Source organism: Pelophylax lessonae, assembly GCF_965119305.1.
Source record: "Pelophylax lessonae genome assembly, chromosome: 6".
In the NCBI taxonomy this organism is placed as follows: domain Eukaryota; kingdom Metazoa; phylum Chordata; class Amphibia; order Anura; family Ranidae; genus Pelophylax; species Pelophylax lessonae.
The window spans coordinates 252,302,243-252,590,600 of NC_138773.1; the positions used below are offsets into that span (position 1 = coordinate 252,302,243).

At 42.0% G+C, this 288,358-nt stretch overlaps 2 protein-coding genes across 2 annotated transcripts in view; one reads left to right on the forward strand and one right to left on the reverse strand.

The window, feature by feature from the left end:
* Nucleotides 1-6,280: 6,280 nt before the first annotated feature.
* On the forward strand, nt 6,281-242,868 carry SLC25A12 (solute carrier family 25 member 12). Its single transcript, XM_082260302.1, has 18 exons — nt 6,281-6,353; nt 7,562-7,609; nt 75,202-75,344; nt 79,797-79,912; nt 91,640-91,779; nt 93,493-93,639; nt 95,836-95,974; nt 96,481-96,574; nt 101,634-101,718; nt 125,448-125,532; nt 127,720-127,872; nt 163,714-163,766; nt 167,123-167,203; nt 198,119-198,259; nt 204,706-204,844; nt 227,743-227,901; nt 236,579-236,669; nt 242,228-242,868. The coding sequence occupies exons 1-18, from the start codon at nt 6,342-6,344 to the stop codon at nt 242,418-242,420; spliced, it is 2,019 nt and encodes a 672-aa protein (XP_082116428.1). The 5' UTR covers nt 6,281-6,341; the 3' UTR covers nt 242,421-242,868.
* Nucleotides 242,869-274,779: 31,911 nt separating this feature from the next.
* DYNC1I2 (dynein cytoplasmic 1 intermediate chain 2) overlaps nt 274,780-288,358 on the reverse strand; it is a 225,430-nt gene continuing 211,851 nt past the window's right edge. Inside the window, exons 16-18 of the mRNA XM_082260314.1 lie at nt 279,084-279,224; nt 277,493-277,618; nt 274,780-275,436 (exon numbers count right to left, since the gene is read on the reverse strand). Coding sequence (XP_082116440.1) covers nt 275,323-275,436; nt 277,493-277,618; nt 279,084-279,224 — 381 coding nt within the window. The 3' untranslated portion in view covers nt 274,780-275,322. The remainder of the gene's footprint in view (nt 275,437-277,492; nt 277,619-279,083; nt 279,225-288,358) is intronic.

The following is a 288,358-nucleotide window of genomic DNA, read 5'->3' on the forward strand; positions in this document are numbered from 1 at the left end:
TTGAAATGAAAAGGATTTGTCTTGTTGGGCGTTTTGAGAGCTGATCCTAGAGCAGAAAAACTCCCCAAAAACGCCTAGATGTGAATGGAGCCTTAAGGCTACATTCACACCTGAGCGTAGCGTTTTCGCGCGCTTTTTTACCGCGATTTACAGGCGTTTTTTGTGCAGGCGTTTTTTGATTGAATAGATACCAATGGAAAATGCCTGTAATCTGCCCAAAAAGAAGCTCATGTACTTTTTTGAGCGTTGGGCGTTTTGCTCACAGTGTCAAAACGCTCAGATGTGAACAGGGGCCATTGAAATGAATAGGATTTGTCTTGTTGGGCGTTTTGAGAGCTGATCCTAGAGCAGAAAAACTCCCCAAAAACGCCCCAAAACGCCTACATGTGAACGGAGCCTAAAAAAACACCAGCTGCCTTGGCAGAAAAAACACTTGTATACTGACATATCAGCACGGATGACGCACCACTTCCTTAAACTGAATCTTTATAAAACCGTGCTGATAATATCCCCCCCGCCCATGCCCCCCTCCATGACTTTTCCATCAAGATCAATATTGCAGCCATCAATCCCTCCACTCATCCCAAGGTATTAGGTGTAATCCTAGACTCTGATTTGTCCTTTCAGCCCCAAATCCAATCGTTGTCAAAAGCTTGTAGACTTCACCTCCATGACATCTTTAAAATTCGCCCCTTTTTAACTAATGAAGCCACCAAGCTTCTCATTCACTCCCTTGTTATCTCTCGCCTTCACTATTGCAACTCCCTTCTCATAGGCCTACCTCTCCATAGGCTATCCCCCCTTTAGTCTATAATGAATGCAGCGGCCAGATACCTTACCAACTACTCAGTGTCTGCCACCTTGCTCTGCCAGTCCCTACACTGGCTTCCCATTGCCCAGCGAATTAAATTAAAAAAAACTAACAACATACAAAGCCGTTCACAACTCTGCCCCAAGCTACATCTACAAGGCAAAATGTGGATGATGTCATTACATAACTATCCCTGTATGTGGATGATGTCATTGTATAATATCCCCGTATATGGATAATGTCATTATATACTATCCCTGTATGTGGATATCATTCTATACTATCCCTGTATATGGATGATGTCATTCTATACTATCCCTGTATGTGGATAATGTCATTCTATACTATCCCTGTATGTGGATGATGTCATTCTATACTATCCCTGTATGTGGATGATGTCATTCTATACTATCCCTATATGTGGATGATGTCATTCTATACTATCCCTGTATGTGAGTCATTCTATACTATCCCTGTTTGTGTATGATGTCATTCTATACTATCCCTGTTTGTGTATGATGTCATTCTATACTATCCCTGTATATGGATGATGTCATTCTATACTATCCCTGTATGTGAGTCATTCTATACTATCCCTGTTTGTGTATGATGTCATTCTATACTATCCCAGTATGTGAGTAATTCTATACTATCCCAGTATGTGGATAATGTCATTCTATACTATCCCTGTATGTGTATGATGTCATTCTATACTATCCCTGTATGTGTATGATGTAATTCTATACTATCCTGGTATGTGGATGATGTCAATCTATACTATCCCTGTATGTGGATGATGTCATTCTATACTATCCCTGTATGTGGATGATGTCATTCTATACTATCCCTGTATGTGGATGATGTCATTCTATACAATCCCTGTATGTGGATGATGTCATTCTACATTATCCCTGTATGATGTAATTCTATACTATCCGTGTATGTGGATAATGTCATTCTACACTATCCCTGTATGTGAGTCATTCTATACTATCCCTGTATGTGAATGATGTCATTCTATACTATCCCTGTATGCGTATGATGTCATTCGATACTATCCCTGTATGTGTATGATGTCATTCTATACGATCCCTGTATGTGTATGATGTCATTCTATACGATCCCTGTATGTGGATGATGTCATTCTATACTATCCCTGTATGTGGATGATGTCATTCTATACTATCCCTATATGTGGATATCATTCTATACTATCCCTGTATATGGATGATGTCATTCTATGCTATCCCTGTATATGGATGATGTCATTCTATACTATCCCTGTATGTGGATGATGTCATTCTATACTATCCCTGTATGTGGATATCATTGTATACTATCCCTGTATATGGATGATGTCATTCTATACTATCCCCGTATGTGTATGATGTTATTCTATACTATCCCTGTATGTGAATGATGCCATTCTATACTATCCTTGTATGTGAATGATGCCATTCTATACTATCCCTGTATGTGAATGATGCCATTATATACTATCCCTGTATGTGGGTGATGTAATCTATACTATCCCTTTATGTGGATGATGTAATTATGGGGTTTATTTACTAAAGCTGGAGAGTGCAAAATCAGTCTGTATGTGGATGATGTCATTGTATAATATCCCCGTATATGGATAATGCCATTATATACTATCCCTGTATGTGGATATCATTCTATACTATCCCTGTATATGGATGATGTCATTCTATACTATCCCTGGATAATGTCATTCTATACTATCCCTGTATGTGGATAATGTCATTCTATACTATCCCTGTATGTGGATGATGTCATTCTATACTATCCCTGTATGTGGATGATGTCATTCTATACTATCCCTATATGTGGATGATGTCATTCTATACTATCCCTGTATGTGAGTCATTCTATACTATCCCTGTTTGTGTATGATGTCATTCAATACTATCCCTGTTTGTGTATGATGTCATTCTATACTATCCCTGTATATGGATGATGTCATTCTATACTATCCCTGTATGTGAGTCATTCTATACTATCCCTGTATGTGAGTCATTCTATACTATCCCTGTTTGTGTATGATGTCATTCTATACTATCCCAGTATGTGAGTAATTCTATACTATCCCAGTATGTGGATAATGTCATTCTATACTATCCCTGTATGTGTATGATGTCATTCTATACTATCCCTGTATGTGTATGATGTAATTCTATACTATCCTGGTATGTGGATGATGTCATTCTATACTATCCCTGTATGTGGATGATGTCATTCTATACTATCCCTGTATGTGGATGATGTCATTCTATACTATCCCTGTATGTGGATGATGTCATTCTATACTATCCCAGTATGTGGATCATGTCATTCTATACTATCCCTGTATGTGGATGATGTCATTTTATACAATCCCTGTATGTGGATGATGTCATTCTACATTATCCCTGTATGATGTAATTCTATACTATCCGTGTATGTGGATAATGTCATTCTACACTATCCCTGTATGTGAGTCATTCTATACTATCCCTGTATGTGAATGATGTCATTCTATACTATCCCTGTATGCGTATGATGTCATTCGATACTATCCCTGTATGTGTATGATGTCATTCTATACGATCCCTGTATGTGTATGATGTCATTCTATACGATCCCTGTATGTGGATGATGTCATTCTATACTATACCTGTATGTGGATGATGTCATTCTATACTATCCCTATATGTGGATATCATTCTATACTATCCCTGTATATGGATGATGTCATTCTATACTATCCCTGTATGTGGATGATGTCATTCTATACTATCCCTGTATGTGGATGATGTCATTCTATACTATCCCTATATGTGGATATCATTCTATACTATCCCTGTATATGGATGATGTCATTCTATACTATCCCTGTATATGGATGATGTCATTCTATACTATCCCTGTATGTGGATAATGTCATTCTATACTATCCCTGTATGTGGATATCAGTGTATACTATCCCTGTATATGGATGATGTCATTCTATACTATCCCCGTATGTGTATGATGTTATTCTATACTATACCTGTATGTGAATGATGCCATTCTATACTATCCTTGTATGTGAATGATGCCATTCTATACTATCCCTGTATGTGAATGATGCCATTCTATACTATCCCTGTATGTGGGTGATGTAATCTATACTATCCCTTTATGTGGATGATGTAATTATGGGGTTTATTTACTAAAGCTGGAGAGTGCAAAATCAGTCTCACTTCTGCATAGAATCCAATCAGCTTACAGCTTTTATTGCCAAAGCTTAACTGAACAAGCCAAAGTTAGACGCAAATTGGTTTTAATGCAGAAGTGAGACTGGTTTTACACTCTCCAAATTTAGTAAATAAACCCCTATATGTCATCCCTGGATGTGGATGATGTCATATACTATCCCTGTATATGGATAATGTTATACATAATCCCTGAAAGTGGATGATGTCATTATGGTATTGATTTACTAAAACTAGTGCAAAATCTGGTGCAGCTGTGCATGGTAGCCAATCAGCTTCTACCTTCAGCTTGTTCAATTAAACTTTGACCAAAGAAAGAAAAAAAAGCAATCAATCTGGAAGCGGATTGGTTTCTATCATGAGCTGCACCAGATTTTGCACACTACAGTTTTAGTAAATGAACCCCCATTATGTCATCTCTGTATGTGGATGATGTCATTACATAACTATCACTATATGTGGATGATGTCATTACATAACTATCACTATATGTGGATGATGTCATATAACTATCATTGACTGTATGTGGATGATGTCATTACATAACGATCATTGTATGTGGATGATGTCATATAACTATCACTGTATGTGGATGATGTCATTATATAACTATCACTGTATGTAGATAATGTCATTACATAACTACCACTATATGTGGATGATGTCATTATAGAACTATCACTGTATGTGGATGATGTCATTATAGAACTATCACTTTATGTGGATGATGTCATTATATAACTATCACTGTATGTGGATGATGTCATTATATAACTATCACTGTATGTGGATGATGTCATTATATAACTATCACTGTATGTGAATGATGTCATTATAGAACTATCACTGTATGTGGATGATGTCATTATAGAACTATCACTTTATGTGGATGATGTCATTATATAACTATCACTGTATGTGGATGATGTCATTATATAACTATCACTGTATGTGGATGATGTCATTATATAACTATCACTGTATGTGAATGATGTCATTATAGAACTATCACTATATGTGAATGATGTCATTATAGAACTATCACTGTATGTGAATGATGTCATTATAGAACTATCACTGTATGTGGATGATGTCATTATAGAACTATCACTGTATGTGGATGATGTCATTATAGAACTATCACTGTATGTAGATGATGTCATTATAGAACTATCACTGTATGTAGATGATGTCATTATAGAACTATCACTGTATGTGGATGATGTCATTATAGAACTATCACTGTATGTAGATGATGTCATTATAGAACTATCACTTTATGTGGATGATGTCATTATAGAACTATCACTGTATGTGGATGATGTCATTATAGAACTATCACTGTATGTAGATGATGTCATTATAGAACTATCACTGTATGTAGATGATGTCATTATAGAACTATCACTGTATGTGGATGATGTCATTATAGAACTATCACTTTATGTGGATGATGTCATTATAGAACTATCACTGTATGTAGATGATGTCATTATAGAACTATCACTTTATGTGGATGATGTCATTATAGAACTATCACTGTATGTGGATGATGTCATTATATAGTCTATCACTTTATGTAGGTGATGTCATTATAGAACTATCACTGTATGTAGATGATGTCATTATAGAACTATCACTGTATGTGGATGATGTCATTATAGAACTATCACTGTATGTGGATGATGTCATTATATAGTCTATCACTTTATGTAGGTGATGTCATTATAGAACTATCACTGTATGTAAATGATGTCATCATATGTGGATGGTGTGATGGCATGCCCCCTATTGAAGTTGGACAGAAGCGAGTGATGATCCCTTCAGGTGAGGTCAGGGGGTCCATGAGTGGGCGTGTCTGAGTTTTTGTCTGCTCTGTGATTGGCTCCAGCTGTCCAGTAGAGGTGATGTCCCTGTGTCTTGCAGTCTCTATTGAACACGTGTTGCCCTTTCCCCCCGCACACACCACGTGACCCGGGAAGACGACACCCGACCCGTATGCGGTGTCCGGGACACCCTGACATGTCAGTCTCCAGCCATATAAATAAAACTGCCAATTGTGGCTGTGCAGGGAGGGGGAGTCTATGGCAGTCCCACCTTCCCCCGAGCACAGTCCTGGAGCCGCTCCACCGAGGTGACACTGACAGCACCGGGCTACATCCAGCCAACATCCCGCCACCACCGCCACAGCCTCCTCTGCGATTACCCGACCGCGCGCGTCCCCGCCAGTCTGCCCGGGAGCGCGCATCTGACAGCTCTGACATCACAGCCTCAGCATGGCGGTCAAGGTGACTCTGAACTCGCTGCTGTCCCCGCATAATAACCGCTCCGTGCTTTGCAGCCGCTTGTCTCTAACCATCAGAGCGACCCCCCAACCTCCCCGGCCTGGAAGTGCAATGCATGCCATGTTCAGAATAATAATAATAATGTGTCTGTGCGGGGTGTCACCCCTGGCTGTGCCTTCTACAATGCTGCTTGTGTGTTGTCACCGATGACGTCATGAGCCATGTGTGTTTCTGAATGTCACCCATGCTGCCATTCTTGTGTACACACAGGTGATGACTGACAGCATGGGGGTGACACTTCCCTATCAGGGATCTGGCCTGATATGGGGGGGGCACTTCTCTATCAGGGACCTGACCTGATATGGGGGGGGGGGGGCACTTCTCTATCAGGGATCTGAGCTGATATGGGGGTGACACTTATCTATCAGGGATCTGAGCTGATATGGGGGGGGGGGGGTGACACTTCTCTATCAGGGATCTGGCCTGATATGGGGGGTGACACTTCTCTACCAGGGATCTGGCCTGATATGGGGGGTGACTCTTCTCTACCAGGGATCTGGCCTGATATGGGGGGTGACTCTTCTCTACCAGGGATCTGGCCTGATATGGGGGGGGGGCACTTCTCTATCAGGGACCTGACCTGATATGGGGGTGACACTTCTCTATCAGGGATCTGAGCTGATATGGGGGTGACACTTATCTATCAGGGACCTGATATGGGGGGGGGGTGACTCTTCTCTATCAGGGATCTGGCCTGATATGGGGGGGGGGGGGTGACTCTTCTCTATCAGGGATCTGGCCTGATATGGGGGGGGGGGTGACACTTCTCTATCAGGGATCTGGCCTGATATGGGGGGGGGGGTGACACTTCTCTATCAGGGATCTGACCTGATATGGGGGGGGGGGGGGGTGACACTTCTCTATCAGGGATCTGACCTGATATGGGGGGGTTACACTTCTCTATCAGAGATCTGATATGGGGGGGGGGGGGGGTGACACTTCTCTATTAGAGATCTGACCTGATATGGGTGTCACACTTCTCTGACCTGATCTGGCCTGGTGGGGGTGGTTTGCTGTGGATTCCATTAATTTGTGTTGGTGAACTCACAATCAGTTCACTGTCTGTGTGCTTTTTGCCTGGCAGTCATATGAAGTGGCCCATGTACATGGCACACCCCGAGTGACCCTTTCATTATTGATTCTGATTACAGTTCACCAAAAGAGCCGATCCCAATGAGCTGAAGAATATATTCCTGCAGGTAAGGGGAAGACGGCCACCATTTCTGCATTGTATTCTCCGTGTGTGCTGACAGGTTTGTGATTACACCCAAAAAAATAAAATGTCTCATATCGCAGTTTAGCGATCCGAAGACCGCTGCATTCCTTTTCTTTTTTTTTTCCTTTAGATATTCTTCATTAGGGATCGGGTTGGGCGTGTTTGGGATCCTACCTGTCCGATCCCGCCAGAAAGCTGACCCTGCACACTGCTAATCACAGGGAGTGAGACATTTCCCAATCTACGGCTGCACAGACTGGGAAATGTCTCACTGCCTGTGATTAGTGTTGTGCAGTGTCGGCTTTCTGGTGAGATCGGGCAGGTGGGATCCCCAACACAGACAAGCCTATCTCTATTCTTCATTATAGTTGAAATGTAGCCAAGTGAGGGAGGAGACCAGTACAAGCAGAGCTGGGACAAGGGGTGGGTAGACAGCTGCCCTGGGTACACAATGGTTTATTGTAGGGATGGGGGGTGCCCTGACCCTAAACCTAAGGAACTAGGGGGGGGGGGGTGCAATTTGGCATCTCTGCCCTGGGTACTGGATGACCTCGGCAGTACAAGCACCGCCACTTCATTACTGATGTAGGAAAATAGAGCTGGATTTTAATGTTGCTAAAGGAACAGGTAAGTCACCATTCAAACTTGTAGAATTTTTATTTACCAATCGTGAGTTAAAAAAAAAAAAAAAAAAAAATCAATAAGACAATAAAATCCCTCTTTAGCCCTCATTCACATTGCAGCAACTTGTCATGCAATTTGCTGGCAATCTCAATGTTTGAATTGGTGCGACTCTGACTTTGCAGTGTCGCATCAATTGGAAAATGTAGCTTCTGCACTACTTTTGGCGATTTTGGGTGCAACTTGCAGAGACACCTGTGCACGAAGTCACACATATGTCTTCCAAGTTGGACGGACATGCGGCTTTGAAATCATGAGATTTCAGATGAAGTCGCACAATTTCAAAGCCGCAGTCATGGCGAACAAGGGCTTATAGGTCTAAATAGACTCTACAGAGAAATACAGTATGTTACCCCCTCTAATAGTATACCAATGTAGAGCCTATTTAGACTTATAGGAGGGATTTTTTTGTCTTATTGATTTCTTTTTTTCTTTACTTATGATTGTTAAAAAAAATTGTAGGCCCCTTTCACACTGGCGGTCCGTTCTCATCCGATTCCCCCATAGAGGACAGTCGGGATCTGACAGCTCTGTCTCTGCACCGAGCTGTCATCCGCATGATCGGCAGATCGATCCCCCGCTGAGCAGAACGGACTCCGTCGACGGAGCGGACAGTATGAAAGGGGCCTTACAAACGACCACGCTGTTTTCAAATTGTGACAGCGGGTGCGGGGAGAGGATCGCTTACATCAAAGTATCCTGCAAGCTGCACACAGGGTGGATGTGGATCACTAATCAAGCAGCCAGCTGTCACGAGGGATGAGAAGATCGCTGTGGGGGTAAGCTTGGACCCGCCGTATGGAGGTGCATAACTGGCAGCGTCTCCAGCTCTCACACCAGCTCTCCCAGAGCTAGCAAGAGACCAAATTTATACTGTCTGGACAGAATAAAAAAGTTGTGTTACTATGCAGCCGTTCACTCGGATCAGATGATATTTTTATTATTTTTAAGGATTTATTTATTCTATTTTATATACTTTTTAACTTGTTGCCTTCTGTGCTATAGGTACACTTGTGCCGTGCTATGACTGATGATGTTATATGGGCTGGAGATTGGATCACAGCTAGAAAAGCCGGCCAGTATTACCCTGTTGGGTGACTAGCCACGCCCAGTCTTCTTGCTGATTGGCTGTTTTTTAATTCCGTCCAGACAGTATACATCTTCCCCTCCAGAGGGGGGCGGGTTTGCCTGAAGGAGGCGGGGCCTCAGAAACGCGTTGCGGCCTGCCACCGTCCTGATTTGGTCCGGGTGTGAGAGCTGGAGACGCTGCCAGTTATATACCTCCATACGGCGGGTCCAAGCTTACCCCCACAGCGGTCTTCTCATGCCTCGTGACAGCTGGCTGCTTGATTGGTGATCCACATCCACCCTGTGTGCAGCTTGCAGGATACTTTGATGTAAGTGTATCTAAATAAAGTATTACTTGTTTTTACTATCGTACTGACCCAGGTGCCCGCTTTCTGCTGTTTTTGTAGGTGTACACATGGCAGTGTTGGCATTGCCTCATAGCATGGCAAAACTAATTCTGCTTGCAGAGTTTGACAGTTGACTGTTTGCAGCTACCTCCATTCAGTTCTATTGAAAAGCTATAAACACACCATAACATAGCATTTAAAACATGTTTTAGGTGGGGTTGCAAGGCATCCAAAACTATCATTTTCCATTTAGCATTTAAAAAATGGTTTAAATTCATAATTATTTGTATATTCATAAAGGTTTAAATTCATAAGGAAAGGCTTCTTTACAGTTGGAGCTGTGAAATGTACATGCAACAGTCTTCCACAGGAGCTATTTCTAGTCAACTTAATAGATTGCTTCAAAAAGGCTGGATGTACTTGTATATAGTAAAATATAACTGGTGATTAATATCTATATTATAAAACAATGTTGTTTGTTCCAGGGAATATCTGATTTCCTTCGGGGATCAGGAAGGGTACTTTTTCTTTCTTAGAGCAGACTAGAACATGCTTTGTATGTTTTTCTTTGCCTTCCTCTGGGTCAAAATTGAGTTTGGGCCTCTGAGGTTTCAGAGTTTTTTTTTTTGTTTCTTTATGGAACCCAAAGTAATTTTTTTTTTTTTTTGCTTTGGCTGGATTCACAAAAATGTGGTGCATTTTGAATGGGTTGCCAATGTACCACAATGCACAAAAGTTCAGACACTGACTTTTATTATTTTTTTCTTAAACACGATGCACCACAATCCATTGCTGGTTTAAAATTCATAGCACTGCAATGCACTGCACCATGTTTTCTGTGTTGCAATATTAAACATTTTACTGCAATATGCAGGTTTGGCCCTATCTTTGTACTGCAGGAACATGCGTGTTGTAGTGTTGTAGTGCCATTTATTCGGAAATTCCTTCTTTTAGTGTGCTAGGAAGCTAATATAAATGAATGAGCTGTCTTAGCACAAGCCACGTCAAAAGACGCTAGGTGTGAACCTAGCCTAAGGATTTTAGAACAGTAATTGCAAGTCTTGCAGTTTATTAAAATGAACGCAGTTTACAGAGATTAATGTATTTTGCTACCTTAGAAAACGCTTTTTAATTGCCAGGTAGCACAACATGTCCTACAGTTCTTGTATGAAAGTATTTATTTTTTTAACATGTTTGTCAGTTAGGGCTTATTCACATGAGTGCTCAGCCCCCGCAGCGGCCAGAGCCGTTTTGTTTACTTTTTTTTTTTTGTCCAGCCACTGAGCTGTGTGCAGGCAGCCAATCCAAAGTGAATGGGTACGCAATAAGTTTGACGGGTATGCAGAGATTGGGTCACAGGTCCTGCGTCTGACTTTGTACACCTGTCTCAGTCTACCTGTCAAACTTGGCAGTGTGGATGAGTCCACATTGCTGAGGCATTGGCACTTTTCCACTGCAAGTATCGGCTCGGCTCCACTCAGCCCTGCTTGGCTCGGTTTGGTTTTCCACTGCATGGAACGGTTCGGTACGGTGTTGGAACGGTTCGGTACGGTTTGGTACGGTTTGCTTTTGCACTAATAGTAAGCGGGTAGGATAACAATGATTCTCTGACCAATCAGTGGCTAGTAGTGACAAACAGTCAAGGCTGCATGCAAAGGATTGTGGGATATGGTACTGGTACGGCCCTCTTGGAACCACAACCGAGGTGGTACTGTTTAAGCGAGCCGTACCGTTCGGTTCCATGTAGTGGAAAAGTGCCTCTGTCCCGTACCGTACCAAACCGTTCCAACACCGTATCATGCGGTACCATGCAGTGGAAAAGCGCAAAAGCATGCCGAACCGTTCGGTTCCATGCAGTGGAAAAGCGCCAATACATTTACTTTCTATGGGCTACCTGCATGGAGATCAACAGTGGAGAAAAACGTAAACCAACAGCTTTAAATGCTGCAGGGGGCTGAGCGCCTGTGTCTCCCTCTGTTACGAAATGACTGTAAGACAATCACTGCCTACCAATGTTTAAAAAAAAAAAAAAAAAAAGCCTTACATATACCCAGCGAAGTGACTGGCCTCAGTTGATTCTAAATGGCACCCTAATGTGCTTTTAGAATGCTTGTGTGCATTAGGTTGTATTGTGAAAAAAAAAAAAAAAAACATGCAGACTGTGTTGCAGTTCGTAGCAGCTTATTAAAGTGATTGTAAACCCATTCATATATCTAGGGAAGTGACTATCCTAAGGTGCTACACTGAGATTAAACAAATCATCCTACATAAGTTGTACCTGTTTATCTGCAGCCTTCTCTTTTCTACATCTGGTCAAATGCAGAATTTATAAAGCTTGTCTGAGCTGTCAGTAAAAGGGGTCGTGAGCTGACATTACACACGGCAGAGCTCAGTGAAGAGAGCTGATTGGAGGGGAGGGAAGGGCAACCCCCCCCCCCCTTTTCACACCACACAGTAACAGAGCTGAGGCTGTCAGTCTAATGCTTTCCCCCTCCGTCACTTTTTTCTCTTTGTCTGAGGAAAACCTGTCAGAAGTGATTCCTGCTGATAGTAGAGGAACAAAGCAGCAGACAGAAATTACACTTAGTGCTTTTAATTGAGACAAGTACACACTACAGAGGGATGTGCTTTGTTCATATTTAATATCTTCAGTTTACAACTGCTTTAAGTCATGGTTCAGGGCTAAGTGTAGGGCTAACGTTTGTTCAGAGTAGTATGATTTTTGTTGGTCAGGGATTGCCAAACTACAGCCCTCCAGTTGTTCAGGAACTACAATTACCATCATGCCTAGTCATGTCTGTGAATGCCAGAGATTTACAATGCCTCATGGGATGTGTAGTTCCGCAACAGCTGCAGGGCCATAGTTTGGGAATCCCTGTTGTATGATATTTTTGAATAAAAGACCTTGGAGAGATATCTGCAATTAAAGTGAACCTTAAAACATAGCCATTTGATGCATTTCTACAAGAATGCTATTTGTCTTTGGAAACTGAAACAAAACATATGCTCATTTTATAATATCCAAAGAGGGTCTTAGGGCTACATGCACATGGGCACATTTGTCCGTGCAGTGTAAAGACACTGAATATTTCTGGTGTCCAGGGTGTCCTACAACGATGTACAGCCACCCATAGTTTTGAATTGTTGATTGTGGCTGTACACAACTCTCTGCATATGTAGCACATGCTATTAATGTGTGTTAGGTGCATCATGTCTCTGCGCTACTTTTTTCAAATTGAGGCACATAGCTGTGTACAGCATCTTCACCCGTTTGTGTCTATAAACACAGCTCTAGGACATCCTGGACACCAGAAATACACAGCGTAGACAAAACCCAGACCAATGAACCTACAGTATCTCACAAATGTGAGTACACCGCTCATATTTTTGTAAATATCTTATTATATCTTTTCATGTGACAACACTGAAGAAATGACACTTTTCTACAACGTAAAGTAGTGAGTGTACAGCTTGTATAACAGTGTAAATTTGCTGTCCCCTCAAAATAACTCAACACACAGCCATTAATGTCTAAACTGCTGGCAACACAAATGAGTACACCCCTTAGTGATAATGTCCAAATTGGGCCCAAAGTGTCAATATTTTGTGTGGCCACCATTATTTTCCAGCACTGCCTTAACCCTTTTAGGGCATGGAGTTCACCAGAGCTTCACAGGTTGCCACTGGAATCCTCGTCCACTCCTCCATGATGGCATTACGGAGCTGGTGGATGTTAGAGACCTTGTGCTCCTCCACCTTCCATTTAGGGATGCCCCGCAGATGCTCAATAGGGTTTATTTCTGGGGACATGCTTGGCCAGTCCATCACCTTTACCCTTGGCGTCTTTAGCAAGGCAGTGGTCATCTTGGGGGTGTGTTTGGGGTCGTTATCATGTTGGAATACTACCCTGCGGCCCAGTCTCCGAAGGGAGGGGATCATGCTCTGTTTCAGTATGTCACAGTACATGTTGGCATTCATGGTTCCCTCAATGAACTGTAGCTCCCCAGTGCTGGCAGCACTCATGCAGCCCAAGACCATGACACTCCCACCACCATGCTAGACTGTAGGCAAGACACACTTGTCTTTGTTGCCACACACGCTTGAAACCATCAGAACCAAATATATGTCTCTTGGTCTCATCAGACCACAGGACATGGTTCCAGTAATCCATGCCCTTAGTCTGCTTGTCTTCAGAAAACTGTTTGCGGCCTTTCTTGTGCATCATCTTTAGAAGAGGCTTCCTTCTAGGATGACAGCCATGCAGACCAATTTGATGCAGTGTGCGGCGTATGGTCTGAGCACTGACAGGCTGACCCCCCACCCCTTCAACCTCTGCAGCAATGCTGGCAGCACTCGTATATCTATTTCCCAAAGACAACCTCTGGATATGACGCTGAGCACGTGCGCTGAACTTCTTTGGTCGATCATGGCGAGGCCTGTTCTGAGTGGAACCTGTCCTGTTAAACCACTGTATGGTCTTGGCCACCGTGCTGCAGCTCAGTTTCAGGGTCCTCTCAATCTTCTTATAGTCTAGGCCATATTTATGTAGAGCAACAATTCTTTTTTTCAGATCCTTAGAGAGTTCTTTGCCATGAGGTGCCATGTTGAACTTCCAGTGACCAGTATGAGAGAGTGAGAGCGATAACACCAAATTTAGCACACCTACTCCCCATTCATGCCTGAGACTTTGTAACCCTAACGAGTCACATGACTCCAGGGAGGGAAAATGGCTAATTGGGCCCAATTTGGACATTTTCACTTAGGGGTGTACTCACTTTTGTTGCCAGCGATTTAGACATTAATGGTTGTGTGTTGAGTTATTTTGAGGGGACAGCAAATTTACACTGTTATACAAGCTGTACGCTCACTGCTTTATATTGTAGCAAAGTGTCATTTTTTTGTGTTGTCCCATGAAAAGCTATAATAAAATATTTACAATAATAAAATATTTACAAAAATGTGAGGGTTGTACTCACTTTTGTGAGATACTTTATGTGTTTAGTGTACATGGGTATCAGACAGAAGCAATAATTGAGGTGCGTTCAAGGAAAATTACATGCACGTGAGATATGCTTCTGTTGATGCAGCTCTGAAAGGCATAAAAAATGAATGAATTGTCATTTAGTAAAAATTCTAGGTACTGCCTATACATATTGGCCACCATCCTGCTCACTAAAATGGAGCACTTTAGCATGCAGGCTGGTGTAAATAAGCCCTTAGACTGGGATCATGCCTGTACATTAATGTAATCTTAATACAACAGCCAATTTATTTTGAATGGACTGCCAATACACCCCAGTAAGACCTAATTGCACAGTGTGATCCCTAATGCATTGGGGTGCCATTCAGAATGACCCTGCAGTGCACACATGCATCACGCATTGTGCTAATGCAAACATGAGACGCCAGCCTCATATTAGTTGAATGCAGCACAGTGCATGGCACAGCCAGGGTTGCTGTTCGAAATCATAGGGCCCCATACAGCCTACCTGACAGGGCTCCCCTGGTCGAAAGTGCCTGAAGACATAGATTTACCAGTCCCTTTCTCTGCAACCTCAGCTGCACAGGTGAATGAAAAGGAAGCACTCTTAGGCTTCCTGTTCATTTACAAACTGAAGTATAGTAAATACAGTTTACTGTGCTTCAGTGATGAATGGACACAGGAGTGATTGGTACAGATCACTCACTGTGTTCATTCAGGAAAGGAAGGGGACAGCAAATGACACATTTACCAGCCTCTTTCCTCCCGCTCTCCATCCCAAAACATCCACTTGCAGCCGTTGAATGTGGGAGAGGAGGGAAGCTGGCAGCAATACACGTTAAAGGGGCACACAGGGGGGCCCAGACAGCAGAGGGAAATGGCGCATGTGCTAGAACCAATCCCCCTGCAGTGCAGCCAGAGGAAGAAAGTGGAGGAGAAGCTGGCAGCGCTGCAGGGGGAGGCAGAAGTGGAGCAGTGTCTGCAATAAGACAGTACAGCCAGGCCGACTGCTCAGCAACTGTCCTGGCCCACTTTTGAACTGACGGGGCCCAGGCCCAATACAGGAGGGCTGGCTGTACTGCCTTATCAGTGGCCCAGGGCACAGCTGCTGCATATAACTCAAAATGTGAATGCTGCATTCCAGATCTTTCAAGAAGGATATTTCAGAAGTCAAAAACAAATGTCCAGGTATACTGTCCTTAAATGTACGGACTATGCATTCCAGAAGTTTTGCTGGCTGGTCTGAGCGTTAAGGAGGATATTTTCAAGTCCTGCAGAAGTCAGAATGTGCAAATATGGCAATTTTCCTCTTGGCATCTATTTGTAACACACCTCTGGTTGGCGACAAACTCCCCTTTGGCTGAACTATTTTATTAGTAGTTGGACTGATCTACCCACTGATCTTGTGAGTTGCTCTTTGGATTCTGGTTACTGTAGGTCACTTACAGGCCAAAGTCAATTGCCTTTCTAATGTTAACGCAGTTACAGTGTTTGCTGGGTAATAATACATAGCCTACAGACTAGTTTCACAAGTAATAGTTCACAGGGGTGGTAGCTTCTGTAAACTTTGGCAAATGTAAAGATCATTATACAGTATATGTATAGCTTTTAAGATAACTATAGATAACCTTAGAATAATTGTGTATATGCATAGAATTTAGGTTTATTTAGTAATTTCGATTTAGTTCATGTTTAACACTGTGCTGTTAGTTAGGTCTCTTTCAGACTTCTCTAATTTTTAGTGTCTGCTTGAAAAGAACTTGGCTTCTGATTATTGCTTGTTTATCATGCACACATCCACTCTATATTAAAACGTTTGCATGTTATAACTTGTTATTAAACCGGTTTCACTGCTTTGATTGTAAGCTGTGATATTGGCCAGCATACCTTAGAAGTCTTATGCAATACGATTTCTTCCCAGAGACTGACCTCTCTTGAATGATGGTGGACAAGGATTCTGTTATTCAAATGAAAGTGCTTCCATTACAACCCTTAAGTCCCAGGAGCCCACCTGCGTCTCTCTTGGCTAGGGAGAATTCATTCCATAAAGATGACCCTACTGCCCCAAATCTTATACTATTTTCGCTCACTCCCAATCCCCATTCCCCATTCCCAAACGCTTTCTACTGAAAGTACAATCTAGACTCACCAAATTTATATGGGGAACTAAAGGTTATAGGCTTCCTCGGAAGGTATTATTCCATTCCAGGAGACAGGGTGGACTGGGGGTGCCTAACCTGTGGTGGTATTTCCAGGCTGCGCGCTTAGCCCAGACCTCGGAGATTTATAAGCGCTCGGATATACCGGACTGGGTTAATATTGAGCGTCAGGCAGTCCCCCTGAACACCCTGGACTTCCTACTTTGGTGCTCACCCAGGCGAAGACCTCCTATACTTTCCCCCACCCTTTCACATTCTATTCAATTATGGGACTCTCTCAGGACACATCCGGCACTGGTCTCACGCGTTAAACCTTTAGCGCATATTTTTCGAAACCCATTGTTTCCGCCAGGCGAGGACATTCAGGCTTTCAAGTGGTGGTTAGATAAGGGTCTCTACAGGATAGGACACTTTTTTACACACTCGGGCCCTGATAATGGATAACTAATTGAAAATGCCAAAATCCGAACATTTTAGGTTCATCCAACTGCATTTTTGCATTCCCTATGGACGACTAAACCTATGAAGCTTGGTGCGGTAAATTAACGGAAAGGAAGGGTGGGATTACGGTCATCTATAATTCACTGGCCTCACAGTCCTCAAAGACGGCCTATATAGAGGCGTGGGAGACTGCTCTAGCAAGTGAATGGTCTGTGGAGGAATGGTACCGGGCTTCCACCAGAGCATCCCGGGGTGTACTTAATGTAGCTTTGGTTGAGGCCAATCTGAAGGTTCTAATGAGGTGGTATTTGGTCCCCTCCCGGCTCTCACAAATGTTTCCCTCGACTTCTCCTCTATGCTTTAGGGGATGCAGCTCGGTGGGTGATATGTTATATGTTTGGTGGTCGTGTCCCAAGATTAGGGGATTTTGGAATAAGGTCTTCAATGTTATTCGCAAGCTAACGGGGGTGGCGCTGTCACAAAGCCCATCTATAGCTCTATTGAATATGCAGAATTTTACAGCAAGTAAATCTAACCATCGCCTCATTCACTTTATTTTTACGGGAGCCAAATTAACCATAGCGGGGGCTTGGAAATGCCCTTCGGTATCCTTTTCTAGAGCTAAACGGAAAATCTCCTGGATTATTACCCAAGAAAAGCTGGTTAGTGTGCTGGAAAATTCTTCAGCTAGGTTTGAATCTACATGGGAGCCATGGGCAGCTTATGTGAAGGTCCCGCTCTAGTGATTGTACTTCCTTGCTTCCTCTCTAGGCAGCTTTTGTGAGGGATGGTTATCCCTGGTCAATGTTCTCTTCTCCTTTCTCTCTTCCTTTTCTGTTCTTTCCCCTCCCTTCCTTCCTTCCTTCTCTTGGTAATTCCATGTTTGGATGTTTACGATTGCAAAATGTTGTCATCATTCCTGGTTTTTCATATAGTAACTGACCTTAAGCTGGTACTACATAAACTGGGTTCAGGTCTAGACCTGCATGTAGACCCTATAGGGTGGTGGGATGATTTATGGCTTTTAAATACCTTTTTCTCTTATGAGGCCTCCGGCCTGGGGGGTCCCCTTCCTGCGCACAGCTGGTTCCCAGTAGGGGTGCGCGGAGGGGTCTCGTCTTGGGGGTGGTCGAACATTCTCCTATGTTTAGCCTAAGGTTGGGTATGCTTTGCTAGCTATTCCCACTGTGTCCCATTTACCTGTTTACGATGGGGATTTACTGTGCTATGTAAGGTACCGGTTATTAATTTTTTACAATTTGTGTTGATACAAATGTTATTCAGACAATGTGTTCTTCTGTACTGTTGTTACCTCAATAAAAATTTATTGAAAGTAAGTCCCAGGAGCCATGTACCAATACACTTTGTAAATACACAATAGAGGTTTTTTTTTTTTCCTATTTCTAATCTGCCTATTTGTTACAAGTCAGTGACAAAGTATTGAACCCAAAAAGGTCCAAATGACAATTAAGTGACTAATATTTTCAGGAGTTTGGCAATGGCTCCTACAGATAGGTGCTGGGTGATCTTTTGTATTACCTTGGCAGCATTTCAGGAGAATGTTTTCCCAGCATGCTATGTACAACCAATGGTCTGGTAGATCCTGAATGTTCTATGCAATGACTTGTCTGGCTTGAATTGAAGGCAGCCATGATGGATATGGGCATGTGTACGAGGCAGTTTGGCTCAGTACAATGTATGTGGCACTTGACAGAAATGGAATCGTGTGTGGAGTGCAAAGTGCTCCTTCTGTTTGCATGTCAGTATGTGCTCTAAAATTGCCTTGCTCCAAGCTGGACTGACCAGCATGCCAGCTCTACGCTAATGTGTCCTCCCCTGGTCAAGTGTGTCTCCCTTTATTGAATGGTTAATAGTTTCCAGATCAGCTGTAACAGGGGAACAAAAATATGTTTTCTAATTGCTTTATACAAAATGCCCAAAGTCCGCTCCACTTAAAACGAATATTCCCTTTTCACATGGTGGCTCTGAGGCCTTCAGCAGTGAGGTATCTTGAAATTCAAAATTTCCAGTTCCATCCAGCAATAATGGCAATTATATTTTGAATTTATGATATCATGTGGTCCTTTTGTGTTCTTCAGAATGTACAATAGACAAAAATTGAGAGTCCACTAGTAAGAGTAGACCACTAACATTTTAGGTTTAATGAGGGTGTTGGAGATCTTATGTGATATAAGAAACCAAACCAGCAGTGGATACAATCCACAAAAACTAAAATAAGGATTCAGTTGTCCTTAGTTCTCTGTGTGTATTGTCCAGAAATGTATCGCCACTTTTTTAAAGCAGAATTCTAGCACCTTAGTGACTAAAGTGTTGAAACCCTCCTTGTAGAGGTCCTGCATTGTATAGGATTATGTTGGAAAGAGTGTCAGAAAAAGAACATGCGCCAATGGAAGGAGCACCAGACAAGATTATAAAAGAGTCCAAATAATTTATTGGTTTACACAAAAGTCCAACACATTTTCAGGGGGCCATAAAAAATGTGATCTTCATTGCTCACACAGATGTTGCTTGCTAGTAACATTCCTAGTCCAACAGTTAGGTTCGCTACAAAACAATTCACACATGGAAGCCCTATTGTGAGTTTGTCCAAAGTCCTTCTATTAACTGAAGCCCCGATGAAGAAAGTGCTTTTTCTGGCCCCCAAAATGTGAAAATAAAAAATGAATTTGGACTTTATTTTTTGTTCTGTTCTGGCACTTCTTCCGTTGATGCCTGTTTTTTTCTGGTTACCCACTGGAAGGTAACTCTGTCTCTTATGATCACCTGAGACAGTGAGCTCTTTGAATATTTTTGACCTCTCGCTACTTTGTATGAACTCACATGAAAGTCCCGAAACCTCCCTGAAGCTTTTCTTTGTAGAGAGTATGGCTACATAACCAACAAAGTGGTACAGCTTCTTGGGACCGGTCCTATTATGGGGAGGAAGCCTGTTTGAGCAAAGAGTAAGATAAATATTCCTCTACTTTAATTCTGTTAAAATGAACTGGGAATTATATCTTACTATTGGTAGAAGAAGGGCCAGAGGTTAGTGGGGGTGATAGGATACTGCATACTACTAAGTTTACATGGATGGCTGGAATTCAGCTATATGGAAAGGTTTAGGAAACATTGGTATAGACAGATATGAACAGCATATGCAGCTTTTAGTCAAATTAGGCATGGTAATGTATTCTGCACCTGTATTTGCAACAGAGATTCTCTCTTAAAGGATAAGAGCACTTCTAGTGCACTTATTCTTAGTAAACCCCCTCTCTGTGCTGATCTTTTTTTAAGTAGGCTATGCTTACCTGTACACTTTCGAAGGAAGATATTTGCTGTGAAGCCTAACTGGTACCACACAGCTTTTCTTCCACAGTCCTCCCAGTTTACCTTTAGGCATTCAGTGCATGCAAAGCCTGAACTTCCTTGGAGTGAACGGAGTTCAGGACCGATGCACTGGCTGGCTGGGACAAAAAGCTGAGTGGTGTTGGGCAGTCCACTCAGTGAAGATCTCCACAGTGAAGTGTTAAAGGTTCTATCTAGGAAATAATCTGCACAGAGGCCCCATTAACAATAAGTTCACAGTATGCATTTTTTTCTTTAGTAAACCATACAGGTTATGGTGAGAAGGGTTAAAGCAATCAAAAAGCCATAACCTTTGAACGAAAACATGGTTTCCATAAATTGCACTGATGATGGGCAGATAACTTAAAATCATTTTATACAGTTTGGAAAAAATGGCTCTATAATATAGGTTATAGTTACAGTATGTTTCAGCAACATCCTACATTTTAGTCAACTAAAATATTTTTTATGCATTATTTAAGCATTTCTCTAGAATTTCCATACTCATTATATACCTCCTGGAGAAAAAAAAAATCGAATATGTTTATATTTATGGTATTAAGGTTTGAACAAACTACACAGATGGTCGTCTGAGGAGGCCTGTAATACACAGTGCCCTGCACAGTGGTCTGAGGAGGCCTGTAATACACAGTGCCCTGCACAGTGGTCTGAGGAGGCCTGTAATACACAGTGTCCTGCACAGTGGTCTGAGGAGGCCTGTAATACACAGTGCTATGGAAGGTGGTCTAAAGAGGCAATGCATTGCGCAGTGCTCTGGATGGTGGTCTTGAGGAGGCCTGTAATGCACAGTGTGCTCTGGACAGTCGGAAGGCCTGTAATGCTGCACAGTGCTCTTGATAGTGGTCTAAAGAGGCCTGTAATGCATACAGTCCTCTGGACAGTTGGGAGGTCTGTAAATGCTACACAGTTGTCAGAGAGGAAGAAATAAGCCCAGGCACATAGTTATGTGCAGGCGGAGAATTTCTGTTAGCCAAATCCACAGATGGAGAAAACCTATTAGCCAAACCCATGGACATAGAATTTACATTCACATGACTGGCGAACGTGCGCGCACCAGCATTTATGTCTGTCACTAAAGTGGCGCCAAGTGGGTTATTTAACCACTTGCCGTCTGCTCACTCGAGCACTACTGCGGCAAAGTGGTTGGTTATCGTCTGGCGATGTAGACCTACGTCGCCAGACACTCCCCGTTCAGTCACAGCGGGAGTCGGGCCAGGGGAGGAGCAGCGGCGATCGCCGCTGCTCTTCCCCGATCGTCGGGGAATCCAGTGTGGAGATCCGCCTGCTTGTGTAAACACAAGCGGGCGGATCTCCTAAGTGACAGGCAGGGTCAGATTGCAGGGTTCAGCATAGCTGAACCCTGGATCTGTCCTTGTGTCACTCAGTCACCTCCCCCCACACACGTTAGTAAGCACCAGGCATACATTAACCCCTCCCTCTCCAATAAAATTAACCCCTTCCCTGCCAGTGTCATTTTTACAGTAACAGTGCATATATATAGCACTGATTACTGTAGTAATGTCACTTTTACCCCCAAAAGTGTCAAAAATGTCAGTCAGGGGTCCGATCTGTCCGCCACAATGTCGCAGTCCCGCAAAAAAAATCGCAGATCGCCGCCATTACGCGTTAAAAAAAAAAAACACCAAAAATGACAGAAATCTTTCCCTTAGTTAGTAAACGCAATAACTTTTGCGCAAACCATCAAAATACGTTTATTGTGATTTTTTTTTTTTTTACCAGACATAGGTAGCAGAAAACAAATTGGCCAAAAATTTAAAAAAAATTAGATTTTTACATTTTTTGGGGGGAATTTCATATAAAAAAATGTGAAAAATATTGTTATTTTTTCAAAATTTACGCTCTTTTTTGTTTATAGCGCAAAAAGTAAAAATCGCACAGGTGATCAAATACCACCAAAAGAAAGCTCTGTTTGTGGGGAAAAAAAAGGACGTAAATTTCGTTTGGGTATGGCGTCGCACGACCGCGCAATTGTCAGTTAAAGTCGCACAGTGCCGAATCGCAAAAAGTGGCTCAGACGTAAGACAGCAAAATCCTCTAGTGGTAAAGTGGTTAAACACCTCTGCTGCTTACTGCTCTGTTCCTGACGTGCCTGCTAGTTACCGACCCGGCTTGCTTGACCTTGCTGTGTGTCCAGCCATCCCTATATCTACTGTCTGCCACCCATGAGCCTGCCAAGTACCTGCTGCCCTGCGTCACTATCCAGCCTGCATCCAAGTACGCACAGACCTCATTTCTGCAGCCTTAACCATCTGAACTTCTAGGCACTCGTGCCACTCCAGGCTTCCATGCCTCCTGTTTACTTTATTAGGGGTACCAGGCTGGAGGTGTAAGAGATCACCTTCCTCTCCACATCAGGCTCCATCTCCAGGTACATGACAACAGTGCTCTATATGGTAGTCTGAGGAAGCCTGATAATGCTTCACAATGCTCTGGACAGGCTTGTAATGCACACCGTGTTCTGAGGAGGCCTGTAATGTACTCCGGACCGTGTTCTGTGGTGGCATGTAATGCACACAATGCTCTGGACAGGGATCTGAGGAGGCCAGTAATGCACACAGTGCTCTGGACGGTGTTCTGAGGAGGCTTGTAATGCACACAGTGCTCTGGACTGTGTTCTCAGGAGGCCTGTAATGCAAACAGTGCTCTGGACAGGGATCTGAGGAGGCCTGTAATGCACACAGTGCTCTGGACGGTGTTCTGAGGAGGCCTGTAATGCACACAGTGCTCTGGACGGTGTTCTGAGGAGGCCTGTAATGCAAACAGTGCTCTGGACAGGGATCTGAGGAGGCCTGTAATGCACACAGTGCTCTGGACGGTGTTCTGAGGAGGCCTGTTATGCACACAGTGCTCTGGACGGTGTTCTGGGGAGGCCTGTAATGCACACAGTGCTCTGGACTGGGTTCTGGGGAGGCCTGTAATGCACACAGTGCTCTGGGCGGTGGTCTGAGGAGGCCTGTAATGCTGCACAGTGCTAAGCATGCTACACCACTAAGTACACTACGATCGCTACCTTGCTTGCTGATCTGGGAAACACTCACAGGCTTTACAGGCGGAGTTCAGAGTAAATTGGAAGTTCACATGGATAAACGTCCCTCACATTTTCATTATGTTTTCATTCGTTGACAAAAATGGGAATTGATATTCTTAGTTTTCGTCAACTGACCAAAATGAGGGGTAATTTTTCATTTCGTTTTCATCATTGGAAACATGCCACTGACGAAAATTATGACACTGCTCCGAAAGCTGGAAATCACTGAAGTAGACACTGTTACTCCAGTGATCTCCACATGCTTCTGAGTTCCATGCTACCTGGCCAGCCTGATGGCTTGTGAATACAAGAGGTCAGCCACTCAGCATTGAAGCCATTCAGAGAGAATTTCCTAAATGAATGCAAAGCATTATTGGACGAGGTGGATACTGTGATATCAATGCTCCGCCTCTCCACCTCGTTCAATCAGAGAATTCTTTGCATTCATTCAAATGCAAAGCATTCTCTGAATGGTGCCAGTGTAAAGGGTCTGTCCTCCTGTATTCATAATGCATAAGGCCGGTTGCTTAGCACTGGACCTGGAAGCAAGTGGAGTTCACTGGGATACCAGTCTACAGTGATATCCAGCTTCCAGCAGTATTGTCTAGGTATGTCATATACATACAGTATTGACATTGGTCCAAGCTGGACCAATGCAACTATGTATAACATGCCAATGCCTGGGATTATTAACTCGAAGTCTTTACTGCGCTACAAGGCGAGAGTGCGGAAACATAATACAAATCACTGTACACATAACCTGGGGGCATTCTGTTTCCAGTGATGTATGATACAGAAGCTTTATCAAATGTTACATTTTTCTAGGAAACACAACAAATATTCTCTGTAAAGGTTTTCAGTCATCTAGGTCATGGGATATGAAGTGGTTTTAAATCAAACACCACTGTACAGGCTGATTATTTTTTAAAACATTCATCTTACCCAAATGGCTTCTTTAATTCATCTGATGGTAGAGCAATTCCTGGCATTTATACCCTTATGTTTCAAAGAAGTAGGAAAGGGTCTTTTATTTCAAATGAGAACAACCTTCTCTACACAGAGGTTGCGGCATGTGACATTCCCTGTCAATTACTTACAAGGCCTCACTAATGCCTTTACCCTGCGTTCCAAGCCAGTCATGTGCATATAGCTCTCTCAACCTTGGAGGAGTTGCTGAATATACAGTGCCTTGAAAAAGTATTCACACCCCTTGACATTTTCCACATTTTGTCATGTTGCAACCAAAAAAGTAAATGCATTTTATTGGGATTTTATGTGATAGACCAACACAAAGTGGCACATAATTGTGAAGTGGAAGGAAAATGATAAATGGTTTTGAAAATGTTTTGCTAATAAATACAGCAAACCCCCCTCCATTGCGGGGGTTTACGTTCCGGACCCAGCCGCGAAAAGTGAAAATCCGCGAAATAGAAAAACCCTATTAAAATGCATTGTAGGCATGTTTTTTTTACTGTCACTGTACGTGTAAAAGCATTTTAAGGTTTTTAAACACACTTTTAAAACAATAGAAACTCATTTAAACACATAAAAGATACGGAGAGACATAGCAAGAGCTATGGAAAACACAAAAATATTTCATTTTTAATGATTTATATAGTAAAATAACATTACAAAAAAAAAACGCAAAATACCGGGACCGCAAAAACTGAACAGCGATGGAGCGGGGGTTTACTGTATCTGAAAAGTGTGGCGTGCATTTATATTCATCCCCCTTTACTCTGATACCCCTAACTTAAATCTAGTGTAACCAATTGCCTTCAGAAGTCACCTAATAAGAGTCCACCTATGTGTATTTTAATCTCTGTAAAAATACAGCTCTTCTGTGAAGCCCTCAGAGGTTTGTTAGAGAACTTTAATGAACAAACAGCATCATGAAAGCCAAGGAACACATCAGACAGGACAGGGACAAAGTTGTGGAGAGCTTTAAAGCAGGCTTAGGTTCTAAAAAAAAAATATCCCAAGCTTTGAACATCACATGGAGCACTGTTCAATCCATCATCCGAAAATGGAAAGCGTATGGCACAACTGCAAATCTACCAAGACATGGCCATCCACCTAAACTGATGGGCCGGGCAAGGAGAGCATTAGCAGTTAAGAGGCCCATGGTAACTCTGGAGGAGCTGCAGAGATCCACAGCCCAGGTGGGAGAATCTGTCCACAGGACAATTATTAGTTGTGCACTCCACAAATCTGGCCTTTATGGAAGAGTGGCAAGAAGAAAGCAATTGTTGAAATAAAGCCATAAGAAGTCCTTTTTGTAGTTTGCGAGAAGCCTTGTGGGGGAACCAGAAAACGTGGAAGAAGTTGCTCTGGTCAGATGAGACCAAAATTTAACTTTTTGGCCTAAAAGCAAAACGCTACCCGTGGTGGTAAACTAATACTGCACATTACCATAAACACACTATCCCCACTGTGAAACATGGTGGTGGCAGTGTCATGTTGTGGGGAAGCCTTTCTTTTGCAGGGACAGGGGAGCTGGTCAGAGTTGATGGGAAGATGGATGGAGCCAAATGCAGGGCAATCTTAGAAGAAAACCTGTTAGAGTCTTGAGACTGGGGCAGAGGTTCACCTTTCAGTAGGACAACGACCCTAAACATACAGCCAGAGCTACAATGAAATGGTTTCATTTAAAGCATATTCATGTGTTTGAATGGCCCAGTCTAAGGCTAGACCTAAATCCAATTGAGAATCTGTGGCAAGACTTGAAAATTGCTGTCCACAATTGCTCTTCATCCAATCTGACAGAGCTTAAGCTCATTTGCAAAGAAGTAAATTTCACTCTAGATGTGCAAAGCTGCTAGAGACATCCCCAAAAAGACTTGCAGCTGTAATTGCAGCAAAAGGTGGTTCTACAAAGTATTGACTCGGGGCTGAATACAAATGCAGTTTTCAGAAATTTATTGTGAAAAATGTTAAACTTTTTATCATTTTCCTTCTATTTCACAATTATGTGCCACGTTGTGTTGATCCATTGCATAAAATCCCAATTTAATACATTTACATTTCTGGTTGTAACATGACAATGTGGAAAATTTCAAAGGTATGAATACTTTTTCAAGGCACTGTATGCCCAGGTCTTCTTTGCTAGTACAGAGGCTGCCTGCCACAGACCCAGTTCCAAGCACACCAACAATACAGGCTCTGTCTAAGTCTTGTCTTAAAATGTATTGCTTGAAATAGGAGAGGGGTTCGGGATACTCCAAAACAATCTAGAGGAGTACAAACTTCTAGCACAAATCCTTATAGCTGCAGAAACACAGTCCTACAGTATGTTTTACTCACAATGTCCCAGGAGCTGACTGCCACCCTGTGTCCACAGGACGTTCCTCAGTGAGGGAGATTAAAAGATCCTTCTCCAGACCAGGACTTCAGAACAGTGCCCTCCAGCAAAATTCTTTAGCGATATTCTCCAGGCCCTCAGCCCAGCTCCTGCTAAGGCCCAAACTGCAACACTTGTCGCTCATTAGCTGCCTCCCAGGGGCAGCAGCCCAAGGAGAATAGGAACCCTCCCAGCAGAGGAACGAATGCTCTGCCCAGGCCTCACAAACATTTATTACTTCCCAGCCGCCTTCTGGGCACCCCCTCCAGGGATTGGCTGAGGTATGATCAATATTTATACCTGATTGTTTAATGCTCCTGCTCTATCTTATGAAAGTTTTATCCAGAAACAGGCAGGGGCAATCAATCATTCAGCTTAGGAAACAACATTACAGGTAAGAGTGAAGTCAGAACTTAAACAGACCTTAGACTTAGGATTTCAGCTAGCACAGCTCATGGGGCAATTCTTGTTCAATGTAAGTACCACGCCTTGTGTTTTCTTTTTTAAAAATATACTTAGAGCAGAACTTTAACCCATTCCAACTTGTTAAACGATGTTTATTAGCAAGGAACATACATTCCTCATGAATAATTACGCTACCAAAAGTAGTGTGTGCTGTAAATTGCCTCCAGCATTGCACCTGTTTCTTATTGCCGGAGGCTGCCATTTTGCTAATGCCAGAGCCCCAGCAATAAATCATAAAGCGAAACTAAACCCCTCGATTTTAGCGGTTTAAAAAAAGTTAGCAATCCTTGCATTTCAGGAATGTAACTGTCACATTTGCTTGTGTCCTCAACCAAACTGTCAAACCATCAAATGGCTGATGTCATAAATGATCACGTGCAGAACCATGGCAGTTGCAGATCAAACAGAAGCAGCTTCATTGGCTGTAAAGGTTTATTCCACTTTAAGGCTGTCAGCAGATCGGCCTGTGCAAACTTGGCAGTGCCTAAAAATGCCTGAAAATAGAGATTTTAAACAGTATAGGCACCTATTTTTAATGTTCTATCTATCTATCTATCTATCTATCTATCTATCTATCTATCTATCTATCTATCTATCTATCTATCTATCTATCTATCTATCTATCTATCTATCTATCTATCTATCTATCTATATATATCTCATATATATATATATATATATATATATACACACACACACACACTGCAAAAGGGGCCACCCTTAAGTGATCTACCAGGACTTAATTGTCTGACTGAAGTTCCTCTTTAAACTTGGAATTTAAGTGTCTTCTTTGCAAGGTGTTTAATTACAGATTTGAAAACTGACAGTTTCTTTAAAGTGGTTCTAAAGTCATTTTTTTTTATATATACAGTAAAACCTTGGTTTGAGAGTAACTTGGTTTGAGAGCGCTTTGCAAGACAAGCAAATTTTTAAAATAAATTTTGACTTGATATACAAGCAATGTCTTGATATACAAGTAGCGTCATGTATAAAAAAGAAGAGAGGAGCCTCTAAAGTGTAGCAATATGGTTACATTTAATGAAGGTTCAATATTTAGCAACTCGCATGGTTGATGATTAAAACAGGCACATCTAAGTATGCAGGCATCAGGGGTAAAGCTTTCCACATAGACCATCCTCTGCACAGCCATCTTCATCATCCCTTCCCCGCTGCACTCCACGAGTGATACAAAGCTTCACTTTCAGATCACTCTACTGCAGGCTATTCTTCCCGGTCAGGATTGCAGACTGACAGTGGTGAGAGCCGGTGGTTCAGAAGATGGTCTATGTGGACAGCTTTACCCCGGATGCCTGCATACTTAGATGTGCCTATTTTAATCATCAACCATGTGAGTTGCTAAATGTTGAGCCTTCATTAAATGTAACCATATTGCTACACTTAGAGGCTCCTCTCATCTCTCTTATATTCTGTAGCTCTGCTAGATTTTGCTTCCAATCCCCTTGGGAAGGCTGCATGTTGTGGATGGACATTTTATGGTTACACAACCTATCACATTGCTTTAATCTTTGTATATAGACTATAAACTGAAGGACTTGTGGAACGAATCATCTGAGTTTCCATTATTTCTTATGGGGAAATCCGCTTTGATATAAGAGTGCTTTGGATTACAAGCATGTTTCCAGAACGAATTATGCTCGCAATCCAAGGTTTTACTGTATATTGTGAGGGATTAGCTCGGTGGCGGGTGTGGATGACCCCTTGGGGGGTGCGTTTTCCCAGAGAGGTAGCCGACAAGTGCTTGCAAACAAACAGTGTGGTTTATTAAATGGTGTTTTCTTCACCAGGCTGTATGCAGCAAAACATCCAAAATAAAATAAAACAGAAAATAAATCCTTGCCTCTGTGGGCGGCTACCTTCTCACAACTGGAACCTGCCTAAGTGTCTGTCTCCAACCTACCGTCGGGCAGACTTCCTTGTCCTACAGCGGACACTCAATAGTCCTTTTATAATAGCTTCACAGGGCAACCCAGTCCTTTGTTTCTTTCACATCAACAGTTCGTCTTCTCACCTTTGAGACGTATTCACCCTTGGTTACCGTCCCGGGCACACATCACTCCGGGGGGTCTTCTCCCAGGCCCACACATCCTGTCGGGAGGCACACGCTGACTGTCCTCCTGCTCCCAGCCCACATGGCTTCAGGACACAGCTTCTGGAGGCAGCAAACAATAGGAATTTCTCTGAACAAATTATAGAGCCTTAACTCCCTCATTCTGAACAGGTGAAGGCCTTTCAACTTCCTGCTGGCTAGCTCTGTAGCCAACACCCTAAATTAATTAATGGACTTTCTAAATCAGGTGGAAATGTATCTCCTTCCTGTGACTACATTCCCAGATTTAGCTGACTTCCTGTTACATACCCCCCCCCTCTTGTTTCAACCCTAGGGTTGGGACACAGATTTCCAGGCACGCATGTGTCAAGCACTGCTGACTCACTGATAAGCCTCCTATTATCCTCAAGCTTCCGGATGAAACTGTTTTGTCATCTTCATTGACGGATTTCTCATAAATGCCACACAGTTTGTCTCTCATCTCATATACACATTCTTCAACTGCATTTTTGGCATCATTTCGCTCCTTCTCGTTTCTGTCATCTTCATTGACAGCTTTCTCATAAATGTCAGACAGCTTGTCCCTCATAACCGTCTGTCCAATCCACCACGGAGGACCGTGATCCATAGGCAACTCAATTGGGCTAGTCTTAATGTCTTCAACATTCTTAAGACGCCTCTCTCTGCAATCCATAAATGTTTTCCACAAAACTTTGAGAACCTTTGCTTCACTAAGCTTTGTTCCAAGTAGGGACTCTTGACATCCCTCTGTGACTTGAGTTGCCTCTCCATACAGCTGTACACAATCATTGACTTTTTGTTGTAAAAGGGAATGATCTTCCTTCTTGAGCTTTGCTTGCTCTAAGATGCTGTGCAGAGGATTTTCCAATTGAGACAACAGGCTGTCACACATTTCTTCAAAGTGACCCCTGTTCCTTTTCCCAGAGATATCAATATCATTCAAACATTTCATATTCATAGGCAGATCTGAAGCATTTGCACTCATCAACTTCTTAAACTTTTCGCCCTCCTGAGCGAGTCGCAGTAAAGGCCTACTATTTGATTTGATATTCAGTTTATATTTCTTGCCAAACTCTTCACAGAAGTAGCCAACCAGAACATCATCAACTTTCCTTCCACCAACATAGGGGTCAAAGGCAACAACACAGTTGAACCCAGCGATCTGGGTGGTATCCATTATAGACCTCCTCTCTGCATCAGTGAAGAAGCATGGAACTGCAACACATTCTTTTACAGGTTTCTTCAATGCACTTTCTGCTGAACTATTTGACCGCTCAAGGTCACCTAGTTCTTTTTCTCTATCTGAATTCCACATGGAATGCATCTCAAGATCACGATCAAACTTCTGCCACCCGTCTTTCACCAGTTCCATTTTGGAAACACTCCCTGAAAGGCACTTATTCATTTGCTTCAGGTTTTCACCAACAGCCTTAGTTTTCTCCACTAGGTTTTCAGCCTGAACTGAGAAATCATCACATTTCTTACTCAGCTCCTTTGTTTGCTGAAGTTCTAATGATACATTTTCCAATGCTTGAAGTTTTTGAAGGAACGGTTTATTCCAAAGGGGTGATTCAAGCCACGTGTCATCACATTTCTGAGGCTCACTCAGGACAGACCCCAAAACACTGATCCTTTTAAAAACTGCATCAGGCACACTATCCCCTCTTTGGGACAGATCCTCTGTTGCCTGTAATTCCTCTTCAAGTTTTTCCAACTGAATCTTCATCTCTTCTACTTGCTGTTCTAAGGCTCGCTTAGACTTTTCTAGCTCCTGAACGCTTTTCACAACATCATCCTTGGAGCTGACCAAATCTTCCATTTCTGTACACAGCTGTTTGTTAACACTTTCTAGTTCAGCCTTACACTCTAGAGCTTCCTCCAAAGAGCGAGCCAAGAACAGGGCTTTGCTCTCGTTATCACGCACCTCCGTTTCTGCACGTGCGCGTTCTTCTGCATATTTTGCAGACACAGTCTTCTCTTCACCAAGCATCTGATCAAACTTCTTTTTCACATCTTCAACACACTGTAATGAACCAACGCTTTCTTCCATGCGTTTTTTCATAACCGCTATCTGAGCTTGCAATGTTGCGACTTGCTCTGATAGGTTTTTCTTTGCTTCCGCCTCCTCTTTTAATTGTTCCAGGAAGCCATTTTTCTCATCTTCCATTTGTTTGAGCTTTGTGCTAAAACTCAGCCTTTGACACCTCTCTTCCTGTAAGAGTTCCTGCGTGTCTTGCAGCTGCGATTCCAAGATAGAAAAATCTTCCGCAATTTCTCTAGATTTGCTGTCTGCTTGAGAAAGCTGATTTGTAACATTGTCCAACTCAACCTGCAGTCGGTTTGCCTTCTCTGACAGCTTAGCACACAATCGGTCACCTTCTGACACCTTGACTTGCGATTCCAGAAGCTGTGCCTCTACTTTTTCCCTCTTATGTTCACAATCTCCTTTTCCCTGCATAAGAGCCTTCACCTCATTGGCTAGCATCTGGGAATAAGAATGTAATTCTGCCACACAGGCTTCTTTCTCCTTTAACTGCTGCTGGAAACGTTGGGCTTCCCCTTTCCAACTTTCACAGTCCGCACGCCATTCATCTACCACATTGCTCAAAGTAGTGAGCTCATACACAGTACTCAGTAATTTAGCCTCTCTTTCACTTTTCTCTTTGTCGCTGAGAGACAATGTCGCTTTCAGAGCAACATTCTGTTCCTGCGACTCCTGCAGGTCTATTTTTGTAGCTCCCAAAGACTGAAGACTTTTTTCCAGCTGATTACGCAACTCCAACATATCAGCCATACTTTGCTTCTGTAAAGTCTGAATTTCACTTTCCTTTTCCATGAGGATGGTATCTTTCTCCATTATAGTCTCTCTGCGTTTTTGCAACTCGACCAAAAGAAGAGCAGTGGATTCTTCCCACTGTGACACATGAGACTTGAGTAGTTCATTCGTTTCCTGCAAGTTTCTATGCTCCATTTTAAGCAATTCCAAGGCTTGTTCCTTTTCTTCCATTTTCCGTTGCAAGGCATCCAACTCAGCCCTGCACACATACTCAGTTTCCTCCAAACCGATGGCCTCCATTGGCTGCTGGCGTCTCTGTTTCCAGCCTGCCATGCTCTCTTGGTGAGCCTTTTGTTGAGCTGCAAAGCTCCGCTGAAAATCCGCATTTGCCTGCTGTTGAGCTGCATTTGCCTGCTGTTGAGCTGTATTTGATATAATCAGTTGTTTCAACATCTCCTCCATTTTGAGTTTACTTTTCATCTGAGCACACTGCGTCTCCATAGCAGTTTCATCAGTGTTGCTAGGGACAACAACCTTCCTCTTTAGTAGACTCTCTTTAGGCATGGATGGGGCTGGTTCAGACGGTAACATCCCCTCCATCCATAGAATCCGGTTTCTCATTTCATCTATCTTTGCATTTTTCAGGCGTTTGGATCGCCCCATCTTCAATAACTCCACAAACAAATTTTTCACAGTCCAGCAAAAAATTTTGAGACCACTGTCTCTTTAACACATGTAGTTTTTCTCTCTCTTGCAAGATCTCTTTTCCTGCGCACACAGTTTGTGCAGTCACTTGCACCAGACACAACAAAGTTCATCAAATAATTTTGAGACCGCTGTCTCTTTAAAACACTTTTTTTTTTTTCTGTCAGGATCTTCTCTCCTGCACACATAGATTGTGCAATCTCATGCACCAGATAAAGTTCATCAAACATTTGCACTTCCTTGCAGGGATCTCTGCTTATGCCCGCATCCTCCACCATATGTGAGGGATTAGCTCGGTGGCGGGTGTGGATGACCCCTTGGGGGGTGCGTTTTCCCAAAGAGGTAGCCGACAAGTGCTTGCAAACAAACAGTGTGGTTTATTAAATGGTGTTTTCTTCACCAGGCTGTATGCAGCAAAACATCCAAAATAAAATAAAACAGAAAATAAATCCTTGCCTCTGTGGGCGGCTACCTTCTCACAACTGGAACCTGCCTAAGTGTCTGTCTCCAACCTACCGTCGGGCAGACTTCCTTGTCCTACAGCGGACACTCAATAGTCCTTTTATAATAGCTTCACAGGGCAACCCAGTCCTTTGTTTCTTTCACATCAACAGTTCGTCTTCTCACCTTTGAGACGTATTCACCCTTGGTTACCGTCCCGGGCACACATCACTCCGGGGGGTCTTCTCCCAGGCCCACACATCCTGTCGGGAGGCACACGCTGACTGTCCTCCTGCTCCCAGCCCACATGGCTTTAGGACACAGCTTCTGGAGGCAGCAAACAATAGGAATTTCTCTGAACAAATTATAGAGCCTTAACTCCCTCATTCTGAACAGGTGAAGGCCTTTCAACTTCCTGCTGGCTAGCTCTGTAGCCAACACCCTAAATTAATTAATGGACTTTCTAAATCAGGTGGAAATGTATCTCCTTCCTGTGACTACATTCCCAGATTTAGCTGACTTCCTGTTACAATATATATATAGATATATATATCTATATATATATTAAACAAGCAAAAAATTGGGGGCGCAAACCCTGAACATGTATATCTAAAGCTGGTGCAGCTATGGACCAAGCGACATGTATATTAAAAAAGAATAGCGCACACATGCAAAAGAAATGACTCTCAAATATGGAGACAATCCATAAATAAAAATGGGGATTTAGTCCCACCATATGGCCATATCGTGCTCAAGCCCACCACTATGTCAAAGTACCCCATTGTCAGTGGGTCCTACACTATCCATAAAAAAGGGGTTAATTTAGCCTCTCTAACCCTTGGAGATAACACTCCTTGCTGGGAGAGATGTGCGACTGCACTACAAAGGACTCCTCCTATATCTACTTGATAGTGGACATTGATAGAGTACAGGTGTGTGTGGGGGATGGGATGCTCAACCTCAGAAGTCTGGTCAGACCGAATACATAATAAACAAGCAAAAAATTGGGGGAGCAAACCCTGAACATGTATATCTAAAGCCGGTGCAGCTATGGACCAAGCGACATGTATATTAAAAAAAAATTAGCGCACACATGCAAAAGAAATGACTATCAATTATGGAGACAATCCATAAATAAAAATGGGGATTTAGTCCCCCCATATGGCCATATCGTGCCATATATATATATATATATATATATATATATATATATTTTTTTTTTATATCTCTTAATGCATTCTATGCGTTAAGATGAAAAAACCTGTGTGCAGCATCCCCCCCTCAGCCCTTCCATACTTACCTGAGCCCCATCTTGATGCAGCGATGTTGCACGAGAGTCTCGGCTGTCCGGGACTCCCCCTCCTCCTTAGCTGAGGCAGCAGCAGGGCACCATTGGCTCCCACTGCTATCAATCAAAGCCATTGAGCCAATGAGGAGAGTGAGGTGGAGAGGCCGAGCCGCGGCTCCGTGTCTGAATGGACACATAGAGCAGCAGCTCAGTGCCCCCATAGCAAGCTACGTGCTGTGGGGGCACTTGGCAGGAGGAAGGGACCTGGGAAGAGGAGAATCGGGGCTGCTCTGTGCAAAACCAACTGCACAGAGCAGGTAAGTATGACATGTTTGTTATTTGTAAACGAGACTTTAATATCACTTTAAGTAAGCATTTGTACAATTTATTGGATTCAGGGTACTTTTTGGTATAACCAATTGTGTAGGAAAATGCACTGGTTCTCCATTTGTAGTCCTAATTTTGCAGGCGGTATACTGATAATTACATTTTCTTCTTCCTTACTACTCAGCTCAATTAGATTTTTTGGCTATGCTAAAAAATCAGACTTCTGTACAAGTATGTTAAAATGCAAAATGTTCTTCCCTGATCTACTTGGAATCAATCCTGCAATACTTTAAGTGCTTCCTCTGTAGATGACGCTATGTGCTATGTGGGCTTAGCGATATTCAGTTTTTGTCCAAGAGCGTGCATTTATTGTTAGATTTTGAAAATGCGCGGCATGTGGGCTTTGGTAATCTTATTTATGGATGGCCTCTGCTGGGATTTGTTCAGAACTCTTTTGCTTTGTTATTGTCTTCTGCCTGTAGTTGCACTCAGACAATGGGATTCGGTAGTCAGCAAGTGGTCCTGAACATGCATATAAGAAAGGCAACACAAAAGAAAGATGCAGCTGAACTTGTACATTCTATACAATGCGGCAGCTGCTGTTCTTTTACAGACGTGGAACAAAGGAGATGCTTTAAAAATATGAGCATATAGCTTATTCACTGCGTGCCGTGTCGTAAAGTCTGAGCGTCACATTCTTCCATTGCCGGGAGCAGAACATTCCTTAACTTCCCATGAGATTGCAGAAGGGTCTTCTTCCTGTTTAACAGTATGAGAAATTAATACATTTGAAATTGTTCCCCTTAATAATGAACTCCAGGCAAGCTGAGAATTTAATTATTATTTATAAAGCGTTTTATCTGCTGTCGGAGCATATGATGAGGCAGCCATTTTGGGTGTGCTCAGTCGAATATCCTACTGTGGCCAGTTTCAGATGGGAGCCAATTAACCTACCAGCATGCAATGTTCCCTCTAATTTTTTTCTGTGCTGAGCAAATAAAAAAATTTCTGAGCGCAAACCTTTAGACTGAGCAATTTCATCAAAAATCGTATATTGTCACAAAAAGTGCATGTTGCCATTAACTATGGGCTATATAGTTTGATAGAATATTAGTAAATCGTATTAACTGTTCACAACCAATTTTACAGTACAGTAAAACCTTGGTTTGAGAGTAACTTGGTTTAAGAGCGCTTTGCAAGACAAGCAAAATTTTCAAATAAATTTTGACTTGGTTTACAAGCGATGTCTTGATATACAAGTAGCCTCAAGTCACAGCTGAGTAGAAAAGAGAAGAGAGGCGCCTCTAAGTGTAGCAATATGGTTAAATTTAATGAAGGTACAACATTTAGCAACTCACATGGTTGATGATAGAAACAGGCACATCTAAGGATGCAGGCATCCAGGCTAAAGCTGTCCACATGGACCATCCTCCGCATAGCCATCTACGTCATCCCTTCCATGCTGCCCCTCGCTTTCAGATCGCTTTACTGCAGTGTGGTTTTTCCGGTCAGGATTACAGACTGGCAGCCGGCGGTGCAGAAGATAGTCTATGTGGATAGCTTTACCCCGGATGCCTGCATACTAAGATATGCCTGTTTTATTCATCAACCATGTGAGTTGCTAAATGTTGTACCTTCATTAAATGGAACCATATTGCTACACTTAGAGGCGCCTCTCTTCTCTTTGATACTCTGTAGCTCCTGCTGGATTTTGCTTCAAATCCCCTTGTGGAAGGGGCTATTAGTTGATGGACATTTTATGGTTATATAACCTATCGCAATGCTATAATCTTTTTATATGGACTATAAATTGAAGGACTTATGAATAAATGGTTGTGGAACAAATCATCTGAGTTTCCATTATTTCTTATGGGGAAATTGGCTTTGATATAAGAGTGCTTTGGATTACAAGCATGCTTCCGGAACGAATTATGCTCGCAATCCAAGGTTTTACTGTATAGTATAATAGTAATAATAAATGTTCAATAGGTGACACTCATTGCTGGACTAGCCCACTGCCATGGAACTACAAGTCACAGCCACCTCAGCCATTGTGGAACTACAGGTCACAGCATAACCTACCAGCTGGTCCTATACAGGGGTAGGCTACGTCAGCCATTATGGAAGTACAAGTCACAGCATGACTTACCAGCTGGCCCCATACTTAGGGTAGGCAGCCTCATTTATTGTAGAACTACAAGTCACAGCTTAACCTGCCAGCTGGCCCTTTACCAGGGGCAGGCTACCTAGGCTGTTGTGGAACTAAAAATCACAGCATTACCTGCCAGCTGGTCCTATACTAGGGGGAGGCTTCCTCAGCTATTGTGGAATACATGTCACAGCATGACTTGCCAGCTAGCCCTATACTAGGGGAAGGGAACCTCAGCTATTGTGGAACTACAAGTCACAGCATGAAATGCCATCTGGCCCCTTAATAGGGGTAGGCTACCTTGTCTATTGTGGAACTGTTTTTGTTTAAAATAATATTAATTGGGCTACATTACAGTACTGTAAAAAGATAAAGGGGGGCGTGGCATTGCCTGACCTGCATGGAGTGAGTAGGACGTTCTAAGCGAGAGCTCTGATTTCCCTGGGTATGATGGCAGCGATCCTCCGCTCTCCCCAGCACTTCCAGCGATGCCTCCTGGCCGAGTTGGTTCTTCTGGTGTTTGACCACCAGCCGTGAGTGACTTGGCCCCCGCGAGCACCCCCCAGTGCACTTACCTTAAAGGACGGTCCGGTCACTTTTCAGTCCCCGGCTTCCCGCGTCTCCGTCCTCCCGAGTCCCGGCGCCTCCTCCTCGGCCAATGGCATGAAGTTGGCCTTTCGGCCAATCAGGAAGCGGGAGGACCCGCTCCCTGATTGGCCAGGAGAAGGATCCGTGTGACAATAGCGAATTTTCATTCGCTATTGTCACACAATGGGCGTGCTCTCGGGGCGCACGCTCTGCTCCCCAGCCGCCACTTCTGTGCTGTCTAAATAGGTGCGCGGTCTACATAGCTGCTTGCGCGGGACCATAAATTTCACTGCGCGTCCGCGCATGCGCTCACTTTAGGGGGAACATTGCCAGCATGTCTTTGAATTGTGGATAGAAACCATTTGAGCTGGGGGGAATTGGCAGGATGGGGGGGGGGGCAAAGATTTGTGCTGAGCGGGAGGGGGGGGGGGTTCAGCAGGGGGGGGTTAATTTATATTTGGAGAATGGTGATTTTATGCTTAGGTGGTAAGCATACAGATTAGTGCTAAGTGCATTTTGTGGGGCGATTTTTGCTGACATTTAATTCTCCAACAGGTTGGGGGGGGGGGTCAGTTTGGCATGTTCACCCTGGGCTCTTAGGGTCCTTTCACACGATCCGCCTTCCGATGAGCTCTGTTCTCTGCTCAGCGGGGATCGATCCGCAGATCCCCACTGAGCAGGCGGATGACAGCTCCGTCTCGGCACTGTATGCGGAGAGGGAAGTGTCAGAGCCCCGCTGCTCTCTATGGGGGAGTCAGATGAGAACGGACCGCCTGTCCGATTTCATCCGATCTGATCTGCTGGACGGATGGAAAATAGGGTTTCCATCTGTCCCGATTTCACGGACAGGATCGGATGCGGGTGTCAGTGGAGATGTCTCCGCTGACATCCGCTGCTCCATAGGGATGCATGGAGGATCCAATCAAGTCCGCTTAAAAAACTGACATGCGGATCTGATCAGATCGTTCGTGTGAAAGGACCCGAAGTTACCTTGTCCCGGGCACTGACTGGCAAACATTACAGGGTGGCTTTTGATTTTGAGAAGCGCAACTGTGGAACAAAACTGTTGTGCATTTATGTGGAGGTGTCCATTCCTTTTTTTTTTTTTTTTGGAACTACATGGTGTCAACCCAATTGTAAAAAGCTTACCAGTCTTTAGATGTGGTGACGTCATTTTTTTTTTTTTCTTCATAATGTTTTTCCTTTATTTTCACCTTTGATATCGTACCACTAACACCATTTATGTCCGAGGGTGACAAAAAACACATGAAAACTGCGTAGGGTGACAACACTGCTTTCTCACCCAGTATAGTGGGTGAGGAAGCAGTGTTGTCACCCAACGCAGTTTTCATGTGTTTTTTTATGCACTCCCTTTGGAGTTTTGGAACCAAACAAAACTGAATTTTTTCCTAGATGCGTGGATGGGAAACACTGGTGTAGATGGGCCCCATTTATTATGGTAATCCTCTTCTTGTACTTTGTTTCACTTCGGCCAACACATGTGAATGGGAATTTTAAAGCATGACCTTCCTACAGAACAATTACAAGTAAACAGGAAAAATAATCTTAATTTTTTGGATTAGTATAGTCCTAAATAAAGATCAAGTTCACCAGCGTATCGCTGATCGTTAAATCACTTGTGTGAATAAACTGCTTTGAGCTCCTTCCCCTCATTGATCCACTCACTCTGGGTGTATTGACAGAGCATGTATAGAATGGGTGCATATAATGGCTTACATCCGCCTACAGTGAGCTTTGTATTTTAACAAGCCAAATTCCAATTTTATATCAAAGTCTTGATTATGTGTATCCCCTTCGTCCCATTTTTAAGAGCGTCCTTGCTCAATGACATGGAAATGTCTATAGTGGGAAAGACCCACTTGTCCCATTCACCGTGCGGTAGGTCACAAGGCTTCGAGGTCAGCACCTGGCAAAGGTTAATGACTCTGTTCTAAGTTTAGTTACAGGGCGATCTGAAGAGAAACACTTAACAATAACTGCATGTGGAAAACCGAGTGTTCTGTTTCATTACAAATGGTTCAAGTCTGACAAAGTGATGTTGGCAATTGTGTAATCTACAGAACAAAGCTGCCTTTGATTTTCGAAGGGTCCGTGTATGATAATGTGTGCTTGCAGTAGTTTTCATTTATAACGATTTTTCTCATATTTTTTTTTTTCCTTTTTAAAATAGATTTTTACTTTTTCCTTCTCTTTAAAAAAAAAAAAAAGATAAAAATGTATTAAGACACATATGCAGCGATGTACATGTGACATGGCATAAGAATTATACAAAGTAGTACAAACTCAAACGGACAAATTACAGTTTGTAAGCAAACATATAGGAAAATCACAAGTAGAACAGTGTACATTTGGCTTGCCATATCCTACAGCATCATCGTTTTTATTTTGCATTTTTAAAAGTCAACCACCTAAAAAAAATAAAAAAATCCCCATAAAAAAGTGTTTTCCAATCACCTCGGTGCTGCCAATTTGATGCAAAGCAATTAATAATTTTCTACCCTGGCCTATTGGTTTAGAGTGATCTAATCTGATCTAAACCAAGTCTAAATTAGTCAAAAGGATGCTAAGCAAGAGATCTTCCTGACCAATGTAGAAAAATCCAGTAGCGCAACCTGATGGTGTAGTAAAGGTGACACCTACCTACCACAGAGTGGTCAAAACACAGAAAAACGTATTCAAATGCAATGATAAACCAATAATACAATAGTGGTGGTAGCCCCCTGCTGTATTGAATTCAGAGAGTTATACAGACGTAATAATATGAAGCATGTAGAGCATAAATCATAAAAGTCCATAAATGAACATGATACAGTCCAAGGAGTGATTGTTGATAGACGTGCAAACTTAAGGGGTCACCCAATGCTTCACCAACACCGTGTCTGAAGGGGTAGCTGAACGTGAGACCATACACTTCCGGGTCTGAGGAGCGCCGCGTGGAGCGGCGTCTCCTATTCCCAGCCAACGACATTTTCTTGAAGGCGTTTTACCTACGATTTTGTAGTAAGTGCAATATGTTTTTAAATAAATGGATTTGTTAAGAATTACTGCACCATGAGAGAGTCTTTTATGTCCCTATTTTATGGCTTGGCTTCATGATGGCGGCATCGTTCTGTGCGCTGGATGCATACCTATGAAAATGGGATGTACAAGTTGTTGATGTGATTATACAGCGTTTTTGACCCCCTGTAATTAAGGGGTCCAGTGGATCTGGTAAGCGGTGTATATATATACATCTCACTGGGTGTTCGTGTGGAGGTGAAGGCTTGGATAAGGGATCACTTCTATCAAGTCTGTGTTTCATCATTGGCTATTCTGATTTGATCCAATTGCTTTGAACATTTGAGACTTTATTTGCACGAATTTATTTGATCTATTTTGTTTTGTCGAGCGCTACTATTTTCTCCCTTTTTCACTAGCTGAAATCAAGCGTACACGCAGGAGTTAAATGACCTCGCAGTCACATTCCCATAGGTAAGGTACCGATCATTGCATCTCATCAGTCGTGTGGAGAAAGAAGTGAAGACCCACTAGTGCAATATGTTTACACTCAAATTTATTTAGTCCAACAATAAGATTACACTCGCTTGGTATACTTGGTAAAAGCGCATATAAAACAATTCCATGTAGGAGGTTGCACCTGTCCCAAACACTGTCTTCAGGCTCCACGCCGTGGAAGACGGAACGGCCGGATGTCAATCACTCCTTCGTTGTGATGATGCTGAGCGTCGCCTGGTCATGCACCGACGCGTTTCGTAACTTCCAACTTCGTCACCGGTGGCATCAAAAGGATGGTTATGGCTATTTAATCAGTTTCTGAGTCAACCATTTTAATCGAATCTCGCATCAGTCAGATAAAATCTAAGCATGTATGGACATTGTATTAATTCTGCCACACGGCTAGGTAAAAGCAACCAAGGAATAGTAAGGCAGATTTGAGACAGATTCATAAATTCCCCCTCCTCTGCTTTAAAATCGCTCTGGGACAGAAACAAACCTGCACCTGGCCACTTCTTAACTGTCCATCTGCTGCCACAGGGGTTGATTTACTAAAAGTGGAGAGTGCAAAATCTGGTGCAGCTCTCGGCTTCCAGGCTTTTTGTGTATAGCTTAACTGAACAAGAGCATTCGGAGCAAAAGTGGAAAACACGGGACTTTTTAGGTGCCTAATCAAATAATACAAAAAATGTCTTAAAAAAATAATCTTTATCGGCGTATAACAAGAGCCGGCGTATAACACGCACCTACATTTTAGGAGAGAAATTTCAGGAAAAAAGCTGAAATTTAAAATAAACAGCTTTGAACTCAGAACAATCAATTAATCAAATGCAATCTCACCAGTGCCCACGAATGCAGCCTCCTCATCAGCGCAGTGCCCACTAATGCAGCCTCGCCAGCGTAGTGTCCATCATTGCAGCCTCTCCAGCGCAGTGTCCATCATTGCAGCCTCGCCAGCGCAGTGTCCATCATTGTAGCCTTGCCAGCGTAGTGTCCATCATTGTAGCCTCGCCAGCGTAGTGTCCATCATTGCAGCCTCGCCAGCGCAGTGTCCATCATTGCAGCCTCGCCAGCGTAGTGTCCATCATTGTAGCATCGCCAGCGCGGGTGCCCATAGTTGCAGCCTCGCCAGCGCAGTGCCCATAGTTGCAGCCTCGCCAGCGAACGCAGTACTCATAGTTGCAGCCTCACCAGTGCAGTGCCAGTAATTGCAGCCTCGCCAGCGCAGTGCCCATAGTTGCAGCCTCGCCATCGCAGTGCCAGTAATTGCAGCCTAGCCAGTGCAGTGCCAGTAATTGCAGCCTCGCCAGTGCAGTGCCAGTAATTGCAGCCTCACCAGCGCAGTGACCATAGTTGCAGCCTCGCCAGTGCAGTGCCAGTAATTGCACCTTCGCCAGCGCAGTGCCAGTAATTGCACCTTCGCCAGCGCAGTGCCAGTAATTGCAGCCTCGCCAGCGCCATTGATTCTATCTGGATCACTTTTTAACAAGTATAGGAAGCAGCCCCCCGAGAGGTAGAAGGGGGCGGGCGGGGCCGAGGAGAAAGAAGGACGCCCGCGCTGTCATTGGAAGTCCCGGCGCTTATGATAGAGGTCGGCATAGGAGGCGGGACTTCCGATGACAGCGCCTCCTTCCTTCTCCTCTGCCCCGCCCGCCCCTTTCTACCTCTCGGCGCTTCTTCCTGGACTTTTTTTTTTTATATCGGCGTATAACACGCACTGCTGCTTTTTCCTCCATTTTTAGGAGAAAAAAGTGCGTGTTATACGCCGATAAATACGGTATTTATTTAGACATAATTGGGCTAAAAACATTTGTACAACCATTTGTTGTCATTGCTCTAGTGTGTATAGCATTTATCTAACACCATGCTTATACTTCCGACGTATTTAGCCGTTTTCAGCTTCTTTAAAGGAAAGTGTAATGGTGTGACTAGTAAATAAGCAAAAATTAAAATCCAATAAATAAATTTATATTTACATATTCTTTGACATAAATAGCAGGCAAAAAATAAAGCTGCACCATTCATTGAACAAGCTGAAGTTAGAAGCTGATTGGCTACGATGCACAGCTGCACCAGATTTTACTCTCTCCACTTTTAGTAAATCAACCCCATTATGTCTTCTCCTGAAGAGAGTTGCAAGGTGGACAAATCTGTTTTGCATCTGTTAGCCCTGGGAGATCCCTGAAAATTCAGCGAGTGACAATAGGTCTCATTTTGATTAAAAAAAAAAAACAAAAAAAAAAAACTGTCTCATCTCTAGTTGTAAATCTGTCAATTTGCTGCCCAGGATTACAAGAGCAAGGGCTGTAAATGCACCTAAAAACTGTTGCATAGACTTTAACTAAAAGGCAGCCTGGTTTGCGTTTGAAGTTTCTTGATGTACCCTGGGTACTGGGTGGGGGACAAACTGAGCCATCGATGCTCCAAAAACATTAAAGGGAGATAAGAGTCGCCGCACACCAGTGACATTAAAGTGACATTACTATGATCCAAGTTTGTTGCACAGACAGCTATTGTAGCAGTCACCATCTAAGCAACACCTCCCCCCCCTAACGCATTTCTAATAGGGTTTCGTTTCTTAGAATTGCGAAAGGTTACAACTAAAAAAGGGGGGAGGTGCCAGACCACATAGACCGTGGATACCATTGGATCCATATCTTAATAAAGTGCCGTAGCAGAGTGGTTCTCAAACAGCTACCCAACACCAGTGTTGGTGGCGCTGTCTGGATGCATCCAGCCGAGGCTACTATTACTTGCTTCCCATTGGAGCTGAGCGAGGTGTGCGGCATTTGGGCTATCTTTTTCTATTTTGCAGTATGCTTTGGGTCTGGACGGACCTTTTCTGAGCCTGCACCTTCACTGGTCAGCGACATCCAACTAGCCTGAGTGGGGACCCTCAAGCATTTATCATAGCTACCCAACATCAACTTATCTACATGTGGCATAACAGGGCAGTGAGCGTTGTGGATCTTCAGGATGAAAAGGGGTGGTTAGGAGCCACTTAAGAGGTTGAACAAGATCAGAGGAAACTAATCTGAGGGCTATGAATGCGTACTAAGGCTGGAAAAGGGTAAAAGAATAGGAAGTCAGGGAGTCAGGAAACACGGAATGGGGGGGGAAAGGTGGAAAAGGAGAAAGCGGCTAGGAAGTAGATGAATAGGGGGGGCGGGGGAGTTTGCAATTAATTGTCCACATGAAGCGTTTTTGCAGATGAATAATAAATATATAAAAACAACAAAAACGATATTCATGGGGACATGCCAGGATCTGGAATTTGTCCGTCTCCCTGTGTAAATGTAAAGATTTTTTTGGCCATGGAAACACAGAGGAAAACAAGTTCAGGAGCAAGTGCGAATGTCGAGGAGTTGACCTGATTATGGATTTTGTCCTAAAAATTTTTAGGGAAAGGGCAGTCTACCAGACGGGGAATAAGCATGCCAAATCCAGACAGAGGCAGCAAAGGTCAGATGTGCCAGGGAAGAATTAGGTGTAGTTTGAAGGTACCTGTACAAGTACGTCCGTAATGTAAAGTTTCTCTCGTGGGCTGAGCAGGCCATGCACAGTCTATGGGAAACACAGAAGTACATAGCTATGGCCTCTGACAGCCTGATTTTTAGTTCTTTCTCCCATTAACAGACATTTTTTTAATGAAAGACGCAGACTTCAACTTTAGAAAATTCTGAAAATTACTTTTGAAATTAGTTTAACATGTTAAAGCTTATGAGATTTTAGTGTTCATGTTTGCATATATTTCTTTCTTTTATCTTTCTCTGTATTGTAGCATATTATGACTTTGTATATAGAACTTAATTTGATTTTGCAAGAACCTGCATGTTGATAAAGGAATTATTTCCACAATGCCATTAGTGGAAAAAACAAAACAAATTTTTGTTTTACTCCCATTGCAAGTCTCAATGTGGGTCAAGAAGAAAGGGTTTCTTGTGCTGCCTTTCTGTTGAGGTAAATGAGCAGCTGGTTAATCTGGCCCCTGATAGCGCTATGATCTTGTCCAGTCCTCCCTGGCAGATCTCTATTTGTGAACATGTCACTGTGTTTTGTGTGCTGGTGACATAATCAAAGTTCCCTAGGTTTTCAGAGCTCTCCCAAGGGTGGGCGCTGCTTGAGAGATCTGTCCACCTTCTAATATGTTCAGAAGAAGACATTATAATAGCACCCACACATATAATAAAATGTACTGCTTGAACAGCAGGGAATCAACTGGAGGAGTCCTTACAATACTTTTTCCTTTTAATTAGATGGGTACAGGTAACAAAACAAACCAATAAAAGAACAACCAGGTTAGGTTTGCATTAAAAGTAATGAATTTATTTAGAATGAATTTATATTGGTGTAGGTAATACTAACTAAGATAGATAGATAGATAGATAGATACCATATATACTCGAGTATAAGCCGACCCAAATATAAGCCGAGGCACCTCATTTTTCCACAAAAAACTGTGAAAGCTTATTGACTCGAGTATAAGTCTAGGGTGGGAAATGCAGCAGCTACTGGACCCAACTGGACCACCACGAGACCCAAAACAGGGGCTGTGGGCATGGTGCAGAGGCTGCGGGCATGGTACAGGAGATGCAGGGCTGTGGGCATGGCACAGGAGATGGCACAGGAGATGGTACAGGCATGGCACAGGAGATGATACCGGCATGGCACAGGAGATGGTTCAGGCATGGCACAGGAGAAGGTTCAGGCATGGTACAGGAGAAGGTTCAGGCATGGTACAGGAGATGGTACAGGCATGGCACAGGAGATGGTACAGGCATGGCACAGATGGTACAGGAGATGCAGTGCTGCGGGCATCGTACAGGAGAATCTCCTGTACCATGTCCACAGCACTGCATCTCCTGAGGAGATGCAGGGACTATGGAGGAGTTTTACTTACCTTTCGTTGAGGCGCCTTTCCTTTAAAAATGGCACGGCCCGGCGCCAACACGTCACCGTGCATGCGCCATCTGCCCAGGAATAGCCAAACGTATATGGGCTTTCCCGAGCGGCGACGGCGCATGTACACTGACCGGAGACAAGGTAAGTGAGACCGTGACTCGAGTATAAGCCAAGGGGGCTTTTTCAGCATAAACAAACATGCTGAAAAAGTTGGCTTATTCTCGAGTATATACGGTAGATAGATTTTGTGTGTGTATATATTTTTTGTCATTTTTTATTTTATTTTTATTTATTTTTTTATATTCGAGTCCTCCATTGCAGGCACCCACACTGGTCTTTTTTTTACAAAAATATTGCATTTTTAAAAAGCATAAGTGCAGGTAAGGCAGGGCTTGACAAATGCCAGGTTGCCATGGCAACTAGAAATTGCATCCTGGCGCCTGGGCTTTTTAACAGCCCATTCACTGTTGGTATCATGCACCATTAAGACCTTCGTAACAGCCTCCTTAATATTGCCATCCCCTGTGCACTTACCCGTCTTGTGTAACATCATCTACCCTTGCGCCACCCACGGTCACCGGTGTGCATATCTGTACACTTGCAACATCCGTACACGGCCCTGGAAGCTGTGTGGAAGCATAATCTTTACAAGGGCTCCTGACCATTGGCTAGTGTAGTCATGTGACCACACTGACCAATGAGAGTCTGTTCTTCCTTCTGAGAAAAAAAGAGACTCTCATTGATGAGCATTTTCACATGACCACGTTAACCAATGGCCAGGAGCCCTTGCAGAGATTATGCTTTTACACTGCTTCCAGGGCTGTGTGCAGATGTTTCAAGTGTACAGAGATGCACACCGGTGACCGTGGGCAGAGGCCGATGATGATACACAAGACAGACACAGAATCTCACAAAAGTGATTACACCCCTCACATTTTTGTAAATATTTTATTTATCTTTTTATTTGACAACACTAAAGAAATTACACTTTGCTACAATGTAAAGTAGTGAGTGTACAGCTTGTATAACAGTGTAAATTTGCTGTCCCTCAAAATAATTCAACACAGCCATTAATGTCTAAACCGCGGGCAACAAAAGTGAGTACACCCCTGAAAATGTCCAAATTGGGCCCAATTAGACATTTTCCCTCCCCAGTGTCATGTGACTCATTAGTATTACAAGGTCTCAGGTGTGAATGGGGAGCAGGTGTGTTAAATTTGGTGTTATCCCTCTCACTCTCTCATACTGGTCACTGGAAGTTCAACATGGCACCTCATGGCAAAGAACTCTCTAAGGATCTGAAAAAAAGAATTGTTGCTCTACATAAATATGGCCTAGACTATAAAAAGATTGCCAAGACCCTGAAACTGAGCTGCAGCACGGTGGCTAAGACCATACAGTGGTTTAACAGGACAGGTTCTACTCAGAACAGGCCTCGCCATGGTCGATGGTGTTGAGTTATTTTGAGGGGACAGCAAATTTACACTGTTATACAAGCTGTACCCTCACTACTTTACATTGTAGCAAAGTGTCATTTCTTCAGTGTTGTCACATGAAAAAATATAATAAAATACTTACAAAAAATGTGAGGGGTGTACTCACTTTTGTGATATACTGTAAGTGCACAGGGGATGGCAACAGTGAGAAGGTTGTTAGGAGGGTCTTATTGGTATCTTTTTTTTTTTTTTTTTTCAGTGTAAATGTATAGAGACCCTTCAAAATCTAAAATAAAAAAACTTTAGCTCCGCTGCTTATCCGCAGCAGGACTGAAGGTGTTTTTTTTTTTTTTTTTCTTCTTCTTCTTCTTTACATACCGGCACTCTGCCCTTTCTCCTCCTCACAAATCAATCTGCATAATAATGAGTTCCTCCCTATAACATTTTTTTTGTCATTGTTTCTGACCAGCCTATAACCCTGATGTAACGTCGGTACATTGGGGTTTTTGGCTGGCCACTCTGCTGTAAGTAAGGGGCACGCAAATTACTTGCCCCGGGAGCTGACAAACCATGCTACTCTAAAAAAAAAAAAATGGCTCCTAACTTCTTTTAGCTGGTTCCTAGATTCAAATCAAATCGTGACTCCACAATGGTGTTCAGGTTTGGGTCGGATTTGGCTTTTTAAATGCAATCCTTGTAATAATACAGGAATTATGAGTAAAATCTTTCTGAGTAAAGTTTGAAATAGATCGCTATTCTTTTGGTATTCTAAGGAAGTTGAGATCTAAAAGGCCTAAATTGTTTTTATGCACATATGGTGTGAATGAGGCCTCCATGTGAAATATCACATAGTTCCATAGTACGGATTTAAAGTGGGGAATAACCCTTTCATTCAGTGTTGGTCTTGAGATGTATTTGACACATGGAGCTGTGCCAAATGTGTATTGCTGTGACTTTTGTGATTTCTTCTATAGCCAGTAATCGCCTTTTAGACAGAATTTATTGTTGAAGACGTATCCGCAGCCGAATTGACAATTCTATCATAACAAAACCGTTCTGAGGAACCGGCATCAAGGAAGGTCACACAAGTTGGTGTGTAGAACGTTTCGTCTTGAGGCTCATAAAGGCCACACATACCGGCCTAAATTTGGCTCTCCTTCCTGAAGGAGTTCTGTATAGTTGCCTTCCTCTAACTGGCACACTTTGTTCTTATACAGCTGCCATTCTGTTTTAAAATACATTTTGACTTGTCATCATTATAAACCTGCATGTGAAAACACAAATTTAGTAAAACAAGGATTTTCGGAATGACTTGTCTCACGTTTCTCCTCAGGTTTAATGTCTACATGCTTACATTTCTGTCATTGTGATGTCCTGTACACACCACATAACAGAGGGCAAATGGATACATCTTACTGTATGTGTAGCTTTATTTAAACATTGGATATGAGATACATCGACCCTCACTGACCTGTCCCTGCTGACCTTCGCTGGCAAAGGGTGGGAGAATGTCTGAAAGGCTTTATACTCCATTTATAAATCTCAGTCTCCGTATATAAATTACTCCTTTATTTATTTTCTACAATGGACTGTCATTTTCAAACTTAGGTGTCCTTTTATGAAACTGAGATGAGCAGTGATCCTGCTGATCGCAGCTCATTTCCGATCTTTATTGGTTTATGAAACGGAGGTGATCGGGGGAGAACATGTTCTCCGCTGATCATCTCTACACATGGAGAATCTATCATTGACTGACACAGAAACGGCCAGGTTATGAAGCTGCGATCTCCACACTTCACTGGTGATCTGGGTCAGAATTCACACTCCCAGATTCACCAGCCTGGAGGTGGTGAATCGGGGAGAAAAAACCGAATCGGGGGAGAACTGAGGGGAAAAAAGGAAGATTATCGACTTCCTCCTTCCTCGTTCAGACCCCCCAACACAGTAATCATGTCCCCCTGCCATATTTATGTATGTATATATATATATATATATATATATATATATATATATATATATATATATATATAATGTGTATGTGTGTGTGTATATATATATATATATATATATATATATATATATATATATATATATATATAAAATGTATGTGTGTGTGTGTATGCAGTATATATGTATATTTATGTAGGGGGGACTAATTATTTTATCAACATTAGTGGGGGTTGAATGCACGTGTACTCAGCAGTGATAATCTATCATTGCTTTTTAACCACTTAAGCCCTGGAGGATTTGGCTGCTAAAAGACCAGGGGGTATTTTGCGATTCAGCGCTGCGTGACTTTAACTGACAATTGCGCAGTCGTGCGACCCTGTACCTAAACAAATTTGACGTCGTTTTTTTTCCCACAAACAGAGCTTTCTTTTGGTGGTATTTGATCACCTGTGCGATTTTTTGATCATGCGCTATAAACAAAATAAATGCGTAAATTTTGCAAAAATAACAATATTTTTCACATTTTTTAATATGAAATTCCCCCAAAAAAATGTAAAAATCAAAATTTTTTAACATTTTCGACCAATTTGTTTTATGCTACATATGTTTGGTAAAAAAAATCGCAAAAAGCGTATTTTGATTGGTTTGCGCAAAAGTTATCGCGTTTACTAACAAAGGGAAAGATTTTTGTCATTTTTGGTGTTTTTTTTTTATTTAACGCGTAATGGCGGCGATCTGCGTTTTTTTTTCGGTACTGCGACATTGCGGCGGACAGATCGGACCCTTGACTGACATTTTTGACACTTTTGGGGTTACCAGTGACATTACTGCAGTAATCAGTGCTAAACATATGCACTGTTACTGCAAAAATGACACTGGCAGGGAAGGGGTTAACTGTATTGGAGAGGGAGGGGTTAAGTGTGTCCTAGGGGCGTGATTCTAACTGTATAGGGACATGGCTATTGGTGTAAAAACAAAGATCAACGGTCCTACATAGTAGAACCGTCTGATCTTCATTTTTACACCAGGGAGAATGACGGGCGGCTTGTTTACATAAGCCGCTCCACCTTTCTCCCTTCACCGGAGCGATCGTAGTGTGACCGGCGGACATCAGGTCCGCCGGTCACACGCACTGACTTGTCAGTGAACGAGCCGGGGGGGGGGGTCGCCCGCCCGCAATTGGCTCGCAAGTCAGTGACAGGCGAGTGACGTACCCATACGTCACTCTGCCTGGCCGGGACTGACCGCTGCAGTATATAGTCGTGCGGCGGTCGGCAACCGGTTAAACGGTTTCTCGTACTGTAGTCTCGATTTGTCTCATGAGATTACAGGCGGCCCATTCACTTCTATACAGATCTCGGCCGTTCGCCGAGGAAAAACTTCTCCTCTGTTCACCCAGTGAGAACTGAAGTTCACCGCTTCATAAAAAGGGTTCCAGAGGTGATAATTTTCTCCGGAGAACTGCCGAGAAGTGAACGGTGAAAAAAATTCACAGTTTCATAAATGGACACCTTATTGAAATCGGATAAAAATAATGTACTTTTAAAAAATAAGATGTATTGTGCTACCACACACGCTACTATCTTGCTGTACAATCTCCTTTAGATTAGTTTACTATCTAAAGTAATGGGGAAAAAGTATTTGATCCCCTGCTGATTTTGTATATTTGCCCACTGACAAAGAAATGATCCGTTTATAATTTTAATGGTAGGTTTATTTTAACAGTGAGGTACAGAATAACCACAAAAATCCAGAAAAACACATTTCAAAAAAGTTATAAATTGATTTGCGTTTTAAGTGAAATAAGTATGTGACCCCCTTCCCAAAGCAAGACTTCATACTTGGTGGCAAAACTTGTTGGCAATCACAGAGGTCAGACGTTTCTTGTAGTTGGCCACCAGGTTTGCACACATCTCAGGAGGGATTTTGTCCCACTCCTCTTTGCAGATCCTCTCCAAGTCATTAAGGTTTCAAGGCTGACGTTTGGTAATTCGAACCTTAAGCTCCCTCCACATATTTTCTATGGGATTAAGGTCTAGAGACTGGCTAGGCCACTCCAGGACCATAATGTGCTTATTCTTGAGTCACTCCTTTGTTGCCTTGGCCGTGTGTTTTTGGTTATTGTCATGCTGGAAAACCCATCCACAACCCATTTTCAGAGACATCACTGAGGGAAAGAGGTTCTTCCACAAGATTTGACCCGTCCATTGTCCCTTTGATGCAGTGAAGTTGTCCTATCCCCTTAGCAGAAAAACACCCCCAAAACATAATGTTTCCACCTCCATGTTTGACTGTGGGGATGGTGTTCTTGGGGTCATAGGCAGCGTTCCTCCTCAAAGCATGGCGAGTTGAGTTAATGCCAAAGAGCTCAATGTTTTTTATTTTTTTGGTCTCATCTGACCACAAAACTTTCACCCAGTTCTCCTCTGAAGATGTTCATTAGCAAATTTCAGAGAGCCTGTACATGTGCTTTCTTGAACAGGGGAACCTTTCGGGCGCTACAGGATTTTAGTTTTTTCACGGTGTAGTGTGTTACCAATTATTTTCTTGGTGACTATGGTCCCAGCTGCCTTGAGATCATTGACCAGATTCTCCTGTGTAGTTCTGGGCTGATTCCTGACTGTTATCATGATTGAAACTCCATGAGGTGAGATTTTGCATGAAGCCCCAGACCGAGGGAGATTGTCTGTCCGTTATTTTGTGTTTCTTTCATTTGCGAATAATCTCACTAACTGTTGTCACCCTCTCACCAAGCTGCTTGGCGATGGTCTTGTATCCCATTGCAGCCTTATGTAGGTCTACAGTCTTGTCCCTGACATCCTTGGAAGGCTCTTTTGACTTGGCCATGGTGGAGAGATTGACTTGGACATGGTGTCAGAGAAAGCCGGGTGGGTCAGTTGCCTCCTGGTTTGAATGGGATCCGCCCCTATCAGTTTGAAGGGAGCAAGAAAGCTGGCAAAAGACGGTTAGTATTGCTCCTGGATGCAATTAGTAAGGAATTGGGACAGCGGTGGGAGGGCTTTTTCCTCCTGGGTTGAATCTGGCCTTGCAAAGGGCTTGTTCCCAGTTGAAGGCAGGCTCTCCCTAAGCTGTCCACGTTCCAAGCCTCCTGGTAGGGACGGGCTACACTGGGTCTGGCCGGAGGTCGAGACTGAAAAAAGCCCGTGGTGTACGTGCCCCTGGGTGGCAGCCCGGGGTTCCTTAATTCTCACTGGTGAGGGGCAGCTCGCCTTGAGTTTTTCGGCACCTTGGTCACTGCACCATACACACTTTTTTCACACCTGCCTCTTGGGACAGGCCTTTTGGCTCGGACCAGAGGAATTTTTTATTCCTGGCCGGACGGCCTGCCATTGTACCTCACTATGGCACCATTCCCCTTTCCCCACCTTTCCTCACTTCACTATCACCTTTTTCTTCCATGCACGACGAGTAGGGTGTGGTCCTCGGGCCTGCCTTGAAAGTCTTGGGAAGGGGTGGATATGGCCTTCTGGCTTAGTTCGCCCTCTCTCATGGGGTCTCCCTTCGGAGGAGCCCACCTTTTACTTGGGGAGGGCTGTTTCGGCAGTCCCCCTGGAGAACGGGGTTTACCTGGTTTCGGCCAGGCAGACCATTGGAAGTACCTCAGTCCCTGTCAGGAGTCTTGCTCCCCGGGGGACCAAGGTCAGGGTCCAACCTCTTCGGAGGTAGGACCATTTCGCACACCCTGTGCATTTTTTGTGTTTCTCACGTTTGCGTGTGTGCTCTTTTTTGTGGTGGAGAGATTGGAATCTGATTGATTGCTTCTGTGGACAGGTGTCTTTTTTATACAAGTAACAAGCTGAGATTAAGAGTATAAACAAGGTGTTTCTGTATAGACCACAGAAAAAAGAAGGTTAATTAGTCAGCAATGACCTGTCAGGCTCTGAGTGTAGTGAACATAGATGTTTTATTAATAAAATTCTTAGGGTATAATAACAACCGTGCAAGAAAATTGTTGGAAAAATACAATCAGTGCAATAACGAGAAACAAGACAGACAGGACATAAACATAAAGTGACAAAAAACCGGCCGGCTTGAGTTTATATTACTTCAATTGGTATAAATATACAATCAAGTGCTTCATCAGCATAAATTCTTGAAGGGACTCCTTAATGAGCAAACGTTCGCCAATTTGGATTGGTGACTGTGTATGGGCAGTTAATATTATCTGGTTGCTCCAGGAAAGCCACTTAACCACTTGCCGACTGCCTAACGCCGATCTACGTCGGCAGTCAGCCCCTCACAGGCAAAGTGACGTAGGGCTACGTCACTAGCTTGTGAGGGTCTAGGGAGCGAGCGCGCGCCCCCGGAGGCGCGCTCCCGCTCCCGCGTGGTCACGGACCCCCCCGCGCGTGTGACCGGCGGACCCGATGTCCGCCGGTCACTCGGCGATCGGCGGGGGAGAGGGAGAATGTCAGGCAGCCTGTGTAAACAAGCTGCCTGTCATTCTCCTTGCTGTTAGGATACTGATCACTCGGATCTAGTATGTAAATCCGTTGATCAGTGTCCATACAGCTCAAGCCCCAGCCAATCACAGTAGAAAGCACGCCCCTAGGGATACACACAGCCCCTCCCTCCCAAATAAAGTTAACCCCTTCACTACCAGTGTATTTTTACAGTAACAGTGCATATATATAGCACTGATTACTGTAGAAATGTCACTGGTAACCCCAAAAGTGTCAAAAATGTCAGTCAAGGGTCCGATCTGTCCGCCCCAATGTCGCAGTACCGCAAAAAAAATCGCAGATCGCCGCCATTACACGTTAAAAAAAAAAACAACAAAAATGACAGAAATCTTTCCCTTTGTTAGTAAACGCGATAACTTTTGCGCAAACCAATCAAAATACGCTTTTTGCGATTTTTTTTTTACCAAACATAGGTAGCATAAAACAAATTGGCCGAAAAAGTAAAAAAATTTTGATTTTTAAATTTTTTTTTGGAGAATTTCATATAAAAAAATGTGAAAAATATTGCTATTTTTGCAAAATTGACGCTCTTTTTTTGTTTATAGCGCGTGATCAAAAAATCGCACAGGTGATCAAATACCACCAAAAGAAAGCTCTGTTTGTGGGAAAAAAAGGACGCCAAATTCGTTTAGGTACAGCGTCGCACGACCGCGCAATTGTCCGTTAAATTCACGCAGTGCCGAATCGCAAAATACCCCCTGGTCGGAATGGGGGTAAAATCTTCCGGGGCTTAAGTGGTTAACTTGGTGTTTGTAGATATATCCAGTAAAGGCAGGGAGGGGGGATGTGCCGCCCAAAAAAGTTATTTAGGTGGGACAGAAAGACTGTTTATGGTTTCCTCATATGGTGATGTGATATTCCATATGATTGTGTGGCTTGATCGGGGACTTTTGCAGTGGTCATGTATTAATGCCTTGATCACTGACGGTTGTGGTACCGTTGTTTCACCCCTAGGTGGTCGGATGTTGCTATACAGATATGAAATGAAAGTTATTTACATATACAAGCACATACTACCTTTCTCATTATTGGAGCAGAAATGCGTCTACCTATCCGGGAACTAAGCAATGGTTTGACAATAGGGTCTAACTCATTGACGGTCTAATGCCGTTTCTTCAACCCTATTTGGTAGGATTGCTCAAAATTCAGCTTTGTTTAGAGGATACTCGGTAGTGCTGGGGACTAAGCAGAGCTGTCTCAATGTTTCCCGCTGACCGCGCTTGTGTTATGTCGGTTCAGTACGGTTGCATGGAGAGTCTTTGCTCTGACGGCTTGAAGCCGTTTCTTCACCCCTGTGTGTCAAGTGCTTGTTTTACCTTTCTGATGATCTGTAGAGCAGTGCATCCGCCTCCGCCGTCTGTCAGCGCCGTCTTTCATGTGCCGCCTTTGATCTCCGCTTTCCTGGCTGCTCCAGGCGTCCGATGCTTGGTTGGAGTGGTGGAGGGATGTGCCGCCGGGCTGTGACGTCGACGCGTTTCGCTTCTCTTGCGTAGCTTCGTCAAAGGCGGCACATGAAAGACGGCGGCGACAGACGGCGGAGGCGGATGCACTGCTCTACAGATCATCAGAAAGGTAAAACAAGCACTTGACACACAGGGGTGAAGAAACGGCTTCAAGCCGTCAGAGCAAAGACTCTCCATGCAACCGTACTGAACCGACATAACACAAGCGCGGTCAGCGGGAAACATTGAGACAGCTCTGCTTAGTCCCCAGCACTACCGAGCATCCTCTAAACAAAGCTGAATTTTGAGCAATCCTACCAAATAGGGGTGAAGAAACGGCATTAGACCGTCAATGAGTTAGACCCTATTGTCAAACCATTGCTTAGTCCCCGGATAGGTAGACGCATTTCTGCTCCAATAATGAGAAAGGTAGTATGTGCTTGTATATGTAAATAACTTTCATTTCATATCTGTATAGCAACATCCGACCACCTAGGGGTGAAACAACGGTACCACAACCGTCAGTGATCAAGGCATTAATACATGACCACTGCAAAAGTCCCCGATCAAGCCACACAATCATATGGAATATCACATCACCATATGAGGAAACCATAAACAGTCTTTCTGTCCCACCTAAATAACTTTTTTGGGCGGCACATCCCCCCTCCCTGCCTTTACTGGATATATCTACAAACACCACGTTAAGTGGCTTTCCTGGAGCAACCAGATAATATTAACTGCCCATACACAGTCACCAATCCAAATTGGCGAACATTTGCTCATTAAGGAGTCCCTTCAAGAATTTATGCTGATGAAGCACTTGATTGTATATTTATACCAATTGAAGTAATATAAACTCAAGCCGGCCGGTTTTTTGTCACTTTATGTTTATGTCCTGTCTGTCTTGTTTCTCGTTATTGCACTGATTGTATTTTTCCAACAATTTTCTTGCACGGTTGTTATTATACCCTAAGAATTTTATTAATAAAACATCTATGTTCACTACACTCAGAGCCTGACAGGTCATTGCTGACTAATTAACCTTCTTTTTTCTGTGGTCTATACAGAAACACCTTGTTTATATGCTGTTTTGGGTTAAGCCAGTCTATACACTTCATACATACAGGCACAGACATAGATCCCTCGATAAAATTACTCCTCACAAACCACTTTATATGCTGAGATTAAGAGTACTCCTTTTTAGGAGAATGCTCCTAACCTTAGTTTGTTACGTGCATAGAAGTCACATGGGAGCCAGAAATCTTACTGATTGATAAGGGGTCAAATACTTATTTCACTCATTGAAATGCAAATCAATTAATAACTTTTTTGAACCACATTTTTCTGGATATTTTTGTTGATATTCTGTCTCTCAATCTTAAAATAAACCCACCATTAAAGTTATAGACTGATCATTTCTTTGTCAGTGGACAAACGTACAAAATCAGCAGGGGATCAAATACTTTTTTCCCTCACTGTATGTAGTGCAAGGGCCTGCTTGATTGGTTGCAGATTGATTGGATAGTTTAGGTAGGTTCTTATAGGACATAGTTTTGGTACATATGTGTACACTCACTGGCCACTTTATTAGGTACACCTTGCTAGTACTGGGTTGGTCCTTGCTTTCATGTTTTTGCCAAATGCTGACCCTACCATCTGAATGTTGCAGGTGACGTTTTTCCAATCTTCTATTCTCCAATTTTGGTGAGCCTGTGCGAATTGTGGCCTCATTTCCCTGTCCTTTGCTGACAGGAGTGGAACCCAGTGTGGTATTCTGCTGCTGTAGCCCATCTGCTTCAGTGCCGGTTCACTTATGTGCGGTTGCGGCGATCGCATGTAATGTCTCCTTCATTACATGTGATCGGCTGTGCAGTGCGAGTTCAGCCATACACTTTGTATGGCTAAATTTGCACTGTACCCGCAGCAAAGACGCACAGGACCCTTTTTTGCACCCGAATCAGGATTGGATTGCACAGTGGTTCACACTTGTGCGATCCGATCCTGTGCGAACTGTCAGATCGCACTGCGATATGCGATCAAACTGGGGGTGTCGTTAACAATTCATTGACACCCCCAGCGTATCGCATATTGCAGTGTGAACTGCCAGGGGTGCATTTGCGATGCAGGAACACGCTGCGAATTCGCAGCCTTCCCGCATCGCATAAGTGTGAACCGGCACTCAGGGTTTGATGTGTTTCACATTCAGAGATGGTATTCTGCAAACCTTGGTTGTAACAAGTGATTGTTGCCTTTCTATCATCTCGAACCAGTCTTCTGATTCTCCTCTGACATCAACAAGGCGTTTTCCTCCACACAACTGGATGTTTTCTCTTTTTTCTTGGACCATTCTATTTAAACCCTAGAGATGGTTGTGCGTGAAAATCCCAGTAGATGAGCAGTTTTTCAAATAGTGAGACCAGCCCGTCTGGCACCAACCATGCCACATTCAAAGTCACTTAAATCTCTCTTCTTTCCCATTCTGATGCTCATGAACTTCAGCAAGTCTTCTTCACCACGCCTAAATGCATTGAGTTGCTACCATGTGATTGGCTAATTAGCAATTTGTGTTATCAAGCAATTGAACGGGTGCACCTAATAAAGTGGCAAGTGAGTGTAAAGTTGATTGTGCTTTGAAGGCTCATATTGCAAATAAAAGAATGGGGATACGAGAAAAAATAAAACAATGCATTTTAATTTGACATTATTTAGGCATTACAACATGATCTCTCAACTGATAAATTATAAGCAGATTAGGAACCCTGGATGTGTAGGGATATCTTGGTACTCTGACCTACAGTGTATTAGTTTAGGGATAGTAATTTCTGCGCCTGTGGTTACTATGCCCAGGTAAACACAATAGGATCAATTTACAAAGCTATATACAAGAATCTTTATTTTTTAGCCATGCAATCATAATTTTCAGATTCTGTTGGACTGAAAATAACTGTCGCTTTTTTAAACATAAATCTGCTTATCCTGGTGTGTTCGCTTTGTGATTTGAGCCTTATGATTTTTTGCATATATTTGTGGATTTGTATATTTTGTTAATGTGTGTAGTCCCTATATTCTTTTATTGTAATGTGTGCATATGTGTGAATCAGCCCTTTACATAATTACCAGTGTAAGTGATTTGCCCATTCAGATTGGTGTGTTAGGGTAACGAGCTTTGTAAAACATGGCAGGCACCAGGCCACACACTGCTCTGTATTGTAAAAGAAAGTTCATATCTGACATTTCCTAGCTTCCAGGTTAGCTGCAGCATCATTTACACAAATAAAAGCGATGTATGGTTTTTTTCTTTTTTTTTTTTTTAACAATCCTACCTACCTAGGTGGATGCAACATCGTCTGCTGCCGGCTGAAACACAGAGAACCGAGCGATCTATCACCGCTGATCGCTCGGTTCTCACAGCTCCATAAGCAGAGAACTGGTGACTGTCAGCCACCGCTGTCTGCTCTAACCCCCCCCCCCACTGGAGTGCTGGGCTGTGGAGGGGATGAGGGTGCCCGACTCAGGATTTCAGTGGCTCACTAAGAGGCTAAGCCGGGTGCCAAACCAGGCATGTGGGCGGATCCCAACTCCTTTGTCGTGATCTTGCCTGAGCCTCGACCGACTCTGTGACATCAGCAGACAGCGGACTTCAGCCCACTGTCTGCTGAAAATGGGTCACAGGAGTGCAGAACGAACTGCACTCCTGTAATTCATAGGAGTACAGCCAAACAAGCTTTGTCCGTACTTCTTTTAAAGAAAACCAGGAGGAAACAAACAAGATCTATTAGTACAATGCTGTCCAGGAAATGTTTCAGTTGTCTAGTTAACAGTTAAAAGCAGAACTGTTGTTTTTAAAAAATAAGTTAATAGAAGTTGTAAAGTACAACTTTCACCAATACCAGCGTGCATATTTACATGCTCAGATTTAGGGTCAATCCAAAAATAAGATTATAGGGAGCTGACTGTACAAAATTAATGCCAGGAGGAAAATTGGTAATCCAAGTGGAAGTGAGGCGCTAGTCGCAAATCCTGGTATGTAAATGGTCTTTTGTTTGAGCCCAGTGGCCTAGGTTTGGCAGCTCTACACAATATGGGGGTACTCCTGGGGATAGGGGTTAACTAGCTTTAGAAGTCTATGTAAAGTTGAGCCAGGAGTGCCAAACAAACAGGAGTCCAAAAATGTATTTTATTACTTCCACAAGTAACAGCAAGGCAACACAAGGCAGAAAATGCCTTTGGATGGCCAAACGAACCCCCTTGATCAGGGCTTTAACAATATGACAGTATTTCATGATTAAAAACCTGAATGTATCAATGAGAACCAGGAGGGTGAAGACTGAGTGGGTGGCAGAGCAGGAGCAGATGGACCCTTCCATTATATACTGTGATATTATTAAAGCGCTTGATCCAGGGGGGGTTGCTTGGCCATCTAAGCACATTAGGGTTGAGTTACTAAAACTGGAGAGTGCAAAATCGGGTGCAGCTCTACATAGAAACCAATCAGCTTCCAGTCATTTGTCAAAGCTTAATTCAACAAGCTGAAGTTAGAAGCTGATTGGCTACCATTCACAGCTGCACCAGATTTTGCACTCTACAGTTTTAGTAAATCAACCCCTCAATTCTGTAAAAATAGATTTCTTGGAAATTAGTGCTTTGTTCCCCCATCCATGTCTATAGATTGGTGGATAAGAATGTCTAGCTCTCTAGCACATTGATGAACCATAAGGCACAGGAGAGAAATATAGGAGGGTTAACCAGGCTAGCGGTATCCCCGAGCGTGACTCGGGGTAGGAATTTCCTGCTACTATCGGTATCCCCGAGTCACGCTCGGGGTGAATGTGCAGACAGCGCAGCGGAGTGTCTTACCTTATCCTGGCGATCCAGTGATGAGCTCTCATTGCTGTGACCGCCAGCCGAGATCCCCGCCGCTCGTCTGTCGGTATGAGGACTTCCTAGTTCCGTTCCCTGAAAGCAATGCTGCATGGGAGCGGAACTAGGGAGGGAAATTCAAACGTTGCACAAAACACAAACACATATATATATATATATATGTGTATATGTATGCATTTATATATGCACATATATATATGCATATGTATGTATATATATGTGTGTGTGTATATATATATATATATATATATATATATATATATATACACATATATATATATATATATATATATATATATATATATATATATATATATAAAATTATATTATTGATTCGATTATAATTCATGCGTACATGTGTGCTTGCATGCACACAGCTGAAAAATCAGAGGCAACTTAGAGGGGTCAATATAAAAATTCCATCTGTTTTAACCAACCTTGAGCAGAGTCTGAAGATGCTCCTAGGTGATGCAATATAATATTGGTGGTCTCTTTCCATAAGAATTAAGGAACCGATAGCAGGAGCGGGATTGCATCGTCTGATAATTGATCCATACATGAAGTTCGCAGCAGTGGATTTTGTCTGTGCATGTTTAATCTCAGAAGTTGGTAAGAGGCCATTCATATCTTACCACGGGGGTCTTGCCATCCTAGTAGTGGAATTTTCTGCCTACTTATATATTATCTCTGGTAAGGAGGCAAGCCCTTTGGTGGCGGGATCTTCAGTCACGAAGCACAAGACACAGCACTTTGAGTTTTCATTGACTTCACAGCATTTAATTGAGAGCACCATTTGGATTTGATTGTTTAGAAATTTTTGGGACTTTTGTTGTTTCACTTTGTGCACTCCATACACGTGGTTTTATTTACGTTATTGTGGAAGATCACATTTTGGACACCTCTGGTCCTCATTTGAGAAAAGCACATTTTGTATATTTGTTTTGTATATTTGTTATGTACATATTGTGATTTCTTATCATTTAGCGCACCTATTTATTCATTTCAATTCACACTATACACAGTTCAGGTAGCAGCTTTTGAGTAATCAGCGCACCCATTTATCACGAAATAAAATTATATTATTGATTAGATTATAATTCATGCGTTTGTGTTTCAAATTTATCACATCTGGGATGTTTTCTAGACTCTTGTTTTGGTCAGGTTTAAGTCAGTAATTACTAAGAATTGTAGGCCTATAATACATAACGCCAAATTTCCATGAAAAAAATTGTACTGCTTTTGGTACAGAATTCCTGACAGAATCATACCGCCAGGGAGGTTAAAGAACTAAATTCAAAACTTTACGTTTGGATAAAGTAAGGGGAGGTTATCCCCTGTTCAGTATTTTTATGACTTCTGTGTCACTTTGTGAAGATTTCCTTTCACTTCCTGTCCCATAGTCAAAACAGGAAGTGAGAGGAAATCCCTCCAAAGTGACAGAATCCCTATAGTTGTCACTCAGGGTTTCCAGAACTAGTGTCCTCATTAAAAGATTTCCCCTCCATTACTATTCTGGGGACAATCCAAAAGTAGGGATTTTCTTTTACTTTCACCTTTGATGATCCCAGTAAACACCACAATGAGTGAGGGGGAATCCCTCTAATAGAAGTACAGACAGCAATGAAAACCTGACAGGTGTTCCAATTACTCTCTACTCCTTTTAGGCTAATTGGTATACCCTATTTGCATATTTATGTATCCCAGGTTTTGGGGTGCTCTGGAACTCGATAGAAGGTTTGGACAGGCACTATTGGATAGCACTTCACAAGGAGTGCAGAGGGGCCTTAAAGTGTTACTAACCCCACAACAGTAAAATCAATCTGTATATGCAATAAAGCATGCTTGTTATACTCACTGTGAAACTTAAGGGGTTAATGCTCTTCATTGTGTAAAAAGACTGCTTGATCCTGTCTTCTCTGATCCTCCCCTTCTTTTAAAGTCCCCAATCCATCTAATGAAAGTACAGCGCCTTGGGGGCTCAGTTTGGTGTTACTAAAGTGTTTTTTTTTTTTTTTTCCTTGGGAGGGTGTATGTGATCAGTACAGGGCCAATCTGCACTGCCCAGACAGAGGGTCAGAGGTCCTGCAGCCTCAAAGGACAGTCAGAGTAGAATGAAAACTCCTCCTACAAGCTTTAACCAGACACTGATAGAAGTCACAAGACTGCTATATACTGCTGATGAGAAAAGGTATTTAGCAGTTTATATTTAGGCCCCTTTCACACTTGTGCGACTTGTCCTGTGACTTGGGACTGCAAAGTTGCATGACAAGTCGTAACCCATGATTTCCAATGAGTACAATTCATATATGTGCGACAGTCGCAACAACTTCAAAGTAGTCCCTGCACTACATTGGGCCGGTTTTAATGCGTTTTGAGGTCCATAGACAAGTCCAGTCAAGTTGCGTCAGAATCGCGCCACTTTTAGGTCGCATAAGTGTGAAAGGGGCCTTACTAAAATAATTGGATTTCCATGTTCTGTGTACTGTGGGGGAGCAGATATAGTGAATGCAGAGTCCTGGGTTTATTAACATTTTGAGGTGCAGTAGAACATGTCCAAAACGCATAAATGGACTCTATTTCTGTCACCTCAATTCCTGTCTTTTTAATGTTTTTTTGCTTTAATAATCTGTAGGCGTTTTAGCATTTTACATAATTCCTGATCTTTCTAAAATGTATTCTGTGGTAGAATACAAAACCCCTTTTGACATTGATCCTGTCACTTTCATGTCGCCTTGTAAAACGAGAGGCAAAATATTTGTATTTGAAATGAACGTGTAACTTGAGTTTCCCCTGTGCATTGCGAGTGTGCTGAAATCCGTCACTCTAATGGGAAGGAGTTCGTCTCCAACAACTGGCTATGGCAGCAACGGGGCCCCATTGCTGGGGTCTCACAAAGATTCAGTTCTGAGAAGTGGGCCTGGCCGGAGAAACGACTTATTTATGTCAAGGTTTACAGCCAGCGTTACATAAACATCGGATTCTTACTTTTCCGACTGTCAAAGTCTTTAGAATCTGATGAAATTAGGAAGATTTTGATTAGGAACATTCTTGTCAGTCAACATGTCTTGTGACTTCTGTGCGTTTTATTGTGCGTAAATAGCTTTCGTAGCAACAAAAAGCACTTTTCTATAATTACCATTATTACATGTGTTCTTAAATTGATGTTCTGGGTACATGTTGAGATGTTTGTGCTTATAAATTTTTTTTTCCATGCAACACAAAACGCATCTTTTTTGACAATATGATGAAAAAAAGAGAAGAGACACTGAAAATCAGTCTTTAGGCCTCATTTAAACTAGCAGTTGGAGGGTGTTAAAAACGTGCAATTGAGCTGTGTTTTTAGGGTCCCTCCAACTTCCCTCCATTAAGTTTCAACAGCAGAGAACTGAGGTGTTCCCATACCGTGGTCGTGATTAGCGATGCACCAAAATTTCGGTCGCCGAAAACTATCGGATGAAAATAGGGTTTTCAGTGTTCTGCCAATAATGGCTCCTGAAAATACCAGCGACTTTGCCACAATTTTACCTTGTTTAGGTCATGTAATTCAAAAATGCATAAAAAATGCTACACGGTAAATTTTTGCTGCACTCTTGCTGCGTTGTCAATGCATTTCAGTGGGGAGGTGCGTTTTTACAGGACTACACTCTCCTGTTTAAAATTCATCTCCACTAAAACTGCATAGCCTAATACGGCCCTCAAACTTTCCACTCGCCTGCTGACATTTTGCAAGTGGAAAATGATTGAGGGCCAGTGTGGGGCTGCCTCGAGAGCAGTTCTCCCGGCGATCGCCCAGGAGAAGAAAGAGGAGAGGGAGAAGAAAGCCGGCCAGATAATCACAGAGCGGGGATTGCCCCACTGTAACAGCTTTCATTTGAATTGCCGGTGCTTGCCGTCTCACACAGCACTGCTTCCTGGCCCGGCTCCTTAGTACGCAGATCCAAGAGGCGGGACTATGTGTGACGGCCGGCTTTCCACTTCCGCTCTAATCTCTTCCCCTGCACTGGTCCGGCTGCGTTGACGGGCACAGGTGAGGGTGCATTGAGGGGCACAGGTGAGGTGGCATTGATGGGCACTGATCAGGCTGCATTGATGGGCACAAGTGTGGTTGGATTAATGGACACTGGTGAGGCCTCATTCATGGGCACTGGAGAGGGGGCATTGATGGGCACAGGTGAGGCTGCCTTGATGGGCACTGGGGAGGTTGCATTGATGGGCACTGGTGAGGTTGCATTGATGGGCACGGGTGAGGCTGCATTGATGGGCAATTGTGAGGCTGCATTGAAGGGCAATGGTGAGGCTGCATTGATGGGCACTGATGAGGTTTCACTGATGGGCACTGATGAGGCTTCACTAATGGGCACTGATCAGCTTCACTGATGGTGCTGCATTGATGGACACTGATGGGCACTGATAAAGTTGTTATAAATATTTATTTTTGTAACTTCTGCATTCATGGAAAAACATTTCACAGTGTAATTTTATGAGATAATTTATGAGGGCATGTTTGGGGGCGTGGCAGGGTAGGGGTCTGACCACAAAATCTTCATGTAAACATATATTACTCAATAGCCACAAGTATGGGAAACTTGGGCTGCACTCGCACTTCAAGGGGTTAACTACTTATTTAGTCTAGGGGAGAGTTATTGCACTTCAACTTACCTGATCCTCCGCTCCCTTGGCAGATGGCACATATGCAGCCATGTGAAAAGTCTCATAGGCTATAAAGGCAAATCATATATATTCAATACGGTGCTTACCTTTTGCGCTGCAGTAAAATGGGCTGCATTGCACTATGAACAAGGCACATAGATATTGTTTTACTTCCATTCATCCAGTGCGTTAAAACGCCAGTTACTGCGCGTGTGAACGAACCCCTTGCATTAGCAAATAATTGTAAACAATGACCCAACCTGATCTCTGCTGTAAAGTGGAATCTCTCTAGCGCACCTTAGAATTATTACAATGTATCTCTTGTTACAAAGACGTAGGAAATTCCTGTGCTGCTCATGGCCGTCTAGTGACCATAATGGGGTATCTTACTAATGCCCATAATAATAGAACATTTGTTCAGAAGAGAAAATAGTCTAAAGAACGTTTGTCTTTTGCTAGTTCACTGCATGTACATGCAAATGGTTATGCATTTTTTATATATATAATATATATATATAAAAATAGACCCCTCAGTGTGAGCATAGACCGGTGATTCAGAGGTGTATTTTTGCACATTTGTACACAAGACTAGTAGTACAGAAGCTTCCTTAGGGCAGATTGCATGTAAGGAAAGGTTCACATCTATACATTTTTTTAGTGCATTTGTAGATCTACAGAAACACACTAAAATCTGCTTAACCATATCTCCTATGGGTCCCGTTGAAATACATGCAATTTTCTGCAATGCGTTTTTTGGAAAGGTGCATGGGCTTTTTTTTTTTTTTTTTTACATGCAGCAAACTGCATTTTTAGCTCCATAGATTTCATCCAAATCACATCTAAAACATCTATACATTCATTTTTTACACGCTTTTAATGTGTTTTTACTGCAAGACAACAGACATCTCCTCCTAGGAACATCAACACATCGCGTGCCATTGGCCAAATGCATTAAAGACGTGCATGAAAAAAATGCAAAAAACACACATAAACCTCACATGTATGGATGTGAACCTAGCCTTCATTGGCCCTATAGACTTTTACTGGCCCAATAGACATTGTGATTTTGAGGCGCTCCTATTCGTGTTTAAGGGTTTAAAAATGCACAATTTTGCCCCAAAAAAGCTCATGTACTTTTCAGACGACAAGCATCACAACGCTCAGGTGTGAACGGAGGCTCATTGAGAATTATGGGATTTTTTATCTTGAGCATTCTTTCACTTTGGGAATCACGCTCAGGTGTGAATGGGGGCTAATATAGCATGTCCCTTCATTCCTCAAAGGTTGTACAGAATAACTTCCTTCAGTCTCTTCTGATATGTTTTATCCCCCAGACCTTGCAGCATTTTTATTGCCCAGACTCCTTGCTTCTTATCAATATCCCAGCTGTCCTGATTTGCCCCAACATGTTTGTGCTTTGTGAATACATTGTGCCATCTATGTCAGGACATTGGCACGGCATGCAGCATACCACAAAGCACACGGTCCCTTTGTTTTGATAGAAAGTGGATGGAACTAAACCTTGCAGCATCTAAACTCCTATCAGTCACACAAAGGGCACCCCTCACTGACAGCATAGAGATCGGCTACAAAGTGATCCGCACAGACCAGCATCCAAAAAATCTGGATCACACATATTGGCAGCAAAGAGAGTTCGGCCAATGACACACTGACCCTGGAGGGTAACGCTGGCAGTATGTTCCAGGCTCTTATATCCGGCACCTGTTTTTTTACTATACTGAGCATGTCCGTATTAACTGACTACGCACAGCAAGGAATGGAACTCAATAACTTTTATTAATTTAAAGATAAATCAGCACAAGTCTGTACTCCCCTAGTGGGTGAATGATATTATCCTTCCACTTCAAGTGCTAGTGCTTCAAAGTGCATAATCAATCATATCTAAAATCAGTGCAAAAAAAAAAATATTGACTTTCTACTTATAGTGCAACAAGGTGTGTAAACAAAGGGCATAAACTAAAAAATATATACTCAGTGCAATACAAAAAATATTATAAATAACCTAATCAATTAATTCATCAATGAATACATATTATATATGTGCTAATCCAGTATAAAAAAAAATTCTATAAATTCCATGACCAATATTCAATAATTCATAAAGTCCCAAGTTAATATTTGAAAGTGGAAAAAGTGCCTATCACGTTGTACAACTTCTTCTGTGAACAATTTGTGCAATACACCCGGTGTGATCCTTCCACCGTTTCCCCCAAACTGACTCACCAGATGGGGTGGCTGCTAAGATTATAAACCAGCAAATGCGCCTCTATACATACAATTTCCAGCAGGTCGATTCCTATTCTTATAAGGATTGTTCCCGTCTTCCCCCATAGGCACTCATAGATGGATATATGAGGGTATGTAGTATTTTGAAAGAAAGGAGAATCCATATAGTGTAATTCCATAAAACTTAATTTATTTATTAAACAGAAATGGCACTAGGGATTAAAAACATTCATCCTATGCTCTGAAGCCGCGAGTATGAGTCAGACCTGCGCGGTGGTGTTTGGCATCCTGGCCCACCAGACGTGTTTCACATGACCAGAGCAGATTAAAAATAGTACACACCTTTTTTCTTATACATGGTAGGCAGGATAGGGGGCGGAGCTGAAGAAAGCTGAGCGGCACTGTGTGAAAAAGCCCTAACTTTTTTTTTTTATTCTGTATATTAGGATTTCTCAAGTAAGTAATACAATTTACAGAAGTACAAAAATAACCACCAAAACATATAGTGATAGAGGTTGCACAGAACCTCCTGCCCCCCGCAAACAAAACTCTACCGCTCCACACCCATCTCTGTGGATAGGCAGACCATCCCTGACGATACAAGAAGGTAGATCAACCCAGATAATAGCTGTGCATGCAAAGGGAGGACATTTAAGCTAAAAGTACGGAAGCCCCAAACCGTAGCTGCCCCCTCCAACCACAACACTAATCACTAGATCCAAGCACTCTCAAAGCAACTGAGGAGGATAACAAGCTAAGAAAGTGGAACACAGGACAGATCAACCCATTATAAATCAACTCATTGCCCTATCTAGCAACCACCCAAAATAAAAGGGAAGCCATGCAGGACTACCCATTTGTGTCTGTTACCGAGGTCCAGCAGGACTACCCATTTGTGTTAGTTACAGAGGTCCAGTAACCCCATACGTTCTCAAATTTCCTAGGACAGCCCTGATTTAGATATGTGGCCTTGTAGAATGAGAGTACTGCATTCACCAGTCCTTTCCAGGTGTTCACCATGGGGGGCCAGTTTTTTTCCCCAGTGTAGATTGATTGCTTTTTGAGCATAGAAACATAGTATACTCAACAGCGTTCTGTGGGCTCATATTCGCAAGTAACTCTATAAGGCCCAATACGCATACCGGGATAGTCAACGGGACAGCCAGAGTTTTGCCCATGGGTATGAAATGTATGGCATTCTTCCAGTGTTGTTGAACAAAAGAGCAGGAGCAAAAAACATGAGAGAAATCGGCCGGAGAGTAGGTACATCTCCAGCACCTGGTCGTGAGGCACTGGTAAATGCTCGCCAATTTAGCCGCCATAGAGTAGATATGATGAAGAGATTTATAATGTATCAAATGGTCTCTTGCCAAAACAAGATGTTGCAAAGGGTAGTCCCACACGTCGTCTCAGTCACCCCCCTGTAAATTACAGACAAAGAGCCCTAACTATTATATCAGCACATTCACTTTGTTCTCCCACTGTTCCAGCTTTAAAGTGATGGATACTTTGTTTTCTAATAAGATGTTAGTTACACTGTGACAACGGGTGAAGGTATATTTCCTGTTCTTAACTTAGTTATATTGTTTCTTTTTCTGGTGCGTAGGCACATCATTGGGTTTGGGCCGTATTGGAGGGGGGCGGGCGCCACCGCCAGGCAGGGTTGAACAGGAGCAGATTCTCCTCCCAGCCTCTGCCCCCTGTCATTTTCTTAGCAGGGCCTGGCATACAACAGGAGATGGCAAAGAACTAGATAGGGTGGGGGCAGGGCAGGGAGGGGGGTTGGGAAGGAGCTGCCAAAGTTTACTTTTCCTATTAACAAGCTGGTGATTGGCTGCTCAGACCACCTAGCATCAAACACCAGCTTGTTAATATGAAAAGTACCTCTCTCCGGTACTGTGCTCTGCTGTAGGTCTCTCTGCATCCTAAATCAGTGAAAGTGTCATTCAATGGTTTTAATTTTTTTTTTAAGGCTATATTATAGCATTAAAATATTTACTTAACAAGGCAGTAATGATGTGTACAGTGCCTATAGTAGCCAATCATATTGTATCCTTCTTTTATTTAACACAGTCAGATCAATGAAATATGCTTTATGTTAAAGTTGTTGTTAGTATTTATTTTTGTAACTTAATTCTGCATAAAACATTTAATAGTGTAATTTCATGAGATAATTTACGAGGGGGCAGGGTAGGGGTTGGGTGGGGCAGCTGGTGGCAAGTAACTCCTAAGGCCTGGTGTCACGTACTGGTTGGAGGCTGAGGTGCTGAGGGGGTTCCCCCTGTGGCTAAGTGCAGAGCACCCCTGGAGGTGGTACAGGGAGTGCAGTGCCCAAAGAAGCACGGGTTGCCAGATGCTGTAGTCTGAAGAACTGATCAACAGAAGATAGCTCTAACAGGCAGGATGCACTGTAGGGAAGGTGTGCTGATGTACTTGGTAGAAGGGCAAACCGAGTGCAGTACCAGGAGCCAGGCCAAAGGTCGTACACAGTGGATCAGTCAGGCAGCAAAACTGGATCAAGCTGGGGTCAAACACGGTAAGCAGGAAGTAGCAGGGTCGGTGAGCCAAGCCGAGGTCAACACAGTGGAGCAAGCAGGAGCAAAGTCAGATGTACAAACCAGGGGTCAAGCCAGGAGATCAGAAAGCAGGTCAAGGCTAGCCGGGTTGTTAACGGGAGGTCCAAGGATCAGGAAACACAGAAGCAATAAGATAGATAATCTAGCAATCTAGAGGTCTCATCAGCAGGTTTATATAGGCCAGTGGGCCCCAGCATCTGTCATGCTGCGTGCGCCATTGAGCATGTGCGCAAGCCGGTTCGCGCTGTGTGCGCCGTTGTGCACGGAAATCTGCCAGATGCAGCCATGATGAGTACTGGTAACATTGCCAGTTCCTTGGCCATTTCCCTGAAACCTGGCTAGTAGCTCAGGACTTGCAATTTTGAGAATATATACAGCTGCAAGAAAAGTATGTGAACACTTTGGAATGATATGGATTTCTGCACAAATTGGTCATAAAATGTGATCTGATCATCATCTAAGTCACAACAATAGACAATCACAGTCTGCTTAAACTAATAACACACAAAGAATGAAATGTTACCATGTTTTTATTGAACACACCATGTAAACATTCACAGTGCAGGTGGAAAAAGTATGTGAACCCCTAGACTAATGACATCTCCAAGAGCTAATTGGAGTGAGTACCTGCATAGTAGAGTTTCTGGTTAGAATTGACAAATAAGGCAATTCCCATATGTATTCCAATGGAACTCAATTTTTATTCGGGTTTAGTAACTATTTGATACATTGTAAAGGTTACCTATGCCAAAATTCTTCTGCCAGCAATGACCAAATCGGAAACTAACATATTGTTCTTTTGTATATTTAAACATATTCTCCTTGCAATCCCAAGGCTTAAAGTGATTGTAAACCATTTCAGCAGAAGTGACTAGCCTCAGGTGATACCCAGAGTTGAAACAAATCCTCCTACATAAGCTGTACCTGTTTATCTGCAGTCATCTCTTTTCAACATCAGCTCAAAGTGCAGAATTTACAAAACATTTTTGAGCTTCCAAAGGTAGATGGGGCAGGGATTTGACATCACACACTGCACAATTTAGAGAAAATACCAGAGTGTAGTCTGAGACCTGAGTGGAGGGAAGGGATACACCACTTGCTAAATAGCCTCGTAGGAGAACATGCACAGCTGAAGCTGTCAATCACAGGCTGTGTTCTGGATCCCTCTCCCCTTTACATGTGATTGCTTGGAGTTGGCATTACCTGTCAGTAGTGACTCATGCAGATAGAGGAATGAGACCACAGACAGAGATCAGACTAGGAACTTTGGACTAAGGCAAGGTCAGCGAGGATGCAATGTGGTAAAAAAAAGATCTAGGTATCCTCACATTGGCTAGTTACTGCCAGTGATAGGATCACTAGTGCAGTGTTTCTCAACCTTTTTTAGTCAAGGCACCCTTGAAAATAATGGACAGTCTCAAGGCACCCTCTACAATTATGGACAGTCTTGAGGCATCCCATCCTAAAATATAAACACTATTCTAATAGTTTTACATAATGCAGCAACATCCACACACGTAGGAGACCCAACGTTAGGTGCAAACTGGTACTGACTAGTATTCGTTTCTCTTCTTCCTCAGTTGTTCTCTTCTTCCTCAGTTTTTCTCCATCACTCGGCTAATGTGACCCCAAAGCTGATGGCAGGGGAGGGTCAAACAAGGATGCTATACAGACGACTGCCATCCTCCTGACCAACTGAGGATGTCAGTTGATGATGTCATGATGACCATGTCATTGCTCATTAGGAGGTTGGCAGCTAGAAGGTTGTAATGGTGCACAATGAAAACCTGTGGCTTTGTGTAACTAAAAGGCAGACTTCATCCACAGGCCGGCTTGGATACAATGTTTGGGCAGTTTTTAGGCATTTTGTCAAGGCACCCCTGAAGAAATCTTAAGGTACCTCAGGGTGCCTGGGAATCCTGGTTCAAAAAGGCTGCCCTAGTGTGTCATAGGCCTAAGAGTAAGCCATGTGTCTGTTAACTCAATCTATTGTTTGCATACACAACTTTCCTGGGCACTGATTCTCCAATCTATAGGTCACCCCTTCCTGTGCTGGAATATACCAACTCCAAAGTCCCTGCCCTGCAGTCTCCCTATTTACACCCACCTGTATGTGTATCATAAATGCAATCCTGCTAATGTAATGATGGGAATTCTGGGGTGGATATGAGATGTGAAGGGTATATGTGCTGAGTGTATTGGGGTAAATGTTAGGGAGCCCCCTCTGTACTCTGTGCTGTACATAACATACTCCAGATCCCCCCATTACATACACTATGAAGTATATCACAAACAGGGCTATCATGTTACACACATATTGTCTGTTCGCCTTTATTAACTTTATCCCTACCTCACTCGATAGTTAGGAGATGTTTTATGTAGTTAGTCCCACCCTTCTTCACCACATGTGCTGTATTCTGCTTGTGTAGAAACACTATGATTTTTTGATCTGACATTCATCTGTTATGATCTGTTATTTATCTTTGGATAAAAGCTTTCTACAATCTGCGAGATGTCATTTTGTATGGAGTCACTGTCTGCCAAGCTCCTGAGACTTTAAGTTAAAGCTATATCCCCACAACTGGATCAGTTCTAGAGATCACACTTTAATTACTTAGATTGCAGAAAGCATACCGTGAGCGGTACCACCCATGAGGTAAATTGAGGCAGCTGCTTCAACTGGTAGTCATGGAGGTCTGGCGGAGGGTGGCCCTGAGGCTGGAGTGTCCATATTGATGGAAATGGCCACCTCAGCACAGTTCTGGTCACTTACTCTAGACTGCTTCATGCTGAAAGTTGTCCTGTATATTTACCTCACGTTTGCTTCACAGTATTGTCATATTATTAGAAGTTATCTGTATCACTGGAATTAGAATGAATGGATACACATTTTAAGTACAAATGAAGGGAAAATGCTGCTAAAACTGTAACAGTATTAGAAATGACAAAAAAAAAAACATACCATAGTGGTACCATGACCACATCACAGTACAGTAAAACCTTGGATTGCGAGCATAATTCGTTCCGGAAGCATGCTTGTAATCCAAAGCACTCTTATATCAAAGCAAATTTCCCCATAAGAAATAATGGAAACTCAGATGATTCGTTCCACAACCATTTATTCATAAGTCCTTCAGTTTATAGTCCATATAAAAAGATTATAGCATTGCGATAGATTATATAACCATAAAATGTCCATCCACAAATAGCCCCTTCCACAAGGGGATAAGAAGCAAAATCCAGTAGGAGCTACAGAGTATCAAAGAGAAGAAAGGCGCCTCTAAGTGTAGCAATATGGTTCCATTTAATGAAGGTACAACATTTAGCAACTCACATGGTTGATGAATAAAACAGGCACATCTAAGTATGCAGGCATCCGGGGTAAAGCTGTCCACATGGACTATCTTCTGCACCGCCGGCTGCCAGTCTGTAATCCTGACCGGGAAGACCACCCTGCAGTAAAGGGATCTAAAAGCGAGGGGCAGCATGGAAGGGATGACGTAGATGGCGGTGCAGAGGATGGTCTATGTGGACAGCTTTAGCCTGGATGCCTGCATACTTAGATGTGCCTGTTCCAATCATCATTCATCACTCATCCATGTGAGTTGCTAAATGTTGTACCTTCATTAAATGTAACCATATTGCTACACTTAGAGGCGCCTCTCTTCTCTTTTATACTCAGCTGTGACTTGAAGCTACTTGTATATCAAGACATCGCTTGTAAACCAAGTCAAAATTTATTTGAAAATTTTGCTTGTCTTGCAAAGCGCTCTTAAACCAAGTTACTCTCAAACCAAGGTTTTAATGTAAATGAGATAATGTATAATATTTTTTACAGTAGAGCAGGGTACCATGGTCCCCATCTATTTTGTTTTTTTACTAAGCAGGTTTCACTTATTAAAGTTACATAAAGGAAACATACAGAGAACAAAAAACAACGAATAGTTGACATGGTATAATTCAGAGCATATTTGCACACAAGACAGGAGTCTACCAACATAAAACCTGAACTTGGAGGCAGAACAACCTTGACTATTAACATACAGCACAAGATGCATGTAAAACATTTCATTAGGAGCCACTCAATACCAAAAGAACATCATGAAGATGGGGAGTTAGGCAGGGAGGAGGGTGATTGTAGGAGGGAACGAAGTGAGAAGAAAAAAAGAAGAAGAAAAAATGGGGGGACATGCCCAACCTACAATCAATAAGATATCCCCCCAACAAAGTCTACTACTGGGATGTCCAAGAGAGCCAGACCTTATCATACTTCCAGTGGTAGCCACAGTTAAGATAAGTTGATTTATACAGCGGTAGAGCAGCATCTATCATGGATCCATTTACACAAGATTTCCTTCTTGCAATAATATAACCAAAAAGAGATTAATAGTTTCATATGGTGCAATCTTTGGACATCATCATTAATACCCAGAAGGGCAAGTTCTGGGATCACTGGAAGGCTTAGCTAAAAAGGTTCCTATTTTTTAATGTAATTGATCATTGACAATGGAAACCTTTCAAAGTGCAGCTACAGTATGATATTAAGATGTCTCCAGATGTCTATCTTTGCACTTTGCTATGTAGAATGCACTCACACTGCTGTATGCAGGGGTGCACTATAACAGCACAATGCATTTACAGCAGGGATATACCCTGTACTATTGCCTATAGCATAGATGTTTGGTAATCTGCACTGTCGTCCAAATAAGCCCTAAAAGATAATTGGGTTACTATGGACAACAGACACTGTACGCATGAGGTTTATTGGGTCTGATTGATCAGACTGCTTTTGCACTTAAATCGCAGTAAAGTGGCCACTTGAGCGTTGTGATCCCATGTGATATAATGACTTGAGAGGCCACTGTAGCAAAAACTGAAGTGATATTGCAGCCTAATTCATCAGGACCCTTGTTCCTTAAAAGTGATGATATCAGAATATTTTTTGAGATGTTACATTTGTCTCATAAGTGTAAGATGTACAGAAAGCAAAGATTTACATAAAGCCATACAGAATACTTTACTTTATTTCTCCATATTTTAATAGAGATTGAGATTTTTTTTAATAATGCTTCTTTTTTCAAGCAAGTGCATTATGAAATTATCTAAATGTTCTTTTGCAGAATTCCCTTTCTTAATGTCTACATAAGGATGTCAGAGCTTGTAATGTATCCTTTGTAGTGTTCCTGTCCATTAGCATGCTCATATTCCTTCCTTTGTGCTTTTCTCAGTATGCCAGTGTTAACAAAGATGGGGAAGATTACATGACGCCATCTGACTTTGTGCAGAGATACCTCAAGCTGCACACAGAACCTTACCACAATCCCAAGACTGTAGAGCTACTAGGAGCGGTTGCTGACCAGACCAAAGATGGGTAAGATTAATTCCACATCTTGCGTGTAGTAACGGCTCCTATGACAGTCGAAACAATTACCAAATTAAGATATTGTGTGATGCATGAGCCCCAAAAAGTAGGCAAAATGCTTCCTTCACCTTCCTTTGACTGAGCCAAATCCTCCTTCATTTGTGTCTTACATGCTCTCCCTCTCAGACACTGCAGATCACAGTGGGAGGGTTTCAACAATAGAGACAAAACTGTGCACAGGTCTAGGTGTGTCCATGTGCCAATTGACAAGCATCAGGCTTAAAGCGGAGTTCCGGCCACAAAAACATTTTTTCAATGAACATACCCCCGGGACAGTCAGGGCTAGTACATTCCACAATGGCTAGCCTCTGACCTGTCCCGGTTCGCACTTACCTGCAAGAAGAAATACTCACTTATAAAATTTCTTCTACGGCATTGCCATCTCGGATGTAGGCAGCTGAAGCCGGCGCGATCCTCTTCTGCGTCCTCTTCCGTGTCTTCTTCTCCCAGAATGCGCCTGCACCGGCCCCTCTCGTCACTTCCGGTGCGCCGCCGCATTCCTACACAGCTTCTGGGCATGCCCAGAAGCTGTTTAGCAGGGAATGCGGCGTCGCACCGGAAGTGACGAGCGGGGCCGGTGCCGTCGCATTGATTCCTGGGAGCGATGGCGTTCATCTCCCAGGCATCATTGCAAACCGGAAGTGACAGTGGGCCGTGGCCCCAGAGGGAGGAAGTGGAAAATAGGTGAGTATTTCTTTCTACAATTACAAGGTAAGTATAAAAAAAAAAAATAATCCTAACTATCCAATTCCTTTTCAGGTGAAGAAGAGCAAGCGGATGGCCACAAAATCGATTATGTCGATTTTGTGGCCGGAACTCCGCTTTAACAAAGTTCATAGCCGAGCCTTCAGAATCCCATTATTTGTAATTGTGCCTGCTCAGAGTTCAAAGCTCAGTGGAGTGTACGCTCAATGTCCAACAGTCAAAGAAGTATATGAGCTATTTTTTTTACCGTAATCGGGTATTTTTGACCCCATAGGCTTCTGTGGGAGAACTTGTAAATGCATAACCCGCATTTTTTTTTTACAAATTATGTTTCAAAACTCCTCCCCTACTGTAGAACTTACTTTTTCCCCCTTCTCAGGATAGGAAACAAACCGCTAAATCTTCCATGTGCAAAAACACTTGTACAAAGTTTGTAAAATGTAAAAAGCGTCCTGAAAGAAGCGTGAGAATCACCAGGAATATGTTGTGCTCATGCTGGTATGAATGCAGACTTTATTTTTTTATTTTCTTTTTGAATCAAGTAATTTTTATAAATTTTTGACAATACAAAAACAAATACTTAATACTGAGAGTCGGTTCACACCGCGGCGACTCAAAGTCGCCCGGACTTTGAAGTCGCCCGTGCAGCATGACTTCATCGCGGCCTGCAAACGACTTCTCATAATAGAAGTCAATGCAAGTCGCTCCAGCTTCGCCCAAAAGTAGTGCAGGAACCTTTTTCTAAGTCGGAGCGACTTGAGTCGCTCTGATTAGAACGGTTCCATTGTACAGCATGGAGCGCTACTTGTCAGGTGACCAAGTCGCCTGACAAGTCGGAGTAATGTGAACCGGCTCTAAAGCGTGTTAAAAAGAAACATTTCTGATAACAAAACAATGAAATAAACGTACAAAACAAAATCAGTCACAGCAATTTACAGACTAAATAGAAATGTTGATGGCAAATACTTATAAAAGTGAATCCTAACTTAATTTTTTAATTCGGTGTGGCTGTGTGTGGTGTGGCTCTGCCTGCACAGCTATGTCATTTATTCTGAGAAATCAATCAAACTTGTAGATGTCAATGGACCACAAGGGCATTTGATGTCAGTGCACTTGTAGTCCATTGATTTCTTCCTCCAGCCCCATAACAGAAGGTCTATACCTCCATGAATGTAGAGCAGGTGTTGCTGGCGAGCTGATGACTAAAGCCCCGTACACACGTACCGATCGTCGGCCGAACGATCGGCCGTCTTTTGTCCAGGGCTGTCGTGTCTGTTGAAAACTGCAAAAGACTGCACACGAATTTTGTCGGCCAACAACAGCCGACTGCAGAAGTGATGTCATGTGATGGTTAACTTTCCTTGTCTTTTTTCTTTTCTGAGCATGCCCAGTCTTGCAAATCTGCTGTCTGTCGGCCGAATTCTGTACTGACTGGCGAACAATCGGCCGTTCTGGTGTTGGCCAGCAAAAATTTTAATGTCTGCACGACAGATTCTTTTCGGCCAAAAGTGCGCTGTCGGCTGTCGGAAGCATCATACTAACAAGCCTACAATCGGCCGATCGGTCGTCGGCCGAATCTTTACGCCCGACAATCGATACGTGTGTACGGGCCTTTACATGAAACGTCAATCAAACATTGAGGAACTGAGCCTAAAATTGCTGTAAAATTACAGAATTAGTAAACACATACAAAATAACTATGCTCACCTTAGCAAGAATTCACTTCATAAATAAAATATTTGTACAGGAACACAAACTATTATTTTCAGTATCTATTTTTAAGTAAAAGAGTAAGTAAAAGAATGCAACATATCCCAGACCTTACCTAACTATTCCTTTACTCATTTGTACTTTGGTAAGCAGGGTTTCTCCTTTTTTTTTTTTTTGTTAAGTCCATTTGCAATTTGAAATTAAATGATACCATTAAACTTCAGTTACTTCCAAAACAGTAAGTTTTCAGTATCTTCATTTCTTCATTTTTTTATTTATTTATTTTAATTTTTTTAAAGCTGCCCAAGCAGAAAAGTCCATGCCCATCCAGAGGCTGCTGCTAAAGACCGCTGTGCTCTATATGGGAGCAGTGGTCTCTCTACAGAAGTATGGCCCCTGTTAAGTCACCACTATAACACTGCAATAAGCGACCCTCACGCTCACTGTAATGTAGAAATGCCAAGGCAGGGGACAAACACTAAGCTGTTCAAATGTTACTGTTTTTTTAACAGTAGAAAAAAATGTTACTGATTAAATGCACCCTGCGTTTATTAGTATCTTTTTTAAATGCATTACACTCACACACTTGTCAAAAGTATTGGGACACCTGCCTTTACACACACACATGAACTTTCATAGCATCCCAGTCTGTAGGGTTCAATATTGAGTTGGCCCACACTTTGCAGCTATAGAAGCTTCAGCTCTTCTGGGACGAGGAGTGCGTCTATAGGAATGTTTGACCATCCTTCCAGAAGCGCATTTGTGAGGTCAGGCACTGATGTTAGACGAGAAGGCCTGGCTCATAGTCTGCGCTCTAATTTATCCCAAAGGTGTGCTATTGGGTTGAGGTCAGGACTCTGTGCAGGCCAGTAAAGTTCCTCCACCCCAAACTCGCTCATCCATGTCTTTATGGACCTCTCTTTGTTCACTGGACCAAATCATTTGGTGGAGGGGGGATTATGGTGTGGGTTTTTTTTTTTTCAGGGGTTGGACTTGGCCCCTTCGTTCCAGTGAAGGGAAATCTTAAGGTATCAGCTTACCAAGACATTTTGGACCATTTCATGCTCCCAACTTTGTGGGAACAGTTTGGGGATGGCCCCTTCCTGTTCCAACATGACTGCACACCAGTGCACAAAGCTAGGTCCACAAAGACATGGATGAGCGAGTTTGGGGTGGAGGTTGGACCTTCAACCTGATGATCACCTGAATGTCTTTAAAGAAAAAAAAAAAACCTTAGTTGGGAAGCCAATAGTTTGATTGCAGGACATTGGGTCTGTTTGCATAGGTTACCACACCAAATCTGATACTACTGAAGGCAGAAGCATCCTCTATCCAGGAAGATCTAGAACAATCCATGTAAATATAAAAGCAATAGTGGCCATCAAAGGGAAACCCAAACCATTTCTTTAAATGGGGCCCTTTACTGTCGGTGCCCATATGCTTACAACATACAAATATATACCAATACAACTGTTCATGTTGGAGTCTTTTTTACTCTTAATGGGGAGTGTTGCCTCACATGGTACCAACCAAGTATAGATGTACTGTAGTCCTATCACATGCCTACAATATCATGTTTTTAAAATGTAAATCTTCAGGATTGATGTAACTGGAAACAGTTCACATTTTGGAAACCACCTCAGCAAGCATTAGTGTTTCATTACAATGCAATTTCATTAGATCGACTTACTATCAAAATGTAAATCGGAAATGGCAAGAATGTGTTACTTGAGCAGTGCATTAGTCTTTCTGCTCCCCATGCTGGGAACTCCATCTATTTAAATCTCTGTCAACACGTGAGCTCTGACATAAGATAACACGCTACAATAATGCATTAGGTAAAAGGCGAACAAGTGCACAGATTGGCGGCTAGATACCAGTACAGAAAATGTTTACAGAATGTACCACTTTGTTAACTTGAGCCCTCCGCTGCCTATTCCTTCTTTTACCCTGCCTGACAAAATGTATTTATTTTGTTATCCACAGGTTGATCTCCTTCCAGGAGTTTCTGGCATTCGAGTCGGTGTTGTGTGCCCCAGATGCTATGTTCATTGTGGCTTACCAGTTATTTGATAAGAGCGGTTCGGGGGAGGTCACTTTCGGTAAGTGTCGATAAATGGCATACAAGGTTACCATGCAAGTAGATTTCTGGTGGGAGTTAATGTATACTTAAAAGGCCACTACTGCCTAAATAATAAAACTAGGAAGAGTTTGTAGATCAGGGTCACTTTTCAGTTTCTGCTTGCCCGATTAAAAGCCCAGGTGAAGCCCAAGCTTTTATTGCTTAGGCAAATTCAGGGAACATAAATGTTTAAATGACTATAATTTTTTCTTTAATAGTGCTATTTCGCTATGCTAAACTTCTCTTTTCCAGCAGCTGAAGATGGTAATTTGCATGTGCTGTGGGTCTCATGCAACAAATCAAGAATGTAAATGACACTAAATATAAATTTCTGTTTTGCACCTATTGACCTGTCAGATTCTTTCTTTCATTGACTTCTCCTCTTTTCCTTTTTCTTCTCTTCTCCTTTTTTTTTCTTTTTTTTTTTTTTCTTTAGTTGGGGTTGATTTACTAAAGGCAGATAAGCTCTTCACTGTGCATGGGAATTTAGCTTAGTGAATGATGTATGCTCTGTTGACTTACATCATCCCATAATGTGTAAACAGAAATACTATTTTATTTTATTTTCCTTGCACATGATTGTATATCCACCATTTTTCTTCACCTCATTCACTAAGGGAAAAATCTCTCTCGCAAAGAGAAAATTCTATTGCAAAGTAAACAGCCTATTTGCCTTTTGTAAATCAACCTAATTAGCACAAGGAAGGGTTAGAACCAGGGATCGACCGATTATTGTCAACACTGATATATCAGGGACCGATATGCACTTTGCCCGATATATCGGAATCGGCCCCTGAGGTTACCGATATTGCCAACATTTCGGGAAAGTGCTGTACCGGAGTGATACTGGCAGCTAGATGCATGTAGAAAGAAAGTGGCACTTCCAGTCTCAGGAAAGTAGAAACTTGAGTTTTATTTCTTCAAATCAAAAACTCCAACATCGACATGTACAAGACAAACAGGATAGCAGCAAACGCGTTTCACATCATGTGCTTATTCATTGGCACTGGCAGCTAGAGGCATCACCCCGGTACCGGCGTCCATAGTCTACGGTCGGCTGTCTTGTAATGACAACCGATGCAGCTAAAAAGCTGCTCGGCTGTTATTACAAGGAGCGGGAGGGGACGTCCCACTCCCACCGCCTTCCGCGGCTTGCCCGGGTCTCCCATCCCACCGGAAGACCCAGGCATCCTACCTGCACGGCAGCCGAAGGGAAGACCCAATCAAAACCGCATTCGGCTCTGATCGGGTCTACGTGTAAAAACCCGGAAGTGATGTCATGACATACTCGGTGCCAAATTCAAAAAAAATGACAGCATTCAAAACAGCCAAACTTGGTGTTTTGAGTGCTTTTAAGTGCAGAGGAGGGGTTTGGGGTCTTTTAGACCCCCAGATCCCTCCACAGTACCTGTGAAAAAATAAATAAATAAATAAACATTTTTTTAAATGTCCGAAAATATCAGCCAATACCGATATACGATGACCAAAATATCGCTATCGGCATTAAAAAAAGGATATCGGTCAGTCACTAGTTAGAACCCACATCAAGACTCAAGATTACATATACAGTGGGTACGGAAAGTATTCAGACCCCCTTAAATTTTTCACTCTTTGTTATATTGCAGCCATTTGCTAAAATCATTTAAGTTCATTCTTCTTCCTCATGAATGTACACATAGCACCCCATACTGACAGAAAAACACAGAATTGTTGACATTGTTGCAGATTTATTAAAAAAGAAAAACTGAAATATCACATGGTCCTAAGTATTCAGACCCTTTGCTTTGACACTCATATATTTAACTCAGGTGCTTTCCATTTCTTCTGATCATCCTTGAGATGGTTCTACACCTTGATTTGAGTCCAGCTGTGTTTGATTATACTGATTGGACTTGATTAGGAAAGCCACACACCTGTCTATATAAGACCTTCCATATCACAATGCATGTCAGAGCAAATGAGAATCATGAGGTCAAAGGAACTGCCTGAAGAGCTCAGAGACAGAATTGTGGCAAGGCACAGATCTGGCCAAGGGTACAAAAAGATTTCTGCTGCACTTAAGGTTCCTAAGAGCACAGTGGCCTCCATAATCCTCAAATGGAAGACGTTTGGGACGACCAGAACCCTTCCTAGAGCTGGCTGTCCGGCCAAACTGAGCTATCGGGGGAGAAGAGCCTTGGTGAAAGAGGTAAAGAAGAACCCAAAGATCACTGTGGCTGAGCTCCAGAGATGCAGTCAGGAGATGGGAGAAAGTTGTAGAAAGTCAACCATCACTGCAGCCCTCCACCAGTCGGGGCTTTATGGCAGAGTGGCCCGACGGAAGCCTCTCCTCAGTGTAAGACACATGAAAGCCCGCATGGAGTTTGCTAAAAAACACCTGAAGGACTCCAAGATGGTGAGAAATAAGATTCTCTGGTCTGATGAGACCAAAATAGAACTTTTTGGCCTTAATTCTAAGCGGTATGTGTGGAGAAAACCAGGCACTGCTCATCACCTGTCCAATACAGTCCCAACAGTGAAGCATGGTGGTGGCAGCATCATGCTGTGGGGGTGTTTTTCAGCTGCAGGGACAGGACGACTGGTTGCAATCGAGAGAAAGATGAATGCGGCCAAGTACAGGGATATCCTGGACAAAAACCTTCTCCAGAGTGCTCTGGACCTCAGACTGGGCCGAAGGTTTACCTTCCAACAAGACAATGACCCTAAGCACACAGCTAAAATAACGAAGGAGTGGCTTCACAACAACTCCGTGACTGTTCTTGAATGGCCCAGCCAGAGCCCTGACTTAAACCCAATTGAGCATCTCTGGAGAGACCTAAAAATGGCTGTCCACCAACGTTTACCATCCAACCTGACAGAACTGGAGAGGATCTGCAAGGAGGAATGGCAGAGGATCCCCAAATCCAGGTGTAAAAGACTTGTTGCATCTTTCCCAAAAAGACTCCTGGCTGTATTAGATCAAAAGGAGGCTTCTACTAAATACTGAGCAAAGGGTCTGAATACTTAGGACCATGTGATATTTCAGTTTTTCTTTTTTAATAAATCTGCAACAATGTCAACAATTCTGTGTTTTTCTGTCAGTATGGGGTGCTATGTGTACATTCATGAGGAAGAAGAATGAACTTAAATGATTTTAGCAAATGGCTGCAATATAACAAAGAGTGAAAAATTTAAGGGGGTCTGAATACTTTCCGTACCCACTGTATATAGGGACGTATAATTGATCGGGTAACTATATACATTTTATGTTTTAAATTAAACTTCTCTTTACACTGGACAACAAACCATTTTTCGGTCCGATACTTTAAATCAATAAATCCTGTGAAAAATATAACATTTATTTGTGAAAATGTATTTTTTTTATTTTTTCATTTTTTGAGGCAGCAGTATGTCATTCAGCAATGTTAATGGATTTGGTAAACATTTCTTACTGCATTCTTACTTTTTACCTTTCTGGTTAAGATACCCTGATTTGTGCGTCTGAGCTCAAAAAGGAAACATTCATCCAATCGCCCATGATTATGAATGGGACCTTCACTGACAGTAGGAGGCAATATTAAAGGGGTAACACACTGATATCATTCTGTAATAATCTACAGGGTTAATTTAATTACTAATTGACCTTTAATTCTGTACAGATGAAGTTTATTTTTTTTCTGTGGAATCATTACATAATTAAATGCATACAGAATCTGGTGTTTATGGGATACTAAATTTTTTTACAAATACTGTTTTTTTCTATGAAATGTACAATTATACAGATAGCATTGCACCTTCTTTTTTTTATAATTTTTTTCATTTGTGGGGTAACTGAATTTTTAACCCTGAAATACCATACATCTAAAAGAAAAGGGGTTTTGATGGTGCTTGATTTTAGTCAGCATTGCATGATCCAAGTATATTACAAATACTGTTTTTTTTCTATGAAATATACAATTATACAGATAGCATTGCACCTTCTTTTTTTATAAAATTTTTCATTTGTGGGGTAACTGAATTTTTAACCCTGAAATACCATACATCTAAAAGAAAAGGGGTTTTGATGGCGCTTGATTTTAGTCAGCATTGCATGATCCAAGTATATTACAAATATTGTTTTCTTTGCTTTTACAATGGGTAGTGTACAAGTCACCCTTATTATATAAAGCAGGGTTCTCCAAAATTTTTAGTACAGGGGCCACACTGAATATTTTACAAATATTCACGTGCTGAAAAAAATCACTTTTTTATTTTTTGGATCATAGGTCTCACTCAAAAACCAAAAATCGAAAAATGTTCCGCGCTATGGATAAATGGTGGAAAAAAAAGTTACTAAACTGCTGCCCCCACTGAGACCACCACCAAGGTAGAGTCAGCAAATAATTATTTCAGAAGAGAAGGTATGGCGCTGCTTATAGTGTATATCCCTTTAAGTGTGCTTATATTTAGTGTATTGGGTGAAGCGTTCCACTGTGCAAATTGGCAGTCAAACACGTCAAAAACTTCTTCTACACTTGCAGGAACTTATTAGTGATCCAATTTGTAAACCAATAACTTAATCAAACTATAATATACAATAAAGTGACTGTGCTGTGCTTTAAATATTTCTTGAGAACCATGAAAAGTGACAAGTGCTATGATACAATGTAAAGAAAGTCCATAAAGTGACATATGCTAAAGATTTTTTTGGTTGATTTTCAAATATATCTTGTGGTGCTTAGGTGATTTTCAAATGTGCTCCCCTTTCTCCACCTCACTCACTAGAATATCTCCCCTGTTAAGGGGTAAAATAGCATTTGTAGCTCTTAGTGGCTGCACACAATACAGGATTGTCTCGGCTTCTCCTACGGTCTCCTGTTCCTCCAGATTCCTTTTTGCTGTCAGGTGGCCAGATGAATCAGATACTGGTCCAGGGATGTGTTGGAGGATGGATCCTCACATTCTGTTTGTCTAAGGTACAATGGCCACCTGCCAGCAAGAAGGGATCTGCTGTTTTACCCCTTAACAGGGGAGAAATTCTAGTGAGTGAGGTGGAGAAGGGGGAGCACGTGTGAAAACCACCAAAGCACCACAATATATATTTGAAAATCAACCAAAAATGTTTTAGCACATGTCACTTTATGGACTTTCTTTACATTGTGTTATAGCACTTGTCACTTTTTACGGATGTCAAGGAATATTTAAAGCACAGCTCACTTTATTGCATATTATGTATAGCTTGACTAAGTTAGTGGTTTACAAATTGGATCACTAATAAGGTCCTGCAAGTGTATAAGAAGTTTTTGACGTGTTTGACTGCCAATTTTCACAGTGGAACACTTCACCTAATACACTAACTATAAGTACACTTAAAGGGGTATACAGTATAAGCAGCGCCATACCCACTCTCCTGAAAGAATTATAGGTCCTACTCACCCCATATCAGAGTCTTCATCAGTTTTCCCCCCTTCTATATCAGGGTCCCCATGAGAGTCCCTACTTACATCAGGGTCCCCATCAGAAGAGTCCCCCTTACCACTGTAAGGCTTACAGTATACTCTAACAGTAGGATAAGAGTAGGGAAGCTAAGCAGGTCTTGAAAGAGGAAGTCCTGTGAAGCATGGGGCAGGCACATTATTTACAGGTAAGTAGTCTGGATGACTACCTATAGCGCTTGCTTTTAAATTTATATTAAAGTGAATAAGGTAAATTTCATAAAATTAATAGTGATCAGCTTGGATGAAGCTTGGAATTTTGCAGAAAGGATTAAATTTATTTTGCACATTAATTGCACTTTTTTGCTTGGAAGTTTGCACAAACGACTTATTTTATATTGCATATTTATTGGACTTTTACATTTTATATGAAATAAGATTTTATTATTATCACATTTACTGATCACTATTAACCACTTTACCACCGGAGGATTTTGCTGTCTTCCGTCCAGGCCACTTTTTGCGATTCGGCGCTGTGCGACTTTAACTGACAATTACGCGGTCGTGCGACGCCGTACCCAAACGAACTTTACGTCCTTTTTTTCCCACAAACAGAGCTTTCTTTTGGTGGTATTTGATCACCTATGCAATTTTTACTTTTTGAGCTATAAACAAAAAAAGAGAGTTTATTTTGAAAAAATAACAATATTTTTCACATTTTTTTATATGAAATTCCCCCCAAAAAAATGTAAAAATCAAATTTTTTTTAAATTTTTGGCCAATTTGTTTTCTGCTACCTATGTTTGGTAAAAAAAATCACGATAAGCGTATTTTGATTGGTTTGCGCAAAAGTTATTGCATTTACTAACTACGGGAAAGATTTCTGTCATTTTTTTTTTTTTTAACGTGTAATGGCGGCGATCTGCGTTTTTTTTTTTGCGGGACTGCGACACTGCGGCGGACAGATCGGACCCTTGACTGACATTTTTGACACTTTTGGGGGTACCAGTGACATTACTGCAGTAATCAGTGCTATATATATGCACTGTTACTGTAAAAATGACACTGGCAGTGAAGGGGTTAATTTTATTGGAGAGGGAGGGGTTAATGTATGCCTGGTGCTTACTGACGTGTGGGGGGGGGGAGGTGACTTTGTGAGACAGGGACAGATCGGATGTCCAGCTATGCTGAACACTCCGATCTGTCACTCCCTGTCACTATGGAGATCCGCCCGCTGTGTTTACACACAGCGGGCGGATCTCCAGACTCGATCCCCGACGATCGGGTAAGAGCAGCGGCGATCGCCGCTGCTCCTCCCCTGGCCCGACTCCCGCTGTGAATGAAAACGGCGGGAGCGCACCTCCGGCGGCGCGCGAGCGCCGCCTACAGGGGGAGGAGTCCAGCGACATAGGTCTACGTCGCTGGACGGGATCGTGGCAAAGTGCCGCAGTAGCCTCCATGTGAGCGGAGGTAAAGTGGTTCATTTTATGAAATTTACCTTATTCACTTTAATATAAATATTAAAGCAAGCGCTATAGGTAGTCATCCAGACTGCTTACCTGTAAACAACTTTTATCTTCTGTAGCAGCTGCTACGAATATACACTACTTTAAAAAATAATATTTTATGCACAAAATTAATTGTTATACACAAGATTTTTTTTATTATTTATTCACATATTTATAATATAAATAAACACGTGGCGCAAGGTATATACACTAGTATATTCCTTACACAGGCACATTATTGGTTGTTACGCTGATGGGAAAGTGAACTTGAGACTGCAGGGGGATGGGGGGATGGGGGGAAGTGGAGACCTTATTTCTCAGTCTGTGCACATTGAGGGGACACCACTGACCCTAACTGCAGGCCAGTAAAATCTTGTGGACTGAGGGCCGTAGTTTGGAGACCCCAATATAAAGTGACGTTTCTCTGAGATTCTTCTGAAAAATATATTGTGTATGTTAGAGAAGAGCCACAGATCCAGATACTACGCTTCTTCATATACTTTTACACAACAGTACTGTAAATGTGTGGAAATATGGTTAAAGCAATATTATACCCAAAATCAAAAAGGTAATAAATTGCAACTTACCAGTCATTAGGTATGGTAGCTGCATTAGTTTTATTTTTTTTTAGGCTTTCCTCCCTCTGTTTTCACTTAAGGATCTGGCCAGTAACACTCCTCCTGTATTAGAGTGCCCCAATTCTGAAAAAAGGGGCAAAGCAGACAGGAGCATTGTTAATCTGGGGGGAGGGGGTATTAAATGCACTAGCAGATTTAGATACACTAGCAAATTGAAGCCAAACTGCAGCTCACACTGAGGTTACCCAAGCAGTTACAGCAACAGTTTTCTTTTTTTTATAAAGGTTTTACAAGAGTAAATAAAAGCTGAGCATTGTAAGCACCCCTGTAAGTGGTTTGTCTCAACACTGTAAAATTATACATTTGCAGGAGAGCGTGTTCTGTTGAAAAACAACAGACTTGCTGGCCAGATCACCTGATGAAAATAAAATAAAAAACGCCAAAAATAGAAAATTATTGCAGCTATCACGTGCAAGATACAAAAGTAACTCCTTTTTTGTGGGGGGAAAAAAATAGCAAATAAAGAAAAAACAATATAGCGCATACAAATGCGACACAAGTCATATTGAAATTGAATGTTAGTAAAAAATTACATTTCCTTTTCAACATGCAGCTCTGTAAATTTTATGAAAATGCAATACAATATGGCTACTTGGAGGTGTTCTGTACACAGAATGATTACAGAACGCCTCCCAGAAACATAATTTCCTGCTTGTGCGATTGGCTCACCAATTTTCCTGCCCTAAGATACAAGTCAGGTTTTAGGCATCCCCCGCAACAAAAATATTTTGCAACAAAAATTTTTGGGTGAGATACTCCCACTAGGAAATCACATCTAAAGGGATGCAGGCCCAGCAGTTTTCCTCTTTGGAGCCCTGCAGGTGCAGCAGCTGATTGATAATTATGAAACCACTCCCATTAGACTTACTTTGCCACATGGACACAGACAAACACACAGGCGTTTCTTCATAATAACAAAAGGTAGGACTCTGCAACATAGGTTGTGAAAATCATTGTAATGTACATAGATCCCCCAGAGGGGAATGTTTTTTTTCTTAACAAAAGTGGAGTTACGCTTTAAGCTGCAAGTATAATAAATGTTTGCTTTTGGGTTTAGTACCACTTTAAGCATTTTTTTATTCCTACATTGCAGTACACAGGATCTTAGACTTGGATGGATGCAGCTACCTTCGAGTGATAGGACACTGGCAAACAAGCTGTAAGGACCGCTCCATAATAACTCCTCCCACTCCCAGCAAGCCTCAGTATTTTGCTAGTCTTCTTAGGTGTATAGATGTCTTTTCTCTCTGCTTTTAGTGATCGTGGAATCTATCAGGGATATCATACTGTTGTTCCTTATTCACAAAGTTGTTTTGCTTGTAGCTGTAACCTCTTAGAGACTTGTGCCAGAATTAGTAACCCTAACCTTTAAGGAACCCTTCTTAGTATTACACAGGTATTAAAGTTGTATTGCGACCTAGGGCCTCTTTTTTTCCTGGGTGGTTTCCTCCCTACCACCTTAACCAGGACAATGTGCTTCCCTCCTTATGTCTTGCTCCAAAACATTATTTTAAATAGTTTTTATTGGGTTTTGTACAAACAAACCCGAAATGAACATTTTTTCTACACAGTGCCCACATGGCTGCACATTATTATATACAGGATGTACATGTATAGGATATGGAGAGTCCAGGCAGTCGCAGAACTGGTATATATTGCCATACATAGTACATATTCAGCAACAGGGAACAAAAAAAGGGGGCAAGAGGAAGAGACTACTAACCTTCCCTCCAAAGGATCAATCACCCATCTACTGAGCATGCTGAGGTTAAAAACCATAAGGAGCATGGAAAAATAGTGCTATATTATATCAAAAATGATATGAATGCAAGAAAGGGTTTAGGTAAAGAAAGGGAAAGAGGACAGAATACCCAACCAAAATCCCACACACCAACCCACATATGTTAAGATGGCCATTGTAAGTGGCGTAACCAGGGATTCCAAACTCCTTCAAATATGGCTTGTTTATCCTGAAGGATACTAACCAATGATCCAGGTGAGTTTGCACTTCATGACAGATATGTCAACTGTAGGAGTCTTCCAAGTACTAGGGATTGATACACTATATTGTCAAAAGTATTGGGACGCCTGCCTTTACATGCACATAAACTTTAATGGCATCCCAGTCTTAGTCCGTAAAGGTTTAATATTGAGTTGGCCCACCCTTTGCAGCAATAACAGCTCGCTCGTCCATGTCTTTATGGACCATGCTTTGTGCACTGTTCTAAATTATTTGGTGGGGGCAGGGGGAGGGATTATGGTGTGGGGTTGTTTTTTAAGGGTTGGGCTTGGACCCTTAGTTCCAGTCAAGGGAACTCTTAAGGCGTCAGCATACCAAGACATTTTGGACAATTTCTTCCTCCCAACTTTGTGGGAACAATTTGGGGATGGCCCCTACTTGTACCAACATGACTGCGTGCCAGTGCACAATCAGGGTCCATAAAGACACGGATGAACAAGTTTCAGGTGGAAGAATTTGACTGGCCTCAACCCAATAAAAGGATGAATTCACCTTTAGGATGAATTAGAGCGAAGACTGTGAGCCAGGCCTTCTTTTAACAATATAGTGTATCTTAGCCACTAAAAACATATAGAAGATTGCTCCAAAACATTCTATGACGATTTCATTGTACTATCTGGAAGCGGTATACACAGTGTAAGCTTACCCCAAAGCTACAGCTTTTACACACTTGGATTTACTCCTTGTCATTCTTAAGGGTCCAGGTAAAGAAAATCATGTCTCTTATTCCACCATTGCAAGGTAGATTAGACAAGTCATCATCTGAGCCCACCTGGGCCGGTCCAAGACATTGCATTGCCTGGGTCCAAAAATGAAATTCTGCCCCCCCCCCCCCTCCAAAAAAAAAAAATCATGCCCATAAAGCAAAGGGGCATTTCCATGAAGCAAAAAGACATCCCCAAATAGTAAAGAGACAACCCAGTCCAGCAGAGACATGCCCAACCCAGCAAAGAGACATGCCAAGTCCATCAAAGAGACATGCCCAGGGTAGCAAAGAGACACATCTCCTCCAGCCCCCTCCAGCAAAGAGACATGCCCAAAAACATCAACTTAGCTCACAGGTATATGAATTGTGCAGCACCACGAAAGCTTCCCCCTTCCTCTTCACTGCCACCGACCAGCTACGCTCCGTTCCAGGCTCAGTGGTGTAACATGCGGTGACAGCAGCGCTGCAGTGGCGGCGGGTGCTCCTGCTATTGAAGCCTGTGCTGTTCCGGGACCGGGAAAGCTGCCCTGCCCTGCTCCGCTCCCCAGCCCCGCCCCGCTCCGCTCCCCATTAGTACAACCTGTACTGCTGGGGAGCAGAGCATGATGCAAGAATGACACTGCATGCTATAGAGGGAGGGAGCCTTGGATCCTCAGGCAATGCGTCCCTGATGCCGCCCCTCCTAAAGTGCTGCCTGGGTCCCATGAACCCACTGGTACCCATGGTAAGTCCGGCCCTACAGTCTGAAGGATACATTTCCTCCCTTTCCTGTTAAGGCACACTCTATCAAGTCTGTAAGTGCTCCTTGGGCTTTTCAACATCGGGCATCTGTTTTAGAAATTTGCAATGCTGGTCTTCTGTTCACATTTTAAGTTTTTTCCATGTGGATGTTCAGGCCTCTTCTGATGCCAGTTTGTGGTGTAGGGGGCTTCCTGCTGCTCCCTCTGTTTGCCTGTTTTTGTGCGCTTACCATTTGTTGCTGTTTTGCCCACGCTTCAGTTACATTGCTTTTGGACACCCCAATCATCGAAGATTAAAATCCTGTGTACTGTTATGTACGATTAAGAAAACAGGGTTTTTGACTTGCCTGTACAGGTCCTATCCCTTTGTTCTTATGATTTACTCCTTATTGCTTACTAATAAACTGAAGTTTGCTGAGAGTAGCGAAGGTTATTTTGGGACTGTTTTTACAGATTTGTTTTCCAGTGTCTAATCACCTGAAGGCAGCTGCATAACCCAAATCATCCAAGATCCTTTGTTAAATACAGTCCTTAATGTTCAGTATCTAAGGGATTGAAGTCATGCAATGCTGATATTGTATCATTGAAACTGTTAGCTTTTGTCTCTATTGTTACTGAGATTCTGTTTAATGCTTTCAGTGTATCATGTTGGTCCTTTCAACTATAGTTAATATTATTTTCTGGATTCATTTTCCTCCTAAGAGAATGTTAAGGAAATATACGGACAGACTATCATTCACCATCATATCCCTTTCAACTGGGACTGTGAGTTTATTCGACTACATTTCGGCCATAACCGGAAGAAACATCTTTCCTACTTGGAGTTTACGGAGTTTTTACAGGTGAATTATTTATATATATAATGCAGAGGCAAGAAAAAGGGCTCTTGGGGCTCATTCATGAAAACTGGAAAAAGACAGCTCAAAATTTGAATTTTACTCATTTCAACCAATCCAAATTCTTGTTTAACTTTAAAATGCAAAAATCATTTTCAGTGTGATAGTACATAATTAAAAAAAAAAAACTCCAAAAGAAGTAGAATAAATATATCCTGAATCTAGATTTATTTTTGCCCTAAATCTGGAAATTTGCAGAATTTACAGTAGTATATGGTACTACTATATTCTTGTATTGAGTAGTAAGTAGACTGTTTGTAAAGTTTTTTGTTGCTGTCTGTGCCCACTGGAGAGATTCACCCCTCTACTTATTCTAGTGACCACTGAAGTAAAAGGCAGAAAGTGAGCCAAAATACAAGAATTTTAGTTGTCACCAAAGCAAGAGTCGAGGGAACATCCTCCAATAGGGAAAACAGTGACAGCTGTCTAAGATGGGCAATCCAATCAATTTGGAGAGATTACCTATTCTTGTCTCTAGGACAGTAAGTGAAGGGAAATCTCTGCTGCGGGACACAGGCAGCAAAAAATAATCTGATAGGGGTTTGAACCCTTCCTTACATTATCAAAAACTAAAAAAAAAATAATTTTGGTTTTACATGCACTCTCCTAAACAACATCTTTCCAGGCATTAGGTAATAGTAAAATGTTTACCATGTTGGCCTTTGATCAATGAACATTTAGCGTATAATAGGGCTGCACGATATTGGGAAAAAAAGTACATTGCGATATTCGTTTTTCAACGATATATATCGCGATATTTAACTGGGTGGAATGCAGAAGACACTGACAGTGTGGATTAGGCAGAGTCAGGACTCACAGTGGTGGTAGGAGGTAGAAGAATCCCCCCGAGTCCCGACTTCTCCCTGCCTAATGCTGTAGAGCGGCTGCTAAAAGAGTTCTATGCAAGGGGGGATTGCTGAACAAGGTGAGAGAGTTGCAGTCGGCTGTGGATCTGTGTCCCCCTGTGCAGCCAAGATGGCGGTCGGCACAGCTTGCTGAGGGATATGAGTACACTGGGGTTTTTGTGAAGATTAGGAGGTCTGTGTATGGCTTTGGGGGCACCCGGGGGATGGAGGCAATTCCCGAATGAGTGCGGAGTAAGTAGGCCTTATCGGGAACCACGAGCGTGCAATCGCGCTCCGATCTAGGCAAGGCCGCGGCTTCTGTGCCTGTGTAGGGCTCAACTCTGCGCTCCTCAGAACGGAGTCTTTCCTCCGCAATACCGGTCAGTATTTGTCTCTGGTGCCTCGATGGGTCTCCCCAAGCTGTTTTTTCTCCCTGAATAGGGGAGATTTAGGAGGATTGCTGAGGATTCTGTACGGCGGTATCGGAGCTCTCACAAGCCGCGTCCGTCCCGCACGTCTTCCGGCCACGCCCCTTGCCTAATGCTAAATATCGTGTCTTCGGCGATATGAATATCGCCCACGCCCGCAGAACGATAGCCGATATCATATCGACTATCGTTCAGCCCTAGCGTATAAGGTATATCCTCTATTATCTTAAGGGTTATTCTATCGGAGACAGCAGAAAAATATAAGGCTGTGAAAATATTTGCATTAGTGTAAATTCTAGTGTATATCGCATAGATCACTGAAAATATATTATACATAAATATGGAATTGCCCCCTAAAATAATCAGTTGTTTTCCCTGGATTCTAGGAGCTGCAACTGGAACATGCTCGACAAGCCTTTGCCCAGAAGGACAAGAGTAAGACTGGCATGATCACGGCCTTGGACTTTAGCGATATTATGTCTACTATACGCTCTCACATGCTAACGCCATTTGTAGAAGAAAACCTTGTCTCCGTAAGTAACAGCTGGGATCAATATCTGTGTTTGTGTGTAAAATGTCATAACAATGCTCATCCAAGCAGCGTTAATTTGCAAAGTGTGGAACAGTGGTAAATTAAAATGTAAATTAAAGACGCAAATGTCTTTTTTTATATCTAAAACAGATTTTATACTTCAATACCACCACATGCTTATCTGTTGCCTCACCTCAGCTGACTCTTTCTTGCATTACCATTTCTGTTTTTAATTTAAAAAACCCAGCTCCTTCTCCCTTGTGTCTCTCCCTCACAAGAATGCCACTTCTCCTGGCTGGCTTTTGCTGCACTTCCTATTAAGGTATCACTATGCAGCCTCTGGGTTTCCCATCTACCATTCTGCCTTCTGCACCTCTCATATTGTCTACAGCTCTACTTCTTTCACCTCTTCTTAAAGTGTGTACAAGGCAGGGGTCTCCAAACTTTCTAAACAAAGGGCCAGGTTTACAGTACTTCAGACTTTAGGAGGGTCGGAGTGTGCCCTGTGGGATTAGAAAATGCCCTGGCTTAATTGGTGTCAGTTAGGGAAATAGTGCCCCATTGTTGGTGTCAGTGGGAGGAATAGTACCCCAAGGGCCAAATAAAGGCAAGCAAAGGGCTGCATCTGGCCCCCCCGGCCACAGTTTGGAGACTACTGCTATAAATCAGCTTAAAGGGAACGCTTTGGAGAGGAACGGGTAAACATCTTTCGGTTTTTCCGGCCATGTGTGGCCAGTTTAGGAGATTAGAAGCTTACTCTTCTTTTTCCGTCTTATAGACACAACAGTACAAAGTGAGAGGAAATCTCTCCGAAATAGGAGAGCTTCCCTCCTGCAAAGTTGTCACTGGAACGTATGTCCTCATTGGATTTTTCCATATATTCAGTCCTGGGGACAATGTTGGGACAAGTTGAAATTTTTGATATTCTCAGAGGGATAAAAAGGTGTTTCTTTCCTCCCTCTATACAAAACTTAAAAAAAAAAGCTTATAATTTAGATACACTGTAATCTATCACCCTGTCAAGGGTATTAGTGAGTGATACCTGTATTAGGCCAGCTGTTATGGTGGCTTAAATAAACTACAGTACCTGCTTTTTGTGACTCTTGGAGACGTTAGTGGTTAAGTGGTGGTGGTGACACCATCGTTTGGTTTTGCAATGTCCATAGCAATTGATTGGTGCTGGGATTTGTAGAGTAAATACCTTACTACTGGATTTCCCAAGGAATATAGGCTAGCATGTGATTTGCTATATCTGCAACCACCAAAGGGGCAGGTTTTTCTACTCAGGACGTGTCTGCTTTGTAAAGAAAACAAACTAAGACTTAACACACCTTTTGTTTTTTTTGTACCTGGAATTCATGTAGCAGATTTACAATTCTCACAAATGGCCAGGTTTGTGACAAGTTAAAGAGAATGTAAACCCAACAGTTCATATTCCCAATATGTGCCTGTTGTACCATGTACTTGTATGAAAAATATCCTGTTCCTATTGCATTCCTTTTATGTGAAATCTCTGGTGTTCCTGCCAGTCCCTCTGCTTTCCTATTAAAAACTGACCAAATTAATTAGAACACACATGGTCAGTGCTCTAGCTGTGCTGGGAACTTAGCCTGCTCTCCTCCAGTGATCAAGCTTGTCCTGACACGCACTCCTTTGACTGGGAAGCTCAATTTGCTGCTGCTTCTCCTCCCCCCAGCTCTTATGCAGCTGGGAACAGAGGGTATGTGATCATAAAAAAAATATTTTTTTTATTTTTTAAATCTATGCACAAATGTGTTGCCTTTCATTTCTATTTTCCAATCAAACATTTTCTTTATTAAAAGTCAAGTAAGGAATACAATCAAGTGTACAGGATACACGGTCAAATAAACAATGAAACTCTGGTCACATACATAAAGTAAAAAAACTGCATAGTATAAGACTTTCATTTCTATTTTAAACTGGATTCATTGTTTTTTTACAAGGTGATCGTTTGCAATCACTTTAACTAAGAAAAAAAAAAAATCTGTTAAGTTATCAAATTGCCATTTTTTTTAGACTACTATTGTGTTCATTTTGCAAAAAAAAAAAAAAACCCTATTTCTTAAATTGAGCAGTCAAATAACACTTTTAACAAAGTCATTTAGTGCCCCTTTATGGGTCTTGAGTATCTGTATTGGTTATATCCAACTCACTCATCAGATGCTGTTTTCTTTAGGCTGCCGGAGGAACCATCTCACACCAAGTCAGCTTCTCATACTTCAATGCCTTTAATTCCTTGCTAAATAATATGGAGTTGATACGGAAGATATACAGTACATTAGCAGGCACAAAAAGAGACATGGAGGTCACTAAAGGTAATTTCTTTATTGTCATAGTTTTCCATGTTCAATTTTTTTACTTTGAGCTGAACTCGGGATACAACAACCTTTATTTAATTATATTCCTCAAAAGACACAAAGGATAATGAAACACTTTGATTGCACTAAATGCAATTGAAAACCCAGATATTACATAGCCTGTAAGGAAAATATGTGGGTGGGACCCAGCACATCCACTGACTGTAGGCTCCCTGCTGAAAACTACAGATGGGCAGGTACAAGACCAGCCTTCTGCACAAGCAGAGAGAGTAGCACCAACCAGTCTTTATTACAGGAGATTCCTACACATAGGCAAAATCCAGACGTTGTTTTATACAGGATTACTGCACAGATCTGAAACAAATACACATGGAGTCCAATAATTAGGTAAGAATAGCTCAGCTCTTGTATTTAATAATGTTTGTTTAGCTTGGATTTTAGCTTTAAAGTTTACTGTATTATGAGACTTCAAGGTTGTTGATGCTCTGGTGATTTTCTTACAGAGGAATTTACTAATTCTGCAAACAAATTCGGACAGATGAGCCCACTAGAAATTGACATCTTGTTCCAGCTTTCAGATTTGTTTAATGCCACTGGGTAAGTATAATAGTGTGATGAATAAAATGATACCTCCAACCTCATATTGGGCACAATTCACTAAAGGTTATCACATGCATTATGACAGTCACATGACCAATTAACGCATGCGATTAAAAAAATTGGAAATCCTCCATTGCTTTTTATGCGGTATTTAGTGCAAACACCAAAAACGCTTGTTAAAAACCACATAAAAAGCCATTAAAGCCAATTCACAGGAGGAAATAAATAAATGCATGCAGTAATTAGGCAGTGGTCCAAGCTTGGGATATTTATGCAGTAAGAATGGCAATGGTCAGACCCAGGGTTGGAGGTAAGTGATTGGTTTAAAGAAAATAGTCTGGAAAAGTGCAAGCTGGAGCAGGTGGCAGCTAGATTCCACTCAAGAGTTGTCTCTATAGGTTGGCAGGTCATGGTGGCATAGCACAGATGATGGAACCCTTTAAATCCAGTCTTCAGCAATTTAAAGTAATGCAGAAGAGGAGGAGGAGAAGACCTAAAGTGGTCCTTTTAAAAGTAAGATGCTTTAAGGAGCGCACCTTGCTGAATAAATACACAGATACTGATACCCTGCAGAAGTTTTGGTTATCCAAGGCACAAATTATGGAGCTGTATACCCAACTCATAGGGTACCTTGAGCCCTCAACCCAAAGAAGCCATTCCAGCTATGACTAAATTGTTGGCTGCATTACATTTTTTCTTTTGGAAAGCTTCCTATCAGTTTATAAATATTTTTATTAAATTTCTTTACATACATAACAAATGAAGATGTAACATTACAAAACAAAAAACATCAATTTACACAAAACCATGACATTTTGGTGTCACCAGCATAAGAGTTACCCTTCTCTAATTTTCTTTTAATTTTCCCTTTCTTTTTCCTTCCCTACCCCCCCCCCGACTCCCTCCACTCCATCCACCCCCACTCCAAAAAAAAACAAAAAACAAAGTGAATAAATTAAAGGGTGTATCTCAGGGTAGAAACCATGGTTATCCACCCTGTTCCACCCTATATAATGTGAATGTGTGTGTGTGTATATATATATATATATATATATATATATATTATTATTTTTATATATATATATATATATATATATATATGTGTGTGTGTGTGTGTGCGCGTGTGCATACCAACCAATTACAACACCCTGGAAAAGAAAAAAAAGAAAAGAAAATAAATAATACTTTCTCTGTTAAGGGGTGTATATCAGGTTAGAAAACATAGTTATCTACTCTTACCCTGTGTAATTGCGAGGGGAAAAAAACAAAAAAACACCTTACATATTGTGAATTATACACTAAAAAAAAAAAAAAAAAATTTAGTTTATTAGGGGGTATGTATATATAAATACATACCAACTAATTTTAAAAAATTCACCCAAATCCTTTTTCTTTCCTTCTCCCTCCCTTCCCTTAATCTCCCCTGTATTGGTGATGAAATTTAAGGGGTGTATATCAGGTTAGAAGCCATAGTTATCCACCCCGTTCCACCCTGTATAATTGTAAACAAAATCCTTAAAAATTGTGAATTAGAAAGTTTTATCTAATATTTTTTCCTCGATTCAGTTGTAGCATGAAACAAAAATTGCCACCGGTCTTGTCTAATCTCTATATTCCTAATTTTCTTAATTACCCTTAATACCTTTTTCCAGTATGGTTTGATCATAGAACAACTCCGCCATATATGGGCATGGGTTCCCTCCCCTCCACACTCTCTCCAACACAGGGATGAAACATCTGGATAAATCCTATGCAGTTTAGATGGAACAAAATGCCATCTCATTAACAATTTATAGTTCATCTCTTTTATTCTCGTATCTACTGAAATGGAGTGCACCAAATCCACAACCTTATACTTTAATTTCTCTGGTTAAGATTCGCTCAACTCATGCTCCCAGGAGACCCCCGGGACCAGGGTCAGAGAGGGAGATCAGCATCTTATAGATGCTCGAAATCATCCGTCTGTTGACTCCCCCCTGGTCTACAAGTCTCTCCCATGGGCTGAGCTCACGAAAGGAACGTAGAGGTTTGGGAAGTGACTCCACAAAATGCTGAAGCTGTCTATAGCTCCAAACATCCCATGGTGATATACCATACCTGTCTCGAAGTTCTGGTAAAGTACAAAGAACTTTCCCCTCTAGAACGTCCTTAAATTTTATAGACAGTCTGACCAAGTCCATTTCAGTAACAACTTATTCCCCTTATCCCGAGGAAAAGAATCTGAACCAGAAAGGGGCAATAAAGGACTAGTATATTGCCACTGCGTATTTTTAAGGACATTATCCCAGACTCTTAAAGTTTCTATTGTAATTGCAGCCAAATCGCTAATAAGACCCCTGTATTGCCTGGGAGGCCATAATTTCTGTCCCAATATGGAATTACTTATGTTTCCTTCCAATTGTACCCATTTCTTCTGAAGGGAACCATGGACCCGGTCCACTACTCTTCGCAGGACAGCTGCTTCATGGTATCTCTCCAAATCTGGGAGAAGTAGTCCCCCATTAGACTTTGGTCTAATCAGTGTATTAAAGGCAATACATGGGCTCCTATATTTCCATACAAATCTTTGAATTAATGATCTAAGTGTTTTTAAATAAGCCCCCAGAATGTTTGTGGGAAGAGATGAAAAATATATAGGGCATTCTGAAGAACCATCATTTTTATTACATTTATTCTACCAAACCATGATAATCTACCGGCAGGGTATCCTTTCAGATCTTTAATATTATTTAGTAGGGGGAGATAATTATCTTGATATAAATCCATTTCTGACCTTGATATATATGTACCCAGATATCTTAGACTCCTCCGTTTCCACACAAAGAGGTGCAGAGCTCTAATGGCCCTGCACTCCGATGGGGAAACAGAGACATCCAGTATCTCTGTTTTTCTGCATTCATTTTAAAGTTGGAGATGTCGCCATATCTTTCCAATTCTTCAAGAATTTTTGGAAGGACCTTTGAGGGATTAGATACATATAACAATATGTCGTCTGCAAAAACGGACACTTTATGTTCCAGTCCAGCTATTTCCAAACCCTTAATGTCTTGATTTGCCCTTATAGTTGCTAATAGTGCCTCCTATTAGATGGTAGCTGGAGAGATAGTGGGAATTTTGTCTCTTCCTCTTTTCCCATCTCCTCACCAATGTACTGCATGGTTTCTGTGCAATAGCAGCCGGAATCTCTTGTCAGGAGTGCAATCAAATCAAAAACTATTTTTATCGTATTGCAGGAATCGCAGCTGTGCTAGGTGCAATTGACTGTAGACATGTTTCTTTTTTTGTACCATCTTTAAGGGAGCATATCTACCACTAGCAATAACTTACCACATGGTTTCATGTGGTTTTTAACGCATAATTCAGAAATATAGTGCATGCAAGATTTTTTTTTTTTTTTTTTATTTAAATTCTTTTTATTGAATTTTAACAAAGTACATGAAAAACAAGACCGTAAATACACAGTCAAAAGTAAAAAAAAAAAACAAAAAGGAAAAAGCAACAGGCAATAAAATAAAAAAACATTTCCTCCCCCAATCCCCAAGACACCCAGTCTGCCCACCATGTACAGCAAGCAGCCTTAGCATCAGGAATATACAGAATGTATGGAGCCCCCCGCGACTCCAAACCAGCAGTAATTAATGTAACTAGTTACTAATTAAACACTCTATCGGATATCCTGACAGTGTTAACATATTGAAACAATGGCTAAAAAGGGATTCACCTAGTAGGACTCAATCAATCTGAAGCAGTGTACAGAGATTCGACCCAGCCACCCCATACCTTATCAAATTTCATGGGCACTCCTCTGTTCAAGTAGGTTGCGCGCATGCAAGATTTTAAGGAATGTTTCGTCGTGAATTACAGTTTTGTTTTTTCAAAACTCTGATGCAGTAAAATATTGCTTAGTAAAATGTTCCCTATCACCATGTCCACATACATTTTCTGTTAAGGCTGGTACACACAGGCTGAATATCGGCCGGTTCAACAAAAACCATCCGCCATTTAGGCCATGTGTACAGCAGACTGTCCCATGGAAGCCGGCTTTTATCAAACAGGCATGCTGGAAACCCGGCATCTGATCAGCATTGCAGCAAATGACTGTGAGCATCAATCAGCTGGGGAGGAGGGCATTCAGTTACCCTATCAGAACATATTAGCTTAAGGGGGGAGATCACCGCACTAACATCACTTAGTACGGCGGGCTCTCAGTTTTTTTGTTTCAGCCCGCTGGGTTGAACGAAAAAAAAAAAGAACTCCCTGTCCCCTTGCTAGTGGCCAGGTATATTCCAAATAATGTATTTTATTTTCTTGTAGTTGACTGGCAGGTGAATCGTTTGGTAGTGTCTCTGTTATTTTTTTTTTACTTGCATTAACATAGCAAGGTGAAGCATGTAGTTCCCAGAGAACTAACCAGAAAAACCTCTGCATCAGAGTTCCCTCCCATTTGTTTTTGCATTAGGAGTGACCCCCCTTTCTCCTGACCTACAAAAACATTTGATCCCCTTCTCTCAGATTTACTGGAACATTGTTGCTGACGCTTGGCCTTCTTGGGGTTGCATGGGTTTTGAAGACTCCAGCACTCCTTCTGCCATTTGATAAGAGTGCTTGCACTGAGATAAAAGAAGGGTCAGATCATACAGAACAAGAGCAGTCTGCCCAGGTTGTGAACAGAGATGAAATGAGGACTTTATCTCTGTGCACACATCAATATTCATTATAGCCATAACCAGCCTCAGCTGGATGTCGTATTCATTCATCAGTTAGAAGACATGTAGTTCCTAAATACTGTGCCAGCCCTGAGCAGTGAATAGCAGCGTCTTGTGAAAATTGGGGTTTAGGGTCCATTTGACTTCATTTGTGCAGAGATCAGGGGTGGGAAATTTTATTTTATTTGAAGGTGCATTCATCCTTTTAATCCTTAGTCATTTTTATGAATGAGTGATGTTTGTGATGATGGGCAGCATGCAGAGTTTTATTTTTTAAGTTTTTTTGTGTATGTATATTTGGTTGTATATGATAATGTGTCTATTTTTTATTTTTATTTTTCTTTGTTCAGGCGTCTCAATTTCACAGATATTGAGAGAATTGCACCACTAGAAGAAGGAGCTTTGCCTTACAATTTGGCTGAAATCCAGAGACAGGTAATTTTAGAAGAAAAAGGCTAAGCTCTTGCTATAGAAATGTTTACTACACTATGGATGGTTATCAGTGATGGTATATAGACCCACTCTTGGTACTGTATGGCAGAGCTCAGCATCCAAAACTAGGGCTGGATGAAGTTATTTTAAAAAAGACATTTCATAAACTTGCAACCACCTATGTTACCTTTTGTGTAATCACAGGCTCAGGTACTTCCACTGGATTTCTACTGCATTGCCAAGAAATCCCTATCAATTTGCACTCTGGGCCTACTCTGGAGGCCTAAGGTTATAGCGGATTTTAGAGTATGAACTGAACCTGCTCCTTGCAAATAAAAGATAAAGCAATGTTCACTTTATGCTCCACCGGCTCTTTTCCGCAGCTGCTTATCTTTTTTTACCTTTAATTTTTTGCCACTTCATTCATTTATAGGAATGAGGACCAGGACAGGAAAAGGGTAACTGTCAGATAACTTGCTGCACTTGAAAGCTGAAACTTGGTTGGTTCAACTCATCCACTTTTGGTTAACTTTTTTTTAAAAATAAGCTTCACTTTGGCAGTATGAACAGAAGTTAGGTTGAAGCTTAGACATCAAGCTAGAATTCTTACAAGATGCATTTACACAGTAGATTTTTGTAACTAATTCTGTTTGTACGCTATGCAGCATTTCACTAGTAATATGACAGATCTGACAGCTAACTGTGATGAAAACAGTACCTCGTTCCCTTGCTCACAGCCGCGTGGTTTAATGTAAAACACACTATGTTTTTGAGAATGGACATTTTTAGATTGTTTCTTGCTGTCAATTACAGAGCTGGAAAATGTTTGTTTGCGTAACTGTCTGGTAGGCTGAATGCAGTTTATATCTCTCTGCATAGTTTATTCAGAAATCTGAAGCTGTAATTGTATCGTCTGACTTTAGTCACCTCCATACTTGCTGCAAGTTTTACACTCTCATCATGTTGTACCCATAATTCTATAGCATATGTAACTTGCAACAAAGTCATATCACTGAGTTTCTGCACCATGAGTGTTATATGTCAGAAAGATAGACAGAGATCTGGGAGGAGATAAATGGACATCTTCCCATAACCCAAGAATAATGAGTTTTGTAGAATAATTAGCTCTGAAAGAAGATTTACAAAAGCTAAGTCAGCATATAATGGGTGGCAGGGATTTTAAAGGTCACAATACTGTGTGAGGCCATGCCGCCTGGCAGACCCTCTGTTTGATAAAAATACCTCCCCGTTATCTCTGCATTGCTGTCTGACCATGACCTAAAACATAGTACAAGTCGTTAAGCTGCGTTTTTACTGCCCCCAACCACCTACCCCTTATACTGCAAAGACGTTTTACACATGCCCGGTCGTGATGGTTTGTGGGCACAACAAAATTTCTACTCTTGTCTTACATTCAGTGGGCAGTACTGCCACAGAATGCAACCCATTAAAGTGAATGGAGCTGCACTGTGACCGCCATTCAACTGTGTGCACACACGCTTGCAGCTTTGTGGTGCCGCATTTACAGGGTTAAAACAGGTGGTGAAGAGGCAACATATTGACCACAGGTTGCCTTTAAGAGGGGCAGCCAGGGCTGCTGCACATCTAAAGCTTAGAATATACACTATATTATCAAAAGTATTGTGACACTGCCTTTAAACGCAAATGAACTTTATTGGAATCCCAATATTGAAGTTGGCCAACCCTTTGCAGCTATAACAGCTTCACCTCTTCTGGGAAGGCTGTCTACAAGGTTTAGGAGTGTGTCTATGGAAATGTTTAACCATTCTTCCAGAAGTGCATTTGTGAGGTCAGGCATTGATGTGGACAAGAAGGCCTGGCTCACTGTCTTCCCTCTAATTCATCCCAAAGGTTTTCTATCGGGTTGAGGTCAGGAGTCTGTGCAGGCCATGCCAGTCAGATCCACCCATGTTGGAACAGGAAGGAGCCATCCACAAACTGTTCCCACAAAGTTGGGAGCAAGCAAGAAATTGTCCAAAATGTCTTGGTATGCTGACGCTATAAGAGTTCCCTTCACTGGAACTAAGGGGCCAAGCCCAACCCCCGAAAAACAACCCCACACCATAACCCCCCTCCCCCCCTGACCAAACAGTTTGGACCAGTGCACAAAGCAAGGTCTATAAAGACAAAGATAAGCAAGTTTGGGGGTGGAGAAACTTGTCTGGCCTGCACAGTCCTGACCTCAACCCGATAGAACACCTTTGGGATGAATTAGAGCAGAGACTGCGAACCAGGTCTCCTCGTCCAACATCAGTGCCTGACCTCACAAATGCGCTTCTGGATGAATGGTCAAACATTCCCAAAGACACTCCTAAACCTTGTGGACAGCCTTCCCAGAAGAGTTGAAGCTGTTATAGCTGCAAAGGGTAGGCCAACTTCTATATTGAACTTGACTGACTAAGACTGGGATGCCATTAAAAGTCAAGTGTGTGTAAAGGTGGCAGTCCCAATACTTTTTGTAATATAGTGTGTGTGGTTGTGTTTGGGGTGGCTGGGATGAAAACAAAGTTTACTTACATTATGTCTTTTTAATGGCTATTCATGCATACGATTATTCTGTGTTGTTTATTTCTTCAGATTCTTCCGGGTCAGAAGCCCCTTCTGATCATGCACAATTATTCTGTTAACTGATTTTTTTCCTACGAATACACTACACATTAAACGAAAATTGGAGTTCGTGTACACACTATCAGAAAATCTTACGATTGTTCATCCTACGAAAATTTTCGTCCAATTTTCTTATAGTGTGTACGGGCCATTCGAGTCGTTACGGAATTCTGGCTTTCACAATCTGTAGTCCACCTACTTTTACTTGCCAGATAATTTTGAATCAAACTTCTAATCTTTAATAACTAGACAATCATAATGGGGAGTTTACATTTTCATTAGGGTCTGCTGATAACTAAATTCAAATGTACAGTGTATCTTGCTGCAGGATATGCAGTAGGGTATGTAGTGGATAGCTGTATAGAAATCACTATGAATGTCATTTTTTGGATCCTGTAGCAGAGCCTTGTGAATACACGCCAGGCCTGCTTAGTGCTACAGAAGTGTCATGAACAGATGTTCAGGAAATCGGGCTTTTACTTGTTTTGAAATTGCTCACAACCTGTCGCTCTGGGATGGTGAATGTTACAATAGTGAACCTTGTTGGCCCACCAACAGAGACAAATGAGGCAAGGAAGAAATTTTATTAACCCAATATGTTTCTCCTTACATGCCCAAATGACCGTACTGAAGAACAAACAACATACAAAGATATTCTAAATCAAGAATTGTACAATGTTTGCTGTATACTAAGTAATTTTGTCAGTTTGGGTTATTGGCTCTGGCATAAGAGTAAAAAAGGTTCATTTTCATAGACCATATTACACGTTGCATGTTCTATCTGGATAAATACATGATGTCAATCTTTGTTGGCTCAGAACTGGAAACTAATAGTGAACATTCCACATTGAGTTTTTATGTCTCTGGAATAAATAACTTACAAAATGACAAAAAATTGAGTGGAGCCATTTAAGGAGAATTGCCTATTTTATACATATATTCCATGGAATACCCCCCCCCCCCCCCCCAGGAAAAGTTCTAGGTATGTCCAAAAGTGAGACAGCTTAAGGTTGTTCTAAAGGCATGATGTTTTTTTTTTTTTCTTTTTTTATGTATTCTCTAAGGTAAAAAAACCTTCCATGATCATCCCCCCAAATACTTACCTGGCTCCTCTTGCGATCCACCGCTTTGTCCGTCTGCAGCAGCCATTGTCTTTTCTTCCTTTTTCTCACAGACACAGAGAGAGCAGTGGGAGCCATTGGCTCCCACAGCTGTCAATCAAATGAGAAGGGGGCAGGAGGCAGGGCTGTGCTGCGCTGTGTGTGTCTATGGATTCACACAGCCCAGCAGTTGCACCTGTATGAGTGCCCTCAGGGAAGATTCAGGGAAGACGCATAAGGCCCCCTGGGGGGTAAAGCATGTAAGCTGCTTTTCTCTTACGTCCTCCGACAGTCGCTGCCTTCTCTAAGTCATCACTATTGGGTATTGACTTCCGCTCCGCAGGAGTAGCTTTGTGCCTCCACTTGCATTCGATAAATGGATTTTATGCAGTAAAGGCCCTGAGTCACAGATTGCATTCATCTTAAATCATTCAGAGAAGAGGAGGAGCAGAGAGCGCCCATGCGAGACCCCAGAAGAGGTAAGGTGCTGCTCTGTGCAATACCATTACACAGTGCAGGTAAGTACAATATGTTTATTATTAAAAAAAATATATATATATATCTTTACAAATGCTTTAAGAAGTTGTAGAAACAGGCTTTAGGTCGCAGCTTGTACAGCAAGATTTTACAGAGCTTTTCGCAGGCTTCAGTTTTCTTTAAAAACATTCAGCTCCAGTTTGGGAACTAAACCTAACATTTTAAAAACTGTGAGCAGGCACTTGTTTATTGCAGAAGATGCAAGCTATGTCTCTTCTGCAATAAGAAACATTCACCCGCCTATTTGCAGTCGTCTAATGAATGCAGACTGAGCTGCACATGTGTGGCTCAGCGTACATTCCAAGCGCACACTGGCTGTGCCAGAATGACTGACTCCTGTGTGCATGTACAGGATGGCATCATCCCTAAGTGAGAAGCCAAAAATCTAGCACCTGGACGTAGGCCATGGAGAAGATGGTGAGGAATGTAATTATTGCTTCGCTGAAAGTTGGGTGTGAGTTTGGTTCAGCTTTAAACACAAGACCCTAATGCCTCGTACACACGTTCAGATAATCGGACGACTTATCGTTCGCATTTTGTTGCATGATACTAATATCGAATTCAACAATGCATATAAACGTAGGATTTTTTTCGTACAATTCTGGAAAAGCTTCCTGGTTGCGTAGCTACGTATCAGATGGTGCAAAACAAAAACAATGGCAGCCAGGCTTTTTCCATGCTATTTTAGAGTTTCTGATCATGCGCAGTCTTTGTGGATCGATTTTTAGCGGATGCATAGTGTACTGATTAAACGATTGTCCTTCGCTAGGCTATCATACAACAGAAGTTTCCTGTTTGTCCCTTCAGATTTTGTGGACGAACTGTCGTGATCGGCTGTCGAAAGCTGTGTACTAACGATCAGATTATTGTGCGATCAGGTCTAAAGGGAGTTTTATCGTACGATTATCTGAACGTGTGTACGAGGCATTAGGGGAGCGTTGACTTTTATCTAAAACAAGCTGCTAGGAAGCTCTCTTAAAGCTTCAGCACTAAAGGGTATAAAGTACTGTGCCATTCACCAAACTTTCACTGGTAAATCATCCACTTGCCGACTGCCTAACGACGATTTACGTCGGCAGTCAGCCCCTCACAGACAAAGCGATGTAGGTCTACGTCGCTAGCCTGTGAGACTCTGGGGAGCGCGCGCCGCCAGAGGCGCGCTCTCGCTCACGGGCGCCCCCCTGTGCGTGTGCCCGGAGGACCCGATGTCCGCCGGGCACTCACGATCGTCCGTTAGAGCGGGAGAAAGTCAGGCGGCTAATGTAAACACAGCCGCCTGTCATTCTCCCCTGTGTAAGAATGGAGATCATACGGTTCTACTATGTAGGACCGTTGATCTCTGTTCTTACACTAGTAGCCACATCCAATCACAGTAAGAATCACGCCCCTAGGGACACACTTAACCCCTCCCTCTCAAATAAAGTTAACTCTTTCCCTGCCAGTGTCATTTTTACAGTAACAGTGCATATGTATAGCACTGATTACTGCAGTAATGTCACTGGTAACCCCAAAAGTGTCAAAAATGTCAGTCAAGGGTCCGATCTGTCCGCCGCAATGTCGCAGTCCTGCAAAAAAAATCGCAGATCGCCGCCATTACTCGTTAAAAAAAAAACAACAAAAATGACAAAAATCTTTCCCTTAGTTAGTAAACGCAATAACGTTTGCGCAAACCAATCAAAATACGCTTTTTGCGTTTTTTTTTTTTTTTTTTTTACCAAACATATGTAGCATAAAACAAATTGGCCTAAAATGTTAAAAAATTTAGATTTTTACATTTTTTTGGGGGGGAATTTCATATAAAATTATGTGAAAAATATTGTTATTTTTGCAAAATTTACGCTCTTTTTTTGTTTATAGCGCATGATCAAAAAATCGCACAGGTGATCAAATACCACCAAAAGAAAGCTCTGTTTGTGGGAAAAAAGGACGTCAAATTCGTTTAGGTACAGCATTGCACGACCGCGCAATTGTCCGTTAAATTCACGCAGTGCCGAATCGCAAAATAGGCCCTGGTCAGGACGGGGGTAAAATCTTCCGGGGCTTAAGTGGTTAAAACATATTCACAAGAAAGACTCCCCTCTGGTTAATATTTTTGCGTGTCATATTCACTGCTTTATAAATATATCCTTATGATCGAGCACAACATATCCAAGCACATTGGCATGCTATGCTGTACCAGTTGACTTAATTTGATTATAAAATAAAAAGGTTAGAGGACCTCCCATGAGGTTCGCTCTTGTAGCACAGGCTTTTTTTTTTTTTACTTTTATTGAGTGGTTTTCCCCAAACTTGAACATTGATGCAAATGCTATTGTCCGATGTAAAAGGTATACTGAAAAATGTAAATTTAAAACAAGTCCCACATTGTTTAGTTCTAAACTTTAAAAAGAGGCATCTGTTAATGATAGTGATAGATCATTACATCATGTTGACCACTTAAGCTCCGTAAAATTTTACCCCCTTCATGACCAGTTAATTTTTTTGCTTTTCAGCACTGTGCTGCTTGGCAATTGCGCAGTCATGCAACAGTAATGAAATTTATATAATTTTTTCACGCAAATAGTGCTTTCTTTTGGCAGTATTTGATCACCAGTGTGTGTGTTTTTTATTTATTATTATATAGACAAAAAAAGAATGACAATTTGGGGAAAAAAAAAACATTATTTTTTTACTTTCATCTATAAAACATATCTAATTAAAAAGAAATCTTTAAAAGTTTAGGCCAAAATGTATTCTGCTACATGACTTTGATAACAAAAAAAATACCAATAAGTAGATTGATTGGTTTGCATGAAAGTTTTATAGTGTCTATAAATGATCGTATATATGTTGGATTTTTTTTTATACTAGTAATGGTGGGGAACAGGAACTTATAGTGGGACAGTGAGTGCGGCGTGCAATCTGACACTGACTGATACTGGGTCGGAACTGACTGACACTAACATAACATGAGCAGTGACACTTATACAGTGATCAGTGTTATAACTATACACTGTCACTATACTAATGACACTGGCTTGGAAGTGGTTACCATCTAGGGGGAATCAAAGGCTTACCTCTGTGCCTAACAATGTGTAATGTGTGCTGCTTTTACTAAGAGATGTGGTTATTTTTTTCCCTGACAGCCACATTGCTGCTCACAGTACAGAGCCCTATGTTGTTAGTAAACACAGGGCTCTTTACTGTGATTCGCTAAGCCGATCAGCAGGTTCCAGCCATAAATCATTGGCCAGAGACCTGCTAACCGACTTGTGCTGTACCAAATGACAGTACAGATCAGGCGGGGGATGCACGCACATGCCCCCAACCCAGAAAAGCCAAATCATGTACGTGATCCCACACAGAGTGGCCGCCCTACTGCAGTATTTTTTGGTGTTTTTTGTCCCTTGCCTTCAGGGCCACTGTTAGAAATCATAGCCACATACTGCCTACCTGAGCGGGTCCCCCTCGACCCCAGCCCCTGACCCCGCCTCGAAACAAAATGCAGGCTGCTGGCAACCTTTAATTTTAGTGAACAGGGCAGGAAGGTGCACCTACCTGCTGAGAGCCTCAGGAGGAACTGCCACTAAAATTTGCACCAGCTCGGATCTCTGATGTGAATGTAGCCTTAGTATGCATTTCACTGTCCTTCTATTATCGTCCTCATTATCATCGTGATAATCGCACAGTACAGGTGCTGTGGCGCAGAGTGACTTTGATGAAGAAAATGATGATGATCACATTTGGTTGCTGACTGTATAATTCATCATGGGCAACAGCAGGGCATGACATGAGGGAAAGGCGTGTGTGCACTTTGATCTCCTTGCACCATTTGTGAGAGATCTCTGCAGATGATCCCTCTGTGTGTTGACTGCTGCAAATTGACCGCTGCCTCTGCTCTTCCACTGCCAGCTGCACTGAGGATAGTGATGATAACCGCCAGCCTGAGCCTGCCAATGTTTTGCAGCTGTTTCCCTCATGCAGAACTGCCCTCTCCTCTGCACTTACTTGCTGAATGAGGCATGCAGTGAAGTGGCTGATGATATCACTCCGCCAGCAACTGCAGGGACTATGAGCCAGGACTTTATTTTACCAAAAGCGGCTCCGGCATATGGTGCAAATCTGCCTGTGCGACAGATAAGAAAAAAAGTCCTATTCTACACCTACTGGGCACATACTAAAGGAGACGCTCAGAGACTGCGGATGCGGTACAGGAGACGGTCATAGACTGCAGACATAGTACAGGAGATGGTCAGAGACTGCAGACATGGTACAGGAGATGGTCAGAGACTGCAGACATGGTACAGGAGATGGTCAGAGACTGCATATATGGTACAGGAGATGGTCAGAGACTGCAGACATAGTACAGGAGAAGGTCAGAGACTGCAGGCATAGTACAGGAGAAGGTCAGAGACTGCAGGCATAGTACAGGAGAAGGTCAGAGACTGCAGGCATAGTACAGGAATAGGTCAGAGACTGCAGGCATAGTACAGGAGAAGGTCAGAGACTGCAGACATAGTACAGGAGAATGTCAGAGACTGCAGACATAGTACAGGAGAATGTCAGAGACTGCAGACATAGTACAGGAGAAGGTCAGAGACTGTAGACATAGTACAGGAGACGGTCAGAGACTGCAGACATAGTACAGGAGAAGGTCAGAGACTGCAGACATAGTACAGGAGAATGTCAGAGACTGCAGACATAGTACAGGAGACGGTCAGAGACTGCAGACATGGTGCAGGAGACGGTCAGAGACTGCAGACATAGTATGGTGACGGTCAGAGACGGTATTTATGCAATTATGCCTGAGCCCAGTATAAAAGTGTATATTATTGCAGGGCAGCTCCACTCTACTTAAACTAACTCTGCAAGATCAAGTCACTAATCCTCCTTACAAAGTACAACCAAGTGACAGAAGGAAGTAGCACTTCAATCTTGTCCTACAAACAATTAACTGTTCAAGAGCAGTTGAGGACAGCAAATAGTTAATATCTGTGAAGCTGCTAGTCTGAACCAGCATCCTCTAAAAGCAACATCAAACAAATCATGCAGCAAACACACAACCCTAGCCAAAATAACTCAATAGAAACAACTGAAGATCATCAGCAGCAATGTGTTACTGTCACTTGTGTCATGTAATGCCAACCATCTGTAGCATCTTCAGTAGTACAATGTGGATCCATATCAGCAGCCAAAGGAAGGTGCAAAGCCTGGTATGTGAACCTAACTGGGCGGCCTCAGTGACCCTGATGGGTGTGCAATTGTCTACCAACACACTGATCCGATTTCTTGAAGACGCTGCAGCCGGTTGCCATTACCTTTTGACAGTGACACATCGCTTCTGATGATCTTCAGTTGTTCCTCGGAACTATTTCGGCTAGAGTTCTTTGTTTGTAGCAGGATTTCTTTGATGTGATTCTCACTACCTTTGTCATGTAGTTCCTGGGCTTCAGGTTCTTTATGTCACCCCCTCCCGGCGCCTCCATTCAGCACTGCTCCCCATTCTTCCTGCTCCCCCCATTCAGCCCTGCCTCCTATTCAGCCCTGCTACCCATTCTTCCTGCTCCCCCATTCAGCCCTGCTCCCCCATTCTTCCTGCTCCCCCATTCAGCCCTGCCTCCTATTCAGCCCTGCTACCCATTCTTCCTGCTCCCCCATTCAGCCCTGCTCCTCATTCTTCCTGCTCCGCCATTCAGCCCTGCCTCCTATTCAGCCCTGCTTCCCCATTCTTCCTGCTTCCCCATTCTTCCTGCTTCCCCATTCTTCCTGCTCCCCCATTCAGCCCTGCTCCTCATTCTTCCTGCTCCCCCATTCAGCCCTGCTCCCCATTCTTCCTGCTCCCCCATTCTTCCTGCTCCCCCATTCAGCCCTGCTCCTCATTCTTCCTGCTCCCCCATTCAGCCCTGCTCCCCCATTCTTCCTGCTCCCCCATTCAGCCCTGCTCCCCATTCTTCCTGCTCCCCTATTCAGCCCTGCTCCCCCATTCAGCAGCCCTTCTCCAGCCTCAGCATCTTCGGTTTACAGTCAAATGTGAGCAGGCTGGAGAAGGAGGGTAACAGTGCTTGCTGATTGGCTAAGAATGGGCAGGAGGAAGAGCAACCATCGCTGCAGCCAGTGGAGTGTATTTGCCTTGTGAGCAGCCCCTCCCTCATACTCGGATAAGCAGCGCTATTGGCTGCTACAATAAGCATACAGAAACCTGATGCTGCCAGCTCGATGGGCCTTCCTGTCAAAGTGACAGGGCCCCCTACAGGAGGCCCAGAGGTACCCTCTTATTGGCGGCCCTAATTTCCTTTATCTACGTTGTGGTGAAATGGTAATATTTCAGTCCTAAATATACAGAAAATATCTACATTTAATCGAAAATACCACAAATAGGGGATTGTTAGGCATGAGCGGTTTGTTTAGTTTTGAATAAATATTTGGACGAAATTTTCATTATTCGGATATGTCCAAATACCTGAATAAGGCCCCTTTCACACACTCCGTCCGTTGAACGGACTCTGATTTTCTCAGCGGGGGATCGATCCACCGATCCCCCGCTGAGCAGGAGGATGACAGCTGTGTCTCTGCGCTGTGTGCGGAGACACAGCTGTCAGTTCCCCATGCATCTCTATGTGGAAATCAGATGGGAACGGACCGTCGGTCCATTCTCATCCGATCCGCTGGACGGATGGAAAATAGAGTTTCCATCCGTCCAGATTTGATGGATTGGATGTCAGCGGACATGTCTCCGCTGACATTCAATGCTCCATAGGGATGCATGGGGGGAACGCTCCGAGAAAAAATGGACAGGCGGATCTGAACGGTCTGCCTGTGTGAAAGAGCCCTTAGAGTATAAATTAAGTTTACCGAATGATCCGCATAACGAAAACAAAATTTGTCAGAATTTTCGAAATTCGAACTGAAATTCAAATACAATTTTACATTGAATTCCATTCGAATTTGAACTTTAAACATATTTCTGAAATCAAAGACTGTGTGTGTGTGTGTGTTATTAAAGTACCATTTAGAAATAATGCTGTTTTTGTTAAGCAAAAGATGAATTAAAGAGTCATTGTAATCATTTGATAAGGATTTTTCTTTTGTTCACTTTGCCGCATTCAAATTGTTATAAAAATTCTAACATTTTTGATTCAACTATTTCGAAACTTATCGATTTGAATGTTTCGAACCGAAAAAATCGGTAAATTCAAAGAAAATTTGAAAAAGACATGAAATGAATTTAGAATATCAATTCCGAATATGAATTGAACGAATCAACCACATTTAACTAAACAAAATAACTATATTAACGAATCCAAACAAAATGAAACAATTTTTTTCGTCATGCACATGTCTAGGGATTATTGGCCATTTTAGGATAGTGGGTGGAGCCATACAGATCACTCCTTTTTGTCCCTGGTCCAGCTGTCTATCCAGGATTGCTGATTTAGGCTGGATTCACAGTGCATTTGGAGCGGCTTGCAGCAGGTAGTCCGGTGGGTCCTCGTGCAGCATTTCGGCTGCATTCACACTTGAGCGTAGCGTTTTCGTACGTATTTTACAGCGATTTTTACTGCGTTTTTCAGGCTTTTTGGAGGCAGGCATTGAAATCTAACAAAAACGCTGGTAATCAGCCCAAAAAGAAGCTCCTGCTCTTTTTTCAGCTACAGGCGTTTTGCTTCAGGCATTAAAACGCTCAGATGTGAACAGGGGCCATTTAAATGAATGGGGTTTTACTTGTTGGGCGTTTTGAAACGTTCTTTTTTGAGCGTTTTTGTAGCTGAAAAACGCTCAAAAACGCCCAGGTGTGAATGGAGCCTTCAGGTCTGAATTGGGTCTGAAATTTTGACTGAATTCGGACCTGAAACGGAGCAGAGGACACACAGGACAACCCGCTCCGCAGCCGACACAGAGCTATGTGAACCGGCTCCATTGAGAGTTGGGCACAGTCTCCTGTCATGCTAATTGAATGCGGAGAAAACCTGCATTCAATTCGCAATAGTATGAATCCAGCCAAAAAGCACAGATACAGCCTAATATCGTAGAACCATTTGTTCCAACCTGTATACGTTATTTTGTACAAAAGCTTTACAGTAAATTGCGCTGGTTCAATGTTGGGGAGTGTTGGGGTTTCATTTCGGCCAGCCTCAGCCATACCTGTGTGCTTCTACGTTTTTGGCTAGTCTTGTTGCCCATACAAATAAGGACAGAAATGCCTGCAGGTTAGCCTAATGAGCTCTACGTAGGTGTGTGATTGCCATATCTTCATCCCGCCTTTGTAGCAGGGCACATGTCAATAAGCTGTTTTGACATGTTAAGGGAGACTGACAGAACTGCGTTACCGCTGACTGTCTGAACCTTTCTATATATTGCCTCTCTGAAAGCCATTTATGAGACACCTGTTGGGGCAGCAAAATTAGGTGTCTGAGCAAAGCCTGAGAGAGAATTCAGACTGATTAATGTCACAGCGGTGATTAATCAAAACTAATTACTGTATTCAAGCAGCAGAATCCTAACTTCATTTTGTTGATTCTGGGAGGCGGGAGAGAGATGTGCTCTGGGTGCTTCTTGGTAATGGTCTAGTTAGACTAAAGCAATTGATGACAAGAGAAAGGGACTCGTTGCATTTGGCATTCCAGTCAAAACACTGTTTAGAGCTCATTTATTAAAAAAATGGAAAAAAAAAAAATACTGCAATGAAAAGTGGGTGTCATGGGTAACATGGCACTGAACAAACATGTAGCGCTTTTTGCTCATGAACACCAAGCAAGTGAAAACAGACCCCCTGGGCACACTTTGTCTAGGCTGCTGCCCTTCTTGACAATGCTGTAATGCTTTGTGTGTAATATATCATTTTGTAGCGCCAATTTTCCCAACACCTAGAACAATGTAAATACATGTAACTGAAAGATAATAAAGTTTTCCTTTGTGTGCTGTACTGTAGAATTGTGAACAGAAAATACTCAGGGCACACATTCGTTTTGAGTCCCCCCACCCCTAAGCACCCCCCATGTTGTGAGGGCAAGTGGCCTGGGAGCGGGGGGAGGGGGGTTACATTTTTAGTGTGGAGTTCCATGCCTTCATTTTTTTTTTCTTTTTTGGAGTGGGGAGGGGTTGGCCTCACCCTTCCCCACCCATGTCAGATTTTTATCACTGCCCGGACTTTATTTTTACTTTACTTCCTGTTCCACTGAGCTATTTACAGTATTTTTGTGTTGCCATTAAAGAATATTCACCTCTTGCTGTGTGGTAAGGTTCCACAGAGGTTTAAATGCTTTATCCCCATATTTAACCAAAGCACACCATGTTCGCCCCCCCCCTTTTTTTTTTTTTCACAAGAACATGTTTGCCACTTTTAAACCTTTTTGTGTTTTGCCACTTTTAAACCTTTCAGTTTGCATCACAGCCTTTTTCTCTATTTTTAGAGCGGAGCGCTTCACGTGTAACCGTTTATTCCTTCCCCTTGCCCTTCCCCTAGTCTCAGGCTCACCAACAGATACTGATTCCTTTATTTCAGTCTATTAACTAGTGCCATGTGGTATCACATTACCAGTAGGGATGGGCTCAGGTGAGTTCGAATGGTGGTCCCAACCCACCTTGTCAATCCTGCCAGAAAGCCCTCACTGCAAACTGCCAATCTTAGGCCGTGATTTCCTGGCCCACAGTTGCACATACACATGCTACGTATGATTGGCAGTGTGCAGTGAGGGCTTCCTGGTGGGATTGCTCAGGTAGATCAGGACCCCGATGCAAAAACATCTTATTACCAGTATTACACTTACTTTTTGGTTGGAGATGATGGGAACATTAGACAGAAATTTTAAACTAACCAATGTAGGGTTTGGACTCTGGGCAATCATGCACAGCCATATGCCATGAGATTGATGCCTAGTCAGCCAAAATATGCCATGGTATTTTTCGGGGTATGCTGACCTGACCATGACTACTTTCAAGAAAATACAGTTTTAGCAGCTTTAATTTTTGTAAAGTCCAGTATCTCCTGCTGTTATTAAATTCCTTAATTGTAACCCCAGAAGATACATTTCATTTTGATCCATGTTGTTCTAAGAGAGTGCAGACCGCTGTAATTACTGATATACAGCAAAATTCAGGTAACCAGACATTGTGTGTTATCTGCTACTTAATTGGGTGAGGGAGACCTATCCTTTAAAGAAAATTACTGTATTTACAGACATACAAGTTTTAGCCAAGAAAGCGATTTTAGACAATGGGGAATTTAATCCTTGGTTTTCTCTGTGACTTGGGGAAGCTTATGAGGAAGGGAATTGTCTTTGAAAAGGATAAAGATAAACAGGTGTTCCTAAGACGGGGAATCCTTGTCAGAGAAGAAGGTACCAGCATGTCTGCCTTCTCAGATCATTCTTTATGGCTGCCAGGCTGCCATAACTCAAACTTCAAGAGGCAGACCTATTTATTGTGGGATATGTGGCTACAGTAAGTCTGCATGTTTTAATCCGCATTGTTTTTATTCCACAACAACTGCTATTAGTAAAGAATGCAGGAATACAGCATGAAACTATCATGGAAAAGTTACTGTTGAGGAGATCAGTTTAGGGGGTGATATGCACTATGCCACCCTACAATGACTTTTTAATTATTGATGGATTAGTGGATTATGTTAAACTAAATCAGCCACCGGCTCCTTAAAAAAAAATTAAAAGTTAAAGAGAGGGAGAAAAGGTTAGCCTCCTAAACTCAATTTTTTGTCACGGTGTATACTCTCTTCTGTCATAAATGCCTCTTCCAGCCTGTTAGCGGTAATGTAATCTGAGCTGTGTATGCGCAGCTCAGACTTCATAGACTGCACCCATCCTGTGCCATCCTGAAGTGACACCCATGGGCATGCCCTTGAGTGACGTCATCATAGCCTGGCCATTTAAGTAGCCAGAGAGAGTGAATCCTGAAGAAAGACCTGGTAAAGATGAAAGCACCTGGTACCAGCTGGAGCGGTGACAGTATTGTACTGGAGGGCTGGTTCAACAGGAAAGTTTGCCATAATGTGTTAATATGCAGTGCATACTAGGATATTATGGCATACACCTTCTGGAGGACTATAAATAAATAAATACATTTAGCAGCATTTATTACCACTTTAACCACTTTACCACCGGAGGATTTTGCCGTCTTACGTCTGGGCCACTTTTTGCGATTCGGCACCGTGCGACTTTAACTGACAATTGCGCGGTCATGCAACGCCATACCCAATCGAAATTTAGGTCCCTTTTTTCCCACAAACAGAGCTTTTGGTGGTATTTGATCACCTGTGCGATTTTTACTTTTTGCGCTATAAACAAAAAGAGCGACAATTTTGAAAAAATAACAATATTTTTCACATTTTTTTATATGAAATTTCCCCCCCCCCCCCAAAAAAAATGTAAAAATCTAAATTTTTTATCATTTTAGGCCAATTTGTTTTCTGCTACATATTTTTGGTAAAAAAAAAATCGCAATAAGCGTATTTTGATTGGTTTGCGCAAAAGTTATTGCGTTTACTAACTAAGGGAAAGATTTCTGTCGTTTTTGGTGTTTTTTTTTAACGAGTAATGGCGGCGATCTGCGATTTTCTTTGCGGGACTGCGACATTGCGGCGGACAGATCGAACCCTTGACTGACATTTTTGGGGTTTACCGGTGACAATACTACAGAAATCAGTGCTATAAATATGCACTGTTAGGGCTCTTTCACACGGTCCGCCTCCGTAGGCAGAGCGGAGAGGGAGGTGTCTCAGCACCCGCTGCCCTCTATGGGGGATCGGATGAGAGCGGACCGCTTGTCCGCTCTCATCAGATCCGATCCGATCCGATTACTGAACGGATGGAAAAATAGGGTTTCCATCCGTCCAGATTTCACGCACAGGATCGGATGCGGATGGCAGCGGGTGTCAGCGGAGGTGTCTCCGCTGACATCCGCTGCCTCATAGAGCTGCATGGAGGATCCGATCAGATCCGCCTAAAAAACTGACAGGCGGATCTGATCGGATCGCCCGTGTGAAAGAGCCCTTACTGTAAAAATGACACTGCCAGGGAAGGGGTTAATTTTATTGGAGAGGGAGGGGTTAATGTATGCCTGATGCTTACTGACATGTGTGGGGGGAGGTGACTATGTGACACAGGGACAGATCGCAGGTTCAGCTGAATTCATGCTGAACCCTGCAATCTGACCCTGCCTGTCACTTGGGAGATCCGCCCGCTTTGTTTACACAAGCAGGCGGATCTCCAGACTCGATCCCCGACGATCGGGGAAGAGCAGCTGCTCCTCCCCTGGCCTGACTCCCGCTGTATTCAGTCACAGCGGGAGCGGGCCTCCGAGAGGGGGGAGTGTCTGGCGACGTAGGTTCGCCAGACGATAACGAAACCACTTTGCCGCAGTAGAGCTCTAGTGAGCAGTGGCAAAGTGGTTAATATGTACTGTATAGATGTGCACACAAGATGATCATTATTTTTATTCATGTATTAATATAAAATATCCTTATCATAAATACTCCTTATATATTTTTTCTATCTGTAAGTGGACACCTACTAAACTAGTAGATGATAGTATGACAGGATTAGATATATTTCAAAATAAGATTAAGACCTTTTTTTTAACCGGTTTATTCCAGTCCAATTACTTTTTTTTTATTATGTAGTAGCCCTGATGATGGGGAGTTGTAAGGCCCCTAAAACGTGTTGGTTGTTGCACTTATGTTTGGAAAAAAATTCTACTTTTTGGACTCTAAAACTCTAGTGTGGTGCTTCGACTTTGAGATTCAAATATTGCAATAGGGAGAATGAGACTGCCTTTAAAAGCCTGGGACAGGTGGAAGGAGCTTGAAAATTGAGCTCAACATTAGAATCTCAAAGCAGTAACTAGCGAGTGGTTAAACCCATCTTGTTTTAGGTGGATTTAAAGTGGAGCTCCAAGTAAAAATAATTTCTTATATAGAGCTGGGAAAGGCTAGAACTACTGTATGAGTTTTATTGATGAGACCACCTTCTCTGGGACAGGAAATGTAAGGAAACCTCTCAGGTGGGGACATACATTTTCCTTCAATAACATGTCTAAACTAGAGTTTAAATTTAACTGGAGTTTAAATTTTCAGTTGCGTATTTGAGTTCTCCTTGCAGAGGAGACATTTGGGGTGGAAAAGCCAAAATGTAGTAGAGGCTAGCATCGCCAAGGGGCCATATACTGTACATATAACACTGGTTGGTTGTTATAGGCAGTAGGAATACTTTATACATAGTGCCCAATGTGTAATGTTTCAGCAATCCGAAATTACTATACTAGCGGAATGCTGTAGAGTTGGATTTACCTTTTAGGCACATTAGGCTTCTTCCTATAGGTGGCAGTGACAAGGAGTCATCTTCTTCCCTAATCATTTAATACACTGTAACATTATTTACACATTGCTTCCATATTTAAAGCTAGGCTAGGATCAGTAAACTGGAATAATTTTGACAATTTGGTGTGTTTATTGGGTTAATTGGTGTAATGATTTCTAGTGGATTTTTCCTATATACTGCAGACACAATAACTAGGACATAGTGTTCTTATGCATACATTGATTTATCAGATGGACAAACCACTGTTACTCAGAGGTTAAGTAGTTGTAAATCTCTGAATCGAAAAATAAACAGACGCATATCTTTTATATAGTGTGTACTTGCCTCAATCCAAACACATAGTGTGATTTTCTGTCTCCTTTCCCATTCCTCTGCTATTTGCATGAGTCACTCCTGACAGTATATGTTGACACTAAGGAATCCCGGGGGGCTGACACTTCAGCACACAGCAGGTGATTGAGAGCCTCAAAGACAGCTTGTCTATAGAAAGGGGCGTGTCCTTTCCCTTTACTCAGTTCTCCAATTACACCCAGATCCCTGCCTTCTGGATCTGGGCTATACTGTGTAAATTCTGTACTTTGAATGGCTATAGAGGACAGATTGCTGCAGAATAACAGGTACAACTTATGTTGGAGGAATTGTTTCATCTTTGTGTATCACAAAGGCCAGTCACATCAGTGGATATGTGTGGGGATCTACAACCACTTTAAATGTACCTACTAATTCTCTTCTCATCTAATGCCTCGTACACACGCATCGATTATTGGCTGGGAATTTTCGGCTAACGTCCGATCGGCCGATTTTAGGCTTGCTAGTATGATGCTTCCGACAACCTACTCCGACTTATCGGCCAAAAAAAATCTGGTGTGCAGGCTATAAAATTTTTGTTGGCCGTCAACACAACGCCCGATTTTCCGTCAGTCAGTACAGATTTCGGCAGACAAAAATCTGATGAGCAAGACTGGGCATGCTCAGAGAAGAAAAAACACACGGAAAGTAAACCAGCACATGACATCACTTCTGAAGTAGATTTTTGTTGGCCGAGAAAATTCGTGTGCAGTCTAGGCACATTCCAACCAACAAAACACCACTCTGGACAAAAGTCGGACGATCGGTCGGCCAATAATCGATGCGTGTGTACGAGGCATAACTGGTTGTTTTGTTATTTTGTGTTTTGATTTCATGCATCATCATTATAACACAACCAAAAATGTAATGATATTAATAAATGAAAATTGGTGTAAGGGTGAGAACTGTAGCATTTTAAAAATCTAGCTGTACATTTTATTATTGCTCCAACCACAAGAATGGAGTACACTTATCATGATTTGCCATGCTAAGTATAGGGGTTTTTAATATTGATGATGGAATTTAGAACTGGTGAATGAAATCTAGAGATGTGGGTGGTATTTTTGGCAGGTGTCCCTGGGCATATACTGGAGAGGTAAAACATACTGAGAGAAAACAGGCAACAAAGAGCTAATGACATGGCAGTGCCGCAGCTATCATCAGCAGAGAGAGTTTTAATCCCTCTCTGAAAACATAATTATAGCTGGCCTTTTGAACTTTTGCAGTGATCTTTGTTAGTTAGCAAGTGCTGGAGTAGACTTTGCTGGGATAGAGCTGCTCCGATGGCAGCCGGCCTCTATTGAGTGAATTCCCTTACAGTGAAACTCCCTCAAGCTTGACACAGCCTGATAAAACTAGCGGGGCATAAGCAAAAGTGCTGTCATCACCCAGATCACAATGATTTAAAGAGCAGCCAGTGAGAGCAATCGTGTTAAGCCTCAGCCATCCATGCTACAGATTTCATGTGTGTTTTACATAGTTGGCGGCATTATAAAATAAAATCTGGGGTATCCTACTGCTGATCCAGAATATCCGAGTTTATCACTCATGAAGCGATCACACAAGAAAACGGATTAGCCATTATAATACTTGAAGTAAAATACTTTTTTAATTTTACATATTGTCACCTAGAATCTTTGTCTACCCTCTTTCTTTTTTGGGATTCCTGTGATGCAATGCATGACTTTCCTTTATTGGCTCACAGGTAAAGGTTTCCTTAACCACTTTAGCCCCGGAGGATTTGGCTGCTCAATGACCAGGCCCTATTTTGCGATTCGGCACTGCGGAATTTAATGGACAATTGCGCGGTCATGCGATGCTGTACCCAAACGAAATTGACGTCCTTTTTTTCTTACAAATAGAGCTTTCTTTTGGTGGTATTTGATAACCTGTGCGATTTTTATTTTTTGCGCTATAAACAAAAAAAGACCGACAATTTTGAAAAAATAACAATATTTTTCACATTCTTTTAGATGAAATTCTCAAAAAAAATGTAAAAATCAAAATTTTTTAACATTTTAGGCCAATTTGTTTTCTGCTACATATTTTTGGTAAAAAATAAGCGTATTTTGATTGGTTTGCGCAAAAGTTATTGCGTTCACTAATTACGGGAAAGATTCATGTCATTTTTATTGTTTTATTTTTTAACTAGTAATTGCGGCGATCTGCCATTGGGGCGGACAGATCGGACCCCTGACATTTTTGACACTTTTGGGGGTATCAGTGACGTTACTACAGTAATCAGTGCTATAAATATGCACTGTTACTGTAAAAATGACACTGGCAGGGAAGGGGTTAACTTTACTGGTGATCAAGGGGTTAAGTGTGTCCCTAGGGGCGTGATTCTAACTGTCAGGGGGCGTGGCTTGTGAAGTAATCACAGAGACATGCGATCCTGTATAGCAGGATCACATAGCCTCTGTGATCACTTCAGGGCGAATGACAGACGGCTGTGTTTACATCAGCCGTCTGTCCTCACACAGCTGCGGGAGATCACGAGTGGCCGGTGGCCATCGAAGCTGCCGGTGACTCGCGCTGGCTCCCCAGCTGGCGAGCGGGGGCAGGAGCGCGCCTCTGGTGGCGTGCGATCGCCCCCTAGCTCCTCCCAGGAGAGCACCGTACATGAATGACGCTTTGCCTGGGAGCGCCAGACTGCCGCCATACAACTTTTCAAGCACTTTGGCACTAAAAAAAGCACCTGAAAAGCTCAGGAAACCTATTCCCATTAAAAACAATTAATGCTTTTACACAAGGACAGTGCGCTGGCGGGGTGGTGGAAAAAATCCTGCAAACAGCATCTTTGGAGCATGTTTGGAGCGCTAAAAGCATCTGAAAAACCCCCTCTCCATTGAAAAGAATAGGAAGCACCTGAAAAGCTCTTCAAAACGCTTAAAAGCTCTTCAAAAGTGCCTGAAAAGTGCTCAGAGTTTTACTGGCAGTTTGGATGTGCCTCAGTGTGAAAGGCTCTAAGCCTGTGTTGCTTATAGGAAGTTTTTATTTTTTTATTTTTTTTGATGGGATTCTATCATAAAGCAAGCAATTAAGTGAAAGACTGATGTAAATCACAATTTTCTGTGTTATATGTGACATTTTTATTCTTAGCGCATTGACTCTACTGACTCTTAACTTTTACTGACCAAGTTTCATGTAAGTTGATGAAGTCATGCCTTCATCAGAACCATCTTATGCAGATTTGTTGCTCTGTGACCAGACCTCTTTACAAGAAACCCTTGCTGAGAGAAACATGTAAGGCCAGTGTCAATGAGATTTGGACTGGTGTTGATGGCACCAGTTTGAGACACTTCTGAGATCATTTGGAATGCCTAACAAGCGCATTTGACCTGCAGTTAACCTCCTTATCTGCATTTGACCCGCTTCAAGCAGGTTTTGCATTCCTATATACTTGTATAAGAATTCCAAATCTGCGTAAAGCAAACCCAATCCTAACACTACTTCTGGTATTTGTAACCGCAAACTGCAAAAAAGATCAAAGGGATGTCCGTATTGAAATGCAGATCCTGACTGTTCCTGACTTCATTTTGAAGGTACGGGCACCAGAGTGGGCATCCTTTTTTCCTTTTCCTCTACATAGAGTCACTAACCCTGCACAACCAAGTCCTGATACCTAATCTGCAAATACCAAGTCAGTGATCCACAATGTAGTGGAACAAGTAAAACCATGGCAACCATGAAAGTTGCATCTTGAAAAAACATGTCGGCATTGGCAGCTCTCTTAGACCCCGTTCACACTGGGGCGACCTGTCAGGCGACCTGGTCACCTGACAGGTCGCCGGTCGCCTGCCATAGAGAAGCTGTGGACCCGTTCTAATAGGAGCGACACAAGTCGCTCCGACTTAGAAAAAGGGTCCGGAGCTTCTTTGGGGTGACCCGGAGCGACCTGCATAGACTTCAATGTTATGAAGTCCGTGCCGGCCGCTCCGAGGACCTATGAGGTCGCCCCGGCAAGTCGGATCGCCCCAGTGTAAACGGGGCCTTAGGGCGCAATCACTCTAGCAAGTCAAATCAAGCCCAGGCATGGTTCACCCCCTTGGTTTGGTTTATTTGTGTAGTGAGTGCTGGGAATGGGTAAAGTGGAAGTCCAGGCTGGAGAGCTTAAAATGGCTTACATCCCCCTCTATACCTCCTGTTCTAACTACCCTGTAGAAGGAAAATGCTTATACTGCTCTATTGTCAGGGTGCCCCTGTCTGGTCACAAAATCAGTTTGCAGCGGCCGGCATCATGGGGAATGAGGGACAGCCGACTAACTGATGCTCCATAAAATGTCTATGGGTGACGTCACAGTTTAGGAATTCCATTCGTTGTTGGTGCCCTCTCTTCTCTCCTAAAGCCAGCCCCTGGGGAGATCATGAGACTGGACCAGAGGGCCTTCTAGGTAAGTATATGCATCTTTCTTCTACAGGGTAGTTAAAATTTAACAGGGGGGTGGGAGCATTTTTATGCTTAGTTAGATATAGCATTGCAATCCACTGGTGCAATCACACTGGGATTTTGAACCGCTCTCGGGCCTCGGGTGCGGTTCAGCTCCTTAGGCCAGTTCATTTGTGTAATGTGAATGCTGCAAATCGCGCCCAGGTTCAGTTAGGTGTTCTGTACCCGGGATCACTTGGAAGAGGTTCACTTGTGGTCCAGAACGGTTTGCTGCAAGGTGAGTGCAAACTGTGCCAGAACTCTTCATAAAAGACTTTGTACAGAAGCAGGAATAACTGGTCTGGTTAGCAGAAGTGATGTAAGGGTGCCGGGATCACTTGCCTGAAGTTTAGTGTGAGTGCAGACCAGCGGGGTGTAGGGAGGGGAACAATTGAAGTTGGGCATGGTTCACTTAAACCAGTCTCAGTATGAGCATACTCTAAGTTTATCATGGCCGGAAACACTTGGAATGCAAACTGTGCTTGAGCACAGAACTCTCGAAAGGTGACCGAGCACAGAAGTAGGGATCACTGTGGTCTAGTTGATGTAAATATGCCCAGGAGCACCTGCTTTTAGTCCAGTGTGAGTACAGACCAGTGGGGAGGAAAAACAATAGAAATCAGGCACAGTTCAGTTCATCTCTTGCCAGTGTGAGTTCACCCTTATTTTATAACCAATTCATCTTAAAATATAACTATAGGCAATTTTTTTTTTTTTTAAGTTTTTGATTGTGGGAAGGGGTTAGAACCCCTGTTGATTTTTAATGCTGTATGTGCCCCTGCACCCTTTTCATTTGTCCTGTTTACCATTATCATTGAAAGTGGAAGTAGAGAAAATCCCACATTTTGGGTTGTCCCCAGAAAAATAATAAGAGGGGAATCTTTGGGGGTCCCCCGAAAATTCCCTTAATTTGCAGGGATTTCCTCTCACTTCTTGTTTGGCTATAAGACAGGAAATTAAGGGAAATCTCCAAAATGGGACACAAAAAAAATAATCTGACGGGTTATAACCATCCTTTGCTCCACCCAAAATAAAATAAAAAAAGGTTTTGCCTATAGTTCTACTTTAAGCCTATTGTTGGTAATTTAACTTTCATGGAATGAATAGGTATGTTTTCCCTCTGAGAAGGTGTTAAATGTTGCTAGTAGCCCTTTCAGTTTGTCACATTTATACATATTTATATTCATCCCACACTTGGTACTTTATAATAGCTTTGTATGACTTGCTTTGCATGTCAGGTGTTTTTCCAATAATACTGTAATACATATAATATTTCAAAAATGTATCACTGATGGAAACTTCATGCTACATATCTACAAGACCACCTTGTCTTTTTCTTTAGTTCCCATGAACTTTTTCATTTTTTGTTTCCTTCTATAGCAATCCTACAGCGACAGGGGTAGGCCTATCTGGCTCCAGGCTGCAGAGTCTGCCTACAGATTCACATTGGGTTCAATTGCTGGAGGTGAGTGATATGTCTGTATGCTTGGCTTAATGTAATACTAGCTGTGTCGAGCGGTACAGATCAGCTAAGGTGCACTGCATTGTTCACCAGAGTAAGAACCAGGGGCCTTTTTTTGGCTGTGATCACAGGGACCCGTCAGATCGGCTGTGCCACCTCTGGCTCCAGACAGTCTTGTGGACAGAAGTTCCATAATAATACAGTATTTCCACATACAGCGTTCTCTGCGGAGATTAATTATGTGTGGTGGCACCGGTACAAGCAGCAGAGAGCCTAAGATGAAAGAAGAGAGAAAAATGCAGAATCCTGTAAAATGAAAAGGAAGCAGAAATTATATCAGTGAAGCAAGAAAATACCTTTACTTTAGGTGGACATTCGAAAGACAAGTTTACTTTGTTAGAGAGAAAATGTTTCCTTAGGGAAAGTTGACTTGCTGAAGCTATATTGTGGGAAAAACACTGTTCAGTCCTTAAGATGCTTTATGGGTAAATTATGATACACAGATTGAAATGTATTATTATACTTATTAACGCAGCTTTGTAATCATTATTGCAACATAAATTTTTTTTTTGCAATTTATGCAAGTGCAACAATTTATTTTAGGCCCCTTTCACACATACTGACCATTTATCCGTTCATCTGTTGACATCCGTTTTCATCCGCTTCCGTCAAAATCAGTTTTTTTTTTTTTAATGGATGAAAGTCCTATCTTTCTTCTGTTAAAAAAAACAGGTCCGACGAAAAATGGATGTAAACGGACAAATGGTACATTTTTCGTCCGTTGATGATAAGCCATGATAATCCCTGGTCAGTTTACAGAGGGGAGGGTATAGACGGGCAGGATCAGCCAGGTATTTCAGGTGTAACAGGGGGCCAAATGACACAGCACAGGCACTGTGCTGTATAACATGCTTAAGGGAACAGGATCCAATTTTGTTTTTTTTAGGTTAACAAACACTTTAACCACTTGCCGTCTGCTCACGTTGAGCCCACTGCGGCAAAGTGGTTCGTTATCGTCTGGCGACGTAGATCTATGTCGCCAGACACTCCCCTTTCTCGGCGGCGCGCGCGTGCCGCCGGAGGCTTGCTCCCGCTGTATTCAGTCACAGCGGGAGTCGGGCCAGGGGAGGAGCAGCGGCGATCGCCGCCGCTCTTCCCCGATCGTCTGGGAATCGAGTGTGGAGATCCGCCCGCCTGTGTAAACACAAGCGGGCGGATCTCCTAAGTGACAGGCAGGGTCAGATTGCAGGGTTCAGCATAGTTGAACCCTCGATCTGTCCTTGTGTCACTCAGTCACCTCCCCCCACACACGTTAGTAAGCGCCAGGCATACATTAACCCCTCCCTCTCCAATAAAATTGACCCCTTCCCTGCCAGTGTAATTTTTACAGTAACAGTGCATATATATAGCACTGATTACTGCAGTAATGTCACTGGTACCCCCAAAAGTGTCAAAAATGTCAGTCAAGGGTCCGATCTGTCCGCCACAATGTCGCAGTCCCGCAAAAAAAAAATCGCAGATCGCCGCCATTACGCGTTAAAAAAAAATAACACCAAAAATGACAGAAATCTTTCCCTTTGTTAGTAAACGCAATAACTTTTGCGCAAACCAATCAAAATACGCTTATTGTGATTTTTTTTACCAAACATAGGTAGCATAAAACAAATTGGCCAAAAATTTTAAAAAAATTTGATTTTTACATTTTTTTGGGGGCAATTTCATATAAAAAAATGTTAAAAATATTGTTATTTTTTCAAAATAAACGCTCTTTTTTTGTTTATAGCGCAAAAAGTAAAAATCGCACAGGTGATCAAATACCACCAAAAGAAAGCTCTGTTTGTGGGAAAAAAAGGACGCAAATTTTGTTTGGGTACGGCGTCACACGACCGCGCAATTGTCAGTTAAAGTCGCACAGTGCCGAATCGCAAAAAGTGGCCTAGACGTAAGACAGCAAAATCCTCTAGTGGTAAAGTGGTTAAGTGTTAACCATTAAAATGAGTTAAATAGTGCGTAGAAAAAGTTACATAAAACCCTCTCTATATACTGTGGTATGTAATGCTTAACAACAACCAATATTTCTAAAGTAATCCTCCTTTCTTTATTCTCTTCCTCATGAATTCTGATACTTATTGCAGGGTAAAAGCATAAAAGACTTACAGTAATAACTGTACATTTGCCCTTTCTTCTCAGCTGTCGGAGCTACGGCCGTTTACCCCATTGATCTTGTGAAGACTCGCATGCAGAACCAGCGATCCTCCTTTGTAGGAGAGTTGTTGTATAAAAACAGTTTTGACTGTTTTAGGAAAGTGTTACGCTATGAAGGTTTTTTTGGGCTTTACAGAGGTAAGTAACTCAATGATTAATGTAGATAATCTTGTTTCATTGCTTATATAACTAATATGGAGTAAGCAATTAGAAAATACACTTTCCTTGAGACATATTATTTCCTAATTAAAGTGTATCTAAAATCAAACACTTAAACTAAATAACTTGTTGCACATGGTTTTGTAATTTGGAAAATTATATTACATTACATTTCAAAAATTGCTTTTTTTTTCTCTGTATGTACTGGTTTAAATTAAATTATACCAGCAAGGTGTATCCACAGACACTTCCTTTACTAGCGTGCTTTGTGTTGTAACCCTTTCCTCCACATTCCTCAGTTGGACTGCAAGTTAAACTAATTTCACAACAGACACAAAAATCTCAGTTATTTTCTAAAAAGACCAGATATTGCACCCTGCCAGCCTTCTAATGTAAACTGTTAGAAACCAGCTGAATCTGACTTGTTGGGTTCTTTGATAATATTTGAGAGTGAATTACTTCATAGTGCATGAAGATAGAGAGGTGTGTGAGGATTTGTTTTATAGCTTCTTTGCCGCTTCTTCAAAATGTGTAAATACTGTCCATAGTGAGGTCACAGGTGTGTACTAAGGTTAAAAATGTACAGATGTACTATACCTGCAAGGAAGAATGTAAATACTTTCCTCTCTCACTGCCTGTGCTGCCAAGCACCGCTTTGCTGAAAAGGACTTGTACCTCAAAGTCTCTACAGACAGTTCCTGAAGTGTTGATCTCCTGTGTCCCCCCGCTGCACTCAATGGTACTAGCAGAATCCCTACCATGACCTCCATACTTCCCAGTAACAACGCTGGGGGTGTCCTCTAACCAGGAAGGGTATTTAACTACTTTACCACCGGAGAATTTTCCTGCTAAAAGACCAGGGGGTTTTTTGCGATTTTTTACTGCGTGACTTTAACGGACAATTGCGCGGTCGTGCGACGCTGTACCTAAACTAATTTCACGTCCTTTTTTTCCCATAAACAGAGCTTTCTTTTGGTGGTATTTGATCACCTGTGCGATTTTTTGATCACGCGCTATAAACAAAAAAAGAGCGTAATTTTTGCAAAAATAACAATATTTTTCACTTTTTTTTATATGAAATTCCCCTCAAAAAAATGTAAAAATCAAAATTTTTTAATATTTTCGGCCAATTTGTTTTACGCTACCTATGTTTGGTAAAAAAAATCGCAAAAAGCGTATTTTGATTGGTTTGCGCAAAAGTTATCGCGTTTACTAACAAAGGGAAAGATTTTTGTCATTTTTGGTGTTTTTTTTTTTAACGAGTAATGGCGGCGATCTGCGATTTTTTTTTTGCGGTATTTAACGAGTAATGGCGGCGATCTGCGATTTTTTTGCGGTACTGCGACATTGCGGTGGACAGATCGGACCCTTGACTGACATTTTTGACACTTTTGGGGGTACCAGTGACATTACTGCAGTAATCAGTGCTATATATATGCACTGTTACTGCAAAAATGACACTGGCAGGGAAGGGGTTAACAGTATTGGACAGGGAGGGGTTAAGTGTGTCCTAGGGGCATGCTTCTAACTGTAGTGGGACATTGCTATTGGTGTAAAAACAAAGATCAACGGTTCTACATAGTAGAACCGTCTGATCTTCATTTTTACACAGGGAGAACAGACAGGCGGCTTGTTTACATAAGCCGCTCTGTCTTTCTCCCGCTGTACCGGCGATCGTAGTGTGACCGGCGGACATCGGGTCCTCCAGTCACACTCCCGCACTCCTCCGTGAACGAGCTGAGGCGGGCGTGCGCCTCGGCGGGCGCGCGCCTCGGCGGGCGCGCGCTCGCCCGCTATTGGCTCTAGAAGGAGTGACAGGCGAGCGACGTAGATCTACGTCACTCTGCCTGGCCGGGGCCGACTGCCGCAGTAAATATACTGTGCGCAGTCGGCAAGTGGTTAAGCACCAGACTTTGAACGGGTTGGTGCCAAGTTTTATTGCAAGTCATCCTTTGGCAACGACCTATAATACTTGCCTAGGAGATTGCCAGACAATTGCTGACTCGTATTGACCTTATTATGCTCTTGTTTGCTGTCTGCCTAGACCTGACCACATTCTCACTTGCAGCCTGCCTCAGCTCTCACCTGGACCTGACTACTCTTTCTTCCATAGCTCTGTGAACAGACTTTGTATTGTAGCCTTTCCATTCCACTCACCCCATTGGTGTGGCGATCCTCAGGGCCTTGAAGTGGTGACAGTGTGCAGCAAAGTAAAATGGGACAACTAAGGCCTCAAGTCCATCTCCACCTTCAGAGGCTCTGTCAAAGACAAACTGTTGCTTAGATTCCGTGCTTTGGCTGAGCAGGTCTAAGCAAAAGCTGGGGCAGGCAGCAAGTGAGAATGTGGTTAGGTCTAGGCAGGCAGAAAGCAAGAGCATAACCGGTGGTTTCTTTTGTCCCTCGTGATGCAAGATATGAATAAAATATCAACAGGTGTCCCCATTTGAGGATTTTCTTTGACCTCTTGCCAGTGGCGGTACTACCAGGGTTGCAGCAGTTGCATTTGCGACTGAGCCCTGGCTTTCTGCCACTGTGGGAGGGGCCTTAAGCCCGCAAGAAGACTTCACATAGGCAGCCCGGCACTCTACAGAGCTACAGGAACTTATTGCAGTGGAGTGTTTTTAGAGTTCTGACAGCTTGCATCCCGCAGAGATGAGTTGCTTTACACAGGCGACCCGGTATCTGAGAGAATCTCAAGCGGCACTTTGGATCATCCAATAATATACCTAGTAGGGGTGAAGACATGGAGGGCTCTGCACAGGTCGGCGTCTGCAGAGCTCAATCAGCTCATGTGTCAGCTCCCTGTTTAGCAGCACACACTGATCTGCAGTGAGCTCATCCCGTTCTGGGCTCCCTGTTCCATCAGTAGCATCAGCTGTATCAAGTTACAGTTCATTAAAGGGAACAAGTCCCCAGGAGGGGTTAGGATCTGGTGAGTCTTCTGGTCATTGTTTACAGAAGAATTGCAATCCAGACATCCATCCAGTTTAGAGCACTTACAGTGAGCCTTTCAGCCATACACCTACAGGGGGGCAGTTGAGACATTTTCTTAGCATTGTCTTAACACAGTGAGCTCACCTGCGGCATATCACTCACAAAATGCAGCTGAGAAATCCATCCCCCCAATCCCCCCCCCCCCCCCATAACCTACATTGGCTCTCTGGCTATTGCAAGAGGTTCATAGCCACAATCAAAGTTATTGGTGGACTGGACCAGCTACATGTAACCTAACACCACTTTTTTGGACGTTTATCACAATCTGCATTTGCAATATTTCACAGAATGGCCATAGAGACCTGGATTGCTGTCCATCCACGGGAGGATAACACTTTGGAATGCCATTTTTACATCACGCATTTAGTCAACTTCTATTTTAAGGCTGGGTTTCCCGCATCCAATTCTTATGACAGGAGAGTGTGACCGGCTCTCAATGGAGCCAGTTCACACACCTCCAGGGCGGCCATGGTCCACATTTGGAAAGGGTCCTGTGCACCTTTGGCTTCAAAACAGGTGCAAATTCAGGCAGAAATTCGGACCTGATTCGGTAAGCAGGGATGCACCAGACCCCCTGCTGTAAACCTCAGCATGCGTGAACCCAGGCTCAATTGGGACTTGAACATAGTTGCCCCAGTTGCTATTCTGACAGAGGTATTAGTGCATTCAATGCAGGCTGGTTTAGCAGGAACTGTGGTGGCGGGGCATTGGGTGTCCCTTTGGGGGGGGGGGGTTGAGAGGGATCTGACTGGGGGTACTATTTAATTTATTTTCCATCTTTTCCTTGTGGTTTTCTATTTTGATCATATCTATTATTGTTGGATATACAGTATTTATGGGTATTTGATAATAAACTTTTTTACATTTCTAATACAGGGTAACCTGTGTTGGTGTCTCCTTGGCCACATTTTCTTCTCTTTTATTGTTTACCATAATAAAGGGCCCTAGGATTGATGCAAGGGCCCCTGGGATGGGTTTAGGGGGGCCCTTCGTGGTTTCTTGCACCGGGATCCTGAAGGATCTAGTTACGTCTCTGCCTCTTGCTCTGATGACCATTCAAAATGTTTGGGTTTCTCGTCACTTTCTATCTCAGTGACAATGGTCAGCAGGACAAATAGAGAGCTGAATCTCCTCAGCAGGGACACAAACATCAAAAAAAATTGGCAAAATGTGTAACCCTTCCCTACTCTAATCTTTTTTTACATACACATTAAAAATGTTCGGAAAAGACTATAGTGTAGCGTAAATAGTGTTAACAATGGAAATGCTCATGCCTGGACATTTTTACACAGCTATGGAGTAATTGGAAATGACAGTGTGGAAAACTGCTAAATAGGTGTAACATAAATGAAGGATCCAGTAGCAGGAATAAACCCCCCATTATGGCTGAAGCAGAGAGGAAGACTTGGGAACTCAGTACAGTGATCTCCCCACCAGAGTCCTCAAGTGATTCAGTCTACCATCATCCCCAAAACTAACAAACTGATTTCAAAGGTTCCTGCGAGCTACTACGACCAATACTACTTCAATCAAGCCAGCTGCAAGCACTGATCACCATCTCATTCTAAGGGTCCTTTTACACGGGGCGGACCATTTTTTGATCCACTCCAGCACTTTTTTTTTTTTTTTTACGGACACGGATGACACTTGTGTCATCCGGTCCGTATGTCCGTTTATCATCCCATCCGTTTGCGGATGATAAACGGAGATAATTTATGTCAATGGGATTGCGGATGTCAGCGGATGACACCGCTGACATCCGTTTTTGCGTCTGTTCCGTTTTTTTAAACAGAAGAAAAATAGGGTTCTCTTCCGTTCCAAAAAACGGAACAGAACTGAAAGGAGATAGAAAAAAGATATCACTTTACTAGTGTATCTCCCCGCTCCTCGGAAAAGGTTTTTTTTAAATATAAGATAAAAATATGTATGTAATTAGTGAGATATAAATATAAAAATATATATTGTGTGGCAGCAGCTGTAGATTTAAAATGGATGATAGAAAAATAGCCTAGGCTATATACAGCGCTTGCCGCAGAAAAACAATTAATTTAATGTATGTGAACAATGTTGAAAACGTATCTTTACAGTATAAGTGAAAATACAAATCAATTAAACACATGAAAATTAATAAAAAGTTCCAAGGAATTGATAAATAGATAAATAAGTCTTTTCCGGTGGTGATCAATATATGTGAATAAAATAAATGTAAAATTCAATAAATAAAGTCTTTTCAAGTGGTGATCAGGTGCAAAGTGCTTTGTGCTCAATAAATAAAAGTTTGTGACTTTCGTGACATGGATTCCTCTTTTCCTGTGGCTTATGGTAGATATAAATGACTTACCAGAATTGTTGGGTCCTATGTGCTGTATAGCACTAGGACCTACAGCGCTTGGAGGCCGTTCAGGCCGGATTGGGGATCCCCTTTGTGGATGATCCTGGTGGGATACAGGTTAGGTTTCTCCTTACCCGATCTCGATCCTCAGGATATGGGGTTAAAAGAAAGGCTCCAGATAGTGTATTATCATTTTAAAAGTTTATTCATCAAATATTAATAAAAATCGGAGCGAAGAAAGACTCAAACTCCAAGTTTGCAGGCAAAGAAACCGCTTACAAACACCTCCTAGCAGAGTGGTGAGCGGAGTGTTCCGGCTTGCGTTCCACGTGGTGCGTAGCGTGCTGACATGCGTTCTACAACCTTGACGCGTTTCGTCACTTCCTGTGACGTTTTCAAAAGGTGACCATTTGAAAAGTGTAGTCTAACCCTAAAAGCTTTTAAGATTTAAAGGGGGGCTGTTATGGTTTTTGGTTATTTTATACATGATTTTAAAGTTTATACGTTTTAAACTGATATTTATCTGCTTTTGATAATATGGGCACAGTCTTTGCTTTATAAATGAATGTCATGAAGAATTCCTGAAGCACCATGAGTTACTTAAAGGGACAGCATAGCATTAGGCCCTGCCTTAGGCTTGCTTTGTCTGACTGAAACTTCAGAGTTGTCTGTGACGTTCTTCTGACTGTGTGCAAATTTCAGCTTGAGCTGTTGAGCTCTGTTATTGATAGACTTTTTCAACAAAGGTGCAAAAGGAAAATGTGAAGGGGAGCCTAAATAGTCACACACATGCTGGAAGGAAGGCTACATAGTAATCAAATTTATGATTTTTTTTATTAGGATAAATATAAAATATATAACATTTATGAAAAGATAGCTTTTTTTTTTAGTCCTGAAAAATTAGAAAATTTATATATATATATATATATATATATATATATATATATATATATATACACTAAGTATCTCACAAAAGTGAGTACACACTCCCCCCGCAAGGTAGTGAACCCAATAGCTGACTGCTGCGGATGGACAGGAAACGTGAGCCCAAGATTCCCGAGGGCGCGGAGTCTAAGGCCCAGCAGGTGTTGACCAGAGCCTCTAGTGGTGAAGATGGACTTCGCTGCAACTGGACCCAGGTCGTGGCTCCTGGGGTCCCCCGGGTCACGCTCCGTAGGGAAAGAGGGGAAGCAGCCACTCAGGACACAAGGGATAGTGATTGGTAAGCCGAGGTCGGGGCAACAGGCAGACAAGGGTAATCAAGGAACAGGCCAAAGGTCAGGGTCACAGGCAAACAGGAGTAGTCAGAGACAAGCCAAAATTGGTACACAGAAAGGTAGATGTAGCACACGGCAGACAGGAACACAAGCAAACAAACACTTTCGAACAGCAAAGCAGACCTGCAGTGCACTGGTTAATATAAACTTCCTGGAATGGCCTGGGGTGGAGCCATACAGGGAGGAGAGACGATAAAAGGCTGCCAAAAGGAGAGTCAGGTCTCTATTGGAGACATGGAGAAGGTAAGCTGCCAGACACTATTGCATGTCCATGACAACATGACACTTTGCTACAGTAAAGTAGTGACTATAGAGCTTGTATAACAGTGTAAATTTGCTGTCTCCTCAAAATAACTCAACACACAGCCATTAATGTCTAAACCGCTGGCAACAAAAGTGAGTACACCCCTAAGTTAAAATGTCCAACTTGGGCCCAAAGTGTCAATACTTTGTGTGGTCACCATTATTTTCCAGCACTGCCCTAACCCTCTGAGGCATGGAGTTCACCAGAGCTTTACAGGTTGCCACTGGAGCCCACTTCCAGTCCTCCATGACGACATCGCGGAGCTGGTGGATGTTAGAGACCGTAAGCTTCTCCACCTTCTGTTTGAGGATGCCCCACAGATGCTTAATAGGGTTTGGATCAGGAGACATGCTTGGCCAGTCCATCACCTTTAGCATGTTAGTGGTCGTCGTGGAGGTGTGATTGGGGTCATTATCATGTTGAAATACTGCCCTGCGAACCAGTCTCTGAAAGGAGGGGCTCATGCTCTGCTTCGGTATGTCACAGTACATGTTGGCATTCATGGTTCCCTCAATGAACTGTAGCTCCCCAGTGCCGGCAGCACTCATACAGCCCTAGAACATGACACTCCCACCACCATGCTTGGTTGTAGGCAAGACACTTGTCTTTGTACTGCTCCCCTGGTTGCCGCCACACACACTTGACACCATCTGAACCAAATAAGTTAATCTTGGTCTAATCAGACCACAGGACATGGTTCCAGTAATCCATGTCCTTAGTCTGCTTGTCTTCAGCAAACTGTTTGCAGGCTTTCTTGTGCATCATCTTTAGAAGAGGCTTCCTTCTGGGATGACAGCGTATGGTCTGAGCACTGACACGCTGACCCCACCACCCCTTCAACCTCTGCAGCAATGCTGGCAGCAATCATACATCTATTTCTCAAAAACAACCTCTGGATATGACACTGAGCACATGCACTCATCTTCTTTGGTCGACCATGGCGAGTCCTGTTTTGAATGGAACCTTTCCTGTTAAACCTGTATGGTTTTGGCCACCATGCTGCAGCTCAGTTTCAGGGTCTTGACAATCTTCTTATAGCCTAGGCCATCTTTATGTAGAGGAACAATTCTTTTTTTTAGAGTCTCAGAGAGTTCTTTGCCATGAGGTGCCATGTTGAACTTCCAGTGACCAGTATGAGAAAGTGGGAGTAATAACACCAAATTTAACCCACCTGCTCCCCATTCACACCTGAGACCTTGTAACACTAAAGAGTCACATGACATCGGGAAGGGAAAATTGCTAATAGGGCCCAATTTGGACATTTTCACTTGGGGGTGTACTCACTTTTGTTGCCAGCGGTTTAGACATTAATGGCTGCATGTTGAGTTATTTTGAGGGGACAGAAAATGTACACTGTTATACAAGCTATACACTCACTACTTTACATTGTAGCAAAGTGTAATTTCTTGAGTGTTGCCACATATAAAGATATAATAAAATATTTACAAAAATGTGAGGGGTGTTCTCACTTTTGTGAGATACTGTATTTATATTTGCCCTTCAAGTTGGCCACACATGTTGCAGTCTGTACAATTTTTGTAATTTATCTAGCAATTTATGTACAGTATAGTGTGTGATGGATACATCAAAACCACTTGATTTACAGGCCATCACATTGTTGGGAAATTCAAAGGGAATTATACAATAAGATTCTAACATGCATGCCATTCTTTATTCAGTTTTAGCAGGACATCATGCGTGGTGACTGCATAGAAGTAATTTTGAAGAACCTTGTTACATTCTTGCTTTTACTTTAAAGCGGGGCTCTCAAGCACCTGTCCTCTGTAAGTTCACTGTTCTGTACCACTAACATATTTCTGTCTTAAATAATATTGCACCACGGTAGAAGTTTCTACATTTTCAAAATGATTTCACTGATTTAAAGTGCCTTTAAAAAAAAAAGGAATCGTTCATTGTTGTTCCCTGCGTCATTGGCTGTTGTGATGATGACAAAAGACTTAAGACTACATGGGCTGTATTCTACTGAGCAGTATTAATGGATGGCGTGGGAGGACTTGAAAAGCTGCCTAGCTGCAAGCACTGCACCTTCCCTGGTGAATTAGATTGGAGGGTAGAGGTAAAAAAGAATAGAAAGTCTTATATTTTTTGGAAAGCTTTAGTACGGTAGGAAAATGTGCTAAAACTAAATCTGTTATATTGAAGAAAAAAAAAAAAACTACTTTTCAATTCTGCTGAGGTGGATTTATAAAGCTTTTTATTGAGGGAAAGTGCAGTATGCAGAGCCAGAATTCACCTGTCATTCTCTGGACTGATGAAAAGGAAAGAAAGTGTTTTTGGACTGCAGGAGGAAACTAGAGTGACTGAAATAAATACAGGGAAAAAAACAAACTCCTTATTGATGGTGCCCTTGATTAAAGTTGAACCAAGAAACACAGCACTGAAAAGCTAAAGCCTGGTACACTTACCTTTAAAGTCTCATTATTGGGGGTATTTTTTTTTGTTCCTTGTATTTTTTTCGGGATGTTGGATGTTTACAGCAATTTAGTATTTTTTTCTGGTGGATTTATAATAAGCCTGGTACACACGGCCAACTATTGGCCGGTATCGCCCAGTTCAATAGAATCCAGCCGACATTCGGCCCGTGCATACAGCAGCCAGTCTGACATTCTTGCTTCTGTCGAACGGGCATGCCCAGTACACATGATGAGAATATTGGATGAATGACCATCCAGTTTTTTTTTATGCATGCTAGTCTCATATCCAAAATGAATAGGTTACAAAAATTCCAGAAACAATTCTAGAATATAACTTCGGAAGTCACGTACTGCAGCCCTCAAAATTTCTGCTGGCATTAGGCGAGTGGAAAAAAGCTGAAGGCCAGTGTGGAGCCGCATTGGGGGGGCTGAACTGGATGGGTGGAGGCTAGTAGTTGAAGGGGTAGGGAAAAGGGTGCATGGTGTCCCAGCCGGGACTTTCCGCTCAGCTTGGGAAAGCATACGTCACAGCCCAATCTGCCTTCCCCCCCCTGAACCGAAGTCAGGAGCAGGGACAGTGGGAGCAGGTGAGGCTGGGGGTGGTGTGTGCAGTGATGGGGGAGCCGGAGGTTATCAAATGATGTTACCCATCACATGAGCAGATACCCAACCTGATCACAGTACAGAGCCTTGGGGAGGGGGACATTCTACGGATAGCAGGGCACTGCCAGCCTATGACATAAATACTATACCGGGCACTGCCAGCCTCTCTTTATATTTATACTATGCAGGGCACTGCCAACCTTTTAAAAAAATACTAATACTGGGCACTGCAATTTGTCATATATCTTTTACAACCTGTCATATATACTTTACTGCCAATCTTTCAGATACATTATCCTAGGCGCTGCTAACCTGTTATGTTATACTGGGCACTGCCAACCTGTTTATATGTTTATGCTAGGCATTGCCAGCCTGGTGATAAATATACGCAGGGGCACTGCTACTATGTCATATATAGTCTACATTTGCCACTGCCAGCCTAGTTATATATACTGTTCTTGGTAGTGCCAGCCATAAATATATATTTAACCCTTAGCCTGTTATTAACCTGTTATTATTAGTATTAGCCTGTTTAATATATAGGGTACTGCCAGCTTGTCATATGGCATCCTGTTGTATAGACGATACAGGACACTGGCAGCCTTTGACAGATACACTATACTGGGCACTGTTAAATACGTATATGGTGCAATACCAGCCTGTCATATACAATACTGGGCAATGCCAACCTGCAATATAAAAATCACTGGGCATTTCTAGCCTATTAACTATACTGTATGTGGTAACTGCCAGTATTTATTTAATAGTATACTGGGCACTGCCAGCCTTTTATATGTACTATATGTAGCAATGCCAGCCTTCGTTACAATATATATACTGGCCAATTCCAGCCTGTCATAAAAAATATACTGGGCACCGCCAGCCTTTTTTTTTTTTACATAAATGCTATACTGGACTGGCCACTGCCAGCCTGTTATATTTACAATACAAGTACTGCCAGTAAATATTTAATTAAAGCGGAGTTCCGGCCTCAAAAACAACTTTGCACCATCCGCTTTTTTTTTTTTTTTTTACCTGAAAAAGAATTGGATAGTTTACATTTTTTTTTTGGATTTACTTACCTTGTTTTTAAAGAAAATATACTTACCTTCCTTCCTCTTCCTCCCTCTGCGGCCGCGTCTTTTCCTGCTTGCATTGACTCCTGGGAGATGTGCATCATCGCTCCCATGATTCAATGCGCCTGCACCGGCCCTGCTCGTCACTTCCGGTGCAGGCGCGTCATTCCCTGCTAAACAGCTTCTGGGCATGCCCCAGACTTGACAAGCAGGGCCGGTGCAGGGCATTCTGGGACTCTGATGTCGCCGAAGAGGACGCTTCGGCTTCAGCTGCCCACACCTGAGACAGATCGGACCCTTGACTGACATTTTTGACACTTTTGGGGGTACCAGTGACATTACTACAGTAATCAGTGCTATATATGTGCACTGTTACTGTAAAAATTACACTGGCAGGGAAGGGGCTAACTTTATTGGAGAAGGAGGGGTTAAGTGTGTCCCTAGGGGCGTGCGTCTAACTGTGAAGGGGTGTGGCTGTTTGTGTAACTACAGAGATATACGATCCTACATAGCAGGACCGTATGATCTCTGCACTTACACAGGGGAGAATGACAGGCGGCTTTGTTTACATTAGCCGCCTGCCTTTCTCCCTCTGTAACGGACGGTCGCGAGTGACCGGCGGACATTGGGTTCGCCGGGCACAGGCGCGGGGGTGTCCGTGAACGAGCGGGGGCGGGAGCGTGCCTCTGGCGGCGCGCACTCGCCCCCTATTGGCTCGCAGGTGCCTGCACGGGGCTGACCGCCGCAGTATATGCGGCTGTCGGCAAGCGGTTAACTAGGCAGTAATGATGTGTACATTGCCTATAGTAGCCAATCCTATTTTATCCTTATTTTATTTATCACAGTCAGTTCAGTGAAAAATGCTTTATGTTAATAATAAAGCTGTTGTCAATATTTATTTCTGTAACTTTAATTCTGTATAAAACATTTAACAGTGTCATTTCGTGAAATAATTTGAGGGCATGTTTAGGGGCAGAATTAGAGGTGGAACAGGGTTGGGGTTGGGTAGGAAAACTGGTGGCGAGTAACTCTTGAGGCCTGGCTAGTAGCTCAGGACTTGACATTTTGAGACCTGTACAGTATGGGGGAGGTAAATTTATTAAAACTGGAGCACACAGAATCTGGTGCAGCAGTGCATAGTAAGCAATCAGCTTCTAAGTTTTATTGTTAAAGGCTTATTGAAAAAGCTGATTGGTTACAATGCACAGTTGCACCAGATTCTGTGAGCACCAGTTTTAGTAAATCAACCCCTATATATTCATAGGGACAACCATTTATGCAGACTCTGCTTCCACTCTGCAGTGCTATACACTGGGTATACTTTACCACCTCTGTACTTAGCAACTTTCTGAGATGGGAAAAACAGATACATTTATAGCTCAAAGTATGTTGGCAAAGGGCTCACTCCTACTCCTACCATGCCTTTTCATCCAAACATTGAAGAATTAATAGATTATTAATAGGTGCTTTTTTCACCCACACCTTTCCTTTATACTGGCTTTTCAAAACAACAACTGCATTCATTTAGAGGTTGGGTGAAAAGTTCACTGCAGTATACTTCTTTTTACAGCTAAGCACAGCACTTCTGCCTTGCAGTACCTAGGGTCCTTGGTTCATATCCTGTCCAAGACATCACCTGCATGTTCTCCCTGTGGTTGCATGGGATTCCTCCCCTTAGATTGTAAGCTCTTGAGAGCAGTGAGGCAGATAAATTGAAAGTGCTATATAAATATCTATAATAAATAAAATATATAGGATAGTAGTATAGAGATTGATTACGTTAGACCAAAAAGAGGGACAGGAAAGTTAATCTTACATTTTAGGATGTTACTAATGACCATAGCAGAACTTTCAGCTCATAATAAAAAAAAATAAAAAAGGTAGAGGTTCTGTAATATCGCAGCTGCTGACTTAGTCCACCTATAAATTACAATCACTTCAAATGTTGTACTTCCTAGACCCTAATGTGTGCTGAACAATAGCTGGAGCTCCCTGATAATAAAGAGAATACACAAATGTATTTATTCACTTGTTCTGTTGGTTGAACTAGATAAATGTGTGTCTTCTTTCAACCTAAATATGCATCAAGGGGCACAGCAGCTCCATGTTGTGGTTCCAGGGTTTGTGTATGAGCACAAATGAATTACCTTTATAGGTTTCACATGAATATTCTACATACAGTGCCTTGAAAAGGTATTCATACCACTTGAAGTTTTCCACATTTTGTCATGTTACAACCAAAAATTTAAATGGATTTTATGTGATAGACCAACACAAAGTGGCACATAATTGTGAATTGGAAGGAAAATGATAAATGGTTTTCAAATTTTTTTACAAATATGAAAACTGTGACGTGCATTTGTATTCTGCCCCTCTTTACTCTGATACCCCTAACTAAAAGCTAATGGACCCAAATGCATTTAGAACTTACCTAATTAGTAATTAGAGTCCACCTCTGTGTAATTTAATCTCCGTATAAATACAGCTGTTCTCTGAAGCCCTCAGAGGTTTGTCAGAGTACCTTAGTGAACAAACAGCATCATGAAGGCCAAGGAACACACCAGACAAGTCAGGGATAAAGTTGTGGAGAAGTTTAAACAGGGTTAGGTTTTAAGAATAATATCCCAAACTTTTAACATCTTGTGGAGCACTGTTCAATCTACTATCTGAAAATGGAAAGAGTATGGCACAACTGCAAACCTACCAAGACATGGCCGTCCAACTAATCTAACTTTTTGGCCTAAAATCAAAACACTATGTGTGGGGGGAAAACTAAGACTGTACATCACCCTGAACACACCATCCCCACCGTGAAACATGGTGGTGGCAGCATCAGGTCGTGGGAATGCTTTTCTTCAGCAGGGACATGGAAGCTGCCTGGTCAGAGTTAATGGGAAGATGGTTGGAGCCAAATACAGGGCAATATTAGAAGAAAACCCGTTAGAGTCTGCAAAAGACTTGAGACTGGGGTGGAGGTTCACCTTCCAGCAGGACAATGACTCTAACCATGCAGCCAGAGCTACAATTGAATGGTTTAGATCAAAGCATATTTATGTGTTAGAATGGCCCAGTCAAAGTCCAGACCTAAATACAATTGAGAATCTGTGGCAAGACTTGAAAATTGCTGTTCACAGACGCTCTCCATCTGGTCTGACAGAGCTTGAGCTATTTTGCAAAGCAGAATGGGCAAAAATGTCACTCTTTAGATGTGCAAAGCTGGTAGAGACATCCCCATAAAGACTTGGAGCTGTAATCACAGTGAAAGGTGGTTCTACAAGGTATTGACTCAGGGCTGAAAACAAATACACGCCACAATTTTCAAATATTTATTTGTAAAACATTTTAAATCCACTTCACAATTATGTGCCACTTTGTGTTGGTCTATCACATAATATCCCAATAAAATACATTTACATTTTTGGTTGTAACATGACTAAACGTGGAGAATTTTAAGGGAATGAATACTTTTTCAAGGCACTGTATATTTATTTTTCGCCTAAAGACCCAAGTTTGTTCTCTTAGTAGTGGAAACTTGGTTTCTTGTTAGTGAAGAGCTCTGCTGTAATACAGGAGATGAAAGGGGTGTGCTAGCACTTTGTGACTTGTCTCCTTCATAATATTCAGTGGGTGTTCTCTTACAACGGTTCACAGACCATGGAGGGAGGATCGCTTTCTTTGTGTTCTCTTCAACTCCCCTTGCAACTAATAACTACCTTTCTGCAGCATAGAAGCCTTTTAAATTACTGACATGGGGAAGAAAATTGAGGCAGTTTCATTATCTATTGGCTGGATTCCTCTTGGTAAATGTTAAAAGAAAGGGATCATCCCTCTTCTGTCTTGTCCTTAGTACGTCAGGGATTTGTTATTTATATGCTCTATGAGGGGGAACAAGAAATCACTATCCTGCAATGAATAATGTCAAATCAATTTCCCTTTTCATTGTGGATACTTGATGTGGCTCCTTTAGATGAGAGACTTCCCGTGTGGTTACTGTTGCAGGCAGAAACATTTGTTTTTTAACAAAAGGAAACCTTTTACATTTTTTTCAACATAGCACTCACATTTTAGTCATCTGAAGAACCACTCTAAGCAACATTTGTACTTACAGTGGTTGTAAAGGCTAAAGTTTTTTTTACTTTAGTGCATTCTCTTCATTAAAGTAAAAAATCCTTCCATATTCGGCTCCCCTTCAGCCCTGCTAAGTACTTACCTGAGCCTGATCTTAATACAAGGCTGCTCTCTCTCTCTGTCCTCACATTGGCTCCTACTGCTGTCAATCAAATAGAGGGAGCAGGGGGTGGGCTTGAGCCAGACTGTACGTGTCAATAGACCTGGGATCGAGCCTGCACGAGTGGCCCCATAGGAAGGGAGAGGCTTGCTATGGGAACACACAAAAGCATTTTTTGGGGCTGCTCCCCCATTCATGGTAAACCGCTTGGATGGACAAATCTTTCACTGCCGGCTATTGTATCCTGACAACCAGCGCCTTCGACTGTCAGATTAGCCAAAGAGTGATTGCATTTGGCTGCAGCCACTGTTCGGTTTACTTTTTTTTTTTTTTCACCCGGTTTATTGGCTTAAAGTTTGTCTGATTCACAGGCATCAGCCAAAAATCAAGCCATGTATGGCCAATTTAACCCTGACCATGTATACAGATTAGAATTTATATATAGTTACATAGTTACATAGTTACATAGTAGGTGAGGTCGAATAAAGACAATAGTCCATCCAGTTCAACCTGTGTAGGTGTGTGTGGCTGTAATCATCTCGCATACCCCTGAATGTTCTGATCCTTGAGATGTACGTCTAGTAGTCTTTTGAAAGCCACCATACTACCTGCAGAAACCACCTCTTGTGGTAGAGAATTCCACAATCTTGTAGCCCTAACAGTAAAGAACCCCCCACGTTGCCTGAGGTTAAAACGCTTCTCCTCTAATCGCATTGTATGCCCCCGAGTCCTCATGCAATCCCTGCGACTGAACAGCTTTTTTTCTAAGCCTAGATCCCCATTGAGATATTTTAAAAATTGCTATCATGTCCCCCCTCAGGCGTCTCTTCTCCAGGGAGAATAAATCAAGCGATTGCAGACGCTCCTCATAATCAAGGTCATAATCAAGGTCCTCCAATCCCCTAATTAGTTTAGTTGCCCTTCTCTGGACCCTCTCCAGCTCCAACACATCCCTTCTGAGGACTGGTGACCAGAACTGGACAGAATACTCCAGATGCGGTCGGACCAGAGTTTTATAAAGTGGAAGGATTATAGTCTTATCTCTGGAATACATCCCTTTCTTTATGCATGCTAATATTCTGCTAGCCTTGGCAGCTGCCACTTGACATTGCATGCTGTTGCCTAGTCTATCATCCACCAAGACACCCAGATCCTTCTCCATTTTTGATTCTCCCAGGGGTTCCCCTCCTAACGTGTATTGTGCTTTTATGTTGCTAGTCCCCAAGTGCAAAACCTTACACTTCTCCACGTTAAACCTCATTTTCCAAGTCGTTGCCCACTCCGTTATTTTGTCCAGGTCATTCTGTAGGATATCTGGTTCATGCTGTGCTGTTATTGCCCTGCCTAATTTTGTGTCATCTGCAAAAACTGATATTGAACTACTGATCCCGTCCTCAATGCTGTTTATGAATAAATTGAACAGGGTTGGTCCTAGGACTGAGCCTTGGGGGACCCCGCTTACTACCTCAGACCAGTCTGAGTATGCGCTGTTTATTAAAGTACAAAAATTCAGCCTAGCGCTCACTCCGAAGGGGAAGACTGGCGTGCTGCTCTCCTCAGGCAGGGAACTTCAACATGGGTACATAGAAAAAAAAGGATAAGGAGGCGCAAACACCTAGTGCATTACCCGTGGTCACTATTTGCAAAATTTTAATAAAAATGCCAAATGCATACTCACAGACGTAAAGATAAAATCATGTTACAAGCATCCACCATGTGTGAACTGGAACAAGTCCTTCAGTCAGGACCGCTAACGCGTTTCGGTGGTCAGGCCCCTTCCTTTTTTTTTCTATGCGCTGTTTATTACCACCCTTTGGACACGCCCTTTTAGCCAGTTCCATATCCAAGAGCAAACCCTGCTGTCGATACCTGCAGACCTTATTTTATAAATTAAGCGCTTATGGGGAACTGTATCAAACGCCTTAGCAAAATCTAGGTACACCACATCCACTGGTCTGCCCCTATCTAGCTCACAGCTCACCTCCTCGTAGAATGTTAAGAGATTGGTTTGACAAGAACGCCCATTGGTAAACCCGTGCTGGTTACTACTGATGATGGTGTTGTCCTTAGCAAACTCTACGATATAGTCCCTTATCATCCCCTCCAGAAGTTTGCATACTACTGATGTCAGACTGACAGACCTTTAATTTCCCTGTATATGCCTCTGACCCTTTTTGAATATTGGAATCACGTTAGCTTTCCTCCACTCCCCTGGTACATCTCCTGTCCTAATACTGTCCGCAAAGATCAGGAACAGTGGTCTGGATATAACCTTACTGAGTTCCTTGAGTACTCTCGGATGTACGCCATCCGGCCTGGTGATTTGTTTGTGTTAAGTTTATCCAGCCTTTCCCTGATTTCACCCTCTGTTAGCCATAGTGGCAAGTCCTGTGTATTACTACTAACCATACAGTCATGGTCAGTGTACCCCTCCGTTTCCTGTGTAAAGACTGACGAGAAAAAAGCATTCAGCACGGTTGCTTTTTCAGTGTCCTCTGTAACCATCCTCCCATCATCGTTAATTATGTGTGCAATATGCTCTGCCCTAGTTTTTTTGCTGTTGATATACTTAAAGAATTTCTTTGGGTTTTTTTTACTATCCTCCGCTATTTGTCTCTCAAAGTCTATTTTAGCCATCTTGATTTCGTGTTTACACTTCTTATTTGCCTCCTTGTATTGGTCGAAAGCCAATACTGTGCCTTCTGATTTAGATTTCCTGAAGGACAATTTTTTTCCCCTAATACGTTTTTTAAAGCTAGGGTTTAGCCAGCCAGGTTTGGCTTTGTCTCTTCTAAATTTATTTCCCATAGGAATGCACTGCAAGATGCCTTTGCTTAATATATTCCTAAAGCATTCCCATTTTTCCTCTGTGGTCAGTGATCCCAAGGTTTGGTCCCAGTTTACCCTTTCCATCAACGAGTACAATTTTGGAAAGTCTGCCCTTCTGAAGTTAAGGGTTCTTATGTTCCCCACTTGCCTTGCTATATTGTTATTTACGCTAAATGTGATCATCCTGTGATCGCTAGAGCCCAGGTTGTCCTGGACCCCTACCTCAGAGATTATGTCTGGGTCATTAGTGATCAATAGATCCAGGGTTGCGTTTTCTCTAGTAGGAGAATCCATCAACTTTGACATGTAATTATCCTGTAAGGTTTCCGTGAATAGGCGGGCCTTCTGTGAGTGTGTAGTCCCCTCTTCCCAGTCAATGTCGGGATAATTGAAGTCCCCCAATATGATGACTGATCCTAGCTTTGCCACTTTACCCAAAAGTGCTAAAAATTCCTGCTCTACCTCCTCCCCTTGTTTAGGTGGCCTATAGCAAACCCCCACAATTACTTTTCCCTTTTCTCCTTCCCTATGGAGTTCTACCCATACGGATTCTAACTCCATACTCATCCCTTCCGTAATGTCACTCCTCTCAATCACCTTTACATTATTCTTGACGTAGAGACATACCCCTCCCCCTCTTTTTCCTACCCTGTCCTTCCGTTACACTGAATACCCTTGGATATTTGCCAGCCAGTCATGTGAGGGGGTCGAACCAAGTCTCCGTTATTCCCACAAGGTCTATGTCCTCCTCATGTACTAACATTTCCAACTCATCCATTTTATTAGCTAGGCTCCTGGCATTAGCATATACCCCTCTTAGTTTTACGGAAGTTAAACGTGATTGGTGGTTATGTTTATTCCTGTTTGGTCTGCGGTTCTCCCGCACAGACCTACCAATTGACGTTGTGGACCTACTGTCGCTGCTGACCCTACCACTGCCTTCAGTCCTCTGCTCCCTCCTAACTGACTCTACTTCTGAGCCCTCCCCCCCGTCTCCTAGTTTAAAAGCTCCTCCAACTTTGTGGCCATCTTTCTCCCCAAAAGAGCTGTACCGCCCCCATTAAGGTGCAGCCCATCCTTACTAAAGAGCCGGTAGCCGACTGAGAAGTCAGCCCAGTTCTCCAGGAACCCAAACCCCTCCTTCCTACACCAATTCCTCAGCCACTTGTTAAGTTCCCTAATGTCCTTCTGCCTCTCCTGTGTGGTTCGAGGTACAGGCAGTATTTCAGAGAAAACCACCTTGGAGGTCCTTTTCCTCAATCTATTACCTAAGTCCCTGAAATCGTTCTTTAGGATCCTCCACCTACCTTTTAACTTTGTCATTAGTGCCCACATGCACCATGACCGCTGGGTCATCCCCAGCCCCGGTAAACAACAAACTGTTCGGTTAACGAGATCTTTTTTACAGATTGCCCTCTCTGTCCTCTTGATAATTGAGTCCCCAACTACCACAACCTTTCTAACCTTTCCTGAGTTACGGCCCCCCTTCTTCCTGGAGCCGTCCCTCCCCTGGCAGCTGGGGGAGGGTGCATGCTCCAGCACTGCCACCCCTGAGTTGATATCCCCCTCAACCTGCAACTCGGCAAATATGTTAGGGTGTACCAACTCAGGACTGGCCTCCCTGACACTCCTCCCACTAACGTTCCTAACAGTCACCCAGCTGCGTACCTCTGCTGCTTGCGTCTCCTCTATTCCTCCCTCCTCTATGCTGGCCCCTGCCAGCGCCTGATGGGTAATGTCCAAGCTCCTTTCCAGGTTGTAGATGCCACGCAGTCTTGTCACTGTGTTCTCTAGATCCACGATGTGGGCTTCCAGAGCAACAAGTTGTTCACATCTTGCACAGCAGTATTCGTCCTCGATTGCTTCATCAAGAAACTCATACATGCCGCAAGAAGTGCACTGAGTGGCATTCCCAATCCTGTCGGACATTATTACCCACTACGCTATGGGGATAATGTTAACGACCTGCTCTTCCTTACCTACACTACCTCTAACTTCCCTGGTACTAAACCTGGGGTACCCACCAGTCGCTAATATACTAACCAGTCACTAAGATACTCACCTGTCGCAAAGATAGCAACAGACGCAAAGATACTCACCAGTCGCAAAGATAGCAACAGACGCCAAGATACTCACCAGTCGCAAGATACTCACCAGTCGCAAAGATAATCACTAGTCGCAAGATCACAAGTCGCAAGATACTTACCAGTCGTAAAGAATCTCACCAGTCGCAAAGATCACCAGTCGCAAGATACTTACCAGTCGCAAAGATCACCAGTCGCAAGATACTCACCAGTCGCAAGATACTCACCAGTCGCAAAGATAATCACTAGTCGCAAGATCACAAGTCGCAACATACTTACCAGTCGCAAAGAATCTCACCAGTCGCAAAGATCACCAGTCGCAAGATACTTACCAGTCGCAAAGAATCTCACCAGTCGCAAGATACTCACCAATCGCAAAGAATCTCTCCAGTCGCAAGATACTCACCAGTCGCAAGATACTCACCAATCGCAAAGAATCTCACCAGTCGCAAAGATCACCAGTCGCAAGATACTTACCAGTCGCAAAGAATCTCACCAGTCGCAAGATACTCACCAATCGCAAAGAATCTCTCCAGTCGCAAGATACTCACCAGTCGCAAAGAACACCAGTCGCAAGATACTCACCAATCGCAAAGAATCTCTCCAGTCGCAATATACTCACCAGTTGCAAATATACTCACCAGTTGCAAGATGCTAACCCTCGCAAGATGCTAACCAGTCGCAAGATGCTCACCAGTCGCTAAGATACTCCCAGTCGCTAAGATACTCCCCAGTCTCTAAAATACTCACGGTTGGTCAGTCAAGAGCACCGTCGGTCAGTCGCAGAGCACCGTCGGTCAGTCGCAGAGCACCGTCGGTCAGTCGCAGAGCACCGTCTGTCAGTCGCAGAGCAGTCGGTCAGTCGCTGACGGTCGCAAGCAAGGTCAGTCAGTCACAGATCCCTAAGTGGTCAGTCAGTCACAGATCCCTATGTGGTCAGTCAGTCAGTCACAGATCCCTAAGTGGTCAGTCGGTCAGTCACAGATCCCTATGTGGTCAGTCAGTCACAGATCCCAATGTGGTCAGTCGGTCAGTCAGTCACAGATCCCAATGTGGTCAGTCAGTCAGTCAGTCACAGATCCCTATGTGGTCAGTCAGTCAGTCACAGATCCCTATGTGGTCAGTCAGTCAGTCAGTCAGTCAGTCACAGATCCCTATGTGGTCAGTCAGCCACAGGTCTGTCAGTCAGTCAGTCACAGGTCCCAAAGCACCGTCACACAGCTGCAGAGATACTCACCAGTCGCCGCTGCTCCTCCTCCCCTGCTTCCGGGAACACTCACCTCCTCAATACTGTGCGGTGTCCGTCCTCTGCCGCAGCTCCGCCGTCCACCGCCGCAGCTTTCAGTCCCGGTCCCTCTCTGTCCCTGTCCCGCCGCTCTCTGTCCCGGTCCCGCAGCCGCCGCTCTCTGTCCCGGTCCCCTACACCCGCACCCGCGCCGGCTTCTGGTGACCTAGTGCGGCTCCCCCGCACATGTCACCCGCGGCTCTCCTCCACGCTCTCCTCCACACAGCTCTCCTCGCTGCTCGCAGTTGCCGCTGCTTGCCGCTGCTTCCTCCTCCCACTCTGCTTCTGGTCTGCTTCTTGCTCGCAGACCGGAAGCAGAGTGGGAGGATTGGATTAGTCAGTGTGCTCAAAACTCCTGGTCTAAATTAATGCTCCAAGTCAGTGCCTTAAGTTGAAGCCACTGGGATCAGCTCTCCACCATCTTGTTGTTTTCCACTTCCTTATCTTCACTGTCATCCAGCCTGACATTCAGACTTTCCAGGCTGCAAGTTATAGCAAGAGGCTCCCCATTCCATATTCATGAGCCAACCGCTCATGGATTAAATACAAATAATGCCATTTCTTCTTCCCATGTGAGTTACTAATTTACAAGTATTTCTCAGCGCTATTAATGCTGCACTTAGTTTGGTGCCCCCCAGTATGTTTTATTGGTCCTTCAGGTGTATCCATCCACCCAGTACTACTATCTTTGTCTGAGGTTCCCTGTTGTTGTGAGACTGTCCATCAGAAGCCCTTACTATGTGATGAGCCTGGTTTTAACTGTCACGGGTATGTGTGTTGCCATTTGTCTTTTCACCACAATAAATCTGTTCATACTACACTCAGATTGCGTACTGCTGTTCTTCTTATCTGTTTGCCTAGAGATACTTCAGTCTCTCCAGAGGTGCTGCATTTGGTGCATTGAGATCAGCCGAGCGTTACCCTGAACGCTCCAATTGGACTGTATGAACTTTTTGCTGTTCTGCATAGACATTGCGCCATATACTCCATTACTACTAATATGACACAGTCTGGCTTTCTTGGTACAACTTTCCCTATGTTAGGTGAATTAAGTCTTATTTTCCTCTGCAAAGTCACACCATGAAGCAGTAGTCCTGTAAACTTTGGAAATAAAAGTGAAGAGCTCCATTTCTACCAATACTGACATCTGATATTGAACAAAATGTATTTTTACAGATTAGATTAGATTTTAGATGAAATATTCACTGTGAAATAGAGTAAATCCTGATAATATTCATTAAACCGGTAATCCTTCTCTTTCGTCTCAATCTAAAATTACATGTAGCATCTTACTCAAACTATGTTGATGGCCAGTTGACCGGGGGTTGGGAGGGTGGTATAATTGCCTGGTAATCAGACTGTCATCATACACATAATCTGTACTAGAGATAATACTGGCAAATGTATCCAGAATACATAATCATCTTAGAACAAGGATCCTGTCCGAAGTCAGTAATTCATATCAACTGGATCCCAATCAGATTGCTTTTTATTGTAACAAGATCAGTGAAAGATGAATTTTTAAGCCCATGCACGGTTTGAACAATTCAAGTGATACATGAGTGATTGCTATCGCTTGTGGCAACTGGGCCATAAATCAAGTGGACATACAGGTAGATCTGTTCATTTGTGGTTATCCTGAGCCTGATCGAGACATAGGCCCTGCAGAAAATTGACTGCTCTAGTTTTTTAGGAGAATGGTGATTTATTTCACTATAGGGAGCATAAGAAGAAGCAGAAACATAATTTTAACTGGGGCATACTTGCAGAACAAGCCTTGTGTGCATTCTGCGTATACTTTTAGCATATACTTTTAAAGCTTTTTAAATTTGTACATTTGTACAAGTACAGTTCTTTAACATAGGATTTTGGTGACTTCTTACTGCAAGTGTGTGGCTTTGAACATAAGAGTGATTTATCTAGTGCAGCTAAAATACATCTGCAGAGCAGCTGTATGATGATGCCTATTAGCCATTTTTTTGAATTATGATGCTTAAATCTTATTCCAACAGTGGTAATGCGAGCAGAATGTAGTTTGAGGATTACTGTTATCTACTACTGCAAAGTTTGAAAAGAACTTTAAAAAAATAAATTTTGGATATAAACGGTCACCTAGCAATGTTGGAATGCATAGGAACAAGGATATGGATAGCAATAAAAAAACACTCTCAAATAATAAAACCATGGCAATCATAAGACCCTACCCCTTATGTATCAACTTGGTACTACTAATCACCTTCTCTTGGGAAATAGATTAAGTGCAGTGAGACTTACAGAAAAAAGATGTTCAAGTAACATTGGCCCTCAAGATCTGCACAATCCAGCTTTCGGGTGTTTGCCTTCCTGTCTTGGTGGTGGTTACATGAACATCGGACTAGAGTAAGAAGATGAATGAGAACACAGACCGCAATAAAACATAATAGAGGGTCTAACCTATTGGCTTAAGTTTCCTTAACAAAATAAATGCATTTCTGTAATAAAAAAAACCTATGTTGCTTGCCATACCAAAAAACAAATCCCACATTTTATCATAATGATCAGCTACTCCATAAAGAGGAAATTAAATATTCTTATTTTAAAAAAATTGTAGTCGTAAATATAGTGAAAGGATAGGTATGTATAACAGTTACCACAAACTGAAGTCCTATTATCTCAACCCAGAATACGCTAATTGCGTTGTTCTGACAACCTACTGACGTACCCTGCACACCTTGGTGTCATTATACCCTGTTTTTAACTAAGGATGTCCCTGTTGCATAGATTGATTAGTTGACTAATGGAATGCTGCCATGTGCCTTAATAGAAGTGCTAGAAGCTTTCGTATTGTTAATCGCATATACACTTTGATTGACCATCATCACCATCAAGGTGAACAAGCCCTATCTGCAGGTTGTCCTTGAGGAACAGTCTGACATCTGGTTTAAGAACAAGTCACATTTCTCTTCGATTTATAGCTTATATTATAGCCAAAGCTTTTTTTGGGAATTGCTCAGGATAGAGTGAGGAATGGTTAGAATTCCTGTCGGGTTTTGCTGTCTAATGTCCAGTTGAAGGATTTATCTTCACTTTTTGTCCCAGAGACAACAAGGTGACACAAGAGGACATACCCTCCTAGACATTCGTCCCCATAGCAGGTTCCCCTTGTTAAAATATTTCCTCACTTACCTGCTGCTCTGGTGATAACCATAATATTTAAATTTCTCATCTAATTCGGGTACAAGGACATGTAGAAAGAAAGAGAGTGAGTCTTCCCAGTGGGGACTGTAGACAACTTTAAAAACTTGACAGGGGTTCTTTCTCTTCCATACACTATCCAAGACATAATAAAAATTGTAGCTGTAGATACACCTACTAAAATAATTAAAACAAATCTATATGGAATTGTACCTTTTCCCCCCCACTCATCGAAACCAAACTGTTCCTCAATAACATTACCAAAAAGCCCTTTATTATCTCTTACAGCAAACACTGTTTTGGGGTTCTCAGGTAAATTCATACGACAAGTGCTTAGGCATTTGGTCATGTTATCACGAAAACCCAGAGTTAAGCTGGTCATATGTGGAGCGAATTATGGTCGGTTCTTGATGAACCAGACGAAATAAGAGGTGTGGATGGCCCTGTTGGCTCCTCCCACTCGACACCATTTGATCTGAAAATAGAAGGGACTGGGTGGAAAAATGTCATCCAAACAGCAGCTGCATCTGGTTAGAAGCAGCCTACGTTCAGGTATTCTCACAATAGTAGGCGCTTGTTGTCGGGATACAATAGCGGCAGAAGAGATTCCGCAGTCCACACTGTTTAGCATAGATGGTGGAAATAATTGGATCTTTTATAGTAAAAATGAAAGTATCACTGGTTTTAAAAAACAATTTACCATCTATTAACCTTCCTAGCGGTATTCCCGAGCGTGACTCGGGGTTAGATTTTAGAGCCAAAAGCGGTAACCCCGAGCCACACTCGGGGTAGCGCTAGGAAGATCGCTGGATCCTGGTAGAGGTTTTACTTACCTTTTCTCCGGGATCCAGCGAAGAATGCGGGCGGTATGCGGCGACGGAGCTTCCTCCCGATCGTCTGCGAGCACCGGCTTCCGTCTCTGGCGACGTGACATCCGCCGGGGGGTGGAACCGGCGGCAAATTCGAATGTAAAACACACCAAACACACTGATACCATTCAAAATTTAAAAAAAATCACATTACATTGCCCCCCAGTGCCTTTTCCTGCAGTTTTACATATATATATATCTATACATAATTCTTGTGAATGAGCAGCCCAAACCAACTGTATACATTATATATATATATATATATATATATATATATATATATATATATATATATATATATATAATAAATGTATACAGTTGGTTTGGGCTGCTCATTCACAAGAATTACATGCAAAATAATGGTACCGCTTTCAGCACCTAAAATCCAAAAGAATCATACCGCCAGGGAGGTTAATGTGAGTGCACAGGCTAGTCAGGCAGTTGGGAAGAGTGAGTTATGTTTTGATATAGGTTTATTTTTTTTTTAGCTAGAGTTCCTCTTTAGGTCTTTACCCAGCGATTGCCAAAGAAACCCCAGCTAAATACAGCAGGCACGGGGCCTGTTCATATGAGACCTAAAAGATCCATCCTTAATATAAGTGCCCTTTGAAGAATGTCTACATGTCAGCACAATCAGCAATCAGGAGAATTGGACAAAGTATAACTGTATAATATATGTGCTAAGACATCAGGAATCGTCTTATTTCACGAACATCTGCAATGGAGTTCAGGCTGAGGTTAGAACACACATGCTATGAAATCAACTGGGTCCCCAAACACTCAGCCCTGACCCTATTTTTCAAATTTGATAAATAAAACTGTTTTGAAGTTCTGTTTTTGTTCTGCCATGTGTTCTTCTGATAGTAATGTTCATAAATTATGAGCATTTTTAATCAATAAATGAATGTATATCTCTGTAATTTATAAGCATACAAGTTTTCTATATTTCGTATAACATATGTAAGGAATATAACAAGCAGAGAAGACTGAATTTACTGTGTGATGCACCATTATCATTATGAAGTGCCATTCTCAGTTTATTTTTCAGTGGAAATCCTTTTCTTTTTTTTTAGTCACTTGTGATTTGCCAAAAATGCACCCTTTTCTCGGTGTGCAAATTCATCTTATAAATCATTTCATTGTGTGCATGTTTTAACAATAATATTTCTATGTACAGCTTGTAAATGTGTTTGTACATGGGGGTGGTCATATTTGATCATTACATATGCAGGTGCTGCTTTTTTCTCGGTAGTCCTGCACAGTGATTGAGCCTCACTGCTGATCCCATAGCAAGTCTACCAAAGTCTGCCTGACTCAAAACAATATACAATCTGCAGTCTGTAATAAAGAAAAATGCTTCCTACACTCACCCTATCCTGTCTCTTTTCATATTACCTTTTAGGTAATGCATCTACAGTCAATTGTATTGAAGCCAATAAAGGCCACTTACAGGCCACTCATAAGCTGGCCATAAATGGATTGAAATCTGGACAGTTTAGCTGAAAGCAGCTGAGTTTTTATCCAAGTATGATCATTCCAAGTCAAGAAAAGTTGATCTAATGATTGCCTCTTCCTCAATGGAACTGCAGCCAATAATGGTTTGCAGTGCTGATCCGTGTTATCTGAGTCCCGCTGCTGGAATCAAATGTCGCGGGGGGATTCCCCATCCACTGAATGTGTGAATGGGAGATTTGGTTCCTTATTTTTGATCAGCCAGCTGTCTGATCAAACAAAAAAAAAAAAAAGATTGGTCTATGACCAGCTTAAGGCTTGGTTCACATTGGTGCAATGTGGGAAACCCTGCGAATCCACTGCGGGTTCCCGCAGGGCTGCGGACAGGGGGGGCCACCAGTCCTCCTGTAGGGGGCCCGGGCACACGGGGACCCCAAAAGCATGGGGAATTGGTGCTGTCGGGCAGGGGGACAGAAGGAAGCCCTGTGTGGCCCTCTGCAGCAGCTGAAAGACAATTTCTCCCCCTCCTGCCAGCTTTCAGCTGCTGCAGGGAGAGACACAGGCACAGGGCAACGTTCCTATACTTGCTTCTCTGACACTGATCCTTTTGCCCTATTCTGGCTGCTTCTGATCCCCACCCCTCCACGTGTGCCTCCCTTTCAGTGTGCCCCCCCAGAGCACTGCAGGCTTCCATGTCCTGTAAAAACATAACAAATTGTAAAATAATAATAATAATCAAAGAAACTAATAATAATTAAACATTGGACAAAAAAAGGGTCCCGCACAAGTTTGGTCCTAATGCGATGTGAATTCAGCCATACAATCCGTACGGCTGAATTTGCATCCCACAGACATTGCATGTGATTTGCACAGCAGTGCGGTGCAAATCACATGCAATGTCTTCCATCGCACCAATGTGAACCCAGCCTTAGTCCTAGTTTGTTGGGTATGGAAAACCGTTTCCAGTTCTAGATTAGCATATATTATAGTTTCCTTGATTGGAAGACACTAGATATGCCATTCATCAATGCATATTTCCGGTCTGTATCATTTTGGAAAGGTCATACGGTACTCTGATGCTTCATAATTGCTCAGTGGACCTTGTATTGACATTGCACTGTTTAACTGAGTGTGTGTATCTCCTATCTACATTACATATCGTGTACTTGGCTGAACCTTATTAAAAATGTATTGAACAAGACAAAGTAAAATGCTCATTATCATCAATAATCCTGCTGGTAGCCAGGAAAGAAAGAGGAACTTTTACTCACAATAATAATGTGATTTGGTAATACTGACACGAATCCTTCTGATTATGTGGAGTGTGAATTTTAATGATTGGCCTGTAAAGTAAAATCCAATTGGGGCAAACATCATAAGCAGTTTAATATTGATTTATGTAAATATTGTTTAAATCTAGGCTTCAGAAGTAATTTAGTCAATATCAGAGTCTTTCAGTCATGATAGGAATCAATAGTAAAAACGAAATAATGTTAAGATCTTTTCAGTTTCTAATTGTAAACAGTTCATGTATATTGAATATTACAATTTACAATTTTAGCGCCTCCACGGCTGTTGGGTGTGACAGAACCAACCCGCACTGTGCTTGAGTGCTTCCATCAGTACACCACTTCCTCCAGTCTTGAACATAGATATCAGATATTACAGCCACATAACATACAAGACTAGTCGACACATAGCTTATATGAAATCTGGAACGATTTATTGAACAAACTCACACATAATATATACCCCACTAGGTCAGGTGAATCTGATTACATTATCGTATGCAAATGAAATTGTATACAGGAATATCATTACCATAACTAAGAAACAACCAACACAAACAGTATAATACTTCCCCTCTAGCAACTAATAGCGGAGAGTGATTTAATTAACTTGAGCTAATTAGTCACTTAAACCAGCTTAAGTGGAGTGCACACAATACGAGCAGACAGATAAACAATAGGTGACGCAATTAACCATGAATTCACATCTAAGCAATGCTTTGATTATTCAGGAGTCACAGATTATATGGCAACAGTCTACAACAGGCTATAAGTCTCACAGTGTAAAGTGGGATTAAATCTTCATATATTTCTTGAGGTATATTGTTGATAAATATTACTGTCCCATTTGAAGTAATCCAAACCACATTCTTAGTGTCCATTAAGTAGTTGTCCATCATTTTCTCAGTCACCCTTAACCCCTAATAGACACAGAGTGACTTCCACATAAGAGGGACCTGGGGGGCTGAGACAGGGGTTTCCCAGTCTCTCTAAGGTAAGCTGGGTTCCATGGGCCCACACCCAAAGTGACTCCCATCAAATCTCTCCCTCTTTGGAAGGAGACTAACACAGGAGGAGATCCCAGACAGGTTGACTTTGAAGTTAGTCTGTAGTTCCAGTCCCTTAATGCCCATACCCACACCGTCCCCCATACAAATTGTTTGAAACAGAGCATTACTTACCCAGCCAACCTCTGCTTCTGCCATAGAACATACCCACCGCTGGAGAGATGTGCGGACTGGCCCTTCTGCTTGGAATCCTTCCAGCTGCTGGAGAGAAGACTGGTGGCTGGGCTCATTTTGTCATGCTGTTGGGGATCTGGGCTGATTGCCCAGCATCCCTGGGGTATACGGGGGGAGACTTTAGTCCCAGACACTTTTACTAGATGAAAATCACTGTGTTTGCAGAGCAAGGCTAGGTAGTCAACCTAATTTCCATTCTTGGCCACAGGAAATGGAGAGATGTGTATATATCTATATATATATATATATATGTAATATAGATACACATGTGTGTTCACATTTTGTAAAAAAAAAATCCTTTTATTCGTGTGATTTATGAGTATGAACTATGCATACTTTTTAAATGAATACTTTAATAAATATTTTGTTTTATTTTAATGGGTTACCTGTGTTCATGTGCCAGTAAAGTCCATGTTATTCAGCTTTCCTTGTCTACATGAATCAGGACGTGGCACTGTTATATCCTTTTATGTCCATGGTGACTGTCCCATAGGGGCATTCTGTTCAACATTACCATTTTAGAGTTGCCACAGCAACAGGAGGTCATGGTAAATCTTCAAGTACAACACCAGTTCCAAAACTAGATTTCTTTTTGCTGTGAAGAGATTCCCTCTTATGTCCTCTTCAGTATCTGAGACAGGATGTAAAGGGAGATATCCCCAATAGGATACAACCAGCTGAAAAAATAACAGATAGAGATTATACACTTTCCCACTCTATCCAGTTAAAAAAAAAAAAAAGTTTTTGGTTTTACATACACTTTAGGGTGCTGTCCTCCTTACATGGTAAAGAGGACACATACTTTATGCATTAATTGCCTGCATTAGGTTCAATTCACAAAGCTTTAACACAAGAATAAGACTCTATAAGTGCTTTTAATTTCCAAATCTCACCTGACTGAGCTGAAAATAACTTGCTTTATTGAAAATAAGTATACATATCCTGGTATGCTGTTTTGTGGAATGACCTTATTGTCCGATGGTTTATTACAGCTATCCATGTGTTCACACACACACACACACACACACACACACACACACACACACACACACACACATATATATATATATAAGTATGTGTAATGCCTCCTCTGTGTTCTACACTTTCTGCTGCTCCACTCATTCATCTCACTTCTTGCTGCTAAAATGTCTCCTTCTGTCAGTCCCTTCACTGGCTACCAGTATTACAGAGATATTGCTTCTAATTCTAACTTCTAATACTATCCCAAAAAGCTCTCTGCTGTCTGTCCTTTCCATACATTTCCTCTCTAGTTTCCAAAAAAACATTTAACAGTCAATTCTATTCTGCTTACTAACATCTGCCTTCTTTGGTACTCATATCGTATGCTGCTTGCCACTAGGCAAACCTTTGGGTGAACCCATAAACTCGACATTTCAAGCAAGCATATCATATCTAAAATGTTCTTTCATGCCACGTCTCATAAGGCAATTATAGTCCCTTTACCTCCCCTCTTGATTCTATAATTTTTGCTTCTGGATCAACCTTTCCCAGTTTGGATGAGCCTTTGAAAAAAAATGTGAGGTCCCAGGTAATCCCTTGTACCCAGTTGCACCCACTGCCAAACCAAGCATGTTTAAAGGGAAAGTTTAGTCAAAATCTAACTAAGGCAAAACCTACTCCCACCCCCATTCTAAACCTATTAATTATAAAACTGTAAAGAAAAGATCTGTGTACTTACCTTTTCTGAAGCCACTCCAGTCGGACTCCATGATTAGCTATCAACGGCAGCTTCAGTGTAGAGGAGGTGCAGCCGACAACAGAAGCCCCACAGTAAGCCTATGGGTGATGCGGCAGCATAGGCATTTGCAGCCATTGTCGGCGATCTCCCCTCTGCACAGAATTCACTACTGGAGAGATCACATGACTGGACCAGAGTGGCTTCAGAATAGGTAAGTAGACAGATCTTATCTTTACAGGGTTGGATAAAATTGGCTTAGAATGGAGGTGGGAGTAGGCTTATTCTTAGTTAGATTTTGACTAGTTTCATTTTAACACAGATATTGTTTTTAACACCAGCCTTCTCTATTTAAAAAAAAGAAAGTCATAAACATTAAATATAAATAAAATACATTGCACAGTTTTTCCAATAAAAAAGCAGACTGTCAAAATTGCAGTGTCCCCTATCGTTGATAGTCTGTATTTATCACTAACCACCAATGTAAGTGGTGATTACAATTTTCACTGTCTGTGCTACTTTACATTGGTGGTAAGTGGGAGGAGGGCTCCCTTACTTAGTGGTCAGTTGGGGAAGGGCCTCCTTACCTTGGTGTTCAGTAGGAGAAGAGTCTCCTTCTACTTAGTGTTTAGTCCCAGAAGAACCCCTAAATTGATCAGTGAAAGGAATGCATCTTACATTTGTGGACAGTAGGTAGAATGTGGAACCTCATTTGAGAAAGGCTGCTCTAGATACTAAGCTTGCATGATCAGGGCTCGCTGTTGATTTCCTTGTTACCATACAATATAGAAAATATGTCTGTGTCATTGAAAGCATTTTATGTCTATTATATCTGTCCTACTAACCTTTTGCATGTTATACAGTGCCATGGGAGACTGTGACGATATATAAATTATTTATATTGTAAACTAAACTTGCACAAAAGATGTCAAAATATACAATAGCGATTCTGTGGAAATTGTTTTTCTGAAAGTAGGAAGTTTAGTCCTTTGGGATAAACCCACCCCTATCACCTAACCCTACCCAGTACTACTATACACATAGTTACATAGTTAGTCAGGTTGAAAAAAGACACAAGTCCATCCGGTTCAACCATAAAAAAAAAAAAAAAAAACAGTATTGAAAACCCTACCATACAATTCCACACAATCCTATACCCGCATGATTATATACATTTTGGCTTGACTGCTAGTCCTGTAACACATACTTTCTTTAACTTACCGCATCTTATTCAAAGCCAAAAGCAGGCATAGGTATAAAAATTTTGGCCTATTATAAACTTATTTGTGATTTTTTCTTTTTTTTTTTTTTACTCTTAACCGGAGTTTTCTTTTCAATCAAAATTGTTATCATTTAATTTCTAATTTAAAAACACTTTTGAATTTCTTTTCATTGGAGCTTATTTCTGCAGTTTTAGATGTTTGTTTAGTATAAAGTGAAGGGAACAAAGAAACTGCAATTTTCAATTATTGCTTTTATAAAATGCAAAATTGCATAATTCTATTGAGTTATGATTGAATATTATTCGACTTAATTGAAGTGTATGGGGTTGTCGCCTTCTGCAAAACGTGGAGTACAAAAACTTATTTTTCAGCTGTTTGAATAAGCCTTTTGTACTTAATTGTGTTTCCCTTTTCTATCAGCAATACAAATGTATATAGAATGTGTGAATGTGAATATCTGTGTTGTAGGAGAAAACAGCATGGTAGCAATTTGATTGGGTTAATTATACGTTTGTATCCACACAGATTTACCACATTGGGTATCAAAACTGAAGCATAGCTCAATAAAACCTCAACACAACAAAACCGTTTTTTAGTTTGAATTTTGGAAGTGTGAAGATTTACAGCTGCCTAAAGTCTTACTTTGGCCACACGTTACTAGGATATTGCTGAGAGGTTTGGTTGTGAGCTTTATGTGCTAGACACATGCCAACCCAAACAACTGCAAGAGAATAATACCCTACAAAGAAAAGCTGGAGCAGGAATGTACTTTCCAACTTACCAATAGATATAAGCTGATAACCAATCTGGCCGTTTTTAACTCATTGATGTACCAGGGATGTGGCTGATGTATGATCTACTTAGTAAGCAAACCAATTTTCACCCATTGCCTATGACAATCTTACATCTAAAAGAACCTTAAAAGCTAAATTCTTTGCCCCCCTATATTTTTGTAAATCATTTTCTAGCTTAAGCGGGCTTATTAAGCATTTGCCTCTACTGTTCTAACTTAATGTTGGCTTTCTTCAAACAAAGTGTTTTTTACTTTTCTGGATAATACTGCTTCTGCTGCACTTCTGCAGCTTTCTAACGAAACACCTCCACATGACCGTTCATGAAAATGCATGGCTGCAGTGCCATTATAAAAGCAACACTATATTGGTGTCTATCAAATGTACAGTGCTTATGATGGGGGGGAAAGAAGCACAGCAGGAAAAACTGGACAGTCTGGTAAAACTAAAACAACTATTTTTTAAGCGAAAAAAAACAACAATAAATGACTACACAGCAAAAGGAAACTCTAACCCCTGTTTAATCCATAAAAATGACGGTGCTTGGTATAGGCAAGGTATGATCTGGAGTAACAATTGATTTGGGTGGGTTAGAAAACTGTCCTGATGACTACTGAGGTCACCTGAGATGGGAGGCACTGACAACATCTGCCTGTGCCGCTTACCTCTTCTCTCTTCTTTACCAATTTACCCTGGATCATTCAGCTAGGCATAATATGCCTGTTCGTGAAGTGCTTAGCCTACTTTGACTGTAGCTTCCCTAGAACTATCACCTGTTTTTTTAGCCTTTTTTTTTGCGCTGTCTTTCTGTAGCATTATCTCTGTTCCCTTCAGATGTTTAATGCTGTTGACACCTGACTCTCCCTCATCACCGTTTCCAAGAACTGCCATTATAATGTGTAAGAATCAACTACAATACCTTAAAATTAAGACCTAGAAAGCCAGATGCCTTTTTTCCACCTTCACAACAAATTGAGCCCTGATTTATGCAAATAACACCCTCTTGAAAGAGAAAGGACTTCTGGTTGATACCATATTTAGAGTGGCAACTGAATGCCCCACTGACTAGATGTCTAAAGCAATCACTCAACCTTTAAAGAACAGAAATACTGATCCTTGGACATTGCTGTTTTGATCTAGTGGCCAACTCAGCACTGGTCTGGTATTTTTGCTCATTAATGCAAGTGTCAGATCTTAAAAGGCCATGTGGAACTCTAGGCTGAATCCGTATCCAGTGGGCATAGCTTTAACTCGCTAATCTGCCTTGGAAATGCTTACCCAGAATGTCTTACTATGTTTGTAGAGGGTTATTTGCACATTGTTCTTTAGCAGGATTACCTTAAATTCTGTCTATGAGTTCGATGTGATTTAGTAAAGTCAATCCTGGGAGTTATAAAATCTGGAAATTGTGGGTGAAGCACAATACGCACTGACATAATGATTGTACAGACTATTCAGTATCTACTCTTTCAACCTGAACTCAGACAGGCTAGAAGGGCCCCATACCAGGGACCTTTGAGCCTGAATGATGAGTTCTTAACAGTATATATATATATATATATACTATCCCTCCTACAATATACAAAAACATTTTTTGTCTTTTTTATTTTGCCCTGCTCTTCCTTTCCCCACCTTCCCGTCATACCCTCCCCACAGCTTCTTAAACCCTACCCTCACCGTCTCTAACTAAGCACCTTATACCCTTCCCTTTACAATAATAGGACCCCCTGTTAGCCACAATGTTAAAGTGATTGTAAAGTCTCATTTTTTTTTTTTAAGTTAAAAATAACAAACATGTTATACTTACCTCCTCTGTGAAGTGGTTTTGCACATGGCAGCCCAAATCCTCTTCTTCTCGGGTCCCTCGTCTTTGCTCCTGGCCCCTCCCTCCTACTGAGTGCCCTCACAGCAAGCAGCTTGCTATGGGGGCAACTGAGCCAAGCCACAGCTCCCAGTGTCTATTCAGACACAGAGCCACCACCTGGCCCAGCCCCCTTTCTCTCCTCATTGGCTGACTGACTTTGATTGACAGCAGCGGGAGCCAATGGCACCATTCTGCTGTCTCAGCCAATGAGGTGGGCAGCCGAGACACTTGTGCAACATCACTGTATCTAGATGGACCTCAGGTAAGTATGAGGGGGGCCGCTGCACACAAGCTTGTAATCTTAAAGCATAGGATGCATTAAGATAAAAAAAACCTCCTGACTTTACAACCACTTTAATGCTGGAGAAATTACTGGATATATAGGAGAAATCATTAAATGACCAACTCCACATGCGCCCTCAAACACAAGTAGAAATACTTCCTTACAGAATGAACACCTCCCACTCACTTTACACGACCAACCGCCTGCTACACACCATCTCTGCATATAGCTAGGCCCATGCTTGATAACCTACCATTTAGACATAGTACAAATAGGGTAACTGCTGATAATTAAAACAAAATTTGTTTTAGATTTTTTTATAATTTATTTATTTCAATGTATATTGTGCATATTATATGTTAAATAATTTTGCTTAAGATGTGCTACAACTCTGAACTAGTGCTGTTAATGGGCATGTAAAGAAAAATAAACAATTGCAGTGCATTCCTTTGAATTACATTATGAAACCCTGATTTATTTTTCCTGTGCAGGTCTTCTACCACAGCTTGTAGGCGTTGCACCTGAAAAAGCTATTAAACTGACGGTAAGTTGCACAAAGACTGCAATATTTTTCCCCAGAGATTCACTGGGCCTGAAAAGGGCTAGGAAGCCATGGGTAAATTCAAAATCTGCAAACCTTGGGACCTGTCTCACCACAGATTATAATCATGCAGAGGTGTTGACGCATGGGAGGTTTCGGATGCTTTTTGCAGTTTTTTATTTATATGTGCTATATATTGATGTGCAGACATTACGAAGGGTGTTTTGAAATTAGACATGTACAAGTCTATACCTTACCCAGCAGTGGAGCTATGTAAACTGCTAACTCCTGCTGTATTTACTGTTGGCCAACCTATGCATAATGTGGTTTCAAATTGAATTTGAAATGTGCTACCTTGTGAATTGGGTGCAAAGGATCTCTTTGATCTAAGTTTTCTTTGTTATATAATTATGGAGTGATGATGATGCGGAAAAGCTTAGTTTTTAGTCTTCTAATGAAAAGTCTGTTTTTTTTTTCAAAAGAATTCTACTTACTCCTTCAGTGAGCACTATAAAAAATCACCATGTGTGATGAAAAGGCAAAATCCTGTATAGTACTGTAACTACTTCAAAAGTGTGCAAAACCAAAATATCAGTAACTCAGTAATACATCATATATAATCATAACTCATGATAGAAAACTTCATACACAACATACATCACAATACATGGTAAAGTGTCTGTGACAGAAGAACTGTGGAAAAATCCTGATACTTGGGTATCAAACTATAAGAAGACAACAAGTGATTCAACATATTCATGGCTTTAATGATTGATTAGCGCTGGGTGACATTGGGTGGTTCTGGTCTATACAGGATTTTTAACCCAAAAAGAGTTTTGCACTTAGTGCAAAAGAATGATGCTGCGCTTATATATTCCGGACACAAGGAAAATCTAAAAATGACTACTTCAAAAGTGTGCAAAATCAAAATATCAATTACATTATATGTAATCATAACTCATAATAAAAAACCTAATACACCATATAAAGTGCATCCGGAAACTATTCACATCACTTCAGTTTTTCCACATTTTGTTATGTTCCAGCCTTATTCCAAAATGGATTAAATTCATTATTTTCTTTAAAATTATACAAACAATACCCCATAATGACAACGTGAAATAAGTTTGTTTGAAATCTCTGCAAATTTATGAAAAAATAAAAAAAATCACATGCCTTTGCTTAATACTTTGTTGAAGCACATTTTTATAGCCTCAAGTCTTTTTGATTATGATGCTACAAGCTTGCCACAAATATTTTTGGGCAGTTCTTCCCATTCTTCTTTGCAGGACCTCAAGCATCATCAGGTTGGATGGGGAGCGTTGGTGCACAGCCGTTTTCAGATCTCTCCAGATATGTTCAAGTCTGGGCTCTGGCTGGGCCACTCAAGGATATTCACAAAGTTGTACTGTAGCCACTACTTTGTTATCTTGGCTGTGTGCTTAGGGTTGTTGTCCTTTTGGAAGAGGAACCTTTGCACCTGTCTGAGGTCCAGAGTGCTCTGGAGCAGGTTTTTATCAAGGGTGTCTCTGTACATTGCTACATTCATCTTTCCATTGATCCTGACTAGTATCCCAGTTACTGCTGCTGAAAAAAATCCCCACAACATGATGCTGCTGCCACCATGCTTTATTGTAGTAATTGTATTGGCCAGGTGATGAGCGGTGCCTGGTTACCTCCAGACATGACGCTTGCCATTCAGGCCAAAGAGTTCAATATTTGTTTCATCAGACCAGAGAATTTTGTTTCCCATGATCTGAGAGTCCTTCAGGTGCCTTTTGGCAAACTCCAGGTGGCCTGTCATGTGCCTTTTTCTAAGTAGTGGCTTCCGTCTAGCCACTCTACTAGCCTTGTTGGGGGAGTGCTGTAGAGATGGTTGTTCTTCTGGAAGGTTCTCCTCTCTCCACTGAGACAAACTGGAGCTCTGTCAGAGTAGTGGCCATCAATTTCTTGGTCACCTCCCGGGGTAAGGCTATTTTCCCCCGATCGCTCAGTTTGGCCAGACAGCCCGCTCTAGGAAGAGTCTTGGTGGTTCCAAACTTCTTACTTTTACAGATGGTGAAGGCCACTGTGCTGCAGAAATTTTTCTGTACCCTTCCCTAGATCTTTGCCTCCATGCAATCCTTTCTCGGAGATCTACAGACTTGGACATGGCTTGGTTTGTGCTTTGACATACTCTGTTAACTGTGAGACCATATATAGACAGGTGTGTGCCTTTCCAAAATCATGTCCAATCAACTGAATTTACCACAGGTGGACTCCAATCAAATTGTAGAAACATCTCAAGGATGATCAGTGAAAACAGGATGCACCTGAGCTCAGTTTTGAGAGTCATGGCATAGTCTGTGAATACTTATGTACCTGTGATTTTTTTTTTTTAATTTGCAGAGATTTCAAACTAACGTCTTTCACATTGTCATTATGGGGTATTGTTAGTAAAAATTTGAGGAAAATAATGAATTTAATCCATTTTGGAATAAGGCTGTATGTGGAAATGTGTAAAAAGCGAAGCGCTGTGAATACTTTCTGGATGCACTGTACATCAAAATACACGATAAAGATTCTATTACAGAACTTATAATTGAAGCTTGTGCATGATAAAAGAGTAAGCATTAAAAAAAAAATTACTTTCAAGTCCACTTGTAAAATCTTAAAAACAATGAAAATTCACGTGCCATAGTGCCAAACCTTCTTGAAAGCAAGTGTGCCAGTTCCCTTACCAAACGCTAACGATCACCAAAAACCACACTGTACCATCTACACAATGCAGGGGGCTGGCCCATGGCACCATACTCACAGTTAATATCTCAAGTCTGACAGGTTGAGTTATGCTGGGCATCATTCAACCAAAAAGACTGAGGACACCTAGTAGCAGAAAAGAGGTACTGCAGGGGACCGCTACAGGTGGAAGAGGAGTATTGCAGCCATAACTGTTTTTTTAAAGTTTGGAGATATTTATTTCAAAAAGTGAGCATGGAGCTTGAATTTAAATTGCCAGGAAATTGCAGCAGTTGTATGTAAAAAGTGAAAAAAGTTTGGTATCTCCAGCTTAAAATCTCCCCCAATCCTATCTCTTTCCACATGAGAGGCTACCCACTGCATTTTTTTTATTAGACTAAGATAATACACCCAAGTATGTTTCTTTTCAGGCTGTTGGAGTACACCTGAGGAGCCCATTATGTAGGACTGAAATTGCATCACTAATATGCTTGGTTATAGATTGCATTATAAATTTATTTTGTGTGTGCTAGAAAAGAGCAGCACTGCCAGAAATTGGAAGAAACAAACCGTAGAAAGATAATAAGAAAAGTTTTCCTTTTGTTTATTCTTATGTTACAATGTTCTTTATTTTTATGTAGATGAATGATTTTGTTAGAGACAAGTTTACTCAGCGAGATGGCTCAATTCCGATGCTGGCTGAAATCTTGGCTGGCGGCTGTGTAAGTAACATGTTCAAAGAGTAATTTATGGGGGGGGGGGAACTATTTATTGAGGGGGGGGGGTTTGTATTAATTGACTTTAATGAGTTTGTGCAGAAGGCAATGGTTGTTTATTTTTTAATATGAAAAGGACTTGAACTGTGGAAGCTGTGCCCAAAAAAATACATGCAGAGGGCAAAGGAATAGTCACCAGTATTGCCTGTGATTTTCTTGCAGCGGATTTTTCCCAAATATTGACTTACCAAGCCTTATTCTGTACCATGTCTTTGTGAAGACGGCCATCTTGGTAAAGCAGGGGGGCTTGATCTTTTCATGTCAGGGCTGTCCTCCTTATAACTGGTGATCTGTTGACTGGTGGGGGAATAACTGGTAATCTATTGACTGGTGGGGAATAACTGGTGATCTGTTGACTGGTGGGGGAATAACTGGTGATCTGTTGACTGGTGAGGGAATAACTGGTGATCTGTTGACTGGTGGGGGAATAACTGGTGATCTGTTGACTTGTGAGGGAATAACTGGTGATCTGTTGACTGATGGGGGAATAACTGGTGATCTGTTGACTGATGGGGGAATAACTGGTGATCTGTTGACTGGTGGGGGAATAACTGGTGATCTGTTGACTGGTGAGGGAATAACTGGTGATCTGTTGACTGGTGGGGGAATAACTGGTGATCTGTTGACTTGTGAGGGAATAACTGGTGATCTGTTGACTGGTGGGGGAATAACTGGTGATCTGTTGACTGTTGGGGGAATAACTGGTGATCTGTTGACTGGTGGGGGAATAAAACAGAAGAGGTGGAGGAAGCACTGGTCCACATGGAGCAGAAAAAAGAAGATCCTTACATCTGACAGCTCTATTCAAGAGTCAAACCTGACATTACGTTCTATTTTCTATTTATTGACCGCCATTTTCCTTCTTTTTGTGCTTTACAAATTTGCTGTCTTTTTTTATTATGTTGAATGAAGACTGGTGCACACACAGGACCTTTTCCGGCATATTAATGGCCGCAGGACAGGAATACAAAGGAAATCAAGACACTTTTATGTAAAGCCTTTTCCATCTGAATGCAGATTGAGCTTCAGAGGAAAGGTAGATTTAGACGCATGCCAACATCTACCCTAAAACCCGAACTCTATCCAAACATTTTGATTAATTTTGAATAGCATGGGAAAAGGTTAGAGCCTCTGTCAGAATTTTTAACTCTTCTTCAGCCTACCCCCCCCCCCCCCAAAAAAAAAATGTGATACCTTTTTTATACTGTACACATGAATAAAGTGTAGATAATCTTAACATTCTGTGTTAATAATTTAGAAACCTTGCCTCAGTTACCCAATGACCGTGATTGGGTAAAGCTACAACAACATGGTAGCCTTTAATGTGTAGAAATATGTTTTAAAGGACCAGCAAACCCTATTGTTACATTGTATAAATGAGCTATTAAACCATTCAAAGCTTCCATATCTGCAACAGAAATATTACTTGACATTATATTTTATTTTGCTGTATAGTTTTTCCCCTGTTAAAAGCCATTTTAGAACCAATCCTGAGATCTACAGTGTTCTCACACCTCTGCATTATAATCCAACTATGACATTACTCCATCCACTTCTAACCTGTGTTCCTCATTTCGATTCTCTAGTTCCAGCAATTCCTATTTTCTATTCTGTTTGTGCTTATATTGTAAATGTACCCATTTCATAACAGTCTGCCCAAAACAGGTAAGTAAGAGTCCTCTTGCTCTTTGAGTCTTCTCTTCTTCGTGATGCAGATAGCAGTGCTGACTCTTTGACATCAATGCTGCTTTCTACATTATTACACTGTGAGTGCAGAGCAGCATGGTGATGACCCCTGAAGGGGTGGATCCATGAAGCCCCGCACTCACAGTATATCCTTCGACTACTCAACCTGGGTGAAAAGAAAATACCTATGTTTGAGGGGCCTTTAAAAAAACTTATGGAGCTAGAATCACTACTAGCCAACATTCCAGTCCGACATTGTTCTCTTTAGTGTTGGGCCTAATAATAATAACCATGATAATTGCTTCTTTGGACCATAATGCTAACCAGGGAAGGATCTGATTGGTCAGTGTAGATTTGTGTTGCCGACATTTTGCTCTTTGCCTTCTTGAATAAGCCTGTGCATAATGATGACAATAATCAATTACTAATAACGATGACTCTTAATATATAATGCTAAAATGCAGCACTTTACAGTGCAATGATTACATGCAGATTGTTAATAATATTATTTTCATTTACACAAATCCAGCTTTGCCCCACAAAACATAATAATGCTAAAATAATATATAAATCCACAGATTAAAATAGGCTGCAATTTATTCTGACAATTTATAAATGAAGAGAAATAAAGAAAAATAACACATAACTATTATAGGAAGCGTATAATTTAAACATTTGCCAGACATGGTTATACAGTAGGAATGAGAACAGTTTGTTTGGAAAGCTTCCAAACCATAATAACTGTAAATTTAGTGTTTTGGTTAGAAAGTCCACGGTGCAGTCAATAAAGTCTAAAATATGTTTATATACTAAGCTGCATGCCTGATTTTTTATTTTTTTTCTTTAATTACAAAATCAGGATTGCCCGTGAACTGAAAGACAAACCCCTGGATTCCATAAAAAAATTATATAGTGTTGACTCCCACAGGCTTTTGGTGTGTAGGAAGATTATACAAATGTGTACCTGTCATAAGAAGAAATTATTCTTGCAAGGTCCAGAGTAGATCCAGGTAGCATTCTCTAACCAGATGCAATAATTTCCAGAAAAAAAAGGGATAAAAGGAAGCAGTGGGGAGTCAGGTTTGTGCCCCAGGGTCACTAGCAGGACCTAACTAAAGATAATTAGTGGCATTTGGTTTCCAGCACCTCTTGGCCAGATTGCACTTATTTGATCTTGCACTTTGTCTAATTTATTATTTATTTGCGGTCACTAGTACTTTTTTCTAATTGATTCTTTTCAGCAATTGATTATTTATATCACCACGGTTTATCACACAAGAGTGTGTGAAGTTCTTGCACTGTAGGTGGTTTGATCCGTCTTATTTATTTATTTTATTTCAAATTGATCTGATAGATCAATTTATTCACTAGCACGTAGCACCTTTTATACCATTCTTTGGGTATCAAATTTATTTTTCTATTTTTTCAGTATTTCACATATCTATTTATATATTCACTTGGCACTTTATTGCACAAATTGCACAGGAATTTATGTTTTATTGCATATGTTATTTATGTTTTATTGCATATGTTATCTACCGCTGATTTAAGTATATGGGATATCAATTTTAAGTGATTTGACACTTTTATACTTATATACTGCACAGGCCATACACATTTTTTCTCTTTTACCATACACCACTGTGAGTTCAGTCTATATATTACACTGAATATACATTAATGGTTTATTACGTATGCTATTTATTGCTGATTTAGGTGACTTGACACTTTTATATATGTATACTGCATAGGCTATTTATATATTATTTTCTCTCAGTCTACACATTACACTAATTACAGATTAGTAAATTTGAAACCTTTTTCCCATACACACTGGCAGCGCCAATCACTTCCCCTTCTTTCTACCCATTTTTATTAGACATAGGCTCATCGTATCTAATAATTTAGTGGAGAATTTTGAATTTGAAAATGTCCATTAAATGCTGGACCTCACAATTTTAATGCTTAAACTCCCTGGCGGTATGATTATGTCAGGAATTCTGTACCAAAAGCGGTACAATTTTTTTCATGGAAATTTGGCGTTATGTATTATAGGCCTACAATTCTTAGTAATTACTGACTTAAACCTGACCAAAACAAGACTCTAGTAGACATCCCAGATGTGATAAATTTGAAACACAAACGCATGAATTATAATCTAATCAATAATATAATTTTATTATATAATATATAATATAATATATATATATTATATTATATAATAAAATTATATTATTGATTAGATTATAATCCATGCGTTTTATATATATATGTGTGTGTATATATATATATATATATATATATATGCACACATATATTTTATATATATATATATACGTATATATATATATATATACGTGTGTGTGTGTGTGTATATATATATATACATATATATATATATATATATATGTGTGTGTGTGTGTGTATATATATATGTATGTATATATATATATATATAATATAAATGTGTGTGTTTGTGTTTTGTGCAACGTTCAACGTTTGAATTTCCCTCCCTAGTTCCGCTCCCATGCAGCATTACTGCTGCAGGGAACGGAACTAGGAAGTCATCACACCGACGGAGGACGGACGAGCGGCGGGGATCTCAGGCGGCTGGCGATCACAGTTGGCCAGAAATTGTGTATAATGTTGTGTTTGTTTGCATAAAGTTTTAATTTTTTTTTATCAGAAGACCATAAAGTTTATTTTAGTATATTTTTTTTTCTGAAAAATACACGCTTGATAAACAGCTGCATAAATATTGTGTGACATAAAAAATTGCAACTATCACTATTTTATTCTATAGGACCTCTGCTTTCAGAATATATACTATATATCAGTGATGGTGAACCTTGGCACCCCAGATGTTTTACATAGTTACATAGTAGGTGAGGTTGAATAAAGACCATAGTCCATCCAGTTCAACCTGTGTAGGTGTGTGTGGCCGTAATCATCTCTCATACCCCTGAATGTTTTTCTCCTTGAGATGAATGTCTAAGAGTATTTTGAAAGCCACCATACTTCCCGCAGAAACCACCTCTTGTGGTAGAGAATTCCACAATCTTGTAGCCCTAACAGTAAAGAACCCCCCACGTTGCCTGAGGTTAACATGCTTCTCCTCCAATCGCATTGTATGCCCCCAAGTCCTCATGCAATCCTTTCGACTGAATAGCTTTTTTTCTATGCTGAGATCACCATTGAGATATTTATAAATTGCTATCATGTCCCCTCTCAGGCATCTCTTCTCCAGGGAGAATAAATCAAGCAATTGCAGACGCTCTTCATAATTAAGGTCCTCCAATCCCCTAATTAGTTTAGTTGCCCTTCTCTGGACCTTCTCCAGCTCCAACACATCCCTCCTGAGGACTGGTGGCCAGAACTGGACAGAGTACTCCAGATGTGGTCGGACCAGAGTTTTTTAAAGTGGTAGGATTATAGTCTTATCTCTGGAATACATGCCTTTTTTTATGCATGCTAATATTCTGCCGGCTTTTGGCAGCTGCCGCTTGACATTGCATGCTATTGCTTAATCCAGTGTTTCTCAACTCCGGTCCTCAAGGCACACTAACAGGCCAGATTTTAAGTATTACCTTGGGGAGATGCAGACTAGAATACTGCATTCACTAAGCAGCAAATGATTTCACCTGCAATGTATTTCAGTTTTCTTGCAAACCTGGCCTGTTAGCGTGCCTTGAGGACTGGAGTTGAGAAACACTGGCTTGATCTATCCTCTACCAAGACTCCCAGATCTTTCTCCATTTTTGATTCCCCCAAAGGTCCCCCCCCTAAAGTGTATTGTGCTTTCATGTTTTTAGTCTCCAAGTGCAAAACCTTACACTTCTCCACATTAAACCTCATTTGCCATGTCGTTGCCCACTCCGTTATTTTGTCCAGGTCATTCTGTAGGATATCTGCTTCATGCTGTGCAGTTATTGCCCTGCCCAATTTTGTGTCATCTGCAAAAACTGATATCGAGCTACTGATCCCGACCTTAGTGCTGTTTATGAATAAATTGAACAAGGTTGGTCCCAGGACTGAGCCTTGGGGGACCCCACTTACCACCTTTAGAAACTACATTTCCCATGATGCTCCAAATACACTGCAGAATGCATGAGCATCATGGGAAATGTAGTTCCAAAACATTTGTAGTGCCAAGGTTCACCATCACTGCTATATATAATAGTTTGTTTGGGGGTTTAAAGTAATTTTTAGCACAAACTTGCAGATTGTGTGAAAAATCTAAACATGACCCTAGAAAAAAAGGGGTTAAAGCTAATCCGTGCAAAAACAACTCAAAATAACTGCTAACTGAAAATACTATATCATTTTATTTTGAAAAAACTAGAGATGGCCTATTAACGTAATGCACAATCATCCTCTGTACAATTAGGGGCTTTTAGTTTGTTTCTACTTGTTTATTAAAGCAGCATTAAACCCAAAAGCAAACATTTGTTATATTGCAGCTTACTAATTCTTAGAAGTGATGACTGTATTAGTTTCCTTTTCTTCTATTTTCATCTGGTAATACAGCCAGCAAGTCTATTGTTTTTCACAGCACACTCTCTCCAGCCGAATGGATCAATTCCCATGGATGAGACAAACCACTTAACACTGGCAAGGGGCGATTAAAATTATCTGCTTAATTTATTTATCTAAAATCTTTATCCCAAAAGGAAAAAAAACTTTGCTGTAACTGATTATAACGTGTGAGCGGGAGTTAGGCTTCAATTTGTTAGTGGTTCTAAATATCTAAATTTGCTAATACTTAACACTCCCCCCAGACTGACAATGCTGCTATCTGCTGTGCCCCCTGTGCTTGTTCCTCCAGAGTTGTGTCTCACTAATACTGGAGGTGTGTTAATGGCTAGATATCTAGGTGAAAATAACGGGGAAAAGCCAAAGAAAAGAAAACTGATGCAGCCACCACATCTAATGATTGGTAAGCTGCAATTTAAAGTCAGTTGTTGCTTGTGCGCTTCATCAGAAAATGGACAGTGTGGGTTGGTTTTCTATATTTTGGACTGAGGACTTCCTAAAACAAAGGTTCAAAAGTAAACAATCCCCTCTTCTTGTAACAAAGTATTGTTGGATGTTTGTAACTATTATCACAAAAAGCTGTCATTTGCTGACCAATGGCGTCTGGTTTTTCGATTACATGAAGGAGCGAAGCTATTTCTTGTATGTCACTTCCTTTATTGGAATCATACAAGGGATGTGTCCTTTCTTACGATATGATCTTTAATGACTTCCAGTTGAGTGAAGCTGACATGTTGGGATTTAAAAAAGAAAAAAAAAAGTCTCTCCACACTTGGCATAGAGTTCGGGGCAGGGAGGTTAATGACCCCTGCTGGCTTCTAATTCTGAGACAAATCCCCAGATGGCCTCCGAAGGAGGCTGTTTGTAGTCTCCTATGATTGGATCTGGCAGCCCAGTGCATACCTAGGCCTTCACCTGTCACTGCACAAAGTATGCTTTCAGTTCTATGTGAGAAACGCTGTTGTGAAGAAGTGGGAGCAATCAGTAAGAATAACATGTATCATAGACAGATATAGCAAGGGCTGTGTTCCTGCAGGACAGCGAGGTGCATCTCTGCCGTGTTTGTACAAATCTGCCCATATACAGTGTAACAAATTCTGCACAGTACATCAGGCAGCCTCTCCGTGTCGTATGATTTACTATTATTCTTTATTATACTTTTAAATATATTGGGCATGCAGTACATATTAAAATATTCTTGCTGATATTGCAAAAAGGTTTAATTTCAGGGCTTGAATTAAGATATTTTAGTCAGATTTGAGTATAAGTAATGTCAGTTAAACCAATAATGAATTCATAAGAAATCACATCATAGCGATCTAAACTCAGGTCAGTTAAACGTGCACTGTGTACTGTGTGTCCCTATACAGTATTTGCTCCTGGGATACAAAAATGTCATTGTTTGAGGACCATGTGAGACTATTCAAGTGTAACTCCACTTTTGTTGAGAAAAAAAACATTCCCCTCTGGGTGATCTCTGTACATTACAAGGATTTTAACAAACTTTGTTGCAGATTCCTACCTTTTGTTATTCTGAAGAAATCCCTGTTTGTTCCTCTGTGCTGAGTGGGTCAAATGGGAGTGGTTTCATAATTGTCTGTAAGCTGTGCAGCTGCAGAGCTCTAATGAGGAAATCTGCTGGGTCTGCATCCTGCATCCCATTAGACATGTTCCTATTGGGAGTATCTCACCAAAAATGACATTTTTTATTGCAGGGGATACTAGAAATCTGACTTGTATTTTAGGCAGACTTCTGGGAAAATTTTTGAGCCAATCACACAAGCAGGAAATGATGTTTCTGGGGTGTGGTCAGTACACATTCTGTGTACAGAACAGCTCCAGGTAGCCATATTGCATACAGCTGCAGGAAAGGTAATTTTTAATAACATTCAATTACAATATGATTTGTGTCGCAGTTGTATACACTTTGTTTTTTGTTTTTTATTTGCTATTTTTTCTCCACAAAAGTGGAGTTACCCTTTAAACCTGAACTCAGCTGAATGCAGACCTGTAGTCGATAATACATCCTGAAAGTCCACCTTCTGCAAAAAAAAAAATAATATACTGTGTGTGTGTGTGTGTGTGTGTATATATTATAATATAGTCATGGTAAAAAATAGTAATTGGCAACCCTGCAGTTCTATCTGATAATGCACCAATTTGCCCTTAAATTTGTTGCAATTGCAAATGTTTAGCATATTTATTTATTTTGTTTGTATTGGTATGACACAAAAAAAGTGGAGAAACAAAAAGCCAAATCCAATACATTCCACGCAAAACTCCAAAACTGGACTGGACAAAATTATAGGCACCTGCTCAAAATTGTAAGAAATATTTGCATTCCAAGTTTTGATGCTCTTGTTTTTGTAATTAAACTTACCTGTATCAATTAACAGGTGCTGACAATATAGAAATCACACTGGTAGCCAGTTAAAATGATAAAAGATTGACTCAACCTTTCTGTTGTGTGTCTCTGTGTGCTAAACGGAGCATGGAGAGGAGAAAGAGCAGCAAAGAATTGTCTGGGGATTGAAGAACAAAAATTGTGGAAAAGCATGGACAATCTCAAGTTTACAAGTCCATCTCCATCTCCGGAGATCCTAATGTTCCTGAGTCCACTGTGCACAAAATTATCAAGAAGTTTACAGCCCATGGCACTGTTAATCTCCCTGGACATGGACCAAAGAAAAATGTGATCAAAGATTGCAACGAAATATTGTTCGAATGGTGGATAAAGAACCTCGATCAACTTCCAAAAGTTCAAGCTGACCTTTAGACACGGGGTACAACTGTGTCAGTTCGCACTATACGTCGCCATCTGAATGAAAAGGAATGCTATGTAGGAGACCTGGCTGACAAAGAAACATAAAAAAGCCAGATTGGAGTTTGCCAAAAATTACCTGAGGAAAACAAAATCCTTTTGCAAGAATGTGCTGTGAACAGACTAAACAAAATGACAGCTTTTTGTTAAAGCCCATCATTCTACTATTTACAGAAAAAGAAATGAGGCCTTTAAAGAAAAGAATACAATCCCTAGAGTCAAATATGGCGGAGGTTCACTGATGTTTTGGGGTTGCTTTGCTGTTTCGGGCACTGGATGTCTTGATTGTGTGCATAGCATTCTGAAATCTGAAGACTACCAAAGAATTCTTGGGTGCAATGTAGGCCCCAATGTCAGAAAGTTGTGTCTCTGTCAGAGGTCATGGGTCTTACAGCAGGACAATGACCCAAAGAACATGTAAAAAAATTATTTTTTTTTTCTCAGAGAAAAGGTGCAGGAACTCACCCCCTCCCCTAGGCCACATCTGTCTCTGCCCCCTACCCACTCCTGGGACTGCCACTTGTCTCCACGCCTACACACCTCCTACCATCGCCCCCCTTAAGAGAACAGGTAACCAAGTATAATTTGGGGGCTTTACAGGTAATTTGTATGGAATTTGTATTAAATTTGTAGTAAAATGCACAAAACATTAGTAATATCCTGCACTTACTAATGTCAGCTTAGAGGCACTTCCAGACCATTTCAGCAGGTCCATATCCCACAAAGAGGCAGGCCCAGATCCAGCAAAGAGGCAGGTCCATATCCCGCAAAGAGGCAAGTCCATATCCCACAAAGAGGCAAGTCCATATCCCGCAAAGAGACAGGCCCACATCCCGCAAAGAGGCAGGCCCATATCCCGTAAAGAGGCAGGTCCATATCCCGCAAAGAGGCAAGTCCATATCCCGCAAAGAGGCAAGTCCATATCCCGCAAAGAGGCAAGTCCATATCCCACAAAGAGGCAAGTTCATAATATCCCGCAAAGAGGCAAGTCTATATCCCGCAAAGAGGCAAGTCCATATCCCGCAAAGAGGCAAGTCCATATCCCGCAAAGAGGCGAGTCCATATCCCGCAAAGAGGCAGGCCCAGATCCCACAAAGAGGCAGGACCAGATCCCCAAAAGAGGCAGGCCCAGATCCACAAAAGAGGCAGGCCCAGATCCACAAAAGAGGCAGGCCCAGATCCGCAAAAGAGGCAGGCCCAGATCCGCAAAAGAGGCAGGCCCAGATCCGCAAAAGAGGCAGGCCCAGATCCAGCAAAGAGGCAGGCCCAGATCCAGCAAAGAGGCAGGCCCAGATCCAGCAAAAAGACATGCACAACACAGTCTCAATCAGCAGCATTATCAATTAATTTACCAAAAAAAGGCTGAAAGCTAGTCTCCAAGGAGACATATAGTCAATCTGCTCCGCACCTCTGCTACACAGCGACAGCAACTTTACTGGTATATATGTGCCAAAATGAGCTTCCAGTCTGTAAGGAGAGGCGGATTGGAGTGCAGATCACTCCAGCTTCCGCTCTCTCAGGCTGCAGGCAGAGTCGAGGTGTATCTTTTGCTCACCCGCTCCACTGTATGATCACTCCAGTGCGGCAGCGGGCTTTGCTCCCAGTGCCTCCCACACCTATAGATTTATATAGCTTTTTTCTTTTTTTTTTTTAATGCATCTCTGTGTTTGTTCATCAACATTTCCTCCCCAGGGTTTCAGGTCCTGGTATAGCCCTGCTGCACATCTGTGCATGCACAAGGTTCCTGCACATGCGAGAATACTTGCGGGTATGGAAGTTTCAAACCTTGCATTGTCTACAGTACATCCACTCAATCTAGTGTCTACTACGTATCATTTGTTCTGAACTGGCTTTCTGAAAATGGTGGACCATGTTTGTGCAATGTTTATTGTCACTGCTGTGTGTCACTTCCCCCAGCAGTGCATATGACAGGGTGACAACACAGGAGAAGAATTGGAAGACAGTTGACTTTAGAAAACAAAAAAAAGTCACACAAGTGGCAGTGTCTGTAATTATATCCTGAATGAAACCTCTGAAGTATTATGTGCTGTCGGTTTTCCAAAAAAAACTGGTGCTATCCTGTTTACCTGTACCAAAGAATAGAAAACTTCTAGCAAAGTTCCACGTCAAAGCTGTGAAACAATCAAATGATGAAGGGCCGAGCAGAACAGACACTTAATTTGCACTGACAAAGTCCCATCACTGAGACAGAGGATGCTAATTCATCGCTGGAAGTGATGGTGATTGAGTCTTACAGATTTGATCAACTCTTTGTTCTTGAGATTGTCACGGCGACATCTGTCCTGATATTATTAGCGGAGAATCTATATGAAATAAGTGCCAGCCTCTAATTGGATTTCTTGTGCTTGGGAAAAAGGTCCAATTCAATTATGGGATGAGGACACTGTACAGACATGCCCCATAAGCGATGTGCAGGTTGTAGCTCTTTGATCACCTAGCATGTCTCAATCCTGTTGTTTTGCGGATAAAGTTTAGTGAAACGTTTTTGCTACTGTGACTGGTAATGTGCAGTAACTTTGGTAAAATGAGAGCTTCAAAATGTCTAGTATTAGGCCCTGTTCACACATACTTCGTTGACCTTTATTTTACCGGACTGGATGAGTGCAGGTCACCGCTGGGACACACAGAAAACAAATGTTTACCATGTGCCTGGCTCACAAAGAAACACAGCCCAGAGGTGCGATAAAATGCAGGTATGCATTTTATCGCAGCATTCAGGAAGACATTGCATGTCACTACACCTTGCTGCTGTGCAGTGACCTGAATGAAGTGTCACTTTGCTCACTTCAAATAAAGCTGATACATAAAAAGGGATCAGTGTGATGAGTTGAAACATGCATCACATCTCCCCCATACCTCCAGCTCACTGTAGCCAGAATGAACAGCTGCCCGCACACTAAATCATTGCCGTTTAGTGTGAGGGGAGTGTGAACGGACGCTATGAAATACAAATCAACAGGGATTCTGTGACAATTGAATTATATGTAAAGACAAAACATAGGGGGGATTTGCTAAATCTGGTGCAGCTCTGCAGAGAAACCAATCAGCTTCCCCGTTTTATTGTCAAAACTTAATCAGTGGCGTCACTAGGGTGGGGCCAGAGGGGGCCATGGCCCCTCCAAAATTAGTCTGTGCCCCCCCAATTAATATGAACACAATACACTGACTCTGACACTGTCACACAATTAAATCTTCTGTCCCGCGGCCCGCCGCCTCTAACACACAGAAGGACGGCGAGCAGGCTGGGCGGACCGGCGCCCCAACGAGCGAGCGGAGGGGGGCAGTACACAGCGGAGCGGCTGCGGCATGACGTCAGGGAGAGATGCATTGCGCGCATCTGCGCAGTGCCCACCAGCCCACCCGAAAGCACGCGTGGGAGTTTCGTGACTGGCGGGCGCGGGCTGTCCAGTGCAGTGTGTCCACACTGTGTGTCTGTCCTGGCTGTCGGGGACCGGGTTGGGACGGTCAGCCAGGAGTCAGACTCGGGACCAGACGGTGAGGCGGCCGAACCGAAGGCAACTAGGCAAGACACACACTGGCGTCTCTCTGGAGTCTGGACTGGCAGCCAGCAAGCATAGGCCTAAGGCCAGGCCAGCCCAGCAGTGAGTCAGCAATCAGCATCAAGCCAAGCACTGCAGAGGAGTGGAGGATTCAGACTGAGGAGCAGGAGCACGCAGGATTGACTGAAGAGCCAGCCAGGCCAGCAGCCATCAGCAGCACTGCAGCAGCAGGACACCAGGAGCAGCCGCAGGCCAGGCCGGCATCGTCTTAGAGGTGGCACTGGCAGCCTCAGCCTGCCTGGGAGGTGAGTCACTGCCCAGCCCAGCCATTTGTAATAATGCATCATACCACCCTCAAGCACATCCAACAATTGTCAATGTGGAGGGACAGTGCTTGACTTGCCAAGCTGACAGAATTTTACAGCTTAACAATGCTGTAAAATACTGTCAGCATGTCACTGTCAGCCCACATTGTCATTTTCAGGGGTATGAGGGTGGTATGAGATGCAAATGTGCAATGGACTCACATTGAGTCCACTGCACATTTGCATCTCATACCACCCTCACCCCTGAAAATGACAATGTGGGCTGACATGCTGACCGAATTTATTTTACAGCTGAGCTGAACTGCTCCACTAGTGCGAGTGCCATCTCTAAAACCGATGTCCCCGGGCCTGCTTCTTGTGTGCTGGCTCACTGTGTCTGGTTCCATTGCTGCGTACTGCTGCATCGCCTTACAGGTGACTCCGCTAATCCTGTCCGCATGCTCTGGGCCTTCAAATATATAAACATGAAATATTCGTGACTGATGCCCATTGTCAGGAATATTTCATGTTTGTCTTTATTTGGCCAATTTTTCACAAATGTTTCATGTTTTATGCTATTGAAGGCCCAGAGTGTGTGGACGACATCAGTGGAGTCACCGATAAGGCGAGGCAGCAGCACGCAGCAGAGGAGCTAGACACAGCCAGCATGCAAGGAGCAGGCCCGGGGACATCGGTTTTAGAGGTGGCAGATAAGTGGAGCAGTGAGTCCACTGCACATTTCCTTTCTCGTACCACCCTCACTCCCCTGAAAATGACAATGTGGACTTATCCGCTGACAGAACTTTACAGTTGAACATGGTAAACATGTATAATACATGTCTGTAAGTTTGCTCTGTCCAGCTGTAAAATTCTGTCAGCGTGTCAGTCCACATTGTCATTTAATGTTTATGCTTTTATTATCCATTGTCAGTAATATTTCATGTTTATGCATTTGATGCCCATTGTCAGGAATATTTCTTGTTTATGTGTTTTGATGTCCACTGTCAGGAATATTTCAGGTTTATGCTTTTGATGCCCATATTGGGGGTCTATATATATATATATATATATATATATATATATATATATATGTATATATGTATGTATGTATATATATATATATATGTATATATATATATATATGTATGGTATGTATGTATGTGGTGGGCCAGTAGTTGTGGCGAGGGGTGGGGGTCAGTCACTGGGGCGCAGAGCAGCAGTTGATGGGATGGGAGTCAGTGAGGGGTGGGGCAGTAGTTGGTGGGGTGGGGTGGGGGGTCAGTCAGTGAGTGATGGGTCAGTAGTTGGTGGGGGTATGTCAGTGAGGGGTGGGGCAGTAGTTGGTGGCACCAAGTTGGTGCCATCAACTACGGATCTGCGGATCGATTCCCCCCGCTGAGCAGCACGGAGTCCGCCAAAGGAGGTGGATCTAAGTAAAAGTTTTAATCCCAGTCCAGCTTTCATTGCTATCTTAGGCTCCTTTTACTCCATTGTGCTGCACTAATGTGTATGTCCCCTGCCAACGGATGTGCATTGCAGCTCACCACAAAGCATAGTAACATATTACTGTGCATTGTAGTTTGCTGCATTACAAACCCCTGCACTTTTGTGGATTTTGGTGCATAAAGCTGGATACACACTATACAACTTTTGTTGCTAGATTTCCTTAAAGCCCCGTACACACGTACCGATCGTCGGCATACAAATGTTCGTCTTTTCTCCCCGGGATGTCGGTGTCTGTTGAAAAGTGCAAAGACAGCACAAGGACAGCACAAGAATTTTGTCTGCAGACTTCAGCTGACTGCAGAAGTGATGTCATGTAATGGTTAACTTTCCCTGTGTTTTTAATTTTCTGAGCATGCCCAGTCTTGCAAATCTGCGGTCTGTCGGCCGAATTCTGTACTGACAGGCGAACAATCGTCCGTTCTGGTGTCCGCAGACAAAAATTTTCATGTTTGCACGAAAGACTTTTGTCCGCGGATTGTGCGCAGACATCTGTCAGAGGCACCATACTAACACGCGTACAATCGGCAGATCTTTCGTCCGCCGACGTTTGTATACCGACGATCGGTACGTGTGTACGGGCCCTTAGATTTACCTTTAAGTTTGTAGTACAAGGGCCTGCCTGATTGCAAACAAATTGAAAGTGTTTAGATTTGAACTCATATTATATGGTTTTGGTAAATCTAAAGTAAAAAATCCCATTAGGCAGTCCATGCAAATAAATTGGCTGTCTTAATGCAATAGACCTTAACACTGCGCAAAAATGTGAACCCGGCTTTACAGAAATGTTTTTTTTCCCTCACTTTCTGTCCCAGTGAAAACAATTTTACTAGACAGGAAGTGAAGGAAAGTCCTAACCGCAACACAGTAATGAAACGCTAACAGATTCTAGCCTTCCTCTACACCTAACAGAATTAAAAAAGGTACACTCACCGGCCACTTTATTAGGTACATCTGCTCAATTGCTTGGAAACACAAATTACTAATCAGCCAATCACATAGCAGCAACTCAATGCATTTAGGCATCTAGACGTGGCAAAGACGATTTGCTGAAGTTCAAACCAAGCATCAAAATGTGGAAGAAAGGAGATTTAAGTGGCATTGTTAGTGGCAGATAGGCTGGTTGGAGTAAACTGCTGATCTACTGGGATTTTCACGCTCAACCATCTCAAGGGTTTACAGAGAATGGTCTGAGAAAGAAAAAATATCCAGTGAGCGGCAGTTGTGTGGAGGAAAATGCCTTATTGAGGTCAGAGGAGAATGGGCAGACTGGTTCGAGATGATAGAAAGGCAACAGTAACTTAAATACCCATTCGTTACAACCAAGGTATGCAGAACCATCTCTGAACGCACAACACATGGAAGCTTGAATCAGATGGACTACAACAGCAGAAGATCACACCGGGAGCCACTCCTGTCAGCTAAGAACAGGAAACTGAGGCTACAATTTGCACAGGCTCACCAAAATTGGAAAATAGAAGATTGGAAAAATGTTGCCTGGTCTGATGAGTCTCAAATTCAGCTGTGATATTCAGATGCTGTACCAGATTTTGCACTCTCCAGTTTTAGTAAATCAACCCCAATGATTCCTAATGAAAGATTTCTCATCGTATTGTCTAGGGAATGCTAGGACACAAGATAGACTTTCCTTCTTCAACTTGTATGTTTTTGCACCTTTTCTGGGACAGATTTACCATTGGGCACCATATACCCTGCATAGTTATTTCCCCACAATAATTTGGAATACAGTTATCTTTTATCTGCTCATTTTATTACTGACACAATGTTCCTTGCCAGGTTAAAAGCAGTAACACAAAATGTGATTTGTATATGGGACAATCCTAGTATGGGGAATTGATTTGTGTGTCGAAGGTTGTGTGCCTACAGGCAGAAATACAGTCCTCCACCTGATTTGTGTGTCGAAGGTTGTGTGCCTACAGGCAGAAATCCCATCCTCCACTTAACAGAATATATTTCAACATGTTCATGTTAAGTAAATACATCTGGTTACTCCTGGAGAACTCACCGACGAGTTTAACTTTAACAAAGATTCTATAAACACCTATAGATTGTTACTGAATTACAAATTTCTCAAGATAGCAAAGAATAGAACATTTTGTGCTACCTTTACCTATACTTATCTTTTTTTTAAATAGGATCTCTTGGTTTTTGGAAATCCCCTAAAAATAAAACACCCCTGTGTACACAGGCTGCCCTGTATGCATCTAGGACACTGATTGAAGGGAATCCTCTGGTACTTTACAGATGGAACAGAAACCTAGAAGCTAAGGTGACGCTAGTCTAATATTCCACATCCAGAAAAAACCTAACCCCCCCTCCCCCCACCTCTTTTTCATCTAAACATCATTCTTCTGAGAGTACCAGGGGAATTTCTCCACCATCAGTCTGTATACAGACTGGCCTGTGCAATGGGGGTTTCTTCTTTTCTTTTGTTGGGTTTGTTCCCACAGAGGTAGGGGGGTTCTTCTTTGTCATGCCTTAGGACTATTAGGACTAGTAATGTGCAAATACAAGCCTACATTAACAAAATATAGTGTGATCTGTCCAAGAAGGATCACCGTAGGACACTTAGATTGATTAATTAGAACCTACAAAAATACATTTGCAAATACATTAAGGAGCATATATCTTGCTCTCAAATGGTTTTGGAGGTTTTTATATTCCTTAATAAATAATAAACTAATTGGGATTGTGATATTTGCAGCTTTCTCTTCAGGGGATATACATATTTGTTTAAGAATATGTATATGGATACAAGGGTTTTTTTTTGGTATATACAATTGTACAGTCCATCATAGAATAATAACTGTACACAATGTGCTCACCTATGTGTGTACATGAGCTATGTCTTACATCGCACCTGTCTCTGGATCCATGTTCTTGACAATTCAGCCCGTCATGTCTCCAGTAAAGTACTTTGACGGTTAGTCAGTAAATGCCTGGATGATGTTGCTGGTTCCCAGACAATTGATAGCTGCACCTAAAGGCAGGAAATGAGCGTATTTGCAGACGAAAGTTGTTCACTTCCTGAAATCATTTGTCAAATGCTGTATTTTAGAAGACTGTCTTTTGCACAAGGACATCTGTTCACAGCCTTAACTCTTAAAGCATACCTCTAAGAAACCCACAAAATTCAGTCTTAAAATCTGTGCCATGAGAAATACAGTCATTGCTTACCTATTCTGAGAATGCTAGTTACTTGGATGTTGTATTAGTCTTCTGACAATGCTTTTTGAGCCACTGGCCTAGAACAAGTGCACATAGCAGGAATGTCAAACACACAGAAAGCCTCTTCATGCTTCTTCCAAATCAGTGACTTAAGGAGCACATCCAGAGCAAAGCATTAGTCTCTTTTTACCAACACTCAACCTGCTTCTACTTACCTTTGCTGCATTCCTCTGCCACTCTGTTGCTCCTTCCGTGTGGCCGTGGGATGCCTGGTGCCTCTAGGTATAGAAAAATATGTGAGTTCTTCCCATGATTAAGACATGTCTTGTGACAAGAGGCTAAATTGCCTTGTGGCTAATGTGGTTGCAGTGCACTTTTGTAAACCTCTACTGGCCAATGTGGATTTACTTACTTTATTACTGTGCAGTTTTTTCTGAATAGCATTGGATAACTTTAGCACAAATTGATTTTACACATGCACGTATACTATCTTCTTCCATGCAGAATGGGAAGGTCCTTCTCAGAGATGCAACTAGAACCTTTAGGTGCACAAGTGCAAGAAACTGTGAAAGGTCCCCCTGACCCCCGGCTGGGGCCCTTCCCTCTGAGCCTGGTGGTGGAGCACCGGGACTGTTTGCAAGTGCGACCTTTACAAGAGGAAGCTGGATCCTGGTTGGGCGGCATAAAGAGGAACCGATCCCCTCAACTTTCCTTCTGCAGCCGCTGAATGTCTGTGGGAGGGAGAGGAGGAGAACCTGGCATTCAGCGATTGCAGGAGGAAAATGCAGAAAAATGGTGGTGATCAGTTCATATACATATATATATATATATATATATATATGTATATGCTGCCCTCATCGCCCCTCCTATCCCTGTGTACAGGGGAGCCACACAGACCCCCCTGAAGCATAGGGCCGAGTTGCAAATTGCGATCCTTGCGACCTCTGTAGTTACACCGCTGGTCCTTCTTTAGGTATCTATGCTGTGGACACTTGCTTTTGGCTGTTCCAGTGGCAGGTTACTCTCAGAATCCAGAAGACTGCAGTGGCATGATGATGTCATAAAGAGGTGACCAGTTGACTCAAATTGCAGCACTGGATCCCCCAGTCCTCACTCCAAGAAGGAACCCCTGGTGAGGACAAGCGCAGCTGGGTGAGTACAAAAAAGGAAACATATGTTTGGAATGGTTGAGAGGGGGAAGGTCTTAGGCCAGAGATGGACTTTATCCAATGCATGCATGGTAAACACTCTTACCTTGGCGCACTGGGGTACTGTGTTTGATTCCCATCACAATGTTTATCTCTGTGGAGTTTGTATGTTTTCATGTTTACAAGTGTTCCCAAGTATGTGTGCGTGTTTGTGTCTGCATTGGGACATGGAATTGTGAACTCCATAACATTTACAATGAGATGAGAATTTCTGGCTTTGCTAATTGTTACAAGGATATGTCTTTCATTATGACTAAAGGTTTATTTGTGTATTTACAGCTTTAAAATCAGGTCTAAGGGACATATCAAATCGGATAATGAGCTGCTATAGCCAAACTGAAATAATTGGAATGACGCTAACATCATAATGTCCATTTACTCCACATTTACTGTGTGTTTTAAAGAATTTGGTGCAGGACTTTTACTGTGCTGCTGAGTATACCTGGACCCTTTTTGTTAATTTTTTGTATTAGTTTATATAGCGATTTTTTTTTTCCTAGTGGATGCAAAGAGTTTTATCCATTGTTGGAGCAGATGGTAAGGTAGCCATCCTGGATGCACTCAATAAAATATCATAAAATATCAATTTTAGGCAGGAGTCAATTACCCGTGTGGGAGGATAATGGAATACCTGGAGAAAACCCACACAAACACAAGGAGTACATGCAAACTTCATGCAGATAGTGTTCTGACAAAGACTTGAATTAAGGACCCCACTAAGCCACTGTCCTGTCTGAGAACCATGGAAGGTGATGGCAGCAGGATAGAGTCACTTACTAATTAGGCCTTTAACTGTTTTTTTTTTTCCTTATTCAGTTTTCTTCTTCTTTTTATTTTTTTTAATGTGCTAAAAACTTGACAGAAATATATAAATGCATGAAATTAAAGATAAATAGATTAGCTGTGGTTCAGCAGTCAGCATATGCTTTTTCTTTTTTTGCCTGCATTCAGGTCATTGTAAGAATGAAGTAAGACTGCCCCCACAGGCAAGATCTGGAATGACAGGTCTCTTACTGTCAAATATTTAGCTGGCTCAGGAGTGTGTAGGTTGCAAATCGGAAACTCTGCTTGAGCCTTCATTGGGGCATCCTAATGTTTGGAGGATTTGCCTTGGGTGGAATTGGAAAGGGCAATAGGTCTAATGTGCAGGGTCACATGTTTACGCCCTGCAGCAGGAAAGTGGCACGGGGTGCTGTCTGCCGGATGTCAGTGTGCGTATTTTTTCTGTGCCCAGCTCTGTCAGTTTTCCTCTGCTTAATTGTTCTTTGTGGGATTTTTCCCCGTTTGCTTGACACAGAGGTTAAACAGATGACTTGTACTATTCACATTGATGCTCTGGATAATGAGTATTTACAGTGTAATTTGTCAACAGGTCTGTAGGTGTTTGTTACTGAGCTTTGCAGAAACTTATGGGATATGTAATACAAAATGAACGCTGTTCTCTCTGCTCTAGCAGCATTCATACATCTACCGGAACTGAAAATGGTTTAATAACATTATAAAACCACAAATGTGCAACAACTTTAGCAAGACTTGGTCAGACATTTAAAGGAATACTCTATCTTTCATGTTTCCATCAGATGATGGATAGAATATTGAGTATTCCTAATTACGATGAATTATTATTATTTCAAATAATTGACACCATAGACACAGTAGGGCGGAAAGACTAAAGGAGAAAACATTGTTCATTTAGCAAGGTGAATGTTCACTGATCTTGGTAAATAATTTGAAGTCGTGTTCACTTCAATAAACTAATCATGTGATCGCAAAAATCCTGCTTTTTTTTATTTTATTTTTTATCGGGTATTCAAAGTGGACAGAAGTTCGCATTATCTACTGTGAATCCACTTTGCAAAGTGACTTTTCATGGAAGAGCAAATCATGGATCCTGTTCTTTGGATTGTCTTTTTTAGTTACTTCTTATTTATTTTTTATGTCAGATTAGAAATCAATTCAAATTAGATTTTAGTATGATGGAAAATTCTGTAGCATTGAAAAAAGTGAAAATTAGTTTGAAAAAATATGATCAGATATGATGAGCTGGATTTCCATCTTTGGGTTTGTGGGCACATGTCGTTTGACTCCCTAAGTTAGTAACATCCTTCTGCTAAGATCACAAATAATATTTTATTGCTTTAATAGTCCTAACTTGGCTCAGGATATTATGACAATATTTATGCATGCTTTTCATGTTACAAATGATGGGGGAAACATTATGTCCAAAAAATAAACAAGGAAAAGCTGCCCCTCTGACACTCATGCCTGAAGGCACAAGCCTGTGGCAGTGAATTGTAAATTCGGACCTCCTGGTATCCAGCCCTTCTGGTCTCCCTCGTACATTGCATGAAATGTTGTCTTTTACTTAATAAAATGCTCAAGTCTGAAACTGGGATTCATATTGTATAGAGTAGAAAATATAAAAAAAATTAATTAAATCAGAGCAGCATTAAAATGCTAAATTTTATTAATTGAATAAAAGTCTTATTAGAAAATGATTTTTTAGCAGAATTGTATTAATTGAATATAATTTATAATCCTCTATAGACGCCTAAAATGTACTGTAACCCCCCAAGTGTTCTGATCTGGGGTATACTGTAATTTTTTGTTGACCATAGGTGACATGGTATTTTGGTAGGTACAGTGAATCCAGAAAGTATTCACAGCGCTTCACTTTTTCTACATTTTGTTATGTTACAGCCTTATTCCAAAATTAATTGAATTCATTATTTTCCGCAAAATTCTGCAAACAATACCCTAGTATACATAAGTATTCACAGCCTTTGCTCAATGCTTTGTTAAAGCACCTTTGGCACCAAATACAGCCTCGTGTCTTTTTTGAGTATGATGATGCAAGCTCGGCACACGTATTTTTGGGCAGTTTCTCCCATTCTTATTTGCAGGACCTCTCAAGCTCCATCAGGTAGGATGGGGAGCGTCGATGCACAGCCATTTTTAGATCTCTCCAGCGATGTTCAAGTCTGGGCTGTGGCTGGGCCCCACTCAAGGACATTCACAGAGTTGTCCCGTAGCCACTCCTTTGTTATCTTGGCTGTGTGCTAAGGGTTGTTGTCCTGTTGGAAGATGAACCTTCGCCCCAGTCTGAGGTTCAGAGCGCTCTGGATCAGGTTTTCATCAAGGATGTCTCTGTACGTTGCTGCATTAATTTTTCCCTCGATCCTGACTAGTCTCCCAGTCCCTGCCGCTGAAAAACATCCCCACAAGTTAACAGGGATAGAAACGCAAATGTTTGTGTAAACAATGTTAGAATGTTAACTTTTTTTTTTTTTTTTATAAAACATTATTAATCCCAGTTAAGCAGAAATTAACAATTTGCAATTGCTTGCAGATTCATTATTTATTTTAAGGGCCCAGTCACAAAGCTACTTTGTATCAAAGCACCTTTGTTAAAGGAGTTGTAAAGTAGGGAAGGTTTTTTATCCTAATGCATTCTATGCATTTTTTTTGCTTTAGTGATGTATTTTGTTTTTATGTGGAATATGTGTACAGTAAAAAAAAAAAAAATTTTTTTTGTTTATAACCACTGACCTAAAGTCTTATTTGAACAGTATGGAGTTTGTTCTTCTGGCCACAATGAAAAGATAATTGTCTCTGGTTAATCATAGACAAACACTTGGAGCGCCACTCAAAGCACCACCAAGTAAATTTGCCTGGTTGAGTCACTTTTGCCACATTTTGGCCAACTTCTACACTTCCCTTTCTTCAATAGTAAACTCAGTGATCAGTAATGTTTTCCATATTTATATTATGGTCAATTAGGCATTTACTAGAGCCAGTTGCATTGGTTTTATCAGTTTTTGACAGAAGAGAGCCCTCTGTTGGTAAACATCACAGTCTCTCTACAAACAGCAGTGATGTCAGTTTTTCTTCTCCCTGCAAAGTAGGGAGTAAAAACAGGCTTGTTGCTCAGTGAAAGCAGCACATACTACACATAGTAACCCCTTGATTGCCCCCCGTTGTTAACCCCTTACAATTCAGTGTCATTAATACAGTGTCAGTGTATATTATTAGCACTGATAACTGTATTAGTGTCACTAGCTGATGGTTATGTCAGTTAGTTCCCCCCCAGCGTCATTTAGTGTCAGATTGGCCCTCACAGTACCTCTGTAATTAACTGATCATAGGCATTATCAGTAAAAAATAAATAAAAAATCCACTTATATACCCTAGTTTGTAATTGCTATAACTTTCGGATTTTTGTTAACCAAAGACATGTAGCAGAATACATTTTGGCTTAAATTTATGATGAAATTTCACTTTTTACATCTTTTATTGGATATGTTTTATAGCAGAAAGTAATATATATATATATATATATATATATATATATATATATATATATAATTTTTTTTTTTTTTTATATTTGGTCTTTACCCGATGGTGATCAAATGCCACCAAAAGGAAGCTCTGTTTTTGTAAAACAAAATTATATAAATTTAATTTGTATACAGGCTAAATAGCAAAAAATGGGCTGGTCATGAAGGGGGTAAACCTTTCAGAGCTTAAATTGATTGTAAACAATCACTTTGTAAAACAACCCATTCAGTTTAAAATAAAAATGAAAGGCAAAACATTTGTGTATAGATATAAAAAAAAAAATGTATAAAATCTTTTTTTTCCCTTTTTTTTAATACGTGATCAAATTCTCTCTGTTCTCAGCTGCATGTGAGCTGGGGGGGGGGGGGGGAAGCAACAGTACATTGAGCTTCCCAGTGAATGGCTGTGCAGGGGAGGAATGTCAGGACAAGTCTGATCATTGTAGAAGAGCAGACTGAGTTTCCAGCACAGCTAGAGAACTGACCATGTTGTGTTCTCCTGCTTAGTGTGGTAAATTTTTAATAGGAAAGCAACGGGACTGGCGGGAACACCAAGGACTTCTCATAAAGGAAGCAATACAAAGAGAACACGTACACATAAGTACATGGTACAGCAGACACATATCAGGATATATATCAATATGAAATGTTAGGGTAACAAACACTTTAGGTGGAGATATAGATATATATATACACAGTATATACACAGTATATACACAGTATCTCACAAAAGTAAGTATACCCCTCACATTTTTGTAAATATTTTATAACTTTTCATGTGACAACACTAAAGAAATTACACTTTGCTACAATGTAAAGTAGAGAGTGTACAGCTTGTATAACGGTATAAATTTGTTGTCCCCTCAAAATAATTCAACACACAGTCATTAATGTCTAAACTGCTGGCAACAAAAGTGAGTACACCCGTAAGTAAAAATGCCCAAATTGGGCCCAATTGGCCATTTTCCCTCTCCAGTGTAATGTGACTCGTTAGTGTTACAAGGTCTCAGGTGTGAATGGGGAGCAGGTGTGTTAAATTTGGTGTTATCGCTCTCACTCTCTCATACTGGTCACTGGAAGTTCAACATAGCACCTCATGGCAAAGAACTCTCTGAGGATCTGAAAAAAAGAATTGTTGCGCTACATAAAGAGGGCCCAGGCTATAAGAAGATTGGCAAGACCCTAAAACTGAGCTTCAGCACGGTGGCTAAGACCATACAGTGGTTTAACAGGACAGGTTACACTCAGAACAGGGCTTGCCATGGTTGACCAAAGAGGTTGAGTGCACGTGCTTAGCGTCATATCCAGAGGTTGTCTTTGGGAAATAGACGTATGAGTGCTGCCAGCATTGCGGCAGAGGTTGAAGGGATGGGGGATCAGCCTGTCAGTGCTCAGACCATACGCCGCACACTGCATCTAATTGGTTTGCATGGCTGTCGTCCCAGAAGGAAGTCTCTTCTAAAGATGATGCACAAGAAAGCCTGAAAACAGTGTGCTGAAGACAAGCAAACTAAGGACATGGATTACTGGAACCATGTCCTGTGATCTGATGAGACCAAGATAAACTTATTTGGTTCAGATGGTGTCAAGCATGTGTGGCGGAAACCAGGTGAGGAGTACAAAGACAAGTGTGTCTTGCCTACAATCAAGCATGGTGGTGGGAGTGTCATGGTCTAGGGCTGCATGAGTGCTGCCAGCACTGGGGAGCTACAGTTCATTGATGGAAACATGAATGCCAACATGTACTGTGACATACTGAAGCAGAGCTTGATCCCCTTCCTTTGGAGACTGGGCCGTAGGGCAGTATTCCAACATGATAACGAACAAACACACCTCCAAGAAGCTGAGGATAAAGGTGATGGACTGGCCAAGCATATCTCCAGACCTAAACCCTATTGAGCATCTGTGGGGCACCCTCAAACAGAAGGTGGAAGAGCGCAAGGTCTCAAACATCCACCAGCTCTGTGATGTTGTCATGACGGAGCGGAAGAGGACTCCAGTGGCAACCTGTGAAGCTCTGGTGAACTCCATGCCCAAGAGGGTTAAGGCAGTGCTGGGAAATAATGGTGGCCACACAAAATATTGACACTTTGGGCCCAATTTGGACATTTTAACTTGGGAGTGTACTCACTTTTTTTGCCAGCGGTTTAGACAATAATGGCTGTGTGTTGAATTATTTTGAGGTGACAGCAAATTTACACTATTATACAAGCTGTACACTCACTACTTTACATTGTAGCAAAGTGTAATTTCTTCAGTGTTGTCACATGCCCTCTTGGGCATGGAGTTCACCAGAGCTTCACAGGTTGCCACTGGAGTCCTCTTCCACTCCTCTATTATGATATCACAGAGCTGGTGGATGTTAGACACCTTGTGCTCCTCCACCTTCCGTTTGAGAATGCCCCACAGATGCTCAATAGGGTTTAGATCTCAAGACATGCCTGGCCAATCCATCACCTTTATCCTCATCTCCTTTAGCAAGGCAATGGTCATCTTGGAGGTGTGTTTGCGGTCGATATCATGTTGGAATAGTGCCCTGCGGCCCAGTCTCCGAAGGGAGGGGATCATGCTCTGCTTCAGTATGTCACAGTACATGTTGGCAATCATGGCTCCCTCAATGAATTGTAGCTCCCCAGTGCCGGCAGCACTCATGCAGCCCCAGACCATGACACTCCCACCACCATGCTTGACTGTAGGCAAGACACACTTGGCTTTGTACTCCTCACCTGGTTGCCGCCACACACGCTTGACACCATCTGAACCAAAAAAGTTTATCTTGGTCTCATCAGACCACAGGACATGGTTCCAGTAATCCGTGTCCTTAGCCTGCTTGTCTTCAGCAAACTGTTTGCGGGCTTACTTGTGCATCATCTTTAGAAGGGGCTTCCTTCTGGGACGACAGCCATGCAGACCAATTTGATGCAGTGTGCGGCGTATGGTCTGAACACTGACAGGCTGACCCCCCTCCCCTTCAATCTCTGCAGCAATGCTGGCAGCACTCATATGTCTATTTCCCAAAGACAACATCTGGATATGACGCTGAGCATGTGCACTCAACTTCTTTGGTCAACCATGGCGAGGCCTGTTCTGAGTGGAACCTTTCCTTTTAAACCTCTGTATGATCTTGGCCACCGTGCTGCAGATCGATTTTCAGGTCTTGCCAAATTTCTTATAGCCTAGGCCATCTTTATGTAGAGCAACAATTATTTTTTTCAGATCCTCCGAGAGATCTTTGCCATGTGGTGCCATGTTGAACTTCCAGTGACCAGCATGAGAGAGTGAGAGCGATAACACCAAATCTAACACACCTGAGACCTTGTAACACCAACGAGTCACATGACACTGGGGGAGGGAAAATGTCTAATTGGGCCCAAATTGGACATTTTCACTTAGAGGTGTACTCACTTTTGTTGGCAGTGGTGTAGACACTAATAGCTATGTGTTGAGTTATTTTGAGGGGACAGCAAATTTACACTGTTATACAAGCTGTACACTCACTACTTTACATTGTAGCAAAGTGTAATTTCTTCAGTGTTGTCACATGAAAAGATATTATAAAATATTTACAAAAATGTGAAGGGTGTACTCACTTTTGTGAGATACTGTATGTATGTATGTGTGTGTGTGTGTGTGTGTGTATGTATATATATATATATATATATATATATATATATATATATATATATATATATATAAAATTGAAGCAGATTTGATATTATTTGATTTTATGATATTACTCTTCTATGTGTCTGAGTCGATCAACCATTGCATCATTCATGACTCCTCTTAATTGGAATGATGTCATACAAACACATCCTCCTTGAAGTTTTTTCAAGCCTTCTCAGCCCTTTAATCTCACGTACACTGGAGACTTTGGAGAATTAGGTAGATGGCAGATAGGAAAATTGCTCAGAAAAAAGGTATTTTCTGAGTGCAGTGAAAGTTCTTTTGTCCGAAGCTCTAGAGATGATATTGAATTTCTAATAACATGGGCAAAAGTGCCAATGTGATTGAAGCTGCCACTTTTGTCCAGAGAGACTGTGTAGAAAGTTTTAATATAGGTTGTGCTGAATTAAAATGTACATAGATAAACAAAGCACAAAAGCCCATTTGTATATTCGAAGTAGCTTGAGGACAATATCTTGACCTCAGAGGTCACAAATGTGTCTACTCCTCTCCAGCTCTAATGACTGATAAATCGACTTTTTGTACCTTCTACCAACCTGGGAGGACACTTATTTTAGCATTTTCATTCATTCCATTTTTTATTATCTATCTGTAACTGCAGTGCATCAGGGTTAGCTGTAATCTTGCTTTTCTGTGAAGTCTCCATTGCAGGCCTGGAACTACTGAACATCAAATAAACTTCAAAAAGCACAAAGTCATTAATTTTATTTGCTTCTTTCTCTGTAGTAATGACTGCAGCATCTAAAGGTCCTTGAGATTAATTGAACTTTTGAACCGCGCTGATTTGTAAAAACTAATTTTCTATCCCCATGTGCAACAATGTCGTTGATGTACTAAGTCCAGATATCCTTTCTGTTCTGGGAGTTAGAAATATCCAAGAATACTTTGGATCACAATTCATAAGGTTTGTGTGTTGCTGTCACTTGTAATTTCCCAGTATTCAAAAAGAAGCACAGATTTTTACAAACTAGTAAAAACAAGATTTAGTATAGTGTGCCTTTTATGTCAGTAAATGTTCCAGTACTGTTATTGAACATGCTTTACGTATTATATTGTGCTGTGTGTTGGTGTGCTACTTGTTTTATATTATCTGCCCTTTTGGTGCTGGGTAGAGGCTGACTGTAGTGTTTTATAAGAATGAGTGCAAAGCACGTCAGTTGTAGGTAGTTTAGTATTACACTTTATTTCTGTAAAAATATACAACAGCCTCATTTTTAAATATATTTTTTAACAATTAACATCATTTACATGACTCCCTTTGCTTTTATGTACAAGCATTAGGGCTTTATGTACATGACATATGTGATGTTATTTACTGATGTGTTTGGTTATTGTGAATGCCATCTTGGAAACTTTGTGCCTATACTACTGTTGGGTTTCCTGTTGTTTTTTAATTTTCTGAATAAAAATCTTTTCTGATTTAAAGAGGAAGTAAACCCTCCTCTGACACTTTTACCTATAGGTAAGCCTATGATAAGGCTTACCTATAGGTACTGTAAATATCTCCTAAACATGTACCGTTTAGGAGATATTTACCTTACATGCAGCCAGTGACATCACTGGCGCATGCGCTCTGAAAGAACGGCCACTCGTACCGTTCCTTCAGAGTCCCGTGCCGTGACCGTTGGCTCCCGCGCGCGTGCGCGGGAGTGACGTCACCGCTGGCTCCGGCCAATCAGATAGCCAGATGCCGCGATCTCGGAAGACGGGCGCTGAACATGTCGCCCGTCGTAGAGGTGAGCGGACGGCACGACGGGGGCTCGTTCTAAGGTAATTATTGCATAATGAGCTAGTATGTGATGCATACTAGCTCATTATGTGTTTCTCTTTCAGGGTGAAAACGAAAAAAAAAAAAATATTGAGTTTACAACCTCTTTAAAAAAATAAAAAATACGTATTAAATAGGTCATTTTTCGTTTTTTTTTTTTTTTTTTGGATCCTCCTTTCACATTAATAGATATGGTCCTTAAGACATTAATCTCATAGGTGGGATTCTTTGAGTGTGGGGCACTAGTATATCCCCCCCCCTTTTTTTTTTCTTTTTCTCCAGGCAATAATCAATGTTTATTTAATCTGGAAATGCCATATCATATGTATGTATGAATGTAAATCTTTATTTGATGCTTTTCTCTCTTTTTTTTAATTTTTTTATGTATTTTGAAGGAAAAAAATAGTAAAAAAATAAAAAAATCATTATTTACATTCTGTTGCATATTTAACAAATAGGAAAGCATATATGCTATATTTTTATTTTAATATGAGATTTACATTTCATCCAATGTTTTTATAATATCTTAGCTCACATTAAATTGTAGCTTCACCCTCTCAATCAACATTGTCCATTTTTAATCCTCATGCTGTGAGCATTAGTAAATAGATAGGAAAGTATTTTCTTTGTTTTAAACTTTTTTATTTTTTACATTTCTTCAGTTACTTCCTGGTTTCCTGGCCTAGGCAAATGATGTTATACATCCTAGGACTCTTCAGGAGGGGAGGGGGGATTTTCTTAGCTAAGCACACCTTCCTGTCTATATGCCTGAGCTAAGGGCAGATGGATTGCCGGAAGTACATGCTACATGAGGCTTCTGCCCTTACTCAAAATGGCTACAGTCTGAAATACTAGGGGTTGTTTTTCAAAGTGAGGAAGGTGTGGATGGATGGGTGAGTTTGCTTTGAATATTAAAAATGAATGAAATAGAATTTTTGGTTTGTCAGTACTTCTGTTACAGAGCTGGCCCATCAGCGGGGGACACAGTGGAAGGGAAGGCGGGGGGGGGGGGGGGGTCAAGATCTCTCAATGAAGATATGCCCAAGGTCTATAACAAGTTAAAAGTATAGAAGTGTCTCTTTTTCAACCACAGTCCTTCTTTAGATACAGTCTTGCATTATGTATACATACTCAAACATGATCATATTACAATATGGTTGTCAGGTGAGTTCACCAGCAGTCTATTTTTGGGGTTGGTTTCAAACATATGGGATTTGCCAGCATTGTATGGTAGGGAGAACACAAGAACAATTGTTATTCATCACAAAGATTAACCCAAAGCAGAGAAAACTAAATAGCAAACCACCATAATCCCCCGAAATAAGAAATCTGCCATTCTGCTCATGTAAAACATATATAATTTGTTAAAAATGAGCGTATGAAAAATCATATAGCACATTAACCCCTAAAAACTATTAAAAGCCCAATGTAATGTATGCAAGAGCACTCAGAAATGTAATTACCCATTGAAATTAGTGTATAATCCAACAACACATACACATAAAAAGATATGTTATCACAGCTGTAGTAACACTATAAATTAAATATATAATTGTTGATAACCCCCAATTGTTGAATAATTTACCAGAAAGATGGCACTATTTGTGCTTCATTTCCCATATAATATTAAATAATGTATCTAAAATGTGTTAATTGTATAATATCATCACAAATGAGAGATAACCTAGATATGTAACAGATGTAATTAAAGTGTAAAATTGCCAAAGCTTTTTTTTTTCCAGTTTTGATTAGATTAGGGATTTGTTTAGGAAAGAATTAAAACCTCTGTAAGTTTACTTTTTGCTTTCTGTGTCCCATTGGGGGAGATTTCTGTGCACACCCTGTCCTGGAGACGCAAGAGGAAATGAGAGGAAATCTTTATAAATTGATAGGAATTCCTTTCATTAGACAGTTGTCATCAGAACAGGTGTCCCCATTGGAAAATATACCCTCAACTTGGTTGCCCATCACTTTCTGTACTGATTATTGTCTGTATAGATAGACAATTGTCACCAGAAGAGGTACCCCGTTTGAAGATTTCTCCTCTCCTATTTTGGTGACAACAGTAAAATTTTGGACATCTTACCATTTTCTGTTTTGGGTCACATCAGTGTCACCAGAAAAAATAGAGAGGTTATATGACCCCCAGCGGGGTCTAACCTTTGCTTAGGCTCTCCAAAACATAAAAAGTTTTTGGCTATAACTAATTTGCAAGAGTTAGACAAATGTTTTTCTTGTTATACAGTCATTTCATTCACCTCTCAGTCCAGTAAAAACTGATGACATTGTCTATTTCTGTGCAGGCAGGAGGCTCCCAAGTCATTTTCACAAACCCGCTGGAGATTGTCAAGATTCGCTTGCAGGTCGCAGGAGAAATTACAACAGGCCCTAAAGTCAGAGCACTCACTGTGCTCAGAGATCTGGGCTTCTTTGGTCTTTATAAGGTGAGTACTGATGATATGCGCCTATCCTGGAGCCCAAATTACACAGCTGAGAGGCATGCAACTAAAGGCTTTGTGAATATGTGTAATCTGCATTTCTTGTGATACACACACACTCTATGTTTATGAAGTTTGTGTATGTGTGTATACATATATATATACAGTAAACCCCCCTCCAGTGCGGGGCTTACGTTCCGGACCCAGCCGCGAAAAGTGAAAATCCGCGAAATAGAAAAACCCTATTAAAATGCATTGTAGGCATGTTTTTTTTACTGTCACTGTACGTGTAAAAGCATTTTAAGGTCTTTAAACACACTTTTAAAACAATAGAAACTCATTTAAACACATAAAAGATACTGAGAGACATGGCAAGAGCTATGGAAAACACAAAAATATTTCATTTTTAATGGAGCGGGGGTTTACTATATATATATATAAAAGGTGTAGTAGCGCCAAACACTGTAACTAGATATTAAACAATGTAGAGTGTCCACAATAAGTCCCAACAGTCCAAGAGAGATGAGAAGTAGTGGAGACCAATTCCCAATATCAGAGCCGTGCGGATGAAAAGAAGCCAACACCCAAGCGTGGAAATATGCCAACTGCTTACCAGATATTAGATGGATATGGGCGATGCAATAAACTCAAATTGGGCCATCAATGACAGACAGTGCCAACGGTATAACTCATCAATTCCCAGTGTCTCAACAGATCATGGTTAAGGGCAATGAAGGCTCAAATCGTACCACCAGACAGAGTAATGATCTCAGCAATATTCAATTCACCAGGTGACAGCACCGCCTCGCACGCGCACTGCTCCCACTAAGGTAAAGTCCGGAGATGCGACTTTACCTTAGTGGGAGCAGTGCGCGTGCGAGGCGGTGCTGTCACCTGGTGAATTGAATATTGCTGAGATCATTACTCTGTCTGGTGGTACGATTTGAGCCTTCATTGCCCTTAACCATGATCTGTTGAGACACTGGGAATTGATGAGTTATACCGTTGGCACTGTCTGTCATTGATGGCCCAATTTGAGTTTATTGCATCGCCCATATCCATCTAATATCTGGTAAGCAGTTGGCATATTTCCACGCTTGGGTGTTGGCTTCTTCTCATCCGCACGGCTCTGATATTGGGAATTGGTCTCCACTACTTCTCATCTCTCTTGGACTGTTGGGACTTATTGTGGACACTCTACATTGTTTAATATCTAGTTACAGTGTTTGGCGCTACTACACCTTTTATATATGCTTATATGATTTGTAATCTATCATTTAGTTGGCTGCCTTCACATTTATCTTCAGGATCCTCATTATTATTTTAACTTCTTGTTGTCCGAGCGCAGATTCTTTTCCCCTTTTTTACTATATATATATATATATATATATATATATATATATGTGCACACACAGTATATATACATCAAGAATAGGACACTAATAGTTAGATATGCAGCTTCTTGTGTTTTTTGCACCTCTATCCTGCTTATGGGACTACAAGTGAGCATCAGTCACCCAACTAGTTAAGTCTTCCCTGTGTTCTCAGTCTTCCTATGAACTTACAGAAATGGGAATCAATGACAGCCGGTAGGACATTAAATAAAGGGTCTCTAGCACTCTTCTTTGTATGGAAATTTGATCACTAAGTTGGCAGGCAGTTTGCAGCACCTTCTGCGTCGGATTGAGAATATTTTTTATTCTAATATAACAAAGAAAACACAAGAGCGTCACAATGTGCTTAACAAAAAAGGGTAAAGAGAGCAGTTATGCTACAAATTACATAAAACTTTATAATCAATCAACATAAGAAGTAGACCAGTCTGATTAGGCCATGGTAAAATCACTATTAACACAGTAAACCATGGAAGCATAAATAAGAACTGAGAATAAGTGCAACTTGAGCTGTATAATCAGTATAATCCAACCTAATAAAGAGGATAAGTCGGGTGAAATAGAAGGTGCAAGAAATAAAGCTGGATAAATGAATAGTGAAGTAATAGTAAAAGGGAGCATGGCGAAGGATGAAACATCAGTAGAAAACAGCACATCATTGCTCAGGTTCGATAAGGAGCTTTCAGCAATCCAAACCTGGCAGCCCCTTCACACTAGTGTTAATTTTGGCAGCAAATTTCAATTTAGTTTTAGTCTTAGTCTTAGGACTAAAATGGCATTTTAGTTTTAGTCCTATTTTAGTCTTCTGCAAGTGTTTTAGTTTTAGTCCTATTTAGTCGACTAAAACTCCAGTATATTTTAGTCGACTTAAACGCCCTACATTTTAGTCGACTAAAACTCATTTTAGTCATCTATAATCAAATGGGTGTAGTTCAATTGTAATTTGTAATGCATTATTTAAGCATTTCTCTACAATTTCCAAACTCATTATATACTACTGCTGGTCCTGGAGTGAAAAATCTAATATGTTATTATTTATGCTTTGAGCATGCACCAGTGTTAATTTTTGGCAGCAAATTTCGATTTAGTTTTAGTTATAGTCTTTTGACTAAAATGCCAGTTTAGTTTTAGTCGTATTTTAGTCTTAAGACTAAAATGCCATTTTAGTTTTAGTCGTATTTTAGTCATCTGAATTGTGTTAGTCGACGAAAACGTTTTAGTCGGTTTTAGTCGACGAAATTAACACTGCTTCACACCACATGCGTGTTTCATTTTCAGTGGGCTGGTGAACATGCAGGAATGCGCAAAATGTACAGCAGGCACAATTTTTAAAATCATGCTTCACCAAACCACATGGTATTGTAGTACCGTGCGATTTGGTGACAAGGAATGCACTTGCGTTTTCTAGATGCATGGGGGTGCCATTAGGACTTACACGCATCTGCAGACTGCAATGCATTTCTGTGTGTGCTGGAAAATGCACACTCCCTCTTGTGTTCTCGCACCGTGATTGGTGTGAAGCATCGCTGAATGCAGGAAAGAGTTGAAACACCAACCAAGAGACCCAGCTTTTCTAAAAACTTCTCTGATCTATCACTTTCCTGGGATAACAGATGTTTCAGGTCCCTGATAGAATCCAACTTTGCTTCCCATTCTGCCAGGAAAGGTATAGACACCAGTTTCCGAAGATGGAGTGTTATCGCCCTAGCAGCAGAGAATACATTTTTAAATACATTTTGCTCTGATAATGTCTAGAAACAATTACATACTTATAAACTTTAATGGTTAACCTAGTAATAAATTGTTTAGTAGCCCATTAAATATACTGTGTATATATATATATATATCGATATATGATTATCAAACTTCTCTGATATGTATAGTGGATTTCAGGTTGAAAAATCGAAATGTATTTTCAAAGGTAGTAAAAAAAAAAAAAAAAATCTAGAGATACATGATGATGATGTATGTCCCCCTGACACCTGCATGGACCAAATTAGCCTCTATTAATCCTGATAGCTTTCATGTGTCTTGGGGTAGACAGCCGATTCCGCCTTATTATTTCAGCTGCTGCCTGCATGACCATTTCACATATGTCATGTGTGTCTGCATGCTGTCAAGCACACAAGCTACATGCGTCACATATTGGAACATGGGATACAAGAATTCTAGAGGAAATCTAGTGTAAACAAAAACTTTTATATAGTTTCTACAGGAGAACAGTTAAGAACTCCAAAAATAACCTGTTATAAACGTTATCTTTTATCACTGAAGCTGGGAGTTTAGGTAATTTGGAGCTTATTATTGCCTTATTAAGATAGCTACAATTATTTTTTTGGTTTCCAAGTCCTGCTTCAAGAACATTGGTTTCAGTAGGAGTCATATTGTGTCATCATGGCTGGCACAGGAAAGAAGGCTGCTGTTGATTCTTAGAATCAAATCTTTTTTTTTTTCCTGATTTAGAATCTTATTAGATCTGCTGAGGGGGGGGGGCGTGGGGGAGGCCAGTTATCTACATTTGTTTCCAATATGATTGGTGGATAGAGATCCAGTAAACAGAAAGCGACTATCCATAAAGTTTAGTTCCCAAAAGGTCTATCTAATGATGAAGCTGCATTGGGCTTTTGAGTGAAAACTCTAAGCTTGTATTATGTTTCTCATTCGGCTACAGGTGAGATCAGTCTCCACACTTCACAATCTGGCTCAGTTCATCTCAACTGAAACAGTCAATGTACCAGCTAGAGGAATGACACAGATGCAAAATAATATTCTTCCTTAAATAAAATAGCCAACATGAACAGGTTGTGTTCTGACTTGTTTTGCACTAGGCACATCGCTTTCTCAGGAATAAAGAAAGTACTGTGCCTAGCGCAAAACATGTCAGATTAGAACCTGTTCCCGATGGCTGTTTTAATAAAGAAAGATTATTTTGCATCCAACTGTGGCATTCGCGTTGCTGGTACAATTGTTATTATTATACAGGATTTATATAGCACAGCACTTTACAATATAAGGAGAGGCAGAACAGTTCCAATACACGTGGGTTAAGCCCCGTACACACGGGTGGAATGTCGTGCAGCATCGATCGGATCAGTAGAAACCAGTCAACATTCAACCCGTGTACTGCAGCTGGTCTGACAGAAGCCGGTCGTTCGGCCATCTTCTCTCGAATGGGCATGACCGAAAAAGGTCTACCGACCGACTTCCGATCAGGGCTGTCAGCCAAAGGCCCGAGTTTTCTGGCCGGGTGGGGGTGGGGACATCCCCTTGTCAGAACACAATAGAACAGCAGTGGAGATCGCTGCACTAACATCAGATTGGAGGCCCTTAGGAGGGCCCTGCTCAAGAAAACCTTACAATCTAATAGGGAGGGTCAAGCGAAACAAAAGGTAACAACTGTGAAGGACCCGCTGACTGAAGAATTAAAGTTCAGTTGTTATGTACAGTTGTCTGAACTTCGATTTCCTTATGTTGTAGGTAATATGGCTACTTTTACCTTTTTCATGTCCTCTTCATTTTACAATTGTTTTAATATTTGGGGGGGGGGGCAGTAACAGCCCACGGTTGAGCCTCACATTTACTGCCCCTTCACCGCTTTGCCTTGTGGCTGTGAGGGTGAGGGTCATACATTATGCTGTGGGACTGGTCATAGATGAGCATTGTATTTAGCATTCAAATCAAATGTTCTTAAACAAAAAAAACATTTACTAGTTACTTGGCATAAACATAAAAAACATCCTGTACCTTTAAAGCATGGTAAACAGCATAGTGCTTGTGCAATGTTATTTGTCCCTTTCTATGCTTTAAAATATCTGGTTGATCCTGCCTGTTCCTGTGTCCCCCTGTGTGTGTGCTGACCATGGTAATAATGATCCATTAAACCGTGGTCAGTTTACATGCCTCTGTCATCCTGTTGTGTTCAGAGTCTCTTCCCCCTCCCTCCTGCCTGTCAGTTCCTAGTCTGTGAGCCATCTTTTCCCTGCCCCTCCCCCTCTATTCTCTATGTCTGTAAATTTAGTGATTACAATTACTGGAAGCCCCTATGTAATAACAAGATATGCTGTGCAGTGTCTTTGGTTTTTTCTTTAAATAATGCTAACATGGTATGCCTTTACAACCACTTTAATGTTATTGCTTTATAAAAGGCAGTGAAATCTATGGTTTTGATTAGCTGCTACTGGTAGGACTCCCTTCAAAAGTAATTAACCTTAACTTCCATAGAAAGTGCAAGGTATGCAACTCAAGTCCAAATGTCTACGGACTTACACAGGACTGAATTAAAAATCCCAGGTATATCGGTGCACATAACTAGATGTGTTATCCCACTAAAACAAATATATAATACAAATCCAAATAGGGAACCAACCTTATGCAGTATGGCAAGCTAGCACTTCCTTGGGCCAAACATACATAGAGTCAAGCAGAGCAGCCTGTCTATGGGAACCCCATGAGGATATTTATAATACCTCCCATGGTCTGCCTGGGGGGTGGCTTTACCCCTTCTACACAGCTGAAGCCACTTAGAAAGGGCGGAAGTGCGACCTGCTGCCAACTTGGTGACTAGTGGACCAACGAGGGCTGAACCACAGCCACCGTCTTGTTGATCCAGGGAACCCACACTCTTACTCCATAGCCATGCAGCATGCATTACATGGCATACACTTATTTATATTAGCTTTCTAATTTCTTTTTGAACTCACGTGGGCTGGACAGGGACACCTAAAGGGTCAGATGTGGCTGGGGGGGGGGTCTGTAAAATGCCCAGGTCTGCTGTATAATGTGCATCGAAACATGTAGTCTCCATCACAAGCCCATGGGACAGGGTGACAACACGGGAGCTCAATAAGGAGACACAGACAGAGCTTTGTCACCCTTTAAGTGTAAGTGTCTGAGCAAGGACCTCGCAGGATCACTGGTTATTACTTTCTTGAAAGCTTCATTTTTAAATATTTAAAAAATGACTTTTGAAGTTTCATTAACATGTTAAAGCTTATATGAGATTTTAGCGTTTGAGTGTATATATCATTTAACGTATGTGAATTGCCACCATTGTCATAGGGTGCCAAAGCTTGTTTTCTACGAGACATCCCCTTCTCGGCCATCTACTTCCCTGTCTATGCACACTGCAAATCTGTCTTTGCTGATGAAGAGGGCCACATAGGAGCCTTACAACTGCTTACAGCTGGAGCAATTGCAGGTAAAGCCCTATTATTGGATGTATTTGCCCCATCCCCATGCCAGACAACTCTGTTGTTATTTTTATAGAACATGAAAATTGTCCTCATCAGCCCGTTTATACAAAAGCAGTATCAGTCACCAGTGAGGAGCAGTAAACATATGCTCGCGGTGGGTGATGTCGTTGTTTTAATGAGCTACTAATTGCATTAGCATAACTGGTGTAAACAGCTTAATGTCGTTCAATGACTTAGCACAGCATTATAGGTGTCCATCTGTGGAAGGTTTCTGTCAAGTGCTGGCACTGGAATGGCGAGGTCTGAGGGAAATATTTTGATAGAGAAAAATGTTCTTCTGATTATCTTAAACACTCTTACTACTTTCCTCAGTTAACATTTCTTTATCACCTCATATCATTATGGTTATTTCTCCGGGTCAATCAGTTGGCATCATTTTGTTTGTTTGGTTTGGCTATGTGGTATATATTGAGGCATTCCAAATTCACCAATTCCTCTTCATCTTTATTGCCCTCAGCGCGTTGCTACCTCCATTTTTCAGCTCCTGTTATCTACCTCATTTTTGCTTTCACCGCCTTTCTAGGTGGATAACAAGCAGATATCGATTCTGTCATGGAGGATGCAAATGGGTGTCATTTAAAGTCACAGTAATTGGCTGCATGTAATTTTAAAGTGGTATTAAAAGAGAAGTATGGGGTTTGGCTTTTTTTTTTAATCATACTTACCAAGGTGGATGCAGCATCACTCCCCCACCAGCTCTAATACTGAGAACCGAGTGATCAAACCCCGCTGATCGCTCGGTTCTCACAGTTTCCTGAGCAGATAGCTGGTGACTGTCAGTCACCGGCTCTCTGCTCTGCCCCCTCGTGCTCACTGGATTGCCTGGCTGTGGAGGGGACGGGAGAAGCCGGCTGAAGCTCTCAGTGGCTCGCTAAGAGGCTGAGCTGGGTGCTTGTCCAGGTATGTGGGCAGATTCCGACTTCATTATCGCAATCTTGCTTGAGCCTAGGCCGGCTCTGTGACATCAGCTGACAGCAGCACTTCACACATTTTAGTTGAAAAACATCTAAAAAAAATACCTGACAAAAGTGGCAATTCTTCTCCAAAAAATGCTTGGGTGTGAATGTAGGCAACCAGGAGAGACAGCGTTCCATGGGTATGTGAAATCTTGGTGGTAAACAGTTAATACCAAAAGGGTAACAGTTTATTTGCAAACAGGGTAATAACCAGAAGTCATTAAATACGATACCAGGTGGTTCCAGTGTGGTGAGAACCAGTGAAGGCTGCTGGGACTTGATAAAAGCACATGCGCACGAAATGCCTTGTCACAGCAACGGACCTTCCATGCGTTTCAGGATGGTTGTTCCTCAATCTGGTTACCAGCACATCTCTTCCGCCCCAGGGCCCTGAGGCGGATCTATGTCACTTTGGAGCGCCGGCTTGCGCTGGCTCCTTTCTGCCAGGTTCCCAAGGCAACGTCCATCTTCAGTGGCTCTTGTTCTCTGACTGCCAAACTGACCCAGCAGCCTTCACTAGTTCTCACCACACTGGAAACACCTGGTATCGTATGTAACCGCTTGCCGACCGCCAGCAGTAATATAACTGCGGCAGTGCGGCTCCCCTGGGTTCAGCGATGTAGACCTATGTCACTGGACTGCTAGTGATTCCGGCGGCAAGTTTAGACAGCGGGAGTACAGGCTCTGATTGCCGCTGCACTCCCCCGATCGTCGGGGAAATGGTGAGAAGACCCACCTGCTTATGTAAACAAAGCAGGCGGATCTTCTCAGTGACAGACAGGAAGAGATCAGCAGATTCAGCATAGCTGAAACTGCAATCCCTGTGTCTGTCACAGAACCCCCCCCCCCCCACGTCAGTAAGCATGAGGCATACATTTAACCCCTTGATCACCCACAGTATTAACCCCTTCCCTGCCAGTGTCATTATTACAGTAACAGTGCATATTTTTAGCACTGATTACTGTAGTAATGTCACTGGTCCCCCCAAAAGTGTCAAAAATGTCAGGGGTCCGATCTGTCCACCGAAATGTCGCAGTCCCACCAAAAATCGCAGATCGCCGCTATTACTAGTAAAAAAAAAAAAACAATAAAAATGACATAAATCTTTCCCGTAGTTTGTAAATGCGATAACTTTTGCGCAAACCAATCAAAATACACTTATTGCAATTTTTTTTTTACCAAAAATATGTAGCAGAAAACAAATTGGCCTAAAATGTTAAAAAATTTTGATTTTTACATTTTTTTTGGGAATGTCATATAGCAGAATGTGAAATATATTGTTTTTTTTTTTTTTTTTAAATTGTCGCTCTTTTTTTGTTTATAGCGCACAAATTAAAAATCGCACAGGTGATCAAATACCACCAAAATAAAGCTCTATTTGTGGGAAAAGAAGGACGTACATTTCGTTTGGGTATAGCATCGCACGACTGCGCAATTGTCCGTTAAAATAACGCAGTGCCGAATCACAAAATAGGGCCTGGTCAGAAAGGGGGCGAATCCTTCCGGAGCTAAAGTGGTTAATGACTTCTGGCTATTATCTTGTTTGCAACTAAACTGTTACCCTGGACATTGCTTTTGGTATTAACTGTTTACCAACAAGATTTCATGTACCTGTGTAATGCTGCCTCTCCTGGTTGCCTGCTGGATGGTCATTTTGTACTGTTTTTTGACGGCAGCACCGGGTTTGTTTGGGACATTACACAAGCCATATCCTAGCAAAATTAATCCTAAAATATGGGCATACAATAGTATAAAGAAAAAAAAAAGGTGTAAGACTTGGTCATTACAGTTGAGAATTCACAGAATGAATGGACAAAGGGTAAAAACACTATAAAAAAACAGGGAGCTGGAATCAGGTTTTCTAAGGGTTACTGAAAATGTCACTGGGCACACTAGATCCAGTTTGGCAGCACTCCACAAAGTGGGGATCCACCGCAAGAACAGGGAAAAGATCCAGAGTTGAGAATCCACATACATAAAATCCAATGAGAGCACCAAACAAAAGTCTAAGAGTCCAAAGGTTTTAATAATAAAATTGATTCAAAGCAGTAAAAAAGCCGACGTGTTTTGGAGAAGTGGGTTTGACCCCAAAACTTTTATCTGCTGTGAATCTTGGATGTTTGTTTGTTTCTCATTTATGGTATGTTTATGTAAGTGATAAGGAGTGTCAAACAAAAGGTAATTCCTCCTCTCATGACCATTGGTTTGGTTTGATCCACAGAATGACTCTTGGTATAGATGAAACATCCAGTAAATGGCTGTAGCGATGTAAGGATAGTCATTGGGGATTTGTGTTGTGGAATAGAGATATGGGTGTTTTTTTTTTCGTAACCACTTCAGCCCCGGAAGGTTTTACCCCCTTAATGACCAGGCCATTTGTTGCGATTCGGCACTGCGTTGTTTTAACTGACAATTGCGCGGTTGTGCGATGCCGTACCTGATTACAATTGATTTCTTTTTTTTTTCCACAAATAGAGCTTTCTTTTGGTGGTATTTGATCACTTCTGCAGTTTTTCGTTTTTGCGCTATAAGCAAAAAAGCGTAAATTTTGAGAAAACACCAATATTTTCTACTTTCTGCTATAAAACATTCCCAATAAAAAAATTTAAAATAATCAGATTTTTTTTTTATCAGTTTAGGCCAATTTGTATTCTGCTACATATTTTTGGTTAAAAAAAATCCCTAAAAGCGTATAATAATTGGTTTGCGCAAAAGTTTATAGTGTTTACAAACTACGGGATAGATTAATGGACTTTTTTTTTTTTTTTAATAGTAATGGCGGCGATCAGCGATTTTTATCAGGACTGCGACATTGCGGCGAACAAATCTGACACTAAGTGACGCTTTTTGGGGACCAGTGACATTAATACAGTGATCAGTGCTAAATAATATGCACTGTTACTGTATAAATGACACCGGCAGGGAAGGGGTTAACACTGGGGGAGTGATCAAGGGGTTAAATGTGATTATGCGCAGCCGAGCCGCCCTGCCGCAGTAAATCTGCGTGAGGCAGTCAGCAAGTGGTTAAAGTGGAATTTCACTTTCTTAGCCAATACAGACTATTTTTAATCCTTTTGCTGCCAGCATTAGTAACCAGATAGGAAACTATATCATTTTATTTTTAATTTTTACATTTCTTCAGGTACTTTCTGGTTTCCAGGCCTAGGCAAATTATGTCAATCATCCCAGGAATCTTCAGAAGGGGAGGAGGGGTTTTCTCAGCTAAGCACACCCTCATTCCAGCATGCCTGAGCGAAGGGCAGATGGATTTCAGAAAATACATGCTACATGAATCATCTGTCCTTACTCAAAATAGCCACAGCCAGAAATGTTAGGGTGGGATTTCTCAGCAAAATAAAGCATAGAGACATGAATGGATGATGTGAGTTTTTTTTAAGTAATAAAAATGAATTGAATAGAGTTCATGGTTTGCAGTGCTCAGATGCAGTGTAGTTGTAATATATTTTATTTAGCTCATGAAGATTTCATATTATGTTATCAGAGTTCTTACAGTAGAAGCAAACTGAACATTTGTGTAATTGTATTTACCGCATACATTGTAGAAGAATGTAGAATAGTCCCTATACTGAAGACTTGGCTATATGTGCCTTCTGTTCTAAATGTATTGGCGTCCCCTTTCGTCTCTGATATAAAAGAATCTCCTTCATGGCTTGTGGAAAATGAAATTATTTTATGTGTCATCCTCCTGCCATATGTCAGGCAGTGTTTTCCAGGAATCTAAGTGACATATATGAGGAGGCTGAAGGGAAATAGGTGGTGCAGACGACAGTCTGTCCTCTCATATAAACCACATTGTGCTCGTGTCCTGAAACATCCTGACTCCTGGGCACAGCAGGGCAAAAGCCACCTCATGCTCGGGGCCACGCTCTTGGCAGGATGCTGCGGCTCTGCTTCCTGTTGACTGGCCATAGAGGTGGCATTGTAATTCTCCTCTGCAAAGTCATCTATTCATATGCCCTTCAGCAGTACAAACCGAAGGCTTCTTCAGTTTTAGTTAAAGTGTAACTCCATGCAATAGCACATTCAGTCTGCTATTCTGGATGTACTGTCCTATAATCTGCCTATTTCATTTCACTGTAAACTAAGTGATAAATATTCTATGAAAGCTTTTTCTATGGGGATCCTATGTGGGACTGCATGCATTGCAGCCTTATCCTAAAATTGTTGTAAAGGTAATTACTTTTTTTTTTTTACTTCAATGCATTCTCTGAGAAAAAAAAGGAATTATATTCCCCCCTCATTCTATTAAAAAAAATAAAAAGATTTTTCCTACAGCTTACCTGTAAAATCCTTTTCTTTGAGTACATCATGGGACACAGAGCAGCCATATTCATTGCTATCTGGGTTATATGCCACCTATAGGTGAATGGACACTGGCAACCAACAAGACAGGAAGTCCCCCTCTATAACCCCCCCCCCATACAGGAAGTACCTCAGTTTTGTAGCAAGCAATAAATATCCCGGACAAAAGGGGAGGGACCTCTGTGTCCCATGATGTACTCCAAGGACAGGAATTTACAGGTAAGTTGTAGGAAAAATCTGTTTTTCTTTATTGTACGTCACGGGACACAGAGCAGCCATATTCATTACTATCTGGGACGTCACAAAGCAATGCAATTGAGGGACACTATATGAAAAAACCGCCATCAAAAAATCAACATAGCTGCCTGCAGCAAACTGTGAGCCAAATGCAGAATCCTACCGGGTCCTCACATCCACTTGATATAATCTAGTGAACGTATGTACTGAAGATCAAGTAGTAGCCCTGCAAATCTGAGCCATAGAAACTTGATGGCGAACTGCCCAAGAGGCACATACTTTTCTGGAAGAGTGTGCCATTACCAGAAAAGGTGGAACTTTCCCTTTTAAACTATACGCTTGGATTTTTTTTTTTTTTTTAGGAGGGATGGGGGTGGGGCATGGGGGCACAAAGATGGTAAAGTTTATAAGCACTGTTTATATATGATTTTTGTAACAGATTGAATTGTTATAAATGCTTTTTTAAAAAATAAATAAATTATAAATATATTATATATATATATATATATATATATATATATAAATATACATATATCTGATACTCTTCTAGCTGAAGTTATTGGAACCAAAAAGACTAACTTTCTGGTCCAAAAAACCAGAGGAATATACCGAATGGGCTCAAAAGACTGTTTCTGTAGAACTGCCAGAACCACATTTAAATCCAAAGGACACAATGGTGGCCACACTGGCGAAAGCATATGTAGCACCCCTTGAATAAAGGCTCAGACTAAGGAATGTAAAGCAATTGGTCTTTGGAAAAGGACTGATAAGGCTGAAATTTGACCTTTAATAGTGCCTAAGGCTAGTTTCATATCTACCCCTACTTGCAAGAAGGCTAGAATTCTCCTGATGATATATTTACGGGGATGCTACTTTTTGGCCTCACACCAAGAAATGTAGGCCTTCCAAACTCTGAAATAAATGCCCCTAGAGGTTTCCTAGCGTTTATCACGGTAGAGACTGCAGGGCCAAATATTCCCACTCCCTCAAAATGCAGGCTTCAATAGCCAAGCTGTCAAATTTAGAGACTGTAAAGCAGAGTGGAATACCGGACCCTGCGGGAGCAGGTCCGGACGCAGTGGGAGAACCCAAGGCCTTCCCACCGCTAACCTTAGGATTTGCACGTACCAAATCCTCCTGGGCCAGGCTGGAGCCACCAGGATTACTGGTTTCCTCTCTTGCCGAATCCTGCGCAGAAGTCGTGGCAGCAGCTGAACCGGAGTAAAGGCATAGATAAGAGAGAACTGCTCCCAGGGAGTCACCAAGGCATGCACTCTGACTGCGAGTGGATTACTGGTCCTGGACACAAATTTTTTCAACTTGTTGAACCTGGATGCCAACAGATCTACATCCAGGACCCCCCAGTTTTGACAAATTAATGTAAAGATCTCGGGATGTAAGGACCATTCCCCCGGAAACATCTGCTGGTGACTTTCTCCGCCCAGGATAGGATGTGACCCACCTCCTTCTGGGCTGACTGACTCTTGGTGCTCCCCTGATGGTTTATATAGGACACAGCCATGGCATTGTTGGATTATACCCGGTATCCCCGAAGTCTGGGTGTCCAGTACCTTAATTCTCAGATTTCCAGAATATTGATGGAGAAACTCCTTTAAAACAAGGACCATTTCCATTGGACAGTGGCTTCCTCCAGAACTGCTCCCCAGCCGGAGAGACTGGCATCTGTAGTCCCCAAGTTCCAGACTACTGGAAGAAAGGATTTACCGCTCTCCAAATTCCTGGCTACCAACCACCATCTTAGACTCTGATATACCCTCGGTACTAGAGATATGCAACAATCTAGGGCCTGGATCTTTTTGCTCCTGGCTGACAGAATGTTGTTCTGTAAAGGTCTGGCATGGAATTGAGCATAAGGAACTGCTTTGAATGAGGACACCATCTTCCCTAGTAAGCTCATGCAAAGACGTACAGAAGGATACTTCTTCCCTCTTACGATCCAAACCAGATCCTTCAGGACTATGACCTTTCTTGGCAGAAAAATACTTTTTCCTGTACCGTGTCCACAAAGAAACCCAGATACTCCAGACTCTGAACTGGCTGCAATGCTGACTTTGCCAAGTTCAGAATCCAACCCAGACATTCTAAGAACTGAACTGTCTGGAACACATTCTGGTTTAGAGTAGACGCCGACCGGTCTATAAGAAATAGATCGTCCAGGTATCCTACCACTGCCATACTTTGAGACCTTAGAATAGCCAATACTGGAGCTAGGGATTATGTGAACACTCGTGGAGTCATGGCTAGCCCGAAGGGCAAAGCCATGAACTGAAAATGATGGTCTTCCACTGCAAAGCACAAAAACTTTTGATGGGCCTGAAAGATAGGCCCATGAAGGTATGCATCCTTGATGTCTATGGATGCTAGAAATTCTCCTCCTTGCGGAGAGACAATGACTAAGCGAATTGACTCGATTTGGAATGTGCAAATGTTTAAAAACTGGTTCAGAGCTTTGAGATTCAGAATAGGTCTCACGTCTCCGTTTGGCTTGGGGAATATGAAAAGGTTTGAGTAAAAACCCCTGAATTTCTCGTCGTCTGGAACCTCTGTAATCACTGCTTGAGACCTTAGATGGTCCAGTGCCAGAAAGCAGGATCTTCTTTTTAAAGGATCTGCAGAACCCAAAATTCTAGTTTGTACCCCTGCGCGATTGTGGAAATAACCCAGTTATCCTGAATCATTTCCACCTAGGCCTCCAAGAACTGTAGCAGCCTTCCTCCTCCTGACTGAGTGGGGGCATCCCTTCACAAGGTAGATTTAGAGCTAGGCTTGGTAGGTTTCTGGGTCCAGGGTTTCTTCTGCCCTTGCCCTGAAGGCTTGGCTCTAGATCCAGATGGCTGAGGCCGTCAAAACTGCCTGGGATTAGAAGTACTGGGAATATGATTTTTAGATACCTAAAAGAAGGATGTTTACTTCTCCTTTTAACTGGTAGCAGCACATTCTTCCCCCGCTGAAATCTTTTAGATATATTTATCCAGATCATCACCAAATAGGCTCTCCCCATGAAAGGGAAAACCAGCCAGCAATATTTTTACACGGTAATTCCACAGACCAGCTTTTTAGCTACAGGATTCTGTGCATATGAACTGACAAAAGAGCAAACCGTGACATTTGCTGTATTGAGTCCTTAAGAGCATCTACTGCAAAACACAAAGCTCTAGGTAGATCTGCCAAATCTTCAACAGACTCTCCTTGAGAAGGAACAGTTCTGGATACTTGTTTAATATGGTCTTTCAAAAACCTACAAACTCCTATAGCCGCCACTGCCGATTGTATTGCAGACCCAGCAATAGCAAAGAAAGCTTTTAGTAAAGATTCCAAATTCTTATCAGCTGGATCTTTAAAAACCTGGGCATTATCTACAGGACAAGTTACATTTCTGTTTACGGAAAAAATAGCAGCATCCACTGTAGGTACACTCCATTTTCCTGTGAACTTTTCCTCCATAGGATACAACAAAGAAAATCTTTTGGGAGGAATAAAAATGATCCTATCAGGATGATCCCAATCAGCATATACGATCTGCTCTAAAGTGGATTGAAGGGAAAAGTCAGAGGATTTTGAAGAGGGCATAATGAGCTAAATAAGAAAAAAGAGACTTCAGAAATCTCTAAGAAAGGTAATTTAAATCCAGACCAGACCATTTTAGTGAGAGACTGAATTAATAATCTCTGGGATTGAGATGCCAAGAATGGCTCCTCAGACCCCGACTTCCCAGAAGTGGAATCCTCTGCTTGGCCTTCTTCTAAGCCATTTACAGCTACTTCTTCAACATCCTCTGCCCAATCCTGAACTAAAACGGGGGGGGGGGGGGGCTCAGATGAGGGGTACTCATCACGTTTCCTCCCTTCTTGTAACGCTGAAGCAATCATGCCAGCAGTTTTACCCTCAAGGCCATCTAAAGCCAATGCAAAGTCATCCTTAGTGACATAGGCTGAGACAGAAGCAGTAGATGTGGCTACTATGCCTGACAACCGTAATGGTTCAGATTGGCCAGTCGCTGGCTTCTCAGGGGAGGTAAACACAGGGGAAGCACGACTAGGATCTTCCAATTCTGATGGCCGCACACTTGTGCCCCTTCCTGCTGTGACTCCCCCCCCCCCCCCGCCAACTCCTCTTACGTGAGGACATTGCTGTATGCAAGAATAAACTTGAGGTACTAACTTTTAGCTCAAGCAACGCTGACTTTGCCATGCTTCTGACCTAGAGCCACAGAGGGGAGTGAATGCGCAGGCGGGATGCATCAGGTAACAGAACCTGTCGGTGCCTGTTCCTGCGCACCAAGCATCAGGTTTTTAGGAGCAGACTGTAAGGCATCCAAGGTACTCTTGTCACAGTAAATACATACACTGCTCCTAGTGGAGACATGAAACATGGCACCTGGCATCTGTGAAATCAGAAGGTAACAGTGCAACATAATTTAATCACTTGCCGACCAGCCGCAGGTCGCAGGTTCCCGCGAATTGCCGTACCTGTACATCGGTTTGCGTGAGCGATCCTGGGGGCGTGCGCCCGTCCCCATTCGCCACAGGAGCCGGTGGCACAGTGATGCACGGGGCCGGTGGCCGTGATTTCCGCCGGGCACCCACGATCATTCCCTGTGGAGAGAGAACGGTGGTCTGCTGATGTAAATCTGTGTAAATCTTCTGTGTTGATTCCACAAGCCCATCCCAGTTAGAAAACACCCCCTAGGCTCACATTTAACCCTTTGATCACCCCTAGTGTTAACCCCTTCCCTGCCAGTGTAATTACTACAGTAATAGTGCATATTTTTGGCACTGATTACTGTAGTAATATCACTGGTCCCCCCAAAAGTGTCAAAAATTTCAGTTAGGGGTCCGATCTGTCCGCCGCAATGTTGCAGTCCCCGCTAAAAATCACAGATCGCCGCCATTACTAGTAGGAAAAAAAAAATGACATAAATCTTTCCCCTAGTTTGTAGATGTGAGAACGTTTGCGCAAACAAATCAATGCATGCTTATTGGGATTTTTTTTACCAAAAATATGTGGCACAATACAAATTGACCTAAAATGGTTAAAAAATTTGATTTTTATATTTTTTTTGGGGGGGGGGGGATTTTATATTGCAGAAAGGAAAAAATATTGTTTCTTTTTTCTTCAAAATTGTTGCTCTATTTTTGTTTATAGCGCAAAAAATGAATATCGCACAGGTGATCAAATACCACCAAAAGAAAGCTCTATTTGTGGGGAAATAAGGACATCAATTTTATTGATACACCTCTGCACGACTGCGCAATTGTCAGTTAAAATAACGCAGTGTCGAATCGCAAAAAATGGCTTGGTCATTAAGGGGGTAAAACCTTCCGGTCCAGAAGTGGTTAAAGTAAACTTACCATTCCTGCCACAAGATTCTGTCTATAACAAGAATCCAATCTTCACCTATCATGACGGGTCCTGTCACTAGTCGACCATAAAGGAACGGGTCCCCTTAATTTTTGGGGCCACTCCCTTGGACCTGTAGAGCACCCTGCTGGAATGCCTTTGGGGTTGGTCTTACCAAGGGTCCGGATACCAGGGTCTAGCGCCAAAGAAGGTCGCATTGAAGGCAATACCTTAGGTATCATCCTTTTAGTCTTCCACTTTCGGATGGATCTGATTACCAATCCCCTTGGATCCAGAGATCCTTACCGGGATTAAAACACAATCTTTTTTCTTCTTCTTTAAAAGAAAAATCTGGAGAGCAAACGTGACCATCACCTCTAAGACACCGGCGAAAAAACGAAAAGGCCTCGATGGTAAGGTTTGTCTTTTTGCTGATGACACAAAGATATGTAACAGGGTTGATGTTCCTGGAGGGAAACGCCAAATGGAAAAGGATTTAGGAAAACTAGAAGAATGGTCAGAACTCTGGCAACTGAAATTTAATGTGGATAAGTGCAAGATAATGCACCTGGGGCGTAAAAACCCAAGGGCAGAATATAGAATATTTGACACAGTCCTGACCTCAGTATCTGAGGAAAGGGATTTAGGAGTAATTATTTCAGAAGACTTAAAGGTGGGAAGACAATGTAATAGAGCAGCACAAAATGCCAGCAGAATGCTTGGATGTATAGGGAGAGGTATAAGCAGTAGAAAGAGAGAAGTGCTTATGCCGCTGTACAGAACACTGGTGAGACCTCACTTGGAGTATTGTGCGCAGTACTGGAGGCCATATCTCCAGAAGGATATAGATACTCTAGAGAGAGTTCAGAGAAGAGCTACTAAACTAGTACATGGATTGCAGGAAAAAACTTACCAGGAAAGGTTAAAGGACCTTAACATCTATAGCTTGGAAGAAAGAAGAGACAGAAGGGATATGATAGAAACTTTTAAATACATAAAGGGAATCAACTCGGTAAAGGAGGAGAGCATATTTAAAAGAAGAAAAACTACCACAAGAGGACACAGTTTTAAATTAGAGGGGCAAAGGTTTAAAAGTAATATGAGGAAGTATTACTTTACTGAGAGAGTAGTGGATGCATGGAATAACCTTCCTGCAGAAGTGGTAGCTGCAAATACAGTGAAGGAGTTTAAGCATGCATGGGATAGGCATAAGGCTATCCTTCATATAAGATAGGGCCAGGGACTATTCATAGGATTCAGATATATTGGGCAGACTAGATGGGCCAAATGGTTCTTATCTGCCGACACATTCTATGAAGGTACTTCCTGTATGGGAGGAGTTATATAGAGGGGGACTTCCTGTATTGTTGGTTGCCAGTGTCCATTAACCTATAGGTGGCATATAACCCAGATAGTAATAAATATGGCTGCTCTCTGTCCCGTGATGTACAATAAAGAAAATAAAGATTTTTTCATGGCTTACACTTTAAGGAACTAAAATTTCCAGCATGCCCTGCTAGCATCTGGATGCAAGACACGGTGGGATCTATAATCCTTCAACAACTGTAGAATATGGATACGCATGAATTACTTAACAGGATCCGTCATCATAAATCTCTCCTTACAGATTGACCGTAGATCAGTGTTTCACAACTCCTCTGAATGTGAATGATACAAGCGTGCTAATCAATTTATGTCTTCATTATGCACACTTTGCTTAATGCCTGGTGTGTGTGTGTAACTATCGTAATAAGCGTGTCATTGGCGTCCCAGAACTATATCTACCGGCACATGGATTGTGTCACTGAAGAGCGTGCCAGATTAGTACATTTGTCAGCAGCTGGGGGCTAAACCTTTGTAAAAATAAACCCTTTTCTCAGTACTGATTGAACCATAAACTATTCTGAATATTTTTTTTTTTTTTTTTTTAAATGGCATTTAAGCTTTTGCCTTTTCTTTGAGCTGTTGTATCAATATTGTAAGTGAAAAGATTTTTTAGCAGCTCAGATTTTTTTTTTTAGATTGAAGGTCTTTTTATGTTATAATACAGTAAAATATATCTCAGAATTTTTTTAAAATGTGAACTAATGACGAAGAGGATACTCCTATAGGTACATAGTCAGGTTGATACAAGCCCATCTAGTTTAACCAAGCTGTTTTATTAATATTGTAAGTGAAGGGATTTATTGGCAGCTTTAATTTATTTAGAATTGAAGGTGTTCCTCTTTATGTGTACTGTATATTACAGTAAAAAGTATCCCTGAAATTTTTTATATTGTGAACTAATGACCATAAAGATACTCCTTATAGTTACATAGTCAGGTTGACATAAGCTCATCTAGTTCCAATAGAAAATAAATAAATAGACACCTATCCATAATATCTTATGTACTGTTGTGCTTCCCTATCATTATGTTTCTTGCTTATATGTTCCATTTTTTCATTGTATTAATTCGTATGGACTTGTTGTATACCTATGTTTGCTATACAATAAAACTTTTGTAAAAGAAAATAAATACCGGTAAATAGAAACCCTCCCATACACTCACAGATGATCCAGAGGAAAGCAAAAAAAAAAAAACTTCCTATAAAGCAGATTTGCTTTAGCAGGCGAAAACTAAACCCCTCCCTGATCCTCCAGAAAGCAATCAGATATTCCCTGGTTCAGCAATCTCTGGTGTTAATACTTTATGTTCATGAACAGTTACGTATATTTTGTGTATTTAGGAATGCATCTAGCTCTTTTTTTAAATCTACTGAGCTAACCAGAACTTGAGGGAGTCCATTTTTTCACAGCTCTTACTGTGAAGAAGCCTTTCCATCTGTTAAATCTCTGTTCCTCTAGACGTAAAGAGTCCCACTTGTCGTCTTTAACCGCCTGACATCCGCGCTACAGCCTATATACGGCTGCAGCGCGGACTTGAATTTTCGGGAGGCCGTTTTTAAACGGCCTCCCAGAAAGACTCTCCCCGCGCGCTCCCTTGAGCGCGCATCGGGGAGAATCTGTGTCGGCCGTGTCCCTTGGACACGGCCGATCACAGATCGTGGTGAATGGCCAATCACAGCGGCCATTCACCACGTGATCAAGCCGTCCAATGAGAGATGATCTCATATGTAAACATATGAGATCATCTCTCATCGCCGGCGCTCCTTCCTCACACAGAGCCTGCAGTGTGAGGAAGGAGGGGGAGCCGACAGCCGCTGGGGACACAGAGAAATGTAATCAGGGCACTGATCACCAGTGCCCTGATTACTAAAGGTAAAAAAACATACACATTGCCCCCCCATCAGTGCCCACAGTGCCCGCCTCAGTGCCCCCCATCAATGCCCACAATCAGTGCCCATAGTGCTGCCAGTCAGTGCCCATCAGTGCCTGCTCATCTAGGCACTGATGAGCACTGACTGGCAGCACTATGGGCACTGAGTGTGGGCACTGATGGTGCTGCCCATCAGTGCTCATCAGTGCCGCCCAGCAGTGCTCATCAGTGCCACCCGCCAGTGCCCATCAGTGCCATCCACCAGTGCCCATCAGTGCCGCCTATCAGTGCCCATCAGTGCCGCCCGTCAGTGCCCAGCAGTGCCACCTCTCAGTGCCACCTCTCAGTGCCCAGCAGTGCCGCCTATCAGTGCTCATCAGTGCCGCCTATCAGTGCCGCCTATCAGTGCCGCCTATCAATGCCACCTATCAGTGCTCATCAGTGCGGCATATTAGTACCTCCTCATCAGTGCCCATAAGTGCCACCTCATCAGTGCCCATAAGTGCCACCTCATCAGTGCCCATAAGTGCCACCTCATCAGTGCCCATCAGTGCAGCCTATCAGTGCCCATCAGTGCCGCCTCATCAGCGCACATCATTGAAGGAGAAAAATTTATTTTCAAAATTTACTCGCAGAAAATAAGAAAAACTTTTTTTTTTTTCAAAATTTTCTGTCTTTATTCTTTTTTTTTGTAAAAAATAAAAAACCCAGAGATGATTAAATACCACCAAAAGAAAGCTCTATTTGTGTGAAAAAAATGATAAAAAGTTCATATGGGTACAGTGTAGCATGACCGCGCAATTGTCAGTCAAAGTGTGACAGCGCTGAAAGCTGAAAATTGGCCTGGATGGGAAGGGTGTTTAAGTGCACAGAAGGCAAGTGGTTAATGACTTTAAAGGCATAGTTCACCTTTACCAAAAAAACTGCCTGTGCATCTGTGGATAAAAACAAACTGCAGCTTTGACTATAGTTGAATAATGCCTTGCTATAGGCGTAGGTCATTTTACATACCTCATACAGCTTAACTGAAAAACTCCCAGCGATTGCATTTCCCCATCCTGCCTTGTTGCTAGGATGTAGCTAAGACACACCCAACTAGTCGCATTCACCATCATGGGAGCAAGCTTTATCCCTGAGTTCCGCCTGGGCAAAAAAAAAAATAAATGAAAGTCAGAAGCTACAAATACTGTAGCTGCTGACTTTTAATATTTAGACACTTACCTGTCCTGGGATCCCTCGATGTCGGCACCCAGCCTATTTTCGGATTGGCTGTCGGGTGCTGCCGCCACCTCCATTCGTCATAAGGGAAACCAGTAGTGAAGCCTTACCATTTTACAGCCGGTTCCCTACTGCGCATGAGCGAAGCGCGCTGCGCTTTCTAATCTTTTTACCTGCACTGGTAACAGAGCCGATGGTTCTGTGAGAAAGAGCTGCCATGTGGTGTCCTGTCCTGAGACTCCTGACTGCTCATTGCCTGAGGTACATTACATGCCTGCCTGAGGATAACCAGTCCTCCTTTTTTATCTGCTGGGCAGCTTATGAGGATCCGGAGGAATGATAAAGATTATGAGGAGCAAACAGAAATCCTAATACAAAGATTGCTGGGGATTGGAAGTAACATTAGAGGAGAAACGTCCCAGGGCAGGTCCTGGATATCCATGAACAGCCAGGTGGAGCTGTAAATGGTGGTTACCCCTTTGAGGGGAGAGATTTCTGGTGAGAGAAGCAACAAGAGGGGAAACACCGGGCACATTGTATGATACTGTGAAACTCCCTTTTGCTGCAGCACCACCAAACATCATTTTTGTAGCAGCACTACTATAAGGACTTAGAGTGCTGACCCATGACGCTTGGAATGCTGAGCTATTGGAAGCACTATCGCTTACTATTTAAAAACTTTCCATTTAGAATACTGATCACTTTATATCAGCTTTGGTCACTTTCATATAAATTGTTGCTATATTGATTTAATGATGTTTCAAGTCTAATAGGTTTGATATTTCACACTTTTACTTGGCACTAGCACTTTCAATATTTCTCATTTTTATTTTTTGCACTATTTTCCATTATGAGACATGGTATGTGAATTTTGATACACTGTGTTTATTTACCTGCACTATATTTTTAGATCTATATATATATACAGTATATTATTTTTATTTTGGTTCTATCACGATTGGTTGGTTCTAACACTATAGAGACATGCACAGAGCAGCACCAAACTCATTTCCTGTTTAAAATTTCACCTATGTATTTATACATGGTGATCACATCCCCATTTATCTGTTCTTTTTAAGAGAGAACAAATACAGTTCCGCTAATCCTATCTCATAGCTGAGCTCCTCCATGCCTCTTATCAGTTTGGTTGCCCTTCTCTGCACTTTCTCCACTTCTCTGATATCATTTTTGTGAACTGGTGCCCAAAACTGCGTATTCCAGATGAGGTCTTAGGCCACATTCACATTTCGCGTAGCAGGAACACACATAGTGATTTATTTTTTTATATGCATTTCCACATTTTGTGCATAGGGCAGCCCATTCATTTGAATGGGCTGCCCTATGTGCGTTTGTTTTGCGACAAAGAAGCTCAGAGACCAAATTTTGGCCCTAAGCCGGGTGCAGGATTCTTGCAGGATAATGGCAGCAAAATGACACCACAATAAGGGTGCTATTAAAGTGGAATTTTAGTCAGAAAGTGAAGTCCTGCTAAATCACTTCAGGCTGGCCCCTTTTGCAGGTATAACTATGTAAAATATTAAGCCCTGTTCACACCTGAGTGTATTTCAGCTCGTAAAATGCTCATCTCTGAAGTCTCAATACACCCAACAAGCAAAGTCCCATTCATTTTAATGGCTCCCTTTCACATCTGAGCGTTTTGTCGCCTGAAGCAAAACGCCTGAAGCTCAAAAAAGTACATGAGCTTCTTTTTTTAGCAGATTACAAGCGTTTTTGTTAAATGTCAATGCCTGCCTCCAAACACCTGCAAAAAACGCCTAAAAATGCCCAAAAAAACGCCTGAAAAAAGCCTCCCAGAAAAAAAGCCCAAAAAAACCCTAAAGATAAGTACCTATACTGTTTAAAATCCAGTGATACACTTTTAGGCACGTATCTGTAGAGGATGATCTGCTGACAGCCTAAAGATTTTCTGCTGTTCATGGGCTCTGGGCTTCAGCAAAATGGCAGCCTCCAAGCAAAATGAAACGGTAACAATGCTGGAGGGAATTGACAGCACACACTCATTTTGGTAGCATATTATTAATGTGGAATGTATGTTCCTTGCTAAAGAGTATTCTTTTTTTATCAAGTTGTTTTAAGTAAAGTTCCACTTCAAGGATGAATGGCACCTAAACACATTTTGCCTCAATTTTAGTGCAATTTGGAATCGTGGGCAAAGTCACTCTGATTTTGCCCACAATTTCAAATCGCTTAGGGTGAACGGGACCTTACTAATAATTTGTGATAGTTGTAACATTTATGTTAGAAGTGGCAATGGGGGCTCTGCACAGCAAGTAGAACATAATTAAGAAAAGTGCTTTAAAAAATTAATTACTATCAGGTATACTGTGAGGCAGCATGGTCTAGGCCAGTGATGGTGAACCTTTGCACCCCAGATGTTTTTGAACTACATTTCCCACCATGCTCATGCACTCTGCAGTGTAGTTGAGAATCATGAGAAATGTAGTTCCAAAACATCTGGGGAGCCAAGGTTCGCCATCACTGGTCTAGGCTTTTGGTGCTTCTTTTGCCTATTTACACCGGGGGCCCTGAATTCACTTCCCATTGAGATGGTATTTATTTTCCTCCCACAATTTAAAACATACTAGCCCTGGTGTTTCCTGGATTAGGCTGGTATCCGTTTAAACAAAATGTTGAAATATTGAATAATTGATATTGTAAATTCACTTAATTGGAGACATTTTTAGAGCTGCAAGAAAACCCATTTTAAACTGTTAATCTTCACAACACAGAAAAGGTTATTAAAATGCTGACTATTGTAAGACACATACAGAGCACAAGAGTCCTTCTTATATTTTTATTAAACACAGATGTCATACAGCAACTTTTTACTACAAAGTTTTGATTGTCATTGTTTCTGTTGAAAGTAAACGCAAAATAATTTATAGAGACAAACAATTGTATGGTGCTGTTTGTTCTGTTTGTTCATTCAACATTAAGTATACAAGCCAATTTAAGTGTAAGCAAACCACGAAATAGGTTTGCTTTGGTCGATAAATTGCTGTCTTCTGAAAGTGCTATGTTGTTTAAAAGAGGTGAAAGCATAAACCTGCATTGTAGCTATAATTAAGGCAATGAAAAGAAATAAAAATGTACGACTGAATGATAGAAAAAGGAGGTAAGAGAAAAAAAAGTCTGGGCATAAAAGAAAGATGGAGAGTGAGAGAGGTGGAGAGGTTGGCTGATAACAAGTTCTTTTTCTTGATTGCAGGAACTGTATTTGGGAAGGTCCTCATACATTTTTATAATTGTTCTTTGTCTGTGGTTCTTGTTAATAGTTCTTTAGTTATTATTATTATACAGGATAGTTTTTGTTTAGTGAAAATTAAAAGTTGACCTATGTCAGCATCTGGCTTATTTAACTGAGGAATACAAAATGTAATACATTTTCTAATGTTCACAGAGGAGCAAGATATAGGGGTTGATTTACTAAAGACAAATATACTGTTCAATAGAAGTGCAGTTGCTCTAGATCTGTGGGGAAGCTCTGCTGATTTCTATCCAATCACGTTCAAGCAAAAATGAAGCTTTTTATTTTGTACCCCTCAGAACTAGAGCAACTGCACTTGCAGTGCACAGACTATTTACCTTTAGTAAATCAACCCCATTGTCCTGCATAATACGCAGGCCAGCTGCCCATTCAAATGAATGGGCTGCTGTGCCTGCACAAACCTGTCCTGCAGACCTGCGATAGTGTGAACCATGCCATAGGCCTAAATGTTCCTAGGGACATGCAGAAGTAGTGTGATGAAGACCAAACTAAAATGGTTACTTTTGATCACCAAAAATAGTATAGCATTTGTTTCTTCTTTTCATCCCAAAAAGCGATTAGGCTATACAGAAGAGGTCAGTATTGCAGTTTTAGGATCATATACCACCAATAAGTACTTTTGTCCCACCTTCATAAGATCAGTGTTGGTATAGGTTCTAACCACAATGTTCCAGACTTTATTCCAGTGTCCTTGGGTTAAATAGATTTTAGATTCCCTTTTAATTCTCCATGACACAGAAAATCGATCTACTGTAAAATTGTATTGGGATAGCTTCTAGTCAGACATCCAAACCATCAACAGAATCAAAATGATAATGAGAGAAACCAATCCATATTATGATGGGTTCCTTCATTATCCGGTTGGAAATGCTTTAAAAAGACACTATTATGCTTGCAAAAAGTTAAAATACATACAGCAATATAGTATACACTAGGTAGACTCCAAGGAGAATCTTCGGCATCTGACAGTTCCCAGTGTGATGGTTGTCTGGGTTTGCCCGATGTGCTTCCCTATCTGCTATAACACTAGTGTGTCCTTGCAAAGATAGTGACTTACCAGCAAGGAGGGGGCCAAACTTGGCAACAGTGAGATTCTTACACTTCCCCTAGCTCTGCAAAAAGGCAAAAGTTGCAGTCAAGTTTTTTTCTAATATGAAAAATTATATAATAAAATATAATGGCTGCGCTCAACCTATTAATTAAATTGTGTGATATAAGTGAATATAATAACGAGTAGTATAAACTAGCAAACCCAAATATTAGGTATCAAATGCTATGAATTGATTAAATAGCATTAAATAGATTATGTGATATAAATAAATGTAGTGACAAATATTATTAAATTAATTAGCAGAAACCCAAGTGATTGGTGTCAATTACTAAAAATAAGTGCAATAGCTCTCATAAATTAAATGTGCACATACATAAGCTCTAACGAGCAGGGCCCTCTGATTCCTCCTGTATTGAATTGTACTGTAACTGTATTGTCTTCCCCTACACTGTAAAGCGCTGCGCAAACTGTTGGTGCTATATAAATCCTGTATAATAATACATATATTAATAAACAAATAAATGTAAAATAAATTAAATATTAATACAATAAAGTGCAAGGTGACTAGTAAATGAATAAGCAAACAAGAAGTCCCAACAATAGAGGTTAATGAACCACTGAAAACAGTCCAAATAACACCATCCAAATATATATGGAATGACTGAGGGATCCTATAATAGTGCTTCTTCTGATAGCAACACCTCCACCAAATAGCAGGACCACCCGGTGTGTCAAACTGCTTACCAGAAATGGTAGACTCCTAAATTATAGTGGGTCAGTATAAGCCTTTATCACAGATATATGACCGGGTTGAGGACCCTTGATAACGTCAGCTGAGCGCTGACGAAACGCGTCGGGACGTCTGACCGCATCACGTTGCCACGTCATTTCTGGCTCCGGGTGGAACGCAAACCGGAACGCGGAAGCGACGTTTACCTGGCATTCGGTATTCCTTGTCTTTTATCCGCTCTGAACCAAGAATCAACATTGTAAGTTTTATTCTCATAATAGATTTATGTTGTACCGATATACTTCACCATGGAGTTCTTTTTTGTAATCTCTGCATAATTTATGGGAGCTTTGTATCCTGGATAACACTCCAAGGCGGATGATATAGAGTCAGTTGGATGAATACAGTGAGAATTGACTATCAACCCTGTCATATATCTGTGATAAAGGCTTGTGTTATTTGGACTGTTTTCAGTGGTTTATTAACCTCTATTGTTGGGACTTCTTGTTTACTTATTCATTTACTAGTCACCTTGCACTTGATTGTATTAATATTTAATTTATTTTACATGTATTTGTTTATTAATATATGTATGTGCACATTTAATTTATGAGAGCTTTTGCACTTATTTTTAGCAATTGACACCAATCACTTGGGTTTCTGCTAATTCATTTAATGATATTTGTCACTACATTTATTTAAATCACATAATCTATTTAATGCTATTTAATCATTTCATAGCATTTGATACCTAATATTTGGGTTTGCTAGTTTATACTACTCCTTATTATATTCACTTATATCACACAATTTAATAAATAGGTTGAGCACAGCCATTATATTTTATTATATAATTTTCATATCTTACGTGTTCATGCGGTCACGCTGGGGCTCCATAATTTTTGCAATTTTGTTTCTTGCCTTTTGAAAAAACCTTAATCACATATTACTTATTAATATTTTTTCCACTGCGCGGGATTGTTGGTGCTTAACACCAATATTTTTCAAGTTTTTTCTAATGGTAAGTATTATTACTGTACTACATTGTTGTGTATGTGTTAACTTTTTGCAGGAATAACAGTGTTTCTGTAAGCTGCTTTTTAAGTAAATAAACTTTTTCCTCTAAGCTCTAGTTTGCCTTTGATTGGCTACAGCAACCTATAATGTGCTGTGATTCTTGGTTCTCCCAGCTTATCAATGTACAAAGTACGAATGCCTGGTCTGCACATTTTCCTACCTTTTTCAAAGTGGTTTAAAGTTAAAATAAAATTTAAGTCTTCTTATTCTAGAACATAAATCTGTGTGGGACAGAGCCATCCTAACGTTCTAAAAGGTTATCTAGCATTGATACTGTCCCCTGATCTGTGTTGGACCAGTAGGTGCACATCTTAATCTATTGTGTAAAATGTCAAAATGTCAGATTTGGGGACTGTGGATTTTTCGGACTTGGTATATGGTAAGTAGATTGCAGATGGGTAAACATAAATTGCTACTGGGTTTGGCACAATGGTACAGTAAATGCTGTTGTGTTACAAAATTCTAGGGTTGTAACATGTAACACAATAAAGGGTTGTAACATGTAACACAATAAAGAATTATGAAAAGTTGGACTTTGCATTACTTTGGATGTGATACTCCCAAGCCTTCTGCATCTGGAATGATCCAAGATTTCGGAAAAGGATTTTCTACTGGATAAGGGCCCAAATTTTACCTTGAAAGTTGTTTAGGTATGATTGGAATAGGGTTTGGGCAAAAAAGCTACATACTGTAATTCCTGTAAGTAGATTTATTTTAATGGTGTTGCTGTGTCAATCCTGAGAAGCTCTTCTTTTTTTTTTTTTTTTTTATGTTCCCGGTTTCCCAAGATGAGGAGATAAAAGTTGGCTTTGTAGTTGGCTATTTTTTTCTAGGCAAAAGTCTTACCCAATTCTTTAAACCCTATAAACAACTTACATTATACTGGTTCCAGTGAACTTCTAGTCCTATGTGAGCAGAACTGGGAAAACTGATAAATTGCTGGTGGACAGATTTTCTGATTTATTACCAACTAGAACAACTTGTGGGTTTTCAAGAGCAAAATTGTTCTGCTTTTGTGAAATATCCAAAGTTTTGTAAATGGTTATAGGATGTTGAATAATTTTTGCCTTTTGAATTAAACAGCCCCCTCTTGGCTCAGTCACCCATTCTTGTACTAAGTGTTCCTGTACAACGCAAACTCGAGAAACATTCAATGAGCTTTAGGCACATTTTATTATACTCCATGGATCTCAAAATAGCACATTCTACTCTAGAACATTTCCATTGAATTCTGAGAAGAGTTACCACAGTCTGAACAATTTAATTATCTGATGCATTTGATTTTTTTTTTTCCTGCGAAGATAAGTATGAGTACTTATGTGTATATCACTTGTCTTTTTAAAGGTGTACCCGCAGCGTCCTTAGTAACCCCTGCTGATGTCATCAAGACAAGACTGCAAGTGGCAGCACGAGCCGGCCAAACTACATATTCTGGTGTTACTGACTGCTTTAAGAAAATCCTTCATGAAGAAGGAGCAAGAGCTTTCTGGAAAGGAGCTGGAGGTACTGTTTTTAGCATTATTATGTTAGTTATTGGATGAGATGATTTCATAAAAAGAGCCAACACTCATTGTCAGGCAAATATAATCAGAAGGTGCATAAGAAAATGTTAAAAGAGCAAAAATCCAGTGCAAGCAATCACAAGTTATCTTTTAAGGATGGACTATATGAAGTGATATTTACTAGAGTAATATGGAAGTCATCTAGATATCTTCTGAGCCTCAGATATATGGAGTTTTTAGGAGAAGATGGCAATAAAAAATTCCCAGGTGACCACAGCTAAACTAAGAGATTAACTACAGTCATGAGAAAAATTAAGTACACCTCATGAAAATTGTTGATCTTTTCAACATACTGTATATGGACAAACATTGGATCATTATTCAAACAGTGCTTACGGAAAAAGGTGATATACTTGATAAGAATACAAGAAAACATTGCATTTTAACCATTTATTTAACAAAACATCAGTAGATGTAATGGTGTACTGTGAAAGAATATCAGTAGATGTAATGGTGTACTGTGAAAGAATATCAGTAGATGTAATGGTGTACTGTGAAAGAAGTACACCCTTGGCATCAAAAGCCAGTATTGCCCCTATAATAGAAATGACTTCTTGTTGGCATTTTCTATAATTGTCCACCAGTCTCTGACATCAACAATTTTGAACCACTTTTGCATGCAAAACTCCTTCAGTAGCCAGATGTCTGTGGCTGCCCTTGCATGAATCTTTTTTGAGCTTTACCTTGGTGGATTTGCTGGTGTACTTTGGATCATTATTGTGTTAAACAACTCATTTCCATATCAATCTCAACTTTCAGACAGATGGCTTTACATTCTTAGCAAGCACACTGAGATATTGTGCAGAATGTATAGCTGAAGACTGCGAACAGCCCAGAACCGAGCAGCAAAGCAACCCTAAACCACCATGCTTCACAACTGTTATGAGGTTCTTCTCCCTATCTAGTGCCTACATTTTCCAGGAAACATGTTTACTGTTACTGTGACCAAAAAACACTCTCTTTGATTGATTAGTCTTTAACTGTCCCAGAAGGCCTGGTCCTTGCCTATATGTTTTTTAGCAAACTGTAATCTTGCTCTAAAGTTCTTTATGGATTACAAAGGCATTTTCTTGACACACCTCCCATGCAGATTAAATAGTTGCATTTTTTTTATTGTAGATGCATGCACCAAATGTTGCAAGAGTTACAACAATGTAATTTCGGTGTTCTTGGAAGTTAACTTAGCATCATATCATCAGCTCTTGTGTTGAATTTGCTGGGCTGACCAGTCCTGGATAAATGAGTAGTTGCTTGAAGTCGAAACCACTTGGAGAATATTTTCCTTACAGTGGAATGATTGATTTCACAACATTTGGTGATTTTTTTTACCAGACTTATGGGGCATCCACAACCTGCTTTCTGAGGGCATTGGAGAGTTCTATTGATGTTGCCATGTTGTCATGACACATGTAAATTGCTAAAAGAACATCGGACCCTAGATGTGTGAGGTTTAAATAAGACAGGATCCACCAGCACACTACCTAATAAACTTCTATACATTGGCACCTAATATGGAATACCAGGTTCACATTTTCTGGATTTTAAGTGGTGGTAAAAGTAGAGGTGTACCTTTTCCATATGAGAAGTCAGAATTTTTGTTAATTTGGATCATGAAAAAAATATACAGTGTGTTTTGTATATGTCATTTGTTACATAGTTGGGTTGGGTTGAAAAAAGTCCATATAGTTTAACCAATAAAGGTGGAAAAAAAATCATACAATCCCGTATATACAATCCTTTACCCACAGTTGATCAAGAGGAAGGCAAAAAACCCCAGCAAAGCAGGATCTAATTTGCTCCAGCAAAAAATTCTTTCCTGATCCCCCAAGAGGCAATTGGATATTCCCTGGATCAACTTTACCTAGAAATGTTAGTATCCAGTTATATTATGTACATTTAGGATGGAATCCAGGCCTTTTTAAAAGCAATCTACTGAGCTAGGCAGAACCATCTCTGTAGAGTCTATTCCACATTTTTACAGCTCTTACTGTGAAGAAACCTTTCCATATTTGGAGATTAAGTTGCTTTTCCTCCAGACGTTCAGATGTTCAAGTATATTACCTTTATCTGTGAGCACTATTTGAATCAAGATCCAATGTTTGTTGACTTTTTCAACATATCTATGCAATTCCCATGAGGTGTACTTACTTATTTCACAAAAAAGTAAACTGAAGAACAGAAACTGAATATATTGCTGCTTATCAGTTCTTAGAATTATAAGCTCCATTTGTTTGATTTTTCAGGCCAAGAACATTTTTAGAAATAAAATACCTATCGTTCTTGGCAGAAATGCAATGTTCTGACCACTTCCTGTGAGATGAACTAGAAGCAAAAACAATGTTATCTTTTATGTCTATACTACTAAGGGCACCCCCCTTCCCCCGCCCATAATGGAAATGAGAAAGACCTGTTGTAGTCCATCCCGGGTAGCATCCTTGGCTCCTTTCATAGATACATTAAAGGGACTATAGCCATCCTAGGGTAGGAAGTGTGTTATTAGGATTACCAGGTGAGATTTGGATACCCTTAAATTGGAAATAATGGGAGTTTTATTTGATGCGCTAGAAGATAACTTTTTTTACAAGCAAACAATTTGTAAAGATTCTAATTATTTACATGCATAAGCTAATGGAATTCTAAAAGTGAATTGTAGAGTGCACACGCATTTGAAAGACTACTTTTTTCAGAATTATAGAATGCTTATAAAATTTACCATCTTTTATTTTAGAGATAGAGCATCATAAGATATTAATTCCTTTTTGTATGACTGGCTTAAAGAGAGAGAACCTCTTTAAATGCTTTAGCTTTACTAAACAAGTATTCAGCCAACTTAACCACTTTACCACCGGAGGATTTTGCTGTCTTCCGTCCAGGCCACTTTTTGCGATTCCGCGCTGTGCGACTTTAACTGACAATTGCGCGGTCGTGCGACGCCGTACCCAAACGAAATTTACGTCCTTTTTTTTCCCACAAACATCACCAGTGTGATTTTTACTTTTTGCGCTATAAACAAAAAAAGAGCGTTTATTTTGAAAAAATAACAATATTTTTAAAAATTTTTTATATGAAATTCCCCCCAAAAAAAATGTAAAAATCTAATTTATTTTAAATTTTTGGCCAATTTGTTTTCTGCTACATATGTTTGGTAAAAAAATCACAATAAGCGCAAAAGTTATTGCGTTTACTAACAAAGGGAAAGATTTCTGTCATTTTTGGTGTTTTTTTTTTTTAACGCGTAATGGCGGCGATCTGCGATTTTTTTTGCGGGACTGCGACATTGCGGCGAACAGATCGGACCCTTGACTGACATTTTTGACACTTTTGGGGGTACCAGTGACATTACTGCAGTAATCAGTGCTATACATATGCACTGTTACTGTAAAAATGACACTGGCAGTGAAGGGGTTAATTTTATTGGCGAGGGAGGGGTTAATGTATGCCTGGTGCTTACTGACGTGTGGGGGGGGGGAGGTGACTGTGTGAGACAGGGACAGATCGGATGTCCAGCTATGCTGAACACTCCGATCTGTCAGTCCCTGTCACTATGGAGATCCGCCCGCTCTGTTTACACAGGCGAGCGGATCTCCTCACTCGATTCCCTGACGATCGGGGCAGAGCAGCGGCGATCGCCGCTGCTCCTCCCCTGGCCCGACTCCCGCTGTGAATGAAAACAGCGGGAGCGCGCCTCCGGCGGCGCGCGAGCGCCGCCTACAGGGGGAGGAGTCCAGCGACGTAGGTCTACGTCGCTGGACAGGAACGAGTCACTTTGCCGCAGTACGCTCAATGTGAGCGGTGGGCAAGTGGTTAACCATTTCACCTCCGGAAGGTTTTATCCCCTTAATGGTCAGGCCATTGTTTGCGATACGGCACTGCGTTGCTTTAACTGACAGCTGCACAATCATGCGACGCTGTACCCAAATAAAATTGATGTATTTTTTTCCCCACAAATAAAGCTTTCTTTTGGTGGTATTTGATCACCTCTGCGGTTTTTATTTTTTGTGCTATAAACAAAAAACGACAGACAGTTTCCATCTTTTTTACTTTCTGCTATAAAACATTCCCAAAAAAAAAAATTGAAAAATCTAATTTTTTCATCAGTTTGAGCCAATATGTATTCTGCTACATATTTTTGGTAAAGAAAATCCTAATAATTGTCTGCTTGGTTTGCTCAAAAGTTATCGCATCTACAAACTATGGGATAGATTTATGGCATTAATTTTTTTTTTTGTTGTTGTTTTTACTAGTAATGGCAGCAATCAGCGATTTTTAGTGGGACTGCGACATTGCAGCAGATAAATCTGGCACTGACACTTTTTGGGGACCAGTGACACCAATACAGTGATCAATGTTAAAAAAAAAATGCACTGTTACTGTATAAATGACACTGGCAGGGGAGGAGTTAACACTAGGGGTGCTCAAGGGGTTAAGTCGCTCCTAGGGAATGCTTTCTAACCCTGTGGGGGATGGATTAGCTAGAGGAAAAGAGAGATCTGTGTTTCAGCTTAGCTAAAGCACAAGATCTCACTCTTCCTCTGTGACAGAACAGCTGCCTGCATTGTTTACATAGGCAGATGGCCGTTCTGTCATTCTCCTGCACGATTGCGGGTGGCCGGCAGACCTGCTGATTTGCTCCCGCTCTGTCTAATTACAGCGGGAGCGGTGCTGCGGCGGCATGCGTGCACCCCCCAAAACCCCTGCACAAAATCACATTACCTATACGTGATTTTGTGTAGCCGGGCCACCCTGCCGCAGTATATATGCGGTGGGCGGTCCGGAAGTGGTTAATGTAGATGATCTTTATAATGCATGTTAATGTTAAAATAATACATTTGATCTATTTGTACAAGCCATATATGTTTATTACATATGAAGGCTCCACTTCCTCCTGGTAATGCTATGCAGGGATGGTGCAGCTATTTCCCTTTTTCTGTGCAAGTCTGTCTGCTCAGACTGGTTCAAAGAAATAAAATTTGTATGTAGAAAAAAGGATCCAAGAGGTTCTGGGACTTTGATGTGGGTTCATACAAAGTAGTGAGAGGGCAAAAACATTGGAAGAGCTCACTAGTTTAAGTTAAGCTGCTGACCACAGACAGGGCTACGCTCCAGTGGGTACTACAGCAGGTTACTAGAAAAAAAAAAAAAGAAACATGCAAAAATAAAAGGCGTGCCAGACCAAAGGATAAAAGAGTCCACATTTGTTTATTAGTTAGTAACACGTTTCGGGGTCAGAAAAACTCTCTGTTCATCAGGGCTTCAGTTAAAATAAGAACCTTGAATGAACACAAAATAGAGCTTTCCTGTGTGAATCTGTGCAGGGAAGCTAATTGCTGGATAAGGAGAGTTACTGGCCAGCCGTGTCTGTACTTGCAATCACACTGCGTGAGCTTACGCAGGTACTACTAGCCAGTAACTCTTCTGATCCAGCAATCCGCTTCTAATAAATCAATAATCAAACTAATAAATTAAATAGGACTATTTTATGCTTTGATCTAGCGTTCCTTCCATTTGTGTAGGTTTAATTCTATTATAATCTGTATGTGACATATCTTATACTCTCCTCAGTAGATATGCAGGAATGCCAAATAAGGTTTGAGGTGCGGTGGTAGACCATGGAACAAAGGATCCTGAGGAGCTGGCCAGGGGTTTTGGGTAAAGCTCAGATTTTCCATAGAAAAGAAGAGAGGGAGTTGGGAGAGCCCTTATTGTGTAGTAGATTAATTTAAAATCAATGCAGTGCTTCCACAGTAAAAGAGAAAAAAGGTCAAACTTCCAACCGTTGAGGCTGTGGTCACCCAGCTAAGGGGGAACACGCGGCCTTTCTAGTGTATGGGTGGTCAACTCAAAAAGGGCCCTTAGGTAGTTTGATTAGCAGAGGCACCCAATGAGGTTGTTCAAAGGATAGGCACGAGTCATCTGCTTCAGTAAAACCTTCAATTAACTTTATTTCACCAAATAAAACACGCTTTGTGGCTCTAAATTGCACATGTGATCCACCTAGATGACATCACTGCCACAAACTCTACATTCCACCTAATAGCCAATAAAGGATATTTCCCAAGTGGATCTCACTGCCAGCCGACACTAGACATCAATTTTATCACCTTGACCAGAGGAAGTGAAAATCTAGAGCCAAAAAACCTGTTTTATTTGCTGAAATAAAGTGATTGTTTTACTTAAGCAGACAGCTTGTGCCTATCCTTTGACAGAGGTGCCCACTGTGGTTGCTCAATTAAACTACCTAAGGGCCCATTATGCGCTGAATCTTTCTCCCAGGAATGCCTTTGCACTGTTTTACAAAGGAGGAAATAGGGGAAGATTCTACAGATCTGCATGTACTAAAAAATACAAAAACCACAACAAACATTAGGGAAACATAAACAACAAATTACCGTGTTAGAAGGCCCATACCCCTGACTATTGTATACAATCATTTAGAAAAGATGGGGCTTTGCGGGCAGGGTGGGAGGAGGAGGATCATATATAACACTTTATTGTACATATTAAAATTGGTACAATACATAGGAATGGTTACCCATGTCTGACATAAGTAAAATCAACAAACATAATAGAATCGCAATGTAAAAGTACTTCCCATAAGGGAGTGCCTGATAACTTAATATCAGGAGATGACGTTTCGGTCTCAGATGGAGCGCGGTCTATGGGTCCCCAGCAAGCCGACCCGAACAGAGAGACCAGAACAGACCGATATTTCCGATGTGACTCAAATCATGGCAGGCAAGGCAGATACAAATATGGTGAAAATTGTCCAGGACCAGTGATGATATAATATTATGTATATGACCAAAATGGCAACAATATTTCTGTGGGTTTCAGTAGGGAGACATGCATATATGCATATTCACATCCATATTAAGACTCCCGCTATCTTGAAAGAAAGGCTTGAATGGCTACTTTATATATTATAGTGGCAACATGTGGTCAAAATGTATGGGGACATCTTAATGAAGGAGGTGTATCAATATATCCTGAGTCCGATATATATCTGTAGACTACAGCTGCAGTTAGTCTAATCAAAACATGAGGCAGGTAGTACTTGCAATATGTTCAGGCTGGTTAGCTAGTACCAACAGCCAACCCATAGAAATGCCAGGCAGAAGCAAGCCTGCAGCGTGTCCAAAATCCGAGTGCCTGCCATTTTGGTCATATACATAATATTATATCATCACTGGTCCTGGACAATTTTTACCATATTTGTATCTGTCTTGCCTGCCATGATTTGAGTCGCATCGGAAATATCGGTCTGTTCTGGTCTCTCTGGCCCTGAGGAAGCCTCGTGCGAAACGGGTCGGCTTGCTGGGGACCCTTAGACCGCGCTCCATCTGAGACCTAAATGTCATCTCCTGATATTAAGTTATCGGCACTCCCTTATGGGAAGTATTTCTACATTGCGATTATATTATGTTTGTTGATTTTACTTATGTCAGACATGGGTAACCATTCCTATGTATTGTACCAATTTTAATATGTACAATAAAGTTATATTTTAGACAATTTTGTGTTATATATGATCCTCCTCCTCCCACTGGCCCGCAAAGCCACATATTTTCTAATTGGTTGTATACATTAGGGAAACATGTTGAGTGAAATATGGGGGCTGCTATGGATGACCTTCTCTATGTTTTTTATTGAAAGATAGAAATAACCTAAAACATATCATTTGATTTGTAGACATAGCAGATGTACATGACAGTTTTATAAAGGTCATGTAATTTGATGAGTGGTAGATGACCATACCTCTTGTCTACATGTGGTAGAGTTGACCTTCTTTTTAAAAAGCTACTTATCTGGCTGTCTTTAGCATTGGTAATTTCTCAGTAAATTTCAGAGTGAGGTTATAACTCTCGAGCTTCATACTTGTTCAATGTCTGTACTTCAGAAAGTTTTGGAAATCAAGAAACCGCATGACAGGCAGGCATTAGAGTTGATGCTGGCCATTAATGGAATTGTACGTATTTTCTTTCACATACATAGACGCTATCTTAACAATATCTACCCACTGAAAATATGTTATAATTTTAGTTTAATCCACATATTTCTGCTTTTAGAAATGTAAAAGTAAACACGTATGTCTTATCCTTTAAAGAGGAAGTAAACCCTCCTCTGTAACTTGTACCTATAGGTAAGCTTATGATAAGGCTTACCTATAGGTACTGTAAATGTCTCCTAAACATGCACCGTTTAGGAGACATTTACCTTACATGCAGCCAGTGACGTCACTGGTCCATGCGCTCTGAAGGAACGGCCGCTGGCGCTGTTCCTTCAGAGCTCCGTGCCGTGACCGTCGGCTCCCGCGCGCGTGCGCGGGAGTGACGTCACCGCAGCTCCGGCCAATCAGATGGCCGGATGCCGCGATCCCGGAAGACGGGCGACTGGACATGTCGCCCGTCATACAGGTAAGCGGGCGGCACGGCGGGGGCTCGTTCTTAGGTAAGTATTTCATAAAGAGCTAGTATACGATGCATACTAGCTCATTATGTGTTTCTCTTGAAGGGTGGAAAAAGAAAAAAAAAATTTTGGGGGGTTTACAACCTCTTTAAGACCAAGCTATAGCCATCCATGGTAAATATATTTCATAATGGCATTTGATGTTCCCACAGCTCGAGTGTTCCGATCTTCCCCCCAGTTTGGTGTTACACTGGTTACCTATGAGCTGCTGCAGAGATGGCTGAATGTTGATTTTGGAGGAGTGTAAGTATTTTATTCTCTGGATGTATATGTTGTTTTTATACAGAGCAGCATGGGGATCTGGTGAAATTCTAGTCAGCCTGGTCTCGCAGCCCGCCTGAGCTTATTATAGAACAAATTCTCTCTTTCCGGTCCTCTGGTGATTTCATTCTAGACATTTGACACGGGAAGCATGTCTGTGAAAGTCTGGATTCTTCTGCAGAATGATATCAATTCACAAGCGGAGAAAAAACTATATCATTTAGCTGAACACATCTTAAATTGAAACTCAGTTCTTTAACTAAACCCATTTTTTTCTGTATGGTCTCTGCTCCATACAAATGAACATAGAGCTCAAACAGTAAAGTGTTCATTACAACCAAAGTAGGAGAGCTGCAATAAGCCATGTAACCCATTGGGATCTGTACTGGTTAGTGGGCAATGCAGTCATTTTTAATAAATGTTTTCTTACAGATTAGAGCAGTCAATCGGATTTTTCCTTTAATCACTTCAACCCCGGAAGTTTTTACCCCCTTAATGACCAGGCCATTTTTTGCAATTCGGCACTGTGTTCCTTTAAATGACAATTGCATGGGCGTACGACACTGTACCCAAATAAAATACATGTCCTTTTTTTCCCACAAATAGAACTTTCTTTTGGTGGTATTTGATCACCTCTGCGGTTTTTAGTTTTTGCACTATAAACAAAAAAAGAGTGACAATTCTGGGAAAAAAACTATATTTTTTACTTTCTGCTATAAAACATTCCCAATAAAAAAATATTAAAAATCAAATTTTTTTATCAATAATAATATAATAGTGTTGCGCAACCAATACCTGTAAAATACTCAGTGTTTCAATATAATAATAAAGAATATATATCAAGTGTGCAAATGTTGAATAAAAAAAATATACATATAATAGTGTGCTCAAATGGATCAATAATCAAATAATAATTATATGCAAAAATAAATAACGCAATAATCAATCAATCAAAATCAGTGTATAAAAACCCCAAAAAAGTGCAAGACTTTTTTATATATATTTTTTTTTGCACCTTGCACTTTTCTTTGGGTTTTTATACACTGATTTTGATTGATTGATTATTGCGTTATTTATTTTTGCATATAATTATTATTTGATTATTGATCCATTTGAGCACACTATTACATGTATATTTTTTTTATTCAACATTTGCACACTTAATATATTCTTTATTATTATATTGAAGCACCGAGTATTTTACAGGTATTGATTACGCAACACTATTATATTATTTATGTACCATTTACACTTATATGAGAAGTGAGGTGTCTGCAGCATTTAATATCTGATATAGGGAGGTTGCTCGCGGGAACTTTTTGTTTACAAATTTTTTCATCATTTTAGGTAAATTTGTATTCTGCTACATATTTTTGGTTAAAAAAAATCCCAATAAGCGTATTTCGATTGGTTTGCGCAAAAGTTATCGCGTCTACAAATTAGGGGAAAGATTTGTAATTTTTATTTATTTATTTATTTACTAGTAATGGCGGCGTTCAGCGATTTTTAGCGGGACTGGGACATTGCGGCAGACAGATTGGACCCCTAACTGACATTTTTGACACTTTGGGGGGACCAGTGACATTACTACAGTAATCAGTGCTAAATAATATGCACTGTTACTGTAATAATGACACTGGCAAGGAAGGGGTTAACACTAGGGGTGATCAAGGGGTTAAGTGTGCTCCTAATGTATGCTTTTTAACTGCCGGGGGGGGGGGTAAGACTCGATCACAGATAGAAAGAAATCTGTGTCTCTGCCTGTGTGACAGCTGAGCCACCTGCCTTGTTTACAGACGAAGCTCCTGTCTCTCTAGCCGACGATCGCGGGTGGCCGGCAGCGATCGTGCCCGCCCCTCCCGCGGTCTGGCTCCTGCTGTGTCTAATCACAGCACGCCCCCTGGAGCCTTAAAGGCCTATCACATACATATATGTGAAAATGCACAGGAGGGCCACCCTGCCACAGTATATCTGCGTGGGGCGGTCCTTAAGTGGTTAATGCATCCAATTCTTCCTAAACACGCTTATGCACAAGAGAGCCAGCCAAAAGTTGACATTTGTAAGATTTTTAAAGCAACTTTTTCTCTAAGTCACCAACCTCGTTAGATTTTGCAGAAAACATAAACCATAGGTGTGCGCAGCCTATTGCATTAGGATGTGTGCCCCAAATATTAAGCACACATGCCTTTCTCTGCAGCCTCAGCTGCACCGGACAGTGAATGAACATGATAGTACTCTGTGCTGAGCAGCTTCCTGTTCATTCACAAACTGAAACATAGTAAACACAGTTTACTGTGCTTCCATTATGAATAAATGCAGTGAGTGATTGTGTTTACTGTGTTCATTTAGAAAATGAAGAGGCCTGTAAATGACATATATTTACCAGCCCCTTCCCCCACTCTCTTTTCTGAATCATCCCCCGCAGAATCTTGGGGGGAGAGGGAAGCCAGCAACACTGTGCTGGGGGGGGGGGGGCATGCAACACGGGGGGAAGCCCAGGCAAATTTGGCGAATCAGCACCACAGACAGTGATTAGGGTGTGCCCAGGCACACTTGGCACACCCCCTGTGCTTGCCTATGACATAAACCTTGTATGAACTTGCTTTTAAAAATGAACTTCCTTTAACCACTTAAGCCCCGGAGGGTTTGGCTGCTCAAAGACCAGGGCCTATTTTGCGATTCGGCACTGCGTGACTTTAACGGACAATTGTGCTGACATGCAACGCTGTACCCAAATTAAATTGACGTCCCTTTTTCCCACAAACAGAGCTTTCTTTTGGTGGTATTTGATCACCTGTGCGATTTTTACTTTTTGCGCTATAAACAAAAAAAGTGCGACAATTTTGAAAACATAACAATATTTTTCACATTTTTTTTATATGAAATTCCCCAAAAAAAATGTAAAAATCAAAATTTTTTAACATTTTAGGCCAATTTGTTTTTTTGCTACATATTTTTGGTAAATAAAATCGCAGTAAGCGTTTTTGGATTGGTTTGCGCAAAAGTTATTGCGTTTACTAACTGCTGGAAAGATTTATGTCATTTTTATTTATTTATTTATTTTTTTAACTAGTAATGGCGGCGATCTGCAATTTTTTTTTTCTTTTGCGGGACTGCGACATTGCGGCGGACAGATCGGACCCTTGACTGACATTTTTTACACTTTTGGGGGTACCAGTGATATTACTACAGTAATCAGTGCTATAAATATGCACTGTTACTGTAAAAATGACACTGGCAGGGAAGGGGTTAACTTTATTAGTGATCAAGGGGTTAAGTGTGTCCCTAGGGGCGTGATTCTTACTGTCAAGGGGTGTGGCTTGTGATGTACATAGCAGGATTGTATTATCTCTGCTGTTACACCAGGGAGAATGACAGACGGCTGTGTTTACATCAGCTGCCTGCCTTTCTCCCTCTCCAGCGGGGGATTGCGAGTGGCCGGCGGACATCGGAGCCGCTGGTCACTCACGCAGGGATGGCAGGGAACGAGCGGGGGTGGGGGCTCGCCCCCAAGAGGCTCGGGGGCGAGCGACGTACCGGTACATCGCTTTGCCCAGGAGGGGCTGACTGCCGCCGTATATAGTCGTGCTGCGGTCGGCAAGTGGTTAAAAGGATTTCCAGGAAAACATACCTTTGTATTGTGACCTCTCCTTGTAGTAATATCAACTTTAATCACACTGTGCTGACCATTTGCCCCACATACTTACCAGTAACTCTGGCGATCTTGGCAGTGTACTACTTTAAAGTTACCATACCAGCTGCTGACATGGCCTGCAGTCGTACTGGAAAAAAAAAACAATAAAGGTCAAGTTTACTTCTAGACTGTTCACTTTGTTTTCAATCAAGCCCTGATAAAGGGAGCCCCCTTGGAGCTCAGAAGCACATTGGCTAGTTTTTTGGATTATCCACCTGACTTATGTTGGAAAAAAGTTTTATCTGGACCTCTTAGTGGTGTGTTGCTTTAGTTTTATTTTCTGTTACATTACACTACAAGCAAAGGAGATCTGTTACATTACACTACAAGCAAAGGAGATCTGTTACATTACACTACAAGCAAAGGAGATCTGTTACATTACACTACAAGCAAAGGAGATCTGTTACATTACACTACAAGCAAAGGAGATCTGTTACATTACACTACAAGCAAAGGAGATCTGTTACATTACACTACAAGCAAAGGAGATCTGTTACATTACACTACAAGCAAAGGAGATCTGTTACATTACACTACAAGCAAAGGAGATCTGTTACATTACACTACAAGCAAAGGAGATCTTGAAGATCTTCTGGGGTCTAAAAGCTGCCTGCCTGGGAACCAGATCATTCACTTCAACATCAATACCATCAGATAGCAATACCATTGAGATAACCCTACTGGTCCAGTGCTAGTTTTCCACTTTTCACTACTTTAAATAGACACTGTTATTTTGCCCCAGGGCCCGCATGAACTCAGTTCTGTTAAGTTCATTGTTCCTCCGCAGCCACTTTCGGGTATGGAGGGGCATGTGACTTGCTCCCCTGTGGGTGGTGCCCAAGCCTATAGCAGCCAGTCACTAGACAAGAGCATGTCACATGACTGGGGGACTGACATTACCATTCCCCCATGTTGCCAACCCAGCCACTCTCCGTGCTGGCTGCAGAGGAGTAAGGAGATGCAAGGGAGTGCAGATAGAATGAGTATATGGGGGTCAAAAGATTCCCTTTGCAGAGACACTGTGGATTTGCCCAGCATAGGCAAGGTGATAGTGTCTCTTTAAAGTTTAATAAAAAATTGTGTTTAGTTTTGGATGTAATGGTGAAGGGTTAGATCTACTCTCAGGGATTTCTTTCTATCTGTGTTGCCATAAAGGGAGGAGAAAGTTTCCAATGGCAATATCTATCTATGCAGGTAACATCAGTCTAACATGGCATTTCCCTCAATTTGCAGAGATTTTCCCTTTCATTGTTCTGTCAACAGGAGAGGAAGTGAACGGAAATCTCCCCAGTGGGACACAGATGGCAAAAAAAAAAAAAAACTGAGAGGGATTTTAACCATTTCTCACTGTATCCAAAAAAAAAAGCACAGTTCTGTCTTTTAGATATACTCTGTGGGCCCTGCTGCTGTTGACAAGGAGGCAGGGCTTTGTAGGGTATGTCTTTTTGTTACTATATAGTTGAGACTCAAGCTGATTTATTGTTAACTTTTTACCAGCAAATCCCTCTTTTCTCTTATTTATTCAGCAGCTCCACACAGACATATTGCAGTGTGTAAATGTAAATGGATAAATAGCGTATTTTACCCAACTGCTTGATATTCTAGCCTTCTGTTCACAACATCCTTAAAAACTGCCTGAACCAATCAGCTCTCCTCTGTTCTAAATCTTCCATGCAGGAGCTGCTGTGAAAGTCACATAAAGGACTCTGTGAGCTTAGCCTGTTCAAAAAAATAAACAGCTTTGTAACACGTAGCTGATTGGTTTATGTTTTGAGCCTCAGGTTGTAATCAGATGGCACAATGTAAGCCTGTTCATTGATGAAGACTTGTATTTTTCACCTTGCAGCAAGCCTTTGGGGTCAGAGCCTTCACCAAAGACCAGAATCTCCAACCTTCCTCCGGCACATCCAGACCATATAGGAGGATACAGACTGGCCACTGCTACATTCGCAGGGATAGAAAACAAGTTTGGTCTCTATTTGCCAAAGTTTAAGTCTCCCGAGGCGGTGTCTCAGGTCAAAACTGCAACTTCAGTATAATGCAGACCCAGCGGCCTCGGTACATATAGTATTTAAAGACGCAGCAAAGTAAAGTATCTCTCTGGTCAATTGCATGTAGGTTTATCTGCTGCTCGTCCCATTTTAATATCATTATTTGTTAAATGACAAATCACCTGTTTGCACAGAAGAGGTTTATTTGCTTAATTCAGCACATAGAATGTATCCTTGTTTTCTAAAGAGAGCATGTGTGTGTTTTTTCTTTCTTTTTAATAGACTGCTTTACACAGCTTTGCACTTACTGTTACTGTACATATTGTACATCTGTACAGAGACATCACGGCACATAGGAGGTCTTTCTGCAAGGGGTGGAGGAAAATGTACAGGACATATGGGAGGTGTTACCGTGACATTATATAATGTAATATGATTTCGGTTTCTCATTTACTCATTTTGATGTATTTTATGGAAATAAAATATTATTGTTTGACTTTGTGGCTTTTCTGTTGGTACAGTGAAAATGGAAAGACTCCCATTAGGTTAAACAATTTTGACATGTGTTTATGGATGCATAAACTCCCCTTGAGTGTAGTAGGAAAGATTGTATCAGCAAACCACAGGAGTACCAACATCACTAGCTAGCTTGCTAGAATGATTTCAAGATAACCAGACAATACCTGTACCAATTTGACTTCAGTGACGTGAATTCTGATTGGTCACAATAAGTATATATGTTGAAGACTATAGGGGGATTCCTGTTTTTCATTTGAAATAAAAAATGTACCGTATATACTCGAGTATAAGCCGACCCGAATATAAGCCAAGGCACCTAATTTTACCACATAAAAGTGGGAAAACGTATTGATTCGAGTATAAGCCTAGGGTGGGAAATGCAGCAGCTACTGGACCCAACTGGATCACCACAAGACACAAAACAGGAGATGCAGGCATGGTACAGGAGATGCAGGGCTGTGGGCATGGTACAGGAGATGGTACAGGAGATGGCACAGGCATGGCACAAGTAATTGTACAGGAGATGGTACAGGCATGGCACAGGTGATGGTATAGGCATGGCACAGATGATGGTATAGGCATGGCACAGGTCATGGTATAGGCATGGCACAGGTCATGGTACAGGAGATAGTATAACCATGGCACAGGTGATGGTATAGGCATGGCACAGGTGATGGTATAGGCATGACACAGTAGGTACAGGCATGGCACAGTAGGTACAGGCATGGCACAGGAGTTTCAGTACTGCGGGCATGGTACAGGAGAATGTCCTGTACCATGCCCGCAGCACTGCATGAGGAAATGCAGGGGCTGCGGAGGAGTCTCACTTACCTCTCGGTGATGCGCCTTTGATTTAAAAATGGCGCCAACACGTCACCGCGCATGAGCCGCCGATGCTCGGGAAAGCCCGTACACGTTCGGCTATTCCCGGGCACATGGCGTATGCGCGGTTATATGTTGGCGCCAGGTGGCGCCATTTTTTAAAAAGTAAGTGACCAGTGACTCGAGTATAAGCCAAGGGGGGCTTTTTCAGCATAAAAAAAAACATGCTGAAAAACTCGGCTTATACTCGAGTATATACGGTAACCAGAATTGCAAAAAAATCCTAGTGTGATGGAAATAGAGAATATGACTGGTATGAGTCCAGAAAATGGAAGAGAATGAATAGCTGATTAAAACTGACCACGCTCATAAAAATAACCAACTAAATCCAAAAAAAAAAAAAAAACAATAAAAACAACATGCTTACCTTGGACTAGGAACTTCACAATTCCATCTCATAGTAATGCTAGATCCAAAGAAAAAAAAAAGAATGTGACATTCGCCAAACATTAACTTCAGTTGAATCAATCAATGTATATAAAATACCCCTGTAAATAAAATATTCCCTGGGAAGATGCGCCTGCACTAAATTCTTGGTAAATGTCACATTCACTGCTTTATAAATATGCCCACCATTACACATTACAAGTCATTTGAATAAAGTAGGAGGAATTGCAGCCAAGCCAACAATGCTCATAGCAAGGCACTTATGTGCTGCAGGTTTCACCGATTTTAACAGTACAATATGTTAATAGGCAGTGCATAAGCCAAGAGCCTGATTGAATTGCCGGTAACTTCATATATACTGAAAAAGAAGGGCCATGGAGAGAGATTTGTAAAATGCTGGTGAGCCATTGCAAACTAACCAGGAACACGGTCAACTAGACTGCAAATGACAAAGGCAGGAACACCAAGATTACTTCTTGCTGCAGCTGCCAAGAGACTGAAAACAGTGCCAGGAAGGCTCATTAGGACTACATGAACAGGAAAAATGGGCATTATGTGTCCATGTGGTTACGACTCCGGTTACTACCTTGTTTAAAAATAGTCATTCAAGAATCTTGCTTGAAAGTGCAGATCTGAAAAAGGACCCATTGGCCAATAACACATCCTATTAAATAATTTTGATTGGCATTGGGATGGCTCCTGTTAACAATAAGTGCTGTTGGCCCATCACTGAGACATGAAGACGTCACTCATCAGTCTGGCCAAAAATGGTCATCATAAGACTGTATACTCCAATGAAGAAAAAAAGCATCCAAGAGGAGCCGGCTTTGATGTGAGTTCATATAAAGCAGTGAGAGGACAAAAGGCAACAGACAAGGCTATCGTCCAGTGGGTACCCCAGCAGGTTATTGGGGGAAAAAAAAACATGCTCCTCTAGACCAAAGGATACAAGTTCAAATTAATTATTAGTTTATATTAAAAAAACAGCCAACACATTTTGGGGGTCAAAAAAAACACCCTGCATCGGGGGGTACAGTAAAACACCTTATATTGTAAATGTACAACTGATCTAATAAGTCTAACAATCATAGAAAATCATGGGTCTGATAATATGATGTATGATGCAAATGTATGTTATCCATGATTTTCTATGATTGTTTGACTTATGATTATAGCAGTTACATTTACATTATATTGTGTGTTGTTGTAACCCTGATGAAAGGCGGGTTTTTTTTCTGACTCCAGAAAAGCGATGGCTGTCATTTTAGTATTATTTGGACTCTTCTAGCCTTTGATCTGACGCTTCTACTATTAGTCCATGTTTTTTTCTGGTAATCATATGACTATGTCTGTAATCCGCCTATAAACTGTGCGGACACACACTTGGGTAAAAATGTATAACCTGGGATGTTTTTTTTTTTTTTTAATAACAATTGCTAAAGCCTAGAGACAATGTTATCGCTAACTGTTTCTGCACAGACTTATAGCGGAGGAAATAATTATTTGATACCTTGCAGATTTTGGAAGTTTGCCCTCTTACAAAGAAATGAAGGGTCTATCATTTTTATCATAGCTCTATTTTAAATGATAGAGACAGAATATCAACCAAAAATCCTGAAAAAGAAACATGATACAAATGTTATAATATGAGTTGCAATACAGTGAGTGAAATAAGTATTTGATCCCCAAGCAAAACATGACTACTTGGTGGAAAAACCCTTGTTGGCAACCACAGAGGTAAGACGTTTCTTGTAGGTGGTTACCAGGTTTGCAGACATCACAGGAGGGATTTCAGGTCCACTCTTCTTTACAGATCTTCTTTAAATCCTTGAAGGTATCTTGGCTGTCGTTAGGCAACTCGAAGTTTCAGCTCCCTTCATAAATATTCTATAGCAGTGATGGCAAACCTTTTCACCCCAGATGTTTTGGAACTACATTTCCCATGATGCTCATACACTCTGCAGTGTAGTTGAGCATCATGAGAAATGTAGTTCCAAAACATCTGGGGTGCCAAGGTTTGCCATCACTGTTTTATAGGATTAAGGTCTGGAGACTGGCTAGGCCACTCCATGATCATAATGTGCTTCTTCTTGAGCAACTTTTACAATATAAGGCCTCGCCCATTGGCTCCTCAATGCGGCAAAGTTGGCCTGTGCCTGAATTATTTAGATGTTCATTGGCAAATTTCAGATGGGCCTGTACATGTGCTTTCTTGAGCAAGGGGACCTTGCGAGCGCTGCGGGATTTCAATCCATGGCGGCGTATTGTGTTACCAATGGTTTGTATGGTGACTGTGGTCCCAACTGCCTTGAGACATTTCACAAGCACTTCCCATGTACTTCTGGGCTGATTCCTCACTTTTCTCATGATCATCCTTACCCCATGAGGCAAAATCATGCATGGAGCTCCAGACTCAGGGCGATTGATAGTTATTTTGTATTTCTACCATTTACGAATAATCGCTCTAACAGTTGTCTCCTTCTTACCAAGCTTCTTGCTGAAGGTCTTGTAGCACATTCCAGCCTTGTACAGGTCTACAATCTTGTCCCTGACATCCTTTAACAGCTCTTTGGTCTTGCCCATGTTGGTGAGGTTTGAATGGAAGAAAGAGGTTCAGTGGACAGGTGTCTTTTATACACATAACGAGTTGTTGTTAGGAGCACCTTCTTACATTGACAGGACTAATCTGTGTACCACATGAGCAAATACTGTAGCCAGTCTGTGGCAGCCAGAGTTATTTGTTGGTTGGTAGAGGATCAAATACTTATTTTACTCACTGAACTGTAACTCAATTTATAACATTTGTATCTTGTGTTTTTTCTGGATTTTTGCTTGATATTCCGTCTCTTAACATTTAAAAGACACAGATTATAACAATTATAGACCCTTCATTTCACTTCATGTAAGTAGAAACAAAAAACTAGAGCACAAATTGTTGGGATTTGATGGGATTTGTCATGTCCATTTAAATTGAACACATAACAAAAGAGAACAGCGTACAGGTAAATATGAGGGATGATATTAATAATGGAGCTAAGGATGAGGCAGAATCCCTGTGGGTAGAACTTCAAAGGGAAGGCACGGTGGGGAAGGTAATATTGGGAGTATGCTATAGGCCCCCCAACCTGGGGGAGGAGGGGGAGGCGGACCTCTTTTTACAGATAGGATTGGCAGCAAGGATGGGAAATGTCATTATAATGGGGGACTTTAATTATCCAGATATAGACTGGGCAGAAGGAACCGCGCACTCAGCCAAGGCTAGGCAGTTCCTAAATGTTTTGCAGGACAATTTCATGGGTCAGATGGTGAATGCACCGACAAGAAACAATGCGGTACTTGACCTACTGATTACCAACAATACAGACCTTACGGATATAGAAATACGGGGCAACTTAGGAAACAGTGACCATAGGTCAATAAGTTTCAGTATTAATTACAGTTATAGGAAGCAGAGGGGTAATATAAGGACACTGAATTTCAAAAGAGCCAACTTCCCAAAACTGCGCTCGCTGCTAGAAAATATCAAATGGGATAGAACCCTGGGAACAAAGAACACGGAGGAAAAATGGGAGTGCTTCAAGAGCATACTTAACAAGGGGATTGACCAGTGCATTCCAAAGGGAAATAAATTTAAAAGAGCAAAATTAAACCCTGGGTGGCTAAACTCCAACATAAAAATGCATATTAGTGCTAAAGGAAAGGCTTTCAAAAAATACAAGACAAGACTGAGGGGTCATTGGCAGCATTTAAGCATTACAAAGAGTGTAATAAGAAATGTAAAGACGAAATCAGGGCGGCTAAAATAGAACACGAGAGACATATAGCGGAAGAGAGTAAAAAGAACCCCAAGAAGTTCTTTAAGTATATAAACAGTAAGAAAGCGAGGTCAGAATACATTGGCCCCATAAAAGATGACAAAGGAAATATGGCCACTGAGGACAGAGAAAAGGCGGAAGTGTTAAATAATTTCTTCTCTTCAGTCTTCACAAAAGAATCGGGGGGCTACACGAACCCAGCTTGTAAGGCCAAACTAAACAACACACCTCAGGAAATACCGCCATGGCTAACAGAAGATAGACTTAGAACTAAACTTGAGAAACTTAACATAAATAAATCACCGGGACCGGATGGCTTGCACCCGAGGGTTCTTAAAGAGCTCAGCCAGGTGATTGCCAGAACATTATTCTTGATCTTTAAGGATAGTTTACAGACGGGTATGGTGCCAGCTGATTGGAAAAAGGCCAACGTAGTACCAATATTTAAAAAGGGGCCGAGGTATATCCCGGGTAACTATAGGCCGGTCAGCCTAACATCTGTAGTCTGCAAGATTTTGGAGGGGATGTTAAGGGACCACATACAAGACTTTAGTAATGAAAACTGTATAATTAGCAGTAATCAGCATGGATTTATGAAAAATCGTTCTTGCCAAACCAATCTATTAACCTTCTATGATGAAGTGAGCTGCCACCTAGATAAAGGTAAGCCTGTGGATGTGGTGTATCTGGACTTTGCAAAGGCCTTTGACACCGTTCCCCACAAACGCTTACTGTACAAACTAAGGAAGGTAGGTACAGGGCCGGCCTTTGGGGTGTGCGAGCTGTGCGGCCGCACAGGGCGCCATGGGCAACAAGGGCGCCGTGCGGCCATCACAGCTCGCAGAGGATCAGGCGATTCAGGCCGCACAGCGGGAGGTGAGCGGCAACCGCGGCATGGACAGGGTTAACACAGGCCACGGCCGCCGCTTACCTCCCGCTGTGCGGCCGTGCCTCGATCGCCGTGCCTCGGTCACATCCCCGGGAGTGTGGGCGGGCGGGAGGAGGAGAAGGGGCGGGGCGAGGAGCTGACGAGTGACGATCTCTCCTCTGGCGTCAGTGCAGGGAGGGAGGAGAGATCGTCAGCTCCTCCTCGCCCCGCCCCTTCTCCTCCTACCGCCCGCCCACCCACACTCCCGGGGATGTGTGGGCGGGAAGTCTAAAGAAAAAAAAGGCTGCAGACAACGTAAGGAAGGGCTCCTTCAAAAAATGTAAGGGGGGGGGAGTCCTCTGTGTGGGGGGTCTGTGATGTAAGGGGGGCTCTCTGCTGTGGGGGGCTATGTGTGGGGGGGGGCTCTATCTGAGGGGGGCTTTGTGTGGAGGGTCTGTGATGTAAGGGGGGCTCTCTGCTGTGGGGGGCTATGTGTGGGGGGGGGCTCTATCTGAGGGGGGCTTTGTGTGGGGGGTCTGTGATGTGGGGGGCTCCGTGGGGAGTCTGATGTAAGGGGGGCTTTGTGTCGGGGGTTTCTGATGTGAGGGGGGCTCTCTGATGTGGGGGGCTCCGTGGGGAGGGGGGGTCTGATGTAAGGGGGGCTTTGTGTCGGGGGTCTCTGATTTAAGGGGGGCTTTGTGTGGGGGGTCTCTGATGTGTGGGGGGGTCTCTGATGTAAGGGGGCTTTGTGTGGGGGGTCTCTGATGTAAGGGAGGCTTTGTGTGGGGGTCTCTGATGTAAAGGGGGCTCTGTGTGTGGGGTCTCTGATGTAAGGGGGGCTTTGTGTCGGGGGGCTCTGTGTGGGGGGTCTCTGATGTGTGGGGGGGTCTCTGATGTAAGGGGGCTCTGTGTGTGGGGTCTCTGATGTAAGGGGGGCTTTGTGTGGGGGGTCTCTGATGTGAGGGGGGCTTTGTGTCGGGGGTCTCTGATGTGAGGGGGGCTCTGTGTGGGGGGTCTCTGATATGTGGGGGGGGGTCTCTGATGTAAGGGGGCTCTGTGTGTGGGGTCTCTGATGTAAGGGGGGCTTTGTGTGGGGGGTCTCTGATGTGAGGGGGGCTTTGTGTCGGGGGTCTCTGATGTGAGGGGGGCTCTGTGTGGGGGGTCTCTGATGTGTGGGGGGGTCTCTGATGTAAGGGGGCTCTGTGTGTGGGGTCTCTGATGTAAGGGGGCTTTGTGTGGGGGGTCTCTGATGTGAGGGGGGCCTCTGATGTGACGGGGGCTTTGTGTGGGGGGTCTCTGATGTAAAGGGGGCTCTGTGTGGGGGGTCTCTGATGTAAAGGGGGCTCTGTGTGAGGGGTCTCTGATGTAAAGGGGGCTCTGTGTGGGGGTCTCTGATGTAAAGGGGGCTCTGTGTGGGGGGTCTCTGATGTAAAGGGGGCTCTGTGTGGGGGGGCTTTGTGTGGGGGGTCTCTGATGTAAAGGGGGCTCTGTGTGGGGGGTCTCTGATGTAAAGGGGGCTCTGTGTGGGGGGTCTCTGAATGTAAGGGGGCTCTGTGTGGGCGGGCTCTGATGTAAGGGGGGCTAAGTTATTAGTGATCATAAAAAAGAAAAGTCAAATAAAGTGCAAGAAAATGTGCGCGCGGGGGGGGGGGGGGGCACCACAGGATTAGCTCGCACAGGGCGCCTGATCACCTAAGGCCAGCCCTGGGTAGGTATGGACCATAAGGTGAGTACCTGGATAGAGAACTGGCTCCAGGGGAGAGTCCAGAGGGTGGTGATTAATGGGGAGTACTCGGATTGGGCGGGTGTGGAAAGTGGGGTCACCCAGGGTTCTGTCCTGGGACCAATCCTGTTTAATCTATTCATAAATGATCTAGAGGAGGGGATATCTAGTACAATCTCAGTATTTGCGGATGATACTAAACTAAGCATGCCAATATCTTCTATGCAGGATGTGGAAACCTTACAAGCGGACCTGAACAAAATAACGGGGTGGGCAACTGCATGGCAGATGAGGTTTAATGTTGATAAATGTAAAGTAATGCACTTGGGGGCCGGAAACCAGAAAGCAAGCTACTCACTAGGGGGGGAACCTCTGGGGGAGTCTAGGATGGAAAAAGACCTGGGGGTACTGGTAGACAACAGGCTTGGCAGTGGCATGCAATGCCAAGCCGCCGCAAGCAAAGCCAACAGAATACTGGGTTGTATAAAAAAGGGGATTCACTCCAGAAATAAAGAGATTATTCTCCCGCTCTACAAGACTCTGGTCCGGCCACATCTGGAGTATGCTGTCCAGTTCTGGGCACCGGTCCTCAGGAAGGATGTGCGGGAATTGGAAAGAGTCCAGAGAAGGGCAACAAAAATAATTAGGGGAATGGAGGACATCAGCTATGAGGAAAGACTACAAGCACTGAACCTATTCTCTCTAGAGAAGAGACGACTGAGGGGGGATATATCAATGTACAAATATTGTACTGGCGACCCTAGCATAAAGAACAAACTATTCAAAGTAAGGAAATACAACAAGACACGTGGCCACTCACTAAAACTAGAGGAAAGGCGGTTTAACCTTAAAATGCGTAAGGGGTTCTTCACTGTAAGAGTGGTAAGGATGTGGAATTCTCTACCTCAAGCAGTCGTATCAGCAGGGAGCATTGATAGTTTCAAAAAACTATTAGATGGGCACCTTGGAGACCACAACATACAGGGGTATACAATGTACGGTTAAAAGCAAACACACACACACATCATAGGTTGAACTGGATGGACTGATGTCTTTTTTCAACCTCACTAACTATGTAACTATGTAACAAGCCAATAGGCCTGGAAACCCCCTCATGGACTTGAATGACATTGCGTAAAAACATATACATTTTATTAACATGTTGATTAAAATATACACAATACAAATTTGTGTCCCTAGATAGGAGACACTAAATATGTATACAAATTGCATAAAACTTGTACATATTATGGTATGGTGGTGGGATATGGATGACACCTGACATGTTTCGGACAATGGAGTAATGTCCTTCTTCAGAGGCTGCATCCCAGTTCACCCATATATTCGGCTCAATGCCACCCACCCCCCAGGCCTCAACGAAACCACAAATTTCAAACCTTTTTTTAAAAGGTTTCCAATCAGGGCCATGCGAATTTGGGCTATAACAAGAAGTGTCAATAGATTGTGAGTCCCTCATTTTCACCACAATTATTTTCAATGTTTTTTTTTTTGGAAGACTCTAGATTCTATACATGGATAATATGTGCTCACATCATATCCATGTCGATATGTACTCAATGCCAACAAGTTTTATGCAATTTGTATACATGTTTAGTGTTTCCTATCTAAGGACACAAATTTGTATTGTGTATATTTTAATCAACATATTAATAAAATGTATATGATTTTACGCAAAGTATTTGTCATTAAAGGCCATGAGGGGGTTTCCAGGCCTAGTGGCTTGTTCTCTTTTGTTATGTGTTCACTTCATGTAAGTGGGCAAACTTATAAAATCTGCAGGGGATCAAAATAATTGTTTTTATTACTGTACAGCTGCAACTGTGCATATGATAATCCTTCTGAAAACTGAGTGTAGGGAAGGACAGGCAGGCAGGCAGATCCTCCAACCATCTTCTACAAATAGCTACCCATAAAGTACAGACCTAACAAGTCATGATAAGAACATGTGACAAGTAGCAAATGCAGTAGCTGTTCCTTTTTGTCTTGTAGGTGTTATTAAGGACCTGTGTCAATATGTTGACTTTTGATCACTTTGCGGGTTTTACAACCCTATTTAAATTTGACAATGCAAAACCTATTAGAAGCAGGTCAAATGCACCTGTTAGTGAATTCTGAATGATCTCAGAAGCGTGTCAAATGGATGTCATCCACACAGGCCATTAAGTACTGTCCGTGATACTTTTTTTATTTGCACTAACATACAATTTTTCAGGACAAGCTTTCGGGGTATGTCCCCTTCATCAAGATCCAAGCAGTACTGATCCACAAAATGTTAGCAGCATGGTAAAGAAACACAAAAACCTCTCAAAAACCATGCTGCTAAAAGCTTGTCCTGAAAAATTGTATGTTAGTGCAAATAAAAAAAGTATCACGGACAGTACTCAATGGTCTCTGTCGCAAGTGCACTAATACGGCTACAATTACCTCAAGCATTAACACAGGCCCAAAGGCTGTCAGCAATGAGCGTCTTATAACCTTGAGTTTCTTAGTAAAGCTGGCCATACACTACTAGATTTTCAAACAACTGTTCATATAAACATTTGTCTAAAAAATTTCAAGATATTCAATGACTTGATGAATGTCAGTGGAAAGTACTTAAAAAATGTGTTTGATTTTAACATTCGTTTTTGAAATGAATGGACTTTTTCAAACAAAAATAACATATACTGTTAGAAATGTGTTTGAGAAAAATTATCCATCCTGTTCCTTGGAATGTTCTCGTCACTGCGGTCAAAATTGAAAGTCGATTCAACCCTACTAGCGAAAATTATTTGAGAAAAACAAACGTTCTTTAAACAAAAAAAAATCAAACTAAACTATACTATTGTATGGCCAGCTAAAGGTTAGAGTTACACAGGTTCAATGTAGATCAACTGTTCTACTTACATCACTAGCAATCGATGGCTAAACAGATGGAACAAATGACTCCCTATTGTGTAAACCACACAAGTAGTATGCATTAGTGATTAATCTCATGGAATGCACATTGCTTCAACTGAATGTTACAATAAACTACCGTATATACTCGAGTATAAGCCGACCCGAATAAAAGCCGAGGCACCTGATTTTACCACAAAAAACTGGGAAAATGTATTGACATTATAAGCCTAGGGTGGGTAATGCAGCAGCTACTGGTAAATTTTTTGTTTTGGTCCAGGTTTCTTAACCTTTTTTTTAGCAAGCAAGCTGTGGCTACTTGCTACTACAACCTTTTTCAGGACCAAATCCATGTTTTTCTCTTTCCTCCTCAGTTGTCCCTTTTTTTGATCTGATGTACAGGCCTCTATATAAACTGCAGTGCCTATCAAAAGTGTCAATGACACACTAAGGGAGGGAAGGAGTGGACTGACAATGATGCTGGCAAGGAGCTGCATAGGTGCTCCGGGAGATCCCATCTGGGACATGTACTGAAGCATTTCATATGAAGAGACCCTGACGATCATCCACCCCTGTCCAGGGGCTATCCCCCCCACCCCTGATCATCTGGCATACCTGGGTTCATAAGAGGTTTCGGGCGTGGCTCCATATCCCCTGAGAGAGCAGGACGGGAAAGGTGAGGAGAGGAGGGGATGCCGGGAGGACACATGTGCCCGGCGCCCACTGCAGAAACACTGTGTGAGCAGCTGGGGACCCTTACTCGAGTATAAGCCGAGGGGGGCTTATTCAGCATTAAAAATGTGCTGAAAATTCGGCATATGCACGAGTATATACGGTACTTGTGTATCTCACACCTTACAGATATTTTGTTCTATTTATATAGTGATAAATTGCAATTATAGTAAACAGATACTTCTAAAAATTGGCATCGTAGCTTAACAGTGCTCATAGGCGAGGACTGTTCTTTCACACAGGTTACTAATTTATGCAGCTTTCCCTACCTGGTAAATGAGAAAACATGCATTTTTTTTTTCATAGTAGGTAAGGATGAATAAAGACAATAGTCCATCCAGTTCAACCTGTGAAGGTGCATGTGTGTTAATGTCGGTAATCATTTCCCATCTGCCTGTGCGTTGTGTTCACTAAGATGCACGTCTTTTAAAAATATCAATACTCCCCACTGACACCACCAATTGTGGAAGAGAGTTCCACATTCTTATCGCCCTGACAGTGAAAAACCCCTTAGGCAGCCTAAGGTTAAACCACTTTTCCTCCACACTCACTGGGTGGCCCCGTGTCCTCTTACACTCCCTGTGATTAAAAAGTTTCTTTCCTATGCTGGGATCATCATTAAGGTATTTTTATACCATATCTCCTCTCAAACGTCTTTCCTCCAGGAAGAATACATTTAGCATTCGTAGTCATTCCTTGTAATTGAGGTCCTCCAGTCCGCTTATTAATTTAGTTGCCCTTCTCTTGACTCCCTCCAGCTCCAGCACATTCTTCCTGAGGACTGGTGACCTGTTCTGTGGCTTTGAGGATGTGCCCTGAGCCTGAGACCTGAACTAAAAAAAAAGTGAAGGTTTGCTCACTTATAAAGGAATATCTAGAAATGTTTTTGTGCCTAAAGCCCCGTACACACGCACAGATTGTTGGCCAACCGATCGGCCGTCTTTTGTCCAGTGTTGTTTGTTGGTTGAAATGTGCTCTAGACTGCACTGGACTTTTGTTGGCCAACAAAAACCAACTTCAGAAGTGATGTCATGTGATGGTTGACTTTCCGTGTGTTTTTTTTCTTCTCTGAGCATGCCCAGTCTTGCTCATCTGATTTTTGTCTGCCGAAATCTGTACTGACTGAGGAACAATCGGCCGTTCTTTGTTGGCCAACAAAAATTTTATAGCATGCACACCAGATTTTTTTCGGCCAAAAATTCGCAGTTGGTTGTCGGAAGCATCATACTAACAAGCCTACAATCGGCAGATCGGACGTTGGCCGACAATTTACGGCCAGCAATCTGTGCGTGTGTACGGGGCTTAAGTCTCAAAGCTGTTTATCTGCTTTTGTGAGCTCATCTAAGGCAAGGCTCGACAAATCCCAGGCGCCAGGTCGCCATTGCGTCTAGAAACTGCATCCTGGCACCTGGCTTTTGTCATCATATTGATTGGTCTGAATCATTAGAGGAGCGCAGTCTGCTGGTCCGCAAGTCCCAGGCACAACAGCTGCAGCTCTCCGAGAGCTAAATCCCTATCCTGCCGCAATAGGCTGGGAGGGCAGAGCATTTGGCCGCCATTGGCTGGAAGTTTTCTGTTGGGTGGGTACTTATGCCGGACAGCACGGGCCACCATTGGCTGGAAACTTTTAGCTGGGCAGGTTCCTATGCCGGACAGCACAGGTCACTATTGGCTTGAAGTTTGACTATGCATGGAGGCCACAAAATTATTACAGAGCGGGGATACTTCATGCTTATCTCTACTGGAGGTGATTGTAGCCCTATCACTGCTAATTTCTGTTAACAGAGCCCGGGGTGGGAATGGGGCCGTGCCCATGATAAGGTCTGTGTTGGGGGTTCACTGGCAATTTGGCCACTGGTGACACTGACCTTTGGTGACACCTTTCACCCATCTCTCTTAACCCCCCCCTCTCTCTCACCACCCCTTTCACCCTCTCTCGCCCCTTCCCATCTCTCACCCCCCTCTCTCTCTCACTTCCCCTCACCCCTTTTCTCTTACCCCCCTCTCTCTCACCCCCTCACTCCTACCCCCCCCCCTTCTCTCTCACCCCCCTCTCTCATACTTCTCCCCCCTTTCTCTTACCCCCCTCTCTCTCACCCTTCCTCTCTCACTCCCCTCTCTTCCTCTTACTCCCCCTTTACCTCTTTTTCTCTCTCACCCCCCTTACCCCTTCTATCTTTCACCTCTTTTTTGCAGCCAGCCTATAACCCTGATGTAACAGCGTTATGTTTGAGTTATTACAGCGCTTACAACCCACGCTACTTTTAAAAAAAACCTGGCTCCTAACTTTTTTGGCTGGCTCCTACATTCAAAGCAATTTTCTCAGCCCTGATCTAAGGTACTGCTGTCTATGACTGAAAGTCTCATAAGTTTTGTGATGTCACACCTGTGCTGCTCATTAGAGTGATAGCTGCACCTGAGGACCCGCTCTGCATGGATCTCATTGCTTCATTCATTTTGTGGATTGTTGCTTCCTTCATACATTTCTGTATCACCTGAGGCCAGTCACTTCACTGGGTATATGTAAGGGTTTACAACCACTTTAAGTTATATCACTTCACATTATTTTTCAAGCATCAGTAGCAATTTAGGCATCTTGTCTAAACAATGGGGCAATATTGAAAGGCAGGTGAGGATTAGTAAATCTAGAAAATGTTTTGCAGGGAGTAGTTCTTTGGGGGACCAAAGCTTTGTACTTACATGCTGCAGTGATGGAAACCAGCTCTCTGTATGGTCCATTTCACTAGCAATCCTGTTGCTGGTGGCAATTTGCCAGTATTAGGGTCAATAGACAAGAAACTACTCACCTACTTTTTTGGTATTACTGCTGACCTGACAAGGAAGATTTGGCAGTGTTTCAGCCATGAAGGGAGCGACACATCAGAATCAGGAGAGTACTCTTTTTAGAGATGCCATTAGTGGCAACAGGAAGTTTAGTCTGATATGGAAGGTGTGTTTTGCTGGGCCAAAGATGCAGCAAGCAGCAATATTATTAATGCACTAAAACACAAACATATCATTGAAGTCTAACTGTATAATTGACACCTTTCCCTGCAGAAGCAAACTAAATAATACATAATATGGTGATAGTCTTCATTTAACAAATTACGTTTTTTTTTTTCAAGGCAGTGACCTTGTGTAATAGAGATGTCCATATATTACGTAAGCTCCATTTGCAGTAAGACATGTCATGCTGGGTCCTTTAGCTGAAAGTAATTATTTCTGACATATTTAAAAATTTTACGGCCACATACATACACAAGCTCTCTGCAAATTCTGGACAATATAATGTTCTTTGTACATTTTTCATTCCTTAGCTATGGCAGCTTCAGCGAGGCTCGTTCTGTGATTGGCAGGCCAAGGAGGAGTGTGGAGATCGCCAGGGTTAACTTTTCGGCTTCCAGTGACCAATTTCATCTAGCCGGTGTGATGTTACAAGCATTGTGCTCCATGTCAACACCAGCAACAAATGAATTCTTGCTGGGATGCCAGTAGTAGCAGAAGTAATATAATAACTTGTGTCTCTGTAGTGCCTTTCAGTTTCACAGTACATTCTATTTCTGCTTCAGAGGGATTCACTCACCCGTCTCTGGGCTGCTGTATTGTGATAGCCCCTTCTGGAAACTGGAGATGGCAATCCGCATATAACAACTTGGCCGTTTGCAGATTGTTTCATCTCCTAGGGCAGAGTTTGGCAAACTGTGGTTCTCTAACAGTTTTTGAACTGCAAGTCACAGCAGGTCCAGACACAACAGAGACTGTAGAAGGAAGAATCACATGCTGGCTTCTTTACCTTTTGAAGTGGTCCAGAGGGTTGAGCGTTACCCATCAGAAATCTCAGATATGCTCACCACAAAAAAGCAATAGTGTCTTTAGTCTGCAAGGTAAATAACTAGGGAATATGGCAAAAAGTGACACCTGGCCACAAGGGAGTCGCAATGTCACCTTTGCCATTGGAGATACTGGATTCACCCTGCAGTGCCCATTCAAAATTTTTAATATTGGTTGGAGTTGTCCAGTCCTTCAAATTCTACATGAATCTGCCTGCAGTCTGTGATAATATAGTGTAAAAGTGTAGTTTTGCCTCTTCTATGACAAATACATATATAACATTATATCAGAGTGGTAAAATAAAATACATCCCACTCCGATATTCAATTACATGTACGAGGTTGATTCATACAGAGGTTTCATCTCTCAATGTTACTCAATGCTTTTAAACAATTTCCTAAAGGAGCACCCCATGAGTGTGCTATCCAAATGAGATGGGGATGTAGGTTCTTTAAAGGAGGAGGCTCTCCTGGCAGTCAAGCAGTGCTCCCTGAATGTGGCACAGCTTCTGTCACAGATATATTTTATCCTACGGATCCACTACACCCCAGTGAGGTTATTCCACATGGGAACAAGGGAATCTGCTACATGCTCCAGATGTAATGGAGACCGGGGAGACTTGATTCCCCTTATGTGGTGCGGCCCAAAGCTGCATAGATATTGGAAGGAGGTCTCTGCCACCATTGCCAATGTCTTTCAGGTACATAGACCTGAGGATCCAAAAATCTGTGTGCTGGGAATCCTGAGTGACCTACAGATAGAGGATGCACCCAGGCAGGCCATAGCGAGGGCATTATTTCAAGCCCAGAAGGTAATACTTCGCCATTTGATCTCTGCAGACTCCTCTACCGCGAAGGAATGGTTAGCTCAAATGCGGGATACCCACCGATTAGAAAAATATATTTTTCAGCACAGAGGCTGCTATGCTAAATTCAATAAACAATGGGCACCTTGGTATAGACACACCTGGTCTAGCACCAGTGGACTTGATTATGGACCGGATGGTCATTGGTAGAGGGTAATTACGAATTGGTTTTAGAGGTTAACCTTGAGTATGGGGTGTAGGGTTATGGGCATATTCATGCAAGGTGTGTATCTGTTAATGGTTATGATTTATTATGTTTCTATGGATGTAATCCTTTATGCTTTTAAATCCGTATGTTGTATTGTATTTTGACTGAGCTCGAGACTGTACTGCTGGCTTAATTTTTCAATTGTTCTTTCAACAAAATTTTATTTGAGAAAAAAAAATAATAATAATAAGATACATAAAAATTGCAATCCTGCTGAGGAATTATGTTAATCTGTGTCAACTGTGTAACTACTACTTCTTTTTATAGGCCCGATCACACGATAAGAAAACCGTAAGTAAAATTTCGTCCGACGACAATTTTCACATTGTTAGTATGGTACTTTCGACAGCCAATTACGAATTTTCAGGCAACAAAAACTGGATGTGCAGGCTATAAAAGTGAGCACAACGTCCGATATACCTAGTACAGTTTTCGTCTGAAAAAAATCATAAGAGCAAGACTACGCATTCTCGGAAATGAAAGAATACATACAAAACAATTCAACACATTACATCACTTCTGAATTTGAATTCTGTCATACGAGAATTTTGGTATGAAAGTAACCTCTTCACTTTCGATATGAGACTAGCATGTAACAAAAAAATGGATGGAAATTTGTCCGATAATCTGATCATGTGTACGAGGCTTTACACTTGTATGTGAACCAAGTAGTAGCCAAGGTCAGATTTTCCATAGATCACAGCAAACAGCACATTTTTCTACATCATTAGTAGAAATACAGTCATCTCATGTTAGATTATTTAAATTGACAGAATATTCTAATCTGGGTAGGGACAAGGAAAAATTCTAAACAAAAAAGTTCATCCTGACAGAGACTGGTTCATTTGGCTTCCAAAGCTTGTGTGCCTGCAGACCCTCGGTCTTGGAAATTTGGCTCTGGCAGAAACTTTTGTTTTATATATAATTTCCAGTTTTAATAAGAAAATCAAAGTGTACAATAAGGATACACCTTAAGGCAATAAGCATTACCTATTACATCAGTTGGAAGAACCTCATATAGAAAGGTAGGGACATCATAGTTACAGTAGCATAGAACAGCAGTCAAATTTGCCCCCTTGTATGGTAGCCTTTTACATATATTGTTTAATGGTGAATGATAACAACTAAAAAAACAGTTTAGCTCCAAATGAGAGTATATCATAACTCAATGTAAAGTTATCTCAAGAGACTAATTACAACTGTAACACTTTATGCTGCCAAACAATTCCAAAATGGTATGGATGGAGGCCCAGAATCAAACACTGTTTGTAAAAGATTCTGTACCATCTTCCAGTACGGTTCAATTCGGGAGCATTATCAAAATATATGACAAAGTGCCGCAAACTCGTTGGCAATACCAACAACGATTGCTTGTGGTTGTCTGTCAGAAGTTTGACCTAATAAATTATTTTTCAAAAGTATGCTTGTTGATGCCAGGAAAGCTGGTTTGAAGATCAGCAAGATTTATGAGGCAGCATTTTCGAAGGCTTCCAAAGTATTGACCAGAACAGGAGACAACTCATCTAACCCTAACTCTACCTTTAAAGAGTCTCCACAGTGAGAGCACATGTATTCTTATGGATAGATGGAGGACAGGTGACTGGAGGTAGAGTTAGGGTCTGCAGATATCAAGGTGCCTTGCCGTGGCCTGTAGCTTACGCATGTATTTGCAAATGTGTGCAACTAAACCCCGGTTTTTAACGCATATTGTTAGACAGGTCAATTTGGTTGGTCGCAGGCTGATTGGTAAGTTGTGACTGGAAACTCCTTGGCTTTTTTGACATGCGTTTGCCTTTCCGGTGCTTTTTGCTATTAAGACCAGTTATAGGTGGGGAAATGACCATTTTTTTTTGTATTGTTGTTGTTATATTGGTCAGGCAATGCACTGGCACCTTTGCTGCCGTGCAATGTGCTGGGTGTTCAATGTGACCCTTCGCCTTTTAGGAAGGGTGGGCTCCCTCCAGTCACCTGTCCTCTATCTTCCCATCAGAATACATGTGCTCTCACTGTGCAGATTCTTTAAAGGTAGAGTTAGGGTCTGAAGATATCAGGGTGCCTTGCCGTGGCCTGCAGCTTACGCATGTATTTGCAAATGTGTGCAACTAAACCCCTGATTTTAACGCATACTATTAGACAGGTCAACTTGGTTGGTTGCAGGCTGGTTGGTAAGTTGGGACTGGAAACTCCTTGGCTTTTTTGATCCCAGTCATGCTGGCCTGCATTTCTACAGTGGTTTACAACACTAAACAAGAGTTCAATTCATTCTAAACCAAGCAAGCAATCATGGCAATATCCCCAGGTAATATTTTAATATAAGCTATATTTGAAAAAAGATTGAAAATTACTATTGAAATTACACATATTAAAACTTATATAGGATTTTAGTAATTGGGTTAAAATCTAAACAGGCTATCTTTCCACCAAAGCACACAATCCCACCTCTTTACTTACAATTGCTGATATTTCTTTTGGTTTTTATTTTTTTTGTAAATGCCTTTTATAATCTGTCCAGCCCTCCCCTTTACCTTTCCAGCCTAGGTGAGGATGATGTATCCCCTACTGCCCGAAGGCTCCTGGTATACTTGAGTCACAGATCCCAGGAGGCTTGGGGACAACCTACACCACACTACATGTGCCACACCAGTTGCCTGCTGCAAGAACCAGGAAAAGACAGCCGGCCCTCTGATGACCTAGGAAGAGAAGATAGCGATGCAGGACCTGGTGTGCAGCAGTGGAGCAGCAGTTGCAGTAGGGCAAAGCTGGATTCACTGGGTGTGTGATTATGTTTATAGAGGAATTCTCAGCAAACAAGATAAGAGCAGATTAAAAAAAAGGACATTTATTATTTAAACAGCCAATTAAAATTAAAATTAAAATAATAAAACAGTGGGAATACAACAGCATCATAACGCCACCAATAAATAACAATATCCATCTGAAACGCTCTTTGCTATTGAGCTTAGCAAAGGGTTAAACTGACTCTCAGCTGGACAGCAATTATATGCAAATTACAGGGTCAAAGGGGGCATGAAACAGTCTGTCTTTTCCAAGTGACTGACTTCTAGATCTGTCAGAGAGGAAAAAAAATCCAGCAAGGTGATGAAAACACACAGGGCAAATGTCAAATTGAACAGCAGTGGTTTTGGATTGGAAATAGAGGGGAGAGTTATGATGAGGTAACCTGTTGGAAAGCCTGGTGCTAGGCCTCTTCAAACCTATTCAGGAAGGCTAACCACCTGAAGACAGAGCTCTGATTGCCGGAGAAGACTCCGCGTGAGCTTCTTTTAATGGAATTTTAGTGTTCCTTTTTTCTTTTTTAGTGTTTTTATCCCTCGTAGGGTATTTTCTTGTTGAATTGGTAGGCAAAGAAAGCCAAGAGTCCAACGGGCCTGTTATTAATGGGCGCAATGAAAACTGTCATCATGTTTAGATTGAATAGGACCTAAAGGGGAACTCTGCTAAGAATTATTTTCATCTTAGCTTTATATATACCATAACCAAAATGCAATTTCACACAAAAACCTTTTTTAAAAAAAAAACTTCACTTCTAACAGTCAATTGGGAAATAATTCAAAATATTAGAAACTACTAATCCACCTCTCAATGGCTACAATGAGGGCGGGCATAGAGGCAGCAAGCCTACCAGTGATCCTAAAGTGAACCTGTAGCTAGATAATGGGTATTTAAAGTGTATCTATACTCAAAACTCTTTTTAGTTTTGGATATAATAGGGAAGGATTAGAACCCCTGTCAGGTTTAACTGCTATCCAGGGCTATGTTAGAGAGAGATTTCCCTATAATTCTTGTTCTGGGGACAACCTTTTACCAAACAGGAATTGAGGGGAAATATGCACCAGGACTTTATGAAGTTGCAAAAAGTGGGGAACCACCAAACTATAAACATTATTGACATTATACCCCGGGATATCGTCCATTATCGTTTAAACAAAGGGGAAAATGCATGAAGGAGCTTATTGACACCCACCGGGAATATATTCAATTGAACAATTATATAAAACACTATTTTTATTATAATTTATTAAACATTGTGACATATTCATGAACACAATATTATATATATATGACATAAAAGAATGACACAGCAACACTTGCAAAACTACTGGAAGTGTCTAAGATTACAGGAAAGTTTGTATCTACGCATTTCACAGACAACACCATTTCTTCAGAACCTTGGATGCTGAGAATTACGTTCATCGTGTGCGATTTCTAAGCTTTCAAGGTCCTAATGAAGCAGTGTAGTCTGCATAATGCGTAGACCCAAACTTTCCTATAATTTTTAATTGCTTACAGTAGCTGCTGTATTTTTCTTCTATGTCATATAGATTGTGTTCATGTATATGCCATAATTTTGTATACATTACATTATAATAAATAATAATTAAAGTGTGTATATAATTGCTCAATTGGATATATTCCCAGGGGGTCACTGAAGTCCCTTTTCTCCTTTGCTTGAAATATGTACCAGAAAAACAAACCACAAAAGAAAAAACTGAAATAGGTTCTAGCATTTATCTACGTAACATTTTATCTTTTTGTCTCTGTACTAGGGGACATTTTTTTTTTTTACTAGACAGTGGGCACAATTCACTAAAGGTTATCGCATGCATTATGAGAGTCACGTAACCACCTAACGCATGCGATATTGAAAATGTAAATTCACTATTGCTCGTATGTGGTATTTAGTGCAAACACCAAAAATGCTCATTAAATGCCGCATAAAAAGGCATTAAAGTCAATTCACAAAAGGAAATAAATAAATGTAATTAAGTACTGGTCAAAGTTTGCGATAACTTTGCTGTAACTATGGCAATGTTTAAACCCCCCCCCCCCCCCAGTGATTGGTTTAAAAAAATAGGTGGGAAAGTGCAAGCTGGAGCAGGTGTTAGCTACATTTTAGTGAGGAGTTGTTTCTGGAGGCTGGCAGATGGTGTATCAAATAGGATGGAGCTCTTTGAATCCAGTCTTCTGGAATGTAAAGCAATACAGAAGAGGAAGTAGAGACAATCTCAAGTGGTCCTTTTAAAGGAAAGAACCTTCAAAAAGTGCACACTGCTGAATCAATTTTCCGATTCGGATACCCTGCAGAAGTTCAGGTCATCTAAGCCACTTATCATGGAGCTCTATACCCAACTCATAGGGTTCATGGAAGATGCTTGCAATACCTTACTGCAGGGTTTCATCGGGTGTTTAGAGCACACTTCGGAAAGACATCGCATGCAAGTTTTTAAGGAGGGTTTCTTTGTAAATTGCAGGTTTTTTTTTTTCTCGGAACATTGTGCGTTATTTTACCGCATACTCGGATGCAGTAAAATATCGCTTAGTGAATTGTGCCCAGTAAGTAAAGCAATTTCTCCAACTGAGCCTACCTGTAATCCTTCAACCATGCTATCCAAAACAAAACAGAAACATTTTTGGCCATAGATACACATTAAGTATCTAGATATCTTTAGCATGCAGAAAATGAACTTTACAACAAGCTCTCACTGACCTATGTAGCTGCAGGCACTGTGGAGCAATTAATCCTCAAAGTTCACAACAGAAGCACTAAGAGGGTCATGCTAAAAGGGTAGTACCATTGCAGAACTCCTTTTAAAAATGCTGGTTGCCTGGCTAATGGATAATATGCGTTATATTACTGTCTTCGGTACTTTTTGAGTCACTTACCTGGAGCAAGTATGCAGATCAGGGAAGTGGTAAGATATTTTTTTCTACAAATGTATTAAAAATATTGAAGCCAAAAGGAAAAAAGGACAGCTAGGCAGCTAACATTTTTAGACGTTGAGTTCCACACTCGGAAATTGATGTGAACTTGTCCATTGCAAAAGCTGTAATGGGATTTATGAAAAGGGCTGAATGATTAAAAATAAAAAAAATAAAAAAATAAACAACTAACATTTTTCATTGTGGCCATGGATTGCAGTGCAGGCTACAGTGAAAAAGCTTTAGTTCTGTATAAGGTAATAAAGCCTTTCATCTTCAAAATTCTGCTACCACCACTGACTCCCCATTCATAAATTGTCTTGTTTAGTAACTTGCCTTCAGCTGTATGGAGCTGACTTGTAGACTTCAATACAGGCACTACTATAGTTCAGAATTAAAAAAAAAAAACATAACAACTGCATATAATTTGCTACTATGTAGGTTACTGGTAATTTGCATTCTGTCTTGTGATTTTACTGCTAATATATGGAATTTTCCAATTACTTTCACTGCCAAGCTACAATCACAAACGTTAAAATAATCATCAAAGCCCTACGATAAAAATTAAGCATTCTGCGCGCTCAATATTGTCAGCTAAGTCCAAGAGAGAATTTAATAAATCATCTGTGTAGTGTGTTAAAGAATCAATTGTGCTAACACAAATGTTTCCATCATGTTTGTTCAAGTTAATAATTCTGTGTAATTGCCGATTCATTGAATAAGAATTCATATCAGCAAGTGGTATTCTCAAAGTGCTTTAATTAGTTTCAAGTTTATTAATCTCGTCGGGGTTTATAGAAGGATTTCCATGACTGAAGCGTACAAATTATCTATACACTGGATGCAGCCTTAATGGGGGCTGAACAAAGGAAAGGGCAGCCAATCAACTCAGGGGAGCAAAAAGACAAATGTCCATCGAGTCCAAACTACAAATAGGAAGCATCGCGCATCCTGAGATTCCGTAGATGATCCAAGGAAGGTATACAAAGTTCAATCTGCATAAAGCTAATAAGTGAAAAAGGAAACCCCAAAGTATTTGGGATTTATTATAGCGCTTGCCAGTACTAGCCAGGGGTGGATAATTGCTTGTCCACGACCTGGGTAGAGATACTGGGCAAATTAAAGTGGTGGGATAATAAAATAAATTAAATTAACTCAATAAACATGTTACACGCACAAACCTGCTTATTTATTGAGTTCATTTAATTTATTTTATTATCCCACCACTTTAATTTGCCCAGTATCTCTACCCAGGTTGTGGACAAGCAATTTTCCACCCCTGGCTAGTACTATCAAGCGCTATATTAAATCCCAAATACTTTGGGGTTTCTTTTTTCATCTACTACTTATCCTATAGCAGCTGCTATCACCACCCCCTTCCCCACGTTTTTGTATACACTATTTATTAACCCCCCCCCCCCCCCAATAGGACATCCATAGGCACGAGGGATATACACCATTTGGAGTATATATTTGCACTAATAAAGCTAATAAGGTTTACAAACACCATCAAATTCAGCCACTCAACTCCTGCAGCTTTGATCCAGATGAACGAAGCTTTACAACTGACCCAAATACTGCCATACAAGAGGAAGAATGCATGACCCCCCCCCCCCCCCCCAATACCAGTAGGCTCAATTCCCACAAACAAAAATATTGCTTTCATAGCTTAAATAATTATAACCCTAAGCATTATTAGTTGCAAGAAAATAATCCATTAAGGCCCCTTTCACACAGGCTTTCCGATCCGGTCCGCCTGTCAGTTTTTCTGGCGGACCTGATTGGTTGCTCCATGCATCCCTATGGAGCAGCGGATGTCAGCGGAGACATGTCTGCAGACACCCGCCACTATCCGGTCTGATCCTGTCTGTGAAATCCAGACGGATGGAAACCCGACTTTTTATCCATCTGGAGGATCGGATGAAAATGGACAGGCGGTCTGTTTTCATCCGATCTCCCATAGAGGAGAGTCGGGATCTGACAGCTCCATCTCTGCAAAGTAAGCGGAGATGGAGCTGTCATCCGCCTGCTCAGCAGGGATTGGCAGAGCAAAATGGAGTCCGCTGGGCGCACTGCTCGTGTGAAAGGACCCTTAGTGTTTTTTTTTTTTTAATTCACTTTTTTTTTTGCTTTTAGGACCTCATTTTATTAACCATTCCACAATTTAACAAATAAACCATTCCCCAGCTGACAAATAAACAAAATTGTATACGAGATACAATCAGCGCTACCCTTCACTATCCAAATACTGTGTCAATATTTCAGTATACTCATTAATTATATGAAATTGCTGCTGTTCACTCCTAGTGATTCAACCACACTACCAATAACATATAAATATTCTTACAGTGTAGCGCAACCAAAAACCACCATAAAAAGTAATAGAATAAAAGTATAATAAATAATAAAAAATTGCGTCTCTTCAATCAGTCCTTTTAAATCAACAATACATAAAACTACCCCCCAAAAAACAAAGTCAAAGAGGGTGGATCACTCTTTATATTGCATTTTTTTTTTAACACATTGACTGTTTTTTGGGGGGTAGTTTTATGTATAGTTGATTTAAAAGGACTGATTGAAGACACACTAATTTGTATTATTTATTCTACTTTTATTCAGTGTTTTTCAGTGTTCTTCAATCACATAATGACACCAAAAAAACTGCTCACCTCACAGATGAGATCAATCAGCTTTGTATATATAGACACTCCTGCAATCTCCTGCTCCGGTCTCCTCTCCTGGCATCCAGCTCTGCAAGCTCCTCTTACTGCTCTGCGAACCTCATGCAAGTACAAAGGCACACTACATAGTGCTCTCCATTTGAACAAAGTTTATTAAAAGCCCCATATAAAAACACTTACAAAATGTAAAATCAAAAGCGATTGTAATCACATTAGTCTGCTCAGCACTCCGCACAGATCTATGCCTGCATGACATCACGGGCTCGGCCCCTCCCTATATGCGTGTCACCCACTCATTGGGCTTCTTCAGTAGGTCTACTACTTTTTTTAACCACTTAAAGACCGGAAGATTTGACCCCCTTCCTGACCAGGCCCTATTTTGCGTTTCGGCATTGCGTTATTTTAAAGGACAATTGCACGGTCGTGCGACGTTGTACCCAAATAAAATTGACGTCCTTTTTTCCCCACAAATAGAGCTTTCTTTTGGTGGTATTTGATCACCTGTGCGATTTTTAATTTTTGCGCTATAAACAAAAAAAAGCGACAATTTTTGAATTCCCCCCCAAAAATTTAAAAATCAAAATTTTTTAACATTTTAGGCCAGTTTGTTTTCTGCTACATATTTTTCGTAAAAAAAATCGCAATAAGCGTATTTTGATTGGTTTGCGCAAAAGTTATCGCGTTTACTAACTATGGGAAAGATTTATGTAATTTATTGTTTTTTTTTCCAAGTAATGGCGGCGATCTGCGACATTGCGGTGGACAGATCGGACCCCTAACTGACATTTTTGACACTTTTGGGGGGACCAGTGACATTACTACAGTAATCAGTGCTACAAATATGCACTGTTACTGTAATAATGACACTGGCAGGGAAGAGGTTAACCCTATGGGTGATCAAAGGGTTAAATGTATGCCTGATGCTTACTGATGTGTGTGTGTGTGGGGTTCTGTGACACAGACAGAGATTGCAGGTTCAGCTATGCTGAATCCTGTGATCTCTTCCTGTCTGTCACTGAGAAGATCCGCCTGCTTTGTTTACATAAGCAGCCGGGTCTTTTCACACTTTCCCCCGACGATCGGGGAAGAGAGCCGACGATCGCTGCCTCTCCTCCTACGGGCAGACTCCTGCTGTGTCTAAACACAGCGCGCGCGCTGAGACCACTGGGAGTCCAGCGACGTAGTTCTACGTCGCTGGACCCAGGGGAGCCGCACTGCCGCAGTAGGATTACTGTCGGCAAGTGGTTAAAGAATTTGTGTATTTTTAATAGTGTCCTCTAACCGCTTTAATACTAGGCCTTTTTACCCCCTTCCTGCCCAGGCCATTTTACAGTTTTCCGCGCTGGCGCACTTTGAATGACAATTGCATGGTCATGCAACACTGTACCCAAATGAAATTTTTATCATTTTTTTTTAAATACAAATAAAGCTTTCTTCTGGTGGTATTTAATCATCGCTGGGTTATTTTTTGCTTAAAAAAGGAAAAAGACTGAAAATTTTGCAGAAAAAAAAAATGATTTTCTTAGTTTCGGTCAGAAAATTTTGTAAATAAGTAATTTTCCTCCTTCACTGATAGGCTGCACTGATAGGCATTGATGAGATTGCACCGATAGGTTGCACGGACAGGCGTCACCGATGATTAGTGCCCTGATTATCTGTACAGGCCTCCCCTGTGAGGAGATGCCGCTGATTGGCTCTCCTCTCCTCACACTCTATCAGTGTGAGGTGAGGAGAAAGGACAGCCGGCACTTCCGTGTTTACATGTGATCGGCTGTGATTGGACACGGAGAATTACATGGGTAAAGAGCCGTGTCATGGACTCTTTACTGAGATCGGGTTACGGCACGGTGTTGCCAACCGCCCGTAGATTTACAGGCAGCCCCGTGAATTTTAGCCCATTTTCGGGCTGCCCGTAAATGCCCGTTACGGGCAGCGGCGCCCGTAATAAAGATGTCAGAACGGGGCCGCCACGCAACTGCGCATGCGCCGTTCCGAAGCCTGTCGGGCTCGGAAAAGCTCGCCTATTTTCGGCTGGACGGGCGCATGCGCAGTTACGAACTGGCGACGGTTGGCGCCATTTTTAAAAGACATGGACACTGTCTTGCTGGCGCTGCGGCTAGAGAAGAAGAAGAGGACGGGGCTCTGCGCCATCCTGGGAGGACCCTCCGCCCCCCCGGTCCCCCCTCCTCCAATGGCGGGACACGAGTGGGATGATTGGTTCCAGAGAGAGGAGCTCATCGGGCAAATCAGCGACATCAGAGTGCAGAACCTGCAAGGTACGAGCAACCCCCTCCCATCTACTACATACTGGGGGGCAGACACACCCCCTGCTCTGTTACTGGGGGTCTCAGCATTATGGGGGATCCTAAAATCCTGGAGGTTTCATCTTCCTGGGGGTCATGTCATCATTATGGAGGAGTCATCATAATGGGGGTCATATCATCCGGGGTGTCATCGTAATGGGGGAGTCATCAGTTTGGGGATCAAATCATCCTGGGAAGGGTTATCATCCTGTGGTTCTTATCATTCTGGGGGTCTCATTGTTCTGGGGGTCATATCATCCTGGAGGTCCCATCAATATGGGGATTATATCATCATGAGGGGGGTCTCATCATTCTAGGGGTCCCATCATCCTGGGGGATTCATCATACTGGGGGTCTCATCATCTTGGGGGAGTTATCATGCTAGGGGTCCCATCATTCTGGGGTCTCATCATCTTGGGGGAGTTATCATTCTGGGGGTCAGTCTGCAGGATGTCCGCAGCCTCTGACCACCCTCAGGTAAGTGACAGCGCCGCCAGGCCAGTCTAACGGGGGGTCACTGATGTAAGGGCTGGGTGAATATAATAATGTAAGGGGGAACTAAGATAAAGGTTTCCCCCTTATAGCAGGGAATCCCTCCTCCTTTCCTTAGTGTAATTAATCTGCGGAAGGGGGTCTCTGGTCACCAGATTCCCCCTCCCCCACATCAGAGTTCCTGATATTCTTTTCTACATCAGAGTCTGCAGGATTCTCCCCTTACAGTGCAAGGGGGAACTCTGTGGACCCTGATGTAAAAGGGAGCTCTGATGTAAAGGGCAATGCTGCAGACCCTGATGTAAGTGGGAACTCTGATGTAAAGGAGAATGCAGTGGACTCTGATATAAGGTGGTTTCTGGTCACCAGAGCAACCACTTACATCAGAGTCCCCCTTAAATCAAGATCTGCAGCATTCCTCTTTACGTCAGAGTTACACTGTAAGGGGGAATCCTGCACACTCTGATATATTGGGGAACTCTGTGCTGGCTGGGTTATATTAATCTGACCTTCATGTAAATGGAGATATATGGTTTATGACTTTTGTTTAACTTAACCACATTGCTAATAGCACTATCTACATGTTTATAGTTTAATTATTCATATTTGCACGGTTTGGCACTGAAAACGGCTATTTTATGTACATTTTTGCAGTGCCAGTAAAAAATTGGTGCCAGTAAATTTTACTCCGGGGGGGGGGGGGTTTGGCAACACTGTTACGGCATGTCCCTGGGACACGGCATGCTTGCTGTGCGCCCCTGCAGGCACACGAGAGCGGTGAGACTGGGGCGACGTCACTCCAGAACGAGAGGATGGTGGTCATGCTGCATAAGACCTTCTTGCTGCTAAATGGTATTGTTTAAAAGAAAAAAAAAATATATATATATATATATATATCGGTGCATGTCCCCCATGGCAGTGCCCAGCTCCCCATACCCCTTTTTAACAATAGTGTGCATATTAGCCTTGAAAATAGCCAGTAAAAAAATGACAAGATTCTCTTCCAACAGACTTCAATGTGGTCCAGCACGAAGTTCGGGGTATGCGGCAAGCACTCTTATAATCAGATTCCCAACGTACTGCAGATTTTAATGAAACTTCTACACAACACTGTGCATCTTATTTTTTTTTCTAGTTATGGGTTTTCACAAAACAATGTGACAATATAATGCCTCTGAGCGGCATGTGAACTCATTGGTAGCTTGGAACGAGGGGTATTTTTTCATTAGACCGCACACTGGACTCTGCTCAGTAATCTCTGTAGTAGCGAAGGGGTTTGCATGAAGTGTTTTTAAACCTCTCAAGTAAGACTGACAGACATTCTCCCTCTCGGCGGGATCTCCGGAAAAAATTGTAGGAACAATTTCTTGTATCTCATTTTTCCAGCAATTTTCACTTGATACACTTCATTCAATCTTCGAGGGTGGTTCACACTATTCGCACTAATCACTACCAATATACCGGAGGAGAAGGGAGATGGACGCAGAGAGGATGTGCTAGAAATAAAACCATCTCATCTCTTCATAAAGCATTTATTAGAGCAGGAAACTGTTTTCCCTCTGCCCGAGTGATAGCACAGAGAAGACAAATACCATTCAGCAGGTTCTAGTTATAAAGACCTATACATAAGGGTCCCGATCAGAGGCATACCTGCAGGGGTACCAATTGCGACCCAGTGCCATGTAGCTCCCCTGTACACCTGGATAAGAGATGTGGCGGCATAAAGAGGAACCAATGCCCCCCAATTTCCTCCTGCAGCCGCTGAAAGCCTGCTTCTCCTCCTCTGCTACCACAGACATTCAGCGACTGCAGTAGGAAAATGGAACAGATCAGTTCCTCTTTATGCCAAACCTACCACCCCTCCTATCCAGGCCCCTGTGTGCTCTCCCCCTGCTGCGGGGGATGTGTCAGGATGGAGAGTGGGGGAAGGGGCAGATAAATATGTCACTGATCGGTACAGATCTATTCATTTATAACTGACTCCTAGTAAACAGTTTGTCAATGATTGGGAAGCTCTGTACAGAGCTATTCCTGTTCATTTATTCTGTCCAGCCGAGGCTGCAGAGATGGAGAATGAGGGCTGTGAGATGGGGACCCGGTATTCCGCCAACGTGGGGGGGGTTCAAGATGGCAGGAACAGGGGGGAAGGGCTCTGGGATCAGTGGGAAGGGCCCTGGCCAGGGGGAGCCTACATGGTTCTAGTTACCCCTCTGGTCACTTTACTGGGCTGCTTGTGGTTGAACTATTGTGCAGTTTAGGAGCCACCTGGACACAACTCATCCACATTTGAAATGATGGGTCACCAACACTGCATGCCACAGAGTCAGCCCTGTAATTGTATATTGCATGGTGCATACAATCATTTACAGAGTAGGTTCTGCAAATACACTGCACATGTACATAGACACAGTTCTGTACCTGCACAGCGCATGCACACACCTTGCACAGAGTGAGTTCTGTAACTGCACAGCTCATGTTCCATTTTCTAGAATTTTTCTAACTGCACACTGAATGCGCAGGGTTTTCTTTCTAACTGCACAGCACATGCACACAGAAACAGTTCTGTAACTGCACATTGTATGCACACAGAGACAGTTCTATAACTGCACATTGTATGCACACAGAGACAGTTCTGTAACTGCACAGCACATGCACACAGAGTGAGTTCTGTAACTGCACAGCGCATGCACACAGAGACAGTTCTGTAAATGCACAGCGCATGCACACAGAGACAGTTCTGTAAATGCACAGTACATAGAGACCGAGTCAGTTCTGTAACTGCACAGCGCATGCACACAGAGTCAGTTCTGTAACTGCACAGCGCATGCACACTGACAGATCTGTAACTGCACAGCGCATACACACAGACAGTTCTGTAACTGCACAGCGCATACACACAGACAGTTCTGTAGTGAATGAAGTGTACATTTTATGTGGTGTGCCGAACTGTGCACCACACTGCCCCCTAGCCAGTTGGCAATGCAGAGCAGCTAAAGTGTTAAATCGCTCCAGCTGCTCTGCTTTTAACAGTGTTGCAGTGTAAATTTTGCCCTAACTGATCTTTGTAGTTGCAGGCACTATAAAGCAATTTATTCTCAAAGTTCACAGATGAAGCACTTAACCTCCCTTGCGGTCTGATTATGTCAGTATTTTTAAATGTCAAAGTGGTTTTGCATGGAAATCGGTTGTTTTATATTGTAGGCCTGTAATTCTTAGGAATAAAACCGTAAAAGGGAATAAAAATTATTAATAAATGAACTAATTAATAAATTAATAAAAATAAAATGAATAAAACAGTAAAAGTGCAGGCAGGGCACTGGACAAAGCACTAGGGACAAAACTGAGGTGAATGGTTTGAAACAGATTACAATGTATCATGTCATGTTTTGTGTACTTTTTTTGAATTTCCTGTCCGATTCCGTCCTCCTCCTGCATTGCAGAGCACGCAGGGAAGGGAACCCAGAAGAGGGATGATGGCATCGGCCGGAGAACACAGCGGGAGAACATCAGGGGATCGTAGGGACAAGGTAAATTTCACTACAGGGTAACCTCGGAGCGTGGTTCAGGGTTACTGTTTTTGGTACTGAAAATGATCCCCGAGCCACACTCGGGATTATAGCCAGGAAGGTTAAAGGAGAAGTATAGCCAAAGCTTTTTCGGCTATACTTCTCCTGGATTACAGGAGTGCAGTTAGTTCTGCATTCCTGTAAGCCGGTCCAGGTTCTGGAAAGGTTCTGACCATATGGTCGGGATCAAACTAGAAGCCTGGATCAGCATCTGGCTCAGGCTCCCAGAGACCCTGAGCTACCTCTCCCGCCCCCTTCACAGCCCAGCGCTCAAGTGAGCTCTGGAGGGGAGAGCAGAGAGTCGCTGACGAACAGTCACGGCTCTCTGCTCAGAGCTGAGGGGTTAATTGAGCGATGAGCAGTGTTCGATTGCTCATTTCTCACTACAGAGCAAGCGGGTGAGATGCAGCATTGGATCGATGCAGCATCTACCTAGGTGAGTGTAAATATTTTTTTTGGAAAGCAATACTTCTCTTATAAGATCCTTTAAGTCCTTCGTTCTGCAGCTCAGCTTTCCCCTCCCGGCAGTGACTCAGGAGCCTTCTAATCTCTAATGCTCTGGGAACAGGGGAGCAGAGCTGCCGAGAGAAAGATTTGAATGCCTTTTGGTACTTCTGATTTTAAATTTGAGGTTGATCTTCTCCACAGCACCTGCAGCTACAGAGGTCAATTAGGGCTTGACATAAAGTCTACTTTCTGCTTGTTAAGACTATGTATATACTTGAATTTCCACAGCCTGGCTCCAGGTTCAGTGTAAAGACTGAGAGAGGTAAAATGTCTTTGTTAATCATAGCAGTCAGGTTCACAGGAATAAGGAATAGAAGGACTGGATAGCTTGAAGTAAAGCAATTTTCTTTTCCTCCAGTTTTCATAAATCTGACCCATCAGGTCTGCACAGAAGAAACTCCCAGTCACATTTATTACAATAATCTATTGAACTTTACTATAATATTGACACAGAACAATACAATAATTGGAAATATCAAGTTAGAAATATTTTTGTTTAATAAAATGGCAGACTAAGTAATTGTTTTATCATGAAAGCTACAGGAAGTGTCCAATGACATGCAGTTATTTTGTGCGCTGGGACTATAGCAATCACTTCAACACACATGGCCCTAAGGAGGCAGAGGAGAAACCAGTTTCTCTGAAAAAAAAGAGGATTTATATTTGTAAGTTATTTGGTTTTTAAAAAGTGGAAAATGATTGAGCAACTTTTCCCATAGAGTAAATAAAGCTGTACTCTTGTTAGATATAATTGCAGGTCAGGGGTATGTACGCACAGATACATAAAAAGGGACGCTGCATTGGGTTGCAATGAAGTTTATAAAATATTGTAGTCCCGAGATTCCAGCCAAATAACTCTTCTGACATTATCTCTTCAATGGACACATGCTAGTGTTCTGGAGGGATTGTTAGGTCAGTGTTGAGCTCCCTGTTATCCAAACATGCAAGGAGTTTAACCAGGAATGCGGTTTGCAGCTTCTTCCTCGGCATCGGCCCTGTTGGCATTGATTTCAGCGAGTGTTCTGGCAAAGCGGGTCCATTCATCATTCCGTGGGACCGCAATTTGCTGTAAAGAAAAAAAACATCAGTTACTCCTGAGCACGAATGCTTTAATGCCATAACCCTGAGCAATCAATCTCTTTTTTTCTGATTTTAATAAACTATTATTTATTACAGGTACGTAGCTCTTTACACATACATTGCACATTCACATCAGTCCCTGCCCTCAAGAAGCTTACAATCTAAGGTCCCTAACCCACATTCATACATACACATACTAGGCCAAACAAAAAATTGGTGCGATGCACCCATCTCCTGCGCTCTGAGAGGAGACCTTCTGACCAGCTTGAGCCACACACATGCAGCTACCAGCGACTGTACACTTGGCATCTCCTGAATGCTTCAGCCTTGCAGCCAGGGGGAGGACTGGGCCAGGGGGGCAATTGCCCCCTGGGCCACTATGATGCCCTGTAAAAAGGCTGCACCGCTACTTCTACAGACATGCCTAAAGGATTCCTGGTGAAGAGAAGTAAAAAGTCCCTGCCACTGACCTACTGAGTGCAGGTGGAAGACAAGGAAAGAGCACAAGCCTTCCTTACCAACATGGATGTAAACTGTGTCTGAGCAGAGGCCGGTTCCATGCCCCCCTGGAGAATCTCATCCCCTTGCCAGCCCCAACCGAACTGTCCCAGCTCCCCACAATCGCCCCCTGCTGGCCCAGAGTACCTGGAGCAGGGCTTCAGCCTGGAATGGGGGTCAGGAGGAGGACGGATAGAGGGAGAGTGGGAGGGGGCTGAGTCGATGCACCATGGGCCTCTGGTTTGTACTTGCCCCCTGGGCTGAAAGTTGCCAGTCTGCCCCTGCTTGCAGCCCTTTCAAGACCAGGGTGATCTGGGATCACTGTAATCAAAAAAACAAACATAAGGACGCACCGGCCTAGCGCATTATCCTCCATAGAGAGGTAGGCTCTGAGGAAGAGGCTAAGCCTCAAAACACGCAAACCATTTCAAGCCACTGAGGACGGTACATCCTCCGTCTTTGATGCTGACAGTAACTCAGTATTGTAATATGCATTTACCAAGAACTCTTTTGCGAGTATTTTTATTCCTATATTCAATAAAGCCTTTTATGGAGGATAATGCACTAGGCCGGTGCGCCCTTGTGTTTGTCTTTTGAATACATATACTAGGGCCAGTTTAGACAGGAATCAAATAACCAGCATGTCTTTGGAGTCTAGGAAGAAATCGGAGTACCCGGAGGAAACCCAAGCAGGGACATGGAGAACATGCAAACTCCAGGAAGGTAGTGCCGTGGTTGGCATTAGAACCGACAACCCTAGTGCTGCTAGGTGGAAATACTAACCACTAAGCCGCTGTTTTGACTGTAATCATAAACTAGATTATAATCGGTTGCTGTAAAGGTGCTTGTCTTTACATCTTTTGTGCCTTGGGTGGATCAGGCTGTACACAGAACCTCCACTTCTCTCCACATTGGAATGGCTCCCTGCTCCTTCCATGCACTAAGCTCCACTTTTTGCCATTAAGCTGTTAAATACAAGACAGCCTAAAACAGGTTTGGCATTTGACAGCTAAATTCTAGGGGGTGGGGCTTAGTCTACGCTTAGAGATATGATCATTTTAGCTATTACACTTTGGTGGTCAGGACAGGTTCACTTTAAACTGAAGGAAAACATTAATGTGATGGTATACTATTGGCTGTTTAGGACTAGAGCACAGAATGGTTTGTCTTTTGTTAAGCATTTCAAAAGTATACAACGCCAACATTACAAACAACAAAATCACACTGCAAACATTCACCCACATCACTTCTTGATTAGTAAATTATACCCCTCTTACTTGTTCACTACAGGTGCCAAAACTGCCCTTCTAATTCCAGCACTAAAAAATGACAGCTGGAAGCGGACTGCTTTCCACGGCGCAAAAGTGTAACTTTAGCAACGCTTTTATACTTGGAACAATGCAAGTCTTCCTTCAAACTATGCCAGACTTCAAACCGACCATAATAAAAGTCAAGGCTGTTCTGGCACTGCTTATTATTTGTAATATGATGGTAGGAACAATGATGACCAACTAAAAATGATTTTAAAAAAGTGACCAACGCACCTCTCCAACATCATATATAAAGATTTGCCCCTCAGAGTCTCCTACAGCAATCTCCCTCCCGGAGTGAGTCCATCTGACCCGATTAAGTGCCGGGCTCCCTTCCACACTGATGCTGGCCGTTGGTACCTGTTCAAAAGAAAAGTCATAGTCAACTTTCAAAAATATGACGAGAATAAAAGCTTTCCTTTGGCTGTTTGTTACACATGCAAACAAAGCTGACATGAACATCTAGGAATGTTATTTGTCTATCTTCAGTATTAGATCATGTAAGGCACTGCTGCCTCTGACTACTAATCTCAACAGATTTGGTGTAAAGCTGGATACACACTATACAACTTTTGTTGGTAGACTTCCTTTAGATTTACCTTCAACTATGTAGTACAAGGGCCTCCCTGATTGCATACAAATTGAAAGTGTTTAGGTCTGACCTCATATTATATGGTTTTGGTAAGTCTGAAGGAAAAAATCTAAAGAAAATCTTATAGTGTGTATCCAGCTTAAGATTGGGTGACGTCTTTACTGCACTAACTGCTCTCCTAGCTAAACCCAAGGATCTTACTTCTTTACCAATATGGCCACCTCCATACAGTGCAGAAGAAGACATAAGTAATTAATGGGGAAAAAATCAGCTGCAAGGAGATCATAGACAATACTAGTGACTAGTCCTTGCTCTAAAGCTTGCCTATTCTGGGCTCAGCTTCCACTGTACAGGTCCCTCAAATTACAGTAAACCTTGTGTGGTGTAAAATAATCATTGAATTCATAGTTTACGGGGCTTCTCAACTTTTTTATCTAAAGCAGATACTGATGATAGTTATGACTGATCAGGAGAGAGGGACACAGTTAAAGTAGTTGTAAAAGCTGAAAGTTTTTTTTACCTTTGTGCATTCTATGTATGAAGGTAAAAAACCTTCTGTGTGCTGCTACCCCCACAGTGCCCCCCTAATACTCACCCCTCTAAATCCAGCAATGTGCATGGGAGCCTTGGCTGTCCCAGGTCTCTTTCTTCGCATTGGTTAAGACAGCAGCGGGAGCCAATGGCTCCCACTGCGGTCAATCACAGCCAATAAAACAATGAGAAAAAAGCAGGGAGCAGGGCCAAGCCGCAGCTGTGTCTGTCTTATGTGCGCATACATAGGGACTCAGGAGCGAACATGCACCAGTACCCCCATAGCAAGCAGTTTGCTATTGGGGGCACTGGTCAAGGAGGTGGTTCCAGGAGCACAGGTGGGGACCCGAGAAGAAGAGGATTGGGGCTGCTAGGTGTAAAAACCATTGCACAGAGCAGGTAAGCATGACATGTTTGTTTAAAAAAAAAAAAAAGTTATCACTTTTTTTCAGTCCAAAAAGAAGTGTTGTATGGGCTCTGTGCTTAGTATATACACCAACGCAAAGAAAAATCATTAAAAATAATTACACATGACAAATCAGGTCTATAAACCCCACCGAATATTTTTTGACTTTTTGCCTGAATGATGTAATTGTCGTTACAAGATACATAGATTACCACTGTTATCAGGTTGTGTAAGACAAAGCCTCAATCATCAGACCCGTGGGATGCTGGCTGAGCTCCTGTAAATTTACGGCTCACCTCTGTATCATTGTTGAGGTTCCATAGGTCCAGTCTTCCTACACCGTCCACACAGGCAAACAAAGCTGGATGAGTGGGAGACCACATGACATCATACACATAGTCTGCATTGTCTTCAAACGAGTACAAAGGTTTATTATTCTAGAAATGAAAAGACACAGATCCTCAATGTGCAGGGAGTAAAACCAAATGATAATAATCTCGAGGCAGACAAAGGAGAATTGAGAATTTAACAGTATGTCAAGTCCAATCCCAGAGCCTGCAGACTCCTTTAAGATAAATATGAGAACCCAGGCCAGAGATGGATCAAAATTTGGTTGGTTCAGTGGGGACTCTGTTGAACAGGCTTGTTGAAAATGTTCTCAGGGGCTGCAGCCAATGGGATCAGTGTATTCTGACAGCAGGGAGTCCCTGCTGTCGGAATACATCAGCTGTGTAGATGAAGGACTCTATTCTGTTTTTTTTTTTTTTCAGCCTTCTGGCCAAATGAAAAAACTATACATCGAATATAGCCAGCCTAAGAGCTCCATCATCTGACTTCTGGAATTTGCATGAAAACCTTTACATATAGAACCACAACCACTTAAGCAAAGCAGTAAAACTGCATGAGAATTTTGGCTGCTCTAAAAAGTCAGCAAACATTGGTTGCTTGGACATACTGTATACATGCAGATTAGTCTAACCTGCAGAGAACTGTACAATTCATGAATTACAATTGTCTGGATTTACGAATTGCACAATTCCATAGATCTGTATGAAAATATTTAGCAAAGTAAAAAGAAAAAAAAAAAAAAACGTAGGAGAGATTATAGAGTTTCCTGATTAATCAATTTGATCAATGATAAAATGGGCATCAGCAGAAATAGTGAAGAGCATAGATGAGAGCCTAAAAATAAGCTCTGTGCTCTCTCTTCTATCACGGCTGCCCCCCCCCCCCCCCCCCCCCATGTACAGTTTATGATACACATACAGCAAGAAAGCAAATCACTACCACTGTTGTAGATAGAAAGGAAAATCATAGTTACACTATACAAGTTCCTCTTTTCCTAAGGAAAATTACCAGCATTACATGAGGGGAATAAAGGCCCATCAACACAGGTCACAGCAGCAGAGTGGCTCTTAAGCCTGTGGGCTTTTGCTCACATCAGAACTATTTCTATCTCCATAGAATTCAAAGGTAATGCAAAAGCAGTTTGAAGAAAGTGTATACAGTTAATGAGAAGGCCAAATGCCCCCTTCTGAGGTGAAGGCATCTCAAACCTCAGCCTGTGCTAATGAGATTTTGTTCACGCCGGAACTGCTTCTTTTTGCATGTTAGTCAATGAGTTTGCAAAAGCAGCTCAAACCAGGTTAAAGTAGCTGAGAAGGAGGTGAACTGTGTGGCACCCCATCCTAGGCGCTACCCCTTGTGCCTCTCTACTTTTTAATTTCCTGGTTACTAGTCTTCTAGTTTTCTTGCTTCGCCACTTTCCTCTTCTATCTTTCTTTGTCTACCCTATGGAATCTACATTGGGTTTCTGGCCTACAGAGTTGGGCAATGTCTGACTGGTATGTCACTTATCAGGGATAGTATTTACATGAATGAAGAGTGTCCCTAGTGCTGGTAGCTGCTGTGATCCTCGAAATCTGATGAAATCTTTGAAAGCTGATGTAATCACTTACGGAGTATGCAACTTCTTGATAGTAGTGCTAAAGCCATCGAGGTATGTTTTGTTTTTTTTGTCACTTCCACACTCCCATTTTAGCAATTGCTTTATGACCTCCATGACTGCCAGGCTGTCATTTTGATATGTTCTGGTCTTGTGTAGGGTTATGTACCATGGTTGGCATTAGAGATGCAACGATACCATTTTTTTACAGCGAGTACGAGAACCAATACTTTGTGTTTAACTATGCAACTTCTTGATATTTTAATACTTGCCTATGTTCCAAGGTAATTAGGTGCCATGGCGGTGGCCCCAGGTTTCCTTTTACAGTGGCCCCTTTCTCTTGCAGAATCCTATAGAGCCACCATTGCATGCAGGGAGTACAGTTGTGTCTCCCTGTACCACTGTGTACATCGCTAGAAACACACAGCCCTATAGCTTAGGATGACAAGTCATTCCCTTGTTCCTCTCCTCCTTCCTTCTCCAAGCTAACAGACTAACTGGAGATTGCACTTTCCACTGCTAATGCTTTCCTATGAAGAAAAGACGTTAAAGGAAGCAGTATTGAGAAACTAGGAGCCAGCAGCATTGTAAGTTCTAAACTGCAAGTGCTGGGGTAAGAATTTTACCAAATTGTTTACTGGGGAATGTTTATTTTATTCTGTTCATTGTGTTTAGCTAAAAAAACACAGAGGGTTTAATATTTTAAAGGAGAAGTATAGCTATACTTCTCCAATGGATCACAGGAGTGCAGTTCATTCTGCACTCCTGTGACCAGTTTTCAGTGGACAGCAGGCTAAAGTACATATGGTCGGATCTGCCCAAAAGCCTGGACTGGCAGCTGGCTCAGCCTCTCAGCAATCTACTGAGAGCCTGAGCCAGCCCCTCCCGCCCCCTCCACAGCCCCGTGCTCCAGTGAGAGCTGGCGGGGAGCCGAGCAGAGAATGGGTGACTGGTAGTCGCAGCTCTCTGCGCAAAGCAGAGGAGGAGAACTGAGCTATCAGCGGTGTTTGATCAGTCAGTTCACGGGGTACAGCCGGCAGGGGACAGCTGCAGCTGGCGTCGGTGCTGCAGCCATAGAGGGGAGTAGGTTTTGTTTTTTATTTGCACCTGTTACACTCTCATTTTAGCAATTGCTTCATGACCCTAAACTTCCAGGCTGTAATTTTAATATGTTATTGTCCCATGCAGGGTTATGTACCATGGTTGGCATTAGGAATGCACCAATGCCATTTTTTTTTTGGTACAGCAAGTACGAGTACCACTACTTTTTGTTTTAGTACTCGGCGATACCAATTACCAATACTTCCCAGCAACTGTTTTGTTTACACTACAGCTGTCAGCGATGGTAAAAAGCATTAAAAAGGTATTTACAAAGAAGATTTTTTTTTGTTTAAGGGCTCTTTCACACGGGCGGTCCGATGAGATCCGCCTGTCAGTTTTTTAGGCGGATCTGATCGGATGCCCCATTCAGCCCTATGGAGCAGCGGATGTCAGCGGTGACATGTCCGCTGACACCCGCTGCCATCCGCATCCGATCCTGTCCGTGAAATCCGGACGGACCCTATTTTTCATCCGTCCTGGGGATCGGATGAGAGCGGACAGGCGGTCCGCTCTCATCTGATGCCCCATAGAGAGCAGCGGGGGCTGTGACACCTCCCTCTCCGCACTGCAAGCGAAGACGGAGCTGTCATCCACCGGGTCAGCGGGGATCGCGGATCGATCCCCGCTGAGCAGCACGGATCCGCCTACGGAGACGGACCGTGTGAAAGAGCCCTAAATGTTATGCTTTTTTTCAATGTACAACGTGTACATTTATGTTAAAGGTGTAAAAAATTAAAATACAAAAAAAAATAATGGGATTTTTGAAATCCATTTCACTGATGTTCATTGACGGACACAGATCCTATCTATCATTCTTGACCATTGGGTTATACTGCCTCCTACAGGAGTAGGACACTAGGCAGAAAAAAACCCAGAGGGTATACTCCCTCCCCCTGCTATAGTCACTCAGTTTTGTTACAAGCAGTGTCAGGAGAATTAAAACTCCACAGAGGGGTGGGTGCTGTCTCTGTCAATGATTATCAGAGAAATGGATTTTACGGTAAGTCAAAAATCCCATTTTCTCTTTCGTTTACTGACAGACACAGCTCCTGTCATTCTTGACCATTGGGACGTCCCAAAACAGTGTCAAACATGAGGGGTGGGAACAGCAAGAAAAATTCCCAAACCTAAAATTTAGCCAGCCAGGCAACAGGGGCTCAACCAAAACAACTGGAGCCCACCTGAAAAAAACAATACACCCTCAAAGAGGATCAGGTCCCTCTTAAACAGCTGCCTGCAAAACCTTGCGCCCACAGGGATGCCAACACATCCACTTTATAAAACTTTGTAGAAGTGTGCACTGACGACCTGGTGGCTGCCTTGCAAACCTGCATCACTGACACCTGAGGACGGAAGGCCCAGGAGGCACTAAGCGCCTTAGCAGAGTGCGCCTTAACAGGGAAAGGAGGAACCAGACCCCTGATGGAATAGGCCTGAACCACCGTCTGTCTGATCCATCTGGAAATGGTCGTAGAGGAGGTGGACAACCCTTTGCGAGGTCCATCTGTGAGCACAAATAGAGCATCCTAACTGCCCGGACCACATCCAAGGCAATTTCCTTCGGATGTTTAGGCCTGGGACACAGGGAAGGCAACACTGTCTTCATTCAAATGAAAGTCAGAGACCACCTTAGGAAGGAATGACGGACAGGGGCAAAGCAACACCTTATCACCATATAAGGTGAATGACCGGATAACGTCGCCAGTTCAGACACCCTGCATGCAGAGGTGATAGCTATCAAAAAGGCCGCCACCTGGGACAGCGTAAGCAGGGGGATCTCCCAAATATCTTCAAAGGGATGCTTCTTTAGAGCTGAAAGCACCAAATTGAGATCCCAAGGTGGCAACAAAGCCCGCACTGGAGGGACCAAATTTCGGACACCCTGAAGAAAGGTATGAACCAGGGAGTGTGTGGCCAAAGGTCGTTGGAAGAAGACCACTAAAACCGACACCTGGCCCTTGATGGTACTCAATGCCAACTTCTGTTCAACCCCCCGTTGAAGGAAGGTTAAGATCCAAGCCACCGAGAAGAAGTGAGGATGCACTCCAAAAGACTCACACCATGCAATGTATGTCTTCCATGTACGATGGTAGATCTTCCTTGAAGTAGATTTCCTAGCTTTTAACAATGTAGGAATCACAGACTCAGACAAACCTCTATCCTTTAGCACCTGGGTTCAACAGCCAAGCCGTCAAAGCCAGAGACTGTAAAGCGGGATGAAAGATTGGTCCTTGGGACAGCAGATCCTCCCTGGGAGGAAGCTTCCAAGGAACACCAGCGACCAGCCGCACCAGATCGGCGTACCAAGCCTGGCAAGGGCACTCTGGAGCCACTAAGATGACCGGAATCCCCTCTGCGTCGATCCTGCGTAGAAGTCTTGGCAGAACCTTAAGACAGATCCACATCTGGAGAGCCCCACCGGAGACACAGAAACACCGACGGATGAAGGGAACACTCACTGTGGTCCAACGGCTGCCAATTTTCCACCACGGGAATGTGTACTGTGGAGAGGGCAGGAACGAACCATTCTGCCCACCTTAGAATGCAACCAGGGCACTTCTAGCGCCCCCTAGGTGATTGACATAAGCCACGGGCATGGCATTGTCCAATTAAATGCGCACTGGGCATCCCTGAAGACGATCCGTCCAATAGTCCAGACACAGTCTGATCGCTCGGAGTTCCAGGACATTGATTGGCAGTCTAGACTCTTCCAGTGTCCAGATCCCATGAGCAGAATGCTTGCCGAGGACGCCTCCTCAGCCGGACAGGCTGGCATCTGTGGTGACCACTGTCCAATACAAGGGGAGGAATGATTTTGCCAGCCAACGCGCCAGAAAGCGAAGCCACCATATCAGGGACTCCTTTGTTCCCCGACTCAGCCAGATGTGATTGTCCAGAGACTGTGGAGTCTTGTCTCACTTGGTCAGAATTGCAGCCTCCAATTTGTGGCGTTTGTCCAGAGGAAGAAGCACTCTGGCTACAGCCAAGTCCAGAGTCAGGCCCAAAAAGTCCAGCTTTGCGGACTGAACCAGGGCAGATATCTGAAAATTCAGAATCCAGCCAAACTCCCACAGAGTTCACATTGTGATCTCCAGGTTCTCCAGATGAGCAGAAGTAGGCTCACAGAAGGAGATCGTCAAAGTAGCCCAGTACTGCGTTCACGCGTTGGCATAGCACCGGAGCCAAAACGTTTGTGAAGACCCAAGGAGCAGAGGCGAAACCAAAAGGGTAACGCCACAAACAGATAATGCTCCTCTCCCACAGCAAAGCAGAAAAAACGCTGGTGAATGGCACAATGCAAGGATGCCACCACCGTTCAAATGAACTCCATTCTGAACTTCTGTACCTGCACAAAGCAGTTTAGTCCCCTGAGGTCCAGGATTAGACGCACTTTGCTTTCCTTCCTGGGGACTGTGAACAGGTTTGAGTAAAATCCCTGAAAACGCTCCCAAGTCGGAAACCGGAACAATCACCCCTTGAAGGAAAAGGTCTTGTACCGCCCAAAACAGACCAAATTACTTTGTGGACCCACTTGTCTTCTATCACGGAAGTCCACCAGAAACCAGCAAAGACGTCCCCTCCAACCCTGATATGGGTGAGGGCGCACCTTCATGCTGAAGGAGCCTTGTCCGGGGGTCTTGAGAAGCTCACTCTCGGCTTGCCAGACCAGGTTCGTTTGGATCCGCAAAAGGAGGCCCTGAAAGGCTTTGAGGGACGAAAAAACTTCTTATGAGCTGAGAAGGAAGGTCCACGTCTATGACAAGGTTCCTTGCCCTTAGTAGCCTGCGGAAGAAAATAACTCTTCCCCCGTGAGACCTTTAATGATGTCATCCAGGGTAGCTCCAAACAGGCGATCTCCTTGAAAGAGATCAGTCAAGGCCTTTTTAGAAGACTGATCCGCAGACCAGCATTTAAGCCAAACGACACACCGAAGGACCACCGCCAAAACAGAGTGGTGAGCCATCAAGGGAGCCGCATCCAAAGAGGCATCACAGATAATTTGCTGCCCCTGGACCGCCAGCTCAGCAAAGGCAGGGGGGAGTTGTTCTCCCTCTAGGTCACGGCGTAGGAGCTTAGCCCTCTTGGTCAGAGTTTGTGACACCAGGACAATGGTGAATACCAGCCTCACTGCTGAACCAGCTAAGGTGTACATAGTGCTGGCCACAGCCTCCGCCTTCCGGTCAACCGGGTCCTTAAAGGCCGGGGACTCTTCAGCCGGAATCATGGTTGCCTTGTTTAATCTGGAAACTGGAGGGTCCACCACCGGTTGAACAGTCCACTTCTTAAGAAGGAACTCCTCCATAGGGGTAACGCCTAGTAAAGCGCTTAGGAACCCCACAGGGACGCTTTGGTTGTCCCCACTGTTTTGCGACAATTCTGTCAAAATAAGCAGGGAAAGTGAAAGGAAACACCTTTACTGCTCTGGATTGCTTGTGTGTCCTCCATTCTCAGGGTCTTAGGCAGAGATAAAATCAGTGCATCCACCAGCACCTTTTCATGCGCGGTCACAGACGTGGAGGAATCATGCAAATCAGAGGATTCCAGGCACATGGTCCCAGACTCAGAAGGGTGACCCACGTCCGCGGTGGCCAAATCAGATTTAGGATCTGATGAGACAGAGGCGGCGGGGGAAGGTGGGGGGCGCTTTTTGCTAGCCTGGCGTCCGCAAGCCGCCTCCACCTGGGACAAAAGAGACTCCAGGACTGCTCTGTGAGTCCAGTGCATGGATGGATGGTCGAGACCCGGAGTGCCCGGCAGCCTCAGCGAGGGGATCAGGTGGGGAAATGTGTGCCAAAGACTCCATGACTCACCAGGGGGACCCCACAAAAAGTGCTACACACTGCCAAGTGACAGTCCCCACCGCAATGGCAGTTTATAGTAGATCTCACAGAAAAAAATCCAGGAGGAAAAAAAAAATGTCTATCTAAAAAATTTTGATAAAATCCAAAGATCCCAGCAAGGAGCTAGGTCCTTACTCCTGACTAGGCAGGAAAAAAACTGGGTGACTATAGCAGGGAGAGGGAGTATACCCCCTGGGACTGCTCATGGGTGTAGCCAGAAGTTTTTTTCTGCCTAGTGTCCTACTCCTGTAGCAGTAGTATAACCCAATGATCCAGAATAACAGGAGCTGTGTAATTAATAGTTTAGCTTATAAAATAAAAAAAGCAAAAAATGGTAATTACACGGAGGAGGAGAATACGGAGTTAGAGCGGATTTGAGTAAGGATTAATAACGGGTTAAACAGAGGAACATTTATATAATAAATTATATAAAATAATAATTTCTAATTTGACAGATTGCTTTAAACTGACTTCATCCCCTTGATCTGTATATGAATAAACAGAAGGATACAATATGAAACAGATGTTTCTTTTTATCTTTCTGTTTTAGCGGCTGAGCAATGTTGTTGATCAACATTGTCAGGCTTTTTTTTCTTTTTTCTAGAAAGCGCAAATTTCTGGGGCTTTGTTTACATTTCAGCTGTCAAAGGAGAACCCCACCCCACTGACAGCTGAAGGAGTCATCGGTTGTTAAGGATGTGCCGGACCTGCTCCTTAACAACCGGTAACTGCCAACTTTTTCTTTTGTTTACAATTTAGTTGTCAGTGGGGAAAGTCAAACAAGTGTTCTAACCACAAAAAATTTTAAATGAAATTTCACCAGCGTATGGCCAGCTTAAGACTATTTTACTGTCATTTATTTACTGCTTTCTAAGTCAATGCAAGACAACCTAATAAAATCTTTGTAAAAATGAGGTCAACTGCATTTCAAATGCACCGGTCAATAAACAGTGACTGATCTCAAAAGCATTTCAAATTAAATCAAATACAAGCGAAGTGCATTTGCCCATTGACACAGACCCTAAATCTGGACACATGGGACTTTATACAACTCAGATTAAGACAAACCCTTGCAATAACAGGTTACTGATTGACCTCCAGCCAGCTGGAGCTGGCCTTCAGATTCCCAGGAATTATCTGGATTCTATTTTTCTTTAGCTTTGAAACGTGATGAAAAACGAAAAATGCTTTAAAAATGAAACCTCTTCTTTAAGAAATAAGAAATTGAAAACACTACGAGAACCACCGAAAAGGCTGTTTTGCTTTGGTTTTGTAGTAAATCTGTGGAATATTTTGCAGAGCGATGATTACAGGTTTGTCAGGAGTCAAGTATAGAAAAAGAGGTAAGTGAGCAATGTGTATATAGTATGCAGGTTTATTTTACTATCTAAAGCAGCGCTAATACTTACATTTGAAGATTGCTACCTTCCCCGTTTTTCTGCCTAATTACCTCCCTCACAAAGTAGTGATAGTGCTACACTTACATACAATTTATTCAAAGAATCGTTGCAGTGACTGACAGGTGAACATCATGGAGGCTGCTTGATGTATTATTTTGTCTAAAACGCACTTTTTTTTTTTAATATTGATGCCAGATAAATATCTTTTATGCACATACTAAACATTTTTCAATGTCAACTTTCAGAAAAGAAATTTTCAGCCATGACCTTCTGTGCAAAGGATT

What these genes read in the sequence shown, in the direction of transcription:
- SLC25A12 (XM_082260302.1), top strand. An exon ending in GCTGACCAGACCAAAGATGG is followed by an intron (nt 75,345 to 79,796) that starts GTAAGATTAATT and finishes TGTTATCCACAG; the next exon opens with GTTGATCTCCTTCCAGGAGT. An exon ending in TTTTTTTGGGCTTTACAGAG is followed by an intron (nt 127,873 to 163,713) that starts GTAAGTAACTCA and finishes TTTCCTGTGCAG; the next exon opens with GTCTTCTACCACAGCTTGTA.